Source organism: Bos indicus x Bos taurus, chromosome 14 (assembly GCF_003369695.1).
Source record: "Bos indicus x Bos taurus breed Angus x Brahman F1 hybrid chromosome 14, Bos_hybrid_MaternalHap_v2.0, whole genome shotgun sequence".
In the NCBI taxonomy this organism is placed as follows: Eukaryota; Metazoa; Chordata; class Mammalia; order Artiodactyla; family Bovidae; genus Bos; species Bos indicus x Bos taurus.
This window is the reverse complement of record NC_040089.1, coordinates 73,835,352-74,074,435: the sequence shown is the minus strand read 5'-3', so window position 1 is coordinate 74,074,435 and position 239,084 is coordinate 73,835,352. Positions and strand designations below refer to the sequence as shown.

At 39.4% G+C, this 239,084-nt stretch overlaps 3 protein-coding genes across 5 annotated transcripts; 1 reads left to right on the top strand and 2 right to left on the bottom strand.

Moving 5' to 3' along the window:
* Positions 1-8,456: 8,456 nt before the first annotated feature.
* On the bottom strand, positions 8,457-65,152 carry NBN (nibrin). 3 transcript variants are annotated; one of them, XM_027561597.1, is made up of 16 exons: positions 64,949-65,152; positions 62,961-63,091; positions 58,569-58,717; positions 57,976-58,135; positions 55,013-55,116; positions 46,813-46,930; positions 46,090-46,283; positions 37,267-37,364; positions 31,471-31,600; positions 29,844-30,122; positions 27,326-27,770; positions 22,325-22,393; positions 19,968-20,123; positions 18,596-18,709; positions 9,954-10,003; positions 8,457-8,625 (listed from the first exon to the last, which is right to left on the bottom strand). In XM_027561597.1, the coding sequence occupies exons 1-16, from the start codon at positions 65,148-65,150 to the stop codon at positions 8,595-8,597; spliced, it is 2,430 nt and encodes an 809-aa protein (XP_027417398.1). In that variant the 5' UTR covers positions 65,151-65,152; the 3' UTR covers positions 8,457-8,594. The 3 variants fall into 3 exon arrangements, with proteins under 3 accessions (XP_027417398.1, XP_027417399.1, XP_027417400.1); XM_027561598.1 differs by lacking the exon at positions 64,949-65,152 and adding an exon at positions 64,139-64,823; XM_027561599.1 differs by lacking the exon at positions 64,949-65,152 and adding an exon at positions 64,287-64,823.
* Positions 65,153-81,924: 16,772 nt separating this feature from the next.
* On the top strand, positions 81,925-125,962 carry DECR1 (2,4-dienoyl-CoA reductase 1). Its single transcript, XM_027561595.1, has 10 exons — positions 81,925-82,027; positions 102,574-102,776; positions 103,957-104,014; positions 104,135-104,221; positions 105,158-105,305; positions 116,832-116,931; positions 122,113-122,185; positions 124,039-124,185; positions 124,666-124,728; positions 124,831-125,962. The coding sequence occupies exons 1-10, from the start codon at positions 81,977-81,979 to the stop codon at positions 124,888-124,890; spliced, it is 990 nt and encodes a 329-aa protein (XP_027417396.1). The 5' UTR covers positions 81,925-81,976; the 3' UTR covers positions 124,891-125,962.
* Positions 125,963-137,459: 11,497 nt separating this feature from the next.
* CALB1 (calbindin 1) lies at positions 137,460-159,232 on the bottom strand. The gene is made up of 11 exons (XM_027561594.1): positions 158,855-159,232; positions 158,245-158,321; positions 154,224-154,298; positions 145,118-145,201; positions 144,955-145,011; positions 141,446-141,523; positions 140,715-140,770; positions 140,586-140,625; positions 140,405-140,458; positions 139,468-139,539; positions 137,460-139,124 (listed from the first exon to the last, which is right to left on the bottom strand). Exons 1-11 carry the CDS (start codon positions 158,931-158,933, stop codon positions 139,011-139,013), a joined length of 786 nt encoding a protein of 261 aa, XP_027417395.1. The 5' UTR covers positions 158,934-159,232; the 3' UTR covers positions 137,460-139,010.
* Positions 159,233-239,084: the final 79,852 nt, after the last annotated feature.

Below are 239,084 nucleotides of genomic sequence, written 5' to 3'. Positions count from 1 at the left end.
TGCAGCTCTCTGTTTTAAGCAGTCTGAGTATGTGAACTTGCCACAACTTTACTTTTGTAAAAGTTAAATAAAGGCCAGACATTCAGTTGAGACCCCAAATTGGCCAAGCCTTGGAAATACAGTTACTATAAATCTGCATTACCCTAAAACCAGTCCTCAAGAAGATCACACTAAATGTGCCAGCAAGTTAATTAACTGCTGCCACAGAACCTGACTCTGTCTAAAGACAACAAAACCCAGGTCCTCAGCGGCATTACAGCATCTGCAGTGTACAACGTGCAATAAAAGTTAGGTGTGAAGACAAGAAGACGTGACCATAAGCAGAGGGAAAAAACAAGTCATCAAAGTAGATCCAGAGTTGACACAGATATTACGAGTAGCAGAAACACTTTAAAAGCTACTACATAAATGTTCAAAATATTAAAGAATATTTAAGTCTTAAGTGAGTGAGTCTGAGAATAACATAAAAACCTCATATTCTACAGCTTAAAAATACATTCTGAAATGAAAGATTTACTACATGGGCATAAAAATAGACAAACCACTATAGGAGTAAAGGTCAATGAACTTGACAGTTTAATTGGAACTGTTCAAACTGAAGAATAGATTAAAGGAATTAAAAAAAAACTGACTTGAGCTAAATAACAAGTGGTCTAACGTATAGTTGGATCCAGAGGAAAGCAAGAGTGACTGGAACAGGAAAATGTATGTGGGGAAATAAAGGTTAAAAATTTTACAAACTTGATTTAAAAAATAAAAAGCAACCCACGCATCCAAGAAACTCGAACTGCAAACAATACATATTAAGACAACAATCAATTGCTAAAAAAGATGAAAAATTTTTAAAAGCAGTCAGAGTTTGACACATAACTGAACAATGGAAAGAATGAACTTAACCAGGACAACATAATCAAGAATACAGTAGAACAATGTCTTTAAAATGCTGAAGTAAAAAAATATGTCAAGCTAAAATTCTATGATGAAAACAAAAAAGCTGACACCAGGAAATATGCACAAAAAGAAATGTTAAAGTTCTTCACACTGAAGGCATGTGATATCTGGTGAAACATACCTACATGAAGGAAGAAATTTCAGAAATGAAAAATTTAAATTCTTTTTCTAACTCCTTAAATTATTTAAAATCAAGTTGAGTATTGTGAGGAAAATGACAGCATTTAATGAAAATAAATAAGCTTAATTCAGAAATTGAAAAGGAAGACTTAAGATATGTAGAAGTAAGATAATAATGGGATGAATGGAAATGCACATTTCCTGAGCCTGGCCCTGTACGTCAGAGCAACCTGGAAATCTGGGTCTTGCTCTGGTGGGTGGGGCCCACCAGTCAGTCTTTAATCCAGTTTTCTGTGATGGGTGGGGCTGTGTTCCTCCCTGTAGGTTGGCCTGAGGCAGCCCAGTCCTGGAGCTTGCAGTCACTGTGGCAGGCTATGGGCCCGTCCAGGAGTGATGGTGACCTCCTCCAAGAGGACTTGGGCCAGCACTCCTCGACTCCCAGGACCGCAGCTGCCAGTGCCCCGACCCCGCGGCAGGCCATTGTGGACCCACGCCTTCTCCAGAGCTTCCCAAACATTCACAGGCAAGTCTGCCTCAGTCTCTTGCGGGGTCATGGTTCCTATCTCCTGGATTCTCGTGTGCATGTGGTTTTGTCTGTGTTCTCCAACAGTCTCTGTTCCCCAGGCCTATGGAAGTTCTGCAATCAAATCCGGCTGAACTTCAAATTCCCAGGGGATTCCCATTCCCTTTGCCAGATCCCCAGGTCGGGAAGTCTGTTGTGGGGCCTAGGACTTGCACAGCAGTGCGAGCTCTTTGGTATAGTTGATCTCCAGTTTGTGGCTCGTCCACCTGGTGGCTCTATGGTAGGGCTAACAGCGCCTTCCTCCAAGAGGGCTTCTGCCGCACACCGTGCTGCCCAGGACTGCTGCCATCAGTGCCCCTGTCCCCGCGGCAGGCCACCGCTCACCCGGCCTCCACAGGAGACCCTCAGACTCTTGCAGTCTGGCCCAGGCTCCTGAGGTGGTCACCACTCCTTTCCCTGGCTTCCTTTGTGCCCTCCAAGAGTATGCCAAATAGGAGGTTTGATTTTAAATGTGGTTGCACCCCTCCTGCCATTTGTTCTTGGACACGGGGCATCTTTTTCTGGTGGGTTCCAAGATCCTCCTTTCGATGGTTGTCCAGCAGCTAGTTGTCATTTGGTGTTTTCACAGGAGATGAGCGCACATCATCTGCTCCACCATCTTTCTCTACAGTTAGCATACATTTTCTCGCAATTCAGTAGAACTTTTCATTTTGTTAATAGTTTCCTGTGCTGTGCCAAAGCTTTTTAGTTTGGTGTAGTTGCATTTATTTATGTCTACTTTTGTTTCTCTTGTCTGAGGACATATATCCCCACCAAAAGATATTTGAAAGACTAATGTTAATACACAACCTATGTTTTCTTCTAGGGGTTTTATGGTTTCAGGTATTACTAAATCTTGAGTCCCTTTTGCGTTGATGTTCGTATATGGTATGAGAAGGTAGTGCAGCTTAATTGTTTTGCATGTAGGTGTCCCAACACCATTTTTTTGAAGAGGCTGTCTTTTTCCCATTGTGTATTCTTGCTTCCTTTGTTGTAGATTAATTGACCATAGAAATATGAGGTCATTTTGGGCTCCCTTATTTTGTCCTAGTACCATAGAACTTTTTATCACTGTAGCTTTGTAGTATGGTTTGAAATCAGAGAGCATAATGCCTTCTCCAGCCTGTTCTTCCAAAATTATTTTGGCTATCTGAGGTCTTTTGTGTTACCATACAGATTTTAAAATTATTTGTCTAATTCTGTGAAAATTAGACAAAATGCCATTGGTATTTGATGGGGATTGCACTGAATCTGTAGATTGCTCTGGGTGATATGGTTATTTGACATTAACTCATCCAATCCATGAGCATGGTATACCATTCCATTTGCTTGTATCATCTTCAATCTCTTTGATCATTATCTTACACTTTTCTAAGTACGGATTTTTTATATCCTTGGTTAGATTCATTCCTAGATATTTTATTGTTTTTGATGCAAGAGTAAATGGAATAAAAAAAAAACTCTCTCTCTAAAAGACTTTGTTATCAGATGTAGAAATCTATGCAACAGATTCCTATATATTAATTTTGTATGCTGCAGTGTTACTGAATTCATTTAGTAGTCCTAATAGTTTGTGGTTTTTTGATGGCATCTTTCAGTTCAGTTCAGTTGCTCAGTTGTGTCCGACTCTTTGCCACCCCATGAACTGCAGCACGCCAGGCCTCCCTGTCCATCACCAACTCCCAGAGTTTACCCAAACCCATGTCCATTGAGTCGGTGATGCCATCCAACCATCTCATCCTCTGTCATCCCCTTCTCCTCAGGCCTTCACTCTTTCCCAGCATCAGGGTCTTTTCAAATGAGTCAGTTCTTTGCATCCGGTGACTAAAGTATTGTAGTTTCAGCTTCAGTATCAGTCCTTCCAGTAAATATTCAGAACTGATTTCCTTTAGGATTCACTGGCTTGATCTCCTTGCAGTCCAAGGGACTCACAAGAATCTTCTCCAACACCACAGTTCAAAAGCATCAATTCTTCAGTACTCAGCTTTCTTTATAGTCCAACTCTCACATCCATACATGACTACTGGAAAAACCATAGCCTTGACTAGACTGACATTTGTTGGCAAAGTAATGTCTCTGCTTTTGAATATGCTGTCTAGGTTGTTCATAACTTTTCTTCCAAGGAGTAAGTGTGTTTTAATTTCATGGCTGCAGTCACCATCTGTGGTGATTTCGGAGCCCGAAAAATAAAGTCTGTCTCCACTGTTTCCCCATCTATTTGCCATGAAGTGATTCCATGGTTTAGAACAATAAAATAACTTCTAGTAAGTCTGCTTACCCTACATCAACCTCTTATAAAGGTAAGAAAAGTGACTCCACAGCATATTTGTGAATTCACAATTGATAACAGCCTGAGAAAAGAGCAGTTCAGTTTAGTTCAGTCGCTCAGTCGTGTCCGACTCTTTGCAACCCCATGAATCGCAGCACGCCAGGCCTCCCTGTCTATCACCAACTCCCAGAGTTCACTCAGACTCACGTCCATTGAGTTGGTGATGCCATCTAGCCATCTCATCCTCTGTCGTCCCCTTCTCCTCCTGCCCCCAATCCCTCCCAGCATCAGAGTCTTTTCCAATGAATCAACCCTTTGCGTGAGGTGGACAAAGTACTGGAGTTTCAGCTTTAGCATCATTCCTTCCAAAGAAATCCCAGGGCTGATCTCCTTTAGAATGGACTGGTTGGATCTCCTTGCAGTCCAAGGGACTCTCGAGAGTCCTCTCCAACACTACAGTTCAAAAGCATCAATTCTTCAGTGCTTAGCTTTCTTTCTTCACAGTCCAACTCTCACATCCATACATGACCACAGGAAAAACCATAGCCTTCCCTAGACGGACCTTTGTTGGCAAAGTAATGTCTCTGCTTTTGAATATGCTATCTCGGTTGGTCATAACTTTCCTTCCAAGGAGTAACTGTCTTTTAATTTTATGGCTGCAGTCACCATCTGCAGTGATTTTGGAGCCCCCAAAAATAAAGTCTGACACTGTTTTCACTGTTTCCCTGTCTATTTCCCATGAAGTGATGGGACCGGATGCCATGATCTTTGTTTTCTGAATGTTGAGCTTTAAGCCAACTTTTTCACTCTTCTCTTTCACCTTCATCAAGAGGCTTTTTAGTTCCTCTTCACTTTCTGCCATAAGGGTAGTGTCATCTGCATATCTGAGGTTATTGATATTTCTCCCGGCAATCTTGATTCCAGCTTGTGCTTCTTCCAGCCCAGTGTTTCTCATGATGTACTGTGCATATAAGTTAAATAGGCAGGGTGATAGTGTACAGCCTTGACGTACTCCTTTTCCTATTTGGAACCAGTCTGTTTTTCCATGTCCAGTTCTAACTGTTGCTTCCTGACCTGCATTCCAGTTTCTCTAGAGGCAGTTCAGGTGGTCTGGTATTCCTATCTCTTTCAGAATTTTCCAGTTTATTGTGATCCACACAGTCAAAGGCTTTGGCATAGTCAATAAAGCAGAAGTAGATGTTTTTCTGGAACTCTCTTGCTTTTTCAATGATCCAGCAGATGTTGGCAATTTGATCTCTGGTTCCTCTGCCTTTTCTAAAACCAGCTTTAACATCTGGAAGTTCATGGTTCACGTATTGCTGAAGCCTGGCTTGGAGAATTTTGAGCATTACTTTACTCGCGTGTGAGATGAGTGCAATTGTGTGATAGTTTCAGCATTCTTTGGCATTGCCTTTCTTTGTGATTGGAATGAAAACTGACCTTTTCCAGTCCCGTGGCCACTGCTGAGTTTTCCAAATTTGCTGGCAAATTGAGCACAGCACAATCACAGGATCATCTTTCAGGATTTGAAAGAGCTCAACTGGAATTCCATCACCTCCACTAGCTTTGTTTGTAGTGATGCTTTCTAAGGCCCACTTGACTTCACGTTCCAGGATGTCTGGCTTTAGGTGAGTGATTACACCATTGCGATTATCTTGGTCATCAAGATCTTTTTTGTACAGTTCTTCTGTGTATTCTTGCCACCTCTTCTTAATATCTTCTGCTTCTGTTAGGTCCATACCATTTCTGTTCTTTATTGAGCCTATCTTTGCATGAAATGTTCCCTTGGTATCTCTTGGTATAAATGTTCAAAAGCAAATTATACAATCATTCTTGTTAAACTTGGGAGGAGAACATTTTACCTACCTCACAATGTGCTTTGACCTCTTAAGCCATCTGGATCATGATCATTCAAAGAAGCCAAGGTACACTCCCACTTGGGTGGCCACACACAAGGTTTCAGTTGTCCATTTAGGAAGAAAGGAGGATAGTTCTGGGTGGAAAGAACTTTACAGCTAAAGAAAGGAAAGGGAGTATGCCACTTCAAAAGTGCTGCTGGGCAATGGATAACTGTGAAATTATGGCCAAAGTTTAGGCTACTTCTTCCTTGCCACCACCTAAAGCCCCACATCAAAATGGGGGCAGAGTTCTCATTCATTAAAGAAAGGGAGGTGGCAAGTTTCACCCCCTCTTTCTCCTGAAACACATAAAGGGTTAGGAAAAAAGAGTTCCCCCAAAAATCCAAGGGAAAAGGTACACACCCTATCCAAACATGGCTGTGACTAAAGTTGTTCAGGGCAGAGCTAACAGTTTTATAAAAACTATGTGGCACAGAAGGATCTATGCAAAGCAATGGTAAACATCTTCCATCTATTTAACAATACTTTCTGTGTCAAATAGAACTTTCAGTTCAGTTCAGTCGCCCAGTCGTGTCCGACTCCTTGCAACCCCATGAATCACAGCACTCCAGGCCTCCCTGTCCATCACCAACTCCCGGAGTTCACTCAGACTCACGTCCACTGAGTCAGTGATGCCATCTAGCCATCTCATCCTGTCATCCCCTTCTCCTCCTGCCCCCAATCCCTCCCAGCATCAGAGTCTTTTCCAATGAGTCAACTCTTCGCATGAGGTGGCCAAAGAACTGGAGTTTCAGCTTTAGCATCACTCCTTCTAAAGAAATCCCAGGGCTGATCTCCTTTAGAATGGACTGGTTGGATCTCCTTGCAGTCCAAGGGACTCTCAAGAGTCTTCTCCAACACCACAGTTCAAAAGCATCAATTCTTCAGTACTCAGCTTTCTTCACAGTCCAACTCTCACATCCATACATGACCACAGGAAAAACCATAGCCCTGACTAGACAGACCTTTGTTGGCAAAGTAATGTCTCTGCTTTTGAATATGCTATCTAGGTTGGTCATAACTTTCCTTCCAAGGAGTAAGCATCTTTTAATTTCATGGCTGCAGTCACCATCTGCAGTCATTTTGGAGCCCAAAAAAATAAAGTCTGACACTGTTTCCACTGTTTCCCCATCTATTTGCCATGAAGTGAAGGGACCGGATGCCATGATCTTCATTTTCTGAATGTTGAGCTTTAAGCCAACTTTTTCACTCTCCACTTTCACTTTCATCAAGAGGCTTTGTAGTTTCTCTTCACTTTCTGCCATAACAATGGTGTCATCTGCATATCTGAAGTTATTGATATTTCTCCCAGAAATCTTGATTCCAGCTTGTGCTTCTTCCAGCCCAGTGTTTCTCATGTACTCTGTATATACATTTAAAACACTTGGACCACCAGTTCTGGAGTGTTTTGAGCTTTTAGACTACTCCTAAAGGGAACAGAGACTGTTAGGAGTGTAGAGAGACTGTTATTCATTTATCTTTGAATTCTTTCAGTGTTGTGGACAGCATTATGAATACACATTTAATAATGTTTCTTTAACAAAGAATTTGAAGGGATAATGAAACAAAAATAAATAAGAAAAATCTAAGACATTTACAAACTTTCTCCTGAAAGGAAATAACATGTTCTGAAGGCTGGTCAAGAGTGCAAAGGGCCTTAGTCAGGTATTTAAATATGTTGACTTCCCTTGCCTGAAATAGTGGAACATTAGATCTTCCATGAAGACTTAACAACAATACAAATTAATTTATGATATAACTTTTCATGCTAGGCTATCTCTCATAGCCTGTTTGTTAGGGTGGCAGAATCTATGTGAAACTAGGAAGTTTTCAGTCAGTATAAAAAGCATGTTCTATCTCCTAGGACAAAATATATCAGTCTTTAGAGTAGACAAAAAGACTTTACCCTAATTAAAATGTACAGTGAAAGCTGTCTATATGAAAAAATTTGGAAAAACAAAGTTTTTCCTCACCATCTCCCTTTTAGGTAGAAAGAAGACAACCTTACCATTTCTACTTTTTAGATTAAAAAAGCTAGGATTCTAAAAAGCTCAACTTTTTAGAGTGTTACTCAATACCCAGTTTAGTAAGACCACCAAACAGGTCTTATCTCATTTTAGGGAGATATATCCCCAGGCTTGATGACATCCTCCACTGTCATTTCCAATATTAGAATAATATGTGGGTGGCATCTTCAATACTAGAATCCATTTCACTTGGGTTACTTCAGTTCAGGAAAGACTACAGGATAATGGAAAAGAAAAAATGATAAAAAGGAAAAATACTATGCTTTGATATTACTATAACCTTCCAATCTAGTCAATAAAAAAGAGTAAGGTATATAACACTGTATCATTTCTATAGGAAATTACTGGAAAATGATATGCATAGAAATTTGAATAGGCACTAAAAATCTCTGTAAAGAAATGAGTATCATGCATTTTTTTCAGAGGCAAGGAAACAGACAGCCAGGACAGAGGTAGAAGGGAAACTTTTTAAGCTTTTACCTTTTTATACTTTTAGAATTTTGAACTATGACTATATTAACTATTCAATAAGTTAAAATCACATTTAAAAATGAAAAAAAATTATAAAAGATGAGATGACAAAGACTAAAACAGAATAAACAATACTAATGGTCCCAAACAAAAGAAACTGAGTTTTGTGCATTTTATTTAACAAATTTAGGCCATAAACTTAAACCTTCTATACATGATATGAATGTACTGCAGAGGAAACTTGAAGTAAATACTAAACAGGAAATGTTTTTCTGTGGCTTCTTCATAAAACCTTGTTATCTTCTCCTTTTAACATTAGGATTGTATCTGTAAAGAAAGAAACTGAGTCAAATGATATCTAGATAAATGATAGTGTTCCTTTCACAAGTTAAAGGGCTTTCAAAATATGGACATGCTTTGGCAAACAGAATGACAATGCCAGTTTTATCCCTAGGATCAAATATTAAGCAAAGACATTTTTTATTGTCATTTATCCTTTTGATGTTGCTTTGATGACTATTTGGTAAAAGTAAAACATCATCAAAAATCCTGTAAAAGCCTCAAAGTAATTAATGAAAACAACAGTTGAAAAATTAATACATTTTTATACTTCATCCAGACTAGCTGCAAACAGATCTCTCCACTCCCACATTAAATTCTACCATTTGCCCAAAAGAGCATAATGAACCTAAAATATAATTATGTTATAAAAGTCTCCTATAGCAACTGAACAAATGTAGTTGGGTATCTGACTATACTTATGAAAAATCAGCACTATTTGTCAACATTTTCATCAATGATTCATACTTTCAATAATGAAATTAAAAATCAAATTGGCTATAAAACAAGACTCAAAATTACAGTATTTCTTGGGAAAATGTTATTCCACCCTAGCCAGTATCTACCTACAATATTGTATTTTATGCATATTTGAGAGCTAATTATTATGAAGCTTGTTGGGCCTGCAAGCATGCTGAAAATGTTAAATCTGAATTAAATTATTATTACCCATTATAAGTCCTCTAATCCTCTCACAACAACCTGCTTTGAAACTCTAATCCAGCTTCTTATTTTCATGTCTGGTATTTTACTTATCTTATTCCAAACTCCATTCATTCATAATTCTTTCTACTCAGGGCTAAAAATCTCACGTGTCACTCAAATTCACCCAGCTCAGGAACCTTCATTGTCTAAATGCCCCACGGTGGTGGTGGTTTGGTTGCTAAGTCATATCTGACTCTTGCAACCCCATGGTCTGCAGCCCACCAGGCTCCACTGTCCATGGCACTTCCCAGCAGGAATACTGGAGTGGGTTGCCATTTCCTTTTCCAGGGGATCTTCTAGACCCAGGGATCAAACTGCATCTCCTGCACTAGCAGGTGGATTGTCCTCCACTGAGCCACCAGGGAAGCCCAAATGCCCATATATATTTTAAACATCTTGTGATATAGTACAAGGGAATGAAGCCCAAGCCTTTATCCAGTAGTAAAGAGGTGTTCAAGTAGTTAAAAAAAATTAAAAACAAAACAAAATATTATTTAGGTGAAGGTACCAAATGTCTAATTTTAAGGAAAGGGGTCGAAATATTTAAACTCTATCAACAGAACTGAGTGTTATATACAAAAATTCACAAGAAAAGTGAAATTAAACTTTACCTAAAGAGGTCATCAGCAAGAGAGTCTTCTTTTGCATGCTGATTTTGAACCTGTCAAAATTAACATAATTTCAAAGATTTGCTCAATGACGAATATACTGTTAATGAAACTGCCATGCTGGTTGACTGCAGAGGTTAATAGCCGCCTGTTGCTCTGGCTAAGCCATGAGAAAATCACCATAGGAAAAGAATAAAAGCAAAATATAGCAATACAGCATGACCCAAATAAAAGTACATTGGGTTGATTCGTTGGGGTCCTCATACCCTGCTAAACTAAAGAAAAACAGCGTGGACCTTGGAATGCCAAATCAGCCCAAGTTCAGAACATTGCTTGTGCACACACCAAGATGTTTTCCCAAAGCATATGCGGGTCTATGACCTCCAGTTAGGTGACAGCCCTTGTACAAAAAAATAACAAAGGTAGTTTAAAGTAATTAATAAAATGGGAGACATGACCAGGGACACAGGAGGTTGACTTCATGCTGCACAACAGATTCTTTCTGTTGCCAAGACACGAAATAAACATGATGGGGCTCCAAGGAACAGGACTCTTGATCCAAGAGGTCTTGAGTTCCCTGGTCCCATCTTTAAAACTTAAATTTTTCCCCAACTGTGCGTCGACCACTTTTGATTCCTACCTGCTGCGGCAGCTGCAGCAGCTGACCACATTCTGGAGGTCGCCACTTCTCACCCATTCAACAGATCCGTTCCATTTTCCCTTCATGCCAAGATTATTGCAGAAGTCCCCTAATCAAATTTCTCCAGCAAGTCTCCTCTCAAAGGCAACCAACACATATACTGCTAGTTTGTTAAGTTTTTAAACATTTTTTTTCCAACAAAACTCTTTTACTAAATGAAATGTCAATGTTTTGAGATCATACCACTGACAGAAGCCTGCGCCTTCAACCAGAGCAGCTCTCCAGTTAAAGTGGCTCTCCTCACAGTCCCAAATCAGGCCTCAGAAACTGCTACTAAATTACCTCATCCACAAAATAATTTTACACACAAACTCACCAAACTGCTAAAGCACCTTTGAGACTTAGGACTGGAAATACCCTGAGCTGTGTGCACCCTTCCTCAAGTCCAGCTGTGATCTTATCGTGTGCCATTCAAAACCCTTCAATGACTTCCCCAACCTACCAAAGAAAACACACACTCTTGAGTCTGACGACCCCTAAATGGGAAAGGGTCTTCATGACCTGGCTCCATTCTACTTTCTCAATCACTTCTCACCCTCTTCTTCCTGAACCCTATTAAAGCCAGATAAACTGAATCACATAGAGACAAAACACCACACACACCTCCCAACAAACATACTGGCCTCTCTCTGCTTTTGTTCATGTTTCTTCCTCTATCTAGAAATTACTTCCTTTTCCTCCTCTTTCCAAAGCTGACCATCTTTCAAGGTGCATTTGCTCAATAATTATTTACTGCCTCCTATGTGTCAAGGAACATGTTCTTCACCTCTTGAACAATGGCTTTCTGAGTCTCTTCATTTCAAAATAAGTCTGACACTGCCATGATTGAAATGCATAACCAACAGGGACCACTGCTCAGTGTGCTGTGGCAGCCTGGATGAGAGGGGACGGATACACGCATGTGAAGGGACTCGTGCCTGAGCACCTTCACAGTTCACCCGAAACTGTCACAACACTGTTAACCAGCTATACCCCAATACAAAATAAATAACTTAAAAACATAAAAATAAGTCTGATATGAAGAACGCCCACAAAACTTTAGCTATGTGCTCCTAGATTCTTATCAATTTCTACTTTCTGTTACAATTATTTGTATCATGTCTCCACTAAAGAAGTGTAAGTTCACTGAATGCAGCTACTGTTTGTTTACTATAAATAATTTACATTTATGTATTTCTAGATACTATCTTAAAACAGTTTCTAAGAAAAACTCACTTAATCTTCATATAACTTCATTACTATTTTACACTATTACCCCAATTTTAACCAATAAGTAACAGAGACTTGCTGCTGCTGCTAAGTCACTTCAGTCGTGTCCGACTCTGTGCGACCCCAGAGACAGCAGCCCACCAGGCTCCGCCGCCCCTGGGATTCTCCAGGCAAGAACACTGGAGTGGGTTGCCATTTCCTTCTCCAATGCATGAAAGTGAAGAGTGAAAGTGAAGTCGCTCAGTCGTGTCCGACTCTTTGCGACCCCATGGACTGCAGCCTCCCAGGCTCCTCTGTCCATGGGATTTTCCAGGCAAGAGTGCTGGAGTGGGTTGCCATTGCCTTCTCCGAAGGAACAGAGACTTAGGTTAAGAAAAATCAGAAAACTGTCATATGCAAGAACTGGGATTGACCAGGTCTACTTGAATAAGGGCACAGCTTATACTTGCAGGGATTCAAACTTACCAGGATGATTTCCTATTCATAAAATGAAATGTCAAAATGAAATTACATCTTTTTACATTGTCTAATAAGTACAGCAGAACACAAATGGAAGACACAAATAGATGGAGATATATACCATGCTCTTGGATTGTAAAAATCTATATTGTGAAAATGAGTATACCTAAATACCAAAATGAGTATTACCCAAAGCAATTACCCATTCAATGCAGTCCCTATCAAATGACCAAAAGTAGTTTTCACAGAATTAGAACAAATAATTTCACAATTTGTATGGAAACACAAAAGACTCTGGATAGCCAAAGCAATCTTGAGAAAGAAGAACAGAACTAGAGGAATCAACTGTCTTGACTTCAGACTATACTACAAAGCTACAGTCATCAAGACAGTATAGTATTAGTACAAAGACAGAAATATAGATCACTGGAACAAAACAGAAAGTCCAGAGATAAATCCACAAACCTATGGACACCTTATCTTTGACAAAGGAGGCAAAAATAAACAATAGAGAAAAGACAGTCTCTTCAACAAGTGGTGCTGGGAAAACTGGTGAACTACGTAAAAGAGTGAGACTGGAACACTTTCTGACAGCACACACAGAAATAAGCTCCAAGGGGGTTAGAGACCTAAATGTGAGACCAGACACGATGCAGAGTACTCTTCAACATAAATCACAGCCACAGCCTCTATGACCCACTTCCTAAAGTAATGGAAATAAAAACAAAAATAAGCAAATGGGACCTACTTAAAAGCTTTTGCTCAATGAATAAAACTATAAGCAAAGTGAGAAGACAGCTCTCAGAAAAGGATAAAATAGTAGCAAATGAAACAACTGACAAAGAATCTCCAAATGTACAAGCAGTTCAATACCAGAAAAACAAACAGCCTAATCAAAAAGTGGGCAAAAGACCTAAACAGCTATTTCTCCAAAGAAGACATACAGAAGGCTAATAACACATGAAAAGATGCTCAACATCACTCATTATCAGAGAAATGAAAATCAAAACCACAATGAGGTATCATCTCACACTGGTCAGAATGCCCATCATCAAAAAGTCTACAAACAACAAATGCTGGAGAGGGTGTGGAGAAAAGGGAATCATTTTACACTGTTGGTGGGAATGCAAACTGATACAACCACTATAGAGAAGAGTATGGAGATTCCTTAAAAAACTGAATAGAAATGCCATACAGCCCAGCAATCCCACTGCTGGGCATATACCTGATGGAAACCAGAATTGAAAGAGACACATGTACCCAAATGTTCACTGCCACACTATTTATAATAGTTAGGAGATGGAAGCAACCTAGATGTCCACTGACAGATGAATGGATAAGGAAGCTGGGATACATACACACAGTGGAATATTACTCAGCTATAGAAAGGAACGCATTTGAGTCAGTTCTAATGAGATGGATGACTCTGGAACCTATTATAGAGTGAAGTAAGTCAGAAAGAGAAAGACAAATACTGTATATTAACTCCTATATATGGAATTTAGAAGATCCTACATTCAGGGCAGCAAAGGAGACACAGATGTAAAGAACACTTTTGGACTCAGTGGGAGAAAGCAAGGGTGGGATGATGTGAAAGAAGAGCATTGAGACATGTACATTACCATATGTAAAACAGATGACCAGTGCAAGTTCCATGCATGAAGCAGGGCACCCAAAGTCAGTGCTCTGGGACAACCTAGAGGGACAGGGTGGGAAGGGAGGTGGGAGAGGGGTTTACGATGCAGGTGACACATGTACACCTATGGACGATTCATGTTGATGTATGGCAAAAACCATCACAATATTGTAAAGCAATTATCCTCTAATTAAAATAAATTAGTTAAAAAAGAAAAATCAGCTTTATTTTGTATATCTAAGTAAAACTATTAAGTAAAATAGTGTTAAAAAACAGAAATAAATGTCATTCCTATTACTGGCATTTTTCAGTGGCTTGGGAGAACTACATATCACAGTCTTTCAAAATCCAAATCAGGTTGGGTAGAATTCAAAGAGTTATTATGTTTAATGCACAGAATGAACATATCCTATATTCAAAGAGAGTATGGGAACTAAGTGATAGTGAAAACTAAGACTGGTCTGTGGTAAAAGAAGAAAAAGAAGGACTTAACAAAACAAAAGGCAGGGAACACAGAAGAGTAGCTAGAGCAAGCACAGGGAAATGAGGCATCAAGGCAGTAGCACATGTGTATAGGAGCTGTAGCCATGCAGAAGAACAAAGCCAACTCTATTATCTGAGAGAGCAAACTCTTAGAGTACCTGAAATTGCTCTAGAAAAAAAAAGGAGATTTGGTAGAATAAATCTAGAACACAGTCTCTCTACTAATGCTAATGAAATAAAAGAAAGAAACAAGTCAGCAGCTGCACCATCATTCTCTCAGCTTCACCCCATCCAAGAACAAATGACACTCACCAGTTATAAACTAATCAAGATGCAGACTTCAAAAACATGGCCATGCAAAGAACCCAAAGACTAATGCAACGGATTCCTAACACTCCTCCAACTCATTAAAAGGTGCTACAGAACTGTCCAAACCTGAGAATTCTTACTAATACTACAAATTTGGGAAGGAGCAGACTGAGCAGGAAAGAGAAAACAACTCCTGGTGGACTGCTGGGAGGGGACTAATGGCACGGAGAAGTGAGTAAGTGGGACTGACACTGACCAAAGACAGGCTCCAGGCATCCCCGACAGATCAGGCAAATAACCTGAAATACTAGGTTCTTCTCTTCACTCCCTGGTACATATTTAATCCATTCTCAGAAAGAGCAGCACATAGCTTTACCTGACCACCCCACCACTCCCACGTCAATTCAGTGTTTTCAGGCAACAGCAAGTAGATGGGCCATGCTACGTGCCTTTGACTGAATACGTTGCCATACTGACAAGTATAGGGCAGGAGTGATTTTAACTACATTCAATTTCTGCCTCAAACTGCTTCCTTTTTAAATAATTTTATTTATTTACTTTTGGCTGTGCTGGGTCTTCACTGCTACGCAGGCTTTTCTCTAGTTGCAGCAAGTGGGGGCTTCTCCACTTGTCGTGCACAGGCTTCTCACCGAGGCGGCTTCTCCCGTTGTGGAGCACGGGCTCTAGGGGGTGTGGGCTCAGGAGTTGCGGCTCCGAGGCTCCAGAGCACGGGCTCAGTACTTGTGGCTCACGGGCTTAGCTGCTTGGCAGCATGTGGGATCTTCCCACATTAGGGATCGAACCCATGTCTCCTGCACTGGCAGGAGAATTCTTTACCACTGAGCCACCAGGGAAGCCCCAAACTGGTTTTAGAATGTAATCCCTGCATAAGACATCACACGCCGTGTCACACAGCAAACAGTATCTGGACAGGTATTTTACTTTAAATAGCGGCAAAATTAAAGAAAACAGCAAAGCCACTCCACATCTAGATGGGAAAAAGAGAGAGACTAGAACAGAACATGCCAAAGACAGTTAAAGAACCTGGTCTGTAAGAAACAATAACCCATGAATAAGACACATAAAATTAACAAGAACATGAAAGCAATAAAATAAGAACAAAAAAGTTAAATGATAGGAAAAACACAATGAAATGAAATGGGAATGAATGCTAAGTAAACAACTGAAACTGTAACGATACCATTTCAGAATTAAGAAATGAGAAATAGCTAACACAGTTTCCACTATTATAAATGTTGTATTAAGTAGTATCTTATGTAATTCTCACAAAAAGCCTGTGAAATGGAGGTACTATTATTGTTCCCATTATGCATAGGAGGAGACAGAGGAATAATAATAATAATGTTTAAATGGGTAATTAGGATTTTAATTATTTCTAATTAGGTATAATGAAGTCAAGATCACATAACATAGCTGGTGAGGAATAGAACATATACAACTGAAATTTGAATTTCTGATATAGTTAAAGAGCTTAAAGAAAACCACAATGAATTTAATAAAGGAGAGTAATGTCTTAAATGTAGTGATCCCAGCAAATATAAAAATGTCTTTAAGGAGGTAATGCAAAAGTTCCTTGAAATAAAAAAGAACTGCATCTACAAATCAAAATCGCATACTGTATCGCAGGAAACAAGAAGGAAGAATGATCAATACTGAGATATACTCTGATTGTTACTGACTTTCAGACCTGCGAAGGAATATGGTAGACATGCAAGTCACCTAAAAAGAGGGGAAAGGGCCCTGGCATGAGGTGGGGGTGCGGAAGTACAAATAATTTCCCCACTCTTCACAGCCAGGAGTCAACAAACAATTATCTAAAAGCAATATGCACTTTGAAGCAAAAACTGATTCTAACCTGACAGTGTTTTTCTTTAGGGGTCTCAGGAAATACCTAGAAAGAAGAAACAGTCACACAAGTTCAGCAGTGCTTTCACTTTTACTTCTTTCGATCAATCTGTCTCCCTCTTCCCCTCCTCAATAAAGAGATGTCTAGAACATTATGCATTTGACGTTTAAATGGATAACTGGGATTTTAAGTTCTTCATTCTTTTGTTTACTATTATAATTCTTTGGAATGCACATCTATAAAATAAGAAAGCAAATTATTCTTTCAAAAAATAAAGAACTAAAGTATGGTATATCCATTCTTCCATTTTCTGACAGTTAATAATCCTGACAACGCTATTTTTTGAGTGACCTAACAATTTTTTGATTTTAAAAAAAGCATGTTTAAAGACAAATTTCTGAATACTACATTTAACCCATAATAAAGCAAAATATAAGTCCTGAGATGTTGTCAAGTACCAAAGCTAGCTTTTGTCCTGCCCTGTGGGGATATGCAAACCACAAAAACCCAGGCTCTCCTTTGATATCTGTGTGGGAAATGAGCATTATGAAAGAAAACCCAAGACAAGGAATAAAGGACTCCACCATTAAAGGGTAAAACGGGAACAAACTCTACAACACAAAAAAAACACCACAAATAAACTTGCTTGTCTTGACCCTGATACAAACTGAAAGAAAGAAATTTTAAAAAATCTCACTAAGTTTATAATGACAGGTGAGCCTTCACTCAAGCTTCAGGTCCAAATATGTACTAACTAGCTGAATGGTCCAAAAACATTACAAGCAGAGATTAAAGGAGTCTCATATTTCTGGAGGAAATAAATCTGAAATTAGACTTAAGGATTCCCAACAGATCAAGTTCCCAAAGAAAATGAGCAGTTCACATTCAAAGATGACAAATACGTATTTGGAAACAAGGCACCCTGAGAGAGAACTAGATTAAACATATCAACACTTTAGGTACTTAATATAAAACAGAAGCTTTAAAATATCAGCAGGGAACAAGATTTAGAAATAAATGAAATGCACTTTCAGAAATGAAACCACACAGTATGATGAATGAAAACTCAATGGATGACCAAAATACCAACCAGACAGATCTGACGAGAGAAGTACTAAACTGGAAGACAATCTGAAGAAATTATCAAAAGTAAAATCCAAAGAAACAAAGCAGTGAAATATCTAGAAAGGAGGTAAGACACATTGAGGAGAAACAGGGACTTATGTCACATCAGAGCCCAAGAAAGTGATACTGCCCCTGCTCCCCAGTTACCAAACAGCCTGCCGATACCATCAGTGGAGCCACCTTTAGTTTCCAGGAACGGTGGGTAATCAGGCAATACGAAGAGCCGAGAAGACGACTTTCTGACTTTGGATGTGGACTCTGATTCTCTCTCAACTCAGTGGTCACGGGTTTCTGAATTCTTAACTGCCATGTAGTACTTCTATACTAAAAGGCTCCTCGGTTTAATGAATTTTTGTTCAGTTCTTCAGTTTAAAAAAAGGGGTTGAAAGAATTATGGATCAGGTGGACAGTCCTGTTATAGAATATACACTAGGGACTCATAATACCCAGAAAGTAAAGGAAGCATATTTTTGTATTCTCTCCTCTGAGTTCTCATTAGAGTTTATAAACACATGCAGCTGATTATCTGTAAAACAGTGAGTTTTTGGAAACCACATCCTAACATGGAGAGCTGTATAGCTGTTCATATTTTCCCAAAAGAGCAATTTTATAACTGAGGTTTGGGTTCCTGAGACGTAGGTAGCAAATTAGTTGCACATACGATCAGTAAATTTAGAAGTCCCTTAAAGAACTGTTATGGAAAGCTGCAAATTAATCTTAACTGTAACTCAGGAATTTTTCTGAATGAATAACCTCAGGTCACTTATCTTAAGTTTGGTTTTTAAGAAGAATTTGCTCTAAGGAAATCACCAGGGATCAAACAATCAAACAAGTTACTGGGTCTGGTTCCTACTAACCTCCATTTCCTGCCTCAACCACTCTTCTAATTCTGTATTCTTTCGAGCATGATGAGCTATTAGATCTGATCCTCCAATGATGTGTGGAAGTTTTCCTGCTCCAGGAAATGTGACCTGTAAAACAGTAAACCTTGTTAAATGCACTAAAAAATTAAGACAATCATATTAAAAAAAAAAAAAAACTTAAAAACAAAAAGACTGTAAATCACATGTAAGTACTAAACATATTTATATCCCATAAATCAAAATGAGTGAAAGAGGGAGGAAACTGAGTCATTTCATTGATTTGAGTATATACAGAAAAATTCAGACAAATCCTTTCATTAGAGGCAATCCTGTTAAACTTCTTTTAGTATAAAAATTTAATTTCTTTTAGTCTCAAAAAATTTCCTTGGCCAAGGATATTAGTATTTTTAAGAGTTTAAAATTTTTCCAAACTATTTTCCAGAAGTTTGTACTACTTTATACTTCACCACTCCTGTGCCAGCAGTGAATATTATATTGCTTTTTAGGTGGTTAACTTCATTAATTAAAAAATTTAGTATGTCTTTGCATTTTAATTTAATGAGATTGTGTAATATGATATTGAATGCGAATGCCCCTGTGCTACTCATGTGGGCTGGAAAATAAGCGGGAGATATTTCCCATTGTCCACTCTAAGTAGAAGAGATTCTTCCTGTTAAATGGCATTCAGAACACTTTAATCATATTTTAATACTCTAAATGGCTCTAAAGTCATAGACAGAAAACTACTGTTAATAGTAGCTCACATTCGAGAGGAAAAAGCTACAGCACCCTGTAGTCACAGCAAAAATCAGATAGATCATGTTTGAGAGAAAAGCCATCTTTCACAGAAATCACTCTTGAAAAAATTACTGTATTCTGATCAAATGCATAAGCAAAACCTAGCAGGTCAATAGTAGTATGGAGCAAGAAACAAACACCCTAGAATAGAAACAAAAAGAATACAGATAGGATGAGAAACAGTTTTTCAGCACTCCATGCTTTCATTGCTGAGGACACAGGTTTGATTCCTAGTTGGATACTAAGATCCTATAAGCTGCACTGAGCAACCAAAAGATGACCAAAACAAGAAAGAAAGAAAAAGAACTAGGAGGACCCTAGCCAAAAGCCTACTGTGTAAGGTAGAAAAAAAAAAAAAATGGGTAAACAGCATCCTTTAAAGAATTCAACCTTAATAAAGTTTTATATATTAAGTGTCAGGGTATGTACTTACTAGAGTAACTTTTAACTGTTTTAAGCAGAAGAAATAGCATCAGCTTTCAACATAAACCGCTTTTATTACTATTTAGTATATTTCTAAAAACATTTCAAACACTGCACTCTTGTTGCATTTTAAAGGAATACATACCTTTTTGAATTTCTTGAAATTCTTTAGTTCACCATAATCATTATTCACATTGGATGCATTTCTGGAGGTGGAGTTACAAACCACCAGTGATCGAAATTCAGTCAGTAACATTTTCTTTGGAAGCATCTCATCACCATCCTGAAGTTCACAATTGTTCTTAAACAGTGTTAAGATGGATAAAATAAGAAGGAAAAGGAAAATTACTTGTCACTTAAAGAACCTCTATAAAAAAGTTCAAATATCTGAAAAACCAGTAAAATTAAAAAAAAAGGTTTATTTCTGACATCTGAACTTTGTACTTGAAATCAAATCTTATCTATTTCAAAACCAGAAAATTACTCAAGTAGTATTTCTGACTCTAACCTCAGAAACATTTATAACATACTCATGTATGACAAAAGACTAAAAAGCCATAAAGTATTTGAAATTTAATAGCATCTTCTAATAAAAATCATCCCAATAAACAATTTATCTTCTTGTATATATTTTCTTGGCAAGAAACAGTTTGCTTCTTTTCCTTAAAACCATACACTGAAATTATTATATAATCCATTCTACACGTTATCTATACTATACTTAAGTTTTCTTGATTTTCAATAATGTATGTTTTTTATTAGTTTGGACACCTCAAAAAACTCAACCACTAATTCTGGGCACATCACCTCACTAACTGAAAGCCACTTTTTAAATTCCAGATTAACAGTTATTTAATCAGTGTGAAGATTCCTTTCTGTTGCTGAAAGAGATTCTTTATGTCATTAACTATTAACTAAGTACCTACATATCCACGTTCTTACAGCTGCCCAAGGCTGATCATCTTAGTTTTTTAAACTGCTTTACTATATATCCATTTGCAAGCTGCTAACAGGACTAGGATAAAGACAGTAAGGGAGAGATGAAAAAAACAGAAAAATCAAAAGAAAAGGTTCTGGGCCAAAGATCTAAATAGACATTTCTCCAAAGAAGACATACAGATGGCTAACAAACACATGAAAAGATGCTCAACATCACTCAATATCAGAGAAATGCAAATCAAAACCACTATGAGGTACCATTTCACACAGTCAGAATGGCTGCAATCCAAAAGTCTACAAATAATAAATGCTGGAGAGGGTGTGGAGAAAAGGGAACCCTCTTACACTGTTGGTGGGAATGCAAACTAGTACAGCCACTATGGAGAACAGTGTGGAGATTCCTTAAAAAACTGGAAATAGAACTGCCTTATGATCCAGCAATCCCACTGCTGGGCATACACACTGAGGAAACCAGAAGGGAAAGAGACACGTGTACCCCAATGTTCATCGCAGCACTGTTTATAATAGCCAGGACATGGAAGCAACCTAGATGTCCATCAGCAGATGAATGGATAAGAAAGCTATGGTACATATACACAATGGAGTATTACTCAGCCATTAAAAAGAATACATTTGAATCAGTTCTAATGAGGTGGATGAAACTGGAGCCTATTATACAGAGTGAAGTAAGCCAGAAGGAAAAACACCAATACAGTATACTAACGCATATATATGAAATTTAGAAAGATGGTAACGATAACCCTGTATACGAGACAGCAAAAGAGACACTGACGTATAGAACAGTCTTATGGACTCTGTGAGAGAGGGAGAGGGTGGGAAGATTTGGGAGAATGGCATTGAAACATGTAAAATATCATGTATGAAACGAGATGCCAGTCCAGATTCAATGCACGATACTGGATGCTTGGGGCTGGTGCACTGGGACGACCCAGAGGGATGGTGTGGGGAGGGAGGAGGGAGGAGGGTTCAGGATGGGGAACACATGTATACCTGTGGTGGATTCATTTTGATATTTGGCAAAACTAATACAATTATGTAAAGTTTAAAAATAAAACAAAATTAATTATAAAAAAAAAAAAATTAAAAAAAAAAAAAAGAAAAGGTTCATGTGACAGTGACAGAATGTAATCAGGAACTCTAATAAAATAACAATAGCCTAATATTTCTGTAGTTTGTTCTAGAGTTTACAAATATTTCATATCCATTACTCTATTTTATATAAACAACAACGCTATTGTAGAAATATCAAGTGTTTTTATAAACAAAAGACTTGAAGTTCGTAAATGTGAAAATGAGCTATTAAAAGTCTCATATCTATGGAGTAGAGGGCAGAGAATTACACTCAGGCTTTCTCCACATTCTTTTTGCTATACCATGTTTATAATATGATCTGTCCATTTCCAGAGGAAGTATAATTATGAAATAGACCAAAATTATAGAAACAGAATCAGTTTTAATCCTAAGAATGAAGACTCGTAAAAAAAATCAATGAAATGACAGTCAATATAAGTTAAATCTTTATAAAATTAAAAAATTCCTCACAGGTAGTTCTTTAGTTGACCAGACTGATTCTTTCTTGAGCTCACACTTCTTCTTAATTTCATTTTCTTGCTAAAGAAATAAAAAATATTGTTCATAAGAGTTACCAGATGGAACCTTTCTGAAAACCTTAGAGATTATTCATGTTCTTGATCTATGACTTTCAAGTATCTTTCCTAGAGAAACTATGAGATGAGAATAGAAATATATTTAGAAAAAGACTGTAGGATGAGTTATAAGAGTAAAGAACTGGAAGCAATCTAAGTTCATACAAGTTATGTAAAGAGTATAATATGAGAAATGATCATAATATAAAGGAATTACAATGGCTATAAAATTGCATTAACATTTGAGTCCAACTTGAAAAACAAGATTTAAAAAAGAAAATGCCAAAATATTAACTGTGGCTATCTACAGAAGATAGGATTATCAACAAATTGTTATATTTTTATTTTTCATATTTCTACATGATTGTGTTATTACTTTTACAGTCAAAAATAAAAACAAATTTTTAAGGATGTCTATCTAAATTTATTTAGAATTGAATGTTAAATATCCTTAATCCAGGAAGAGTTATTTTAATTGTTCAAGGTATTTATCTATTAAAAAAATGGAGACTGCTTTGCATAAAATCATACTATCCTTCATATTCATATATCCAGCTCATGTACTAGATAAAAGTACATTACACAGATAGCTTTCTAATACTTTCAATAAAAACTACAATCCCTTTGGATACAATAGGGGGGCATATCATTTTACATCAAATTTTCAATGATTCAGTAATAAAAATGCAGAAAAATGTTAATAAGTTGGAAAGAAAAAGCAAAATGTACTCTGAGCTTACTTAGAGACTAAAGAAATTAATGTTATTTATCAGTAGTAAGATTAAAAATGTCTATGCCAAGGCTACCACATACCCTTTAATTGAGTATTTTCACATACATCACCCACTATAAATTGTTGTCACAATCACATTTTAACCCCCTACCTTTTTTTCCCCATTCTGTCTTACTCCCTCAAACTTGCTCATCCCCTTGAGCAAGTTTTTATTTCCTATCTCATAGAATCACACTATAAAACCATACCCAGAGCCTTGGACTGTAAGCTTGGGAATTTTCCAATACTTTTTCCTCTCTCCTCATTTCTCTTATTAAGTTAATCACCACGTCCTAGAGATTCTACATTCTAAAGTTCTATCAAACTTATCCTCTCAGACTGCCTTTCATGTTAGCACACCCAGTGTCTAGAATGAATGACATTTTGAGAAAGCTGACAAAGGCAACAGCTAAAATAGGGTGAACCAAGGATTTCTGTCCCAGTTGTCAAAACCTAGATAAGTCAGCTTGGCAAGTTGCGTAACTCCTACGCCAGTCTCCAAATCTGTCAGTGTACATTGCTGTAGCCAATATGACGGTATCCAGTAAACGACAGGTGTAACTGCCGGGCTTTCACAGATGCTACAGGCTTCCCTGGTGGCTCAGACAGTAAAGAATCTGCCTGCAATGTGGGAGACCTAGGTTTGATCCCCGGGTTGGGAAGGTCCCCTGGAGGAGGAGGGCATGGCAATCCGCTCCAGTATTCTTGCCTGGAGAATCCCCATGGACAGAGGAGCCTTGTGGGCTACAGACCATGGTGTCACAAAGAGTCAGACACGATTGAGTGACTAAGCACATAGTTATTTAAGAGAAGAGGAAACCTTAATTCAAAATAGAAGGGTAGAAAAGAGGTGAAGAAGAGACTTCTGTAGACAGTGGGTGCTGTTAGGAGGAAAGTTAACAAGGATGTGGAGTCATGTCGGCATTTTATGAAGACTGGGGAATTGAAAGTAAAGCCAAGACTCTGGCACAGCTGTCATTCACATAAGGATAAGCTCCTAACAGGGGTATCTAGCCGATAGCTTTCTATTTTAGCTTATAGGAAATCTTACAGACATGCTAGAATCCATATTTAATCCCCAAACAGAAAAATGATCATTCTAATATCAATGTATTTTAGAAAACGTCCTTCTGATATACAGCTAAGGAAGCCAATGCCAGAGAGAAGTATCATAATTTTGCCGTCTTGAGCTTCCCTGGTGGCTCGGTGGTGAAGAACCTGCCTGCAATGCAGGAGACGTGGCAGGAGCCGCAGGTTCAACTCCTGGGCTGGGAAGATGCCCTGGAGGAAAAAATGGCAACCCATTCCAGTATTCTCGCCTGGATTTCCTTTTTCAAAAAAGTTTTAAACAATTATCTTATATTGAAAGCAAAAATACTTTTGTTAACAAGGTTCTTACTAAAAAAGTATAAATATAGTGATTTAACTTTAGTATTTCCAGAAGCATGTCACAATCAAGTTGCTACTCACTCTCCAAAAGTATGCTACGACATATTTATGTTGTACCTTGTTTTTATTCAGAATATCATGAATCCTTGAAAAAAAAAATAAAAAAAGGACAAAGGAAATTATGCTGCAGAATCATAGAGCAAAATAAAGTAATTACATTCCCTGGTATCATTATACAGCATATAAACCTTGGCATTAAATGAAATGTCTTTCCAGGTCCACAAAAAACTGTTTAAAAAACTTTAAAAGTGTTTCTCATATCACTGGAGGGTATATGATGCTCACTTCTTGTCTCTCCCACTCTGGGCCCTAATGCCCAGTTCCTTGGGTGACATGAGCCCTGAGAGAATGTGTGGTCAAAGCAGGTCATAGGAATTAATTTGCAGACAGGATTGACCAAAGTATTCTGGGACTAAAACTACAGCTCTGTCAGACAGAGCTGTGATACTGCCAAGTGGTGGACCCATCTGCAAAAGAATTTAAGAAAAAGAAAAAAAAAAGCCCATTAGAAAAGATATAAACTATGTAAAAGGACAAGAAGACTAGGAAAAAAATCAGGAAAAATTAGAAACATAGGAGGATAGGATCCCACAAGGCATTCCCAAAGGCGTGGCCAAAGTAACGTAAATAGGGCCTGACTTTCTAAAGACTATAGTATTAAGTACTAGCCTGAACACAGATTCTTGTATAGTCTGGAGCTGAAGTGACAATGAAAACTCAGAGTGAAAGTAGAATAAATACATCTAATAAACATCTTTATAAAGGGATATAAATTTATTAAATTTAGGACATCCCTTGGATTTCATCAAATGCCATATTAAATCAACTTATCTAATTCTCCACTACAATGGAAATTGCTACAGAAGTGACTTATAGGATATATAAACCTCTTGGTTCAATTAATCTTTTCTGTAACATGACAACTAATCCTTTTTAAAACTTTGATAATAGACTTGTCTGTCTCTGAAGTTCTCAATCTTGCTGACAGATATCTCAGTATCCATACTCTTTCTCCCTTATTAATATAACTTTTATATTAATTAAGGGACAGTGTTGTCCTAAGTGATGTACTAAGTTTAAAGCATTTCCCAGACCCTCTTGGAGATTGAGGGTTAGGGCTGGGGTTGGCAAAGACCATAACTAAATCCTGGCCAACAACCAAAGTCATCAAGTGGGGCTTCTGAGAAAGCTCCTTAGAATGGACTCAAGCGGAAAGCCCTTTACCCTGTTTCCTTTCCACCTTCTTCCTCCTCCCAGGCAAGCTGACCTGATGGCCAGAGGTGCCATCTCATGGAGCAGAAAGACATACACCTAGGAAATTAATACCAGCAACTACCAAGCAGCTTTGGTTACATACCTCTGGACATCTTCTACAGGAAAAAAAAAAAAAATCCTATCTTATTTAAGCCACTGATCTTAGAATTTTTAAAGACAGCAAAGGAATTCTTAACACAATGCAGGAATTTTTTCTGGAAAGAAAACTGGACATGCTGAATCAGGATCTCCGGGCCTTTGGTCTGGGAATCCCTATTTTTAAAAGCTCACCAGGTGATTCTGATGCACTGGTCCAAAGAGGGCATTAAGTATTCACTCATAAGAAGTAATGAACAATGAGGACTTTTTCCTTCATGTGAAGATACCAGTGTATAGGCTAAGTGAAGTGAAAGTCGCTCAGTTGTGTCCAACTCTTTGTGACCCCATGTACTATACAGTCCACGGAATTCTCCAGGCCAGAATACTGGAATGGGTGGCCATTCCCTTCTCCAGGGTATAGGCTAAACAGGACATATATTCTGATTCTTTAATAACAGTTACAGATTTATATAGTGCTTGATACACACTAGGTTCTCATCCTCACTCAACTGTGTCTGACTCTATAACCCCATGAACTGTAGCCCACCAGGCTCCTCTGTCCATGGGACTTTCCAGGCAAAAATACTGGAGTAGGTTGTCATTTCCTACTCTAGAGGATGTTCCTGACCCAGGGATTGAATCCGCACCTCCTGCATTTGGCAGGCAGATTCTTTACCACTGCACTACCCGGGAATCTTCAGATTCTCAACAAACGCTTATCACATTGTTGCATCTGTGCTCTCACCTAATGCGGTAACTAACCTACAAATAGTAGGCTGCTTAATAATGCATAAAATAGGAAACAATCTAAAAATTAATCTTTGTTGTCTTAGAACAAAGCTAGTAAAACAAATTACCAATATTCATGAAAAGAGGATAGAACATTAAAGATAAAAATGAAAATTAAAAATCTCTAATGATGTTACACATGCTCTATCTTAAAAATTTATTTAAGTAGATACTTTGTTTTGCTAACTTTCTTCATCTTTCAGTGCCTGTTTACTCTATTAAAGCACCTCCTATACTTAACATCATGGCCAAATGTCTGATGTAATAAAACAGTACAGCCTGGAAATCTATTAAAACAATCATGAATAACAATTTTAGTTGTTGTCATCTATTATAAACAAAGAATCATTATATTTTTAACATTTACTTTATCAACCAACAAACTCTTATACTTAATATGGGGTGTAGAAGATTCTAATTTTTTCCCCCAAATAAACAGAAGTTCTGCTCATACTGTCAATACAAATATCTAAAGTACTTTTTAACATTCTAAGTTCCTATTTGCAATACTTCTCAATAAATAATGTTACTTACAGATATTTTGTTACTTTCTGGTATTGTTTCATCATTAAAAGTGACATTTGTTTCTTTATCCAATCGTAGCCTTTTTCTAACATTGATATCTTCCTCTTGTTTTTGAACTTTCACTTCGCTTTCTAACTCTAGTTCTGTATCCTTGAATAACTGTTCCAATACTTCATCTTCTATGGCTAAATCATCAATTTCTTTTCTTTTTTTTGATTTTAGATTTTCTGTAAAAAGAGACTTATTGGCATAATTTTTCACAGTGGGTTTTACATTGGTATCTGCATATGAATTATCTGGGTTTTCTTCCACAAGCACATTCTGAGATAGGTGCTCATCCTTATTTTTCCTTATCAAGGATGTAGTTGGTTGTGTTTGTTCTAAAAGAGAACAAGACGTTTCCATTCTTGCTGATTTGGATAAAGACATTTCTTGATTTTCTTCATCCCTTTCCCTTGGGTTCAAAAAAGGAGAGAAGAAAAGAAAAACAGAAAATGAACACAGCTAAGTAATTTTTTAGTTTGGCAATATTCACCCCCTTCTTCATTTAATTGACAATATTCCTAGTTTTAATGATTAACAATCTCACCAGATATAAAAAAAGTAGATATCTGAAAATAGTACATAATTCATATACACTTGACTGTTTTGATAGGACTGATGAATCCCATAGCTTAAATAATAGATATTTATCTTCTTTTTTAAAAGTTGCAATAGTTGATGAATCAGTGTGAGGAAAAGGTAGAAGAATATAAAATACAAAAAACTTGTCAGAAAAAAAAACAGCTTACTTTGTAATGTAGGGAACTTGTGAGCAAGGAAAAATTACCCTGGGACTAAAACCTGTTCAGTTCATGAGAGCCAGATTCAAGTTGAAGTGGCTAAATCCAGAATGTAGTCTAAGACTATATATGTGAATATATGACAATGTACATTCTATATAATACTGTATCATTCACTCAGTAAGTGCTGAATACTTAGCTCATTTAAATGGTACTGAGGCCACAGAGGACACACAAACTGGGTCTCTGCTCTGCAGTTTATAACCTGCATGTCGAACTGGAATAGTTAAGAGTGATACCTTAACGAATCTAAACTAATGTCGAGGTCTGGATAAACCAACCAAGAGGTTTCTGTAGTAATTCTAATAATCAGAGTTTGAGTTAGAAAGATAGCAACACAAACAGATGGAAAGAGAGATATTTATAAGACAATTAAAATAAGAATCAGCACTGTTTTGGGGAGGCAGAGCAGAAAGGGTCAAGATGTTGACACAGTAAACTGCTAACAAAATTCCATACCAGTGCAATGACAGGGGTGAAAAAGTTTTACACCGATGATTAGGGAAAAGAGCAGATTTCTGTGGAAAAGTAGGAGTGATATACTACTAAGTCAGGACCAAATATACTGACCATTTATAACCTGAAATGAAATATACATAGTAGGAAGAAAAGAAGTCCTCAATGGGAGCAAAGTCAGAGAGGCAAAAAAAAGAAAAAAGAAAAACTGGGACACTACCACAAAAAATCAAGAAGAAATCACAAGGAGAACAAAGGTTGAAGAGCTGAGTGTTACCAAAAGGCCACTAGAGGTGTGAAGTGTGTCAGTGATTACTTTCAAGGATGTCAGGTCATGATGAAATACTGTTAGTTAAGAAATATTTCATACAGAAATGGGAACAATAATGTCCTCTTATAAGTTTAACAGTGAATTTAAAAGATAAAGAGCAGTAGCTCAGGAAGAAATCAAGTCAAGGGAAGGTTTTAAAAACTAAAAATGAGATAGAGTCTTTTTTAGTTTTGAATCAGAAGAATACAGAAGAAAAGGACCTAGAAGATACTAAAGGTGCTAGCAATTAAGAATAAGTGATAGAGCATGGTCCTAGAGGAAATGAGACCTAACCAATGGAAACAGGTAGGTCAAAAAAACTCAGGTATGGGAAAGCTTTTCAGCAAATGAAACAGAAGGAAAAAAATGAGAGAAAATCTATCCAATGAACTTAAGTGACTCTTGAGAATCCCTTGGACTGCAAGGAGATCAACCAGTCAGTTGTAAAGGAAATCAATCCTGAATGTTCATTAGAAGGACTGATGCTGAAGCTGAAGCTCTAATACTTTGGCCACCTGATGCAAAGAGCCAACTCATTAGTAAAGACCATTATGCTGGGAAAGACTGAAGGCAGGAGGAGAAGGGGATGACAGAGGATGAGACGGTTGGATGGCATCACTGACTCAATGGACATGAGTTTGAGCAAACTCCAGGAGATGGTAAAGGACAGGGAAGCCTGGCGTGCTGCAGTCCGTGGGGTTGCAAAGAGTCGGACACCACTGAGCAGCTGAACAACAGCAGCAGAAATGAACTTAGGTAAGAAGGCAATGTGGACATTTCTGAGAGGGAATAAGCTCAAAGGGCCACAGCTTTCTACAGAAGCATACTTACACAGAATATGAACTTAGTACCATTCTACAATCATAAAACAAGTATGAATATTTTTAGAAGCACAAAGCACTATTATTAAAAATTATACCTTTTTTGGGGAGAGGTAAGCGGCTGAAAATAGTCTCTGATGGAGTTGGTTTGCTGATGCTGAGAAGGCCAACCTCTACTTTTATTTACATGTGGGACTTTAGTCGGTGAAAGCTGATAGTTTGGGATTTTCATCCTAACCAGAGTATTTGAGACTATATTATTATTAGAGCTTATTTTGTGGGGTTTCTTCACAGTGGACGTTTCTTGTGAAAGTATTCGACATTTTGGTTCCATTCCAAATATTTTTATTTCTTTTGGTCTTTCACTCAAATCCATACTGCAGCAAAAGAAAAGAATGTATGGTAAACAATCAAATTTACAGCAATTTTTATCCAGAAACAAAGTCCTTTAAATAGCACTAATATAATACAGCTTTAGAATATAGTTGTCTTGAAGTAACTGTTTATTGAATATATTTTATAATATATTGTTCAAGAAAGCAGCTCCTTTGACATCAAAGCTCCTTGAAGATAGATGATATCCTTTTCTCTCCATCCCCTACAGCACATACTGTCAGGCTTGCTCTATAAAAAAACTGCTAAACACACATGAAATAATAACCCTGTATCTTATTATAAATTAAACCATCATATTCCTAAGTGTTTCTTGGTTTGTTTAAAATTTTTAAATTACTTGCATGTAAAAAAAAAGTGATTAAAAACTAGAAATTCAGAAAAAGAACAAGCAGTAATTCCATTAGTAAATATAATGTGGTATTTCAATCACTTTCAGTGAACTGAAATGGTGACATTCCAACCAAAAGGCAGTCTCTAGAATAGAACTCTAGATTAACAGAAAAATATTTTAAACCCACATATAAACACACAGGTCTACAATGTATGGTTAAATATATATTATCTTTGCTATTCTTATGTGTGTTTTTTTGCCATTCATATTTTACAAAAAACCCAGAGTTGTCATTCAGCTGACTTTTTAAAAAGTAATAGTTTCTCTTTTAAAAGTTAAACACAGTTTCAATACAAACCATAGGTACAGTGAAAATTTAGTTATGGTATAATACAGTGCTACCATAAGTATCTTTCAATATGAATAATTCATTATGGATTTAAAATAGTGTCTTAAGCAAAAAAATGCCATGGGATACTTATGAGCTACCCCTGCTTTCCAAAAAAATAAACAATTAAAAAAAACCCTCTTTAGGTACAGAACCATAAAACACCAGTCACAAATGAAACTGTAATTCTTTGTAGTCTTCTATGTACATTTTCAAGGAATAAAAAAAAACATAAGTATCTATTTCAGGAGTTGACAAACTACAACTTGTAGGACAAACATGGCTGACCACTTGTTTCTGTAAATTAAGTTTATTGGAGTATAGCCACACTCACTCATTTACATGTGTCTATGGCTGCTTTAATTCTACAGCGGCAGAGCTGAGTAGCTGTGACGGAGGTCAATACCCCATAGAGCCAAAAATATTATTTTCCAGTACTTTATAAGGTTTGCTAAACTCTGTCCCCAAATATTATTTTTCCTGGCATCCCACACTCCAAATACTTCATCTCCCAAGAAACAACTTGATAAGGCATTGACTTTACTTCTTAAATATACTATTAATTTATTGATAGAATAATAACAATAGTTCATTATCAATGAAGCTTTACCATGTATCTGCTTGTTCTGATTCTGTGTCAGCTACATATGTTCTAGTATTCACTGAGGCATTTGGCATTAAATTTTCATTGGCTGGTAAGGCTTGGGAAAGGCTTGGACCTGGAGTTGTTGTCTTCAATCCTGTAAATCACAGAAGTGACAGAAAGAATCACAATTGCTAGACACAAGAAGGACATTTGGTCACGGAACGTTGCTAGGAGTGTGCCACATTGAGGGAATTAACTACAGCACCCAGTTTTCTCCAAATACTCAAAGCCTGTAAGCAGCAGCCTATTGGCATCTGTGATGAGCTTATCTGAACCAAATCATGCTAAAATTACCTCAAATCTTTCCTGTTAAACGATTATCAACTTAAATAAAAATAAACTCAACTTAAATTCTAATTCAAATTATGCTTTAGTCAGGAGACCAAAAAATTAAAATTTCTCCCCCTATGAAAAGTATATCTATCATATCTACACAAATCAAAATCAAGATGAATTTAATTTTCAGAAGGAATATACTATTTGAAGACATAAACAGTTTTAGACAGACATTTTTTGGCTACTCCAGAAAACCATAATGATCATTTCATCATTTTATATACCAGGATAGAAATTTAACTCAAGTGCCATTCTTCTGGAATACTTTTCTTAAACCTCCCACACCGAATTAGCTGCCCTTTATTCTGGCTCCCCTACCACCCTTTACATCAGTCTATTAACTGTTAACACATTCTTTTTAACTTTTTAATGCTAGCTGTGTGACCTGTGTTACTTAAACTCCCTGTGCCTTAGTTTCCTCATTTATGAAATGAGGATAACTACAATATTTTCCTCACATGTTTTAAGGGCAAAATGAATTGATAGATGGATAGCACTTAGATAAATCTTGGAACATAGTAAGGACTATGCAAGTGCTGCTGCTGCTAAGTCAATTCAGTCGTGTCCGACTCTGTGCGACTCCATAGATGGCAGCCCACCAGGCTCCTCCGTCCCTGGGATTCTCCAGGCAAGAACACTGGAGTGGGTTGCCATTTCCTTCTCCAATGCACACACGCACAGTCAGTTGCTTCAGTTATGTCCGACTCTGTGCAACCCTATGGACAGCAGTCCACCAGGCTCCTCCGTCCACAGGATTCTCCAGGCAAGAGTACCAGAGTGGGTTGCCATTTCCTTCTCCATGCAAGTGCCTGCTGTTATTATTATCATCACGTTATACCATACTTGTTACTTGCTCTCATTAGACTTGGAACCTCCTTGAGAACAGGAACTGAGTCTTGCTCATTTCTACATCTCCAATCTCTGAGCAATGTTTGGTATATAATGGATATAAACAAGTTAATGGAATTAAGAAAACAACAAAAAAAATTTAAGTTGACATTTACTAAGTATCAAAACTAAATTATCACTGTTATATCCTCCTGACATAGGATGTATTTAATAAATGTTTATTACTAATTCCAAATTCAGGTATTTAAGTTACTTCTATCACTCACATTATATGAACACCTTAAAAGCTCACTCGCATTCCTTTTACATACATACCCTAAAATTCATTTTAGCTTGAACAGTTTACAAAAAACAGTCATTAAAACTGGGTATATAATCACTACAAGAAACACTTGGTGGTGGTGGCTCAGTCGCTAAATTGTGTCGCTATCTTGCGACCCCGTGGACTGTAGCCCGCCAGGCTCCTCTGTCCATGGGATTCTCCAGCCAAGAATACTGGAGTGGGTTGCCATTTCCTTCTCCAAGGGATCTTCCCAACCCAGGAATCGAACCTGGGTCTCCAGCATTGCAGGCAGACTCTTTACCAACTGAGCTATGAGGCAAGCCCAAAAGAAACACATAAATTGAACCTAATGAACCAGAGTAACTGTTTGTTAACAGTAAGATTAAGGACAACGCTCTCCTTGCTAAAATACCATAATGAGAGGGATTTGCTCTAACCTGTTCACCTCTTTATTCCAAGTTTTCAGAATAATTAAAGGCATATAACAACTGTTCAAAAAATACTTGTTGAAAGATGAATGAATGAATACGAAAGGAAAAGAGGAAACAAAGGATGAAGAAAAGGCAGGAAATGTATTCACTCTGTTCCCCTCAAACTAGCTGTGTTGTAAAATTGTTTAAGTCAGATGGCTATGATTTAGAACGCACACAGACCTACCTATGAATATATGCAAGAAATTATAACACAGATTTTACCAATTTGTTATGACCATGTTTCCATATGAAATAACACAACAGAAAAGGTACTGGTCTAGTAGTCAGAAAACCCAAATTTTAGAACTGTCTTGGCCATTTTGGAGCTTTTCCCAGGAGGCTCAGAAGTAAAGAATCTGCTTGCCAATGCAGGAAACATGAGTTTGATCCCTAGGTTGCGAAAATCCCCTGGAAGAGGAAAAGCAACCCAGAGCAGTATTCTTGCCTGGAAAATCCATGGACAGAGCAGCCTGGCAGGCTACAGTTCATGGGGTTGCAAAGAGTCAGACATGACTTAGCAACTGAGCACACACACTCTTGGCCATTTTATTTACAGGACCTTAACTTTGCTTAGCCTTCAGGTCTCTTACCTTTTATTATTAGAACGATTAGATGATCTCTTAGGACCTTCTGGCCATAAATACCTTTCTAACAGCAGAAATGTAATAAAAATTTTGATAAATGATAAAACTTTGTTGGCCCATTCAAGCAAAGATAATCTTATGTACCAATAACTTAGTTCAATTAAGCAAATATTCATATCAACTACAAACAAGTATCATCCTTGGTGATATCAGAGAATTCAAAATTAATAAAAGCTTACAATCAATCTAGTGGCTGAAACAGGCATGGAAACAACTGGTGATTTTTCAAAGTAGAAAGAAACTCTAACTGGAATGCAAAAAAAGTTACTGGGATATAGAAAACAGAATAATTAACCTGGAGAAGAGTAGTGAGAGAGGAAAAAAAACTTAGAAAAACTTCACGAAGGAGGTATGCATTTGTGAAGTGAGTCGGATTTTGAAGAGCAGTGTTGGCATTCTAGGAACAGGGGCCATGATGAGCATGGTCAGGGAGCATGGCACACATACAAATACAGCATATTATACATGAGGGATTTTATTTATAAGTTAGAATTACTCCCAAATAAATTAAGAAGTTCTAAAAAACATGTCATATATACCTCTAGGGAAGTATACTAAACAAGAGATGAGGATGGGAAGAGATAGGCCACAGCTAAACTGCTGAAAGCTCAAAAATCTAGACAAAGGGCTTAAGGATTTATTTGACAGATAATAAGAACAAGCAAAAGTTTTTAGGAAATGGGAAAGTGATTCTAGTGGCAAAGTGAAAAATTAACTGTACAGATGAATGTGGAGGCAGGACTCTCACTGGGGGCAATTGTAACAGCCCTCAGGAAAGAAAGATACAAGGGTTCAAATAGGGCAGGATCTTGATGGTAGCAAGCCCCACGAGCAGAAGCTACAGAGGGAGAATTTCAGGTCTTGGGTGAGTAAAAAATGACTGAAGTTGATGGTCTGGGTACTCCTCTCTAGCTCAGTCCTTTCTTAGTTTCTTGGAGTTTATATAATAAACAGGAGGTTAAAATCAAACAAAACAAACCAAAAAAATCTGATGCCTTGGCTGCATCCCGCAATATCCTGAATTATACAGAATGTGAATCTGTATTTAAAAAATGTTTCTGAAGCACCTATCTAACTAAGAACCAGTTTTCTGAAAGAAAAACAAAGGACAGTTGTCCCGAACAGGTACTGGGAAAGGGGAGCCACTCACATAGACTCAATGATTGTTTGTTTTTACATATTTTTGTTGTGTTGTTAAAATCTGAAATTATACATAGCGTTTTGTTTTTTCTATAACAGAACAGAAATCCACTGTCAACAAAATAGTATCTACAGTATATGCTATTTCTAAAGGGTTGGGAGCTCTCCAGTGCACAGTTTCTCCAAGAATATGGCTCACTTTTGGTATCTACATCAAAGTAGTTTTCTAAAAGAGGCTGAAGAGATACTTTACTTCTGACTCTAAGGATAAATTCCAAGAATCTCAGTCATGAATTTTGAGGAAACAGTCACCATACCACAACTATAATGAAAACTTCACAAGCTCTTAAAACTGTATTTGAAGGTTAACTGTTTACAGACCGAAGTATATCCAGTGCACTCATGGGAAAGGGTAGAGATTTCAGGTGAATAAACATTCTCACCGAATCATAAAATCTAAGGACTAGCTGTCTATCCTTTTATATCTGCTTCCAGTAACCCTCACACCATCAATCACAAAAGCAATAGAATATTATCATAACAGCTTTGACTTAAAGAGTCAGTTTGAATTAAATTATTTCTTATGTGACCTCTGGCTAATTTCTTAACCTCTCTGTACATCAGTTTCCTCACCTACAAAATGCAAAAATGTCATCCCTCTTAAAAGGATTGTTTTGCATATTAAATTGGAATGCCATATGTAAAGCACTGCAAACTTTGCAAATTTAAGCAACGGCAGCTACTATTGCCAATCAGTAGGTACACTGTCCAATTCTATAGGTGCCATTCAGTGGGCTACAATATAAATGATACCTCCTGTGATACCGCCTGGAGTGCATAATCAGGTGGTGCTGTCATAACTTGTCTTTTGGTTCAAGTCCAGTAACTGCTGATAAATAACTATTAAAAAGAATCTAGGATGCAAATAAATGTATAAAGAAATACTGAATGGATGCACTCATAGCTAGACAAAGAAAAGTTAGAAAGGACAATAAATGTAAGCATATCTAAGGTAAAGAAGTGAGAAGGAAAAAATAAATGAACCACCTTCTTAATGGCATCATCAGCTTATCAAAAAAGCAGGGGAGTGTGTTTTTTAAAAAAGGGTAATAGCTGTTCTGCGTAAAATGGCTTTTGTAATAGTCAATGTGGAGATGATTATAATATGTATTCTTCATCTCCATAAATGGCACCCTCATCCAACCAGTTATTCATGCCAAAAGACTAGATCTAAATTGTTTCTAAATCCTACACAGGCAAGACCTGCTGGGCCTAGCTCCAAGACCTGGCCTCCGTTTGTTTTTCTGCTCTCTGCTGTGCTGCCCGTCTTGGTCCAAGGCACCAGGCCCCTCTCAACTGGACCTCCACAGGAGCTTGTACCCATGTCCCCACTTCCATTCGGGGCCTTTGGAATCCCTTCTCCACACAGGTGTGATTGTGATCTGTTCCTTCTACCTGGAATTCTGCTATCGAGATCCTTCCATCGCTGCCTTTCCCCATCACTTCAGGACATGAGGAGCTCAAACACGACATACTAAGTGAGACCATACGTGACCCCCAATCTAAAAGAACCTACTCCCAGTCTCTATCAGGTCACCTTGTTTCAGCCTTCCCTTTGTACTTGGCCTTAACAGAACTTATCAGATGTGGATGCTTGTTAACTGTCTGAATCCTGACTTCTAGGATACAAAGGGAAAGGGGAAGTCGCTCAGTCGTGTCCGACTCTCTGCGACCCCATGGACTATAGCCCACCAGGCTCCTCCATCCATGGGATTCTCCAGGCAAGAGTACTGGAGTGGGCTGCCACAGTAAAGGTATCTTGTTTACTTTATTCACCACTGTTCCTTCAGTACTTACAACAGTGCCAAGTACTTAGTAGCCACAAATATTTACTGAATGAATAAATGAATGGATAAACATATGACCTTTAAAAGATGGTGAAAATGGTCACCGTGGCAAGTATAATGTACATACAGCTTATCATCTATTTACATATAAAGTTGCTGAAGAATCAATAAAATAATATTTTAATTACCTGTACTGGGCTGGCCCTGTGGATCACAGTAATTCTCTGTAGTAACAAAAAGAACTGCTAATCCAATTTCTGCTTCTGGAATAGGTCTAAGACCCCGCCTGTTAGAATAAAATAGTTTAAGCATAATAATATATTAAAATTAACAATTTTTATTAAGATGATATCAACTGAATCTATCCTTTTTTCCCCTCAGGTGGTATCACAATTTAATGGTACAGAGAGAATTGCACATACATATATAGTACTAGCTTATTCACTGGAGCAACATTACATTGTGCAAGTTCATCACCTTTTAGTAATTCAATTATTTCACTTGTAAAATACAGATCTAAGCTAAGGGATACAGATCCTTCCAGTTCTAAAACTATAATTTTCACACTAAGAACAGTAATATTCAGATGAAGCAATAAAACAGATTTTTTAAAGCAAATCTATGATTACTAGAATCCTAAGATAAGACTTAGGGAGAGAAATAAAAAGTGGGGGGGGGGGGGTGGAGAGAAGGAGGGGAAAAAAGTACAAAGAACTATATATAAATTACATCTAAATATGTATTTTATGTTTAGTAAATCAAATCATTTGACCAAATTTACATGTATTAATGAATCTTATTAAAGGAATCTTATGGTGAACTCATTTTTTGTTATTCTGTAATGTGAATAATGACATAAACCAAATATAATTTAACTTAATAATGCTATATAGAAACCACACCTCAAGTTTCAAGAGCTTTAAAACTCTTTTTATTATGTATTACAGAGATATTTTAAGTGGTTGAAGTAGCTTAAAAGGTCTTTTTCAAATGTTTAACATTTGAAAAATGTTTCAGTTTTCTTTGTAAAATGAAAAATTTTGGTTCTTTGTAAGGTTTTTTAAAAAATGACTAAAATGTATACGGAAAAATAAAAAGCCAAGAATAGCCAGGATGCTTTTGAAGAGCAGAAAGAAAAGATCTGTCCTACTAGATTCGAAGGCTTAAATTGTTCTAGTAATTAAGACAATGTGGTACTGGTACAAGTACAGTTATACTGCTCAATGCAACAGACAAAAGCCAAAACCATTCCCATGCATGTAAAGTCCCTTAGTATAAAATAAATGAGTCTCCGATAGATTAAATTTCAAAAACAAAATATCAAAATATTAGTAAAAAAACTGAAGAGAATATCTTTTTGATCTATGAGTAGAAAAAGATTTCTTAAGTAAAATTAAAAAAAACACACTGACTATGAAAGATAGTTAACTCTTAGGATAATAAAATTAAGGACTTTCATTCATCAACACAATAAAAAGATACTTTACAAAGTGGTAACAGATTCTGTAATACATAAAAGTTACAAAAGGATTAATGTCAAGAATATATAAAGAACTACAAATTTTTTTTTAAAGGCACACAAATATGCAATTACCATAAAATCCAGAAACTGCACTTGTGGGCATTTATTCCAGAGAAATGAAAACTTACGCTTACACAGAAACCTGTACACAAATGTTCACAGCAGCTTTATTTGTAACAAAAACTGAAAAAACGCATACATTCTTCATGGGTGGATGATTCAACAAACTGCAGTATATCCATACCACAGAATAAATAATATATACATATGCATATGTATTTTAAGCGGCTAAAGTAGTTTAAAGGTATTTTTCAAATGCTTAACATTCATTGTTTTGAAAGCAACCCTGAATATTCATTGGAAGGACTGATGCTGAAGCTCCAATACTTTGGCCACCTGATGCGAAGAGCTGACTCATTGGAAAAGACCCTGATACTGGGAAAGACTGAAGGCAGGAGGAGAAGGGAGGGACAGAGGACGAGATGTTTGGATGGCATCACTGACTCAATTAACATGAGTTTGAGCAAACTCTAGGAGATGGGGAAGGACAGGGAAGCCTGGAGGCTACAGTTCATGAGGTCACAAAGAATCGGATACAACTTAGGGACTAAACAACAATTTAACTTCGACTTGAACTCTGTGCAATTATAACAACACTAAAAAAAACAGATTTTAAAAAGTATCATCAAATGATATATATGAATACCTACTTAATATTTTAGGCAATTCAAAATTTACTATACTACCAACACTTCTGAAACTATATACTCTATTATGAAAATTAGTTATAAAGATTGGCTTTATAAAATACACATTTCATAACAATGTTATACAGACATACATCATCCTAAATGGAGAAACACTAGAAGCATTCCTTTTCAAGTCAACAGTAAGATAAATGTGGCTACTATCACCACTTTGGATGTCCCAGTTTGTCCAAAACCGAGAGAGAAAGAGAATAACAGAGAGCAGTACCAAAGGCGTAAGAATTAAAAAGGGGAGAAATATTATTTACAGATGATATGGTTTATAGGAAAAAAGACTACAGATAAACTAGAAATAAAGGACAGCCTGACAAGGTGGTGGGATATGATATTATTATCAATGTCAGCTGAACTTCTATACATCAACAGTAAACTGGAAAATGTAATTAAAAATATCCATATATGGTTGTCGATACCATGAAACACTATTCAGCAATAAAAAAGGATTGATATACAAAACTTAGATGAATCTCTGAGGAATCATGGTGAGTGAAGAAAAAATTCTAAAAGGGTATATATATGCTGTTATGATTTCATTTATAAATATGTATTTTTAACAATAAAATTTTAGAAATGGAGAACAAATTTATTGGTTGCCACAGTTTAAAGACAGGGAGTGGCAAGTGGGGAGGGATGTGTGGTTATAAAAGAACAACATGAGGGATTCTTGTGGTGATGGAGCTGTTCTGTATCTGACCTATGGTGAGTACACAAACCTACACATGTAGTAAAATTATAGAGAACTATTAATATACATACACAGACACCACACACACAGAAGAACATATAAAACTGGGGAAATCTGTACCTTAATAAATGAATACAATTATCCCAATAGAAAACTGGGCGAGAGACATGTATTTCACAAAGGAAGAAAACTAAATGTCCAATAAACATTTGAAGAAGTGTTAGCCATCACTTATGATCAGAGAAATATAAATCAAAATCACAAGATATGATTACATATCCATTAAACTGGCAAAAATGATAGTCTGAAAATGCCAAGTCTTGAAAATGGTGTGCATCTAACTTTGTCTCTTATATAGCATGGGCAGAAGCATAAAGTGGCAAACAGTTTGATACTGTTGAATGTTCTAACCCTAGTAATGCAGTGATACATCCCAAAGAAAGTCCTGCACAAGTACCGGCAGGAAACATACAAAGATGGTCTCAACAGTTTACAATAATAGAAATTTATTTAAAATAACTAGTGAATAAAATGAATATATGTTATTTTAGTTCAATGATGACAGTGTATCATATAATCCAAAGATTGTAATTCATTCAATTTTATGCAAAGCCATGGAACAGGTGAGAAGAGAAAGCAAAGGAAGAGAGGATAAAGAGAAAAAAATCAGCAACAAGTAGAGTTCCTGAATTTGGGCTAAGATACTGGGAACATATCTCAGCAAGGACAAACATCAGGGTTATATTGTTCCCCTAGACTTCTAACTTTTTTCAGAGATATTTAACTGATATCCTATACCCACTTCTGACAACTAATCAACAGAACCATGGCACTAACCAATCCCAATGCTGGCAGATTGTATGAAATTCAGTCAATAGCTGAAGTTACTGGTTTGATATAACTGCACTTTCCATGACAATCAATGGCTTAGACTAACTGGACAGGTGTTATTTTAAGTGATAGTCTTTCTCAAACTGTAAAATCATCCTCTCTCCAAAACCAAACTGAAACAGGGCCCGAAGACTACAGAACAAAATGTCACCTCATGATCTGGTCACTAGCCTCTGAGCAATCTTGCACCCTTGCACCCTCTTACCCGGAGGTAAGGCTCCGTTCTTACCTCAGGGTCCCTATACATGAAAGGCAGCAAGATGGGATGCGCTCTGGAACCAGACTCCGAGGGTTAACATGCTGGCTCCTCTCATCAGTCCCCGTGTTCTACTCAAATCCCTTTTTGCCCTTTCTGCACAATGAGAATCATGACAAAAAAAATACACAGGATTCTGTGTGGCTTAAATATTTAAAATACCTCTTAATATATGTAAAATGCTTAGAACAGGACCAGCTTACAGTAAATAAGTTATTATTGCTATTGTCTGCCATGTCTTTTAAAAACTGGTCATAGGTAAAATACTGCCTGAAAGAAGCTTTCTCTATTTAGAATAAACTTCTCCCCCCGCCCTGTTACTCTGCTTCCTTATACACATTTGTAGTTATCTGTTTACTTGTCTCTATCTGTCTTTTCCTCTAGACAACCATGGCTATCTTGTTTATCATTATATCCCCAGTGCCTAAAACATAATTACAGGACATTTTGGTTGTAGTAATATGATGGTACTTTTGTTACACAGGTATTTCCTTTTTCATAGCAGTTACTACATCTCCATTAAGCACAATATTTATGGGACACAAGACTGAAGTATTACTTTTTACTTCTGCAAATTCATTTTTTTAAAAAGTCCTTCATGGTCAGTAGAACTCCTGGGATAGGAAAAATGAATACTGGAGACAGCTTGTTTATTTACGGACATTTTAGACATATGAATACCATAAGCCCTAATAACTTTTTACTAAGTGAATAAGAATTTAGTCAACAGACTGCCAAGGCTGACTTTTTACTTTGTACTTCAAAGATTATTAATATAAATAAAGAGTCCTTGAAAAAAATCCTTGCTTTAGTGATTTCAAATGGTCCTCCCCCATTACAAACACTATTCTAGTATATTTGATACTTTTTTTTTCTGCTTTTTTATGAAAACTGAAAGTGAAAGTCGCTCAGTCGTGTCCGACTCTTTGCAACCCCATGGACTATACAGTCCATGGAATTCTCCAGGTCAGAATACTGGAGTGAGTAGCCTTTCCCTTCTCCAGGGGATCTTCCCAACCCAGGGACTGAACCCAGGTCTCCCACGTTGCAGGCAGATTCTTTACCAGCTGAGCCACCAGGGAAGCCCAAGAATTCTGGAGTGGGTAGCCTATTCCTTCTCCAGTAGATCTTCCTGACGCAGAAATCAGACCGGGTTCTGAATTGCAGGCAGATTCTTTACCAACTGGGCTTCCAGGGAAGCCCATTCCTATAGTAGCCTATATATACAGGAGGGATAAAAATTTTCATATAAATTTTCAATGGGTACTAACCATCCAGGGAAAAATACATTTCTAGGCTATTTCAGAAAACATTTTACATTTGAGTTTTAACTTTCTCAACTACATAATCTAGAGGAAAACAAATACTACTTTATAAAGAGTTGTATATTCTGCAAATTTTATTAAAGTAACAAAAAAGAGGCATAACATATGTACTGAGAGAAAATTATCATGGATAAGTCTATTCTACTTTAAGCATACTAAGTCACAATAAATTTTCAAACCATATACAATAAAATCTTTGTAATAAGTCTTGTATATATTACTGTTCAGTTGCTCAGTCACGCGCAACTAGTTCTGACCCCGTGAACTGCAGCACACTAGGCTTCGCGGAACTTCACTATCTCCCGAAGTTTGCTCAAACTCATGTCCCTTGAGTAGGTGATGCCATCCAACCATCACATTCTCTGTCGTTCCCTTCTTAACCTGTCCTCAATCTCTATTTTTTAACTAATTACTTTAATTGGAGGATAATTTCTTTACAATACTGTGGTGGTTTTTGCCATACATCAACATGAATTACCCACGGGTGCACACGTGTCCCCCATTTGAACCTCCCTCCCACCTCCCTCCCCAGCCCATCCCTCTGGGTTGTCCCAGTGCACCACCTTTGAATGCCCTGCTTCATGGACCGAATTTGCACTAGTCATCTATTTTACATATGGTAATATATATATTTCAATGCTATTCTCTCAAATCATCCCACCCCCACCTTCTCTCACAAAGTCCCAAAGTCTGTTCTTTATATCTGTGTCTCTTTTGCTGCATTGCATATAGGATAGTTGTTACTGTCTTTCTAAATTCTATATATATGCATTAATATACTGTATTGGTGTTTCTCTTTCTGACTTAACTTCATTCTGTATAATGGGCTCCAGTTTCATCCACCTCATTAGAACTGACTCAAATGAGTTCTTTTTAATAACTGAGTAATATTCCACTGTGTATATTTACCACAATATCCTTATCCATTTGTTTGCTGATGGACATCTAGCTTGCTTCCATGTCCTAGCTATTATAAATAGTGTTGCAATGAACATTGGGGTACATGTGTCTCTTTCAGTTCTGGTTTCCTCGGTGTGTATGCCCAGCAGTGGGATTGCTGGGTCATATTGTCCTCAATCCTTCTTAGCATCAGGGTCTTCTCCTATGAGTCAGCTCTTTGCATCAGGCTGCCAAAGTACTGGAGCTTCAGCATCAGTCCTTCCAATGAATATTCAGGGTTGATGTCTTTCAGGATTGACTGGTTTGATCTCTATCAAGCGTCTTCTCCACTACCACAATAAGAAAGCATCAATTCTTTGGCACTCTACATTTTTTATGGTCCAACTCTCACATCTGTATATGACTACTGGAAAAACCACAGCTTTGACTATATGGACCTTTGTCTCACTGATGTCTCTGCTTTTTAAAATACACTGCATAGGTTTGTCATAGCTTTTCTTCCAAGGAGCAAGTCTTTTAATTTCATGGCTGCAGTCACTGTCCACAGTGATTTTAGAGCCCAAGAAAATAAAGTCTGTCACAGTTTCCATCTTTTTCCCCGCCCATTTGCCATGAAGTGACGGGACTGGATGCCATGATCTTCGTTTTTTGAATGTTGAATTTTAAGCCAACTTTCTCATTCTTCTATTTCACCTTCATCAAGAGGCTCTCCAGTTCCTCTTCGCCTTCTGCCATTAGGGTGGTGTCATCTGCATATCTTGAGATAACTGATATTTCTCCCGGCAATCTTGATTTCAGCTTGAGTTTCATATAACCTGGCATTTCACATGATATATTCTACATAGAAGTTAAATAAGCGGGGTGACAATACACAGCCTTGACGTACTCCTTTCCCAACTATGAGTCAGTTTTCGTTGTTCCATGTCTGGTTCTAACTGTTGCTTCTTAACCTCCATAGAAGCTTCTCAGGAGACACATGAGGTGGTCTGGTATCTCATCTCCTGAAGAATTTTCCACAGTTTGTTGTGATCCACACAGTCAAAAGCTCTAGCATAGTCAATGAAGCAGAAGTAGATGTCTTTCTGGAATTGCCTGGCTTTTTCTATAATCCAACGAATATTCGCAATTTGATCTGTTACCTCTGCCTTTTCTAAATCCAGTTTGTACATCTGGAAGTTCTCTGTTCATTTGCTGTTGAAGCCTAGCTTGGAGAATTTTGAGCATTACCTTGTTGGCATGTGATGAATGCAACTGCGTGGTAGTCTGAACATTCTTTGGCATTGCCTTTCTTTGGGATTGAAATGAAAATTGGCCCTTTTCCAGTCCTGCGGCCACTGCTGAGTTTTCCAAATGTGCTGGCAAATTGGGTGCAGAACTTTCACAGCATCATCTTTCAGGATTTGGAATACATCAGCTGGAACTTCATCACCTCCATCAGCTTTGTTGGTAGGAATTCTTCCTAAGGCCCACTTGACTTCACACTCCAGGGTATCTGGCTCTAGGTGAGTGATCACACCATTGTGGTTATCTGGGTCATTAAGACCTTTTTGATATAGTTCTTCTGTGTATTCTTACCACCTCTTCTTAATACCTTCTGCTTCTATTAGGTCCATATCACTTCTGTCCTTTATTGTGCCCATCTTTGTATGAAATGTTCCCTTCGTATCTCTAATTTTCTTGAAAAGATGTCTAGTATTTCCCATTCTATTGTTTTCCTCTATTTCTTTGCATTGTTCACCTAAAGCTTTCTTATCTCTCCTTGTTATTCTTTGGAACTCTGCATTCAGATGGATATATCTTTCCTTTTTTCCTTTGCCCTTCACTTCTCTTCTTCTCTCAGCTGTTTGTAAGGTCTCCTCAGACAACCATTTTGCCTTTTGGATTTCTTTTTCTTGGGGATGGTTTTGATCACCACCTCCTGTATAATGTTACAAACCTCCATCCATAGTTCTCAGACACTCTGTCCATCAGATCTAATCCCTCGAATCTATTTGTCACTTCTACAGTATAATCATAAGGGCTTTGATCTAGGTCATACCTGAAAGGTCTAGTGGTTTTTCCCTACTTTCTTCAATTTAAGTCTGAATTTGGCAATAAGGAGTTGATGATCTGAGCCACAGTCAGCTTCTGGTCTTGTTTATGCTGACTGTATAGAGCTTCTCCATCTTTGGCTGCAAAGAATATAATCAGTCTGATTTCGGTATTGACCATCTGGTGATGTTCATGTGTAGAGGCTTCTCTTGTGTTGCTGGAAGAGGGTGTTTGCTATACCAGTGCATTCTCTTGGCAAAAACTCTGTTAGTCTTTACTCTACTTCATTTTGTACTCCAAGACCAACCTTGCCTGTTACTCCAGGTATCTCCTGACTTCTGACTTTTGCATTCCAGTCCCCTATGATGAAAAGGTTATCTTTTGGGGGGTGTTAATCCTAGAATGTTTTATAGAACTATTTAACTTCAGCTTCTTCAGCATTAGTGGTTGGGACACACACTTGGATTACTGGGATATTGAATGGTTTGCCTTGGAAATGAACCAAGATCATTCTGTCATTTTTGAGACTGTATATGCCTTTATATTACTATGTGGAGTATGAAAAATTTACATATAGAATAACCTACTTTCCCTTAAAAAAAAAAAAAACAACTAATAAAGAATAATTCTGTACCTTTGGAGTATATCCATAATTGAATGAATCCATTTTTTCTGAGAGTCAGGAATAAAAGTCTGTGAATCTGTTAGTCCTGCATCAACAACACAGGTTCCAGGAGCTGAAAAGAAACTATCATCTTCTTTATTTTCTTCTGTTATCAACCTAGCATCTCCTCCTCCAAATATAACAGCTGCACTTAATTTTTTATGCTAAAAATGGGGGGAAAAAGGAAAAAAGTAATGCACAGCCATAATTAATTTCTTGAATACATACTTAAAATTAAATGATTCTACTTCTTAACAGGACAATCTGAGCTTCCATTAGGAGAAAACCCCTCGTTCACTAGATACCATTACAGTCCCTCATTACACAGTTCTGGAACTGTGTGAGCTTACTTACATTTTTCCACCTATAACATAAAGTTCTGGAACTCTCAGTTCATCACATAGAAGACATTCAACAGCTGCTAACTAACTGAACAAATTAGAAGTTAAATAAAAGTTTTTGGTCTCTTCCTTGTATATATTTATGTAAACTTAATCAGCCAATTAACAGATATTAAGAAATGCCACAGTCATATACATGAACACTGGGCAAGTTCTGGGGCCTAGGCAGGTTTTTATTTCCCTTCGGACATTGACACAAGATCTCAAAAGGAAATGTATTAATAACTGATAACTGATAATTTATCCTAGTTTATAATATTTTTTTTCAAGAAAATTTAGCTTATAACATTACCTGCTTGGCATTTAGAAAGACAAATGTTTTCCCTTTGAAGATTTGTTTTCTTTCCTGGCGTCCTGATAGATCAATATTTTTACTTTCAATAGCTGGTTCATCAACAGGTGGGTAAAAACTATAAAAAATAAAGTATATTATAATTACATACTACACTGTACGTATAACATGAAATTTGTAAACAGAATTGGCAATCTGGACTAGAAAACTAGAAAGGCTTAATTTCTATAATACAACTGTTTTGTTAAAGAGTTTTACCTGGGACTAAAGGACTGAAAGTACCAAAATGCTTTTACTATAAATACAGTGACAGGTGCAACACAGAACAGCAGAGCTGTTCTTTATTTTCTAAAACTACATAATGTAAGAGTAGGCAATCATAACAAGAGACAATTAAATATATATAAACTAAACAATTATGTGAATTACAAATGGCTGAGAGATAAAAAGTAATAAGTAAAACCAAAACTGAAAAAAAAAAATAGTAACAAATGGTTGAAATATCATCCATTAGAAATCAAATTCTATTTGCATATTAGACTTGCTTGCATGAGTGTGTGCTCAGTCTCTGCACTGTGTCTGACTCTTTGAGATTTCATGGACTGTAGCCTGCCAGGCTCCTCTGTCCATGGAATTTTCCAGGTAAGAATACGGCAGCAGGTTGCCATTTCCTACTCGGATCTTCCCAACCTAAGGATAGAACCTGTGTTTCCTGGTTCTCCTACACTGCAGGCAGATTCTTGGCCACTGAGCCACCTGGGAAACCTCATCATGTTTGGTTATAAATTTCTTCGGAGAAGCTCAGGAAATTTTAGAACCTATATTTTGCCAGTTTAAATAAAATTTTCAAAGATTTAAAAACACAATCTTTTAGCTCTTTAAGGCAATACTCTCCTTAAGGTAATACTATAAACACATCTTAGTCATCCATAGATATTAGGGAATAGAAGAAAATAGAAAAGTAAAATCAAGAGATAATTACTAAAACTTCTTATCAGTCCATAGTTTCAACTTTCTATATAGTCAGTTCTTCTGTTAGAGCTATTAACTGACCAGTCTTTTAGTTTCTCTACCTTCTAATAAAAATTACTAATGTTTATGGATATAAAGACTTAATATTGTCAACATGTCAGTTCTTCCCAACTTGATCTATAAAAATAAACACAATCCAGATAACTTCCAGCAAGTTACTTTGTGAATATCAAAAAACGGATTCTAAAGTTTATACAGAGAGGAAAAAAATTTAGAGTAGCCAACACAATATTGAGGAAGAACAAGATTAAAGTACTGACACTACCAGAATTCAAGGCTTAATATAAAGTGACAGTAATCAAGAGAGTGTGGTGCTGATGAAAAAAAGAGACAAAGAGATCAGTGGAAGAGAACAGAGAACCCAGAAATGGACTCACATAAATAGAGTCAACTGATCTTTTACAATGGAGCTTACACAGTCTTTTCAACAACTGGTGATGAAACTGGACATTCACATACAAAAAAATGAATTTACACTCAGATCATACACTTTTCACAGAAAATAACTCACAATGGATCACAGACCTAAATATAAAAGCAAAAGTATAAAACTCCTAGAAGATAACATAGGAGAACATCTATATAGCCTTGGATATGGAGATGACTTTTTAGATATAACACCAAAGGCATGATCCATGAAATAAATAATTGATAAGTGAGACTTCATTAAAATCAAAAAGTTCTGCTCTGTGAAAGATAATGTCAGGAGAATGCAAAGACAAACCACAGACTGGGAGAAAACATTTGCAAAACACTTATAAAGAACTGTTATCAAAAATATATAAAGAACTCTTAAAATTCAACAATAAGAAAACAAACAACCTGATTTTTAAAAACAGCTGAAGACTTTATTAGATAACCTCCTCAAAGAAATATAGAGAGCAAATATGCATATGAAAAGATGCTTAGTATCATCATGTATCATCAAGAAAATGCAAATTAAAGCAAAGAGGTACCAATCCACAATTAAACTTTATAATTTCCTAAACTTTCATTTACTATGTTTGTTTCAGGCTAATGTATCTCTTGGGTCTGCAATTTTATTACAAGATAATAAGTTAACTTGTACCCGTTTCATGGATGTTGGCAGAAGACAGAGACTCCTGGGTCAGAGAAAAGCTGGCAGTAAGCCTCACTGTGTTTGCAGCAGCTCCCCTTCCATACCAAGTTCGACGGGGATGACACAGACTGTACCTCCCGAGAGCAGTGTTACAATGAACTTAGGAATCCACGCATTTTATAAGAAGCTTTCAGCAGGCCTGCTCTTTGTCCTTGGAAGGAGGTATTACTTCATCCCCCCAGGTTTCTCACTGTAAACAGAACCCTGAGAAATGGCCTAGGTATAGGGCAGTCAAGGGTCAGGGCCTTACACTGTTGGAATATTCAACTAGTTTTGTATGATGTAAGGACTCTCTTCCAACAGTGTTTTCTCAAAACAATGCTTGTTGTTTGAAATAAAGTAACTGAGAAAACACTATAATATGAGAAACTTTGCAAATTTTCAAATAAAGGGAAACTTCCTTTTTCTCTTGAGGGATCATTTTTTTAATATTCAGACATAAATAATATTTTAATGGACTTCCTATACTAGAGCACAGAGTATCAAACTTCTTTTAAATGGAATCATCTATACAGGTACTTCTATAACAGTGTAAGAAAATCAGACATCACTAACCACATCAGGTACTCTATCTTACCCCTGACTTACTCTGTTTCATGGTAACAGTGCAGAGATGCAGACATAATTGCAACAAAAGAACTACACTTTTTGTTAGGTAAAAATATTATAGTTTGCTTGCTTGCATGTTCATCTAGTCAAGGCTATGGTTTTTCCTGTGGTCATGTATGGATATGAGAGTTGGACTGTGAAGAAGGCTGAGTGCCGAAGAATTGATGCCTTTGAACTGTGGTGTTGGAGAAGACTCTTGAGAGTCCCTTGGCCTGCAAGGAGATCCAACCAGTCCATCCTAAAGGAGATCAGCCCTGGGATTTCTTTGGAAGGAATGATGCTAAAGCTGAAACTCCAGTACTTTGGCCACCTCATGCGAAGAGTTGACTCATTGGAAAAGACTCTGATGCTGGGAGGGATTGGGGGCAGGAGGAGAAGGGGACGACAGAGGATGAGATGGCTGGATGGCGTCACCGACTCGATGGACATGAGTCTGAGTGAACTCTGGGAGTTGGTGATGGACCGGGAGGCCTGGCGTGCTGTGATTCATGGGGTCGCAAAGAGTCAGACACGACTGAGCGGCTGATCTGATCTGATCTGATCTGATCTGAATGGCAGAAAGCAAAAAGGAACTAAAGAGCCTCTTAATGAAACTGAAGAGGAGAGTGAAAGAGCTGGCTTAAAATTCAACATTCAAAAAATGAAGATCATGGCATCTAGTTCCAACACTGCATGGCAAATGGAAAAAAAGTGGATGCAGTGACAGATTTTATTTTCTTGGGCTCCAAAATCACTGCAGTGAATGCCGCCATCAAATTTAAAGATGCTGACTCCTTGAAAGAAAAGCTATGACAACCCTAGACAGCATATTAAAAAGCAGACATATCACTTTGCTGGCAAAGGTCCATATAGTCAAAGCCATGACTTTTCCAGTAGTCATGTAAAGATTTGAGAGTTGGACCATAAAAAAGACTGAGCACTGCAGAACTGAAAATATCTAGTACCAGAATTGTGGTATAGAGAAACTCTTCAAATTCCCTTGAATAGCAAGATCAAACCAGTCAGTCCTAAAGGAAATAAAATTCTGAATATTTACTGGAAGGACTGATACTGAAGCTCCAATACTTTGGCCACCAGATTTGAAGAGCTGACTCATTGGAAAAGACCCTGATGCTGGGAAAGATTGAGGGCAGGAGTAGAAGGGGGCAACAGAGGATAAGATGGTTAGATGCCATTACCAACTCAATGGACATGAGTTTGAGGAAACTCTGGGAGACGGTGAAGGACAGGGAAGCCTGGCATGCTGCGGTCGACAGGGTAGTAAAAAGTCAGACACAACTGAGCAACTAAGCAACAACAATATTTTAAAACTGGTAATAAAATAATTAGCATGAGTAAACCACAATCACAGAAAACTAACCAATCTGATCGCATGGACCACAGCCTTGTCTAACTCAATGAAACTATGAGCCGCGCTGTGTAGGGCCACCCAAGACGGGTGGGTCATGGTGGAGAGATCTGACAGAATGTGGTCCACTGGAGAAGGGAATGGCAACCACTTCAGTACTCTTGCCTTGAGAACCCCATGAACAGTATGAAAAGGCAAAAGGATAGGACACTGAAAGATGAACTCCCCAGGTCAGTAGGTGCCCAATATGCTACTGGAGATCAGTGGAGAAATAACTCCAGAAAGAATGAAGAGACGGAGCCAAGCAAAACAACACCCAGTGGTGGATGTGACTGGTGATAGAAGCAAGGTCTGATGCTGTAAAGAGCAATATTGCATAGGAACCTGGAATGTTAGGTCCATGAATCAAGGCAAATTGGAAGTGGTCTAACAGGAGATGGCAAGAGTGAACATTGACATTCTAGGAAGCAGCGAATGAAAATGGACTGGAATGGGTGAATTTAACTCAGATGACCATTATATCTACCACTGTGAGCAAGAATCCCTTAAAAGAAATGGAGTAACCATCATAGTCAACAAGAGAGTCTGAAATGCAGTACTTGGATGCAATCTCAAAAACGACAGAATGATCTGTTTGTTTCCAAGGCAAACCATTCAATATCACGCTAATCCAAGTCTATGCCCCAACCAGTAACGCTGAAGAAGCTGAAGTTGAACGGTTCTATGAAGGCCTACAAGACTTCTAGAACTAACACCCGAACAAGATGTCCTTTTCATTATAGGGGACTGGAATGCAAAGGTAGGAAGTCAAGAAATACCTGGAGTAACAGGCAAATTTGGCCTTGGGAGTACAGAATGAAGCAGGACAAAGGCTAATAGAATTCTGCCAAGAGAACACACTGGTATAGCAAACACCCTCTTCCAACAGTACAAGGGAAGACCCTATAGGTGGACATCACCAGATGGTCAATACTGAAATCAGACTGATTATATACTTTGCAGCCGAAGATGGAGAAGCTCTACACAGTCAGCAAAAACAAGACTGGGAGCTGACTGTGGCTCATCATGAACTCCTTATTGCCAAATTCAGACTTAAATTGAAGAAAGTGGGGAAAACCACTAGACCTTTCAGGTATGACCTAAATCAAATCCCTAACAATTATACAGTGGAAGTGACAAATAGATCGAAGGGACTAGATCGGATAGACAGAGTGCCAGATGAACTATGGATGGAGGCTTGTAATGTTGTACAGGAGGTGTTGGTCAAACCATCCCCAAGAAAAAGAGATGCAAAAAGGCAAAACAGTTGTCTGAGGAGGCCTTACACACAGCTGAGAAACAAAGAGAATCAAAAGGCAAGGGAGACAAGGGAAGATATACCCATCTGAAAGCAGAGTTCCAAAGAACAGCAAGGAGAGATAAGAAAGCCTTCCTCAGTGATCAGTGCCAAGAAATAAAGGAAAACAACAGAATGTTAAAGACTAAATATCTCTTCAAGAAAATTAAAGATACCAAGGGAATATTTCATGCACGGATGGGCACAATAAAGGACAGAAATGGTATGGACCTAGCAGAAGCAGAAGAGATTAAGACGTGGCAAGAATACACAGAAGAACTATACAAAAAAGACCTTCACAACCCTGATACCACAATGGTGTGATCACCCACCTAGAGCCAGATATCCTGGAATGCGAAGTCAAGTGGGCCTTAGGAAGCATCATCATGAATGAAGGTAGTGGAGGTGATGGAATTCCAGTTGAGCTTTTTCAAATCCTAAAAGATGATGCTGTGAAAGTGTTGCACTCAATATGCCAGCAAATTTGGAAAACTCAGCAGTGGCCACAGGACTGGAAAAAAGTCAGTTTTCATTCCAATCCCAAAGAAAGGCAACGCCAAACAATGCTCAAACTACCACACAATTGCACTCATCTCACATACTAGTAAAGTAATGCTCAAAATTCTCCAAGCCAGGCTTCAACAGTACGTCAACCGTGAACTTCAAGATGTTCAAGCTGGTTTTAGAAAAGGCAGAGAAACCAGACATCAAATTGCCAACATCTGCTGGATCATCAAAAAAGCAAGAGAGTTCCAGAAAAACATCTACTTCTGCTTTATTGACTATGCCAAAGCCTTTGACTGTGTGGATCACAAAAAATTGTGGAAAATTCTGAAAAAGATGGGAATACCAGACCACCTGACCTGCCTCTTGAGAAACCTATATGCAGGTCAGGAAGCAACAGTTAGAACGACATGGAACAATACACTGGTTCCAAATAGGAAAAGGAGTACGTCAAGGCTGTATATTGTCACCCTGCTTATTTAACTTATATACAGAGTACATTATGAGAAACACTGGGCTGGAGGAAGCATAAGCTGGAATCAAAAGTGCTGGGAGAAATATCAATAACCTCAGATATGCAGATGATACCACCCTTATAGCAGAAAGTGAAGAAGAACTAAAGAGCCTCTTGATGAAAGTGAAAGAGGAGAGTGAAAAAGTTGGCTTAAAGCTCAACATTCAGAAAACAAAGATCACGGCATCTAGTCGCATCACTTCAAGGGAAATAGATGGGGATACAGTGGAAAAACTGTCAGACTTTATTTTGGGGGGCTCCAAAATCACTGCAGATGGTGACTGCAGCCATGAAATTAAAAGACGCTTACTCCTTGGAAGGAAAGTTATGACCAACCTAGACAGCCTATTAAAAAGCAGAGACATTACTTTGCCAACAAAGGTCTGTCTGGTTTTTCCAGTTATCATGTATGGATGTGAGAGATGGACTATAAAGAAAGCTGAGCGCCGAAGAACTGATGCTTTTGAATTGGTGTTGGAGAAGACTCTTGAGAGTCCCTTGGACTGCAAGGAGATCAGTCCATCCTAAAGGAAATCAGTCCTGAATATTCACTGGAAGGACTGACGCTGTAGCTGAAACTCCAATACTTTGGCCACCTAATGCAAAGAGCTGACTCATTCGAAAAGACCCTGATGTTGGGAAAGATTGAAGGCAGGAGGAGAAGGGGACGACAGAGGATGAGATAGTGGGATGGCATCACCGACTCAACTGGTATGAGTTTGACGAAACTCTGGGAGTTGGTGATGGATAGGGAGGGCTGGCATGCTGCAGTCCATGGGGTCGCAAAGAGCCGGACACGACTGAGTAACTGAACTGAACTGAGTTAATGCTTAATTTAAATTCGTAGTAAAATACTTAATTTACATAGAATTTTAGATTTTTTTTTTAAACTTCTTCAAATCTGTTAGGTCGTTTAGACAATAAGCTACTGACATACATTTTAAGTATGTTCTTATGTTGACTAAAAACATTCACCATTTTATAGTGACCAGTATTCTAACCATGCAATCTGAAAAGAAAAATCACAAGTATCTTCCTACCAAACCACCATTTATGTTACTGCAGATGTGATTAATGCAGTAGATACAGTAGACAGATCCTTAGTCTGGTGGTTTTCAAATTTAGCACAGCATCCAAAAAATTACGTAAATAAAAAAGCTATTATGAATCTTTCCAGATATTGCAATTAGTTACATTTCTTTTATTAAGCACCTATTACAATTCAGTAAGCTCAGACTTAGTGTATACCAGTAGTTAAAATAAATAATACTAATAATACAAAATACTTAAAACATTGAGTAGGACAGGTACTAGCCTCATTTTTCAAAGAAGGTAATAAGCTCGATTTCTAAGGCCACAGCACTGTTCATATTCTGGTCCAAGACTCCAGCTCTGTAACAGGGCTGTGGCACCTCACAATTCCAGGTGCCCTGCGTGCACGATGCCTGGCACCAGCATGTGTGCCCACTGGTACTACCTCGGGGTCATTACTATCCTTCACTATTTTTCTTTAAATGTTGGCACACATGTCATATCTGCTTCACCAAGATAAAGAACAATCAACAAAGAATTGCTTGGGAAACTTTCTGCAGATACTAACAAAAAAATTTCATTAATAATGCTGAACTGTAACGTTACATCCTGATATAATCAAGAAAGAGGGTATTAACCTAAATCAAGTCAGTGCAATCATATTTTATACGTCATATTTTGTTATATTTCAAATACACAATATACCTTTCAATTTCTGGAAGTTGTTTCTTGGACTGAACTGCTTTAAGAAATTCAGTAAAATATTCTGGTTTTACAATCGGACGCCCACAAATGAGTGCACATATTGTCTAAAAAGAAGAAAACATGTGAATACATATACTCATACCCTAGTTTTTTTTAAGTTCTATTTTTCCTTGCGTCGCTTTAAATTTATAACGGAGACACAATCTATAAAACAGAAGTCAGTTCTGGGTCATGCCTTAGTTTTAGTGTACAAATCCCTATAAAATCACTTGATTATAAGAAGCTACCAATTACAATATATGAGGGGGAACAGACTGGGAGTTTGGGGCTGACATAAACACACTGCTATATTGAAAATAGATAACCTACTGTATAGCACAAGGGACTCTGTTCAATAATCTGTAGTAACCTAAATGGGAAAAGAATTTGAAAAATAATAGATATATGTATATGTATAACCGAATCACTCTGCTGTACAACTGAAACTAACACAACATTGTGAAATCAACTATATTCCAATAAATACAAAAATTAAAAATAAACTGTGGTAACCAAAATTCATGTAAGTTAAGATCCCTACAAAACAAAGGTCTATATGCTAAAAAAGCAGTAAGACCAGTGAAATAACAAACATAACATATGGGCAAATTCAAGTATCAATAAACAATCACTATTAAAGGTGAAAAAAAAAGAAGTCACAAATTACAGTACTGATATAAAAACTGCTGGAGGCGGGGCCGAACAACATAACAAAATACAAGTCGATTTAAAAATGTATACCAATTACAAAAACATTAAAATGTATATCTTAGAATTAAGGAAATGTAACATCTACCCTAAAGAAGACAGTATCAAGAGATAAACATGAGATAGATCTTTCAGCCTAATTGCCTTTCAAACTGATTATATTAATAATTATGGAACAGTCTTTTTAATGCAAAAGGAAATAGCAACCACTACAGTATTCTTGCCTGGAGAATCCCAGGGACAGAGGGGCCTGGTGGGCTGCCATCTATGGGGTCGCACAGAGTTGGACACGACTGAAGCAACTTAGCAGCAGCAGCAGTCTTTTTAAGAAAGTATATAAAGGAATACCTGGTGTTGAACAAAAAGCTCAAAGTAAGTATACACAGGTGGAGTAGAGGAAGAAACTTCACCTAGCAGGTGAATCAAGCCATAAGCCTCAAATAAGTTATCTCCACAGTTTGAGAAAGATTAAAAGATATCACCACTGGCAATGAAAATAAAGAAGATTCAGCATAATTCTAAGAAATAATCCAGCTAAAGAGCTTGTAAGTGTGCTTCTAATAAACATGGGGAATTACCTAAATGTGAGCAAGCAATTTAGGGTACCTCTCAAGAATGGAATCTGAAAGTTATGAATCTCAAATATGAATGAAATAATTGACTTCTTGCATGAAGCAGTAATGAGCAATTCAACACTGGACTGACTAAGCTCCAATACATGTGATCTTGGGCAAAGGATTTAGTTGCTCCAAGCCTCAGTTTCCTCTTTAGAAAATAAAAGCTGAACTGAATGTTTACGTTCCCTTTTGGTTCTAACATTCAATGATTTTAAAAATATAAACTAACCTGTAGTGGGGGACATTTTACAAAAAAAATAAATACAGTGACAAATTTCTTTTTGGCACATGATTGATCAGAATATTGAAAAAGGAGTATTGCTCTACAAACCTTTGCTGGAATATACACAGTACTATCTAATATCCAGGGACTGATGGTCATTAACATCCCAGTCATTGGAACAGTATGTACTATGGTAAATGGAAGCTGGTTTCCCAGTCTGTCAAGTATCTTTCAAAACCACCTAACTGCCTTTGCTCTTACTTTATATCCACCAAGCAAGGGCTTGATTACCTACTTCATTTCTCACGGACCTTGGTATCTTTAAGGTGACTATGCTGGAGCCATATGTAAATATTCTGGTCACTATAAAGGTGTGTCTCTACTGTAAATTAATAAATGGACATTCTGAATTATGAATCTATTATCTGGGTTTATTACCATAAATTAGTACTCAAGAAGCTAATCACTCTGTTGAATTTATAAATCAATTTCATAAACTTACAAAGATGAAACAATCTCTGATCAGAGAAAACCCCACCAAAACACAAGTTTAACATGAGGTTCAATCTGAACAGCAAGGCTTTCTTTCTCTATGACACCTATTTAGCTATAACACACATATTCTAATTTAATTAATTATATAGCAAAGGATTTTTGTATCATCTAATAAAGGAAGCTAAATTTTTGCTGCTTTTCACCATAGATATAAGCCTAAAACAATCTCAGATTATCTATAGTCAAACTGTTGAAAGGAGACGAATCACCTCCCAAACTCATTCTTCAATTAGCTTTGGATTAACCAAATCTGATGAAGATGCAAAATCTGAAAACATACCAAAATATACCACTGTTTTAACAAATAGCATCTTCTAAAGGCTTATATCTACATATCTCTAGATTGTGACAATACATTAAAGTAATATTAAACTATAAAAAAAAGTTTTCATGATTAGGGCCTAAAGCCAAATAAAAATTAAACAAAAGAGCATGAAACAGTGAGATATATCACAGACTAGAGGAAGAAAAGACATAGACTGCCGACTTTGAAGATGGACAGTTGATCTCTAAATGCTTTGCTTTTAGACTGAAAACATTTCTTGGTGAAAGGACTACATAAGTCATTTAAATGCTAAATCAAAATCTGAAATATAATTTCATGTGCTTTTTGCTTGCTTTAGATAATAAACAGTGTTTCTGAAAAACCATTCTTAGCCTATATGGTAGGTATGGGGTTGTTTGGCATATACATATCTACAGCCAACAGTTCGGATAGTTTTAAAGTAAATGACTTTTAAAACATTTTTGTATAATGGGTAAATGAAAAAACTTAAATTCACAGAACTTACTTTAACATAATCACAATGCACTGAACTTACTTTAATGGTAACTTTAACTGATACCATGACAAGATGAGTACATTCCTCTGTCCAATTGTTTACAGTAAGTCCTCCAAGTTGCAATATGGCATGACTTAAAGCAGTTTTCCCAGAGACATCTAAACAAGAAGAGCATGCAACCAAAGGTTCATACTCTACTCTGTAAATAAAAATGTTACATAAATTTATTGTATAGTAAACTCAAGCTCACATCACACACTGTTATTTTGATTTTACATATTACTATACATTCCAACTTAGCTCCAACAAAACTATCAGTCTTAAGTTGCAATTAAAAAAACCCCAAAGATCAAAAGCTTAACATTACACTTTGACCTACGCAGAATCAATCAAAAGTAGCTCCATCAAGATTCTCAGGGCCCACTCTAAGTCTCATTCACTCTTTGTCAGTTCTGTATGGTGAACAAAATGCACTAACCACATACAGTGCGAAGTTCACTACTATCCTACTATGCTAAGTAGGATCGAAATAGACTAGTTCCAATTTATTATTTATAAATATCCTTTTCCTTTAGAATTTGATTGGGCCAAAATAAAGTTGTCCATTTTAATATCAATTTCAAAATTCTTACCTGAATTTACTTTCAAACACTCCAAAGGTAACTCTATCCCCTGACTTCAAAATTTGAGAAAGACCATTCTGCATTTTCTCCTCATTAACAAAGGTACCATACTTAGAATTATCTTTTATTGTCAATACAGGAATTTCATCTGTTTGGCTCTAAAAAAAAAAAAAAGATCAATAAATAATTTAAAATCTCTTACTACTGCATAAATACTATTCCTAGGGGCAAAGGTTTCAAAGAAAAGGTTGGTAACTTTTGGAATAGGCGATAACCTCCCAACAGAGTACATAGCACAGTTACTGTTTTGGTTGCAAGCAAAGAAATGATTACTCAACTAGCAATTAAGAGAAAAATGTCTTACTTTCAGAATCATTCATCTTAGAACATATATTTTCTTTATTTTTGCTAGGTCAGTGGAGATTTTCCTGACCTCTCAATTTGAGGACTATCTGCTTTTGTATAGACTGTTTCACATATAACATGACAGTTTCATTCCTAAGGTTTTTGTTTTTTTTAAAGTATTATCAAAATCACATAGAAAAAAAAAATCAAGCCAATGAGAAAAGGCTAGAGTGTTTAACTTGAAGTAACAATTTTTTCTTTAGGATTTTTAACAATAATGCTTTTTTTTTAATCTAAAAGAATATAGACACAAAACCTAAACATTACTGAACAGATCCTGTTTGCTGATACACAGTCTTACCTCAAAATAGTGGTTTTTCTTTCTTCATTACCACAAGCATTACCATGAGCTCAGTTCTTGTATAGCTCTCTCTCTCTCTCTCTCTCTCTATGTGTATATATATATGTTTTTTGGGCTGGTTTAATTATATAGCACACCAAAACAAACTCAGTCATTCAAAGGAGCTGTGGGGCATATACACCAGCTGTTTTCCCTAGTAAAGCAAATCATTCTCCCTCTGAAAACCTAAGATATATGGCAAATAAGAGTGTTCATATGGCTACATAACTCTTTAAAGGAGGAGTCAAGAGTCCATTCACTGCTCTATTTCCAGGCTTTGGCACAGTACTGACACACAGTAAGCATTCAATATGTGAGTGCTTACATACTGAGGAGGAGGAAATGGCAAACTGCTCCAGTATTCTTGCCACAAGAACCCAATGGACAGCATGAAAAGGGCAAAAGATATGACTGAGAAGATGAGCCCCTTAAGTTGGAAGGTGTTTGATATGCTACTGAGGAAGAGAGGAGGGCAATTATTAACAGCTTCAGAAAGAATGAGGCAGCTGGGTCAAAGCAGAAATGATGCTCAGTTGTGGATGTGTCTGGTAGAGAAAGTAAAGTCCGATGCTGTAAAGAACAATATTGCATAGGACCCTGGAATGTTAGGCCCATGAATCATGGTAAGTAGAAGTGGTTAAGCCGGAGATGGCAAGAGTGAACATGGACATCTTAGGACTAAGTGAACTAAAATGGACGGGAATGGGCAAATTTAACTCAGATGACCAATGTATCTACTACTGTGGGCAAGAATCCCTTAGAAAAAATGGAGTAGCCATCATAGTCAAGAGAAGTCTGAAATGCAGTATTTGGGTGCAATCTCAAAAATGAAAGAATGATTTTAGTTTGTTTCCAAGGCAACCATTCAACATCAGAGTACAAGTCTGTGCCCCAACCGCTGAGGCCTAAGAAGTGGAAGCTGACTGGTTCTACAAGATCTACAAGACCTTCTAGGATTAACACCCAAAAAAGATGTCCTTTTCATCACAGGGGAGTGGAATGCAAAACAGGAAGTCCAGAGATACCTGGGGCAACAGGCAAATTTGGCCTTGGAGTACAAAATGAAGCAGGGCAAAGGCTAACAGAGTTTTGCCAAGAGAACACATTGGTTATACCAAACTCCATTTTCCAACACAAGAGACGACTCTACACAAGGACATCACCAGATGGTTAATACCGAAATGGACTGATTATATTCTTTGCAGCCAAAGATGGAGAAGATCTATACAGTCAGCAAAAATTAAGACCTGGAGTTTACTGTGGCTCAGATCATGAGCTCCTTACTGCAAAATTCAGGCTTAAATTGAAGAAAGTAGGGAAAACTACTAGGCCATTCAGGTGTGACCTGAATCAAATTCCTTATGATTATACAGTGAAAGAGATGAATAGATTCAGGGATTAGATCTGGTAGATGGAGTGCCTGAAGAACTAAGGACATAAGTTTGTAGCAGTGTACAGGAGGCAGCAACCAAAACCATCCCAAAGAAAAAGAAATGCAAGAAGGCAAAGTGATTGTCTGAGGAGGCTTTACAAATAACTGAGGAAAGAAGAGGAGCAAAAGGCAAAGGAGAAAGGGAATGATATACCAAACTGTATGCCGAGTTCCAGAAAACAGCAAGGAGAGATAAGAAGGCCTTTTTAAATGAACAATGCAAAGAAACAGAGGAAAATAAAAGAATGGGAAAGACCAGAGATCTCTTCAGGAAAACTGGAGATATCAAAGTAATATTTCATGCAAAGATAAGCACGATAAAAGGCAGAAATGCTAAGGACCTAACAGAAGCAGAAGATTTTAAGAGATGGCAAGAATATACAAAACTATACAAAAAAGGTTTTAATGATCTGGATAACCACAGTGGTGTGATCATTCACCTAGAGCCAGATATCCTGGAATGTGAAGTCTAGGGGCCTTAGGAAGCATTACTACAAAGCTAGTGGAGGTGAGAGAATTTCAGCCGAGTTATTTTAAGAACCTAAATGATGATGCTTTTAAAGTGCTGCACGCAATGTGACAGCAAATCTGCAGAACTCAGCAGTGGCCACAAGACTGGAAAAGGTCAATTTTCATTCCAATCCCAAACAAGGGCAACGCCAAATAATGTTCAAACATATGACTGTGTTCATTTCAAATGCTAGTAAGGTTAAGGTCAAAATCCTTCAAGCTAGGCTTCAGCAGTACAAGAACCAAGAACTTCCCATATGTACAAGCTGGGTTTAGAAAAGGCAGAGGAACCAGAGATCAAACTGCCAACATTCACTGGATCATACAGAAAGCAAGCGAATTCCAGGAAAACATCTACCTCTGCTTCAATGATTATGTTAAAGCCTTTGACGATGTGGATCACAACAAACTGTGGAAACTGTTAGAGAGATGGGAATACCACACCACCTTCCTATCTCCTGAGAAACCTGTATGTGTTTCAAAAAACAACCAGACATTAGAACCAGACATGGAATAACTGACGGGTTCAAAACTGGGAAAGGAGTACAAGGCTGTATACTGTCACCCTGCTTATTTAACTTCTACAGAATACATCATCCAGAATGTCAGGCTGGATGAATCACAAGCTGGAATCAAGATTGCCAGGAGAAATATCAACAATCTCAGATATGCAGATGATGCCACTCTAATGGCAGAATGTGAAAAGGAACTAAAGAGCCTCTTGATGAGGGTGAAAGAAGAGAGTCAAAAAGCTGGCTTGGAACTCAACATTCAAAAAACTAAGATCATGGCATCTGAACCCATCCTTTCATGGCAAATGGAGAAAAAGTGGAAGCAGTGACAGACTTTATTTTCTTAGGCTGCAAAAGCACTGTGGATGTTGACTGCAGCCATGAAATTAAGACGCTTGCTCCTTGGAAGGAAAGGTATGACAGAACTAGGCAGCGTATTATTGCAAAGCAGAGACATCACTCTGCCAACAAAGGTCTACATAGTCAGAGCTATGGTTTCTCTAGTAGTCATGAACGGATGGGAGGGTTGGACCCTAATGAAGGCTGAGCACCAAAGAACTGATGCTTTCGAATTATGGTGCAGGAGAAGACTCTTGTGAGTCCCTTGGACTGCAAGATCAAACCAGTCAACCTGAAAGGAAATCAACCCTGAATATTCATTGGAAGGACTGATGCTGAAACTCCAATACTTTGGCCACCTGATGTGAAGAGCTAACTCACTGGAAAAGACCCTGATGCTGGGAAAGATCGAAAGGAAAAGGAGAAGGGGACAGGAGAAGATGATATGGTTAGACAGCATCACTAAGTTAACGGACAGGAATTTGAGCAAACTCTGGGAGACAGTGAAAGACAAGGGAGGCTGGCATGCTGCAGTCCATGCGGATGCAAAGAGTCAGACATGAGTTAGCAACTGAACAATGACAACAACAAAAATCACTCAGTAAATGTTCAAGTAAATATAAACGTGGTCTACTTCATTGAGTTTCTAAATCACTAAAGCCAACAGTAAAATACTGAAATAGAAACTTCAAATCTCAAAATAAACAAATATCACCAGTACCACTGCCAAAACACATTTAATTTTGCTAACATTTAAAGGAAACAGTTCTATAAAATGAAAAGTCTCCAAAACTCTCTCTTACATATACCAAGGTAGTCTTTTGGGACTTCAATTCCCTTACTGTCAGCAAATAGTGACTTACCAGGTTGGTTACAGAAAAGTTAGCGGTTAATGTAGCATGATTTCGACTGATGGACTGATCATCTTCAATTAGAATGCCACAGTTTTTTCTTCCAACAATGTACTCAACACCAGTCAAAAGTCTGTATGGTTCTAAGAGAATTTTTTTAAAAAGTAAATTTACAGATATACATATACATGTATATACATAAATATGTAAGGAGATATAGGTATGGCAAAATTTAAATATTTTTATTTCGCTATTTAAATGCTAATAACCAACTTTATGTAAATCAAACATGTTTTCTATTAAAGCTTCACTGAAGGAGGCAAATCTAAACAGAATGCTCCACCACCTTTCTAAAGAGAAAATAATTTTGAAAATTGTCAGTGCTTGCCCAGATTAACTTATAAATTTAACGCATTACTAAATGAAATCAAAATACTCTTTGGCGCTTGATAAACAAATTCAAAATTCCGTCAGAAAAATATGTGAAAAACTGTCCAGAAAAATGTAAATATTTGGGGAACTTTCTCTACCAGGTGGCAAAATATCCCACAAAGTGATAGCAGTTAAAAAGTATGGTATTGAATGAAGAGTAAATAATGTAGATCACTGCAAGAAAACTCCAAACCAGGTTCAAGTGCATAATTTGGGGAATTTTTTTATGTTAAAGGTAACTTTTAGAACAATGGGACAAAGTTATTAAAAAATTTTGTAAATCACAAATTGTTGGTGGAACGGCATATATGTTGAAGACTAGTAGACTTTAGTCTGGGACCACTGGAGTGGTAGGGTGATTAGGGCAGCTAAATTAGACAAGAGTCCAGGTAAGCCTTGACCAGACTTAGATTATATTTTGTCAAACAGATTTTTGACCTAGAGTCGAGTCTTTCAACAAAAAACTTTTGCGGTTGGTTTAGTCACATTTTTCCTAGAAGGATGGCACCCCATAGCTTCCATTACATTCTGAAAAGAGCTCAAGATCCTTTGAAAGTTAAGAATGCTACCCACTGGCAGTAGGGACATTTTTCTTCCGCGAACTCAAAAAGCTAGCCATAGGCTACAAATGTTAATGGAAACTTGTCCATCACAGTTTGTTCTATCTCTGCAATGCTCCAAATCCACAAAGCGCCTTATCTTTGAGTCTTTATAATATTTATTACTTACAGTATTATTACAGTATTTATTTTCCTTACCATTCGTTTGGCCCTCTCCATACTGCCTTACACTGCCGGTCCTTTTAGCTTCTACATAGATCTTTTTTTTTAATCACAATGTAAACTTCCTAAGGGCAAGACCAATCACAGGCTACACCTGCTTAGGTACTAACTAACAAGTGCTTACACATTCCAGGCAACCAATTTACATGCAATTTCCATTTTCCATTGCTAGAAATGCAAAAGAGGAAAAAACAAAAAACTTTCTCAGTTCTGATGACAAAAAGGTAAAAAAAAAAAAGCTGGGAAACAAAACCGAAACTGTTTTCCCATAGCTGCCATTGACACGTCATCTCCGTGGTTCCCAACAAAAATAAACGACGTGCTCAAAACAGTGTCGCCAAGTCCTGCAGCCTCTGTCAAGGTATTCTGGGCGTTTCCTCAAAAGCTTGAAAACATTAGCTGTCACAACAGGGTACCGGCCAAGGCTCAATGGAGCGCATCATCGAAGCCCGGCTCCGAGCCGGGGCCGCCAGGTGGGGAGGCCGACCGGACGGAAAGGACCCGGGCGGTCACTGAGCGGCCCAGCGCCCCACGCCTAGCCCACCCGCCAGGCCAAAGCCGGGTTCGCAAGCACCGCAGCCCCCGCCTGGAAGACCGCGCGGGCCCTCACGGGGGCCTCACGCAGCCTTCGCACCGGCTCCCGCCGCCTCTCAGCGCGCGACCCGAGGCAGCGCGGGAAGGCGGCGGAAGAGGCGACGACGCACCGGAAGTGCGCTCCGCAAACCCCTCGCCCGCCGCAGCTGCTCTCGGGAAATCGGGCCCCCGCGTTCCACCTTCTGTCCTTACCTCGGGCAGGGCCCGCGGCGGGGACCAGCTTCCACATGAGCCTAGGTCCCCCAGAGTCCGGCCAACGTGCGGGAGCTGACCACACTGCTGACCGGCAGGCGCGGCGGAGACTGCAACGTGCGCGCTCAGGAAGCCCGGAAGCCCAGAGACCCGGAAGCCGCGCCCGCCTAAAAAAGGGTAGGGACAGACAAGACAGTGACATTGGCACTTGGTTGCCACCCGGTGGTTAGGAAAGGAATAGCCGCTCTGTATAGAAACGTGCTGTCTAGGATTCCATTTTAAGGTCTTCAAGGAATCCACACGATTATCGATTTTTTTTCCCCGCGTGTGAATGTAAGTTATTTTAAAAATCAGCTTCAAAGCAATCTAAACAGACTTTCTAATTAAACATACTAACGTCGTGACCAGTTATGTAGTTTCTTGCTTTTGCAATTTCTTAAATTGCAGTCACTCCTTGATATGGATCCTAATGATGATGGTAATTACGTTGAATATAAGAACTTCACCCAAAATAAAGTCATTATTTTTACTCTTCTTCAAGCACAAATCAACTTCTCCTAACTTGTCTGCTTCTTAATGTTGTACTTTAATCTGTTCATGCTCATGACTCCATGCTCAGTCCCCATTCAACTCTTTGCAACCCCATGAACTCTATGCAGCCCGCCAGATTCCTCTATCCATGGAATTTTCCAAGCAAGAATATTGGAGAATCTTTCCAATCCAGGAATCAAACCAGTGTTTCTTGCTGTTGTAGCCATGCATTCCGGGAAACAAACTCACTCAGGAGGATAATGCAGCTGTGGAGTGCAGTTTATTACACTGGCGGGCCCAAGGCAGAGTCTCCTCTTAGCCAAGGACCCCGACCAATTTTTTGTGAAAACCTTATATACCCTAAGTGTATATGCCCAAACCCAGCTCCCCCAATTCCCTGAAATTAGTCTGAACAAAGGAAAAGAAAGTTACAATTAAAGTTAACCTGTGATTCATATGCCTTAAGCCTAGGTAGTTAACAATGGGCAATTATCAATAGGCCTGTGGTCATACCCAATAAGCATAATAGAATTTATGATTCTATTTGGTTACACAGATAATTAGGGTATTCTTTTAGGCGAGGGAGAGTCTAGGTATGAGCCCTGGGGTTCTTCCTTCTGGTGGGTCTGGTTTTCCAGTTGGTATGTCGTTTCCGTAAATAGTGGGCATGTAGTTCCAAGCCCACAGTCTGGCCCAGGATGGAGTCCTGCTTTCAAGATGGAGCCTGTTCTGTCCGTTTCCTCCTTCATTCCCCTCCTTGATGCTCTTAATTCATAGTATGAGCATCATTCATAGGGATATATTGGACCCTGGCTCTCCGACTGCCAATTTGGGAGAACGACACCAACCTTTGGGTTACAAAGTTCATAATACATAGTAAAATAAAGGGTCCACAAAGCGGAACTATCAAGGCAACTATAACAATGGTAAATATAGTTTTCTACCAATCACCCTTCACCCAAGATAGGACTGAAGTCCAGAAAGGAATGTCTTCATTTGACATTGCTTTTACCTGGTTTTTCATGTCATCTAAAGCAGCTGGTACATTGCCAGATAAATCAGGGCTATATACACAACATTTAACTTTAATTATACCACAGGTCCCTCTTTGTGCTGAAATTATGGTTAGTCCCAAGATGATAGTGGCAAGTCCTTGTAGTAGCAGTTGATTGTAGAGCTTCATCTCTTCTTCTTTTTTAAGATGATCTTGGTTTCACGGGGATCAGTGGGGTCCTTTTGTGTAGCGCACTCGGCATCCTCTGGGTCTGCGTGGTATGCTCTCTTCACCCTCATGTAGTGGATCCAGGGAGTGACACCTTTAACTGTCGTAGGGGTGGTTAGAACAACAGTATATGGACCCTCCCAATGTGGGGCCAAGGAGTGCATCCCATTTCCATTCCTTGACCCACACCTGATCTCTGGGCACAAATTCGTGAATCTGTTCTCCAAGGGGGAACTGCACCCTTTCTTGTACAAACTTAGTTACCTAATTTATTACCTTACCCACTTGTTCCATCTGCTGTGAAATCTCATCTCCCCTTACCTGAGGCAAATTTGTTGATATCTGTTTTATTATGGGAGGGGGCCTCCCATACACAATTTCATATGGAGAATAGCCATGGGACCGTGGGGTCATCCTGAGTCTGAGCAGAGCCATCGGAAGCCAGTCCACTCAGGAACAGTCAGTTTCTATGATCCACTTGGAGAGTGTCTCTTTTTAAGTGTCCAATTTGTTCGTTCCACCATCCCAGAACTCTGGGGCCCATATGCAGTGTGTGGTTTCCATTTGATGTTTAAAGTTTTGCTTACTTGTTGTACTAAATCAGCTGCAAAAGCCGGGCCCTTGTCCGATCCAATGCTGGTAGGAAATTCAAATCTGGGAACTATCTCTCTAAGCAGGCACCAGGCTACTTCTAATGCTCTTTCAGTCCAGGTAGGAAAAGCTTCTACCCATCCCGAGAACGTACACGCCATGACCAGCAGGTAAAGGTAGTGTCGGTGAGGTTTCATTTCAATGAAGTCCACTTCCAGGTGTTCAAAGGGTAGCGTGCCTTTTAGCTGAATCCCTGGAGGTTTCTGTCCATGTCGAGAGGCAGCCTTGACCTGTGAGCAGGCAGTGCAGTTCTGAGATTCTGTCCTGCATAGGGAAGAGAGGTGGGGAACCAAGAAATATTTTCAAATTAGCTCTTCCAGTTTATCATGCCCTAGGTGGGTCACGTGGTGTGCTTGGTTTACAGAGTGGGTGCCAGCTCCTCCGGTACCAATAATTTGCCACTTGGCAATTCCCACCATCCCTTTTCAGTCTCGATGGCCCCTTCCGCTTTGGCTGGTTGGTTTTGGGCTTCAGCGTATTTTGGAGAGTCCGGTGTTAGCTCAGGCAGCTCTGCCAATATGAGAGCTTTAATAGGGGCTTCACTTGTCACCCCCAAACCCTCAGCTGCTTGTTTAGTGGTCTTATCTGCCAGTCTGTTTCCCCGAGCCTGGGAGGCATCCTCTTTTTGATGTCCTCGGCAGTGTATAACTGCGACCCTTCCTGGTTCTCAGACGGCATCTAATAGGGTCAGAATTTCTTCTTTATTTTTAATATATTTTTCACTAGCTGTCAAAAGGCCTCTCTCCTTATACAGAGCCCCATGTACCTGTAGTGTGGCAAAAGCATGCCTGGAGTCTGTGTAAAGGTTGGTCTTCTTACCCTTTGACAGCTGGAGGGCCCGGATTAGAGCATATAGTTCGGCCCATTGAGCGGACCAGCGTGATGGCAGAGAGCCAGCCCCAACAATGGTTTCTCCCATGACTACTGCATATCCCGACAGTCATGGTCTTTGTTTCACCAGGCTGGTGCCATTGGTGTCCAGGACCCAATCTGGGTCTGGGATTGGCTGGTCTCTCAAGAAAGGTCTGCTAGCATAAACTTCTTCTAGGATTTCCTTGCAATCATGTGAGGGCCCACCTTCTCCCACAGGAAGCAGAGTGGCCGGATTCAGAACCTGACAGAGCTCAATAGTAACATGGGGTACTAGTCCCTGGTACTGAGTAATCCAGGATATCAACAGCCATTTATGGGGGTCCCCTCGCAGGAGAGTGTTGACCTCATGTGGGACTTTTACGATCAAATCTTAGCCCAAAGTCAGCTTGATTGCCTCCTGGACTAGTAGAGCAACCGCAGCAACTGCCCGTAAGCATCCCGGCCACCCAGTAGCAACATTGTCCAGCTGTTTTGGGAGATAAGCCACTGGTCTGTCCCATGCCCCCATAGTCTGGGTCAACACTCCCATAGCCACCTGTCCTTTTCAGTCACGTGAAGAGTAAACGGCTTAGCAAGGTCTGGCAGGCCCAAGGCGAGTGCTGATGTAATTGTGTCAGGTTTGAGTTCTATTACTACTGGGACTTGTTGTTTTGCAAGCCTAGTGGGGTTGTCTTCCGCCTAGACCTCAGGGAATTGTTGTTAACACTCTCCCTCTCTCTTGACTGTTTAGCCAGTCCGGTTTCCCTTCCAGGAGATGGTGCAACCTCCATTCATCTTGAGGGGTTACCGAGAGGGAGAGTAAATAGCTGGTTGAGCCCACTCAAACAGTGAGTCTTTCGAGGGGGGGAAAGGTCACTTGTGCTCCCAATTAAGACAGTAAGTCTCTTCCCAACAAAGATACTGGGCATTCAGGGATGTATAAAAATTCATGAGTCACTTGATGCCCCCCATCTGACATTTTCGGGGTGGGCTTAAGGCACAAAGTCTGCATTTATCAGCATCTGAGACCCAGCGGCCTCTGGATCTATTGGCGTATAAAGTCTATAGGCCTCGCATAGTCGTAGAACTCAGAGGGTGATTCAGTTTCCCTTTGAATCACTTTGGAGGGTTTTGCTATACTCATAGGTTTCCAGGCCCCGCTCTTGAGGCCTTGTAAAATAGCCGCAATATCTCTCCAGGTGGCCCCTCCCTTCCTCTGTGTTACAGTCCCAACTGGGCCTCTCCTCGGGGGTGGCTGGTTCTGCCCACCATGGCGGGTTTGCAGTACCCTCAGGTGCCATTTCTCTTCACCATTTTCTGGCCTCAGTTAGGATCCTGTGTCTTTCCTCAGTGCTGAAAAGGGTGACTAGTAGTTGGATTATGTCATCCCATGTAGGGCAGTGGGTTCAAAAAATAGTCTCTATTAGCCTAATCATGGCTTGTGGCTCCCCTGAGTATGGTGGAGCGTGTCTCTGCCAGTTTAATATATCCGTAGAGAAAAATGGTTGGTAATAATAGACTACAGGGGGCGGACGGTAGTGCCCCATGCGTCCTGAACCGGAGGCTGTTGTAGCTCTCTGAGGGGCATCTGTAGTGGGTTTCTTTCCCCCTACTCCTTGGCGGAACGCAGCCTCTGTCTAATTTCTGTGTTTTCTTCCCCCTTCTCATCAGTACTTATGGGAGAGGTGGATACAGTCTAGGAGGTCCAGCTGAGGTGGAATCCTGGGGGCGTTGACCAGAGGTCTCCATCGCTGGGATCAGAGCCTGCTGAAACGGCGGCTCTACGATCTCCAAGAGAGCTGGCAGAAGAGCAGCAGCTGCTGCAGGAGCTTCACCTGGCCCTGGATCGGGCATTAAGGCGGCCTCCCATCCTGGTGGAGCACTGGGCAGTGGGCATGTCATCATCCAGTATGGGGTAGGGGGCAAGTCATCCCCATCCAAATTCTGTAGAACTTCTTTTTTATCATTAGTCAATTTTCATGCCATTAATATTTTTCTCTTTCCCTTCTGGATACAGAACCTCGTCCAAGGAGGAGGGTCTTGAGCTAACCCTAGCCATGAGTCAATATATGGATTTTGATCCGGGTGTCCCAGCTCTCCTGTGACTACTGTGTAGACTGCTTCCACTATTTTTAAGTTCATGGTGTCCTCTGGTGGCCACCCTACTTCCATAGGGGCCCATTTGACCTCACAGAGTATGTGGAGGTGGTTAGGCATCATCTTCATCCCATAGTCGCCTCCAAGTCTCTTCTTTAAATTTTTAATCATGCACTCCAATGCAGTTGCCTTAGATTAATTTCCTCCCATCTTGCTTACCTTCTTGGACCTTCTTCTACTTTTCCTGTTCATTCTGTCTACAAAGTTCTTGGTACCCTATGTACTTCTGATATTTCTACTCAATGAAACACTTAAATTGCCATTCCACCTCCTTCCTAATTGGGGTAAGAAGAGCCTTACCTCCCAGATCCCAGAGGAAGAAGGGGGATTGGCATGTTTTCACCTGCCAGTTGGCATGGCCAAACCAGAACACCACATGGTCCAAGACTGTTTCTTTTAACTTTTAAAGTCCATTCTGCTTTAGTGGGCTTTATCAGGTGCAGATGAAAACACAGATGTGTTAAATATCCCACGTCCCAGGCTGTCTCCAGAAAAGCCAATTCGTAATCACTTATGTACCCCCCTCCTTCTGGCCTGACAATTCCGAGGGGGTCAAGAATTTCACAACAGATGGGACACCTCCTTGGGGAGGGCAGGATACAAGCACACAAAGACCAAGTCTCTTCTCCTAACAATCCCCTGGCGATTGCTTGGTAATAATTTTCCCCACGACGGCGTGGACACCACCTCCTATGACCTTCGCAAATTTCCTTCGTAAGCCCTAACACACTCGTCAACCTGTGTACCAAGCAATCGCCGCCTGCCTATTCCAGGTTCCTGTGGGTCCCGCTCCTTTTAGTCCCTCCCAGGGGGGTGATCAGGCCACCTCTTCCACTCTGCTGGATGGGTTCCTCCTCACCTGAGTGCTCAGTTCCCCTGCTGCCGTCCACCACCTGCTAATGTGAAAGATCTGGGCATTGAGAAGCAGAATCCTTCCAGAAGGGCGAGGCACCTTCCCTCCTCTAGAAGATTCAAGCCACAAGGCCTTGGAGTAGTCCCAAATGGGACTTGTCTCCTCAAAGTGAGGAGTTTCCCGGCTAATGCAGCAAATGTTGTAGCCACGCATTCTGGGAAAAACACTCACTCAGAAGGACGATGCAGATAGTAGAGTGCAGTCTATTACACCAGCGGGCCCAAGGCAGAGTCTCCTCTTAGCCAAGGACTCTGACCAGTTTTTGTGAAAACTTTACACAAAGGAACAAAGAAAAAGAAAGATACAATCAAAGTTAACCTGTGATTCATATGCCTTAAGCCTAGGTAGTTAACAGTGGACAATTATCCATGGGCCTGTGATCATACCCCAATAAGCATAATAGAATTTATGATTCTATTCAGTTACACAGATAAGTAGGGTATTCTTTTAGGCGACTAGGAGAGTCTAGGTACGAGCCCTGGGGCTTTCCTTCTGGGGGGTCTGGTTTTCCAGTTGGTGTGTCGTTTCCGTAGATACTGGGCATATAGCTCAAAGTCCACAGTCTGGCCCAAGATGGAGTCCTGCTTTCAAGATGGAGCCTGTTCTGTCTGTTTTCTCCTGCATTGGCAGCAAGATCATTTACCACTGCTTCACCTGGGAAGCACTGTCATCTAATAAGGAGTTAAGTACTGGGGAGTCTATTCGTCCTGTCCAGTTCTACTTGTAGCATGCTGGTACAAGCTCTTCTCTTAATACTCCTTGCGTGCCTGCTAAGTTGCTTCAGTCATGTCTTTGCAACTCTGTGGACTGTAGCCCTCCAAGTGAAAGGTTATTGCTGAACCATGAAAGACTCCGGGGATTCTTGGCCTCTGGAGGAGAAGAATTCAAACCGGCTTGATTGCTCAGGGCTTTTGTGTAATAAAGTTATATTAAAGTATAAAAGAGATAGAGAAAGCTTCTGACATAGGCATCAGAAGGGGGCAGAAAGAGTGCCCCCCTGCTAGTCTTTAGCCGGATGTTATATAGCTACTGCTGCTGCTGCTGCTAAGTCGCTTCAGTCGTATCCAACTCCGTGAGACCCCAGAGATGGCAGCCCACCAGGCTCCCGCGTCCCTGGGATTCTCTAAGCAAGAACACTGGAGTGGGTTGCCATTTCCTTCTCCAATGCATGAAAGTGAGAAGTGAAAGTGAAGTCGTGTCTGACTCCTAGCGACCCCATGGACTGCAGCCCACCAGGCTCCTCCATCCATGGGATTTTCCAGGCAAGAGTACTGGAGTGGGTTGCCTAGCAGTCTGCTAATTAGAGCAAGGAAATGTGTCAAAACTCAGAGAATGGCACCAGGCCCCTCACCCACAACATGCATTTTGAGATAACATTGGACCAGGTGAGTCATCCCAGGCCATAAAGCGATTGACATAAATCTTGAAGATAGGCAGATTTCCATACAAATATATGGTTTCATTAACATAGATTAAGAGAATAATGTATAACATACTGGTTTGTCAAGTTGGTTCTGAGCCTTTAGGCGAACCTACTTGAAGACAGAGACTAGGGTAAATGCATAGCACATTAACATAGCCTGAGACAAACATTTCCATAAGAAAAATGCATTGGTTAGCTCAAGGCTTGAGAAAAGTTAAGTTCAGGTAGAACCGGGTGTCATTGTAGCAACACAGAATTTTAAGAGAAACTCTTTAAATTTGTATGGACATGAGTATGGGTAAACTCCAGGAGTTGGTGATGGACAGGGAGGCCTGGTGTGCTGCGGTTCATGGGGTCGCAAAGAGTTGGACATGACTGAGCGACTAAACTAAACTGAACTGAGAGAAGGGGAAAAAATATAACACTAGTTTGTTTCCTCCTGCCGCTTAAAAGAGATTAAAAATGTCTGACACTTGCAGCCTATTTCCTCCATTTGGAGACCCCTGGCCTTCCTGCCTAACCCTCTCACAGGCTCTTCTATCCATAGGTGTCTCCAAGCAAGAATACTGGAGTGGCTTACCATGCCCACCTCCAGGAGATCTTCCTGACCCACATCTCTTGCGTCTTTTGCTTTGGCAGGGCTTTTTTTTTTTTTTTTTTTTAACACTAGTGATAGTTTACAGTGGTTGGCGTCGAGTTTGTGGTCTCTGAAGGAGAAAATTTCACTCCGGGGGCAAAGACACAGTCTCAGTCTTTTGTGCAGCAAAGTTTTATTAAAGTGAAAAGATAGAAAAGTCCTCCAGCAAAAGGCCCTGCAAGCGGCTAGGGCATTATATACTTTTCAACTGGCTGCCGAGAATAGATAAAAAGAACACTTCAAGACTACAAGTTCCAGTGGACCCTTTCCCAAGCCACACATCCTGAAATAACTTCAGTACAAGATTAGCGAAAAGGAACATGTTCTATGCAACATGCTTCTGGGGGAGATATATTGTTGCAGAGGAACAGGCTCCCAGGCAAGATTTATTACAATTAGAATCATTAACATAGAGTGTAAGAAAAGCATTTCCTTGAGTAGGACTGTGTCATCACTAGCTCCTAAAGAAAGGCCAGTTCTTGGGCAAGATACATTTTTGCACAAGGCTTAAGGAAAGCTTGAGTGAGAAAGTTCACCTACTCCTTAAAGGCCCCTGGACTGCCTAAGTTTTAACTCTCTCACTAGGACCACTTGGGAAGCTCCCTTAATACTCCAGTAGTTGCCTAAGCTACTTTACCACCAAAAAAAAAGACTTCCACTTACCTTATACCTAAGGTAAATTATTTAATGTTCCCCCCTGACATCAAGAATGAAATAAAGACATATTTGCTGATACCACTTGTTTTAAATGTGGCTTTGGATGCTCTAACCAACACAGTAAAAGAGAAAAAGAAAAAGCATGTGAATTGGGAAGGAAGAAATGACAGTCATAATTCACAAACAGCATACTCATGTATATTGAAAACCTAAAAGAATTGGAAAGTATGTTTAATAAGGTCACTGAACACAATGTCTAAAAAATTCAGTTGTAACCTTTATTCCAGAAAATAAATAGAAAATGACATGTAAATAGATAATTATAATAGCACCAACAGTCATCAAATACCTCATAAGAACCCAATCAAAAGATGTGATACAAAACATTATTGACTACAAAAAAATTACTGACAAATTAAAATAAGTTCTAAATAAATGCAAGTTAATATACCATGTTCATGGATTGCTAATGTTAAGTAGTTAGAATAGGAAAATGGAGTCCAGAATGGTGGTGGCTAAAAGACAAGGAAGAGAAAAGCCCGCGAAAATAGAACAAAGGAAGGTCCAAGGACCAGAGTGAGGACCTCAGGTAGAACAAATAACACTCCTGGCTAGCTCCTGGCCTGGGGGTCTCTCTCTCCCGCGTGCGCATGCGCTCTCTCTCTCCTCTTCGCGTCTTTTGGGTTGGTATGCCCTCACACCTGTATTTTCCTTTTATTTTCTAAATAAAACTGAGCGGTAACATGGAGCTGTAACACTGATCTGTCCGAGAGCTATAACACGGTCTGTCTGAGAGCTGTGACACGCCAAGGGCATTAACGTCCATTGCTTCAAATTCTTCTTGTGACGAGACACAACCGAGGAAATTACACACTCCCCTGACACTAAGATGCCATTTCTCCCCAAACTGATCTTTAGATTCAGTGAAATTTAATACAATGTCCCAGGTAATTTTTGAGTGGAAATCAAAAAGCAGTTTCTAAAATCTATACAGAAATTTAAGGGCTGAGAATAGCCAAGGAAATTTTGAAGAAGAATAAAGCTGGAGTACTTACAACTAGCAACTATCAAGATGTATTATAAAGTTGTAGTTACTGTCAACTGTAGTGCTGGAGAAAAAGACTCTTGAGAGTCCCTTGGATGCCAAGGAGATCAAAGATTGACTTGGATGCCAATCAATCCTAAGGGAAAGCAACCCTGATCATGAAGCTTCAATACTTTGGCCATCTGATGCAAAGAGCCAACTCATTGGAAAAGACCCTGATACTCAGAAAGATTGAGGGTAGGAATAGAACATGGCGAGAGAGGATGAAGTGGTTGGATGGCATCACTGACTCAATGGACATGAGTTTGTGCAAACTACAGGAGATGGTGAAGGACAAGAAAGCCTGGAGGGCTGCAGTCCCTGGGGTTGCCAAAAAGTCGGACATGACTTAGTGACTGAACAACAACAACAATTGAGGACCATCTATGTGAGGATTTTCTTCTTCATCCCAATTCCTGCTGTCATTCTCAAGTAATTATAAGAAACACCTGGACAATGTATCCTACCAGCTAGGCTCACATTTCTTTGACTTTCAATTCCTGTTACTTTCATTTCTGTTTCACACATGCTACCTCTCTGATGGTCACAGTTTAGTTCTTTACATCACCAGAACCTTAATATCTTCCTTTCTGACTGGAAGTTTATTTCTACTACACCTGCTGTTTAGCTTCTTCTGGATATCCAGCCACTTGAGTGCTCCACTTTATGCAGGTTATCAGTATCCTTCTATCCTCAACGTATGCAGAATAGACATCAGGATCTGTAGCTTGAACGACTTTTACTTTTAGCTCATCTCTCAGGGCTAAGAATAGCTCTCAGAATAACTTTTATTTTCAGAGCTATAAGCTCTCATTTTTAGCTCTATAGCTCACTTTTCTATGAGCCCAAACAACGCTTCAGTCATGAGTCAGCATACAGCTACCTTCTATACTGAGGCTTCTGGATAAAATCTGCCTGTCTTTGAAAATATAAAATGAATGCAAGCTCATAAACTCTAGTATCAGTTGAACTACAGAACACTATTCATCAACTTCATTTCCTTTTTTTTTTTTTAATTCATTCTCTATAAAACTAAAGAGTTATTCCACACCTTTGCCAATCTCCCTGGATCTAGTCATCTCCAAACTTCCTTCTAAGAACATGGCATCATATCTTACTGAGGAAATTAATACAAGAACTTCCTTTCAATTTCTGATCCTACTCTACATCTATCCATATCATAAGACACATTTCTTTTCTTTTAAAATCTATACCTATACCTCATTTTTGTCTTCTTTTAAAAATTTTTGGCTGTGCTGTGTGGCATGTAGAATCTTAGTTTCCTAACCAGGGATCAAACCCATGTCCCCTGCATTGAAAGGGCAGAGTCTTAAGCACTGGATCACTAAGGAAGTCCCTTATTCTAACCTTCTTATATTTGGTTTCATGGTGTGATTTGACATTTTGGTTTGGAATCAAATCCTACATTTGTTGTCAAGCCCATCTCCTCTCATTCCCACTAAGGTTTTGCCTTATGAATTACCTCTTTCTCCAATCTATCTTCAATTTCTTTCTTTGTTTCCTTCACCTTACCTTAAGTATTTAAGAGACCATCTTGTCTTCTCCAAAAATTCCATTAATCTGCCATTATTTTCTAACTAATGTTAAGCTAGAGCATAGGTTTAATAGAGCTAGGATTTAACTGTCTCCAGATCACACACTAACAAAGGTAACCCAGTCTCCTCTGACATATAATAGGGTTTAAATAATAACTATCTTGAGGTATTACTGTTAGCATTAAATGAGACATCATACTATGTATGGTAGGTGTTGAACAAATATTAGTTTCCTTTTCTTTCCATCCTTTCTAGTTCCTAAGTGTAGGGGCTGTGTCTAAATCATTTTTGTGTCTCTACTGTATAAATCACTTTTATATATCTAATTACCTTATCTAGACCATATCTAATTCCTGAAAATGAGGCAATGAGGGGAGGAACAAACTCTTAAAATTATCTTATTTTAGTTGTTATTTAGAATTCAGTTCAATTCAGTTCTGTCGCTCAGTCGTGTCCAACTCTTTGTGACTCCATGGACTGCAACATACCAGGCTTCCCTGTCCATCACCAACTCCCAGAGCTTACTCAAACTCATGTCCATTAAGTCGGTGATGCCATCCAGCCATCTCATCCTCTGTCGTCCCCTTTTCCTCCTACCTTCAATCTTTCCCAGCATCAGAGTCTTTTCCATTGAGTCTGTTTTTCGTGTCAGGTGGACGAAGTATTGGAGCTTCAACTTCAGCATCAGTTCTTCCAATGAACATTCAGGACTGATTTCCTTTAGGATTGATTTGTTTGATCTCCTTACAGTTCAAGGGACTCTCAAGAGTCTTCTCCAACACCACAGTTCAGAAGCATCAATTCTTCGGCACTCAGCTTTTTTAATAGTCCAACTCTCACATCCATACATGACTACTGGAAAACCATAGCTTTGACTAGATGGATCATTGTTGGCCAAGTAATGTCTCTGCTTTTTAATATGCTGTCTAGGTAGGTCATAGCTTTTCTTCCAAGGAGCAAGCGTCTTTTAACTTCATGGCTGCAGTTACCATTTGCAGTCATTTTTGGATCCCCCTAAAATAAAGTTTCTCAGTTCAGTTCAGTTCAGTCACTCAGTCGTGTCCGACTCTTTGCGACCTCATGAATCACAGAACGCCAGGCCTCCCTGTCCATCACCAACTCCCAGAGTTCACTCAGACTCACGTCCATCGAGTCGGTGATTCCATCTAGCCATCTCATCCTGCTTCGTTCCCTTTTCCTCCTTCCCCCAATCCCTCCCAGCATCAGGATCTTTTCCAATGAGTCAACTCTTCACATGAGGTGGCCAAAATATTGGAGTTTCAGCTTCAGCATCAGTCCTTCCAATGAACACGCAGGACTGATCTCCTTTAGAATGGATTGGTTGGATTTCCTTGCCATTCAAGGGACTCTCAAGAGTCTTCTCCAACACCACAGTTCAAAAGCATCAATTCTTCAGTGCTCAGCTTTCTTCACAGTCCAACTCTCACATCCATACATGACTACTGGAAAAACCATAGCCTTGACTAGATGGACCTTTGTTGGCAAAGTAGTATCTCTGCTTTTCAATATACTATCTACATTGGTCACAACTTTCCTTCCAAGGAGTAAGTGTCTTTTAATTTCATGGCTGCAGTCACCATCTGCAGTGATTTTGGAGCGCCTAAAAATAAAGTCTGACATTGTTTCCACTGTTTTGCCATCTATTTCCCATGAAGTGATGGGACCAGATGCCATGATCTTCGTTTTCTGAATGTTGAGCTTTAAGCCAACTTTTTCACTTTCCTCTATCACTTTCATCAAGAGGCTTTTTAGTTCCTCTACTCTTTCTGCCATAAGGGTGGTGTCATCTGCATATCTGAGGTTATTGATATTTCTCCCGGCAGTCTTGATTCCAGCTTGTGCTTCTTCCAGCCCAGCGTTTCTCATGATGTACTTTGCATAGAAGTTAAATAAGCAGGGTGACAATACACAGCCTTGACGTACTCCTTTTCCTATTTGGAACCAGTCTGTTGTTCCATGTCCACTTCTAACTGTTGCTTCCTGACCTGCATACAGGTTTCTCAAGAGGCAGGTCAGGTGGTCTGGTATTCCCATCTCTTTCAGAATCTTCCACAGTTTATTGTGATCCACACAGTCAAAAGCTTTGGCATAGTCAATAAAGCAGAAATAGATGCTTTTCTGGAACTCTTGCTTTTTTGATGATCCAGCGGATGTTGGCAATTCGATCTCTGGTTCCTCTGCCTTTACTAAAATCAGCTTGAACATCCGGAAGTTCATGGTTCACGTACTGCTGAAGCCTGGCTTGGAGAATTTTGAGCAGTATTTCACTAGCGTGTGAGATGAGCACAATCGTGCGGTAGTTTGAGCATTCTTTGGCATTGCCTTTCTTTGGGATTGGAATGAAAACTGACCTTTTCCAGTCCTGTGGCCACTGCTGAGTTTTCCAAATTTGCTAACATATTGAGTGCAGCACTTTCACAGCATCATCTTTCAGGATTTGAAATAGCTCCACTGGAATTCCATCACCTCCGCTAGCTTTGTTCATAGTGATGCTTTCTAAGGCCCACTTGACTTCACATTCCAGGTTGTCTGGCTCTAGGTGAGTGATCACACCATCGTGATTATCTGGGTCATGAAGCTCTTTTTTGTACAGTTCTTCTGTGTATTCTTGCCACCTCTTCTTAATATCTTCTGCTTCTGTTAGGTCCATACCATTTCTGTCCTTATCGAGCCCATCTTTCCATGAAATGTTCCCTTGGTATCTCTAATTTTCTTGAAGAGATCTCTAGTCTTTCCCATTCTGTTGTTTTCCTCTATTTCTTTGCATTGATCGCTGAGGAAGGCTTTCTTATCTCTTCTTGCTATTCTTTGGAACTCAGCATTCAGATGCTTATATCTTTCCTTTTCTCCTTTGCTTTTCACTTCTCTTCTTTTCACAGCTATTTGTAAGGCCTCCTCAGACAGCCATTTTGTTTTTTTTGCATTTCTTTTCCATGGGGATGGTCTTGATCCCTATTTCCTTTACAGTGTCATGAACCTCTGTCCATAGTTTATCAGGCACTCTTGTCTATCATATCTAGTCCCTTAAATCTATTTCTCACACCCACTCTATAATCATAAGGGATTTGACTTAGGGCATACCTGAATGGTCTAGTGGTTTCCCCTACTTTCTTCAATTTAAGTTTGGCAATAAGGAGTTCATGGTCTGAGCCGCAGTCAGCTCTGAGTCTCTTTTTTTGCTGACTGCATAGAGCTTCTCCATCTTTGGCTGCAAAGAATATAATCAATCTGATTTCGCTGTTGACCATCTGGTGATGTCCATGTGTAGAGTCTTCTTTTGTGTTGTTGGAAGAGGGTGTTTGCTATGACCAGTGCATTTTCTTGGCAAGACTCTATTAGCCTTTGCCCTGCTTCATTCCGTATTCCAAGGCCAAATTTGCCTGTTACTCCAGGTGTTTCTGGACTTCCTACTTTTGCATTCCAGTCCCCTATAATGAAAAGGACATCTTTTTTGGGTGTTAATTCTAAAAGGTCTTGTAGGCCTTCATAGAACCATTCAACGTCAGCTTCTTCATCATTACTGGTTGGGGCATAGGCTTGGATCACCATGATATTGAATGGTTTGCCTTGGAAACGAACAGAGATCATTCTGTCATTTTTGAGATTGCATCCAAAATGGACTCTTTTGTTGACCGTGATGGCTACTCCATTTCTTCTAAGGGATTCCTGCCTGCAGTAGTAGATATAATGGTCATCTGAGTTAAATTCACCCATTCCAGTCCATTTTAGTTCGCTGATTCCTAGAATGTTGACTTTAAATCTTGCCATCTCCTGTTTGACCACTTCCGATTTGCCTTGATTCATGGACCTAACATTCCAGGTTCCTATGCAATATTGCTCTTTACAGCATTGGACCTTGCTTCTATCACCAGTCACATCCACAACTGGGTATTGTTTTTGCTTTGGCTCCATCCCTTCATTCTTTCTGGAGTTATATCTCCACTGATCTCCAATAGCATATTGGGCACCTACCGACCCGGGGACTTCCCCTTTCAGTATCCTACCATTTTGCCTTTTCATACTGTTCATGGGGTTCTCAAGGCAAGAATACTGAAGTGGTTGCCATTCCCTTCTCCAGTGGACCACATTCTGTCACCGTTTCTATTGTTTCCCCATCTCTTTGCCATGAAGTGATAGGACCGGATGCTATGAACTTAGTTTTCTAAGTGTTGAGCTTTAAGCCAACTTTTTCACTATCCTCTTTCACTTTCATCAAGAGGCTCACTAATTTAAAAATTAGTGAGTTTAATATTGTGATATATGATTCATGACTAAGTTTAGAAAATGAAGCTAGATCTCTCGCTGTGTCTGTTTGGATATATGTATGCCTCAGTATGTGTCTTTGTCTTTGGATAATGTTGCAGGGGGTTAATTTGTAAATGAGCTTTAATCTAATTGGCCTAAAAAAGTAAGCACTTACAAATGAAACAATTCTAAATACAAGAGAAATTTAGCAATTATGAATTACTGAAGTCATAATTAATGATTTTCAGCTTCACATGAACTGGGAAATGTTCAGTATTAAATTAATACCGGGTATTAATGTTTGATCTAATTATTATAGACATGTCTAAGAGTCATTAATACTAAGCATAATATTTTCATCCTGCTTAGGTTTAATATAAGCTAAATAAAATCTTGTTATATCTGTTACAAATTTGTAAGCAAGGAAACTTTTCCATGTGAAGAAATGTTTAAGGAAAGAAAATGTAAATGAGATAAGAGTTTTTAGATAAACTCTGTTAAGAATAATTATGCTTTAGCTTCGGTGGCCTTAGTGGTTGGGGTATAGACTTGATTTACTGTGATATTGAATGGTTTGCCTTAGAAATGAATTGAGACCATTCTTTCGTTTTTGAAGTTGCAACCAAGTTGCCCCTTCTCGCCTCATTTAAGGTGATCTGTTCCTGTAAAGTGCCTGTCTGGTTCTTTTTTCCGAACCTAGCCTTCTCTAACTCCCTTACCCTACCACCACAGTGCACAGGGGTGCCAAAGAGTCAGAGAGGACTTAGTCGCTAAATACACGTGTATCCATGTCTTGCATTTCTGCAATCTGCGGACTTTTCTGGCACAGTAAGTCGTGCACTCAGAGGGACAGATGAACCTCCATTAAATACCCTATTAAAACAACAACAATGGGGAAAATAAAGGTAATTAGAGCACGAAAAAAGCGTAGTTGAGGCCTGGGCTCTGACCCGGGGGGCGGGGAGCCCCAGCCGCCCAGGCGGGTCGGCTCCCTGGCCAGCCCAGTCTTGCCAACTTGGGGCTCTCTGACCCGCCTCCCTTCGCGCGCGCATTTCCGGCCAGACCTAGGGAGGCCAGACATGGCGGTGCTAAACCAGCTTCTCTTTTCTTGGGGCCGCGGTTCCCGGCGGGTAAGGCAGCGCCGAAAGGGCCGGGAGCCCTGCGTGTCCCCTGCAAGATCCCCGTCCAGGGAGCGCAGACCCGGCGTCCCGGGCGCGGGGAGGAGCGCCGTGGAGCCCCGCGGTCCCGGTGCGGGGAGCTAGGCGCGGGCGTCCTGCAGACGCGGGGCCGGGGCAGGGGGCTGTGGCTTCCCGGGACTGGGATGAAGAGGGGCGGTCACATCCAAGCTGCCCTCGGGAGAAGCCCTGGGGTACGTTTGTGCCCGTGTGGAGGGGCACGTTGAACGCCTGCGTGGTTCTCACAAGTTGCACATTCTTGTGAGTTTCCAGTGAAAGTCGGGCTTCCCTGGTGTCTCAGCTGGTGAAGAGTCCGCCTGCAATGCAGGAGACCTGGGTTCGATCCCTAGCTTAGGGAGATCCCCTGGAGAAGGGAAAGGCTACCCACTCCAGTATTCTGGCAGGGAGAATTGCATGGACTATATAGTCCATGAGGTCGCAAAGAGTCCAAGTTGCATGTAAATAGAGAGAAGGGCCCTGCACACACCTGCCGGCCTGGGGACGAGGGGGAAAGGGAAGGAGGGGTGGGGAGCGGGGCCCAGAGGAAACATTGGCCTTAGCTGGAGTCCTTTTTTTTTAAACGAAGAAATTCGTTCACCTGTTTGTTGTTCAAAGATTAATACCAACCTGGCGTGCGTGAGTGCTAAATCACGTTGGACTCGTTGCGGGCCCCATGAACCGTGGCCTTCTAGGCGCCTCTGTCCAGGGAATTTTCCAGGGTCTTTCCTGAGTGGGTTGCCATTTCCTACTCCAGGGGGTTTTCCCCATCTGCGGAGCAGAACTCGCCTCTCTTTAGCCTTTGCCTCCTGGATTGGCAGGTGGATTCTTTACCTCTGCACTACACCTGGGAAGCCCATATGAACGTATTCACATAAAAAAAATAGAAAGCAAATCGAGCTGTTTAAATTTCCCTGCCTGCAGTTAATGCTGGGAGCGCTGCATCTCAGGCTGGCTTCCACAGCTTTTTCTCTCCTAATTTTGTTTGGTTTTGTCAACATCTCTCCACTAGACCGATAGTCTAAAGTGGTCAAGAGGAAACAGCTAAAGAGGGAAAGAAAGAGAAAGGAAAAAGAGACTAATGATATCCAAGACAACCCCTTTCCTCAATCAAATGAAAAGAAACCTTAGTTAGCTAAGCGAAACTAAACCTGAATTCACAATTTCCTTAGCCAAGTAGAAAAATCAGTGTGCCAATTGTGAAAAAAACTTTTTTCAGTTAGAATGAGTAGCCATGTTTTTATCTTTTTTGAAAAACATGGACAAATTTCAAATTCCAGTTCTGAACACAAGGGAATACTATGAGTCTATGACGTAAGAGAGAACTTCCTTTTAAAAAGTGAGATTTGTTCAAGGCCAGGGTGTTGTTGATAGTATTTTCTCTTACAAAGATTTGGGTTGTAGGTTGTAAAAGAAGGCTACACTGTCTGATCCCTCTTAAAGAACTCTTCATTTGGATCCTATAATGGCTCTGTAAAGTAGAGAAGTCTTCAGAGATTTTTTAAAGAACACAAATTGTTAGAATTGTAGTAATAAGGTCACACAGACCGTGTCCACGATCTTCTGATGTCATTACGCAATATAGCATGAGAGGGAGAAAATGAACTAAAAATTAATTGTAACCTGACAGTTTGAAGTTCCTTTGCTTAAGAAAAATGGAAGTTTTGAGGATGGAGGTTTGAAGGCAAGAGAGTTCCTTGTAAGTGGTGTGTCTCCCTTTCCTGGCCCACACAAGCTTCGGTGTGAATTCCTGGGTGTAGAAAAGTTTTCACATCTGTGAAGTGGCAGGTTGTTCCGGGAAACATGATTTTGTGGGCAAATACAAGTTGTTACAATTAAAGCCCCTGATTTAAATATTTTAGTTATCAAGAATCTGAGAAATGTTTCATCCCTCATATATCTATTTATGAAGTGAGCTTCCCTGGTGGCTCAGATGATAAAGAATCCACCTGCAATGCAAGCAGGCCTGGGTTCGATCCCTGGGTTGGGAAGATCCCTTGGAGAAGGGACTGGCTACCCACTCCAGTATTCTGGCCTGGAGAATTCCGTGGACAGAGGAGGCTGGCAGGTCACAGTCCGTGGGGTTCCAAAGAGATGGACATGACTGAATGACACTGTTTATGAATATGGTGATTGCAGCCATGAAATTAAAAGATGCTTACTCCTTGGAAGGAAAGTTATGACCAACCTAGATAGCATATTCAAAAGCAGAGACATGACTTTGCCAACAAAGGTCTGTCTAGTCAAGGCTATGGTTTTTCCAGTGGTCATGTATGGATGTGAGAGTTGGACTGTGAAGAAAGCTGAGCACCGAAGAATTGATGCTTTTGAACTGTGGTGTTGGAGAAGACTCTTGAGAGTCCCTTGGACTGCAAGGAAATCCAACCAGTCCATTCTAAAGGAGATCAGTCCTGCGTGTTCATTGGAAGGACTGATGCTAAAGCTGAAACTTCAGTACTTTGGCCACCTCATGCAAAGAGTTGACTCATTGGAAAAGACCCTGATGCTGGGGGTGCTTGGGGGCAGGAAGAAAAGGGAACGATAGAGGCTGAGATGGCTGAATGGCATCACCAACTCAATGGGCATGAGTTTGAATAAACTCCGGGAGTTGGTGATGGACAGGGAGGCCTGGCGTGCTGTGATTCATGGGATCGCAAAGAGTCGGACACGACTGAGCGACTGAACTAACTAACTAACCAATATTGTGCTATGGGCTACTAGGGCTCAGTTCAGTACAGCATTTAATGAGAACTAGCTCTTTGCTTGGCTATGGGAATGCAAAGGTTAAAAAAATACAAAACTTGCTCTCAAGTTGCTTTCAGTTTTACTGAGGAAAACATTCACTCATTCAGTAGTTTATCAGAAAATGCTAATTAAGTGCCTACAAAGTGTTGGGCATTCTTTGACAATCTTTACTTGGAAACTATCACTATCATCCTTGAATTAATAGCTTCTTGTATATTTTTTAAGTTATGAATAATAACTCATGATTGGACCGTCAAATAATTTAGTGGAACAAAATGAGTTTAAGAAAAGCAAAATGGAATAGAATAGAAAATACAAGAATTCATCTTATATAGTAAGGTTAAGCATACAATTTGTGGAACTTTTAAAAATTTACAGTTCTTTGATATCTCTTATGCACATTGCCATCCTTTGCCTCCTCCCTGTTTTGGGGGGCTTCTCTTGTGGCTCAGCTGGTAAAGAATCCACCTGCAATGCAGGAGACCTGGATTTGATCCCTGGGTTGGGAAGATCCCCTGGAAATTTTCCAGGGGGAACTGCTACCCACTCCAATATTCTGACCTGGAGAATTCCATGGACTGTATAGTCCATGGGGGTCACATAGAGTCAGACACAACTGAGGGACTTTCACTTTTTTTTAAAAAATAAAGAGTAATTAGTATTTTTATAAAAATGATACTGGGCCAATATGAATTCAAGTAATATATTAATAGTTAAATTAAACAAAATAATACATGTCTGCAAACTGGCCAGTCAGAAATAACCAGGGTTAATGTTTGACCAACTTCATCCCAGGCATCTGTTTGTACTGGCAAAGAGACGGCTGACTAGCCATGTTTTTGCTTGGCTGTATCACATTTGTTTTTCACATTGAATTTAATCAACATTGTTTCATTTTATTCTGATGCTGAATATTGTCAGTGAGAAGTATAAAGCCAGCTAGATTTTTTCCCCCTTGTTTATGTTTTGAGTTTTCTTTATTTTATTTTTTTCTATCCAGAAAGCCTAAGAAATCTTTCTTTACCCAACTCAAAATTTCAGAATATAGGTTTCTTGGAGGCAGGCCTAGAATAGTGCCCAGTGAAGTGATAGTAGCTTAGTCATGTCTGACTCTTTTTGGCCCCATGGACTGTAGCCTGCCAGGCTCCTCTGTCCATGGAATTCTCCAGGCAACAATAGTGGAGTGAGTTGCCATTTAGCACAGAGTAAATAACTAACATCTGTTACACGACAGAATACATGTACTGTGCTGTGTGTAAGGCATATTTCATACTAGGTCCTCATCCAAAATCTGTCTGAAATACTGTATTCCAGTGGGTCATCATGAGACATCAACAGACTGTGAAAATGCAGATGTGTTATTAGAATGGACATCTGAACGAAACAGTGTGTTGCTAAAGGAGACAGGGAGGGCTTCATGAAGGAGGTGGCTCCAAGCTCACTTTTGGAATTGAGTTATATGGAGCCCCAAAGACAATCTAGATATTAATACAAGGAATTGCATGTTTCAAGAAGTGAAGGAGCATGGCCTGTTTTTAAAAAGCCAAGTGGTTTGGCACTGTGGAGTTTGTGAAGTTTTGGAGTCAGAGAGAAGTGCGTGGAGATGAGGCTGAACAGGTTGCCGAGGGCCCAAGGCATGCTGGGCTTCACTTATTTATGTGGCAGATCGAACATTTGCTATATATTAGGCACTATACTAAGCCATCCAAGCATAAGAAAGAACTGATTCTTGCTCACAAAGCTTAACAGTCTAGTAACATTATGATATAATATGGCACAAAGAAGGGGAAATGTGGAAGCAGTGATAGAATTTATTTTCTTGGGCTCCAAAATTACTGGGGACAGTGACTGTAGCCATGAAATGAAAAGATGCTTGCTCCTTGGAAGGAAGGCTGTGACAGATGTAGACGGTGTATTACAAAGCAGAGACGTTGCTTTGCTGACAGAAGACCATGTAGCCAAAGCCATGGTTATTTCCAGTAGTCATGTACTGATGTGAGATTTGGACCACAAAAAAGGCTGAGCACCAAAGAATTGATGCTTTCAAATTGTGCTGGAGAATATTCTTGAGAGTTCCTTGGACTACGAGGAGATCAAACCAGTCCATCCTAAAGGAAATCAGACCTGAACATTCATTGGAAGGACTGAAGCTGAAGCTCCAATACTTTGGCCGCCTGATATGAAGAGCTACTCATTGGAAAAGACCCTGATTCTGGGAAAGGTTGAAGGCAAAAGAAGAAGTGGGTGGTGGAGGATGAGATGGTTAGGTTGTATCACTGACTCAATGGGCATGAATCTGAGCAAACTGGGAGATGGTGGAGGACAGAGGAGCCTGGTGTGCTACAGTCCATGAGGTTGCAAAGCATCATGTAGGACTTAGCAAGTGAACAATAATCACCTTAGGGGGAACATTTGCTTGCTGAGGGCGGCTAGCTCCCAAGAGGGAGAAGGGGTTTTTGTTTTTTTTAATTAATTAATTTATTTTAATTGGAGGCTAATTACTGTACAATATTGTAGTGGTTTTTTCATACATTGACATGAATTCACCATGGGTGTACATGTGTCCCCCATCCTGAACCCCCCTCCCACCCCCCTCCCCATCCCATCCCTCAGGGTCATCCCAGTGCACCAGCCCTGAGCACCCTGTCTCATGCAAAGAAGCTGGACTGGCGATCTGTTTCACATATGGTAATATACATGTTTCAATGCTATTCTCTCAAATCATCCCACCCTCGCCTTCTCCCACAGAGTCCAAAAGTCTGTTCTTTACATCTGTGTCTCTTTCGCTATCTCGCATTTAGGGTCATCATCACCATCTTTCTAAATTCCATATATATGCATTAATATACCGTATTGGGGTTTTTCTTCCTGACTTACTTCACTCTGTATAATAGGTTCCAGTTTCATCCACCTCATTAGAACTGATTCAAATGCATTCGCTTTAATAGCTGAGTAATATTCCATTGTGTATATGTACCACAGCTTTCTTATCTGTTGGTTTGCTGATGGACATCTAGGTTGCTTCCATGTCCTGGCTATTGTAAACAGTCCTGTGATGAACATTGGGGTATCTCTTTCAATTCTGAACGTGTCTCTTTCAATTCTGGTTTCAAGAGGGAGAAGGTTTAAGAAGGACTACTCATGCCCTATTATTCTCTCAAAATTTTCTGGTCAGATAAACCATTTGTAGGGGGACAGAGTGAATAAAGGGGCAAAAGAAGCCTGGAGTTAAGGAGGGAAGACATCTTCCCTCCTGGGGGGAAGTGAAGCATCAGGACTGGGGAAGAAGACATTCCCACTCACAGTGGGAGAAGTGTAGAGTTTTTAGGTGTATCATTTTGGAGTTTTACATTTAAACTAGAACCTGAAGGATCAGTGGAAGTTAGCCAGGGGAAGGAATAAGAGTAAGAAAGTTCTAGGCAGCAGAGTGACCTTTGTGAAGACCCAGACTAGAGTTATAGGTCCCAAGTAAGGAGGCGGGTTGTGAGAGACAGGCGGGGGAGGCCTGTGAGCCCCAGGAAGGAGTCAGAGCTTTGTCCTGAAAGCCTGAGAGCAGGGTGAGAATGGAGGAAACTTGGGCAAGACTCTCTCTGGATAAGAGACCGTGGTGGCCTCAACCGGGGAATGGCCGTACATGAGAGGCCTGAAGTCTGGTGATATTCAAGTGGTAACTGGAGAGTCCTTGCTGCTTGGTCCATGGTAGGAGGTGAGAAAGGAAGACTGGGCCAGGCTGAGGAGGCAAATGGCACCATCAGAAGTGGAAGCAGGAAAGTAATGTCATCAGGTGGGACTTGAGATAGGGATCCTACAGTATAAGTAAAAGTGACAGGGGTCTGACCTAAGGGCAGTTTTTGTTGCTATTTAGGACTAAAATGAACTCAGTGGATTGGGTGCGTGGTGTGAGATGAAGTCCAAATTTCTATCATTGGCCCCTGAGCTAAGGAAAATGTTCCTCTCTGAGAGAATTTACAAGAAGAGCCAGAGAGAAGAGAGGGGTAAATGATGTATCTGGAAAATGTTAAGTGGCCTCTCAGTTCATTTCAGTTGCCCAGTCGTGTTTGACTCTTTGCGACCCCATGAACCACAGCATGCCAGGCCTCCCTGTCCATCACCAACTCCCAGAGTTTACCCAAACCCAAGTCCATTGAGTCGGTGATGCCATCCAACCATCTCCTCCTCTGTTGTCCCCTTCTCCTTCTACCCTCAATCTTTCCCATCATCAGGGTCTTTTCAAATGAGTCAGCGTTTTGCATCAGGTGGCCCAAGTATTGGAGTTTCAGCTTCAGCTTCAGTCCTTCCAATGAACACCCAGGACTGACCTCCTTTAGGATGGACTGGTTGTATCTCCTTGCAGTCCAAGGGACTCTCAAGAGTCTTCTCCAACACTAGTTCAAAACCATCAGTTCTTCGGCGCTCAGCTTTCTTTATAGTCCACATCCATGACCACTGGAAAAACCATAGCCTTGACTAGACGGACCTTTGTTCACAAAGTAATGTCTCTGCATTTTAATATGTTGTCTAAGTTGATCATAACTTTCCTTCCAAGGAGAAGCATCTTTTAATTTCATGGCTGCAATCACCATCTGCAGTGATTTTGGAGCCCAGAAAAGTAAAGTCTGATACTGTTTCCACTGTTTCCCCATCTATTTCCCATGAAGTTATGGGACCGGATGCCATGATCTTAGTTTTCTGAATGTTGAGCTTTAAACCAACTTTTTCACTCTCCTCTTTGACTTTCATCAAGAGGCTCTTTAGTTCTTCTTCACTTTCTGCCGTAAGGGTGGCCTCTAGGACTTCTAAACTGGTATGCAGGTGATTTGATTAAGTTGTAGAGGTGGTGGGGAGAATGATAAGTCTGTCAGGAGTGTTAACGAAGGCCTTAGCCTTTGAATGATGCATGTTGAGTGTTGGTGGAGATCCATTTGTGTAAAGATAGAGAGGTGGACACAGTTGGTATTTGGGGAACCCTGACTATTTTGTTTATCTGAGTATAAATTTTAAAGAGGGGAAAGCAAAGGGAGATAAGGCTGGATAGATGGAGAAGAGCCAGGTCATGATGACTTGCTGTGCTGGGTGAAGCTGAGGAATCTGAACTTTATTCAGGGAATCCCAAAGAGAGAAGTGCTACAAGCAGGTTTGCAGTACTCTGGAGAGCAGTATCGCAGATGTGCTGGGTAAAGGGGGACTGGAGGGCAGAGACCACCTAAGAGATGATGTAGCACTGACCCTTAGTATTTGTGAATGGTGGAAGATAGGAGTCTTTGAAGTCAGACAGTAAGCAGAGAGGAAGGATACTGACTAGGGAGGTAGAATACGGGCAATTAGAAGGCATTTCATTAATACTTGGCAACCCTTAGTTTTGTTTTGTTTTTTTTTTTAGTTTTATTTGTTTATGGCTGCACTGGATCTTCATTGCTGAATGCAGGCTTTCTCTAGTTGCAGAGAGCAGGGGCTACTCCTTGTTAAGGTGCTCAGGCTTCTCCTTGCAGTGGCTTCTCTTGTTACAGAGCACCAGTTCTAGGGTGCATGGGAGTCAGTAGCTGCAGCACATGGGCTCAGGAGTTGTGGCTCCTGGGCTCCAGAGCACAGCCTCAATAGTCGTGGCGCATGGGTTTAGCTGCTCCCTGGCATGTGGGATCTTCGTGGGCCAGGGATTGAAGCTGTGTCTCCTGCATTGGCAGGCAGACTCTTTACCACTGAGCCACCAGGGAAACCCAGCCCTAGCCCTTAGTTTGTAAAGAAAATTCCAGGTGGAAAATAGTCAGCAAACTTAACTGTCCTATATTCTCTTCCTAAAATGATAACTTACTTTGACAGTAGAAATGCCTGGGTAAGTTAAGTAAGTTAAGAGTAAGGGGACGACTGTACTGTGATCCCTTCCAGAATGGGAAAACTCCCGTGCTATCTTGCATCAAAAGCTGTGATAGAACTGTAGGCTTTCACAATTTGTGAAATGATGTTGCCATTCACCTTTAGCCCTGATTTATTTTGCTTATGCTTTAAAATTATATTTTTAACTCCAGATTAGATATCTCCACCTGAATATTCCACAGGCATGCCAGGTGAAACATTTCTGATACAGAACTGGTTATTTTCAATTCTCCAACTTGAGTCTTCTCAGATCAACTGAGTCATTTCAGTTACTATTTATACTATTTAAACTCTGTCATCTTCAGCTCTCCCCTTCTTGCTTCCCATTTCCAGTTGGCTGGCTTCTGAGTTCAGGCTAACCAACGTGTTAAATGTGTGGGAAGTGTTGTCTTGCCTTGATTTCTGCTGTCCTCATTGTTTCTCACCCAGACTAATGACTTTTGTCTGACTCATCCCCACTTCCTTCTAGTTCACCGTTAAATCTTATTCTTTCTAAAACACAAAGGCAACGCACAAAGTAGCTTCAGATACTGAGATGAAGGTGGGAGAAGCAGAAAATTTTGGTCCACCAAATAGCCTTGATTAAAGAGAGAGCCCTCTTTGTCTTCTTTTAGTGATATGGATCAAGGTGTGCTGAGGTTGGACTTTAAGGCAAGAGGAAATAGTAATTCACTGCATCTTCTTTTTCTGGGACCTTCTCACCCACAAGTAATTTTATTTGTTGACTTCCCACTCCTCCTATGGTGGCGTTCAGTCAAGGTCGTCATCTCTTGCCTGGCCAGCTACAAAACATTACACCTACTTTCCCTGCTTTCCATTTTGCCTCCTACATTTTCTTCTCAATTTAGTAACCAGAACAAATGTCTACAAACCTAAGGCAGCTCATGACAGTCCTGTGCTCAAAACTTTGGAAAGTTTCCCACACAACTTGAGTAAGAATGTCAGTCCGTGTCGTGGCTGACTCAGCCTTTGTGATCCCGTCCTCTATGCCTCACTGACTTCACCTCTCTCCCTCTTTCTCCTTCCTCCATCTTCTTCAGCCATGCTGGCCCTCTGACTCTTCATGTGCTCGGTAGGCTTCCTTCTCAGGGGCTTTGCCTTTAGCTTTTCCTCTGCCTGAAAGAACCATGTGACTCATCCCCTCACTCCCTTTGGGTCTTTGTTCAGATGTCACTGCAGTGAGACCTTTGCTGACCACTCTATTTAAAATAGCAACACTCTACCCATATTCTATGCCTTATTTTTTTCCCACAGCAACACATTAGCTTTTTCTATACTATATATTTCACTTAATTTATCTGCCCTCGTCCCAAAGATAATCTCTCTGTGGATGGAATAGTGTATCTGTTTTGCTCACCACTATATTGCCATTGGTTGGAAGAGTGTCTTGGGTATAGCATATGCTCAGTAAAAACTTGCTAAAAATAAAATGAGTTAACAGTATACCTAGTTATAATATCATATTTGTCTCTAGTACTTTTTCATAGAAGCAAATTCCCAAATCAAAACAAATCTCTTTCAAGCGCAGGGTTTATATTTCTTGGTTCAAAAAAGTTAGTCATATTAGTTTTGGCTAATGTGATAGGGATCAACAGGAGATGACTTGAATGAGAGGCAAGCAGGAGTGAAAACTCCACTTGAAAATTTCAAAGTGCCTATTAACTTATCTCTTTGATTTCATCTTCCTTGATTGCATAGTGTGGGTGAAACATCTATTTAGTCTACATCTAATTGCATACAGATAAGAACTGTAATAAAAATTAGCAAGTACACCCTGTAACACAGAGCAGCTACTTTTTCAAGGACTGATGTTCATCACTATGGGACATATCATCACTCAAAAATGTAATTTTTGTTTTGTAACTGGTAACAACCACATAATTCAGCCTAGCCACTGAAGCTTGGAGTCAGCTAACTCTCTTTTATATTTGCTTAGCCTTACCTTCATGTTGCTGTGGCAATGAGATCTGTGTTCTGCAGAAGATTAGAATATCAGAGGCCTCTGTACAGTGCCCGGTTTAAGAGAAGGAGCAGGTAGAGGTGCTCAAGCAAACCACACAGGTGTGGAGTTTGAGTTTAATAAAGCCTGTGGCAAGAATGGAATGGGTAGAATTTGGGCTCTTCAATTTTGTTAAAGTTTTTAGTATCCTGACACTATTGGCATTAGCAGGTGGGATGATCTCTTTATTCTGCAGGAAATAATGTTCTGTCTGCCCCTTATATTTCCAGACACTATGAACCATGTCAATTATGCGGAAGTGACAGTAGGGTCTGGGCACTGAAAAGAATGCATGCATGTCACAGGCTTATGCCTTCTAGCAACTGGATAAAATAAATTCCAAAGTAGTTATTGTAGGCTTACTCTGTTTGTGCGCTATATGAATTCCTTTAGAAATGCAAAAGTGTGCACTTTCAAAGTTGCTTGACAAATAAGATTGTTTGGTCTTCACGAAATTGACATTTAAAGAATTACTTATTTCTGATTGGAGGATAATCGCTTACTGTACTGTGTTGGTTTCTGCCGTACATCAACATGAATCTACTTTAGCTGACATGAGTGTTGCTGCACCTGCTTTCTTTTGATTTCTGTTTGTATGGAATATCTTTTTCTAGCCCTTCGCTTTCAGTCTGTATTTGTGCTTAGGTCTAAAGTGGATCTCTTGTAGATAGCATATATAGGGGTCTTGTTTTTTGTATCCATTTAGCTAGTCTGTGTCTTTTGGTTGTAGCATTTAGTCCATTTACGTTTAAGATAATTATTGTTATGTCTGTGCTCCCCTGGTGAATGAGCAGTAATGAATCTGCCTGCAGTGCAAGAGATGCAGGAGACATAGGTTTGGTCCCTGGGTCGGGAGGATCCCCTGTAAGGAGGGCATGGGGACCCACTCTAGTGTTCTTGCCTGGAGAATCCCATAGATAGCGAACCTGGCAGGCTATAGTCCACAGGGCTGCAAAGAGTCAGACATGACTGAAGTGACTGAGCATGCACACCCATGATCCTATTACCATTTACTGTATTGTATTATTTGTTTTTGTAGACCTTTTCTTTCTCTTGTATTTCCTGTCTAGAAAAGTTCCTTGAGCATTTGCTGTAACGTTGGTTTGGTGGTGCTGAATTTTCTTAACTTTGGCTTGGCTGTAAAGCTTTTGCTTTCTCCTTCAAATCTGAATGAGATCCTTGCTAAAAAGAGTAATCTTGGTTGTAGGTTTTTTTTCCTTTTATCACTTGAAGTATAGCCTCCCATTCCCTTCTAGCCTGCAGAGTTTCTGTTGAAAAATCAACTGTTAGCCTTAGGAGGATCCCCTTGTAAGTTATTTGTGGCTTCTCCCTTGCTGCTTTTAGTACTTGTTCTTTGTATTTAATTTTCATTAGTTCAATTAATATGTGTCTTGGGTTTTTCTCCTTGGGTTTAGCCTGTATGGGCTCTCTTGGTAGGAGAGAGCCTACCTAGCCTACCTGTCTTGGTAGGCTAGTTCATTTCCAATGTTAGGGAAGTTTTCAACTCTAATCTCAAATATTTTTTTCATGCCTTTTCTTTTCTTCTTCTTCTTCTGGAACCCCTATGATTCGAATGTTGGTCCACTTAATGTTGTCCCAGATATCTCTGAGACTTCCTCATTTCTTTTTATTCTTTTCCCTTTATTCTGCTTTGCTTCATTGATTTTTACCGTTCTACTTTCTGATTCACTTGTCTGTTCTTCTGCCTCAGTTATTCTGCTGTTGGTTCCTGCTCTCAGTTATTGTGTTGTTCATTGCTGATTGTCTATTCTTTAATTCTTCTAGGTCCTCTTTAACTTTGTCTCGTATCTTCTCAATCCCTGCCTCGAGTCTGTTTATCTGTGCCTTCATTTTATTTCCAAGATTTTGGATCATCTTTACTTTCATTACTCTGAATTCTTTTTCAGGTAAGCTGTTTATTTCCTCCTCATTTGTTTGGCCTTGTTTTTCTGTTTTTGTTTTTACCATGGCCCTTAAATTTGCTGCATGTTTCTGTCTTTTTATTTTATTTAACTTACTGAGTTTGGAGTCTCCTTTCTGCCTGGTGGTAGGTCATAGTTCATCTCAGTTGTGAAATCTGCCCCTTGTGGGTGGAGTTGGACCAGTGCCTTATGAAAGTCTGTTGGTTGGGGGAATGTGTGTCTGTGTTCTGGTGCATGGAGCTGGATCTTGTCTCTCTGAAGGGTAGTGCCATTTCCAGTCGTGTTTTTTGGGTGTCTGTGCCTTGGTGCGGCTTTGGGCAGCCTTTCTGCTCATGAACAAAGTTGCGTTCCTGTTTTGCTAAAGTACTGGCATGACACAGGCTTGCTAGCTTTTGGGTGGGCTTGGTCTTAGTGTTGAGATGGGAGGCCTTTGGCAGAGTGCTCACGATTAATGTTCCATGAAGTTGGGAGTTCTCTGGTGGTCCCAGGTCCTAGACTCGGGTCTCCCACCTCGGGGGCTCAGGCTCGACCCCTAACTGTAGCAGCAAGACTTCATAGGCCATGTGGGACAAAACTCCAAGACTAATGGTGAAAGCAACACTCAGTAGCCAGTAACACCCAAAGAAACTCGCACACTTATAAAAAGAAGAGAGAAAACAGAGAAAAGGATAAAAACTAGAGTCAAAACAGAAGAGAGCAATCAAGCTAATAAACAAGCCCCTAAGTGAAAATGTGTAGTAAAAACATGACTAGCAAAAATGCAAAATGAAAGCATGGGGGAAAATGCAATATAACTACATAGTACCCTCAAAACAGGAAAAAAATGAAATGAATTAAAAAAAAAATAAGATGTTTTAAAACTGGAAAAAGTAGGTTAAAAAGTGAAAGTTAAGGGAATAATAAAGAAAGGACAACATAAGAACGTATGAGAAAAAAGAGAGAAATATATGGAGAGTGGCAGTATGAAGAATATCCTTGTGATTCCTTCATTTTCCTCTGCCCACAGTTTTCTTCAGTCAATCTCCCTGCTCAGAAAGTCATCCAATATTTGTAGGAAGGTCTCTGGACTTGTTGTGGGCAGTGTTGAGTCAACTCAGACTCAGGTGTTGCTCCACCTTTTGTGTGCATGTGTGCTAATCAGGGTAAATTGGATGTGGTCAAATAGGAGATGGCAAGAGTGAACATCAGTATTTTAGGTATCAGTGAACAAAATGGACAGGAATGGGAGAATTTTAATTAATTTTAATTCAAGTGACCATTATATCTACTACTGTGGGCAAGAATCTTACAAGGAATGGAGTAGCCATCATAGTCAACAAAAGAGTACTTGAATGCAATCTCAAAAATGACAGAATGATCTCAGTTTGTTTCCAAGGCAAACCATTCAACGTCACAGTAAATCAAGTCTATGCCCCAGCCAATAATGCCGAAGAAGCTGAAGTTGAATGGTTCTTTGAAGACCTACAAGATCTCCTAGAACTAATACACACACACACACACACACACACACACACACACACACACAAAAGATGTCCTTTTCATCAAGGGGACTAGGATACAAAAGTAGAAGGTAAAGAGATACCTGGAATAACAGGCAAATTTGCCCTTGGAGTGCAAAATGAAGCAGGGCATGGCTAACAGAGTTTTGCCAAGAAAACAGACTTGTCATAGTAAACACCCCTTTCCAACGACACAAGAGACAACTCTTCACATAGACATCACCAGATGGTCAATACCAAAATCAGATTGATTATGTTCTTTGTAGCGGTAGATGGAGAAGCCCTATAGAGTCAGCAAAACAAGACCTGGAGCTGACTGTGGCTCAGATCATCAGCTCCTTATTGTAAAATTCAGACTCAATTTGAAGAAAGTAGGGAAAGCCATTCAGTTCAGTTCAGTTCAGTTCAGTCACTCAGTCGTGTCCGACTCTTTGCAACCCCATGAATCACAGCACGCCAGGCCTCCCTGTCCATCACCAACTCCTGGAGTTCACTCAAACTCACGTCCTCGAGTCTGTGATGCCATCCAGCCATCTCATCCTCTGTCGTCCCCTTTTCCTCCTGCCCCCAATCCCTCCCAGCATCAGAGTCTTTTCCAATGAGTCAGCTCTTCGCATGAGGTGGCCAAAGTACTGGAAAGCCATTAGGACATTCAAATTGCTTATGATTATACAGTGGAGGTGACGAATAGATTCAGGGGACTAGATCTGGTAGACAGAATGGCTGAAGAACTATGGACAGAGGTTTGTAACATTGTACAGGAGGTGATGACCAAAACCATCCCCCCAAAAAAGAAATGCAAGAAGGCAAAGTGGTTGTTTGAGAAGGCCTTAACAAATAGCTGAGGAAAAAGAGAAGTGAGAGGCAAAGGAGAAAGGAAAATATATATCCAAGTGAATGCAGAATTCCAGAGAATAACAAGGAGAGATAAGAAGTCCTTCAAGGCTTTGTCAACATGAAACTAAAGGAAATATAATGACCAGCTTGGAAGATGACCAGATCTGCACATTTTTATTTATCCTTTATACACATTTTCAAATTTTATCCTTCAGTAACTTTTCCCCCCTGGTTTAAAAATCAAATCATATTAATATTTATTGAATAAAATTTGAAATTACTCAAAATCAACCAACCTAACAAAAAGAACAAATAGTCTTCTATTATGCCATTACCTAGTCATACATAATGACTGTGAAAGGTAATGAATGAAGTCAGATACATCTTAGATTTGAATCTTTACTACTTTCATTATTTGCCTCTAAAAGTTAGTTACTTGACCTACCTGTTTGCTTCAGTTTTCTCATCTATAAAATTGGAGTAACAGTGTTGTTGTTGCTTTTGTCCCGTAAGTTGTCTCCAACTCTTTGTGACCCCATGGACTGCAGCATGCCAAGCTGCTCTGTCCTCAACTATCCCCTGGAATTTGCTCAAATTCATGGCCATTGAGTTGGTGATGCTATCTAACCATCTCATCCTCAGTTGCCCACATCTCCTTTTGCCTTCAGTCTTTCCAGGATCAAGGCTTTTCTAATCTCTTTACATCAGGTGGCCAAAGTATTTGAGCTTCAGCTTAAGCATCAGTCCTTCCAATAAATATTCATGGTTGATTTCCTTTAGGATTGACTAGTTTGATCTCCTTGCAGTCCAAGAGATTCTCAAGAGCCTTCTCTAGAACCACAATTCAAAAGCATCAGTTCTTTGACTCTCAGCTTTCTTTATGGTCCAACTGTCACATTCATACATGACTACTGGAGAAACCGTAGCTTTGACTATATGAACCTTTGTCAGCAAAGTAATGTCTCTGCTTTTTAATATACTGTCTAGGTTTGGCATAACTTCCATTCCAAAGAGCAAGTGTCTTTTAATTTCATGGCTGCAGTCACTATCCCTGGTGATTTTGGAGCCCAAGAAAATAAAATCTGTCATTGCATCCACTTTTTCTCCTTGTATTTGCCATGAAGTGATGGGACTGGAAGCCATGATCTTAGTTTTTTTTAATGTTGAGTTTCAAGCCAGCTTTTCACTCTCCTCTTTCACCCTTATCAAGAGGCTCTTCAGTTCCTCTTTTTATAGTGTTACGGTCCGCATATCTCAGGTTGTTGTAATCTCTCCTGGAGATCTTGATTCCAGCTTGTGATTCATCCAGCCTGGCATTCTCATGATGTACTCTGCATAGATTTAAATATGTAGAGTGACAATATTCAGCCTTGTCATACTCCTTTCTCCATTGAACCAGTGGAGAACTCCATGAACAAGTCAGTTGTTTCATACCCAGTTCTAACTATAGCTTCTTGACCCACATACAGTTTTCTCAGGGGTCAGGTAAGGTAGTTGGTACTCCCATCTCTTTAAGAATTTTCTACAGTTTGTTGTGATCCAGTCCATCCTTTCGCATAGTCAATGAAGCAGATGTTTTTCTGGAATTCCCTTGCTTTCTCCATAATCCAACAAATATTGTCAATTTGATCTCTGGTTCCTCTGCCATTCTAAACCAGCTTGTACATCTGGAAGTTCTTGGTTCACGTACTGCTGAAGCCTAGCTTGAAGGATTTTTAACCTTAACCTTACTAACATGTGAAATTAGTGAAACTGTACAATAGTTTGAACATTCTTTGGCATTGCCCTTCTTTGGGATTGCAATGAGAACTGACCTTTTCCAGCTGTGTGGCTACTGCTGAGTTTTCCAAGTTCACTGACATACTGAATGCAGCACTTTAGCTGCATCATCTTTTAGGATTTGAAATCACTCAGCTGGAATTCCATTACCTCCACTAGCTTTGTTCATAGTAATGCTTCCTAAGGCCAACTTGACTTCACATTCTAGGATGTATGACTCTAGGTGAATGACCACACCATCATGGTTATCTGGGTCATTAAGACCTTTTTAGTATAATTCTTTTTTCTGTATTCTTTCCACTTCTTAATCTCTTCTGCTTCTGTTAGGTCCTTGCTGTTTCTGTCCTTTATCATGATCATCCATGCATGAAATGTACCTTTGATATCTGCAATTTTCTTGAAGAGATCTCTAGTCTTTCCCACTCTATTGTGACAATACAGTTTACCTTATAGGGTTGTAGAAAGTCCTAATTAGACCTGGCACTTGGCAAATATCAAATCCACTACTTACTGTTGTTATTTCCTTCCAGTCATTTTTCTAAGCATGTATTTTTATTTATAGTTCAGAACATCCTGTATATTTCTCTCTCTTATTTTTTACATCATATTATAAGCATTTTCTTATTCAATTTCTACTTGTGAATAGCCTTATCCTAAGTTATTGATTATACAGTGGAAGTGAGAAATAGATTTAAGGGCCTAGATCTGATAGATAGAGGGCCTGATGAACTATGGACAGAGGTTCGTGACATTGTACAGGAGACAGGGATCAAGACCATCCCCATGGAAAAGAAATGCAAAAAAGCAAAATGGCTGTCTGGGGAGGCCTTACAAATAGCTGTGAAAAGAAGAGAAGCAAAAAGCAAAAGAGAAAAGGAAAGATATAAGCATCTGAATGCAGAGTTCCAAAGAATAGCAAGAAGAGATAAGAAAGCCTTCCTCAGTGATCAATGCAAAGAAATAGAGGAAAACAACAGAATGGGAAAGACTAGAGATCTCTTCAAGAAAATTAGAGATACCAAGGGGACATTTCATGCAAAGATGGGCTCGATAAAGGACAGAAATGGTATGGACCTAACAGAAGCAGAAGATATTAAGAAGAGGTGGCAAGAATACACAGAAGAACTGTACAAAAAAGAGCTTCATGACCCAGATAATCATGATGGTGTGATCACTGACCTAGAGCCAGACATCCTGGAATGTGAAGTCAAGTGGGCCTTAGAAAGCATCACTATGAACAAAGCTAGCGGAAGTGATGGAACTCCAGTTGAGCTATTCCAAATCCTGAAAGATGATGCTGTGAAAGTGCTGCACTGAATATGCCAGCAAATTTGGAAAACTCAGCAGTGGCCACAGGACTGGAAAAGGTCAGTTTTCATTCCAATCCCAAAGAAAGGCAATGCCAAAGAACGCTCAAACTACCGCACAATTGCTCTCATCTCACATGCTAGTAAAGTAATGCTCAAAATTCTCCAAGCCAGGCTTCAGCAGTATGTGAACCATGAACTTCCAGATGTTCAAGCTGGTTTTAGAAAAGGGAGAGGAAACAGAGATCAAATGCCAACATCCGCTGGATCATGGAAAAAGCAAGAGAGTTCCAGAAAAACATCTATTTCTGCTTTATTGACTATGCCAAAGCCTTTGACTGTGTGGATCACAATAAACTGTGGAAAATTCTGAAAGAGATGGGAATACCAGACCACCTGACCTGCCTCTTGAAAAATCTGTATGCAGGTCAAGAAGCAATAGTTAGAACTGGACATGGAACAACAGACTGGTTCCAAATAGGAAAAGGAGTATGTCAAGGCTGTATATTATCACCCTGCTTATTTAACTTATATGCAGAGTACATCATGAGAAATGCTGGACGGGAAGAAACACATGCTGGAATCAAGATTGCCAGGAGAAATATCAATAACCTTAGATATGCAGATGACACCACCCTTATGGCAGAAAGTGAAGAGGAACTAAAAAGCTTCTTGATGAAGGTGAAAGTGGAGAGTGAAAAAGTTGGCTTAAAGCCCACATTCAGAAAATGAAGATCATGGCATCCAGTCCCATCACTTCATGGGAAATAGATGGGGAAACAGTGGACACAGTGTCAGACTTTATTTTTCTGGGCTCCAAAATCACTGCAGATGGTGACTGCAGCCATGAATTAAAAGACGCTTACTCCTTGGAAGGAAAGTTATGACCAACCTAGATAGCATATTCAAAAGCAGAGACATGACTTTGCCAACAAAGGTTCGTCTAGTCAAGGCTATGGTTTTTCCTGTGGTCATGTATGGATGTGAGAGTTGGACTGTGAAGAATGCTGAGCACTGAAGAATTGATGCTTTTGAACTGTGGTGTTGGAGAAGACTCTCGAGAGTCCCTTGGACTGCAAGGAGATGCAACCAATCCATTCTGAAGGAGATCAGCCCTGGGATTTCTTTGGAAGGAATGATGCTAAAGCTGAAACTCCAGTACTTTGGCCACCTCATGTGAAGAGTTGACTCATTGGAAAAGACTCTGATGCTGGGAGGGATTGGGGACAGGAGGAGAAGGGGACGACAGAGGATGAGATGGCTGGATGGCATCACTGACTCAATGGATGTTGGTCTGAGTGAACTCCGGGAGTTGGTGATGGACAGGAAGGCCTGGCGTGCTGTGATTCATGGGGTCGCGAAGAGTCGGACACGACTGAGCGACTGAACTGAAGTTATTGACTTCTGTTTCCTTACAGTAAATTTCTAGATATCTCAAGACAAATAATGACAGCCCATTTAATGTATAAGAATGCTCTAGTGGGAAATTATATATTCTGAAGTTTTAATCTTACAACCGTGACCTGATGGGAAATATCAGATACCCGAATAGTGTGATTATTAAACTCAGTAGTATCTCAGTGAATATAAAGAGACAACATGCAAGGTTTTATAATCTTGGTTTTGCAACTTGGGCAACATGTTTATCTTCTCTGGGCCCCTCCTGTACAATGGGGTAAAATTAGCACCTATTTCATGGGGTGGTGACAATTAGTTTCTAATCCTGATACGTGGTAAACACTTAATGAATATGTTAGCTCTTTATTTGTTTCTGTGTTTAACACTTAAAAGTTTGTTTTCATAATTAAAAATGAGAGAATAGCAGTGTTTTCGATAAGTAATATGAGGGTAAGCTGTAAAATACGAGATAAGGCAGTCCAAATACTTTTTTAGTTGAAAATGGTTTTATAGTTTCCCCCATTTTAATTATAACAATTAGTTTTTTTCCTATTTTAAATTTATTATTCAAAGACAACATGAGAAGAGGCATTTGATTTGATAAACCTTATAAAGGATTTTTATAGTGTTCTTAAGTGATTCAAAAGATGGAATGTGATTTTTTCCAAGTTGTTCTTGTTAAAAGACAAACATGCTTTAAGCTTTTTAAAGTTAAATTTAAGCTAAACACATGAACTAACAATGCCAGCATTTATAGAGTGTTTTCTATGTGCTATCCAATTTCCTAAGTATATTATTTATATTGTCTTGTGAAAACCTTATAATGACCGTGAGGAAGGTTCCGTCATTATTTCCAATTATAGAAGAAATTGAGGCAAATGGAGATTAAATAACTTGCTGAAGGTTGTATGACTAGGGAGAAAGTTCTCTCCTAGTCTAGCCCCAAAGCCCTTGCTATAAACCATTCTACTAAGCTACTTAACATTCCAACAGAAAAAGTACAAAAATTGGTTAAATACAGTACCAATATGTTTACAGTGTTTGTGTTAATCCACGAATTTGACCAATATTAAAGAATAAGTTTAAAATCTCATATCTTTTGTGGGAACACAAGTATGCCTATTTCAATTCTTTTTTCTTCTATTAGTTTTTCAGTTATGGAACAAAAACATTATATCAAAACAGTGAAGCTTTGCAGTCTAAATTCTTTCCACCTTTTCCAAAAGTGATGCTACCAGCCAATAGTTTTCAAGGAAAAGTAGCATTTATTACCGGGGGAGGCACTGGCCTTGGAAAAGGAATGACAACTTGTCTGTCCAGCCTGGGTGCACAGTGCGTGATAGCCAGCCGGTGAGTGAGTCTCAGTAAGTTGCCAGGCGAGAGTCTATTGATGGAATAAGTCTGTGCTACAATGTTGAAAACACTTTTTGCCAGATTTGTTTGATTTGCATCTTAATCTCTATGAAATAGTCTTTAGATGATTTAAATCTCCTTGGAAAAAGTCAGTTATTATTTGTGATGATAGAAGTAATGATTGATGATGGAACTGATAATATACTTCACAAATTCAGCGACAGAATTTTTTCTGTGTATGAAGTAATGAAGTACTATATTGAGGCTCCTTTGTTTTCAGTGAGAGTGATTATAATTACTGATTCAGTAGATAGTTAACCTTGCACCAGGATAATGGATAGAATGCTTCCATTTCCTATAAGACGGGCAAATATTTCAAAACATCGATTGTGATGAATATAGGAAGGGGGAGGCCTTGTGGAAAGAATTTATTTAGGCATGTCCTGGTATCTTATAGCTATTCAAGTTAGAGGTTTAGAGACTGGCCAAAAAATCTATCCTTTCTTTCAGTTTGGAATACTGTAAAATTTTTAGATAGGCTAAATAATAGTCTGAATGATAAGTCACTGTATAATTTATAAGGGCCCAAAGGAGTTTCTTTCAGATGTTTCTTTTAACGCAAATTGGCCAGAACATTTTTTTTTTTATGTTGCAATGTTTTTAAGTGTGTTAATATATTATTGTCTTTGTAATACTATGTGATTTACATTGCTTTTGTGTGTTTGTTTTTCTGAAGCGTGTAAGATTCTGAGTACATCTAGGTTGTCCAAACCCATCAATTTGGTATAAAATCTGGTAACATAGATTTATATAGAACATAGATTTTTTAAAAATAGTTTAACCTAAGCTTACATCATTCCAGGAATGTATTTTCCTTCTAAAGCATGCCTGGACAAGAAAACACATAGAAAAGAATATAATTAAAGAAATAATTTAAAATTTAACTGGCTTAAAACTAATTCTATCAATTAATGTCAGATATATGAAAATTGCTTAAATGTAACTTCTGGAAAATAAATGCACTCAAACTAACTTGTTTATAGATTTAGCTTTTCTATTGTCCTCAAAATACATGTCTTTAAACTGTAAATTCTTTCTTAATTTATGAAATTAAAAAGAAAAATATAACATGAAGTTATTTCAGAACTCATGCAAAGTACCATGTGTTTCTTTCTAGAAAAATTGATGTTTTGAAAGCAACTGCAGAGCAGATATCTTCTCAAACTGGAAATAAGGTACATTAAAAAGTTATTTAAATCAGATTTCAGAATGATAACATGCTTAAGTAAGTGACTCATGCTTCTGGATTAAGAAGTCTGAAAAATGTAGAACTTTTTGTTTTTGTTGTTTTGCAGGTTCATGCAATTCAGTGTGATGTGAGGGACCCCGATATGGTGCAAAACGCTGTGTCAGAAACCATCAAAGTCATCGGACATCCTGATGTAAGTGTGATGGTGATGAGGCGACAGTATGAGGTGTTTGATGTTGATAGCACCTACCAAGGTGTATTAATGAAATAAAATATTGATGCTGAGCAAGTGCTGTGTTAAGAAGCCCCTGTTTTCCTCTGCTAGCAAAAAGCCAGCTCTTTTTGCTAGGGAGTAGAGTAGGTAGACTGCTATACTATTTCCTTTTAGGAACACTTTAAAAATACATTTATAATCATATAGAACAAACTTTATTTCACTATATTTAATAAGATTATGAAATAAGAGTAGCTATCCAAGAGCACAATATTTAGTTTAAATGATTCATGCTCTTTGCTTTTCTTTATAATTTTGGATTATCTCTGTCCATGGAGGAAAATAATACAAACAAGGAAACGGACAAAAACGCTCCAGATTTCTCCTTATAAGACCTGAGATATACATGGATGTTTTGCTTTTGTTTGGTTCGCATATTGGAAAGAAGCCTTTTCTCCAGTAGTCTCAAAGAGAGCACTTTGCTATGTTAAAGATATTTTTGGACAAATCAATATCTACTATAGAACTAAGTGGAATTTTTATTGTTATTGAAGAAGTTGGTCATCAACCAAGAATTTCATTAGCTAAATTAAGCCAAAATGATATCAGAAATTAAAGGCACTTTAATTGAGATTCCTTGAAATAAATAATCACATCCTAGACATGCTTAATCTATATGTATATTTTTAGTAATAGACTCTACCCTAATTTTGAGACACGGATTAGAATTCCAAAATTTGGTAAACAAAAAGAGGAAATTTTCAAAGGCTCACAGAAAGTAAAACTGAACCAAATCTCACAGTACTGTTCCTAACAGACTATGGACTTTAGCTTTAAGTTTCAGAAATAAAAGCTCTTTAGGAAAAATATTCCTCCTCATCTAAGTTTCTATAACTTGCCTTATTCACTTGTTAGATTGTGATAAACAATGCAGCAGGGAATTTTATTTCTCCCTCTGAAAGACTCTCTCCTAATGCTTGGAAGACAATAACTGACATAGTTCTGAATGGCACAGCCTTTGTGACTCTAGCAATTGGGAAGGAACTAATCAAAGCACAGAAAGGTATGTTTATTTATTTTTCACATATTAATTGGATCCCTACTGTGTGCAGGTTCTGTGCTAAGCCCTGGGATACTCAATGATGCAATGTCTGTACTTGTACAGTCAGTTCAGTCACTCAGAAAAACCTGATTACAGGTTTTTCTATTAAATGCTACTTTTGGTGATATGGATTTCTATTTTCTGTTGACCAGTCGTGATGCAATGGTATCAAGTGAGTCAGTTCAGTTCAGTTCAGTTCAGTCGCTCAGTTGTGTCTGACTCTTTGCGACCCCATGAACCACAGCACGCCAGGCCTCCCTGTCCATCGCCAACACCCGGAGTTCGCTCAAACTCATGTCCATCAAGTCAGTGATGCCATCCAGCCATCTCATCCTCTGTTGTCCCCTTCTCCTCCTGCCCCAATCCCTCCCAGCATCAGGGTCTTTTCCAATGAGTCAGTTCTTCACCTCAGGTGGCCAAAGTATTGGAGTTTCAGCTTCAGCATCAGTCCTTCCAATGAACATTCAGGACTGATTTCCTTTAGGATGGACTGGTTGGATCTCCTTGCAGTCCAAGGGACTCTCAAGAATCTTCTCCAACACCACAGTTCAAAAGCATCAATTCTTTGGTGCTCAGCTTTCTTTACAGTCCACCTCTCACATCCATACACGGCCACTGGAAAAACGAGTATGTCTAGAATCAGTGTACAGTTACTCACTTAACACTCACTGATGACTTTTGTGTACCATACCCTGTGCTGCATGTCCAAATGACAGAGGTGAATAAGACACTGTCCCTGATCAGACTGTGGCTGGGACTTGAAGGGTGCAGGTATTTTCTCAGAGAGGTGATAGAGTATTCCGAACCAGGACAAGGAGGAAGTATCCTTGTGTTACTTGAAGGATGCCCTTTGGGGCTTGAGGGGAATGGCATGGAGCTGATCAGTTTCCTTCTGTTGGTTCAAAGCTTTTGTCTCATTAGATTCAATTTCTTCTTCTGTACAGCGTGGATAATTCTCAAATCAGCTTGAGAAAGGATCTAGGAACAGACAGAAGGATTCTAGAGGGGCATTAGCCTTTTTTCTACACGTATGCTAACAACTTCCATCTTTTCCCTGTTCTCTTATTGAAGTTGAAACCCTATGTTTCAATTCCTATTATAGCAAAGTGAATATGATTGAGATAGGGAATTTGCTTTTTAAAAAAATTTTTTTAAAGAAGGATGATTGAGTGGGGAGATAGAGAAGTGTGGGCTGACTTCTCTCTCTTCTCTCTCCCAGGATCCTTGTATCTCTTCTATATCTCTTCTTACTGTATCCTTTTTCAAGTGTATTTGAGAATTATCCACACTGTGTCTGATTTCCTCTCTCCATACCTCTTACTCATTTCTCGGTTTCTCTCCATATGTCTGTCTCTCTCACTCTCTATCAACTCTTCACTTTTGTTTCTCTGTTTATTTCTTCATCTCGGTCTCTCTCATCACTTGGTATTTCCCTGTCTTGTCTGTTTTATTTCATCCCCTGCCCGTCTTTGTTATTCTTGACTTCCGTCTGACTCTCCTTTCTTTTCTCATTATTGTCTTTCATTGTAATATAGACTTTGATCTATTTTTACTCATCACATTGGATTAAAATTAAAATTCTATGGACTTCATTAAAATTATATTAGCTCAGGCTTCTTAAAAGATGGAGCCAGTTTTTTTCTGCCAAAATTCCTGTCAGTTATAGATGCTGTAACCTGACAGTTTTCAGTTCAGTTCAGTTCAGTCGCTCAGTGGTGTCCAACTCTTTGTGACCCCATGGACCACAGCACGCCAGGCCTCCCTGTCCATCACCAACTCCCGGAGTTTACCCAAACTCATGTCCATTGAGTCAGTGATGCCATCCAACCATCTCCTGTGTCACCCCCTTCTCCTCTCACCTTCAGTCTTTCCCAGCATCAGAGTCTTTTCAAATGAGTCAGCTCTTCGCATCAGGTGGCCAAAGTATTGGAGTTTCACCTTCAGCTTCAGTCCTTCCAATGAACACCCAGGACTGATCTCCTTTAGGATGGACTGGTTGGATCTCCTTGCAGTCCAAGCGACTCTCAAGGGTCTTCTTCAATACCACAGTTCAAAAGCATCAATTCTTCTGCACTCAGCTTTCTTTATAGTCCAACTCTCACATCCATCAATGACCACTGGAAAAACCATAGCCTTGACTAAATGGACCTTTATTGACAAAGTAATGTCTCTGCTTTTTAATATGCTGTCTAGGCTGGCCATGACTTTCCTTCCAAGGAGTAAGCGTCTTTTAATTCATGGCTGCAATCACCATCTGCAGTGATTTTGGAGCCCAAAATAATAAAGTCTGCCACTGTTTCCCCATCTATTTGCCATGAAGTGATGGGACTGGATGCCATGATCTTAGTTTTCTGAATGGTGAGCTTTAAGCCAACTTTTTCACTCTCCTGTTTCACTTTCATCAAGAAGCTCTTTAGTTCTTCTTCACTTTCTGCCATAAGGGTGGTATTATTTGCATATCTGAGATTATTGATATTTCTCCCGGGATCTTGATTCCAGCTTGTGCTTCCTCCAGCCCAGTGTTTCTCATGATGTGCTCTGAATATAAATTAAATAAGCAGGGTGATGATATACAGCCTTGACGTACTCCTTTTCCTATTTGGAACCAGTCTGTTGTTCCATTTTGCTCTACCTTTTTATTATTGATTTGTAGAAAATTTTCATAGACTCTGTACTGAGTACTTTGTGAGATATAGTATGTATTTAGAATATCTCCTCCTAGTCTGTTGTTGTTCAGTCACTTAATTGTGTCTGACACTGTGCGACCCCACGAACTGCAGAATGCCAGGCTTCCCTGTCCTTCACTATCTCCTGGAGTTTACTCAAAGTCATGTCCATTGAGTCAGTGATACCATCCAACTGTCTCATCCTCTGTCACCCCCTTCTCCTTTTGCCCTCAATCTTTCTCTGCATCAGGGTCTTTTCCAATGAGTCAGCTCTTCACATTAGGTGACCAAAGTACTGGAGCTTCAGTTTCAGCATCAGTCCTTCCAATGAATATCAACCTTCAAGGTTGATATCCTTTAGGATTGATAGGTTTGATCTCCTTGCAGTCCAAGGGACTCTCAAGAGTCTTCTCCAACACCACAGTTCAAAAACATCAATTTTGTGGCTCTCAGTCTTCTTTATGGTCTAACTCTTATATTTGTACATGACTACTGGAAAAACCATAGCTTTGACAATAGAGACCTTTGTTGGCAAAGTAGTGTCTCTGCCTTTTAATATGCTGTCTAGGTTTTTTAATAGCTTTTATTCCAAGCAGCAAGCATCTTTTAATTTTGTGGCTGTAGTCACTGTCCACAGTGATTTTGAAGCTCAAGAAAGTAAAATCTTTCATTGTTTCCAATTTTACCCCATCTATTTGCCATGATGTGATGGGACCAGATGCCATGGTCTTCATTTTTTAAAAGTTGAGTTTTTAAGCCAGCTTTTTCACTCTCCTGTTTCACCTTCATGAAGAAACTCTTTAGTTCCTCTTCACTTTCTACCATTAAAGTGGTATCATCTGCATATCTGAGGTTGTTGCTATTTGTCCCAGCAGTCTTGATTCCAGCTTGTGAGTATACAGCCCAGCATTTTGCATGATGAACCCAGCATATAGGTTAAATAAGCAGGGTGACAATATATGGTCTTGATGTACTCCTTTCCCAATTTCAAACTAGTCCATTGTTCCATGTCCTGTTCTAAAGGCTGCTTCTGGCCCTACATACAGGTTTCTCAGGAGACAGGTAAGATGGTCTGGTATTCCTGTCTCTTTCAGAATTTCAGAATTTTCCAGTTTGTCGTGATCCACAGTCAAATGTGTTAGCATAGTCAGTGAAGCAGATGTCTTTTGGAATTTTCTGGCTTTTTCTATGATCCAGAGGATCATAGACCCTTTCTAGGTAATAACAGAAGTAACGATAAAAGAGTAGGTTATCTGGTCTCTAGCTGCTGCTGCTGCTGCTAAGTCGCTTCAGTCGTGTTTGACTCTGTGCAACCCCATAGACGGCAGCCCACTAGGCTCCCCCGTCCCTGGGATTCTCCAGGCAAGAACACTGGAGTGGGTTGCCATTTCCTTCTCCAATGTGTGAAAGTGAAAAGTGAAAGTGAAATCGCTCAGTCATGTCCGATTCTTAGCGACCCCATGGATGTAGCCCACCAGGCTCCTCCATCCATGGGATTTTCCAGGCAAGAGTACTGGAGTGGGGTGCCATTGTCTTCTCCATCTGGTCTCTAGAGGTTGTAGTTTTTACCAAATATAGCACATTTGCAGTCTTTATTTCTCCAAATGATTTTTCTGTTCCTTTATTCTGGGACTTCAATTATATATATGTTAACATGCTAGATACTTCCACAGCTCATTGACGTTCTGCCTTTTTTTTCCCCTCAATTTTTATCCCTTCTTTGTCCTTTATTTTCCATGCTTGATATTTGTGGTGTCTTCAAGAGCATGGATCTTTTCTTCTGCAACTAAGACCATTTATTTGATTTTTCATTTCAGATGTTTTTTAGTGTTAGAAGTTCTATTTGGTTCTACTTTTGTATTTCTAATTATACTCATGTTTTCCTTGAAATATTTTAGAATACTTACAATATCATTTTTTCTTCCATCTTTTGTTTTTTTAAACAAAAATGATATTTTTAATGATAAAAGGTACAATTCACAAAGGAGATAGACATCATAAATCATTACACACCTAACAACAGAGAAACAAAGATATATAAAGCAAAGCTGAGAAGAAATGTAAGGGAAAAGGAAAAAATATATAATCATAGTGAGACATATTAATATTTCTCTGAGAATATTTTATCAGTTACAGAAAAAATAAGAATAGATGTGTCTTGAATGATGTCATTAATAATTTAAATATAATAGTTTTATATTTATATTAATCTTATATCCTACAGAACTATATTTAAAATTTTGTATTTCATTTGTTATTTGGTTTCCATAGGACATTTAGAAAAACTGACAAAAAGGTAAACATTACTAAATTTCAAGAAGTAGAATTCCTTTCTTGTGTGATTCAGTTATACATATACACATATATTATTTTGGAAATTATTTTCCATTATAGGTTATAATAAGATATTGACTTTGTTCCCTGTGCTATGTAGTAAACCTTTGTTTCTTGTTGCATATCTATTTTTAAAATTAGAAATCTAGCATTCTATTCACACTAAGTCAATCAGGTGAAATCAAAATGTCATAAATTTTTTAGTTAGGCAAAAATTCATAAATCTTCAAAAATATATATATTATACATATGTGAAAGTGAAAGTCACTCAGTTGTGGCCGACTCTTTGCGACCCCATGGACTCTATAATCCATGGAATTCTCCAGGCCAGAATACTGGATTGGGTAGCCTTTCCCTTCTCCAGGGGATCTTTCTGACCCAGGAATTGAACCAGGGTCTCCTGCATTGCAGGTGGATTCTTTACCAACTGAGCTATCGGGGAAGCCTTGTATACAAAAGATTTTCTACTATGCTTGTTAAAGGCTTGAGAAAGAACATTAGAAAAAAAAAAGAGAAGGTGGAGAAACTGGAAAACATAAACTAAATGAAATGGGAGCACTGAATGTACAATAGAGAATGTGAAACAAGCTAGATAAAAGTAAAAGATCCTCATAGAGTTCAGTTGTCTTTAAACATGGCTGCTCATTAGACACATATCTGAAACTGGCAAAAAAAAAAAAAAAAAACAAGTAACACCTGGACATTTGTATTTTTCAAAGAATTCCAAGGTAATACTGATATGCATCTGGATTTTTAAAAATGATTACAGGTTTTTCTATTAAATGCTACTTTTGGTGATACAGATTTCTATTTTCTGTTGACCAGTCGTGATACCATGGTACTAAGTGAGTAATGGTTACATAGTCACAATAGTAAAAGATATTGATCAGTTTTCACAATCAGTAGCCAAATAAAAAATGAAAGATAATTACTGTTGCAAGCCATAATGGGAACGTGATTAACCTAACAATATAAAATAATTACATACAATTTGGGGGATCAAGCAGAGTGATGTGGTGAGTGGAAGTGCCTACATGCACATGTTTTCATCTGCTCAGCCAGTCTATGTCTTTTGGTTGGTACATTTACTCCATTTACATTTAAGTTAATTATCAATATATATGATCCTATTACTGTTTTCTTGTTTTGGGTTTATTTTCTATAGGTAGATCTTTTCCTTTTCTTGTTTTCTGCCTAGACAAGTTCCTTTAGCATTTGTTGTAAAGTTGATTTGGTGGTGCTGAGTTCTCTTAACTTTTGCTTGTCTGGAAAGCTTTTGATTTCTCCATCAAACCCGAAGGAGAGTTTTGCTTGGTAGAGTATTCTTGATGGTAGTTGCTTCCCTTTCATCACTTTAAATATATCATGCCACTCTCTTCTGGTTTACAAGTTTAGTTAAGAAATCAGCTGATAGCCTAATGGGAGTTTCCTTGTAGGTTATTTGTCATTTCCCCCTTGTTGCTTTTAACATTTTATCTCTGTCTTTAATTTTTGTCAGTTTGATTACTGTGTCTTGGTGTGTTCCTCCTGGGGTTTATCCTGCCTGGGACTTTCTGTGCTTCCTGGACTTGGCTGACTACTTCTTTTCCCATGTTAGAGAAGTTTTCAGCTATTAGTTCTTCAAATATTTTCTTAGATCCTTTCTGTCTCTCTTCTTCTGGGACCCCTGTAATGCAAATGTTGATGTGTTTAATGTTGTCCTTAAGGTCTCTTAGGCAGTCTTCATTTCTTTTCATTCTATTTTCTATATTTTGTTCTGTGGCAGTGATTTCTACCGTTCTGTCTTCCAGGTCATTTATCTGTTCTTCAGCCTCAGTTATTCTGCTGTGGATTCCTTCTAGTGTATTATTCATCTCTGTTTGTTTGTTCTTTAGTTCTTGTAGGTCTTCTGTTCTTTTTCCAAGATTCTGAATCATATTCACTATCATTCTGAATTCTTTTTCTGGGAGGTTACCTATCTCCACTTCATTTAGTTGTTTTCCTGGGGTTTGATCTTGTCCCTTCATCTGGACACAACTTCCTGCTTTTTCATGCTGATTAACTTTCTGTAATGTGGCTTTTGTTTTAGTCACAGTGGGACTGTGGTTCTTCTTGCTTCCTCTGTCTGCCCGCTGATGGAGAGTCTTGTGTAAGCTTCCTGATGGGAGGGACTGGTGGTGGGAAAAACTGGTCTTGCTCTAGTGGGCAGAGCCTTGCTCAGAACAGCTTTAATCCAATTATCTGCTGATAAGTGGGATTGCGTCCCCTCCCTGGTCGTGTTTTGGCCTGAGCCAATCCAACCCTTGGGTCTATGGGCTCTTGGTCTGGTTACTGGTGACCTTCAAGAGGGTTTACATCAAGGGGGACCTTCTGAGACTGCTGCTGCCTCTTCCCTGCCTCCTGTCGTGAGCTTCTGCTGACCCACACATGCACAGGAGACCCTCCAACACTGGCAGGTAGTTTTGCTTCAGTCTCCTGTGTTGGGGCGTGGGGGGTGGTGGTTACTGCTGCATTTCTCTGAGTCTTGGTTCACACAAGATTTTGTTTGTGACCTTCAAGACTGGAGTCTCCGTTTCCCCCAGTCCTGTGGAAGTCTTGTAATCAGATCCCTCTGGCCTTCAAGGTCAGATTCCCTGGGTATTCCAGTCCCTCTGTTGGATCCCCAGGTTGGAAGCCTGACGTGGGGTTTAGAACCGTCACTACAGTAGGAGAACTTCTTTGGTATTATTTTTCTCCAGTTTCTGGGTTGCCCATCCAGTGGGGTTGTGATTTGATTTTATCATGATTGTGCCCCTCCTACCACCTCCCTGCAGCTTTGTCCAAAGACAAAGAATATGCTTTGGAGTATCTTTTTCTGGTGGGCTCCAGTGTCCTTCTGTTGAGGGTTGTGCAATTACTAGTTGTGATTATGGTGGTCTTGCAGGAGGAGATGAGCACACATACTTCTATTCTGATGTCTTGAACAGAAGTCTTTTCTACTATCTTTAAAAAAAATTGTAAGTATAGTTGATTTAAAATATTCTGTTAGTTTCAGGTGTATAACATAGTGATTCAATATTGTTACAGATTATACTCCATTTAAAGTTACTACAAAATAGTGGCTGTGTTTTCCTGTGCTGTGCAATGTGTCCTCATTGCTTATTTTATACCCAGCAGTTTGTGTCTCAACCCTGTATTCCTATCTCACCACTCCCTTCTTTTTCACCTCACTGGTGACCACTAGTTTGGTCTCTATATCCATGGGCCTGCTTCTGTTTTGTCATATATATTCATTTATTTTAGATTTTGGAGAAGGAATGGCAACCCACTCCAGGATTCTTGCCTGGAAAATTCCCTGGACAGGGGAGCCTGGTGGGCGTCAGTCCATGGGGTCGCAGAGAGTCAGACGCAACTGAGCACACGGTACGGTCCATGTTAGATTTTAGGTTCCAAGTATATGCAATAACGTACAGCATTTGTCTTTCTCTGACTTATTTCCTTAAGCATGATACTCTTTCGGACCATTCATGTTGTTGCCGATGTCACAATTTCGTTCTTTTTTATGGCTGAGTGATATTCCATTGTGTATATATACATCACATTTTCTTTATTCATTCATCTGTTGATGAATGCTTAAGATTGCTTCCATATCTTGCCAATTGTAAATAATGCCACTATGAACATTGGGGTGCAGGTATCTTTTCTAATTAGTATATTCCTTTTCTTCATTTCATTTCTTTCCAACAATGGAATTACTGGATCATGTGGTAATTCTACTTTTAATTTTTTGAGGACTCCATACTGTTTTCAATAATGGCTGCACCAATTTATAGTCCCATCAACAACATATTAGGGTTTCTTTTTCTCTACATCCTTGCCAACATTTGTTATTTGTAGACTTTTGGTGATAGCCATTCTTACAGGTGTGAGGTGATGTCTCATTATGGTTTTGATTTATATTTCTCTGATGATTAGTAATGTTGAGCATTTTTCTTATGCCTGCTGGAGATCTGTATATCTTCGTTGGAAATAGATTATTCAGGTCTTTTGCCCATTCTTTAATTGAGTTGTTTGGTTTATTTAATATTGAGTTGTATGTGTTATTTACTTATTTTGGTTATTAGCCCCTTATTGGTTATCTTATTTGTCAGTATTTTTTCCCATTTAGTAGGTTTTTCTTTCATTTTGTTCATGGTTTTCTTTGTTGTACAAAAGCTTTTAAGTTTAATTATGTCCCATTTGTTAATTTTTGCCTTTATTCTTTTGTCTAAGGAAACAGATCTAAAAAAATATTGCTATGATTTATGTCAGAGAGTGTTCTCCCTTATTCTCTTCTAGGACTGTTATAGTTTTAGGTCTTACATTTAGGCCTTTAATTCATTTTTGGTTTATTTTTGAATACAATGTGAGGATATGTTCTAATCTTTTTTTTTGCATGTAGCTGTTCAGTGTACAATATCATCTGAAAGGTCTTCATCTGCTGATTCTCTCCTTTGTGTCGTTTCTGAGAGACTGTGTCTGTTATCTGATTTTTTCCCTGGTTGTTTCTGTGTCTTTTCGTGTGTAGTGATTTTGGGTTGCGTGCTATAAATCTTATGTCATTGAGCTGTGTGCATGTGTGTGTGTGTATGTGGTATGTCCATATGTGTATGCACTTCTATTTCCTTTTGAATTAAAAGCTGGTGGATCAGGTGAGTCTAGAGTAGACTTTATTTTGGGCTAATTAAATCCTCCTACTTTGGCCACCTGATATGAAGAGGCAACTCACTGGAAAAGATCCTGATGGTGGGAAGGATTGCAGGCAGGAGGAGAAGGGGGCAACAGAGAATGAGATGGTTGGATGGTGTCACTGACTCAGTGGACATGAATTTGAGCAGACTCTAGGAGTTGGTAAAGGACAGGGAAGCCTGGGGTGCTGCAGTCCATGGGGTTGCAAAGAGTCGGACACAACTTAGCAGCTGAACAACAAACACCCTCCTACTGATGCACAGCCCTTCTGAACTTTCCACTGAAAGCTCTGATACTCAACAAGGCTACGTGGACTCGCTTATCTCCCAGCCTATGTGTACTCAGGGAATTGTTCCGTTTATGACTCCCGGGTAGCTACTCTTCGCCTGGCCTTATGGACGCTCAGCCTAACAAGTACATTTTGGTGTCTGACCAGACTCAAGGATAGACTATGCCGATTTATGAGGCTCTGTCTTTACATACTTTCCTCTTTGGGGTTAATCTCCTCACAAATTCAAACTTCCTCATTCTCCCCAAACTCCAGTCTGTCTCCTAGACACAGTGATAATGCTATATTTTACTGTTTTCCCACTCCTTATGCCACAGTCTGGAGAAGGCAATGGCAACCCACTCCAGTACTTTTGCCTGGAAAATTCCATGGATCAGAGGAGCCTGGTGGGCTGCAGTCCTTGGGGTCGGGAAGAGTTGGACACAACTGAGTGACTTCACTTTCACTTTTCACTTTCATGCACTGGAGAAAGAAATGGCAACCCACTCCAGTGTTCTTGCCTGGAGAATCCCAGGGACAGCAGAGCCTGGTAGGCTGCCATCTATGCGGTCGCACAGAGTCAGACACAACTGAAGCGAGTCAGCAGCAGCAGCATGCCACAGTCTATATGACATATGTATATACGATATATACTACATAGATTGTAATATACACTATAATATGTATATATATATGGAGTACATACTGTAGTATATGTATAGTACCTTTATGTAAAATGTGATCTTAGGGCTCATTTCATTTGTCTTTCTTCTCTCAGAAATTGCTGTCTTCCCTCCCTGCTAAACAGTATCTGAAAATAGTTGTATCATATATTTGCTACAATTTCTTTATGTTTCAGGAGGAAGGCAAGTCCATGGTGCTGAAGGCAGAAGTCCCTGCTAATTTAGTTTTAGTTCTGATTTATTCCTGTTTAAATGGGTGGATCGGAGAAGGCAATGGCACCCCACTCCAGTACTCTTGCCTGGAAAATCCCATGGATGGAGGAGCCTGGTAGGTTCATGGGGTCGCTAAGAGTCGGACACGACTGAGTGACTTCACTTTCACTTTTCACGTTCATGCATTGGAGAAGGAAATGGCAACCCACTCCAGTGTTCTTGCCTGGAGAATCCCAGGAACGGGGGAGCCTGGTGGGCTGCCGTCTCTGGGGTCACACAGAGTCGGACACGACTGAGGTGACTTAGCAGCAGCAGCAGCAGCAAATGGGAGGATAGCTAATGGAAATCCTATCCAGCTGTATGCAGGGCCTCTGAGATTTGAGCCTAGGTATTGACTCAGCTGGTATAGAATTTTGATTAAGATTGGGCCATCCTGAATGACAGCAAGATTACTAGCAAAGAAAGATGAGACACTTTTATTAGATTACTGTTTCATTAATTTAGCCTTAGTAAAGTTTTAAAAAATTCTTCTGTTTTGGTTATACCGTCTTGAACCAGATCCCATTATTTTAAATGTTTTCCTGATGTGAATTGGTTTAGCTGTATTGTTAATTACTGTATCATTTAAAAATATTAGGAGCATCATTTCTTGCTATTACCACCATCTATGCTGAGACTGGATCAGGTTTTGTAGTACCAAGTGCTTCTGCCAAGGCAGGAGTGGAGGCCTTGAACAAGTGAGTACTATCTTGTTAATCTTCTATTACTGGGTATATAGTAATCTAATAAGTACTTTCAGGTTAATCTTGTCCCTGAAGATGACATGCTTTGAAAGCCTGTGCAACTAAATTCCTGCTTTTTTGTTTCTTTCCAGAGAAAACTAAAACAATGACTAATTTGGATTTGCCAGGAGACACTGGGTCTCATGAATAGGTCTTATTTTTCTATTAGCTGCACTGTCCATTAGAATTCTCTGTAGTGATTAAACTATTCTGTAGATCTGTACTCTTCAGGAGCTACAAGCGGCCATTGAACCCTTGCATTGTGGTTACTGCGACTGAGAAACTAATTATTACTTAATTTTAATCACTGATCCAGTACGACTATATTATAAAGTTTGAGAAAAGGGCTGATAGGAACTTAGACTGGAGTGTCCATGTGTCTCTACTTGTACCCTCTCTGACCTCCCTTAAATGTGCTTTCATCCTTCTATTGTACTGACTATACTATTATACAGGATTAATAGACTAGCATAGACAGTGACCACTTATCAGGTCTTTCAGCTTTTTCTCAGCAGTATATGATTGCTTTTTGAATCTGTTCCCCATTGGACTTCCCAATGTCTTTGTTTTAATGTAAGTTCTTATCACTGCTTTTCTTCTTATTGTAATAGCCCCATAATATGCTTCTCTGCTGCCAGTTTATTTTTTATTCATGTTCCCACCAGATTCATCTTTCTAACAATGTATGTCTGCTGTTACAATTCCCTAGCTAAAAACCTTATATCATATTTCTATTCATCTTTGGAATAAAAGCCAAAACTCAGTATGATATTCTAAATGGACTTGCCTTTGGCCTTTCTGTATTCATTGGCTTGTTAGATCAATATCTATCGTGTACCTTTTGCGTACATGGCACTTCTACTAGGTAGAGGGATATGGTAGTAATGGAAATAGAACAATCCTCATTCTCACCGAGCTTGTATTCTTTTACCATTTTTCCTCTGCTTTAATCACTGATATTTCTGAGCTCTATACTTACTTAAACACATCATGCACTTTCATATATCTATGCCTAGATTGTGCTGTTGTTAGAATTTGCTATAATAGATTTCACCTCCCTTCAGAGCTCTCATATCCCACCTCTTCTGGGATATTTTTTCTCATTTCTTGGAGTAACAGGCAAGCTTGGCCTTGGAGCACAAAAGGAAGCAGGGCAAAGGCTAACATAATTTTTGTCAAGAGAACGCACTGGTCATAGCAAACACCCTCTTCCAACAACACAAGAGACCACTCTACACATGGATGCCACCAAATGGTCAATACCAAAATTAGATTGATTATATACTTTGCAGCCAAAGATGAAGAAGCTCTATGCAGTTAGCAAAAACAAGACCTGGAGATGATTGTGACTCAGATCATCAGCTCCTTATTGCAAAATTCAGACTTAAATTGAAGAAAGTAGGGAAAACCACTAGGCCATTCAGGTATGACCTAAATCAAATCATTTATGATTATACAGCGGAGGTGACGAATGGATTTGAGGGACTAGATCTGGTAGACAGAGTGTCTGAAGAATTATGGACGGAGGTTTGTAACATTGCACGTGATGAAGTGACCAAAACCATTCCGCAAGAAAAGAAATGCAAGAAGGCAAAATGGTTGTCTGAGGAAGGCTTATAAATAGCTGAGGAAAGAAGAGAAGCAAAAAGCAAGGGAGAAGGGGAAGGACACACCCTACTGCTGCTGCTAAGTCACTTCAGTCATGTCTGACTCTGTGCGACCCCATAGACGGCAGCCCACCAGGCTCCCCGATCCCTGGGATTCTCCAGGTAAGAACACTAGAGTGGGTTGCCATTTCCTTCTCCAATGCATGAAAGTGAAAAGTGAAAGTGAAGTCGCTCAGTCATGTCCGACTCTTAGCGACCCCCTGGACTGCAGCCCACCAGGCTCCTCTGTCCATGGGATTTTCCAGGCAAGAGTACTGGAGTGGGGTGCCATCGCCTTCTCCGAGGATACACCCAACTGAATGCAAAGTTTTAGAGAAGAGCAAGGAGAGATAAGAAGACCTTCTTAAATGAACAATGCAAAGAAGTAGATGAGGAAAACAATAGAATGGAAGTGACTAGAGATCTCTTCAAGAAAATTGGAGATATCAAGGGAACATTTCATGTTAGGTTGGGCACGGCAGATGATGGAAACAGTAAGGACCTAACAGTAGCAGAAGAGATTAAGAAGAGGGCGAAAGAATACACAGAAGAACTATACAAAAAAGGTCTTAATGGCCCGGATAACCATGATGGTGTCACTCACGCAGAGCTCGACATCCTGCAGTGTGAAGTCAAATGGGCCTTAGGAAGTATTCCTATAAACAAAGCTGGTGGAAGCAATGGAATTCCAGCTGAACTATTTCAAATCCTTAAAGTTGATGTTGTTAAAGTACCGCACTCAGTATATCAGCAAATATGGAAAACTTAGCAGTGGCCACAGGACTGGAAAATGTGTTTTCATTCCAAACCCAAAGAAGGGTGATGCCAAAGAATGCTCAAACTACCGCACAATCGCGCTCATTTCACATGGTAGTAAGTGATGCTCAAAATTCTCCAAGCTAGGCTTCAGCAGTACATGAACTGGGAACTTCCAGATGTACAAGATGGGTTTAGAAAAGGCAGAGCAACCAGAGATCAAATTGACAGCATTCAATGGATCATAGCAAAAGCAAGAGAGTTCCAGAAAAACATCTACTTCTGCTTCATTGTCTGTGCTAAAGCCTTTGACTGTGTGGATCACAACAAACTGGAAAATTCTTAAAGAGATGGGGCTACCAGACCGCCTTACTTGTCTCCTGTGAAACCCGTATGAGGGTCAAGAACCAACAGTTAGAACCTTACATGGAACAAGTAACTGGTTTACAATTGGAAAAGGAGTACGACAAGGCTGTATATTGTCACCCTGTTTATTTAACTTCGATGCAGGATACTCATGCAAAATGCCAGACTAGATGAATCAGAAGCTGGAATCAAGATTACTGAAAGAAATAACAACAGCCTCAGATATGCAGATGATACCACTCTAATGGTAGAAAGTGAAAAGGAACTAAAGAGCCTCTTGATGAAGGTGAAAGAGGAGAGTGAAAAAGCTGTCTTGAAATTCAACATTCAATAAACAAAGATCATGGCATCTGGTCCCATCACTTTATGACAAATAGGGAAAATTGGGAGCTGTGACAAACTTTATTTTCTTGGGCTCCAGAATCATTGCAGATGGTGACTGCAGGCACAAAATTAAAAGCAAAGACATCACTTTGCTGATTTAGGTCAATATAGAAAAGCTATGGTTTTTCCAGTAGTCATGTACAGATGTGAGAGTTGGACCATAAAGAAGGCTGAGCACTAAAGAATTGATGCTTTCAAACTGTGGTGCTGGAGAAGACTCATGAGAGTCTCTTGGACTGTGTGGAGATCAAACCAGTCAGTCCTAAAGATAATCAACCCATTATTGGCAGGACTGGTTTTGAAGCTGAAACTCCAATACTTTGATCACCTGATGGGAAGAGCTGACTCATTGGAAGAGATTCTGATGCTGGGGAATATTGAAGGCAAAAGGAGAAGAGGGGTGGCAGAGGGTGAGGTGGTTAGATGGCATCACTGACTCAATGGACATAAATTTGAGCAAACTCTGAGAGATAGTGAAGGACAGGGAAGTCTGGCGTTCTGCAGTCCATGGGGTCTCAAAGAGTCAGATAGGACTTAGTGACTGAACAACAATAACCCTTTGCATGTTTATGCTAATCTAATGAGAAGAGTAACACATTAATAAATGCCATCTTGTGTTATAGATTCTAAAATGAAGGTGCACAGAAAAGGGCATGGTAGACCATTTTTAATATATTATTAAAGCTGTATAACTTCCCCACTAGGATCTGTGTACTGTGAGAGAAGAAAGCAGATCTTATTCATCTTGCTCATTGCTCAGCAAGATCTGGTACATAGCCAATGCTCAGTTCCTGCTGAGCTACACAATTCTCTCTTTTGAGTAGTTTTAAGGTACTTTGTAACATATAAACTAATAATACACATTTCTCTGGGAGACAAAATTGTACTTTACTCAGCAGTTTAAACTTAGTCTGAATAGAGATAATTACCATTTTTAAGGTCAAATGATAGTGGAAATAAGAGCTTAGAACTTGACTATTTTGACACCATTTGTACAATATCTATATTTGTTTTGTCTAGATCTTATTAGATATTTCAATTTCCTGTTCTTTAAGGGCCATGAGCCTGTGCTGCTTTTTTGGTATTATATTACTACACGGTGAATTGCACATAATAGATGCTCAATAACTCTGTATGTTCTTCCCCAGCCTGAGTTCCCTTCAGCCCTCTTCCATACCTTGTAGCACAGTCACACCAGATAAGGTCTTTTAGGTCCTGGAGACTGCGTGTTGTTATGCCTTTGTCCTGCATACCCACTGGCCCACATACCTGGGCAGTCTTCTTTTCTCCACCCTCCCTTCCAATATTTTCCATCCTCTTCTCTTTTCCCCTTACTCCCACAAAAACCTCCTAATCCTTCTTCAAGTGTCAGCTCAATTACCACCTCCTGAAGGAAGGCTTCCCTCTTACTCCTGGTAGAGATGGGTACTTCTTCCTCTGAGTCATATTGGCACATATTGCACAGTTTCCATCTTTTACTTGATGAAGGCACTTGTAATGTTGCAGACACTGTGATCTAATGTACTGTAAGTAAAGTTGCATTGAACATTATAGGTGCAGGACTGAACTCCAGAAAATGTGAGGAAGAGACATGATCCTTTCAGTTCTTTGTGCTAAATAATGATACCCTTTTTAAATATGTATACTGATATTGGTCTTCATACTAAAATATGAATGGTAGGTAGTCTAGCATAGTGCTTAGGACACTAAAATGTAAATATTACATAGTACAGAAGAGTGTGATTAAGGGCACAAACTCTTGCGCTAGACTCCTAGAAGTTGACTCACTAGCCATACGACCCAGAGCAAATGATTTATTTTCTCTGTGCCTCAGTTTCCTTGTCTGTAACATAGGGAATAATAGTAGTACTTACCTACTGGAGCTGTAGTTTCTGGCATGTAGTAAGCATGTATTAAGTCTTGGTTAATAGTATTTGTAATTTATAGTATAGTATTTTAGAAATCTGTACTGTTTAATTTTTAGGTCTCTTGCAGCTGAATGGGGTAAATATGGAATGAGATTCAATGTGATTCAGCCGGGGCCTATAAAAACCAAAGTAAGTTTTGGTTTGCTTATGATCACATTTTGAGTGATTAAGAAGTGGACGACTAATAGATACATTCTGAAATATGCAGCATTTTCCAAGGATACCGGAGTTTGGAGCCCTGGTAGAAGGGAAGAGGGTTTTGCTATTATCCAACATAAGAAATAAGGATCTGGGAAAGAAAATAGTAGTTACACAACTCCTTCATAAGGTCTATTTCAGTGTCTTAATATAATATTTTTGGGATCTTCTATGCCTTGAATTTTGGTATTTTGTCTGATTTGCTTTAATGATCTGTTATTATATTTCTTATTTTTTACTATATTTTACAGGTTCTTACTTTGACGTCCTTTTTTAAAAAATCATGGAAATGTAACTATATTTTAAATTTAAGAGATGCTTTCTAAATTGATCATATAAGCTTGGTCTTATATGCAGAAAATAGGTAGCATTTTCTTTGAGTCATATCTGTGCCTTTTCACTTTAAACACTCAGTTACGTATGTTATCTAAGTCCCATGTCTCTGGGATTAAAAATTCTTCTGATGGCATACATTTTACTTGTAATCAGATATTCATTGCAATTCATAATTATCACTTATGCTGTTACAGACATTGCTCAAAAGTTCACAGGCTCTCTGTTCTCTCACATTATCCCAAATAACTTCATTCTCACATCTTTTTGTTTTCATGTAAAGCAGGAATTTTTAATCCCACCTGGAATGTTGCTTTGAAGGCCCAAGTGAAATTTGCTAACTTTAACTTAATAAACTGAGGGGGCTTCCTTAGTGCCTCAAATGGTAAAGAATCCACCTGCAATGCAGGAGACCTGGGTTTGATCCCTGGATCAGGAAGATCCCCTGGAGAATGGAATAGCTACCCACTCCAGTATTGTTATATAAATGGAAAATAATGCTAAGGAACATTGGCCTTATAGGTGGTTCTGGGTTGTTAAATATTAACATGAAGATGGTTGTATTAATTAAGTAGTTTGAAGGGTGGAAAATAGAAACACTGCCTAAGTGAAACTTGACTGAATATCTTATTTGGCACTTAAATTATAAAAAATGATAAAATTAATGGAAAAATAATCCAAATGCACATATTAAAATACTTGATTCAGAGTATCACTGTGTTAAGCACTGTCTGAAAAGGACTAAAGAGTCATCAAAACTTCATTCTAGGACCTCAGTATCTAGGGAAGTCATCTGCATTTTATTATTTATTTAACGTATATTTACCGAGTGCCTTCTGTGTGCAAAGGTGCTGAGAAAGATATAAAAACAGTTGTGACAAGATGCTTGCCATCAAGGAGCTTTAGTCTAGCAGTCTAGGTATGAGTTTTATGCAAACGACAAGCATATAATTTTAAAGAAATTAAAAGAAAATTGAAGTATGGAAACTCTGTAGCCAGAACTGATAGAACCAGGTTTGAGACCTTTGTCTATGATTTTCTTTATACCTGTCTTAGGAAAATCCCATGGAATGAGGAACCTGGTAGGCTGCAGTCCTTGGGGTCGCTAAGAGTCGGACACGACTGAGCGACTTCACTTTCACTTTTCACTGTTATACATTGGAGAAGGAAATGGCAACCCACTCCAGTATTCTTGCCTGGAGAATCCCAGGGACGGGGGAGCCTGGTGGCCTTCCATCTATGGGGTCGCACAGAGTTGGACACGACTGAAGCGACTTAGCAGCAGCAGCAGCATTAGGCAAAATGAATATGGAAGAATTTGGCAAAACTTTTTGCTTATAGGGAGTAAGATATGAACAGGGCTGCCTTAGTAACATTCCATTTATTGCAAATTTATTTCTTAAATAGGATTTTTTTTTTTAAGTTACCTAACTATTTTCTTAATTTCTAAGGGTGCCTTTAGCCGTCTGGACCCAACTGGAGCATTTGAAAAAGAAATGATTGACAGAATTCCCTGTGGTCGGCTGGGAACTGTGGAAGAACTTGCAAATCTTGCTGCTTTCCTTTGTAGTGATTATGCTTCTTGGATTAATGGAGCTGTAAGCATAGTTTTCTTTCTCAACACTTTTGGGAGGTGGATTTGGGGTGGGGAGGTGGATTTGGGGTGGGAAGGTGGATTGTAGAACCAATCCTTATGATGTTGAATGTAAATATGATTTAAAGTATTTAATTAGCTGTATTTAGTATGTTATTTATAATATAGAAATACTAATATAGTTTAAACTTATGGAGTTGATTCATTAATAAATTAATTTTATTAAATGCAAATAACTCTGGTAGACGTGCCTTTAAGCTGATCTTTAAAATTGGGTAGAATTTGAAATCATAGAAATGATGGAGAGAGGATTTTTAAGAGAGTAAATCAATTTAGGTTTAATCGTCAGTTTTGTCTTTAAAACTTGTGCTTGGATTGAAAGTGTCAAAGAGATATTCCAACCAGTTAGGAGGGAGAAGTGGCTAATGGTTCAGAAAACTTTTTAAAAGAAGTTAATTTCACAGCTTTTATTATCATTTTTTAGGTAATTAGATTTGATGGTGGAGAGGAAGTACTTATTTCAGGGGAATTCAACAGTCTGAGGAAGGTAATGCCATTTTGTGAATATAATACAATATTAACAGTGAGGATACTAAGCTTTAAAAACACACAAGAACCTCATTAAATTGACTTTTTCTTTTTGTGGTAGGTCACCAAGGATCAGTGGGACATAATAGAAGGACTTATCAGGAAGACCAAAGGCTCCTAAGACTACTCTGGCCTCATCTTGGTTATAATGGAAATTATGCAGACAATCTATAATGATTTGAATATTTTCAGGTCTAATAAATTGTTAATTAGCATGCATTCCTGGAATGTGTATTATATGCTAGGCCAATGGTAGGTAGATCTTGTACATTAAAAGATGAATAAGATGGGATATTGTCTCTTCAAAGAATTTTTAAACAATAAAAACAGGAAAGTGAAAGGCTATTAATAGAACTGAAAAGTGCTTAGAAGTGCAGAGAAAGGGACAGATATTTGTAACTGGAGAAAATCAGGAGAAACCTAATGGTGGAAGTAGCATTTAAGTTACATGTTAAACCTATGTCTTCAGTGACACAGTGACATGGGGACAGTGTCTAAAAGAAAACAGGGGATTTACAATAAACCTAATAATGGACTCTGTCCTTCCAAGGTATTTCCTTTTCATTGTACTTAGGAATTGTCTTCTTTAACTCAGTATTAATTCAGTTTTAACTCCATTAACTTAGTATTGATTCAAACAAGTTTTTGCCAGGACCTATTTTGTAACCAGAAGTTTTATTTGGCAGTAAAAATAAACCATGAATAATCTACAGCATTTGTACTCTTAAAACTCATTATCTAACAGGATAAATAAACTAGTAAATAATTATTTATGATTCATTGTGATAAATGAATCACAAGGTTCCAGCAGGGTTATGGAGGGGGAAGTAATTCATTCTGTTTCTAGAGTTTAGAGAAAGTAACGCCTAGTAGATAGCATTTCATCTCAGCGTTTAAAGTATATATTCTCTATGACTTACAATTATCAGAAGGGAAGGATGGGGTGGGGATGAATAGACTGGGAGTTTGGGATTGACATGTATACACTGCAGTATTTAGGATGGATAGCACAGGGAACTCTGCTCAATATTCTGTAATAACCTAAATGGGAAAAGAATTTGGAAAAGAATAGAAAAAAAAATTTTTTAATAAAATGCTTATTTTGAAAAAAATAAAATTACTAGACTAGGAAATGCTAAAAAAAATTGTGTGTATTCTCTGTGTAGAAAAGATGAACAAAGCTTATAAAAACTTTTTGTGTATAATTTCATTTTATTCCATATTTAATTTGACTAATTTGTCATCCTAAGAATCAAATAGCAAAAAATCCACAGTTTCAAGTTTAATAGATATAATTTTGAGTTTATATTAAAAAAAGTAGTTTGCTTTCATTATTGTTGTTTAGTCATTAAGTCATGACTGACTCTTTTGTGATTCCATGGACTGCATAGCCCTCCAGACTCCCCGTCCACAAGATTTTCCAGGCAAGAATACTGGAGTGGCTTGCCATTTAGGAATCATTCATTATATGCTCACCAAACTGACTTTCTCCATTGCCTAAGTTACTAAGAGAGGGCACCAGCAGCTTCCATCTTACCTCCTGCAAAAGAATCTAGTTTTCCTGTTTGAACTTATATACTATAAGCCTGATATACAAATCCTTATTACATTGGCAGTTAATTATATGCATTAATTACATTAAATTGTGTACATAAATGGTTTAGAATGAGTATCCTTTACATGTATGATAATTTTGCCTTTTACTGGGACCCCATACCTATCTCCATTTACCTTTAAAAATAACCGTTTCCTCTCTTCTATCCACATCTATCTTCTTTATTTTTAAATTATCGATACTTATTATGGTGTAGGAAAAAAAGTGACAGTAGTTACATAAATGACCTTTTGTAAGTTTCATCACTCATTTTCTTCATGATAAAATTCAAAATTGCAATATCTGCTTCACAGGGTTGTGATGAGGATTAAGTGAGATAACTAAAAACACCATGTTAAGTGTCAAGCACACAAATGAAAGATAAGGCCCTTCTGTTTTTCTGCTCTTTGATTTTTAAGAAATTATTATTATAGAAAATGTGAGAATAGAAAAGAATAAAAAATTTGAAAGCTAACTTCCTAAAGAAAACTTCTGTTAACATTTTGGTATATTTATTTTCAACATTTTGCCTTTTTTCCATTTAATCTTTATTTTTTATGAAAGTAATTTGTTTATATAATTTGAACAGGAAGGAGTACACTGAAATCCCCACTCCAAAGCTGTCTTCCCATGTAACTATCTTCAGTTCTTTTAGTTTTTTTTTCCTGGAATATACATGGGGTTGCAAAGAGCTGGACATGACTGAATGACTAACATGTCTTGGGCTTCCCTTGTGGCTCAGCTGGTAAAGAATCCACCTGCAATGCAGGAGACCCCAGTTCAATTCCTGGTTTGGGAAGATCCACTGGAGAAGGGAAAGGCTACCCGCTCCAGTATTCTGGCCTGGAGAATTCAATGAATTGTATAGTCCATGGGGTCACAAAGAGTCAGACATGACTGACTTTCACTTCTGCTTCATTGGCTATACTAAAGCCTTTGAATGTGGGGTCACAACAAACTGTGGAAAATTCTTCAAGAGATGGAAATACCAGACCATCTTACATGCCTGCTGAGAAACCTGTGTGCAGGTCAAGAAGCAACAGTTAGAACTGGACATTGAACAATGGACTGGTTCCAAATTGGGAAAGAAGTATGTCAAGGCTGTATATTGTCAATCTTTTTAACTTATGCAGAGTACATCATACGAAATGCTAGACTAGATGAATCACAAGCTGGAATCACAGTTCTCAGGAGAAATATCAACAACCTCAGATATGCGGATGATACCACTTTTATGGCAGAAAGGGAAGAGGAACATCACCTCTTGATGAAGGTGAAGGTGAAAGAGGAGAGTAAATAAGCTGACTTGAAACTCTACATTAAAAAAAAATGGAAAATAGAAGGGCAAAAAGTGGGAACAGTGACAGATTTTATTTTCTTGGACTCCAAAATCACTGTGGACAGTGACTGGAGCCATGAAACCGAAAGATGCTTGCTCCTTGGACGGAAGGCTATGACAAACCTAGACAGTGTATTAAAAAGTAGACACATCAATTTGCCAACAAAAGTCTGTCTAGTCAAAGCTATGGTTTTCCCAGTAGTCATGTATGGATGTAAGAGTTGGACCAGAAAGAAGGCTGAGTGCAGATGAACTGATACTTTCAAATTATGGTGCTGGGGAGTCTTCTTGGACTGCAGTCCCTTGGACAGCAAGGAGATCAAAGAAGTAAATCAATCCTAAAGGAAATCAATCCTGAGTATTCATTGGAAGGACTGATACTGAAGCTGAAGCTCCAATACTTTAGCCACCTGATGCAAAGAGCTGACTCATTGGAAAAGACCCTGATGCTGGGAAAGATATAAGGCAAAAGGAGAAGCGGGGGCAGAGGATGAGATAGTCAGGTAGCATCACCAACTTGATGGACATGAATCTGAACAAACTATGGGAGACCATAGAAGACATAGAAGCCTTGTGTCCTGCTGTCCATGGGGTCACGAGGACTTGGACATGACTTAACAACTAAACAACTCCAGATTTCTTTTGATTTCCAGTTGCATGGAATAGCGTTTTCCATCACTACACTTTCAGTCTGTATGTGTCCCTAGGTCTGAAGTGGGTCTCTTGTAGGCAGCATATACACAGATCTTGTTTTTTAATCCATTCAGCCAGTGTGTGTCTTTTGGCTGGAGCATTTAATCTGTTTACATATAAGGTAATTATTAATATGTACTTACTACCGTTTTGTTAATTGTTTTGTTTATGTGATTCTTTTTCTTCTTTTGTGTTTCCTACCTAGAGAAGTTCCTTTAGCATTGTTTTTCAGGCTGGTTTGGTTGGGTTGAATTCTCTTAGCTTTTGCTTATCTGTAAAGCTTTCAATTTCCCTATCAAATCGGAATGAGATTCTTGCTGGGTAGAGTAATCTTGGTTGTATGTTTTTCCTTTTCATCACTTTAAATATATCCTGCTACCTACCCCCTTCTCTCCTGCAGAGCTTCTGCAGAACCTTATGGGGATTTCCTTGTATATTATTTTTGCTTTTCCCTTGCTGCATTTTTTCTCTGAATTCAATTTTGAATTAATTTTTGTTAGTTTGATTAATATGTGTCTTGATGTGATTCTCCTAGGGTTTATCCTTTATGGGACTCATTGGTCTTCCTAGACTTGGGTGGCTATTTTATTTCCCATGCTAGGAAATTTTTTTCTGTAATATCTTCAAATAGTTTCTCACATCCTTTCCTTTTTTCTTCTTCTGAGATTCCTCTAATTCGAATGTTAGTGCATTTAGTGTTGTCCCAGAGTTCTCTAAGACAGTCTTCAATTCCCCCCCCCCCCACCTTTTTTTTTATTCCACTCTTTGGCTGTTATTTCCACCATTCTATTTTCCAACTCATTTATCTGTTCCTTTGTCTCATTTATTCTGCTATTAATTCTTTCTACTGTATTTTTTATTTCATTTGCTGTTCATCTCTGTTTGTTCTTTAGTTCTTCTAGGTCTTTGTTAAACATTTATTTTCTCAGTCTGTGCCTCCATTCTAAGATTTTCAAACATTAATATTATTAGTCTAAATTCTTTTTCAGGCAGGTTGCCTATTTCCTCTTCATGTATTTAGTCCTATAGATTTTTACCTTGGTCTTTCATCTGTAACGTATTTTTTTGTCATGTCATTTTTGTTTTTTTTTGATAGATTCCTGTCTTCTGGTTGTTTGGCCTGAAGTTTCTAGCACTGGGAATTGCAGGCGGTTGGGTAGAGCTGGGTCTTAGTGTGAGACGTGGACCTCCAGGAGACCTTACTTTGATTAATAGCCCCTGGGTGCTGATGTTTTCTGTTAATCCAGGAGTTTGGACTTGGCACTCCCAGTACAGGAACTCAGGCCTGACCTCTGGCCTAAGAACCAAGATCCTGCAGGTTGTGCAGTGTGGCAAAAATAATAATAAATAGCAGTAACAAAGAATACCAAATAAATTGAGAAGATTAACATTAGAAAATATATATATGAAACAACTGGAAGGTAAAACTGAACCCCAATAACAAAAACAAAAAACTGCTTCTGTCCTTGGAGTATCAGGCTTGGGGCCTCCGCAGGCTGCCCTGGGCTGAGTGCTTGGGGGACTGCCAGTAACTTCTGATATCTGTTCCCTGAGGGTCCCTCCCCATCCAGCTTGTCTCTTCCTCCTCTGTGAGCAGAGGGGGCCTTGGAAGGTGGAGGACCAGGTGCAGGACCTCAGCAGGTCCCCCAGGCCAAGTTGGTGCGGGGATGTGACCCCCATACCCTTCCTGACCCCGCTGGCCCCTCAAGGTAAGTGTGCCTCTTCTTCGGCCTCCCCTTCTTCCCCCTCCCTCCCCACAAAGTCCTGCCCTGTTGCTCAGGGGTTCATTCCATCCGCCTGGGTGTTGAGGTCCCCACAAGCATCTGGCAGTGTCTTGGCTGTGCAGAGATGTTGACTCCATGTGCTCCCTCTCCTCCATCTGGACTCTTCCCCTTTCACCCCTTCATTTTATAAAGAGAGCTGAAGCTCAAGGAAGTTAGGACTTGACCAAAGTCATGTATGGATGCGAGTGTTGGACAGTGAAGAAAGCTGAGCACTGAAGAATTGATGCTTTTGAACTGTGGTGTTGGAGAAGACTCTTGAGAGTCCCTTGGACTGCAGGGAGATCCAACCAGTCCATTCTAGAGATCAGTCCTGGGTGTTCTTTGGAAGGAATGATGCTAAAGCTGAAACTCCAGTACTTTGGCCACTTCATGCAAAGAGTTGACTCCCTGGAAAAGACTCTGATGCTGGGAGGAGGAGGGGGGACAGGAGGAGAAGGGGACGCCAGAGGATGAGATGGCTGGATGGCATCACTGACTCAATGGACGTGAGTCTGAGTGAACTCCGGGAGATGGTGATGGACAGGGAGGCCTGGCGTGCTGTGGTTCATGGGGTCGCAAAGAGTCGGACACGACTGAGCGACTGAACTGAACTGCAGGTCGTATGATTAAGCTAAGCTTATGTTTCCTGCTCAATTGGACCAGTTTTGTGGCATCATCATTTAAACCAGGAGACAACAATAAGGTCTTTATGAGATACAGTTCTATCACAAAAGCTTTGAAAAGAAAAAGGCCCATTAATTTTTTCAGAATGGGGGAATTGGTTCTTGATCAATTTTATTTTGTTGTAACTGAACATAAAAATATTTGTTGTATTTTCATAAATTCATTCACAGCCTCAGTCCCTTTAACTTCAATTTCCTTCCAAGGTCTTGCAGTTCTCAAGTGTACAGTAAAATAACCCTTGGGTCTGGAGACAGAAAACATGGTGCTTAATACAAAATCTCAACTCCTTACGCTGTGATCTTGCCTGCTGTATTTTATACACCGTCTCCCCTCACCCAGGCTCACAGCAGCTTTCTTTCTATTCCTCAGAATTATTCGGCCTAGGGCCTTTGCACTTGCTGTTTATTAATCCTATGAATGTGCTTTTCCTTATCTTTATATATCTGGCTTTTTCAGGGATGCTTTGGACACCATTAATTTTTCAAAAATAATTTTAGCTGACCTATGATCGCTAAAAATACTCAGATCATGAATTTTCACAAAGAGAATTTGGTTGTATAACTACTAAGCAGCTAAGAAACAAAATACCACCAGGGGTTCAGAAGCCTTGCTTATGTTCGCCGCTGTCACTCCATTTTTCTCCCTAAAACTAACCGGTATCTCGACTTCCAACATCTAAGTTAAGCTGATTTGAAGTTTCTATTTAGAATTATAAAACATGTATTCTTATATTTTGGATTTTTATCTACATAGCAATTGCTTTGTCATTGTTCAGTTGCCAAGTTGGGCCCAATTCTCTGCAACCCCATCAACTACAGAATGCCAGGTTCCCCTACCTTCACCATCTCCCTGGGTTTGCTCAAACTCATGTCCATTGAGTCAGTGATGCCATCCAACCATCTCATCCTCTATTACCCTTTTCTCATCTTGCCCTCAATCTTTCCCAGCATCAGAGTCTTTTCCAATGAGTCAGCTCTTCCCACCAGTTGACCAAAGTATTGGAGCTTCAGCTTCAGCATTCATCCTTTCAATGAATATTCAGGACTGATTTCCTTTAGGATGGACTGGTTGGATCTCCTTGCAGTCCAAGGGACTCTCAAGAGTCTTCTCCAACACCACAGTTCAAAATCATCAATTCTTCAGCACTCAGCTTTCTTTGTAGTCCAACTCCCACATCCATACATGACTACTGGAAAAACCATTGCTTTGACTGGATGGATTTTGTTGGTAAAGTAATGTCTCTGCTTTTTAATATGCTGTCTAGGTTTGTCATAACTTTTCTTCCAAGGAGCAAGTGTGTTTTAATTCCACAGCTGCAGTCACCATCTGAAGTGACTTTGGAGCACAAGAAAATAAAGTCTGTCACTGTTTCCACTGTTTCCCCATCTCTTTGCCATGAAGTGATGGAACTGGATGCCATTATCTTCATTTTTTGAATGTTGAGTTTTAAGCCAGCTTTTTCACTCTCCTCTTTCACTTTCATCAAGAGGCTCTTCAGTTCTTCTTCACTTTCTGCCATAAGAGTGGTGTCATCTGCATGTCTGAGGTTATTGATATTTCTCCCAGCAATCTTGATTCTAGCTTGTGCTTCCTCCAGCCCAGCATTTCTCATAATTACTCTGCATATAAGTTAAATAACCAGGGTGACAATATACAGCCTTGATGTTCCTTTCCCAATTTGAAACCCGTCTGTTGTTCCATGTCCAGTTCTAACTGTTGTTCCTGACCTGCAAACAGATTTCTCATGAGGCAGGTAAGGTGGTCTGATATTCCTATCTCTTTTAAGAATTTTCCACAGTTTGTTGTGATCCACACAGTCAAAAGCTTTGGCATAGCCAATGAAGCAGAAGTAGATGTTTTTCTTGCTTTTTCTATAATCCAATGGATGTTGACAATTTGATCTCTGGTTCCTCTGCTTTTTCTAAACCCAGCTTGAACATCTGGAGGTTCTCAGTTCATGTACTGTTGAAGCCTCACTTGGAGAATTTTAAGCATTACTTTACTAGTGTGAGATGAGTGCAATTGTGCAGTAGTTTGAACATTCTGTGGCATTGCCTTTCTTTGGGAAGGAAACTGACTTTTCCAGTTCTGTGGCCACTGCTGAGTTTTCCAAATTTGCTGACATATTGAGTGCAGCACTTCAACAGGATCATCTTTTAGGATTTGAAATAGCTCAGCTGGAATTCCATCACCTCCACTAGGTTTGTTTGTAGTGATGCTTCCTAAGGCCCACTTGACTTCTCACCCCAGGATGTCTGACTCTAGGTGAGTGATTGAACCATCATGGTTATCGGGGTCATGAAGATCTTTTTTGTATAGTTCTTCTGTGTATTCTTGCCACCTTTCCTTAATATCTTTTGCTTCTGTTAAGTCCATACCATTTCTGTCCTTTATTGAGCCCATCTTTGCATGAAATATTCCCTTGGTATCTCTGATTTTCTTGAAGAGATCTCTAGTCTTTCCCATTCTATTGTTTTCCTCTATTTCTTTGTACTGATCACTGAGGAAGGCTTTCTTATTTCTCCTTGCTATTCTCTGGAACACTGCATTCATATGGGTATATCTTTCCTTTTCTTCTTTGCCTTTCATTTATTGTCTTTTCTCAGCTATTTGTAAGGCCTCCTCAGACAACCACTTTGGCTTCTTATATTTCTTTTTCTTGAGAATGGTTTTGGACACCACCTCCTGTATAATGTGGCGAATCTCTGTCCATTATTCTTCAGGCACTCTGTCAGATCTAGTCCCTTGAATCTATTTCTCACTTCCACTGTATAGTCATAAGGGATTTGATTTAGGTCATACCTGAATGGCCTAGTGTTTTTCCCTACTTTCTTCAAATTGAGCCTGAATTTTGCAATAATGAGCTGATGGTGGAACCACAGTCAGTTCTCGGTCTTGTTTTTTCTGACTCTATAGAGCTTTTCCATCTTTGGCTGCAAAGAGTATAATCAGTTTGATTTTGGTGTTGACCATCTGGTGGTGTCCATGTGTAGGCCAGTCTCCTGTGTTCATTCTCATAGTTATATAACATTTCACTGTATGAATATACCAGTTTATTTGCTCTACTGTTGGTAGACATTGGATTGTTTCTAGTTTGGGTTATGTCAAATACAATGCTGCTTGCTATAAAGCATCCTTTTTTTTTTTTTTTTCGGAAGATACATGCACCTTTCTCTGTCAGGCTGCTAAGCCTAAAAGTGAAATTTCTGGATTGTGAAGTGTGTGTGTGTGCTTTGTCACTCAGTCGTGTCTCTTTGCAACCCAATAAACTGTAGCCCGCCAGGCTCTGTTCATGGAATTTTCCAGGCAAGAATACTGGAGCTGGAGCGTGTTGTCATTTCCTACTCCAGGGAATCTTCCTGACCCAGGGATTGAACGTGCATCTCTTGCATCATCAGGCAGATTCTTTACCACTGAGCCACCTGGGAAGCCCATGAAGTGTACATGCATTCAAATTTAGTAGATACTGCCAAATGGCTTTTCAAGGTCTTCACAACTTAAGTGCCCACCAAGCAGTGCATAAACATGTTCACTGTGCCACAACCTCACCAATACTTGGCATTCAAAAATCTCTTTAATTTAGCCTCTCTGGTGAGTGCATGCTAGTATTCCACTTATTTTAATATGATTTCTCCTGATTACTAATACCACTGATTATTTTATTTTTATTTTGGATAGTTAGATATCCTTTTATTTGTGAAATGCCTGTTCAGCCTTCTTATACGTATTTATGTTGTGTTGAATGTAAACATTGTTTTCAGAAATAATGTTTATATATTTGTACCTTTGTCAGTGTTACAAGTCATTGAAGGCGGTCATCAAGTGGACTTAAGTGCAGGTTGACCCAGGAGCTGAGTCTGGGCTCCTCACTCCCTCCTTCCTCGAATGTCCATTTGACCTACCCTTCCTACCACCAGAGGTATTTCAGCCACGAGTACGTAAGGTACTGTGAGACCACCTGGGTTGAATGCATGACTGAACCCAGGGTCAATGCTCTATAGAAACTCTCAGATTCAGGTGGGTGAGTGTGGAGGTCTAGTCACTTAACACCCAAGCCAAACCTTGTATGTCAATTTCCTTACTTACTAAAACTGCCACCTACCAGTCTGGAGTGGTCTGCCTCTTTCTTAGGTTTCTCCATGCCCTCTGTGTACTGGGGCCAGTTTCGGGTTTCACCTGGGAAACTCTCAAGACTGTGAGCCAACACAAATACCTTTTCACATGCTGGTGTTTGGTTTTCAAGCTACAAGCAACTTTGTTCTCTTAATAGCATATTTTTGGGAACAGAGTTCCTAATTTTAATAGAGTCCAATTTTTCAGTCTGCTTTTTCATAATTGGTTAAGGAATTTTTCCATGCTTGAAGTATTAGAGATATTCTCTTGCTGTCTGCGTACACTTCCCATTTAGACTGGTAACATACTTGGAATGGATTTCGTGATATGAGGAAGGTGCTATATGAGTTATCTTACATTTGTTCTTTCAGATTCATTTTCCATTCTTTGTTCTGTTCTCTGCTCCGGGAGGCTGGCCTGTCACCTATATGCAATTGTGACTAATTTAGCTGAGTTGTAAGAATTTTCCCTGGGAGTGCTTAGGAGTTAAAGTCCACCCTGATCGGCCAGGTGCTCAATTTGTGGCCCTTATAACTGTCAGCACTCTAGGAAGTTCCCTCAGACATCCTTCTATAAGAAGTTTTGCTGTTGCTTTTCTTTCTTTTTCCTTGATATTATTGTAAGAGTACCAAACCTGGTCTAGTTATGGTTCATACTTCATAATAAACACCTGTTCACCCACGGATGAAATGTAGGGAAATTCTTGCCGGGAGCCAGCGTGAGGAACTCTGCCCATGGCAAAGGTCATGAAGAAGGAGGCTTGGCATACACAAAGGCGGGATCGAGCCTCAGGAGTCCCCCTGGAAATTCTCGAGCATCTACCCCCAAAACCAGAGTCTGCCTACTTTACTGCTTTGTGCTCTCACCTACACCTCTGACTTCACGGGGGGCTGTCCCCCACCACCTCTTTTGGAGAAGGAGTTAACTTACAGCTCCAGTTAATAATAATTCCTGGGCATGATAGAAGTGTTTCAACCTACAAACTCCTCTGAAGGTTCTCTAGCCTGCCTGACAGGCTTGTCCAGCCACATGGGATTGTTCACAGCCTCCCAACTGTGAGAGGCATGAGATGCTTTAAACCTTATAAAAACAGGTTCTTTAGAGAAGTTAGAAAACTATTAGTATAGTTTAGTGGGCTGATTAGAAATTGTACTGGTGAAGGGTTTTTCATTTGTTGAGCCAATGTTTGCTGCTAAGTCTCCACATCCCCTGCCCTTTTACACATTAATGAATATATAGAAGAAATAAGTATTAACCTTCGATATGAATCATGTTAGACCTTAGGCTAAGCAAATTCTTTCCTTAATTAAAACCCACTACACCCTCACTCTATAGGAATGTAACTTTATCTGGTACCTTCAGAAGGTGGCGTCTGTTTTAAGAATAATCACCCCTGGAGAAATAAGTGCTCTGGTTGACTGACCGCTGTCACAAGGAGAGGGTCATAAATTGTCAGCAGGCCCCCTGGCCAGAAGATGATGTAACACCCCTAAGACCTCTGTATTCATTTGTATGAAGCACCTGACTTTAATAAAATCAGGACTGCTGACCCCGCGTGACTTTTGTATAACATCTCAGTGTATAAAAACAGACCCTGGAAAAATAAAAAATGGGATAAATTCCTCGAAAGACTGGTCTTCCCATGTCGTTCTTTCTCTCACCTTCTGGCTGAATCCCCATCTGGAACGTGGAGGCTCGTCAAGCCTACTAATTATGCCTGGGCTTCTAAGATCTGACCAGGGAGGCCTTAGTGTCTCCTTCTGGAGAATGGGAGGACGCCTGTGGCCTACATAGGTGACATAAATTCCTTATTTTGGAATTTTATTAGCTTTCCACGTAAACCAAGTTATTCAGCCTCTTTTCTCCACTGAATTTTCCTGCTGAGCTATCCTTATTCTATTACTCTTTATATCTCTAATTAATATTTAATTAAAGCTATCGTATCCTGATTGCTGAAGCTGTCTCCCCTTCGAATTTCCCTGGATCCACTGGGGCTGGACCCTGGCAAATTCTGTATATTGTTTCTATGCCTCTGGAGAATATCTTTCATAAAGAAATATTTGATTATGTTTGTTGAGATTTCTTTGTAAATCTTAATGTCAGAGACACCTATTAATTCAATGAGGCATCCCATAATTTGATAATAATGGGTCAAGCAGGTTTACATTTATTTAAATGTCTTGTGCTGTGCTTAGTCACTCAGTCATGTCCAACTCTTTGCACCCCCATGGACTGTAGCCCACCAGGCTCTTCTGTCCATGGGATTCTCCAGGCAAGAATACTGGAATGGGTTGCCATTCTTCTCTAGGGGATCTTCCCAACTCAGGATCGAACCCAGGTCTCCCGTGTTGCAGGCAGATTTTTTTTACCATCTGAGCCACCAGGGAAGCCCATTAGACATCTTAGGGTGTAATAATTTTGATAACCTACATTTCCCATGGATTGATCATGGGTTACGTGTTCATTGACTTTTTTGAGGAAGAAAAGAGAAGTACAAGAAATTATTAAAGTTATTTCTGTTTTTATTTATTCTTAGTAGTTAAATTCAGCCTAAGACCAGTGCTTCCATTTACACACTAAAAGCAAAGCCAGTCTACCACTGAAATCACATGATAAATTTTATTTTTTGGCAATCTCTTTTCTGTTCATTCTTGGGGGAAAGAAATACCTCACTTTTTGTTACTTATATGAATTGAGGAAATCAGTGCTGAATTTATAGAATGGCAACATTCAAAGTGACCCAGAACCATTAACTCTTTGGTAGTAACTATAAATTTCAGAGACACATCTCTCATAGTTCCCTGCTTCACAATCAAAAAATGAGAAATCACCAAGCATTACATGTCAACTATAACCAGTATAGTATATTCTAGCTACAAATATATGAAACTGTGGCTTGAATGTGTGTCAAGAGAATGTTTTAGAATTACCCTTACTAAATAAGATAAATGACTGCATTAGCATTTCTTTTCAGATGTTCTTGTTAACTCATTTGAAACTATCTGCAGATAGAAATAGAACTAGTTTGAATGCTGATCTCAATATGAAATACAGAATTCACAGAATAGACAAAATTGTTGATGTAACATTCAATAATCAGGGTGCTATGAATTTTACATTAAAATTCACTTATGTAGTAAAAATAGAGCTGTCATAGCTAGAAAAAATTATTTTCAGAGACAGCAGTTACCCTGGGCGGAAAAGAACAGTTCTACATAGAAAGAAAATCCAAGAAGTATGCAAAGTAAACACCAGGATACGTGATATATATAATTTAATCAGATAGTACATAGACTATGACATAAAACAGCAGTTTCCTAGAATAATTAATAGGCTGCAAGACATGAAACCAGTTAGAAAATGGGTTGAGGTCATACTCTTTGACAGTAGACTTATAAATACAAATGTAGAATTAGGTAGATCTATGCATTGTCTGCTTTTCCTTGTCATCAAATCAACTTGAACCAGTAGACTGATAAGAATTCAAGCAGTAGATGTATTGCTGATTCACTATATCTTGCCCAGTGAAGTGAGACTGTTAACCTCATAGAGCCGCGATTAACTATGGATTAATAGTTTGGTATTTTAGATGCAAAAGCACATTTCTTCTAATTGGAAATACAGCTCAGAACTATTTTGTTGGGCAGACTTCAGATTGTCTGAAATAAGAATACTTAGCTTGTTATTTATAATCCTTCTATTCAATAGTGACAAACATCAGAGACTAGGATTTTAGAGACTGATCCTGGTGGATTTTTGAGGGAAATCTTGTCCAATGACATGTATGGAAGGAAGAATATGTTAGGTTATTTTTTTTTAAATTGAGTGTATTGACTGGCCTGAGCATAGACATCTTCCTTTTCAGTCATATGGTTACAAAAACTGTACATTACGAAGAGTATAGAAGCAAACTGAAAAGAGTGCCACAGATCTTGGATAGTTATCTATATGCAGTTAAATTTACAGACAGAAAAGAAAATACAGCCTACATCCTTATGGTGCACAGTTATTTTTTAGATACAATGTATCACTAATAAGTGTCATGGTCATCAACCCTAGTTGTCACCAGCAGAGAGAATGAGAGCAAGATCCGTTCGGTATAGCTTCCCTCCATCCGATAAAGCCATTATACTTTTCTTGTATGTTGGAATATTATTAATATCCAGATCCTAAATAGGACATAGATGGTATTACAATGCAGTTAAACATGGAAGTGAATTAACCACTGTCAAGTAATAAAATATGAGACAAAACTGCTTGTTATACCAATCCATTAAGAAGAGTTGGATTAAATTCTTATACAAATGTGAATAAATCACAAGGTTGTTTTTAAAATCTATTTATCTCAGTTAAGCACTGATTCAGACCAGTATGAAATCAAGTTAAGAACTGAAATCTACTTCTTCTCCTCTATAAAGTTTTAAAGTAGATTCTCCAAAGTAGATGTGTGGTTGCATCTGGATGGATCCATCAAGTCTGCTTAAGAAGGAAATGGCAAGGTAATGACATTACCTGTTTATTTTTCTCACACAGATCCTTCAGTAAAGCATCCAGTTCATTTTCATCTATGTATCCATTGCCATCCTACGGGAGGGGTAATAAAACAATATATAAGCAACCTCATCCACAAAAAAGGCAAAGGTAGTAAAATGGAAATAATTGAAATCCTCAGAAAATCTGCCTACTGCAAATTTGGCAGATATACTAACCTTGTAGGTCAGACCCTCAAATTTTGAACTGCTCCAAAGTCCCAAAACAGATACGAATTTCCTCTCTTTCAGACCTTATATTTGTAAAATGCTTCGAAATTTTCAAAGTGATTTTACATTTACTATTTCCCTGTATGTTAACAATATCACTACCTCTTGTTGAAGTAAGAAATTAATCACAAATGTTTTGATGGAGGGAGGACATAGGCATCGGGGAAGCATATTCGCGGCCTGTGATAGAGGCGGGCCGTTATCACATCATGCAGTGGGAGAGCTGTGCTAGGGTCTCCAGAGGACTGGCTTGGTCCAGGAGGAAAGAAATGAGCAGAAACAGAGCATGTTGACTACTGACGTCATACCCAACCTTTCCTCACACACGTGATCTCACTATACCCTTTGTGGGAGAATCCCCGCCGGATATTTTCATCCAGCTCAATCTTCATTCCACCCTGTGGAGTGAGTATTATTATCTCTTGGTTACAAATGAGGAAATTAAGGGTCAGAGGAGTTTGGTATCTTATTCACAGTTCACAGGAGATAAATTGTAGCGTGGGATTTGAATCAAATTCGTCTAATTTGGGATATAACGTAATTCATTTCCTATGACAAGAATAAATTGGCTGAGTAATTTTAATAGCTCATGTTTCTTTAAATATAACCTTGAGATTGAGGCTTTTTTTCCCTTTTTCTGAATTTTTCTAAAAAATCAAATTACAGATAAGAAACACTTTTTTTTTTACCTGATCGTATAACTCAAAAGCTTTATTGAATTCTTTCCCACACATTTTGACTCCCTAGATGATAGAGAAGAGGGCAAAGATTAAAATGCTACAATTACATTTCATTGTGCTTCCCTTGGCAGATATCCCACATTTTACCCTTTTGAGAAATATTATGTATGGTAGAGAAAAAGAGAAATACCTGAAATTTAAGAAGAAAATTCTCCTGCACGGGTAGTAATCTTTTGAGAGAAAAACATTATATAATTGCATTAGATTTTTGACAAAGGTCAGCTTATAATGGTTATATTTGCATAGCTCCTAAACTCACCTGGCCATCTCAGTTAATTCCAGCTTCCCATCATTATTTGAATCAAACAATTTCAACTGAAAGACAGAAGGCATTATTTTGTATTGAAAAAAAGTACTTGTTGCATAGAGAAGGAAATTCAAAATAAAGAAGTTTGACTAATCAATTACCTATATAGATGGCAAAATTCTAGAAACTAGCATTTATTAAACTTTCAGTGAAAAATTTCAATTCTATGACTTGTCAGTTACAAAAGTTTATCACAACAATATAAAACAGAGTAAGAGTGATCTTACACTAGACTTCTGGAACATCATTGTTTATTTTTCTTGCAAATATGTGTTTATATGTATCAAGATGTGGGAGATATGGTGTCTGGCAGTACACATCCTGAAACTTTCCAAATAATAGTAGGAAAATAAATATTTGTTTTCCTCTTTTAGAGCACCAAAGAGTAAAGCAGATAATATGAATAAATCCTTACAGAATAAATTTTTGAGTAAGTGATCTTTTGATAGATGAAAATTGCCTAACTCCACAAGAAAGGAAAAGCTCATACACGGAGCCCTGAAGCTAGCCTTACAAGGTAGAAGCTTTGTAGGTATTTTACTTTTCAAGTGAAATGATTCATGTGTGCATACGATGCCCACACCATGGTTTATTCATTTCATCCTGTGTAGTCTTGGGAATTAGCCAGAACACAGTAATATTTCATAGGCTCTTGGCTATAATCTTTTCAAGATCAGTCTTACCATTAGGTCTGTATACTCAGCTAGTTTTGTATCATCAACGGTCTTGTTTGCTTTTTCCAGCAAGTCCTTTAGAAAGTTCTGTTAAGACAAAAAACAGATAAATTTCATCAATAACAATCTGCTTTCTTCACAGCCTGCCTTGAGATGGAACAACCCAGGAATACAACGAAAGTCTCTTTTTGAGACTAGGACTGGATAAAAGGAGGACATTAGAAGAGAGGTCCTCTTGGCATTCCAGCAGTGATGCTGCCTTTGACGGGTGTGATATCTGCCTTTTACTGAGAACTGATCTGTCAGACCATGCTATGGTATGCTATGCTTTTATGATTTCAATTAAAAGAGAAGTTAGATTGTGCACCATGTAGGAATCAGAGTAAAAACTTATAAAGCCAGCCAGCCCAATGGATGCATTTCTTCCCAATGGTATCTTCACAGATACTCATGCGATTCTTCTCCAAGAAATAAGAAACACTGTGCATGTGTGTGTGCTAAGTCATTTCAGTCGTGTCCGACTCTTTTGCAAGCCCATGGACTGTAGCCTGCCAGGCTCCTCTGTCCATGGGATTGATTCTCCAGGCAAGAATACTGGAGTGGGTTTCCATGCCCTCCTCCAGGGATCGGTCCTGCGTCTCTAATGTCTCCTGCATTGGCAGGCAGGTTCTTTGCTTATGAGCCACTTGGGAATCCCAAGAAACAGAATGGACCCCCTTATACCTTTTTGAGGTATGTGAATGATTATTAGTATACAAGGTGGAGATCTACCCTTAATTTCAAGTGCATTTTCTGCCCTTACAATCTGTATTTCCATATCAGTGTATAGCCAGTATGAAGCACATTTCACTAGAGGCTGGGTTAGCTTTTAGGTTTGATGCAGTCCAAAGCACCTTGGTTAGAATGTTTCACCTGACTGTTCAAACTAAAATAGTTGGCTGCAGGCGTTACCTAATTCTTGAAGGATATGAATCACACCAAAGTAGAAATTAATATGGGAAGGATGAAAAAAAAGATGATTATTAATTTGACAGTTGAAGTTTAGGAGTGATTTTAATTTTTCTACCACAGAAATAAATCAAATAAAAGCTTTCAAAAGCTTGCCATATAAATGACAATGTAAGTACTTAAGAATATAATAGTTTTTCACTTTGTCTAGTGCTGTTCATTTGCAATTTCTTTATTTGTTCAGAAAAATGAATTACTGCAATTATGGAAAACTGAGCTGATATGTTAAGACATTATTGAAGGATTGGGTTTCTTCAGCTTTGCTGTCATATATCTCCCTCCCAAATTTTCTAGTTCTGCTGGGATGATTTAACTTCATTATTTTCAATGGAGACTTTTTTCTTGGTTTCATAATTTTATTTTCACTTCAAACATTCCACTTAAAATTCAAAGTGAAGCATGAAAAATTCAAAGTTATCTGTTGGGGATGAATTTTATTTTTGAACCATATGAGGCTTTTGTCAGAGACTAATTGGGTTAAAAATCCTCATCAGAGACTAAAATGGTGGTCACAAAAATAGCCTGGGAGAAACTTCAGGACGCTGAGATTCAAAGTCATGTCTGAGAGCAAGCAATGTTTTACTCCATTATGGAATCTTAAAATTAGCTTTCTTGAAAGATCCATTAAAAAAGAATGCCAACTTATCTTCAAAATTCCCCAGACAGAAGTACTTCTATTTAGAATCTCTTCTGAGAATAAAATTTAGAACAAAGAAGGTCAGTATTGGAAATGAGCTAAAGTTTCTTTATAAACTTGAAATGATTTTTAAAAGAATTTTTTTGGTCCAGTAGAATAAAAACACAATAATTTAACTGTCACCTTGTGGGTTGTTGAATTACAAATTTGTGAAAAATATAGTTTTTGTTGATTTCACGTGAAAAATGTTTACATTTCTAAGTGTTGTTAGTCCCACGTGCTTTAACGATTTTGCAATTATACATGTGTGCTAAGTAGCTTCAGCCTTTGTGACCCTATGGACTGTAACCTGCCAGGCTCCTCTGTCCATGGAATTCTCCAGACAAGAATACTGGAGTGGGTTGCTGTGGCCGCCTCCAGGGGGTCCTCCCGACCCAGGTACTGAACCCACATCTCTTGAGCCTCCTGCACTGGCAGGCAGGTTCCTTACCACGAGTGCCACCTGGGAAGCCCTCCATTATACAAATACGCGTAACTCAGACGATGTTCAATTACGACCGGGAAACCATGTTTGATATTCCTGTTTCCCTACAGAACAGCAGAAGAGGTAACTCTTAGTGACTAAAGCTGAAAACTTTTGATGTTGTGGGAAAGAAAATCATTGCTATTATCAGATATTCTGTGGCCAAAGCCAGGTTCTCTTCCCGAGCAGCTGAGTACTCTTGAGAAATTATCTAATTTCTCTGAATTTCAGTGTGTTTGTTTGTATAATGGGAATTATAATACCTCCCCTGCAAATTTTCTTTGAGGATTAAATGTTAAAATACATGTTAAGCATCTAGTATTATGCCTGCCACATAGCAGGTGCTCATTAATTATTAATTTGTTTCCCTTCTAGTTACTCTATATCCTAAAGATAGAGAAAATAGAGTCTTTCAAACTGAGAAGTGTTGAGGTCAATTTAAAAAAATGAGAGATGGTTTTGTATTTCTGAAAGGCTAGTAAATTATTGAGTTCATGAATAATATAATTTATATTGTACCTGTATTTCACAAAACCTCTAAGATGCAACATCTTACTTGAGCCTCACAATAAATTGAAAGGTAGGTGTTATTACCCTCATATAAAGAATGAAAAAGTGAGGCAGAATGATAAAGACATTTGTCCATAGACCAGACTTGATTTCAGATCTCTTTACCTTTTCCTTCCTATCTTCCTCCTCTCCTACCAGCTCCTATGTACACTTCTGAGATACGAATTGATAAATTCATTTCCAAAGTTACAGTTTTTCAGAAGTTTGATTATATTAGGACTTTGTAAGCCTGGAGTCTTGGAAGCAAACTAGTTCAGAGATCACAGCTCAATGTCCTGTTTCCGTGTAGACTTCAGTTCATCACTTAACTTCTCTTCACTTTTTTCCTTACTGCAGTAACATTAATCCCACAGAACTCACATAAAGGTTAAATAAGATGTGTATAAAGTGCCTGGCATACAACTGGTGTCCAATAGTTGTTTCTTTATCTTTAAAGGGAAATCTATATAGTTGTTTAATTTATAAGGTAAAATGTCAAATTTTAATGAAAATAATCTGACTTATTTGGCTTAGTGTACCATTATATATCTATCTATCATCTATCTATCCCTTATTAACAATTGGTACACACCACAGAAAATGCCAGCTGCTGAACAGAATTTCAAAAGGTACTTGAAGTCTCTTTTTTGATGTGGTACTTTATTAACCACGTGGAAGAGTGGATGAAAATGTACCATTGCTCAACGTTAGTTTCTTTTGTGGGAAGTTTTTTTTAAAAAAACCCACAAAATTCATAATTGCATTTGAAAGGGGAAAATGTACACATTTTTCTTTGCTTACCTTAAGCTCCTCAGTTTCTATGAAGCCACTGTGATCAGTATCATATTTTCTCCATGTCTGTAAGTAATTTTGGATAAGGAAGACCAAACACATTAGAAAATGTCACAATTCCCCCACTTTCAGATATCTGAAGATATCACTCAGTGACAAAGGTTTCCTATACCTTCATGAATTCCTCACAGGACTTTAGCTGCTGGCATCGGAAAAGCAGCAGGAAGTTCTCTTCTGTGGGTAACACATGAGCCAACTGGAAAAGATCGAAGAAGCTGGTGTGAGGAGCTTGAAAGCAAGTCTCTCTCGTTTCCTGCTCTTAGTTGTGCTTGACCATGATTTTATTACCCAGAAAACTAGGAGAGGAGAAACATGGCAATCGATTTTCCCTTTCAGATACTTTGTCCCTACAAAGTGCCATCGTGTTTTGCAGGGCTTGCTGCCCTTTGAGGGACCGGTTCTCAGGTCAGGGAGGAGGCTGCAGCAAGCATGCCTAGGGAGTGCAGGGAAGGGTGACTGACACTTCTCGTCTGCTAGACACACAAGCAGACTCATGCCGCTGGCTCGACCCCTGCATCTTTCCTGTGCCCCAGATCAGGTCTTTTCCTGTGAGGGCCCAGAAGATGGCACACGTGGGGCCATACATTTCATAAAAGAAGAAGCTGAGAGATATGAATGTAGCAGAGAGGACAGAAGGCAAAAAATGAATTCTGAAAGTCGAAGGAGAAAGCTTATTAAGAGATGCAATGGAATATAAACTAAGGACAATTGTAAAACAAGAGAAAGAGAGATGGAAAAAGACACTTTACAGGGAACAGTGGAAACTGAATGGTAATAGGGAATATCAGTTCTCAAATGTTTGGTGTCTGCTAAAAGGACATCTGTTGCTTGAGTCCAGGGCTTAAATTTTATTTGATGATCTCCTTTGAATGACCCGATGACATTTCTCCTAAGATCTCATTTTGTAACTTCAATGCTCCTTTTTTTTTGGTGGAAAGAAGGACTCCAGATCCCATTTTAGGACGAATACAATCTATCTATTGTGCGCAGGGAATGTGGGAGCTGGACTGATGTCCTAATGAAGGTGTGTGCTCTATTCCTGGGCAGCTGCTAATTAGCTGTGGTCCCCAGCAACTCCCTCAGCCATTTCTGGAACTTAGCATGCTCATCACTTAAAATGAGGAGTTGAAATAGAAACCAGTGTCTCTTAAATGTGTTGGGTTCAAAATGACTTTGAGAATCTGTTAGAATCACTGTGTCTTCACCATTAAAGAATGAACCTAAACACTATATTTCATCTAATTTCCAGAAGTTGATGAATCCCTGAAGTACAGGCAGGGACCCTCATCTGTGAATTTTAAACTAAAAAACCCGTGGTCTAGATTAACCTTTAGGTCAGCATAAATGCCAAAAGTCTACCAAATTATAGAACAGACTCACACTTAAAAAAAATATTGTCCTTTTAGGTCCATTTAAAAATTTTAAATATAAAATGTATCATTCTATCTTATATGCAAGTAACCTCAGCTTCTTTATGCTGTATATGTCCTTTAACATCTTATTTTTAGATCTTTGAAATAATATTTCAAATTAGAATCATTCAGGCACTAATAATGGGATGAAATGAAGGGGTAGAGCCAGATATCTTATTAGGATGTTTGGTATGACTATCAGAAAACATTTTCTTATTTCCAAAGGTCAATAGTATGGTTATGCATTAATGCAAGCATTAATTTAGGAAACAGGAAATAGCCAATGCCAACTCTTTCTTTATTGGTATGTAAATTGTCAGATACCCCATTGTAAACTATTGGTAGACCTACCCATAACCCACCCATTTCAGGAGGGCAAAGACTATTCTTTGTCTGCATCCCCTGAATACTTAGTGTGGTACTCAACATGTTAGGTGCTTGACATAAACGTTTGGATTTGGTTAATAATTTTACTTCATTAAAAGTACCTACTTAACATGATTTGTAGTGAGCATATTTTTTATCTTTGTTGTGATTTTCTATATTGCTTGGATTTTCAAAATTACTGTACATTGTTTTGAACAAAATAATAATTTTTCTTTAAAAATCTACTTATCAAAACCCACCAAATAGATAAAAACAGAAAAACTAAAAGACTGAGCTAGCAAGCAATGACCACATGTAAAATTAGGGATATTTTAACCTCTTTTGTTTCAAAAATTAAACTTTACATAACTGGCATGAAGTTCAGAGGTCTCTAAGAATGTCAAATATAGAGATGGCAAAATTGCTTTTTATGTTTAGTATAAATGTATATTTCTTCACCCGCTATTTTGGTCCTACTTGGTTTAATTATAATAAAATACATATTATATCTACATGCAACATAGTCAATCTTTTAACTTAATTGAACTGTTAATGTTAAATTCAATATAGTACCATCATATTTTATAGATGTTAGTAATGAGTCTTAAACACATAAAACACTGTCAGAAGACAAACCAGCCACTAAGAAAGAAGTAAGTATGTGTGGAGAGGATGTGGCTATGTGCTCAGTTTCTAAGTTGTGTCTGACTCTCTGCAACCCCATGGACTGTAGCCCGCCAGGCTCCTCATGGGATTCTCCAGACAAGAATACTGGAGTGGGTTGCCATTTCCTTCTCCAGGGGATCTTCCCAACCCAGGGATCAAACCCCAGTCTCCCACATTGCAGGCAGACTCTTTACTGACTGAGCTATGAGGGAAGCCCCTTCACAACAAACAGATAACATAACAAATCATCTTTTGAGTATTTTTTGCCATGTCATGTGGTTTGTGGGATCTTAGTTCCTGGACCAGGGATTGAACCCAGACCCTTGGCAGTGAAAGCACTTAGTCCTAATCAATGGACCACTGGGGAAAGCATATGAATCAATATTCAAATTTCAGAGCTGGGTGCCGTAACTCCCCAGCTGTTGACTCTAATACCACATCTACAATGTGACTGAGGTCTTTTATAGAAGCTGTTAAGTAGGGCTGTTGTTGCCTCTCTTTTGCTAAGTCACTCTTGTCAACAGTAGTAGCCTGTATTACTTGTTCCAAGATTATTGCTGATTTCTTAATTTTCAGTCCACCAGCCTGCTTTTTTATAAACTCTCAAAACTTTATTATAAGTTGGAGAAGAGAGTTAAGAAAAGCAGAGAAATGAATGGAAGGCAGGTAACTGTGGCTACTAGGAGAATCTTTCAAAGCTTCTTTTATGAAAATTGCTTGCTTGTCACTGAGAGTGGGGAGGCAAAAATTTCTCTCTACTTGCCTGTCTTCTGTTTCAGTCTATGTACATCTAGAGGAAAGGGTCTGTGACTTAATTAATGTTTCTTTGCCTGGCACCTGCAAGAATTTCCATAGATATTTTACTCAACCAATAAATGAAGGCAGTTGACTATCCAGGGTCAGCACAGGCTGCGAGAATTCAAATAGCTTGCTACTAAGCAGTGGATAGGGGTTGGGGTGGCCACTGTGACTGCCATCCAGAGTTCTCTTAGGCGCTGGGGGTGTTGTCGTGGTCTCAGCTGTCAGGTCTGTTTGGGAGATTACCTGGGCTGACAAGACCTATGTTCCCAAGATGCACATAGGGATATAAAACCTAGCTCTCTCACTCAAAACTTGGGACATCTCCCAAGGGTTGTCCCAGTTCAGAGCTCACTGTAGGGTCAGCCAAAGTTGAGACTGTTTCACAGCCCAACGTCTCACTCTGCCCAGCTTTGTTCTTTTATTTCCCTCGGACAGGCACTGATTCCAAGAGCACTTCCTAATAAACTTCCTCATTGCTTCTCTTCAGCTCAGATATGGTCCCCAAAGGAACCAACCTGTCCCAGGACAGGGATCTTTACCACCTCTCTTCTATTACTAGCCATAATATGGAGCTCTTGACTATGTTTTGGATTAGGTTGAAATCCCTTGCTGTGGCTCATGTGGCCATGATTCAGTACCTATGAGGCACTGGACTGCAGGCTGGGGATTCATAGTCACTGACAGTAAGAACTTTACAGGGAGGCAGATAATTAAAAATTTTGTTTCAGACAATTTCAAAGCAAGAGATAACTACAGTGGTAAAGCTACACTCTAGGTGCTGGGAGAGAACACGTGAAGGACAACTTTACAAGAAATATAAATGAATGAGGTATATATTTGAAGACAACCTTGGTGCACGTTAGATTCTTTTGACACATATTAGTAAAACATTTACTTTCTTGGTTTGGAAGCCAAAGAAATATTTTTCTAGCCAGTGAGAAGTGAGTCCAGGAAATTGGGAAATTTAAAAGGCAAATAATCTTTTCACACAAATTAAAGGCTGCTGCTGCTAAGCTGCTAAGTCGCTTCAGTCATGTCCGACTCTGTGTGACCCCATAGACAGCAGCCCACCAGGCTCCCCGTCCCTGGGATTCTCCAGGCAAGAACACTGGAGTGGGTTGCCATTTCCTTCTCCAGTGCAGGAAAGTGAAAAGTGAAAGTGAAGTCGCTCAGTCGTGTCCAACTCTTAGCGACCCCATGGACTGCAGCCTACCAGGCTCCTCCATCCATGGGATTTTCCAAGCAAGAGTACTGGAGTGGGGTGCCATTGCCTTCTCCGTTTTTTAAAGGCTAGTTGAATTTAATAATTCGAATTTGACAAGTTGTAAGAATGGGGAAAAGATTGACATTAAGAAAAATGGCAAAGATTTTCTAATGAAATACTTTTATTTTTAATAATAATAGCAAGTACATTTACTTAGTTTTTATAGTGTACTAGGGCTTGTCTATTTTTGACATGTGTTACCTGAGGTTGATATTCATGTCATCTGTGTTCACAACCAAGGAAACAGAGGCTCAGAGATGGTAAATGACCTGCTATCACATAGCTTACAGTTGGAGCCAGATTTGAAATCAGTCTGACTTTTTGATTTTGAGACTCTTGTCCTTTAACTATCACCCTCCATTAAAATCTTCAGTCTTAATAAACTATTTTAAAAATCTATCAAGAATGAAGTTCTAAATCAGGTTTTATTGTCAGTCATTTCCCCAAACTCTGAAGTAGAAAACTGTGTATGCTTAGTCACTCAGGCATGTTCAATTCTTTACAACCCAATGGACTGTAGCCCGCCAGGCTCCTCTGTCCTTGGAATTTTCCAGGCAAGAATACTGCAGTGTGTTGCCATTTCCTCCTCCAGGGTATATTCCTGACCCAGGGATTGAACCCTCATCTCCTGCAAGCCTCCTGCATCGCAGGTGAATTTTTTACCACTGAATCACCAGGGAAGCCTGAGGTAGAAAATTAGCTTACTATTTACAAAATTACATTTATTATGGTTAAACTTGCATGCTCAAATCCCACTATCAAGAAAAGAAGGAAAGTCCAGAAAAATGCCTGCTGCCCTGGGAGGGTTATTACAATTTTACAACTGAAATAGCTTTCCGATCTATTTTTTTCCGGTGGATGCACTGACCTGGACAAATAGACACAGAAAGACTCGAGAGGACACTGTTTTCTCACACAGTGCTCAGGCAATCAGGTGAAAAGTTTGCAGATTTGACATCCAGCTGAGGGAAACATCTATACTTAATGTGAGCACCAGAGACGGAATTTCTATTATCTGCTAAATCATTCAGCCTCCCTCTTTGACCATTTTAATCAATCTTCTCTGCAATAGAGCTATTAGTCTGAATAAATTTAGAACATTTGACTGTCATGGTATTTGTTAAATTATCTCAGAATTTCAGAGTTCCTGTTTTGAGTTTGTATCAACAATCTCTTTATATCAAGCTGTATTTGTGTGAATTTGAAAATTTATTTAAAAGACATGAAACTTAAAAGTTCACAAGAAAGCATATTTGTACATTACCCTTCTTTTTACACGTTTTCACATGTCTAGGTAGTAACAGCATGTTGTTGGAAAGTGTCAGGCAACTTCGTTAAAACAGAAGTTTGAAAGTTAACCACTATATTTTCTGTTTTTTTGAACAACACGTTTCAATTAGAGCCAAGTCAATTTGACCTGGAAAGCAAACTACCACATAAATACCATTTGGTTTACTTTGATTAGATTTTGATGAGCCCCTGAATACACCTACTAAGTGGGCAATACATAAGCAAATCTAATCTCTTTTCCCTTTGAAAGTGAAAGTTATGGTATACTTGATGTGAGCGGATGGGAATCTGTAAACTATTATAAATTTTGGAAAACCTGGGTTTTTTTCATTCTTTCAAAGCTGGCTGAAATTCATGTATTTATGTTCCATGTTATATATAGGATTTCTTAGCAAGTGATATATATGTCAGATTGGAAAACAGAAAGGGTGAACTTGATTTAATACAACTTACTGGTGACACTAGAGGGCACATTATAAATTCAGGCATTCCCCACTCTCCTCCATTTTGTACATGTAATCTGTAGCTTTCAATTCCTTTTTTCCAATGATTTTTCGGAATCTCCTTTTTTCCTATCCGTCCTCCTTAACTAGGTTAAATACAATCAACCTGCATGTGAACTACGGCAGCAATCTCTTCCCTGTTCCCCCATTCTCTCCTTCTCGTTTCTCCAAGTACAGACCCTCCTCACTTCCTTCGTCTTGGCTGATAACTCTGATCAATAAAAAGAATTCTGGAATCAGAGTCAGATCTAGACCTGTATAAGTGTTCTGTCACTCCTTGCCAGTGGGACCTTAGACGCATCATTCAACCTTTCTGAGCTTCAGTTTCTTTACCCTTAAAGTGAGAAATCTTGGCTAGCTTTTCCTCTGGGTCCCATGCAGCAAAAAGTTCCATGTCCTGGAATAACTAAACTTTCTAATTAAGTCTTATGTGTTTAACTTCTCTTCTTTTAAACTCTTTCTGCTTTCACTGATTGAATGAGTGAGTGAGTGAAGTCTCTCAGTCGTGTCCGACTCTTTGGACTGTAGACCCCATGGACTGTAGCCTACCAGGATCCTCTCTCCATGGGATTTTCCAGGCAAGAGTACTGGAGTGGGTTGCCATTTCCTTCTCCAGGGGATCTTCCCAACCCAGGGATTGAACTCGGGTTTCCTGCATTGCAGGCAGATGCTTTACCCTCTAAGCCACCAGGGAAGTCCTTTCGCTGATTGAAAGTTCTTCCCAAATCATGTTTCAAGTGATTGGGTCAAATAACTTCTCTATACTTTGTGCATCCCTGTTCAGCCAGGCTAAATTTAAGCCTTGCCATAAGTAACCGATGAACTGAAACTTGAAAATATTTTCTTTTAATGCAGAAAATATGTGGATTATTAATTGCAAAAAAAAAAAAAAGGCTGAGTGGTTTAGAGGAAAGCAGCTGAAATTCTATTTAAGCTACAGCTTTCCTCAACTATAAATTTATTTTATTTTGTTATTATGAGGATCAAATGAGATCACGTGTTTGAAAACACTCAATAATTGTGTGTGTGCTCAGTCCCCTCAGTCGTGTCCAACTCTTAGCCCTGGACTATAGCCCTCCAGGCTCCTCTGTCCATGGGATTCTCCAGGCAAGAATTCTGGAGTGGGTTCCACGTTTGTGTAATGTCATACAAATAAATGAAAATTCTCTTTCTTACTGTTATTGCTATAAAAGTTCCTCAAGTCTTCATTTCGGTCTTCATTAACTTCTTCATTCTCTTCTGTTAACTATTTCTATCTTTCCCCACACAGAAATCCTTTTCTTTCATGTAACAGTTTCTTTCCCAAACTTCTGTGGAAATTCCTTACATCAAATCTCTAGGAAAATGTATTTGGTAATAACTCCTAGCTTCTCATTCAAATTAGACCTCAAATAATACTTCATAAATCATTATCCCATATAATATACAGTAAAATATAGATTCAAAATCGCTTTTTTCATCTTATCCTTTTAAAAATATAGAATCTATGTGAATCAGATCCATGCTTTTTGTGCTACTGTTAACAACCTAGGGTCACAGAAGAAATTTAAAATAGCTGAGCCCATTGGAGTCCTTAAGGTTAAATACATTAAATATAAGATGACAGTCTTTCCTGTACTAGAATTACAAAGTATGCCAAACTCTCAAATAGCCACATCTATAATTTCACTGATTTCAGAATTTCTGACTAGTTCTGAATAATTAGATTTATGTCATCTCATTTATGTTCATTTCAATGTTATTTTCTTATCCTTGATGATTCATATCTTGATTAGTTGGCTTCTATGTCAATCTATAAGTCCCATTACTATTAATTTATCTATTTATATAGTAATGAGTTATGCATAGGCAAAGGGAAAAGTGTATACTCCAGGGGAATATTTTAATTACAAAGATAATAATAGTATGTCCTTCCTTAACTCTATTTGTAGTAGCTGTTTAAAAATAAGTATATTTCACATTGACATCACTGGTGTCCTATAACATCAATTTTTGAAAACCAGGTTAGTTCTCTGAATCAAAGGTAAATTATGACTAAGAATACTTCACAATCTAATACACTAGGAACATTATATAAAGAACATAATTATGCCTATTATTTGATATATTTTAAACTATGACCTTATTAATTTTTCTGGACAAAATTATCCACTCAATTTCTCTAATGGGTTGCAGAGATAAAGAAAGTAGCTAAGACATTAGATTTTATAAAAGTAAAAGTACTGTTTCACATATCTGAAGAATGCAAAAGAGTTAATGTATAGTCAAAGTTTTGCTTCCTTGATTCATAGACAAAAAAGTTGTCCTCACTAGGAAAAGATAAGATTTGACACTGAAGTTTCAGCTTTTAAAGACTCAAAAGAAATACCTATGCATTCACTCACTTTAAGTTCTTGTGTTTTTACATGGCCAACTGGCAATTTAAAATGGAACTTCAGAAAACAAGATGCAACTTTTTGCCATGATATCATCTTTAGGGCCTGCAAATAGTTCATTTTATTTTCTAACAGAAAAGTCTACACTATTAATAAGAAATACCAGTGAACTGTGTTCTTAGTTAGCATTTTATTGGACTGAGGCTGGTAAGGTAATGGGATGAGTACTTATCCAGAGGTGGGAACTTGAGTCTCTAACCGCCCCAAGGCCAGCAGACAGTTGCACAGCCAGAGACAAATCATTTGACTTCTTTAGGTCTTAGTTTCATAATATATTCAATTTTGGCTTGGATTATGAAAATTCTTAGGTCTGTTTCATTTCTGAGCAGTTTTTGATTTTATATCTCTGAACAAAAGATAGCATGTTACTTAAGTAAAATAAGCCTCTTAGAACAGGTTTTGCTTATCATGTTTGAGTTGAATACAACTTCAAAAAGCTCACTTATTAAAACCATATGAGAACAATGCATAAATTCCTTACCTCTACAATTCCTATTTTTCCATCATCTCTTTGTCCATACTGATCCACAAAAGTTTTCATCTCAGGTGATAACTCCTAAAATTATAACAAGCCAGGTAAGAAGAAGGTTTTTTAAAAAAAACAAACAGTATGTTTGTTATCATGTTAATAACTTGTTACAAAGAAAAACTGGAATTAGAATCATTTAGAATTATGCATATTGATTAACCTTTTCATGAAAATTAGGATGTAGCTGATGCACCAGTTTTACTGGTTTGAAATGAAAGACATAATTTCTGAATCAGTCATTATGATTTAACTTCTATTATTAGTTTTGAGAATATGTTATCCTTTAAAAATGTAGTCAGAATTATTCTGTTCATAACCTTTAGTGAATTTAAATATAGTGATCCTCATGAATGCACCTTAACATTACTTGCTTTGGGGAAGATTATTTTATATTGCTGCACTAATTATTCTATAACATTTTCCTTATTATAACACGCTTTATCCATGGAAGTTAATATTGTGTTTTCATCTTGGACAAGCAAATGTGAATGTTCAAAAGCAACTCATTTTTAAACAAAGAAAGTTTCCAGCGTGGAAGAAGCTGGAAATGTTCTTACAAATTAAAAATCAGAAAAATTTGTGTCAAATTAACAAAAATGACCTGACCGATTTGTACTTTCATTAGAAATACTCGATACTGATGACCTTAGTTTGGATCACTGATTGTATACACTGAAGATCTTTGTCTCCAAGAGGAATTTAGGGAGTAGTTCTCCAGTGTTTCCTTGTTTCCATTTTCTACCAAGAGGATGTTCTCGTTTCCATTTAGTTACGTACAGAAGATTATTGAAGAGGGACAAAGTGAAAGCTTTCATCTCGTTTGACTTATCTTTTTCAATCTATTCTATTGCTTACATAACCTCTTCACATATTGACAGAATGGATAGCTCTGAACTGTAAACTAATGACCTGTACATAGATAGAACTAGTATTCAGGAAGTTGGATTTTATACCCTTGGGTCTTCAACACAGCCCATTTAAAATAGCCCTATTGCATTAACTGCAGCTGATGTAAAATAGGTCAGCCTTTATGAATGTCCTATTCTGTGTCCTTGGAAAAGTAAATTAAGGTTTCAGTTTTTATCATAACGAACAAGATGGTGATAGTATCTATCACACACATTTGCTCTAGGGATAAATAGCTTAACAGAGTTTGAGGGTTGTACTGAGGCTGAATATTATTATTACTAGTGTTACAAAATCCTACTTTGGTTAAACGTAAATATCTTTAATAGAAGGTAACAAATAGTAATTAAGCAGCTTAAAATAGGCTTAAAAAACCTCTTCCAATATGGATTAATTTCAACCTACCTTTATTACCTTAAACAGTGCAAAACATAATTACAATGATAATGATAATAAGTTAAAGCTTTATAAAAAATAAATGTAAATTTAGAGACTGTTTAGTGAAAAATGCTAGTTCTGAAAGTATATTAAGTTATGATATTTCATTAATGTTATATTCACCTACAGTTAATATTAGTGAAATTTTTGAAATTTCACATTATTAATATGCTAAGCCAAACAATTTTTCCATTAATACAGTAAAATCTGTTATCCTATTGCTAGAAATGCAAAGAAACCTGGTTTATAAGTTCAACCTTTAAGTTCTAAAAATAAAGAGAAGAAAAAATAGATAAAAGTTGATTTAATACAGTGAGGCCAGTAGTGAAATATTTGTCTAGTACATGAATGTTTCAATTCATATCTAGATTTAGATTTTAACTATTCAAACCTATACTACAATAATCAAGCTGTTAAGCAACTTGATATAATCCTGAACCTGTGCTCAGATTTGGTATTATTGGATTATAATCCAACAATACCATCTTCCAATATTCTAAGATTGGAAATTTAGCAGTAGAAAAAAATAATTAAGATCTAAAAGTTTAAAAAGACTAAGATGAAGTCATTGTTTACAAAAAGTATATATATTAAAATGGAAAGAGGAAAAGAAATATCTGAAAACATGTATAGAGTTTCTAAATATCTGAATTTCTAAGCTGAAAATAAATATTAAAATTACTTCTAGGAAAATTAAAATATAATCATTTAGCTGGTGGAAACATCTTTAAAGGTTTTAATTAGAAATTTTATGGTAAGATTTCTCAACCAGATATTTTAAATATATATATTTTAACTGTAGAAGAAAATGTTTTGTATTACTAGTCAAAGATATATAGATCTATAATGATAGTATTGCATGAATTTATGTACACGGTAATGTATAAGATGGTATGGAGACAGTATATAATACATTTTCAATTTTATTTGATCCCATCCTATTACACTTTCAAATTTATGTAACATCAAATCTGGGTAAAACAATTCCCAGAGTGCCGTGTGCCGTGCTCAGTTGTGCCTGACTCCTTGTGACCCCATGGACTGTAGCCCGCCAGGCTCCTCTGTCCATGGGATTCTCTAGGCAAGAATACTGGAGTGGGTTGCCATTTCCTTCTCCAGGGTATATTCCTGACCCAGGATCCCAGAGTGCTCTCTGGTTTTAAATAAATTTTATTTAAATCATTGGATTTTAGCAACTGATTTATAAATCATTTTGGTGTCCTCTGGCATTCTTTTGGAGCTTCCCTGGTAGCTCAGCTGGTAAAGAATCCGCCTGCAGCAATGCAGAAGACCCCTGTTCAATTCCTGAGTTGAGAAGATCCCCTGCAGAAGGGATAGGCTATCCACTCCACTATTCTTGGGCTTCCCTGGTGGTATAAAGAATCCAACTGCAATGCAGGAAACCTGGGTTCAATCCCTGGGTTAGGAAGATCCCCTGGAGGAGGGCACGGCAACCCACTCCAGTATTCTTGCCTGGAGAATCCCATGGACAGAGGAGCCTGAAGGGCTAGGCATTATTTTAATATGTTGTACAGAGATGTGTGTCACTCAATTTTCAACTTAGATAGAACAAAAAGGTGACTATTAGTGAATTATATGTATATATATATATATATATATATGGCCATTCTTCTCAGTCTTGTCCAACTTTTTGTGATCCTGTGGGCCACAGTCCGCCAGGCTCCTCTGTTAACTATTATGTATATAACTCAGTGCTGGAGGTGGTGATTTGCTAAAAGCTCACACAATTATATTTTCCTCTAAAGATATATCTTTGTATCTTCATATATTATATGTATACATATAATGTGAAATCTCTATGCTGACAATATATTTTCTTAACAGGCTAATTTATGCCTAAAGGAAGCTATTCATAATTAGTAAAAATTAACTGATAGCTTAAATCACAAATATAGATTATTTTCAAAATCCCACTAATTGCTTCCCATTAGAGAATCACTTTGCTTGTTTAAAATGTGTGAAGTTATTAAAATTACATTTTACATCTCTAACTTTTGATTTTCTTCCTCACAACAGAAATGAACTCCCTTTTTGCTAAATTTCCTGCTCATTATTATGTTGCAAAGTTGTACAAATTTCCCCCAGTGAGGGAGGACATTTTCTCCTCACTCCAACCACATCAACATTACAAGAATAATAATTGGCAATAGAATAAGAGATCCATAATCTACAGATTGGTTTCCTGACCTTCAAGGGGCAGAAATGTATTTCTACTCGTTTACTTTTCAGGCTATTAAAGAGAGGTTAAAAATTACCTAACTGAACTCAATAGAAGAGGTGGTGATCTGCTAACAGGTCTCACCCACGCTTTCCTTTTAAGTACTATTAAAATACAAGTATACAATCTTTTAAACGCTCTGATTTCATATGGTAAGGCTTTTTCCCTTTAAGGAATTTCTCTCTCTCTCTCTCCTTTGTCTCTGTGTCTCCCCCTCCTTCTCCCTCTCTTTCTCCCTACACAATTTCAAAAGGCACTCTTTCTCCCCTTCTCAGTAAATAAATGTGTACGTCCCCGGAAACCATTTGATTTCGCTAGCTCTTTATGAGAACGCTAGAATATTTATTCAAGGACAAAGGTCTCTTTCCTCCCTTGCAAACTTCAACCTACCAAACCAGCCTTCTTCCGCGCCTGCTGGAGCTCCTGAATCAGATTCTGAAGCTCCTTTCCTTCCAGGTAACCACTTCCTGTAAAGACAAAGATGCACCCAGTTGTCAGACATTTCACTCTTAAGTTTCTTCCCCGTTCAATTTCCACAATAGCTATTTTCCGGCCACTGGAGAGGTCCCATCTTGGCCTCAGTATCGATTATTGATTAACCCGCAAAAGATACACGACAGGGCAGTGGTCCCCTCCTGGGAGAGACCCACTAAGGGCAAAGGAGGATGGTTGGGTTGATGAGTGTAGCCATAGAAATTTTGCAGGGTAGGGTCTCTCTCGCTGTCGCTACCCTCCACCCCAACCCCCCACCTTCTATTAGTATCATCCTTGGAGAGAGAGAGAGAGAAAAAAAAAAAAAAAAACTTTCAAGGTTTTGGGGTAACATAGAAACAACACACAAACTTTAAAGTTCATGGTTGGCAGCCAACTGGAGAGAGATTAGGGAGATGGGGGAAGAAGCAAAGAAAAGAAATGAAGGATAATCGGATCAGGAGGCTCAAGGAAGGGAAGAGGGTGGGACAAAGTTCTTCAAACAATTAAAAAGATAAAAGATAATCACCGTCAGCGTCGAAATGAAGCCAGATCTCAAAAAACTGTGAGGCTGTGATCAGAGATGATTGCAGGTGGGATTCTGCCATCGTAGAGCGGAGTGGGTGGTCTGCGTGGAGTATGCGCGTGTCAGCGCTGAAGTGGGGTGAGAACCTCAGGGTATAGGTGCGCGTGTGTCTGTGCACGTGCGCGAGTGTGGACGTCTGTGTGTGTGTGTGTAAGAAGAAATCCCGGGCTGCAGGAGAAGGGAACTCAGGGCGCCGGCGCCGCCAGTCGCTGTCCTCGGTGCTGCTCGGCTCAGGCGTCCCCGGGAGTCCTCTCTGCGCGCGGGCTCCCGTTCTCGGTATTTATCCCGCAGTCGGGCCGGGCCACGCCTGCCCCGGCCTCCCATCCCTCAATCCCGCCTCTTGCTCGCAGCAACCTTCCACCCCTCCCTTCCCGTCTCCTCCTCTCCTCCCAGGAAAGCGAGCTGGAGCACTAGTTGTGAAGTGCAGAAAGCAGCAGGTGGTGGGAAATCCTTAGCTTACAAACTGGTTGCAGAAAATACTCATTTCCCTCCACATTCTCATGTCTGAAAGGAATCTTATTTCCGAAGACTATAGTGAAATATCGTGTGTGAAAAGGTTTTGATTTGCAGATGGAAGAGGAAAGCTAATGAAGGGTAGAACCACATAAAGGATGCTTACATTGTGTGTGTGCCTGTGTGTGTGCGTGGTTTCTCCAAGACGTTTGAGTGTTTGCTTGAACAAAATCGGGTGAAAGTTTAGCAAATATTAGATTAATGTGATGAACATATGCAATGAATCTATTGGTATCAATAGCTACTCTATTTTGTGCTTGTTGAAGACCATCACGTGAGTATTTGTTCAGTTCAGTTCAGTTCAGTCGCTCAGTCGTGTCTGAATCTGTGACCCCATGAATCGCAGCACGCCAGGCCTCCCTGTCCATCACCAACTCCCAGAGTTCACTCAAACTCAGGTCCATCGAGTCGGTGATGCCATCCAGCCATCTCATCCTTTGTTGTCCCCTTCTCCTCCTGCCCTCAATCCCTCCCAGCATCAGAGTCTTTTCCAATGAGTCACCTCTTCACTTGAGGTGGCCAAAGTACTGGAGTTTAAGTTTTAGCATCATTCCTTCCAAAGAAATCCCAGGGCTGATCTCCTTCAGAATGGACTGGTTGGATCTCCTTGCAGTCCAACGGACTCTCAAGAGTCTTCTCCAACACCACAGTTCAAAAGCATCAATTCTTCAGTGCTCAGCTTTCTTCACAGTCCAACTTTCACATTCATACATGACCACTGAAAAAACCATAGCCCTGACTAGACGGACCTTTGTTGGCAAAGTAATGTCTCTGCTTTTGAATATGCTATCTAGGTTGGTCATAAATTTCCTTCCAAGGAGTAAGCGTCTTTTAATTTCATGGCTACAATCACCATCTGATCATTTATATAAACAAGGCTTGCCAACATGAGAAAGCAGGATGATGTGTTTTTTTTTTTTTCAACTTGAAGTAGAATTATAATTGAAAAGTGACAGAATTTAAACTATAAAATCATAAAATGTAAGGAGAAGGAAATGATCTTTACAGATACTATGGTTTACCTCCTTTGGGTGTAGAAAGACTTAGCAAATTAAAGAAAGAGAAACCATACCTAGGTGAGCTAAAGAGCCAAGGCCCTGCTCATTGGCTGGAACACACATATCTCTCCTTTTTGCTATGCCAAGCAAGTTCTGTTAAAGAAATTTTCAGACATTTTTGGAAGTTACCATGAGAATTGGGGGGAAAAAATCTAACTGGACATGTTATGTATTTTAATATAATAAATGATGATTTATTATTTACTTACAGACTGTATGCAGGTCAAAAGCAACAGTTAGAACTGGACATGGAACAACAGACTGGTTCCAAATAGGAAAAGGAGTACGTCAAGGCTGTATATTGTCACCCTGCTTATTTAACTTATATGCAGAGTACATCATGAGAAATGCTGGGCTGGAAGAAGCACAAGCTGGAATCAAGATTGCTGGAAGAAATATCAATCACCTCAGATATGCAGATGACACCACCCTTATGATAGAAAGTGAAGAGGAACTAAAAAGCCTCTTGATAAAAGTGAAAGAGGAGAGTGAAAAGGCTGGCTTAAAGCTCAACATTAAGAAAACTACAATCATGGCATCTGGTCCCATCATTTCATGACAATGAAACAATGGAAACAGTGACAGACTTTATTTTTTTGGGCTCCAAAATCACTGCAGATGGTGACTGCAGCCATGAAGTTAAAAAACACTTGCTCCTTGGAAGAAAAGTTATGAGTAACCTAGACAGCTTATTAAAAAGCAGAGACATTACTTTGCCAAGAAAGGTCCATCTAGTCAAGGCTATGGTTTTTCCAGTAGTCATGTAAAATGTGAGAGTTGGACTATAAAGAAAGGTGAGTGCTGAAGAATTGATGCTTTTGAACTGTGGTGTTGGAGAAGACTCTTGAGAGTCCCTTGGACAGCAAGGAGATCCAGTCCAAAAGGAAATCAGTCCTGAACATTCATTGGAAGGAGTGATGTGAAAGCTGAAACTCCAATACTTTGGCCACCTGATGCAAAGAACTGACTTTTTTGAAAAGACCCTGATGCTGGGAAAGATTGAAAGTGGGAGGAGAAGGGGACGACAGAGGATGAGAAGGTTGGATGGCATCACCAACTCAATGAACATGAGTTTGGGTGAACTCCGGGAGTTGGTGATGGACAGGGAGGCCTGGCGTGCTGCAGTCCATGGGATCTCAAAGAGTTGGACACAGCTGAGCGACTGAACTGAACTGAAAGACTTCTAAAGTATTTGGATTTGAATATTTTAAGAATTGAGATCCACTGAAGATGTATCTTAAGTGTCTGATTCAGTTCAGTTCAGTTCAGTCACTCAGTCGTGTCCGACTCTTTGCAACCCCATGGACTATACAGTCCATGGAATTCTCCAGGCCACAATACTGGAGTGGGTAGCCTTTCCCTTCTCCAGGGAGTCTTCTCAACCCAGGGATCGAATCCAGGTCTCCCGCATTGCAGGTGGATTCTTTACCAGCTGATCCACAAGGGAAGCCCAAGAATACTGGAATGGGTAGCCTATCCCTTCTCCAGCAGATCTGCCCAACCTAGGAACTGAACTGGGGTCTCCTGCACTGCAGGCAGATTCTTTACTAACTGAGCTATCAGGGAAGCCCAAATAACTGTATTCTTGGACTAAGTAGGCATTCATTAAATGTTCATTTGTTTATACTTTTATGTATCCAATGAACATTTATTAGTACTTACACCAAGCACTCTGCTAGACACTGGAAAAAGATGAAATAAAAGACATGATGCCTGCCTTACTGAAGCTTACATTTATGGGGATACAATCACATGCACACACACATGATATCATAGATATATTGGAGTTACTCACAAGATACTATGTATGCATAAACTTCCCAATGTACTTGCATGAGCGTTGAAGCTTAAATTTTGTAACTTTTCGTAGATGATAGGCACAGACAGAACTTCGTTCCATGGTAGGCACTTTGGTTGTAAGGAGAAATGGTCATGCGAATGAAAGACCAATAGCTTGGGCAAATTCATAATTTCTGGAAGACTAATCCTAAATCTAGTTTGCCACTATATTAGCAACAGGTACTTTATATGAAAAAATATAGTATGTGAATTTGGAAACCAATGCTGGAGGATAAACTTCAAAGAGAACGTGAAAAAGAATTGACTATAGAATGATTTGAGGAAGAACTTTGACCCTTTCTAGTCCTAACAGCTAAGAATGTCTAGACTTTGGGTACAGTTCAGAGAGAAGGAAAAAAAAATACTGGGGAAAAAAAATGAAGGATCATGAACAAACCAGTTAAAAATCACTAACATTTCTATTACTTTTGGTAGTTAACAACTGAACACTCCTCCTGAAGACTGAACAGTTTCCTCCTGAACACTCCTTCCCCGCTTCCCCTGCTCAGCACACAGTGGTATAAATTCCTAATTAGTTTCACCACAACTTTTTTAGAGTATCATTTTAAGTTTTGAAAATATTACATGGTAACTTAATTAAAAAAAAAAAAAGGTGTATATGAAAAAGCTGCCTCTTTTCCATTTTACTTTGTTGAAGCTAAGAAGACTTCAGAGTTTCCATGCAGCATTGTTTAGGTGTAGTGATTTGATTAGGTTCAGAAATTACAGAGCAAACGGACTGATTTTCTTCAAGTCACACAGATTTGGAGAAGGCAATGGCACCCCACTCCAGTACTCTTGCCTGGAAAATCCCATGGATGGAGGAGCCTGGTAGGTTGCAGTCCATGGGGTCGCTAAGAGCCGGACAGGACTGAAGCGACTTAACAGCAGCAGCAGAAAGGAACAGGTGACTTTTCCTGGAGCTGTGTGCAAATACCAGGAACACTCTTTTTAGTTCTTTTTCTTTTTAAAATATATTAATTTTTTTTTTTTTTTTTTTTTACTGTGCTGGGTCTTCATTGCTTCATAGGCTGGCCTCTCCTTGCTGTGCTTGGGGTTCTCACTGCAGTGGCTTCTCTATTGAAGAGCATGGGCTCTAGGGCACCGGGCTTCAGGAGTTGCAGCCCGCGGTCTCGGTAGTTGTGGCTATGCAGTCGTGGTGCACAGGCTTAGTTGCTCCGCGGCACGTGGGATCTTCCCGAGTCAAGGTTGGAACCCATGTCTCCTGCACTGGCAGGCAGATTATTTACCACTGAACTAACAGGGAAGCACTTTCCTTCTTTTTATGTATGTGTAGAGTGGCTTTTGAGGAAGTAATGTAGATTATGGAGCTCTAAAGCTCCCTTTTAAATCCCCTCTTAGTACGGCCATTACCTTGGGCAATCAATATTAAAACCTCCATGCTTTTATAAACACACAAATATGCACATATGGTTTTTATTTAAAAGTCGGTTTCATAGAAAAGAGACTATATTCTTCATATTACTCCATAAATTTTAATTATTAAATCAAAGCATCCCTCCAGTATTAAGTCAAAACCTAACATAGTTTTTTATAGTCAAATATTTTTTTAGTCAAATATTTTTTATTAACTCTAATTATAGACATTCAATTTATTTCTAGTTGTTTTTTCCTTTTTTCTTTTCTTTTGCAGCATCAAGCAGTGCTATAACAATGCAACATACACCATTATCCGTTTATCTTAGGTACATGTATTTTTTAGTTGTTGTTTTGTTTGTATTTTGGCCCTCAGCTTGCAGGTGGCTCAAATGATTAAAAAAAAAAAATCTATCTGCAGTGTGGGATACCTGGGTTCAATTCTTGGGTCAGGAAGATCCTCTGGAGAAGGGAATGGCTACCCACTCCAGTATTCTTGCCTGGAGAATTCCATGGACAGAGGAGCCTGGCTGGCTACAGTCCATGGGATCACAAAGAGTTGGACACCACTGAGCAACTGACATTTTTCACTTTGTGGGATCTTAGTTTCTCAACCAGGGTTACCAGGGATTGAACTCGGTTTACCACAGTGAAAGTTCCAAGGCCTAACCACTGGACTGCCAGGGAATTTCCAATACATGTATTTTTTATTACAGCAGGACAGAGTCCCAAAAAGTAGTACTGCTAGTTCAGAAGTGTGCATACTTTAAATTTTAATACATATTTCCAGATTATTTTTCTCAACTTGTAGCAACTCATACTTAGCCACATTAGCTATGAATTGCCTTTAAATTTTGTGCTAATCTAATTGTAAAACTAGGTTATCAGTCTTCCCTTAATTTGCATTCACTATTCTTAAATTTTACCTTTTCATTTTCTAAGGTGAGATTTTTTAAAAAATTATATATGTGTATTTAATGGGCTTCCCTGGTGGTTCAGACAGTAAAGCGTCTGCCTGCAATGTGGGAGACCCGGGTTCAATCCCTGGGTTGGGAAGATCCCCTGGAGAAGGAAATGGCAACCCACTCCAGTACTCTTGCCTGGAAGATTCCACGGACTGAGGAGCCTGGTAGGCTACAGTCCATGGGGTTGCAAAGAGTCAGACACGACTGAGTGACTTCATGTATATATATATTTAATGGAAGAAATATCATTCAATAGAAAATATTTTTCCTTGAAATTATTATTGGTCTATTGTCTCAGACTGTTACCTCATTGTACATACAGTGTCTTTTTTCAGACTATTTTCAGCCATTTCCAGATTAAATTCTACTTTATGGTACCAGCAAAAAAAATGTATAGTTTATATAGATTTGAAGTAAATTTAGAAATAATTCTTACCACTGTCTTCAAATACTTTGATTCCTTAATTAAGGTATGAAGGATGTTCTTAAGTTCATGGGAATCCTTTTATTTCCAGGATTCTTAAATAACTAAAAAGCTTTCAATAATGAGAAGATTTTTCCATAAGATACGAGTTTCTAAAAACAGCACTGCAAACAAAGCATTTTTACGACTTGCTTTATAGGCCTTATTAACCACCGTTAAGGTGAACGGGTTCATGATCTCATATTGTCATAAAAACAGAAGCAATTCGTTTGCAAAAAAAAATGCCTGGGGTAGTTAAAATGCATTTCCCATTTCATAGTACTGAATGATCATATCTCCATATTCAGGCTACAGTGGCTCCAATTCACTATGCAAATGGGAAGACTCTGAACTTCCCACTTTTAATGAAAGCTTGCATGCTTGCTAAATTGCTTCAGTAGTGTCCATCTCTTTGAGATCCTATGGAGTATAGCCCACCAGGTTCCTCTGTCCATGAGATTCTCCAGGCAAAAATGCTAAAGTGGGTTGCCATTCCCTTCTCCAGGGAAGAATGCCAACCCAGGGATTGAACTCACGTCTCTTATGTCTCCTGCATTGCCAGGCAGATTCTTTTCTACTAGCGCCACTACGGATATAGCTGGCACAATTTCCCCCACAAGAACACCCATTTACTTGCTCAAAAATATTTACTGGCCACACATTTTTCAGGGGCCTATGATGGTGAAAAAGAGTGTCTGTCCTCATGGGGGTTACAGTTTAGCAGGAAAGTATGTAGAAGTCCAATGGCAGGCTGTGAGAACTGGGGGCATTTTGATTTTATAATTTCTGTGACCCTTCCCAACTCTTCAGTTCTGTAATTTCGTGACTCTGCTTGGTCTGGTGTTTTTATGATAGATAGTATACATTGCTAAATAGACATCTAGGATGGAGGAGCCTGGTGAGCTGCAGTCCATGGGGTCGCTGAGTCAGACACGACTGAGCGACTTCACTTTCACTTTTCACTTTCATGCACTGGAGAAGGAAATGGCAACCCACTCCAGTGTTCTTGCCTGGAGAATCCCAGGGACGGGGGAGCCTGGTGGGCTGCTGTCTATGGGGTCACACGGAGTCGGACACGACTGAAGTGACTTAGCAGCAGCAGCAGCAGTACGAGTACAGACTGTGGCCTTGAGCAAAAATGATTTTCTTGGTGACTACCTGACCTACTTAAGATAATTCTGAAGTCCTTGACCTCACTAAATGCACCATCTAACCTGAGTTACAAACACAGTAAATGCTGCAACAAATATTTGCATTAACTGTGATTTCATTTTTTCAAAGACATAGAGTCCCTTTATTAGGTAGTTAGAATAGAGAAAGGAGTCCAAAACGGCAGTAGCTAAAAGACAAAGAAAGGGAAAAGCCCACAAAAAGGGAATAAAGGATAAATCTGAGGACCAAAGCAAGAACCTCAGGTGAAACAAACATGCCTCCTTCCTGGCTAGCCCTAATTTTCATAGGGCAGGCTCGGGGTTGCGGGGGGTGGGGGTGTGTGGAGACAAAATGTATAAAAAGAGGGTCACAAGATGGGTTGAGGCCTCTCCTTTGGGGTCGGCCCACCCTCATGCCTTGAGGGTGTATTGTCCTCTGTTCACCAAATAAAATTCTGAGCTGTAACCAATCTGTAACACTGGTCCACCATTTCAAATCTTTGTTGTGGAGAGACAGAACCAAGGAAATTACACACTCTCCCGACATAGCTGGTGCTGTGACTCAGGTCTAACTTGGCTGAAGCTACCTCAGCCAAGCTACCTCGCTTGGCCCCAGCCAGGCAGAGGCCAAGCACAGCAGAAGCCCGACTCGGCAAAAGCAGTCAAGGCGGAAGCAGAACGCGACAGAAACCCAGTGCACGGAAGTGACAAGAAGCCCAGCGTGCTGGATGCCGGCACAGCAAAACAAACGCGGCAGAAAGCGTACATGGCTCAGTCTCAGAATCCAGAAACTTCTGTTTAAGGTAGGTCTTCGCCCCTATGGCTGGAAGGACATATGGCTAACAAAATGTTAATTCCTTTACGATCTCTCTTTGCTTGTTTTCTTGAACACCCTGCAAGCAGGCATGTTGTGGGTGAGGGGCCTGGTGCCATTCTCTGAATTCTGAGACATTTCCTTTCTCTAATTAGTGGACTGCTAGTAGCTATATAGCATCTGGCTAAAGGCTGGCAGGGGGGCACTTTTCCTGCCCCCTTCTGATGTCTATGTCAGAAGCTTTCTCTATCTCTTCTATGCTTTAATAAAACTTTATTACACAAAAGCTCTGAGTGATCAAGCCTCACCACTGGCCCTGGATTGAATTCTTCTTCTCCGAAGGCCAAGAATCCTGGCATCTTTCATGGCTCCACAACAACCTTTCAGGGACTTGAACCCACATGGCTGGGACTCGAACCCAGCCAAAACCCTTGGTACCTGGTTTCAGGATCTAGTGAAACTCAGGTTCTTGATGTCTCATTGCCAAGAGAATTCAGTGAGAGACAAAGTGATAGGTAAGAAGTGGATTTGTTCAGATTCAGAGAGAAGCACACTCCACAGAGTGTGGGCTATTGCAAATGGTGAGTGCAGTGGCTATGAAATGTGGCATGATTAGTTTTTATGGGCTGGGTTATTTCATATGCTAATGAGTGGGAGGGTCATTCCAACTATTTTGGGGAAAGGGTAGAAATTTCCTGAAATTGGGCCACTGCCCACTCCTTGGTCTTTCAACAGTGCTTTGAAACTGTCATGGAGCCTCTGAGTATGTCATTTAGCTTGCTGATTGCAGATCAAGGTCTAGTCAAAGTTGACTTCTCTGCCGTCTTCAACACATTTAATTCTAATTGGTTTGTGTTATGTCCTTGGGCTATGTCATTCTTTCAAAAGTTGTGCCCTGCCCCTTTCCCTCCTGTTACACACTATCCACTGTATCCCAGTAGCTGTTGCCCAAGTGGGTGAGGGTTCTATCCTTAATCTCCCTTGTGCCAAGGATCAGGCCAATGAAAACCGTGAGCACAGGTCAGGCATTTATGAAGGGGATTCCTCAGCACGTTCTTCCCATTGCCTTTTCCTCCTGTCCTTCAGCTCCTCCCTCCATCTATGCCATTGTTTGCAAAGTATTGGGTAGGTCATCACCTTTCTATTTCTAGAAAGGCTGCTCTTTTCGTGAGCCCTGTCTGGGCACACAGTGTTGCCTCTGCAATTTTCTGGTGGGACAACTAGAAAATGGCTTGGCCTTGGGAAGGAAATACTGTATAGTTTCCAATCCCTCTAGAGATTCAGGCCTTCATCCTCTGTGTTTCCTACAACATGTGTGACAACAGCACCTCTCCGTTGACCCACTGGGGTGGGTGACAGGCACACAATGCCTGCTAGAAGTCCATCAGTTGGTGGCAAACCTTCCAGGGTGATCGGGCTTCCAGGTACAATGTTTGCCACTTCGGGGGTTAGCCCTGCAGGCCATTTGAGCTCAAACCCTTACCATCCTTCTCCTAAAGCTACAAACATATCCCCTGGATCAAATCTCCACTCCACTTTATGGAACATCTGGTCTGTTGCCTCTTATCATTTTGTCCCTAAGCCACTTTGCCCCAACTCCTACAACCACAAGCCTGCCCCCTCTGTGAAAGTGAAAGTGAAGTCGCTCAGTCATGTCCGACTCTTCGTGACCCTATGGACCGTAACCTACCAGGCTCTTCTGTCCATGGGATTTTCCAGGCAAGACTACTGGAGTGGGTTGCCATGAGTGGGTTGCCATTTCCTTCTCCAGGGGATCCTCCCGACCCAGCAATCGAACCCAGGTCTCCCACATTGCAGGCAGACGCTTTACTGTCTGAGCCACCAGGGAAACCCCCTCTGTAGGCAACATCATTCCACTCAGTCCATTATTTAAATACTCTTAGCAGGACCAGATAACCTACTCCTTTATTATTACTTCCGTTATTACCTAGAATGGGTCTGTGACGATGAAATGTTTACCACTGGAGGCACCCTATAATGCCCTTATGGAGGGCTAGGGAAGGAAATCAGTGACTTAACATTCCCTCACAGCAATAAGAGGATTAGGCTTGTGGCTATTTTACCAGGTTCATAGTTTCAGAGCATAGGCTTGGATTGCTTTACATCATGCTATCTATTTCCTTCCGGGGTGGGCAAACCAGCAATGAGTTGTGATTACAACCCCTTGATCCTACCCAGCACTAGTCATGCTGGAGACCTTGGGGACACCCAACTCCAGCCTGGGGATCCCTGGAGGTTGACCTGCCTCGACCTGTCCAGGGATCTGGTCCTTGGGAGGTTGACATGCCTCAGCCTGCTTGGGGATCTGCCAGTCCAGGGGTCCCAAGAGGTCAAAATGCCTCAACCTGCCCAGGGACCCAATTCCAGGGAGGCAACCAGCCTTGATCTGCCTGGGGGATTTGATCTCCAGGAGGATGACCTGCCTCAACCTACCTGGGGATCTGCACCCTGACCTGGGGACACTTGGCTCTCAGGTTGCAATAGTACTGGGTAGGATAAGCTTCAGAAAGACTCACCCCTAAAGAAGTCCACCCGTGGAAGTAGGAGGAAGCCTATTAGTTGTGGTGCTGTGCCCAGTCTCAACAGTAACTCAGGAGTCCAACAAGAACCCCATTGCCTTTCTCAAAAGGCTAAAAGAGGCCCTCCAAAAGTTTACCAATCGGGACTTAGACTCTTACAAGGGACAGGTGATTTTAAAGGACCAATTCCTGTCCCAGTGTACATCAGACATAATGATAAAGTTACAATAGCTACAGCAGCAGGATCCTGCTGCCTCTAGATGAGATAGTCCAGATAGCCACCAATACCTTTTATAACAGAGAACAGGAGAGGGAGGCCAAGGATCAGGAAAGGGAGAAAAGGAAAGAGACAAGGCATGACCAGATGCTGGCTGCCCTCCAGATAGCCCTGTGGCAAACCCTGAGTCCTTGAAGGACAGAGCACGAGACAAATGCCTAATCTGTAGACAGAAGGGACATTGCATCAAAGAGTGTCCAAATCATGGCAAGTCTCCTAAAATGGCTTACTACAAAGGCCATCATTTGGGACATGGGTGGCCCTCTGTCCTCAGGACCCAAGAGCCTCAAGGTCAAGTGCCAAGCCCTCCCTCATGATGGTTCAACAGGACTGAAGTGGCCTGCTCCAGCCAGTCCACCTGTCACAGATAACCATCACAGGGCTGGAGCCAAGGGTGCAACTGGATGTGACAGGGAGTTCCGAGAATCTCTTGGTTGACACAGAGGCTTCCTACTCTGTCCTGACCTCCTACTCTGGAAACTTCTCCCCTCAGACCTTTAGCATTTTGGGTGCTATGGGAAAAGCAATTACAAAAAATGCACCTGAACACTTCTTTGTCGCTGGGATGGACAGATATTTTCCCACCAGTTTCTGGTGGTCTCTGAGTGTCCTACTCCTTTACTGGGAAGAGACATACTCACTAAGCAGGGAGCCACCCTTGTGATGGGAAGCTTCTCAGCCCCTAGCGCCCTACAGCTCCTGGTTACTACTGAGAAGCCCATTATGGTCTCTCCAATAAGGAGGGACCAAAAACTCCAGGAGGAAAACACCAGCAATGACTTGGACAGCATTCCCTCAGGGGTTCAGAGATAGCCCCCACCTCTTTGGACAGGTTTTTAGTTGGGATCTTCTAGATCTGGACCTGGGACCTAATGGGAAAATATTGCAATATGTAGATGACCTACTAATCTGCTCTTCAGATGAGGAAAATGCTCATCAACATGTGATTCAGATTCTAAGCTTTTTGGCTGAGAGGGGATATAAAGTCTCACGCTAAGGCACAGATGGTCCAGTCAAAGACCTGGGAGTTCAGATTACGCACGGGTCCAGGAGGCTGTCCTTCGACCAAGTACAAGGAATCCTCCAGTTGCCCTCCCCCATGACTTGAAAGCAATTGTGAGCTTTCCTGATGCTAACCAGGTATTGTAAAATCTGGATACCCAACTATGGCCTGATCGTCCAACCTTTATATGAATGCTTAAAGGGACAAGACAATTCCTCAAAAGGAGGCAGAGGCTACACTAAAACAGGCCTTAATCCAAGCACCCGCCTTGATGTTGCCAGACCCAGAGAAAGCAACCCATCTACATGTCCATGAAAAAGAAAGAATAGCCTTGGGAATGTTTACTCAAAGGTTGGGACCTGAGCCCCAACCAGTAACTTCCTTATCTGAGAGGCTTGACCCAACCACCCAAGGCTGGCCTCCCTGCCTTCAAAAACTTGCAGCTACTGCAGTCCTGATAGAAGATGCTTTAAAACTTTCTCTTCAGTTCAGTTCAATCGCTCAGTCGTGTCCGACTCTTTGCAAACTATTTTTACCAGCTACCAAGTGAAACAACTCCTGAATGGGAGAGACCATTTATAGATGTCTGATCAAAAGATCCTCAGGTATCAAGTAGTGCTGATGGAAAATCCAGGCCTGACTATACCCCCTTGTGAGGTTCTTAACCCTGTTGCCCTCCTGCCTGCCTTTGAGGGCTCTCTCCCCTTTCACTCCTGCTTAGAAACTTTGGACCATTGTACAAAACCCTGAGAGAGATTGTCAGAAGATCCTCTGACCAATCCTGAGGAAATTTGGTACACTGATGGAAGCAGCTTTGTCTTGGATGGAGTGGAGGATATGCAATAGTCTCCAATTTTGAGACGATAGAGGCTAAACCTTTGCCACCAGCTACTTCAGCCCAATTGGCTGAGCTCATAGCCCTGACTCGAGATTTAGAGCTGGAAAAAGGAAGAAGAGTAGCCATTTACACTGACTCCAAGTATGCCTTTTTGATGCTACACACACATGCTGCTATTTGGAAAGAAAGACGCCACTTGACCATCTGAGGGTCCCCAATCAAATATGGTGATCAAATTCTTAGGCTCTTGGAGGCAGTCCATCTGCCCACTGAGGTTTCAGTCTCCCACTGTAAAGGACACCTAAAAGGGAGCACGGAAGTGGCACGAGGGAACCAAGCAGCTGATCAGACAGCTAAGAGAGCAGCATTACAGAACCATGACCTAATAGGGGTTGCCACCCTAGTTCCACAGACTAATTTGCTGGAAACTCCTTCATATACTGAAGGTGAGACTCTTAAAGCTAAGAGGGAGGGTTTTCAAGAAGATCATATGGGGTGATTCCAAAAGGAGGGGCTCCTTTTTCTGCCTGGGAACATCCAGTGGAAGTTCATTTACTCCTTACATGCCATCACTCATTTAGGGGACAAGGCCCTCCAAAGATTACTAGAAAGGTCCTTCAGAGGATCAGACCTCCAAAAGACTATAAGGCAAATATTCTCCTCGTGTCCCACTTGCCAGTTAAATAATCCCCAAGAAACTCAAAACCCCAGCTGGCCCAGCCCATCCAACAACAGTGAGGGACCTACCTAGGACTGGCGGATAGACTTTGCACAGATGCCAATTTCTCAAGGATATAAATGCCTGCTAGGCTTGATAGATATATTCACAGGATGGATTGAAGGTAGACTGAAAAGGCTGAGGAGGCTGTAAAAAAGCTGCTCTCTGAAGTCATTCCAAGATTTGGCCTTCCCAGGTCCCTACAAAGTGACAGTGGGACATCATTTACTTCTAAAGTCTACCTAAGGGAGTCTCTAAAGGTGGCATTACTTATTACCTCCTCCATTGTGCCTGGAGGCCTCAGTCTTCAGGAAAAGTAGAAAGAGCCAACCAATTCTTAGAATCAGTGACAAAAACCCACATAGCCCCCATAGGTCAGTCTTAGCCCTTCTGAGATGCTATATGGAGTACACGTGTCTCTTCCAATTCTGGTTTCCTCAGCGTGTATGCCCGGCAGTGGGATTCCTGGGTTTATGGCAGTTCTATTTCCAGTTTTAAAAGAATTTCCACACTTTTCTCCATAGTGGTTCCACCAGTTTGCATTCCCACCAACGGTGTAAGAGGGTTACCCTTTCTCCACATCCTCTCCAGCATTTATTGTTTTGTAGACATTTTGATGGCAGCCATTCTGATCAGCGTGAGATGATACCTCATTGAGGTTTTGATTTGAATTTCTCTAATAATGAGTGATATTGAACATCTTTCATGTATTTATGAGCCATCTGTATGTGTTCTTTGGAGAAATGTCTGTTTAGTTCTTGGGCCTACTTTTTGATTGAGTTGTTTGCTTTTCTGGTATTGAGCTGCATGAGCTGCTTGTATATTTTGGAGATTAATTCTTTGTCAGTTGTTTCACTTGTTATTATTTTTTTCCCATTCTGAAGGCTGCCTTTTCACCTTGCTTGTAGTTTCCTTCACTGTGCAAAAGCTTTTAAGTTTAATTAGGTCCCATTTGTTTATTTTTGTTTTTATTTCCATTATTCTGGGAGGTGGGTCATAGAGGATCTTTCTGTGATTTATGTCAGATAGTGTTCTGCCTATGTTTTCCTCTAAGAGTTTCATAGTTTCTTGTCTTATATTTAGAGCTTTAATCCATTTAGAATTTATTTTTGTGTATGCTGTTAGAAAGTGTTTTAGTTTCATTCTTTTCCATGTGGTTGACCAGTTTTCCCAGCACCACTTGTTAAAGAGATTTCTCCATTGTATATTTTTGACCCTTTTGTCAAAGATAAGGTGCTCATAGGTGCATGGATTTATTTCTGGACATTCTGTTTTGTTCCATTGATCTATATGTCTGTCTTTGTGCCATACCATACTGTCTTGATGACTGTAGCTTTGTAGTATGGTCTGAAGTCAGGAAGGTTGATTCCTCCAGTTCCCTTCTTCTTTCTCAAGATTGCTTTGGCTATTTGAGGTTTTTTGTGTTTCCATACAAATTGTGAAATCATTTGTTCTAGTTCTGTGAGAAATTTACCATTGGTAGCTTGATAGGGATTGCATTGAATCTACAGATTGTGAAGACTAGAATTTAAATCTCTCAGACTAGAATTCAGAGACCTGTGACCCATGCAATATGTTTTCAGTCTTATTTACAACACATTCCCATAATTTCCAACTTTCCAGCCTCACACACATACATACACCTCGCTTGCATATTTGCAGAAAATCTTTGCTCCTATTAGTCTCCCTTTTCTAGGAAATTTGCCTTTTTCCTTCTTCAATATTTCCCTGTTTGAGTACTACCCAATCAGCAGCTTCCTACAGGTTTAGATATTGCCAGGTTTTTCTCTTTTGGTCTCTCACCAAGAATAGTACTTCTTTCTGTTGAGTAACTTTGAGTAGATTACTGTGTTGTATTTTCTCTGTCTGGTCTCTCAGCTGGATTATACAGTTATTTGTAAAGTAGCTTTACAGGCCCAGATAAAGGGAAGTATCTTGGCTAATAACAGGGCAGGAAATTTGTCACATTTGATTTTAATCTGAGTTAATACCTGACTAGAAGAAACCCATTATATGATAATATCTTTGGATTTATAATTGTTTTCCCCCATAGATTTGTGTAATACTTAGAAGTATGAAAGATTCTCATCAATACATGCAATGAATTTAAAAAATCAGCCATTACAAAATAGAATAGGGTACTGAAAATGGAGAGCTAGTCAATCAGTGAAACAGGTATGTATTGTTCAAGAATTTAAAAGTTATTAATAAAGTCTGATGTTTGACTTTTTAGAATCATCTCTTTCCAGCACACTTGCCTTATTGTGGATTGGGCTTCCCTGGTGGCTCAGGTGGTAAAGAATCTGCCTGCAGTGCAGGAAACCTGAGTTTGATCCCTGGGTTGGGAAGATCCCTGGAGAAGGAAGTGGCAACCCACTCTAGTATTCTTGCCTGGAGAATTCCACAGACAGAGGAGCCTGGCTGGCTACAGTCCATAGGGTCGCAAAGAGTTGGACACTACTGGGAGACATTCACTTTCTGCCTTATTATATTCTGTATGAATCTTTTAGTTCTTCAAAATTTTCTTTTTTCTTTTCTCCAGAGTATTTGCACATTTACTTCCTGCTTCCTGGAGCATTTTCATACACTCTCTTTGTGCATGAGTCAAGATTGCCAGGAGAAATATCAATAACCTCAGATATGCAGATAACACCAGTCTTATGGCAGAAGGTGAAGAGGAACTAAAGAGCCTCAGATGAAGGTGAAAGAGGAGAGTGAAAAAGCTGGTTTAAAACTCAACATTCAAAAAACTAAGATCATGGCATTGGGTGCCATCACTTCATGGCAAATAGATGGGGAAACAGTGAAAACAGTGACAGATTTTATTTTATTGGGCTCCAAAATCACTGCAGATGGTGACTGCAGCCATGAATTTAAAAGACACTTGCCCCTTGGAAGAAAAGCTATGACAAACCTATATTAAATTATATTAAATTAGACAGAATATTAAAAAGCAGAGACTTACTTTGCCAAAAAAATCTGTATAGTCAAAGCTATGATTTTTCCAGTAGTCATGTATGGATGTGAGAGTTGGACCATAAAAAAGGCTGAGTACCAAAAAATTGATACTTTTGAACTGGGGTATTGGAGAAGACTCTTGAGAGTCTCTTGGACTGCAAGGAGAGCCAACCAGTCCATCCTAAAGGAAGTCAACCCTGAATATTTATTAGAAGGACTGATACTGAAGCTGAAACTCCAATACTTTGGCCACTTGATGCAAAGAACTGACTCATTGGAAAAGACGTTGATGCTGGGAAGGATTGAAGGCAGGAGGAGAAGGGGTTGATAGAGGATGAGATGGTTGGAGGGCATCACTGACTCAATGATTTGAATTTGAGAAAACTCCGGGAGTTGGTGAAGGACAGGGAAGCCTGGTGTGTGGCAGTCCATGGAGTTACAAAGAGTTGGACATGACTGAGTGACTGAACAACAACCAGAAATGCTTGCACTGGTCAGTACTTAGCAGGATCCTAAGAGGACTCTCTGCAGATTCCCAGAGTTCTCTCTGTGTGCAGATTTCTTCTCTCTAGTGCTCATGCCTGTAAACTTGATCTACATCATTCTCCTCAGACTCTTGGCATTGTCTCCTCAACTGAGAAGTCTTCTGGATTCTACTTGGATTCCTCGTTCCTACACCATGAATTAGAACTTTTTCCAGGCAGTAAGCTGAAGCAATGATTGAGCTCACCTCATTTGTTTCTTGTATTTCAGGGATGCCTGTTTTTTGTTGCCTGATCACCAATTGTCTTGAAATCTATAGTTTCATATATTTTGTACAGTTTTTGTTTTTTACAGGTGTGTGTGTGTGTGTGTGTGTGTGGTTCTTATTGCTCCATCTTGACCAGAAGTGGAAATCTTCTAATTCATTACTTATGATGCTGATAGAGTGCTCTCTCTGAAGGCCTTTCACTCAACTGCTTCCCATTGTATAGTTTATGATATGCTCTGCAATTTCACTGTGCCCTCCTTTACAGGTTCTCTCAATATATTTTTTCCTTCCCCAGTTTTTCAGCTATACTGAATTACTTGTTTTTTCTTCAATACTCTATGCTTTTCATATCTTTGTTTTACCTTTTCTTTCATTATTCAGCTTTGATTATTCTTTTCTTTGCACTTCCACTAACATTGTACTTACTCTTGTTATAAAATTTATCATACTGTTATAATGAGTGGATTGTACCTCTTTCCTGTTCATTAGTTCATGGAGACAAAGATGAGATCTTCTTTATTTTCTTTCTCCTCAATGTCAAACGCTGTGCCTGAGATGTAATGAATGCTTTATAAATTGTTGAATAGCTTAATAGAGAGTTGGAATACCATATATTAAGGCTTAAAGAAAGAACAAACCTTTATTGTAGTTGTTTTCAACCACTGAACATTTAAATAACTGGAAAAGCTTTAAAAAATTAATTACGCCCTGATCCCAAGAGTATTAAATCATAATAAGGGGTCTCGGACTGGAAAGAAGATCAAACCAGTCAATCCTAAAGGAAATCAGTTCTGAATATTCATTGGAAGGACTGATCCTGAAGCTGAACTCCAATACTTTGTTCACCTGATTCAAAGAACTGACTCATTGGAAAAACCCTGATGCTAGGAAACATTGAGGGCAAGAGGAGAAGGGGATGACAGAGGATAAGATGGTTGGATGGCATCACCGACTCAATGGCCATGAATTTGAGCAAACTCCAGCAGATAATGAAGGGCAAAGGAGCCTGGCATGCCACAGTCAGACACGACTTAGTGACTGAATAAGAACAACAGCAAGGGCTCCAGGCATGAGTATATCTTAAAACTACCCCAGTGATTCAAATGTGCAGCCAAGGTTGAAGAACCTTGCTCATTTAATGTTTATCATAATTTTATTGGGGCTTCCCTGGTAACTCAGACTGTAAAGAATCTGCCTGTAGTGCAGGAGACCCAGTTCAATCTCTGGGTCAGGAAGATCCCCTGGAGAAGAAAATGGCAACCCACTCCAGTATTCTTGCCTAGAGAATTCCATGGACAGACACAGAAGTCTGGCAAGCTACAGTCCATGGGGTCACAAAGAGTTGGATCCGACTGAGCAACTAACACATTCACTTTCAGATTAATGGCTTTATTGAAATATACCATAAAGTTCACCAACTGTTAGTGTACAATTCAGTGATTTTTAATGAATTTATAGAGTGTAAAGCTACCACCTCAATACTTAAATTTTCTCCTGACCTCCTGAATTTATCTTAAGTAAAAGTGTAAGTCTCTCAGTTGTGTCCAACTCTTTGTGATTCCATGGACAAGCCTGCTAGGTTCCTCTGTCCATGTAATTCTTTAGGCAAGAGTACTGGAGTGGGCTGCCATTCCCTTCCCTGTTCAGGGATAGAATCCTGGTCTCCTCCTCTGCAGGCAGATTCTTTGCAGTTAGAACCAACAGTTCAGTTCAGTTCAGTTCAGTTCAGTCACTCAGTTGTGTCCGACTCCTTGCCACCCCATGAATCGCAGCACGCCAGGCCTCCCTGTCCATCACCAACTCCCAGAGTTTATTCAAACTCATGTGCATCAAGTCGGTGATGCCATCCAGCCATCTCATCCTCTGTCGTTCCCTTCTCCTCCTGCCCCCAACCCCTCCCAACATCAGGGTCTTTTCCAATGAGTCAACTCTTTACATGAGGTGGCCAAAGTATTGGAGTTTCAGTTTCAGCATCAGTCCTTCCAATAAACACCCAGGACTGATCTCCTTCAGAATGGACTGGTTGGATCTCCTTGCAGTCCAAGGGACACTCAAATGTCTTCTCCAACACCACAGTTCAAAAGCATCAATTCTAAGACGCTCAGCTTTCTTCACAGTCCAACTCTCACATCCATACATGACCACTAGAAAAACCATAGCCTTGACTAGATGGACCTTTGTTGGCAAAGTAATGTCTCTGCTTTTGAATATGCTATCTAGGTTGGTCATAACTTTCCTTCCAAGGAGTAAGCGTCTTTTAATTTCATGGCTGCAATCACCATCTGCAGTGATTTTGGAGCCCAGAAAAATAAAGTCTGACACCGTTTCCACTGTTTCCCCATCTATTTCCCATGAAGTGATGGGACCAGATGCCATGATCTTAGTTTTCTGAATGTTGAGCTTTAAGCCAACTTTTTCACTCTCGTCTTTCACTTTCATCAAGAGACTTTTTAGTTCCTCTTCACTTTCTGCCATAAGGGTGGTGTCATCTCCATATCTGAGGTTATTGATATTTCTCCTGGCAATCTTGATTCCAGCTTGTGCTTCTTCCAGTCCAGCATTTCTCATGATGTACTCTGCATAGAAGTTAAATAAGCAGGGTAACAATATACAGCCTTGACATACTCCTTTTCCTATTTGGAACCAGTCTGTTGTTCCATGTCCACTTCTAACTGTTGCTTCCTGACCTGCATATAGGTTTCTCAAGAGGCAGGTCAGGTGGTCTGGTATTCCCATCTCTTTCAGAATTTTCCACAGTTTATTGTGATCCACACAGTCAAAGGCTTTGGCATAGTCAATAAAGCAGAAATAGATGTTTTTCTGGAACTCTCTTGCTTTTTCGATATTCCAGTGGATCTGCTCTTAGCAATGTTCAAATATGCAGTACCTATAGACACCATGCTGTGCATTGCACCCCATCCCTAGGACAACTGGAAGTTTGCAACTTTTGACCTCCTTCATCCATTTCAAACCCACTGCCACATCTGTCAACCACCAATCTGTTCTCCATATCTATGGCCTTGGTTTTTTGTTTATTTTTTGTTTTAGATAACACATGTAATTAAGACCGTACAGGATTTGTCTTTCTTTGTCTATTTCTTTTAGAAAATGTCCTCAATCTCCATCTATGTTGTCTCAAATGTCAAGATTTCCTTCTTTTTTGTGCCTGAAAAATGTTTCATTTTAGATATATATATATATATATATATATATATATACACCTCATCTTCTTTATTTATTTATTCATTGATGGACAGTCTTTTGAGTTAGTTTTTGTGTATGGTATAAAGCAAAGCTCTAAGTTTATTTACTTACATGTGAATTTCCCCAGCATTATGTGAAAAGACTTTTCCTATTTAACTACCTTGACAACTTTGTTGAAAGCTAATCAATTATAAATACAAGGATTTATTTCCAAGCACTCATTTCTGTTCTACTGCTGTTAATGCCAATGTATATATTGATTTCCTGATTATTGTTAACTGTATTGTTAGTTTTGATATTGGGAAGTTTAAAATTTCCAATTTTTCTTCTTTTTCAAAATTCCTTTGGCACTTATAGATCCTTTGCATTTTTATGAAATTTTAGATCAACTTGGCAAAAAAATAAAAACCTGCTGTAATTTGACAGAGATTAACTTGCATTTATAGATCAACATGGGAAAGAATTGCCATTTAATAATATTGAATTTATTACTACACTGACATGGAATAATTCTTCATTTATTTTGGTCTTATTTAATTTCTCTCATGAATGGTTTGCAGTTTTCAGTCTATAAATCTTGAACTTTTTTGTTAAATTTATTCCTACATATTTTGTTCCTTTTGATGCTGTTGCAAATGTAATTTTTTCCTAAATTTCACTTTCAGATTGTGTGTTGATAGTATATAGAAATACAGTTGATTTTTGTACTTTGATCTTATATTCTGTGACCTTGCAAAGCTCATTCATTAGTTCTAGTACTTTTGAGTATTCCTTGGGGTTTTACATACTGATTAATTAACCTGCAAATAAAGATAGTTTTATTTCTTTTTCCAATCTGAATTTGAAATTTCATTCTTCTTCCCTCTCTCTTATTCCCCACCCCTGTCCTTCTCCTCTTCTATGTAGATGCTATCTCAATTATTGAGAATGAGTTATTGAAATAGTCAGCTATTGTTTTTCAGTTATCTACTTCTCCTTTCAATTTTTTAAGTTTTTGCTTCATGTATTTAGATAATCTGTTCTTAATATGTATACATTTATGGTGGCAATATATCCCTGACTTTTATCATTATAAAATATTTTGTAATATTTTAAATGATTTCTTATAATATTTATTATTTTAAAATATATTTATCAGATGTTAATATAGCCACTACAGCTCTCTTATTGTTAAACTGTTTGCATTTTATATGCTTTTATACCATTTTACTTTCAACCTATTTGTAGATTTGGAATCTAAGGTATATCTTTTTTAGACAGCATATTATTGGGTTTTGCTTTTTTAATTGAGTCTGACAAGCTTTTTGTGTGTTTATGGGGAGTTTTTCAGAATATCAACATCTTATGCTGGTACTCTGTATTCATTAAATGAAAACAGGTATCACTGACTAAGAACCACATGATAATAGGAAAAGCACAGACTTTACAGCTAGGGAGACCTGTTTAAAATAATGATTTCACTATTTATTAATTTTGTGACCTTGGTTAAGAGGAATTCTGAAATGGTAAAATGGTGATATCTATCTCATGGTACTGTAAAATTAAAAAAGAAACCTGAGGCAAAGTGCCTGGTAGGTTACTAGCCGAGTCAAGTAGTTAGTGATGAATACAGTGATATTAGAGGACTCAATTAGATTCAAGATTCTTATCTTAAAACTCTCTAATCCTGATTCATTATAATTGACTGGGGAAACTATTCCCATGCCCTTTATGTAGCAAAATTCCAAGTTAATTTTTGTTGCTGTGTAATTATTGGATGGTTATTGTTAATTTGCATTCAGAGATCACAGTTCATTAACTAGACACGATATTTTGAATGACCTTTTGACTTATTCATTGCAAGCAATGCCAATATGAATTAAGATACAAAGATGAGGACTGTTTGGCTCCCCAGATGGTGCAGTGGTATAGAATCTGCCTGCCAATACAGGAGATTCAGGAGATATCTGTTCCATCTCTGGGTCAGGAAGATCCCCTGCGGTAGGAAATGGCAACCCATTCTAATATTCTTGCCTGGAAAATTCCATGGACAGAAGAGCCTGGCGGGTTATAGCCCATGGGGTTACAAAGAGTCGGACACAACTGAGTGACTTTCACTTTCTGTCTTATTGTATTCTGTATGAGTCTTTTTTAGTTCTCCAAAATTCCCTTTAGAAAGTCAAGGTCTCACCTGAGCTAGTTGGCAGCCGTTGGCTGAATGAAGCTGCACGGTCGGGCTCTCCTTGTCATATTCAAACTGGAACAAGGACACGGGGCTTAGTGCTCAGAGGTGGCACACACCTCCACATCTTCAGAGGAAGAAGACGTCAAGTTGGACACGATGTGAGCAACTGAGCTTGCATACACGCACGAGGTCTGTTTATCACAGTGTTTTTGAAATATTTCGTGACAATGAAAGCTGAGCACAGTCTCAGTAAATGAATCTTAGGAAATCCATTTCCAATCAGCCATGACATGAAATTACAAAACAGATGAAAAAAGGAGCTTCCCCGGTGGCTCAGCAGTAAAGAATCAACTTGTGAAGCAGGAGATGTGGGTTCGCTCCCTAGGTCAGGATGATCCCCTGGAGAAGGAAATGGCAATCCAATCCAGCATTCTTGCCTGGGAAATCCCATGGACAGAGGAGCCTGGTGGGCTATAGTCCATGGACTCGCAAAGAGTCACACATTACTTAGCAACTAACAGCAGCAGCAAGGCCACCATAAAAATGAGGGTAAAAGAAGATAATCAGTAATACAACAAAAAGAAAGCAAACAAGAAGAACTAGCTCACCCAAACGAAATTTTATTCCAGCACATTTGTGTGTGTCTTTTGCAAATAAAGCATGAAGAATGTTCTCAGGGTGCTTCCCTGGTGGCTCAGTGATAAAGAGTCCACCTGCCAATGCAAGAAACATGGGTTTGATCCCTGATGCAGGAAGATCCCACAGGCTGCGAAGCAACTAAGCACCATGACTCGAGTCTGTGCTCTAGAGCTCAGTACTGAGCAAATACTGAGCCCACTGGCGACAACTGCTGAAGCCCACGCACCCCAGAGCCCCTGCTCTGCAACAAGAGATGTGCTGTAATGAGAAGCCCAGGCCCCGCAACCAGACAGTAGCCCCTGCTTGCCACAACGAGAGAAAAGAAACACAGACCCCGCACAGCCAAAAATAAATAATAGAATAAAAAGGCTGCTCTTGGACATCAGGAAAAATCTAAAAGTTGATTTCTTTTATAATTTTTTCCTTAGAATAATAGCACTTTGGAATGGTTAGGAATAAATCAGACAGAGCTTTTACGTTATACTTTTAATTTCCTCTAGGAAAATGCTAGTAACATATACTTTTATCTTAAAAATCATGTATGTGCCCAGGAAGAGCAGTGATGAGCAGTAAAGAAGTATTTTAACAGACAGATGAACAACAATTAGAATATTCTCAGAGGTACTGCATCCAGCACTATGGTGTTTGGTGCCAGGGAAATGCAAAATAACTAAAGTGCTAATAATCATAATGTTAATTATGATGAACATTGTTTAAAATTTATTTGAAGATGAATAGATAGAGCTTTATTTATAAATACGTACTAAGGACGTGACTGAAGAGACTTAGCACGCATGCATGCAAGGATATATATATATATATATGCTTGGATATATATCCAAGCATATGTAATGTCAACTAAAGATATTTACAACCTAAAAGTTGATAGTTATGTATTACTTGGTGGGAATTTTTAGGACATTAAGGCTAGGAGGCAGCATCTCAAGCAACCCCAAAATAACTACTCCAAGGATGTGAGGGGGGATCTAGGATATATAGGAGTTTTGCAACAAAGGAGAAGTAGTCTAGAACATCAAAAGATTATGCTTAAAGAAAACCAGATATCCCAAGTGAAGGGATTTAGCACTCTTCTATGTATGGGAAGATGCAGGAGTCTGGGCTCACTGAAATTTTTCCTTTGATGTGCACCTCAGCTCTCTGGGGCCACACTACCCTCTTTTCACATATGGAGTTTCCTTTCCTCAGGGTGCACTGCAGTCAGATGGCTGCTGAAAGTGAAAGTCGCTCAGTCATGTCTGACCCTTTGCGACCCCATGGATTTACAGTCCATGGAATTCTCCAGGCCAGAATCCTGGAGTGGGTAGCCTTCCAGGGGATCTTCCCAACCCAGGGATAGAACCCAGGTCTTCCACATTGCAGGTGGATTCTTTGCCAGCTAAGCTACCAGGGAATCCCAAGAATACTGGAGTGGGTAGCCTATCCCTTCTCCAGGGAATATCCTGGACCCAGAAATTGAACCAGGTCTCCTGCATTGCAGGCGGATTCTTTACCACTGAGCTATCAGGGAAGCAATGATGGCTGCTAGATAGCAGGTACTCTTTTCTTCCTGAGATCCCCCAGGGCTCACCAGGTCTCGGTGAGGTGGTGGCTGCAATCACTGATGATGGTGACATCCTTTGTTTATTGATATGGTAGGTACATTCCATTTATCAGCAGTTGATGAGCCATATTTCACCTTGTGAAATGGATTTGTGCTAATGATATTGAATTTAAAGTGAGTTTCCATATAGCAAATCCTATTTTCCAACCTATCCCAGTCATATAATTGGGAACATTTACCATGGGATATGATGGAACTGAGAAGCAAATACCGGTCTGAAATGTGTCAGTAAAGTTTTAACTCAAAAACAATTTTTCAACAATCCCTATGTGCCTTCTACTGCAAACAAGCTGAGGATGCAGTGTTGAATCACAAGCTCTATGTCTCTAATTCCAAGGAATTTATCCTTTAGTTAGAGGTGCAGAGAAGTAAACAAGGAATTTCAACACAATGTAAAGTGGTATAAAAAGATGATGCTGAGTAGTATGGGAGAAAACAGACCATACTTAACACAATCAGCTGAGGCTGGGTTAAGTCTTCTGGAGTCGGTAAAATCTAATCACAAGAAATTATTATCTACGGAAAATGCAGTGGAGTGCGGTTATAGCGGGCCCAGTGATGATGGTAGATGCTCAGTTAGGATGGTTGTGTTTGTGATGGTAGAGGGCATTCTAGGCAGAGAAGCAAGAGGGAGCATGGAGTGTTTGCAGGTCTGCATATATTTTTTTTAAATTTTATTTTATTTTTAAACTTTACAATATTGTATTAGTTTTGCCAAATATCGAAAAGGTCTGCATATTTTAAGCATTGTTTAATGTGGGGGAATGGAGAGAAGTCGATGGTGAGAGATGAGGCTGGCAGTATATGAATACATTTCTAGCCTACAGAAGGAGAATTGCTGTTCTGTGGTGTGCCAGTAAACGGTTCTCTGAATAAAATCCTCTGTTGTTTTAATGTTTGCCCATTTCTGTGCTGTAAATCCTCCCACCATGGTCACTTTTATGCTGCCAATGGTTTAACAATTGTCATGCAAAATCCCTCAGTATTTAACAATTGACTCTTAAAAAAATCTTTTTTTAATTGGAGGAAAATTGCTTTACAATGTTGTGTTGATTTCTGCCCATACAATAATGCAAATCCGTCATAATTACATGTATATTACCTCCCTCCTGAACCTCCCTCCCCTCTCCCCATTTCACCCCTCTAAGTCATCACAGAGGACCAGGCTGGGCTCCCTGTGTTACATAGTGATGTCACACCAGCTATCTGTTCTACACAGATGGTGTATGTATGTTGGATGATGGTGGATGTATGTTGATGCTACTTTCTCCATTCGTCTCATTCTCGCCTTCCTTCACTGTGCCCACACATCTATTCTCTACATCTGCATCTCCTTTCCTTCCCTGCAAATAGTTTCATCAATACCATTTTTATAGAGTCCATATAGATGCATTAATATATATTTGTTTTTCTCTTCCTGACTTACTTCACTCTGTGTAACAGGTTCTAGGTTTATCTACTTCACTAGATGACTCAAATTTGTTCTTTTTAATGGCTGTGTAATATTCCATTCGGAGAAGGCAATGGTAACCCACTCCTGTACTCTTGCCTGGAAAATCCCAAGGTGGAGGAGCCTGGTGGGCTGCAGTCCATGGGGTATGCATATATATATATATATATATATATATATATATATATACACACCACATTTTTCTCCATTCATCTGTAGATGAACAGCTACATCGTTTCCATGCCCTGACTATTGTAAATAGTGCTGCAGTGAAGACTGGGGTACATGTGTCTTTTAGAATTACGTTTTATCCAGGATATGTGCCCAGTAGTGGGATTGCTGGATTATAAGGTAGATTCATTCCTTTTTTTTGTTTTAACGAATCTCCATACGGTTCTCCATAATGGCTGTATTAGCTTTCATTCCCACCAACAGGGTAGGAGGGTTCCCATTTCTCTACAGCCCCTCCAACATTTAAACAGTTGACTCTTGAGAGCCAGTTCATCTAGCACACTACTGCTAGAGACTAGATCATGACTGATAGATTAATATTAGGAAAGAACTGTGGAGATGGAAGGAGGCACATACATTCATTATTGTGAGTCATCACTAGTTTAAATCAGTCAGTTCAGTTCAGTCACTCAGTCATGTCTGACTCTTTGTGACCCCATGAACTGCAGCACACAAGGGTTCCCTGTCCATCACCAACACCCAGAGCTTCCTCAAATTCATGTCCATTGAGTTGGTGATGCCATCAACCATCTCATCCTCTGTCATCCCCTTCTCCTCCTGCTTTCAATCTTTCCCAGCATCAGGGTCCTTTCTAATGAGTCAGTTCTTCGTATCATGTGGCCAAAGCATTGGAGCTTCAGCCTCAGCATCAGTCCTTCCAATGAATATTCAAGGTTGATTTCCTTTAGGATTGACTGGTTTGAATTCCTTGCAGTCCAAGGGACTCTCAAGAGTCTTCTCCAAAAAAAGTTCAAAAGCATCAATTCTTTAGTGCCCAGGTTTCTTTATGGTCCAACTCTCATATCCATACATGACTATTGGAAAAACCATAGCTTTGACTAGATGGATTTTGTTGGCAAAGCAATGTCTCTGCTTTTTAATTTGCTGTCTAGGGTGGTCATGGCTTTTCTCCAAGGAGCAAATGTCTTAATTTCATGACTCCAGTCACCATCTGCAGTGATTTTGGAGTCCAAGAAAATAAAGTCTGTCACTGTTTCCATTGTTTCCCCATCTATTTGCCATGACGTAATGGGATTGGATGCCATGATCTTGGTTTTTTGAATGTTGAGTTTTACGCCAGCTTTTTCCATTCCCTTCTTTTCACCATCAAGAGGCTCTATAGTTCCTCTTCACTTTCTGCCATAAGGGTGGTGTCATCTGCATATCTGAGGTTATTGATATTTCTCCTAGCAATCTCGATTCCAGTTTGTGCTTCAACCAGCCCAGCATTTCTCATGATGTACTCTGCATATAAGTTAAATAAGCAGGGTGACAATATACAGCCTTGAGGTACTCCTTTCCCAATTTGGAACCAGTCCATTGTTCCATGTCCGGGTCTAACTGTTGCTTCTTGAGCTGCACACAGATTTCTCAGGATGTTTAAATAGTTTAAATAACCCTTTCTTTTTCAGGTTGTAACTGAACCTACCTTCTCAACCACTGTGCATAGCTATATACTCACAAAATCAGCAGTTCATTTTACTATGTGATGCTTTCCATTCTCTAGGGGACAAAACTTAGAATCTTAGGATTTTAAAGGGTCTTTGAAATGGTTCAACACAGCTGTTACAGAGTTCAGGAAACTGAATCTCAGGTTACAGCTAATAGTTGCAAGTGTAAAGCTTGTATGTCGTTTTCAGCCCTTTTCAGATCAGCCATTAGCCCTCTTCAGCATTCTGTAACACTACAGTTTCTTTACACTATTACTCACTAAATTTTAACTCTTTACTCCTTTTCTAAATATTTATGCTTCAGCTGAACTGCAATACTATGCTTCATGGCTCTCAGATTTAGAGTTCTCTTACTTCAACATTTTAGTTCTTTGAAACCAATACAATATTGTAAAGTAATTAGCCTCCAATTAAAATAAATAAATTTAAATTAAAAAAATGGGATTTTTCTGTGTGCAGATTTTCAATAAATATGTATGTTCAGTTCAATGAGTAATTCTTAATGTTAAATGTCTTGAATTGTCAAACACCATTTAGAAAACTCAGAAGAAAACTCTACATACCCCACATTTTACTGTTACCTTTGTTCTGTCTTCCCTCCTGATAGTCCAAGATTCCTTCATCACTTCCCTTCTATCTCAAAAACTTCATTCAGTTATTCATTGTAGTAGATATTTAGGTGACAAATTCTCTTAGTTTCCTTTCATTTGGGAATGTTATGATTTTGCCTTCATTTCTTAAGAATACTTTCAATGAACACAGAATGTGGGATTGATAGTTCTTTTCTTTCAGGGCTGGTATCTGGTGAGAAATGACCCGTCATTCCAATAGCTTTTCCACTCAAGGTAAGGTGTTCTCTCTAACTGTTTTCCAGTTTTGGTTTGTTTGTTTGTTTATCCTTAGCTGTAAGAAATTTGAAATTTACCCTTGCTGTGTCTTGGCACAGATTACTTTGAGTTTATCTTGTTTGTGGTTTCTTTAGTTTATTGAATCTGCCGGCTTATGTTTTTTGCCAAATTTGGGCCTCATTATTTTCTTTCGTTATTTTTCTAGGCCTTCCCTCTTCCTCCTCTACTTCTGAGACTCCCATGATGTAAACATTAGATATTTTGTTATAATCTCACAGGACTTTGAAGTTCCGTTTAAACCCTGTTTAACGTTGATCAGTCTATTTTCTCCCCATTACTCAATTCAGGTAGTTTTTATTATTCTGTTTTCAAGTTCACAGATTTTTTCCTCTGTGCTCTACATTCTGATGTTAAAGCCATCATTGAATTAAAAATGAGTTTCTTAATATTGGTTTTCAACTTTAAAAATTCATGGGGTTTTAATTTTATACCTCCTTTTTCTTTGCTAAAACTCTATTTTTTCACCTAAGAAGAGTGTGATGGCTAATTTAAACATATTTATGATGACTGCTTAAAAACCCTTGTCAGATAATTCCACCATCTGTGTCATCTCAGTGTTGATGTCTGTAGAATGCCTTTTCTTGTTCATGTTGGCATTTGTCTGACTCTTGATAGGATGAGAGATTTTAAGTTGTACCCTGTACATCTTGGGTATCATCTAGTGAGACTATAGATCTTTTAAAAATCTTAAGATGTAACTAGTCTCTTCTGACATGTCTGTGGACAAAGAAGGATGAAGTCCTGTTGTCATGAGGAGGTGGAAATGCAGGTTCTCTAGCCAGCTTCCTCTGACAGCCCAGAGTAGGGATAGAATTCCTCATCATTGCTGAACATGCACAGGAGTTCAAGCTCCCTGCTAACCCTGCACTGACACCACTCTGACTGGAAAGAGAGGGGAGACTGGTATTACTCTACACAAGGCCTCCACTGACACCATGAGGGATGCTGGTTACTTCCGGCAGGGATGAAAGTCCTGCCTCCACACTGCACCTTCTCAAACACTGCATGATAAGGCCGACTTGTTACAGTCAGGAAGGCGTGGAAGTCAGTGTTCACTTGGCTTTTGCTGACAGAGGTAAGGCATAGCCAAGGTTTTCTCTGTGATACTTGGTTGGAGCAGAGAGGTTATTGTCTGCTATCATTGTTCACTGTTTTTGCTGGACAGCCCCCTTTTTACCTTTTGAGTAGAGAGAGCTGGCCTTGGGACTTTTTTCTGCTCTCATTGACATTTCTGGGTTGTTGGACTTACTCAGCACTTAAAATTTCCTACACCATCTGCTGTTTTCTTGCCTTTTATTAAAAAGTTTCCTCAGAAGGCCAATGGGTAAGAGACGTAGGGATTTTAATTTCAAAATTTGAGGAAAAAAACCCCAAGTCAAACTATACAGAAATGGAATGTTGGTAGGCGAGATATTCTGTATCTTAGGCTGTTGAAGTGGAGAAGGCAATGGCACCCCACTCCAGTACTCTTGCCTGGAAAATCCCATGGACGGAGGAGCCTGGTGGGCTGCAGTCCATGGGGTCGCTAGGAGTCAGACATGACTGAGCGACTTCACTTTGACTTTTCACTTTCATGCATTGGAGGAGGAAATGGCAACCCACTCCAGTGTTCTTTCCTGGAGAATCCCATGGACAGAGGAACCTAGTGGGCTGCTGTCTATGGGGTCGCACAGAGTCGGACACGACTAAAGTGACTTAGCAGGCTGTTGAAGATGAAAATCAAGAACCAGAAAGGAATCAGACTAACTGACACTTATGATCTCCTCCAACTCTGAAGTTCTATGATAGTCTAAGAAAGTGGCTTTAGAAAATCTTCCCCAGTGAAGAGGACTGTGACACTGAGGTACCCTGGCTTGAACATTTGTACCATGATTCTCCTATATGGAGATTTCTTGTCTGCATAGTCCCTATAAGACTAGCAGAGCGACGATGGAGAGTTAGGAGGAGGATGGGAAGAGAACATTCGTCATAGATAAAGAATGAGTATTTTAAGTTGCTTTTAAAAGCTGAAAGACTGGCATATGTTTTTATAATGTTTATATTTTTATCAGCACATTGAAAACACCACCAGCTATAAATAAAAATGTTAATACTTAGCCAAAATAAATGTCTTATATACCAGATAATTCTCAGGAAAAAAGACATTGGGTTTATGTGAAATAAATGTTTTTTAATTTAATCCAAAAGTATTTAGAGTTAAGAACATTTGGATCTCGATGAAATTCAATGTTTTGCTTATCTGTATTTAATATAATTCCACTATAGACTTCTTGGTATCTGCTGCTGCTGCTGCTGCTGCTAAGTCGCTTCAGTCATGTCCGACTGTGTGACCCCATAGACGGCAGCCCATCAGGCTCCCCCGTCCCTGGGATTCTTCAGGCAAGAACACTGGAGTGGGTTGCCATTTCCTTCTCCAATGCATGAAAATGAAAAGTGAAAGTGAAGTCACTCAGTTGTATCCGACTCTTCGTGACCCCATGGACTGCAGCCTACCAAGCTCCTCTGTTCATGGGATTTTCCAGGCAAGAGTACTGGAGTGGGTTGCCTTCTCCACTTGGTATCTGAGAGGTCTTAATTACCCCTTGAGAAAATGTCATGTTTGTAACATGTTGGAGCTAGGGTGATCCTTTATAGGTAGTGATACCCCTGAAATAAATACTAAAACTTCGGAATTGTGTAATTTCAAATTTTACTATGGAGATATGTCAATGGAATGTGATTCAAAAGCAAATACGTTACATGAACGGCATCTCAATAAACTGTTCTATGGAAAAAAACAGTAACTAAAGTAGACAACCCGAAAAGGTTAACTAGTTCACTGGACTCCCATGATCTTGAAATAGGTCTGTATTGCCATAGGGGGTGATAAGGAAGCTAGTTAGTATAATAAGAATTTGCTGGTGCAAATCAGCTACTCAGCTGCGGAATTATCCCAATGAGATTCATTTACTGTGCCATCATCTATGCATATTTTCAGCTAGCCACTTTGAGGGCTCCAGCAACACTATAGGCAATTTTGGCGTTTGTTTCCCGAGTGCCATTTTCATTAACATTAATGGATGTGAAGTGTGAATAGTGAAGGAATAATCATTTCCCCTTGTGGATAACAAAAATTATAAAATGAGAGACATTGCAAAACATCTGAAATATGCTTCTGTCCTTTTTTTGCTGAACAATAACCTAGAGGTTGTCTTTTTGGTGTGTGTGTGTGTTAGGTGACCAGAGTCATATTCTGATTAGAAACTTTGCTGGTTAATAAGCATGTCCTAAAGAAAGTTAAGATTCAATGAGAGAGAATTGACACAAGAATTATACTGAACAATTTATCTACCCAGGAAGTCAGTCCTGAATATTCATTGGAAGGACTGATGCTGAAGCTGAAACTCCATTACTTTGGCCACCTGATGCAAAGAACTGATTCATTTGAAAAGACCCTGATGCTGGGAAAGATTGAAGGCAGGAGGAGAAGGGGACGACAGAGGATGAGATGGCTGGATGGCATCACTGACTCAATGGACATAGGTTTGGGTAGACTCTGGGAGTTGGTGATGGACAGGGAAACCTGGCATGCTGCGGTTCATGGGGTCACAAAGAGTTGGACACAACTGAGCAACTGAACTGAATTGACTGTATACACACACACACACACACTATATGTATTTATGTATACATATTGTTGACGTAAAAAATAGTCACAACCTAAAATTTTAGAATTATATTTTTTAAATTATGAAAGTATGATAACGCATTTACAGGAGACTTGGAAAATAGAGAACAGTTACATATAGTTCCACTGTATATTACAATTATTTTTTCAATAGATAAATTAAGATGTTCAGTTGGAGTTTCAATATCAAACTCTCAAAAATTAATAGAACGAGTCTGGTTCGAGATGGCAGAGGAGAAGGACACACACATACCTCCTCCTGTGAGAGCACCAAAATCACAACTAGCTGTTGAACAGCCACCAACAGAAGGACCCTGGAACCTACCAAAAAAGATACCCACATCCAAAGACAAAGAAGAAGCTGCAGTGAGACAGTAGGAGGGGCAAAATCACAATAATCAAATCCCGTATCCGCCTGGTGGGTGACTCACAAATTGAAGAACAATAATACCAAAGAAGTTCTCCCACTGTTGTGAAGGTTCTGAACCCCGCACCAGGCTTCGCAGCCTGGGGACCTGACAAAGTGTCTGGGAACCCCCAGGGAATCTGACCTTGAAGGCCAGAGGGATTTGACTACAAGACTTCCACTGGGGGAAGCAGGGACCCCAGTCTTGGAGGGCACAAACAAAACCTTGCATGCACCAAGACTCAGAGGAAAGGAGCAGAGACCCCACAGGAGGCTGAGCCAAAACTACCAGCATGTGTTGGAGGGTCTCCTGTGGAGGCGTGGGTCAGCAGGGGCTCACCGCAGGGACGGGGGGACTGGAAGCAGTTCTGCAAAGTCCCCTTCGGTGTAAACCTTCTTGGAGATCACCATTAACCAGACCATGAACTCCCATCTGGCTATCAGATTTCTCAGCAGAAACTCTACAAGCCACAAGGGAATGGCATGATATATTTAAAGTGATGAAAGCGAAGAACCTATAACCAAGAATACTCTATCCAGCAAGACTCTCATTCATATTTGATAGAAATCAAAAGCTTTCCAGACAAGCAAAAGTTAAGAGAATTCAGCACCACCAAACCAGCTTTACAACAAATGCTAAAGGAACTTCTCTAGGCAGAAAATAAGAGAAGCAAAAGCCCTAACTACAGAAAATAAACCCAAAACAATTAAGAAAATGGTTAAAGGATCATACATATTGATAATTGCCTTAAATGTGGTGGTGGTGGTTTAGTCTGTAAGTTGTGTCCAATGCTTGCGACCCCATGGACTGTAGCCTGCCAGGGTCTTCTGTCCATGGGATTCTCCAGGCGAGAATACTAGAGTGGGTTGCCATTTCCTTCTCTGTGGATTAAATGCACCAACAGATGAAGATATGCACATATGCCCTTCCACTTACCACATCACTCTGCTTGATCCCCCAAATTGCAAGTAATTATTTTTTCTTGTTAGGTTACTCATGTTTCCATTATGGCTTGCAATAGTAATTATCTTTTTATTTTTGGTCTGGCTATTGATTTTGAAAACTGATCAGCATCTTTTACTATTGTGATTATGTAACTATTACTCACTTAATACCATTGTATCATGATTGGTCAACAGAAAATAGAAATCTATATCACCAAAACTAGCATTTAATAGAAATTTAGTTATGTTTATCTTTTTGCTAGTTTTTCTAAATGTCCTATGGACATCTAATGGATTCCCAAATAGCTCAAACAGTAAAGAGTCTGCCTGCAGTGCGGGAGACCTGGGTTCAATCTCTAGGTCTGGAAGATCTCTGGAGAAGGGCATGGCAACCCACTCCAGTATTCTTGTCTGGAGAATTCTATGGACAGAGGAGACCGGCGTGCTACAGTCCGTGGGGTTGCAGAGTCAGACATGACTGAGCAACTTTCACTTTCATCTTTTCGCCAGTTTTTCTAAATGTCCTATGGACATCTAATAACAATATATGAGATACAAAATTTTAAATATGTTTGTGTAGGATATGATTAATATAAATTAAATATAAACCTATTATATTTAAATTATTAATGACATCATTCAAGATGCTCCTATTCTTATTTTTTCTGCACTTGATAAAATATTCTCAGAGAAATGTCAATACGTCTAACTATGATTATATATTTTTTCTTTTTCTCATATCTTTCTTCTGAATTTTTCTTTGTGTCTTTGCAATGTATCTTTGTTTCTTTGTTGTTAAGGTGTCTAATGGTTTATGATGTCTATCTTCTTTGTGAATTGTACCTTTTATCATGAAAAATTCATCTTCGTTTCATTAAAAAATAAATTTAACAGACAAAAAAATTAATAGAATGAATAGATGGAAAAGTAGAAGGCACATAGTGGACCTCAAAAGCACTGTGAACCAATTTAACATAATTAAAATGTATACAATTTTCACAGAGCAGCAGTACAAATTCTATTCAAGATCCCATAGACTATAAACCAGGAAACATTGGAACATATCCAGGGACATACAACAAGGTGCAAAAATTTCATGGTCTAAAGGTATTGAAATCATATGGAGTCTGTTCTCTTATAACTGTGGAATTATGTTGAAATCAATATCAAAAAATATTTGAAAATAACCCACATATTTTCAAGTGCAACGTGACTTTTACCAAGAGAGATCTTTGACTTAGCCATTGAAAGCTTCAAAACAATTAGAAGACTGAAAAAACACAGAGGGTGATTTCAGAGAAGAATGCATTTAAATGCTAAACTAATATCAAAGTGAGAAATAAATATCAAGGATAGTTTAAAAATTCCGTGGATTTGAAAATTTAATATCCACTTTTAAATGATGGGTGTATCTAAGAAGCCATAGCAAGGAAAGTTAGAAAATATTTGTAAATATGAATAAAAATGAATAAAATAATGAAAAGAGAATTTATCAGAACTTGTTGCACTCAGCTGAAGCAGCTCAATGCAACGAAATACAATGTGCAATCTTTAGTAAGATATATAAACAAATAATGGATACTAGCATTAAATTTTGTGAAATTTGAACAAACCTGAATGAAACAAATGAAACAAAACTTTCATTAATAATACTATATCATAAAACATAATACTTCTTTATATTTTTAGAATGTGTTAGAAGTTGAAGCCTCATTCAAAATTTTTTTAAATCACTAAAGTAATAAACTTTCTAAACGTTTAGCAATAATGCTAGATGCCAGAATAAATGGAAATATATCAGTTTGGAGTGAATATAGGTTAGAAATCCAGCATTCTAGTTATCCTTAGTCAAACAAGTGGAACCAAAATTTCAAAAATATTTCAGCAAAAATTTAGAAAAAATTCATATTTTCTAAAATATATATACTTACTACATATATATTATATATATGTATACAAAAGCTTTCCTACTACACTTGATAAAGTCTTGAGAAAGAACAACAACAACAAAAGAGACAGAGAAATTGGAAAATAAAAACTAAATGAAATGGGAGCACTGAATATGAAATAGAAAAAGTGAAACAAACTAGTTAAAAGATCATATAGTCTAGTTGTTTTTAAACATAGCTGCTCGTTAGAATTACATCTAGAGCTCTGGGCAAAAAAACAATACCTTGGCATTTGTGTTTTTCAAAAATTACAAGATAATTCTGATATGCATCTGGATTTTTAAAAATGATTACAGTTTTTCTATTAAATGGTAGTTTTAGTGATATATACTTCTATTATGTTCTGTTCACCAATCATGATACAATGATATCAGGTGAATAATAGTTACATAATTACAATAGTAAGTGATGTGTATCAGTTCTCACAATTAATAGCCAGACAAGAAAGAAAAGATAATTACAACTGCAAGTCATAATGAAAACACAGTTAACCTAACAATATAAAATAGTTACATACAATATGGGGTGTTAAGTAGGGATGTGGTAAGTGGACGTGTATACATGCACATGTTTTCGTCTGCTCGGTCAGTCCATGTCTTTGGTTGGTGCATTTAATCCATTTACATTTTAAGTGATTATCAATATGTGTGATCCTATTACCATTTTCTTAATCCTTTTGGGTTTATTTTCTTTAGGTAGCATTTTTGCTTCTCTTGTTTCGTGCCTAGAGATGTTCCTTTAGCATTTGTTGTAAAGCTGGTTTGGTGGTACTGAATTCTCTTAACTTTTGCTTGTCTGGAAAGCTGTGGGTTTCTCTATCAAATCTGAATGAGAGTCTTGCTGGGTAGAGTATTCTTGGTTGTAGTTTCTTCCCTTTTCTCACTTTACATATATCATGCCATTCCCTTCTGGCTTGTAGAGTTTCTATTGATAAATCAGTTGATAACCTTATGGGAGTTCCCTTATAGATGGTCATCTTCTCTTGCTGATTTTAATATTTTATCTTTGTCTTTAATTTTTGTCAGTTTGATTACTATGAGTCTCTGTGTGTTCCTCCTTGGGTTTATCCTGCCTGGGACACTCTGTGCTTCCAGGACTTGACTGACTATTTCCTTTCCCCTGTTAAGGAAGTTTTCAGCTATTATCTTTTCAAATATTTTCTCAGGCTCTTTATATCTCTCTTCTCCTTTAGGGACCCCTATAATGCAAATGTTGGTGCATTCACTTTTGTCTCAGAGGTCTCTAGGGTTGTCTTCATTTTTTTTTTCCATTCTTTTTTCTATATTCTGTTTTGCACCATTTCCACCATTCTGTCTTCCAGGTCACTTATCCATTTTTCTACTTCAGTTATTCTACTACTGATTGTTCATCTCTGGTTTTTTTTTTTTTTTTTTTTTTTTTTTTTTTTGCTCTTTAGTTCTTCTAGGTCTCTGGTAAACATTTCTTGCATAGTCTCCATTCTTTTTCCAAGAACCTGGATCATCTTCACTATCATTGTTCTGAATTATTTTTCTGGAAGGCTGCTTCTCTCCACTTCATTTAGTTGTTTTTCTGGTGGTTTATCTTGTTCTTTCATCTAGGAGCTAGTCCTCTGCCTTTTCATTTCATTTAACTTTCTATGGTTGGAGTTTTTGTTCTGGAGGCTGTTGGGCTGTGGTTCTTATTACTTCTTCTGTCTGCCCTGTGGTGGGTGAGGCTGACAGGAGGGATTGGTAGTTGGAAAAACTGCTTCTTGCTATGGTGTGCAGTGTGTGTTCAGTAAAACTTCAATCCAGTTATCTGATGAGTGGGGCTGCACTCCCTCCTGTCAGTTGGTTGGCCCGAGTTGATCCAGCCTTGGAGTCTGCAGGCTCTATGGTAGTGTTAATGGTGACTTCCAAGAGGGCTCACTTGCCAAGGGACACCTCCCAGGCCTGCTACTGCCATTGCTTCTCACCCCATTGTGAGCAACTGCTGACCCAGGAGACCCTCCAACACTAGCGGGTAAGTCTGGCTCGGTGTCCTGTGGGGTTATCGCTCATTTCCCTTGGGTCCTGGTGCACTCAAGATTTTCTTTGGGCCCTCCAAGAGTGGAGTCTCTGTTTCCCTTAGTCCTCTGGAAGTCCTGTAATCAAATCCCACTGGCTTTCAAAGTCAGATTCCCTGGAGGTTCCTAGTCCCTGTGCCAGACCCCCAAGCTGGGAAGCCTGATGTAGGACTCAGAGCCTTCACAACAGTGGGAGAACTTCTTTGGTATTAGTGTTAGTGTTAGTTGCTCAGTCGTGCCTGACTCTTTGGGACCCCATGGACTGCAGCCCACCAGGCTCCTCTGTCCATGAGATTTTCCAGGCAAGGATACTGGAGTGGGTTGCCATTTCCTTCTCCAGGGGATCTTCCCAACCCAGGGATCGAACCTAGGTCTCCTGCACTGCAGGCAGATTCTTTACCGACTGAGCTACAAGGGAAGTCACTGTTCTCCAATTTGTGGGTTGCCCACCCAGCAGGTATGGGATTTGATTTTATCATGATTGCACCCCTCTCACCATCTTGTTGCGGCTTCTCCTTTGTCTTTGGATGTGGGATGTCTTTTAGTTTGGTGGGTTCCAGTGTCCTCCTGTTAATGGCTGTTCAATAAGTGGTTGTGATTTCAGTGCTGTTGCAGGAGGAGATGAGTGCATGTCCTTCTACTCCACCATCTTGATTTGATCAAGAGTTATGTTTTATTCAGTGGGAATTTTTAGGACTTCAAGCCCAGGAGACAGCATCTCAAGTAACCATGAGAGAACTGCTCTGAGGAGTCAAAGGGAGGAGCCAAGTTATATAGAAGTTTTGTAACAGAAGTCAGGTAGCCTGGACATCAAAAATTCATTGGTAATTAAAGAAAACCAGATGTCTCAATTTAAGGAATTCAGTTTTTCTTTGGTTCCCTTGTGGGAAATGTGAACAATGACTGCAGCCACAAAGTTAAAAGACACCTGCTCCTTGAAAGAAAAGCAATGACAAATCTAGACAGCATATTAAAAAGCAGAGACATTACTTTGCCTACAAAGCTCCAAATAGTCAAAGCTGTGGTTTCTCCAGTAGTCATGTATGAATGTGAGAGGTAGACAATAAAAATGGCTGAGCACTGAAGTATTGATGCCTTTGAATTGTGGTGCTGGAGAAGACTCTTGAGAGTCTGTCTTGGACAGCAAGGAGATCAAACCAGTCAGTCCTAAAGGAAATCAACCCTGAATATTCATTGGAAGGACTGATGAAGCTGAAGCTCCAACACTTTGGCCACCTGATGCAAAGAGCCTACTCGTTGGAAAAGACCCTGATGTTAGGAAAGACTGAAGGCAGGAGGAGAAGGGGACAACAGAGGATGAGATGGTTGGATGGCATCACCAACTCAATGGACATGAGTTTGAGGAAACTCCAGAAAGGACAGGGAAGCCTGGCGTGCTACAGTCCATGGGGTCACTAAGAGTCAGACACAGCTGAGTGACTGAACAATTGCTGGTTGAGTTACTGTTACTGTGCTTTTGCTTTCATTTAGTATGGAGTGTTTAACTGTCAATCCCCACAACATCCATCCTTTACTCTCCTCACTTTCCTAGGGTTTCTACCTCTTAGCATCCCAATCAGGCTTTGTCACAAGCACTTGGACAGTAATTCACAGTAGGTTTTGCCCTACTTAGCTTTGCAAAATGGCGTGCTAGTGTCCTCAATTTATTAACCTTGTCAGCCAGCCCTGAATCTAGCAGAGACAAGTACACATCCTTCTCTAACCTACAGTCTTCTTCCAATTTTCTAACTTGAGAGTCAGCCTCTTATTAAGCATCAGTGGCCACCACAGACCTGCTCATAGTAAGAGCCACCCACTGTGTAACCATTCATTCCCCCACTTTGCAGAAGTTCCTCAAACAAACACATCAAACCAGCTGGCTTTTGGGGGTTGTCCCACACTCATTCAGTGGTCCACAAGCATCTAATATATGGGTCACCCCTCCTCACACAGGGATTGATGACCAATTTGGGATTCCTTCCCACCCCATTTGGTCTCCTGGCTGGATTATGAATTGTTGGTTTGAAACCTTGGGACCTTCCTGGGTGCAATCTGAAACTGACCTCCCTACTTGGAAGGCAGGGACAGACTGAAGAAAGAGGCAGATGGTTTCTGATAGGTAGGTAAAGATTTAATAAGCAAGGGACTTTACATAGAAAGATGTTTTTGATGTCTGTAAGGTAAGTAAATCTTTGCCCTCACCCACTGGCATCTTAAAATTTTGCATAGAGGCCTTAATTGAGTTCAGTTAAGAACACTGCCTAGATGATCTCAACCAAATTATCTCTCAAGATTGTATCCTTGAAAAAGGTCCCCATTGTGGGAATGATGGGCCAAAAATACATTCTAAGGACAAAGAAAGAGTTGAGGAATCTCCCATGGCCCGGATCAATCTCGGGTCATCAGAAATCATGTTTTCTTGATGGTCTGGTCTCCTCTGACAGCCTGTTAACCTGAATTTGGAAAGGAAGGGACAAAATATAATCTTCCTTTCTTGACCAAGCACCTGTTGACTGAAAAAGATGCCCAACATGGGAGTTGTGGGTTAAATTTTATGTGGGGCCATATGAGGACTGCAGCCCAGGAGACAGCACCTCAGATAGCTCTGAGAAACTGTTCCAAAAAGGCAGGGGGAAAGGAGCGAATATGTGTGATTTTGGTAAAGGGGGAGTATCTGCAATCACAAACACTTTTTTTGTTGTTTTTTTTTGGAGAAAGTTTCTGCTGGTCTCGTGAAGCTTCTGCAACTGTCACCAGGAAGGATTTTAGTGCTTTTCAAGATAGGAGGAGATACAAGAATTGGCTCATAAAACCAGCTCCTGAAAATATCTAGCTCTCTGAAGACCTGTCCCACTGGTTTCCCAGAGCACAGAATGCCTCATTTCTGCTCTCCACCTTGAACTCATTCAGGCGGTGTTGAAGGTCAGCAGCTAAAGCGGCACATGATTTAATCCTCGCAGAAATAGACGGCAAGCACTCACGGCAAGTGCTGATTTGTGGTCGACACATCACAGAGAGAAACCTGGGAAAGCTCTGGTATGAATTCTCACTCTTTGCCAGCTTCTGCCAGTTTTCCCACCGTCTACAGGCTCTGTTATTATTGGGATGTCCTAGTGTGTGTCATTTTCATCACCATAAACTAGAGAGAAAAAATAATTTTCCCTCCACATTTTGTGGTGAGCACTTTACTGAGACCCCATTTTCTCTAGTGGTGATGGTTCAGTTGCCAAGTCATGCCCAGCTCTTTGTGACCCCATGGACTGTAGCGCACCAGGTTTCTCTGTCCATGGGATTTTCCAGACAAGAATACTGTTGTGGGTTGAACTCCTATCTCCTGGATTGCCCATGAATTCTTTATTTTCTCTAGGGTACCTTATAAATGGGTAAGCTTATCTAGGTTAAAATTTCTCCACTGTGGCTATTGTAATTCAAGATTATCTTTGGTGATTATCTTAAGGTTAATTTGCTTGCTCAGCCTTAAAACAAATTTTTATTTGCCCAAGGCCTTACACCAGATCTGGCTCAGCATAAGCTGTACCTAGTCTGGTTTCTAAGTCAAACACAGTTCAACTCTGGCTGATTTCTGGATCCAGTGCAGAGAAAGAAACCCTCAAACTTTTAAGCTCCTACTGCAAAATCTATGGACCTAGGATCTGAGAGGGACTTATCACTTCCAGAAAGAAGTAAACTCAAAGGGCTCAACAAGTACCTGCATCTAGTTATTTGTCACTCCTGGGGACTGTCAGGGTTGTCTGTGGTTCCCTCTTCTGACATCAGAGCTGTTATCAGATAAACTGAAGCATATTAAAGCTTCTGAGTTTATCAGAGCAAAAATTCATTAGAATCTGGCAGCATGTAGTCTAGCACATAGAAAGGAGCTCTGAGGAGCTGTACAAAATGAAAGAATTTTATAGGCAGAAAGGAGCAGAAACAAGGAACTTGGATTAGTCAAAAAGGCAGGTTGGTTATTGGAAGGTTACTTTCCTTTATGGCATGGTAGCAGACCACCTAACTAGTCCTGATCAGGCCATTCCTGATTGCCTGCTTTAAGTTATCATTTTTGCAAAACTAGAGCCTGTAATTAAGTCTTAGTTTGGTGATATAAGGTTTAGCATAAGGTACTCCATTTGAGGCCTGTTTTCTCATTTTTAACAGTAAACATGTATAACTTTATGTACATTAAAACTTTGACCCAAATATTTCTTCCTATCAGTTTCTCACTTTTGTAGTGAAAACACCACTTTCTTACCTTGTTGTTGTTATTATTATTTCACTCTTACGAAGATCCCCTGGAGTAGGAAATAGCAAACCACTCCAGTATTCTCGCCTGGAAAATTCCATCATCAGAGGAGCCTAGTGGGCTACAGTCCACGAGGTCGCAAAAAGTCGGACACAATTGAGCACAACAGTAACAGACTAAGACGTGTTAAATGTATGGGAACGGACCGTCCTTGGGCCATAACTGAAACTTTCCAGGAGACAGAAAGTCTATTCTCTAGTTAAAACACATCTTTTCCTAGTTTGAGCTTCCCCATCCTTATTTCAGTGTTTAATGATCTTCATTTAAAATGAATTTTTTCTTATAAGCAGAATTTAAATCTTTTTTCCTGTTCTTGCTTTATTGGAGAAAATAAATACACGATGTCTCATCCCATTGCTAAAAAGAGAAATGGTGTCTCATTCCATTGCTTAGAAAAGACTTAGTGATTTAAAGTGCTACTAAAAAAAAAAAAATTTAAAAAAAGAAATAAATAAATAAAGTGCTACTAAACCTTGGTGATATTTCACTCTCATGGTACAGTTAGAGCAAAGGATGTTTATGTAAATAATTTGAAGTAGGAAATTTCCCTGAAAAAAATATATTTAGTGGGTTTTAATTGTTTGCCCATATCTTCTAATCTATAAAATGCAATTTCAATAGTTCCTAACACCACTAGTGCAAATTAACAAGTGAGTTTCTCCACCCTGTGATCTCTTATTGATAGGAAAATGTTGAGATTACTTTGCTTATTTGAAAATTGGCAGAGCACTGCAACAAATGTAAACCTTGAATAATATAGGATACAACTCTTTTATTCAAGGAATTCAAAACAAACCAATGTACTAGGAGTAATCACTGTGACCACTTTGCCAACAAAGTTCTGTCTAGTCAAAGCTATGGTTTTTCCATAGTCATGTATGAATGTGAGAGTTGGACTATAAAGAAAGCTGAGAGCCAAAGAATTGATGCTTTTGAACTGTGGTGTTGCAGAAGACTCTTGAGAGTCCCTTGGACTGCAAGGAGATCCAACCAGTCCATCCTAAAGGAAATCAGGCCTAAATATTCATTGGAAGGACTGATGCTGAAGCTGAAGCTCTAATACTTTGGTCACCAGATGTGAAGAGCTGACTCATTTGAAAAGACCCTGATGCTGGGAAAGATTGAGGGCAGGAGAAGAAGGGGACGGCAGAGGATGAGATGGTTGGATGGCTTCACCGACTCCATGGACATGAGTTTGAGCAAGCTCTGGGAGTTGATGATGGACCTGGAAGCCTGGCACGCTGCAGTCCATGGGGTTGCAAAGAGCAGGACACTCCAATAGCAGAAACTGTTATAAATATACAGCTTTAGATATTCATTATATTTTTCACACAAATTGCTTTTGTTAGCCTACTAAGATGAAGCTTGAGATTGATTTCAAGCATAATCATATAACTATGAACTTTCAAAGACTGTACACTCTATTTCCACAGCAGACAGTCTTGCGTTTGAGGGAGTAAATGTATGTTTAGAATGTAAAAGGCTTTTACACTGCTAGACTTAGAAAATGTATTTGAAAGATTCACTTGGCCAGTTGATATCATTTCACATAATTATACTGTATATAGGCTAATATACACTGTCAGATGTACTCCTTTGTGTATGAAAAAAAATGTGCATATCTTTTTGGTGTTTTAGTAAGATTTAGTATAAGTGAAAATGTTCCAGTACTTTCATAATGTTCGTTTGTTTGAGTAGACTAACAAAGAAAATATATTCTCTTGGCATAGATACATTCTTTCCACTAAAGCTAATGCGTATCTTTGAAAGAAGGATCAATCTAATGAAAATTCATTTCCCTTTAATCTTATAAATGACTTCCTTGAGTAGCTAGAAAACATAAATGAACAAATGAATTGCCATGCTTAAACTAGTTGAGAAGCCTAACATTAAAATCAGTCATTCTGTTACTTATAATATAGTAAGTCACCAATTATATTTTATCTTTCACTGATTTTTGTTCAACATTAACCTTCAGAAATGAAAGCAATAATGATTATTTTTTCCTTCTTTTATGCAGAGTCTCTTTGGTAAGAATTTCAAATATTTTGGAGTTCTAGATGTTTCCTTGTTAGTAGAAGCCTTTTCTCCAAACTATTAAAACTTTAGTTTTATTTTCAATTCAATATCAAAAGTTTGCTTTGCTTTAAATCACAACCTTATTCACAAACTCTAAAAAATAAATCACCTATTTTACTGCTGCTCATGGATGATGTAAATATTTATTTAGACCAGTGAATTCATTGAAAAAACATTTAGGGATAAAAATGTGAGTCAAAGTGACTCTCTTCCAAATATTAAAATTTAATATTTCTTAATCATTTTTGTTTTAAAATGGAAGATACTTTCCTGATAATACAAATCATGGTAAAATTTAGGGAACAGAAAAATTCAAAGTTCCCTTCTAATCTCACCTTGTAAACCTATTTACTATTAATGTTTCCGTGTGCTTCCTTCCATCCTTTAACGTTATATACATATATGTGTATGTATATATATAATCATAATTATATATATACATAATATTATTTGAGAATATAAGATGTTTGACTTCAATGAATTTCTTGGACTTCTTTCCAAGTTAATACAAAAATGATCTTTATGAGAACTTATTTAATATAATTTATGCTGAAAACATTCCATTTGTTCTTTACTATTAACCCACTCCAGTATTCTTGCCTGGAAAATCCCATGGACTGAGGAGACTGGTAGGCTGCAGTCCATGGGGTCGCAAAGAGTTTGACATGACTGAGCAACTTTATTTTTCTGGGCTCCAAAATCACTGCAGATGGTGACTGCAGCCATGGAATTAAAAGATGCTTACTCCTTGGAAGGAAAATTATGACCAACCTAGATAGCATATTCAAAAGCAGAGACATTACTTTGCCAACAAAGGTTCATCTAGTCAAGGCTATGGTTTTTCCTGTGGTCATGTATGGATGTGAGAGTTGGACTGTGAAGAAGGCTGAGCGCCAAAGAATTGATGGTTTTGAACTGTGCTGTTGGAGAAGACTCTTGAGAGTCTCTTGGACTGCAAGGAGATCCAACCAGTCCATTCTGAAGGAGATCAGTCCTGGGATTTCTTTGGAAGGAATGATGCTAAAGCTGAAACTCCAGTACTTTGGCCACCTCATGCAAAGAGTTGACTCATTGGAAAAGACTCTGATGCTGGGAGGGATTGGGGGCAAGAGGAGAAGGAGACGACAGAGGATGAGATGGCTGGATGGCATCACTGGCTCGATGGACGTGAGTCTGGGTGAACTCCGGGAGTTGGTGATGGACAGGAAGGCCTGGCGTGCTGCGATTCATGGGGTCGCAAAGAGTCGGACACGACTGAGGGACTGATCTGATCTGATCTGAGTGACTTCACTTCACTTTGCTGTAATGTTTCAATAAATATCTTTGTACATATGCCTTTGTCCTATTATTTCTTTGAGTAAATTACAGAAAATAAATTGCTGAATCAAATAGTATTTAAGTTTGAAAAGTACTGAGATGGTTCTCCTGGAAGATACTTTCAAACTACATTTCCCTGAAAATCATGTCTATTGTCTCACTTCCTTGTTAGCACTATACTGCTTATAGTTTGTTTTTTTTTAATTTTATTTTATTTTTAAACTTTACAATATTGTATTAGTTTTGCCAAACATCAAAATGAATCTGCCACAGGTATACCCGTGTTCCCCATCCTGCACCCTCCTCCCTCCACCCTCCCCCCTCCTCCCTCCCCATACCCTCCCTCTGGGTCATCTCAGTGCACCAGCCCCAAGCATCCAGTATCGTGCATCGAACCTGGACTGGCAACTTGTTTCATACATGATATTATACGTGTTTCAATGCCATTCTCCCAAATCTCCCCACCCTCTCCCTCTCCCACAGAGTCCATAAGACTGATCTATACATCAGTGTCTCTTTTGCTGTCTCGTACACAGGGTTATTGTTACCATCTCTCTAAATTCCATATATATGCATTAGTATACTGTATTGGTGTTTTTCTTTCTGGCTTACTTCACTCTGTATAATAGGTTCCAGTTTCATCCATCTCATTAGAACTGATTCAAATGTATTCTTTTTAATGGCTGAGTAATACTCCATTGTGTATATGTACCACAGCTTTCTTACCCATTCATCTGCTGATGGGCTTCACCAATCTGATAAGTTAAAAGACAATATAGTCTTACTATTTTTATTTGAATTTTAAAAATCATTCATTGAAATGAGCAGTTTTTCAAATTGCTATTTTTTTCTTTTTTAAGTGTGAAAGTTGCTCAGTTGTGTCTGACTCTTTGTGACCCCATGGACTATACAGCCCATGGAATTCTCCAGGCTGGAATACTAGAGAGGGTAGCCTTTCCCTTCTCCAGGGGATCTTCCCAACCCAGGGATAAAAACCAGGTCTCTCACATTGCAGGTGGATTCTTTACCAGCTGAGCCACAAGGGAAGCCCAAGAATACTGGAGAGGGTAGCCTATCCCTTCTTCAGCGGATCTTCCCAACCCAGTAATCAAACTGGGGTCTCCTACATTGCAGGCAGATTCTTTTCCAACTGAGCCATTTGGGAAAAACTGAAATGTAATTAACATATGTGTGTGCTCCCTGGCTTAGTCGTGTCCAACTCTTTGTGACCCCATGGACTGTAGTAAAAATTTGGATCTCTATATAGAATGGACATGGAACGGACTGGTTCCAAATTGGGAAAGGAGTACATCAAGGCTGTATATTGTTACCCTGCTTATTTAACTTATATGCAGAGCACATCATGCGAAATGCCAGGCTGGATGAAGCACAAGTTGGAATCAAGATTCTTAGAAGTATCAATAACCTCAGATATGCAGATGACACCACCCTTATGGCATAAACTGAAGAGAAACTAAAGAGCCTCTTGATGAAGGTGAAAGAGGAGAGTGAAAAAGTTGGCTTAAAACTCAGCATTCAAAAAACTAAGATCATGGCATCCAGTTCCATCACTTCATGGCAAATAGATGCAGAAACAATGGAAACAATGATACTTTGTTTTCTTGGGCTCCAAAATCACTGCAGATGGTGACTGCAGCCATGAAGTTAAGAGATGCTTGCTCCTTGGAAGAAAAGCTATGATCAACCTAGACAGCATATTAAAAAGCAGAGACATTACTTTGCTGAAAAAAGTCCATCTAGTCAGAGCTAAGGTTTTTTCAGTAGTCATGTATGGATGTGAGAGTTGGACCGTAAAGAAAACTGAGCGCCAAAGAATTGATGCTTTTGAACTGTGGTGTTGGAGAAGGCTCATGAGAGTCCCTTGCACTGCAAGGAGATCCAACCAGTCCACCCTAAAGGAAATCAGTCTTGAATATTCATTGGAAGGACTGATGCTGAAACTGGGAAGCTCCAATACTTTGGCCACCTGATGCGAAGAACTGATTCATTTGAAAAGACCCTGATGCTGGGAAAGATTGAAGGCAGGAGGAGAAGCAGATGACAGAGGATGAGATGGTTGGATGGCATCACCGATTCAATGGACATGAGTTTGAGCAAGTTCTTGGAGTTGGTGATGGACAGGGAAGGCTGGCGTGCTGCAGTCCATGGGGTCGCAAAGAGTAGGGCATGACTGAGCAACTGAACTGAACAGATGATCTAGGGACTTTACAAGAGTGGAGAAGACTTAAAACAGCTATCGAGGGATATATATATATATATATATATAAAATCTGATATATATATTATATCAGAACATATAAAAGAACTGAGACAAATTGAGAAACTGTTGCTCAGTCACAGTTATAGCTCAGCTAAGACCAGAATGGATCATAATACAATGGATTACACAGTGGTTTTCTTCAGTCATGCTCAGATGCCATAGCTTTTATTACAGTTCAGGGCAAAAAGTCCTGATGATACTGGAATGCTTGTGTAGATCCACTGAAATGGTTGATCATGGAAGATACATAAAGGCAAAGTCATGTAAATGAAATCAGAAGGGGTTCATGGACTGGGAGAATAAGAAATGAGGCTGCAAAAGCAATGAGAGTAAAAAGCAGGCATGGGAGAAGTGAAGCTATTCAGAGGTGAAAGACTAGGAGCTATGATAGCAAAGAAAGCACAAGGTTTTAACTCGTAAGTTTAGAATATTTCATATGAATAAGAATATCCCAAGCATAACTTTAAAGATCACTGATTAACATGGAGTATATCAGAGATCAGCTTAAGCACTTGTTTAAACACATATTCTTTGAAAAGAAGTTAAAAAAAATTGTGTGTGTGTGTTTATGTCTATGTTTCCAAAAACGAATCGAAATAATTAGGTTGAAAATGAAGGTTCTTAGAAAGATGATAGTGAAAACAATTCTAATAAAGCACATCAGTATAAAGTGTAAGTAGTTATTTTTATCTCTCAAAAGGAAACTTTCCAGTAGTGTTACATATGTGATAGATCCATTTCTAGAACATCAATAAATTGTTTTAAATAGAGACAAGACATATGCCTGGTTAATGATTACTAGTAAGGGAAAATTATTTCTGCATGACCAATAGATATTCAAAAGATTAGAAAATAAGATATTTAAATAAATGGACAATCTAAGGGCTTATGTATTAATCCAGCTACCTGTAATCCATTAAATGGATTAATTTATAAAATGAATATTGTTTGGGTTATCTAATTGTATATAATAAGTTACTCCAAAACATAGCAGCTTACAACTACAACAATGATTTCTTACCTTTCATGATTCTGAGGTTAGACTGGGGTCCACTGTGTAGTTCTTATGCTTCCTGAATATTGGTAAAGGCTGAAGTCAACTGAACTCTCAACTGGGCTGAAATAGCTAGATCAAATCATTTACTTGGCTGACAATTGGAGCTGTGTTGGCTGGAAGCTGACTGGGACTATCGACCAAGATGTCTCTTTTTTCCTCCAGGTAGTCTTTCCATATGTTTTGACCTTCTTAAAATACTGTAGCTGGTCTTGAATATTAAGTTTTAAGTAGAAGCTGAAGATTTCTCAATGCCCAGATTTGAAAGTCATGGAGAGTCTCCTCTGCTGCATTTTATTTCTCAAAGAAATCTTCAATCTAGTGATTCAATTTAGAGTGGTAGTATTTTGAAGTGTCTTTTTTTAAAAGTCAAAGCAACATATACATACAGTTTTTAAAAACCAAATACTGAGAAAATTTTGTTTGAGAAGTAATGATTCTCTATGTGCTTTCAACTCTCTTATGTCTAAGGATTTTGCAAAGCCAATTTTTTAAAAATTATTTTTATTAAAATATGGTATTGACTAAAACGGTTCCTGAATCTCATCTTTTCTTTTTTTTTTCATTTATTTGTTTATCTTTCTGGGGCACATTTTCAAGTATTGTCCAAAAAGAGGGTACATGAGACACTTTTCACTCCTTCACTATTTAAAAATATTTTATTCTATAACCACATGATTCATTTTGTGTGTGTGATAAAGAATTATAGATTGAAAATGACTTGCCTCCAGAATTCTGAAGGTATTTTTCCAATCATTTTAAGCACCAAGTTTTATGATAAGTGGTCTAATTCCAGTCTTGTTCTTTTGTATTACCTAGAATATATATGGAGTGAGTTGAACTGGAGGCCAGCTGATTTGCTTTGGAAAATCCTATAGATGTCTGGGACTATCACAGTTTTATTATAATGGAGTGTGAGATAAGTGATGGGGCTAAAAAGAATATATGGTAAGAATAATGGCTCTGTTAAAAAATGTCCATACCAGAATCCCAGGAATCTATGTTACATTATGTGGCAAAGGAACTTTGTAGCTGTAATTAAGTTTGTGTTCCTTAAGATAAGAAAACTATCATAGATTATCTGCATCCCATATAATCACAGGACTCCTTTAAAAGCAAAGAATGTTCTCTGACTAGAGTTAGAGAGATACAGCACAAGGAAAAGACAGAGAAATGCAAAACAGGAAAGAGACACAATCTGTTGAGACTGAAGGGGTCCACATGGAAAGAATGAAAATGAATGCAGGTAGCTTCAAGGACTGAAGACCTTTCCCTAGCTGATAGACCGCAAGGAAATGGAGACTTTATTCCTAAAATCACATGAAATTGAATTTAGCCAACACACTCAAATAGGCTGGAAGAATATTTTCTCCAAAGTATCCAGTAAAGAATGCAGCACCGATAATATGCATTCAAGGCTGACTTCAGCCTTCTGAGTTCCTAAGCAAGAGGACTCAGATGAGCCCTCCTGGACTTCTGATCTACAGAAGCTGTGAGATCATAAATTTGTGTTAAGTGACTACATTTAGGGTATTTCCCTGGTAGCTCAGCTGGTAAAGAATCTGCCCACAACGTAGGAGGCCTGGGTTTGATCCCTGGGTTGGGAAGATCCCCTGGAGGAGGGCATGGCAACCCCCTCCAGGTTTCTGGCCTGGAGAATCCCTATGGACAGAGGTGCCTGGCAGGCTACAGTCCATGTGGTCTCAAAGAGTCCAATATGACTGAATGACTAAGCACAGCACAGATCACATTTTTGGTGACTTGCTACAGCAGCAATAGATAACTAATAGAGAAGGTCATTAAATGAAACCAGTATAAAAAATCAACCTATCCTTTTATCCAACTCTCTACTTGACAGATTAATATCTGTCAGCAGGGTTACTCCCCAACTGAAGCCAAAAAATATGTACATATATGCAAGTATTTCTCTGAAGAAATATAACCATCCACACTGTTAAAAGGTAAGGCAGATTAGGAGCTTTCAGGTTTCAGACTTCTATACTGGTGGTTTAGGGACCCTCCAGACATTTTTCTACTCTGATGTCCTAAAGTAAAATCTTCCAATCAATAAATCCCAAAGAACAAAAATGGTCCTTTTTTTTTTGTTAAATAAAACCTAGTGGGAAAAGGACAGGCTGTTCTAACTCACAGCACTTTGGATACTTCTCCTGACGCCAAATACGTGATGTCTTCCAACATCACTTCTCCAACTCTCCAGACACCAACTGGCTGTCCTATAATACATTTTCATTCTGGCACTGCCTAAAAGAACACATGTATACCTGAGGCAGATTCATTTTGATATTTGGCAAGACTAATACAATTATGTAAAGTTTAAAAATAAAATAAAATTAGAAAAAAAAAAAAAGAGTTAGTATTAGACTCCACAGGTTTAAGGTCTTAATTTCACAGGAATGCCCACATTTCAGTTGCCAGTCACAAATATCAAGTCCCCAGGTTATCCACTTGATTACAAAATTGAGGGGTTCCCACCACCCTCCCATTAATGTTTGATAATTTGTTAGGGCAGCTCATAAACTCCACAAAACGCTTTACTATTACTGGTTGATTACAAAGAATAAATTTGAACAGCCAGATGGAAAGGTACGTAGGGCGAAGTCTGGAAGGATCAAGCTCTCTGAATGCTATTGTTTAGATGTTTTTTTAAGGCTTCTATTACATAGGCATAATAACTGATTAAATTCTTGGTCCACTGGCTGGCTGAAAGTTTCATATGCATAGTATATGGGTGGTTCTGACCTTGGATGGCCTCAGCCTGCAGTGGCTTGGAACAGGGTTTTGCTTTCTGGCCAGAGATTTGAAGTCAGTGAGAGTGCTGAATCCTAGCCACTAGACCACCAAGGACCAGTGGCCAGTGACAAGACTGTGATCTACCAGCTGTACAGAAGGGATTTCCACACAGAGACAGAAAGTAGTGAAACAAGTAAAGTGTTTAGCAGGAAGAAAGGGAGTCCATGTGGATAGATGCATGTGCAGGCTCAGAGACTCACACCCTCATGGTAGTTTGAATCACTTTTATGAGGCATTTCTTCTGGGTTTCTTTTGGCCAATCATCTTGCTTTGGCTGGTTCAGAAGCTGTATTTGGTGTATCTCAGAGTTCTCCCACGTGTGTGCATGCTTCTCTTAGCCAAGACGGATTCTAGTGAAGAGACCTATGGGTAGATCACTGACTCATCACTCGGAGCTGAGTGATGCCTCCTCCCTTTTGACCTCCAAGGAGCCTTTCTGTTCATATGTAGTCAGGGAGGTCTCCTTGACTTCAAGAATGAGGTTCCTCTGGCAACCAATCCCATTCTGAAACTGACTGGGAACAATTAAGACCCACCGCCTCATTAATGTAAAATTAAGTGTAATTGAAATGAATAAGATACTCGGAGAAGGTAATGGCACCCCACTCCAGTACTCTTGCCTGGAAAATCTCATGGATGGAGGAGCCTGGTGGGCTGCAGTCCATGGGGTCGCTAAGAGTCGGACACGACTGGGCGACTTCACTTTCACCTTTCACTTTCATGCATTGGAGGAGGAAATGGCAACCCACTCCGGTGTTCTTGCCTGGAGAATCCCAGGGACAGGGGAGCCTGGTGGGCTGCCGTCTATGGGGTCGCACAGAGTCGGACACGACTGAAGTGACTTAGCAGCACCACCCCTATCACTTAGGAGATTCCAAGAATTTTAGGAGTTCTGTGTCAGCACAAGGGACAGAAAGATTAAATATATACATTTATAGACATATATAATATATAAACAGTTATACTGCTTATACAGTATATATTATACTGTTTATATATATAAATTAATATATAAACAGAGAGATTAAATGTATACTTATTATGACACAGAGTAAAACACAGATGAATGCAGATAAAATGGGAAATTTAGTAAAAAGAAAGGAACTTTTAAAAAAATAAAAGAAAATTAAATGGAAATAGGCCAATAATAAGTTATGATAAACCTCAGTTCAGTTCAGTCGCTCAGTTGTGTCTGACTTTTTGCGACCCTATGAATTGCAGCACGCCAGGCCTCCCTGTCCATCACCAACTCCCAGAGTTCACTCAGACTCATGTCCATCGAGTCAGTGATGCCATCCAGCCATCTCATCCTCTGTTGTCCCCTTCTCCTCCTGCCCCCAATCCCTCCCAGCATCAGAGCTAGACAGTGTATTAAAAAGCAGAGACATCACTCTGCTGACAAAAGTCCTTATAGTCAAGACTATGGTCTTTCCATTAGTCATATACAGATGTGAGAGCTGGGCCATGAAGAAGGCAGAGTGCTGAAGAACTGATGATTCTGAACTGTGGTGTTGGAGAAGACTTGAGAGTCCCTTGGACAGCAAAGAGATCAAGCCATTCAATCTTAAAGGAAATCAACCATGAATATTCATTGGAAAGATTGTCACTTAAGCTGAAAGCTCCAATACTTTGGCCACCTGATGCGAAGAGCCGACACATTGGAAAAGACCTTGATGCTGGGAAAGATTGAATGTAGAAGAAGAGGGTGACAGAGGATGAGATGGTTGAATGGCATCACCAATTCAATGGACATAAACTTGGGAAAGCTCTGGGAGATGGTGAGGGACAGGGAGGCCTGGCATGCTGCTGTCCATGGGATTTTAAAGAGTTGGACATGACTTGGCGACTGAACAACAACAACAACCAATAATAGTATGCTAATTTGTATTCTGGAGCTAGTTTAGAAGATTGCATTGATGATGCAAGACTAGGGTACTAAATGCAATGAAAACAAAAAAATGAAATTAGAAAATACTTTTAAAATCCTCAGGAAAGCAAAATATGATAGTCAAAAAAAAAAAAAAAAAAAATGGTGGACACTTGGGAAGAAAATTAATAAAATTTCCCAGAAAGTTGAAAAAAACACATATCATTGGAAAATTTATGAGAAAATATTACATATATTTAAGACCAAGACAAGAAACTCAAAATCCAGTTAAAGAGTTTGAGAAAGTGAGAACAGAACAGAGGAAATTTTGAAAGGAATAACACAGAGTGCCTTTAAAAGTTTCATGAAGTATACATGTCTCCAGAGTGAAAGGATAAATATAGGCATATAATTTACCCCTTTTCCCACTCACTTAGGTAGAAAGACTTTCTCTTAGAGATGTATATGCCCATGTTGCCATGCGGTTCTGCATGACTAGGACTGCTTTTGGGGTAAAGCGGTGAGAAAAAGGAGAGAATAGAATGACGGCGTTTGCGTCACACACACGGGACCGCAGGGCACACCCCTCCTAGCTCCTTCGGCCAGAACACTAGTTTTAAGCAGTGAGAAAAAGGAGAGAATACAATGATGGGGTTTGCGTCACACACATGGGGCCGCAGGGCACACCCCTCCTAGCTCCTTTGGCCAGAACACTAGCTTTAAGTGTCTGCACAATCGCTCCCGCTGCTGCAGTGAAGCTCTGTAACTGAGGTTTCCTCTAGAGGCGGGACTTGGAGAAAAAAGTAATGAGAAAAGAACAGGAAACGCCAACAAACAAACACACATATTCTCTGGAACACAGATGTTGGGTTTGAAATTTGAGAGAGACAAGATTGATTTCTGCATTTTTGCTTTCCACACCTGCTACATAGCTCTGCACTAAAACTAGCCTTGGGCTAAAGCCGGGAGATAGATAATCATCGGGATAGATAAACAGTAGTGGGCTGACGGAGAAGAAAGTGAACGTGAAAGTCACTCAGTCATGTCTGACTCTGCGACCCCATGGACCATATGGGTCCAGAATTCTCCAGGCCAGAATACTGGACTGGGTAGCCTTTCACTTCTCCAGGGGATCTTCCCGACCCAGGAATCGAACCAGGGGCTACTGCATTGCAGGTGGATTCTTAACCAACTGAGCTATCAGGGAAGCCCTATGAAAGTCTAAACCAGATTTTGTTGTGTAACTTAAGTATAAGAAGAAAAGTCCACAGAATATAAGAAATATGAAACTAGAGAAAGTGCTATATGATTATGTATAGAAGGTTAATTAAGTAATTGAATCAATAATGATTTAGGTTCCACATCGTCTATGGACAAGACCCTTTACTTTGGGGAGTAACAAATACATACAGAGGCATGAAAGTGAAAGTCTAATCGCTCAGTCATGTCCGACTCTTTGTGACTCTATGGACTGTAGCCCACCAGGCTCCTCTGTCCATGGAATTCTCTAGGCCAGAATATTGGAGTGGATTGCATTCCCTTCTCCAGGGGATCTTCCCAACCCAGGGATTGAACCCTGGTCTCCCGCATTGCAGGCACATTATTTACTGTCTGAGCCACCAGGGAAGCCAAGAGGCACACCTCAGAGATACTTTGGGTTTGGTTCTGAACAAAGTAAATATTGCAATAAACAACTACATGGAGTTTTTAGTTTTCAGTATATATAAAAGTTAAGTTTATACTATAGTCTATTAAGTATACAATAACATGTGTCCAGAAAAACAATGTACATATGTTAATTTAAAAATACTCTATTGTTAAAAAATGATAGCCACCATCTGAGTCTTCAGCAAGCTGTAATCTTTTTGCTGGTAGAGGGTCTTCACTAGATGTTTACGATTGGGGATTGATCAGGATGATGGTTGCCAAGGAGTAAGGTAGCTGTGTGCCAATTTCTTAAAACAATCAAGGTTGTTGCATTGGTTGATTCTTCCTTTCATGGATGTTGTCTCTGTAAATATAACACTGCTTGATAGCCTTTTGCCCACAGTAGAACATCTTTCAGAATTGTAGTCAATATTTTTAAACGCTGCTGCTGCATTATCAACTAAGTTTATATAATATTCTAACTTCTTTGTTGTTGTTTCAACAATCTTCACCAGCATGTTCACCAGGAGTAGTTTCCATCTCAAGAAACCTTTTTTTTTTTTTTTTTGCACATCCATAAGAAGCAACTCCTCGTGCATTCAAGTTTTATCATGAAATTACCAGCATTCAGTCACACCCTTAGGCTCTACTTCTGATTCTAGTTCTCTTGCTGTTTCTACCGTATCTGCCGTTACTCCCCCCACTGAAGTCTTGAAACCCTCAATGTCATCCATAGGGTTGGAATTAGCTTCTTCAAAACTCCTGTTAATATTGATATCTTGACGTCATTGCATGAATCACAATTGTTCTTAATTGTGTCTAGAAAGGTGAATCCTTCCCAGAAGGTTTTCAATTTACTTTGCCCAGTCCGATTTGAGGAGTCACTATCTATGGCAACAATAGCCTTACAATTTGCATTTCTTAAATAATAAGACAAGAAAGCTGAAATTTCTCCTTGACCCATGGGCTTCAGAACGGATGCTGAGTTAGGAGGCAGGAAGAGAACATTAACCTTGAAGTCCAGTACATCCCCATCAGAACTCTTGGGTGGCCAGGTACATCATCAGTGGGCAGTAGTAATTTTAAAGGAATTTCTTTTGGAGGCCATTAGTCTCAGCAGCAGGCTTAAAGTAATCAGCAGACCATGTTGTAAGAGGTGTGCTGTTATCTAGGTTTGTTTTTCCATTTAGCACAAGTAGAGTAGATTCAGCATAATTCTTAAGGACCGTCACTCTTTTGGAATGGTAAATGAACACTGGCTTTAATGAAAGGTACCAGTAGCATTAGCCCCTAACATGAAAGTTAGACTGTCCTTTGAAGCTTTGGAGCCAGGCATTGACTTCTCCTCTCTAGCTATGAAAATCTGAGATAGCATCTTCTTCCAATATAAGGCTATTTTATCTACTTTGAAAATGTGTTTAGTGTAGCCACCGTCATTAGTGATCTTGGCTAGATCTTCTGGATAACTTGCTGCGGCCCCTACATTAGCATTTGCTGCTTCACCTGCCCTTTTGTAATTTGAAGACATTTTCTTCCTTAACCTCCATGAATCAGTCTATGCTAGCTTCAAGCTTGTATTCTGTAGCTTCCTCCCCTCTCTTAGCCTTCATAGAATTGAAGAGAATTAGGACTTTGCTCTGGATTAAACTTTGACTTAAGAGAATGTTGTGACTGACTTGATCTCCTATTGTAACCAATACAACTTTCTCCATGTGAGCAATAAGGCTGTTTCCCTTCCTTATCATTTCTGTGTTCACTGGAGTGGCACTTTCAATTTCCCTCAAGAACTTTTCCATGGCATTCACAGCTTGGTTAGCCATGTGGTGCAAAAAGCTCAGTTTTCAGCCTGTCTCAGCTTTTGACATGCCTTCCTCGCTGAGCTTAATCATTTCCAACTTTTTATTTAAAGTGAGAGACATGCAACTCTTCCTTTCACTTGAAGATTAAGAGGCCACTGTAGGGTAGTAGAGTTGGTCTAATTTCAGTATTGTTGTGACTCAAGGAATAGGAATGCCCAAGGAGAGGGAGAGGGATGGAGAAAGGCCAGTTTGTAGGTCAGTCAGAACTCAAACAACACTTAGAAAGTTCACCATTGTATGTGGGTGTGGGTCACAGCTCTCCAAAATCATTACAGTAGTAATATCAAAGTTCATTGATCACAGATCACCACAAAATATATAACAATAAAATATTTGAAATTTTGCAAGAATTACAAAAATGTGATAGAGAGATGCAAAGTGAGAAAATGTTGGGAAAATGGTGCCCATAGACTTTCTCAATGCAGGGTTGCCACAGAGCTTCAATTTTTAAAAACTGCAGTATCTGCGAAGCACAGTAAATGAAAAGAAATTAAATATGGTATGCCTATAAAAGAATATGATTGAAGAGATATTAACCTTAACGTTTAGGATAAGGCAGAGACAGCAAAAGTGATAGGGGCTTGAGAAGATGCAAAAAGATGTAGGATTCTGACCTTTGGATTTTAAAGTGTTAAGGAAAAGAGCTCTCATACAAATGTTGCTGTCAAATATATTTGCCTCCTAAAGAGTGTTTCTCTAGTGTCTCAGGCACAGTACAAATGCTGTAAATGCTCCAAGGTTCAACTGATGGTAGCCGAGATGATTAATCTGTTATGAAAAAGATCAAGAGTGAGCCCTGTCATAAGCTCCTGTAGTCAAATGACAAGAATTTTGCAGAGTATTAACTGGAATAGATGAAGACAAAATGAACACATCTTGAGGGAGTTAATTTTGAAAAAGAAGAGAAAGAATGAAGGAAACTAGCAAGGAACAATGACAGAACAACAACAAAACTATTTTGTTAAAAGAAAATAAATAAAATTTGAGCATTATTAGTGGGGTGTTTTCAGGAACTGCCATTTCCAGTTATCAAGTTTTGCTCATTGTTTCATTGCATTAAATAACAACATAGAAACATCTTAATGAATTTGTTAACTTTTGATATTAAAGAATTATTTTAGGTTAACATATACAAGAAATTTTAAGTACAGAAAATCCATTTGCATAATCATTTTCATAAAAGAATATTTTCATTATATCTTTATTAAAACTGTGTGTGTGTGTGTGTGTGTTCAGTCATGTCTAACTCTTTGTGACCCTCTGGACTGTAGTCTGCCAGGCTCCTTTGTCCATGGAATTCTCCAGGCAAAAATACTGGAGTAGGTTGCCATTTCCTCCTCCAGGGGATCTTCCCTGGAGGGATCTGCATTGCAGGCAGATTCTTTATCACTGAGCCACCTGGGAAGGACATATTAAAACTAGACTATGTATAAAAACTTGTCAAGAGAAAGAGTTCTTAACTGGAATCAAAAAAGCACTAACTCTCAGAAAAAAATATTGAAGACTACATTAATTTTAAAAGCATCTGTCTGTGACAAGGCACCTTTAAGAGCAATAAGGCAAGTAGAGTGACCAACCATAGTCATTTGGTCAGAACTGAAGGTGTTTTCCAAAATGTGACATTTTTCAGAGCTAAACTAGGAGAGTCCTGGCAGACTAGAACGGTGACTCCAGAGGCAAGCAATAAAAGCTGTAACTCTACTTGTAACATCTCTTGGACAAGGGGCTTGAAAACTGAGGCCATTTACATCTGCTTGGTTTAAGTCTCAGGACCGAAAACAAACTGTTCACAATTTCTTCCTGAAAACATTTGCCAAGAAAGAAAAATATTTTAAACCAACAAATAACTTCACAGCTTGTTTCAGGAAACTAATAAAAACTAAATAAGGTCAAACAATAGACTGTCTGGGAAAGCAACCTCCTTGTCAGGATAATAGGTTGCTTCCCTGGTCAAAAAGCTCACACGAAACAAGTGAAGAAGGGTTGTCGCTTCAGGATTGTTGCCTTTTGTGTCCTCCAACTCTAAACTCTTATATCATAAAGTTTTCCTAGTCCCAATCATATACTTGTATTGAAAGATTTTCCTTAAATTACTTGATGCCAGGTATAAAATCCCAGGGGCAGCCACTCCTGCCTTCTCCTTTCAGAAACTTCAAACTATCAAAGTGGTGCTCTCCATTACTGCTGAAGTTTAGTAAACTTGGTTTTGCTTGATCATCAAATTGTTCTAGCAGCCTCTTAGAAGAGTTAGCAGTTGACAAGTCACTTATATAATATAAATAATCTCCTAAAAAAATAAGAAAAAGATAAGACCACTAAATAAAAATTGACAGAAAATTGAACAATTTATGAGAAAATATGCAAATGGGTAACAAACAGAAAAAAGGCTCACCTTCCCTAGACATCAGGAAAATGCACATGAAGATCATCCAGCAGAATGACTCAAATTAAAAAGTTTTGGGGTGGAACATCTGTGTACTGGTGATGAAGGCCAATTGGTACAATCATACTCAAAGATAATTTTCTATAATAAATAAAGGTGAATATCTGTATATTCTATGATTCAGAATTCCCACTCCTAGGTATAAATCCCAAAGAAATGATGAATATGTACACTAAAAGACATGCACAAGAGTATTAATAGCAGTATCACTTGTCACAACCCTAAACGTTAACCAATGGTAGAAGAGAAAAAGTATTGTCTTCATACAACAGAATAGCAATAAGAATGAATGAATCACAGCTACGTGCAACGATATGGATTAACTGCACAAAAAAATATCGAGAAAGAAATTAAAAACTTAGTTGCATGAAGAAGAAAAGTCATTAATTTTTTCCATGAAGGTGCAATTTAGGCAAGGTTTAGCAGGGTCAGCGTGCCTCTGTTCCTTGCTGTAGGCTGGGTTGAAGCGTGAGGGTGACTTGGAATTATCAGAGTTCTCTCGATCATTTGTCTAGCAGTTAATGCTGGATTGGTTTGAGCCTCAGGTAGGGCGATAGACTGGAACATCTGTAAGTGGCCTTTCCATAAAGCTTCTTGGCTTTCTCATAGCATGGTGACTGGGTTGTGAGAGGAAGCATACTAACTGAACAGAGCAGATAAGCCTACCATCTTAATGACCTACTGACGCAATGTTACTTTCACCATATTTCAATAGCGGAATTACAGAAGTCAATACTGATCCATTAGAAGGGGTCAGGCACCTTTGCTCAATGGGAGGAATGGAAATGTCACTTGTAGGAAGAATATGTGAGATAAAATATATTATTCTGGCTCTCTTTGGAAAGTACAATTTGCAGTAGTGTGCCAGTTTTTAAAAGCATCATAATACTGATTTGGGAAGTTAAAAAATATAAAATAGCAACCTCTAGTGGTTATTTGTAAGTACAGAGAGTCCATATGATAAGCACACATCCAAGGTAAAATGTAATCATCTGAAGCTATCAACTTCCACAAATTAACTCATTTATTTACATGTTAATAACTAAGCATTCAGTGTTGGCCAAGTCCTGGGGTCTATACACATGAGGAAGATAAAGTCTGGTTCTAATAAGAAAAATTACTTCACCATAATTTTAATGCTATTGCCTAGATTTGGGGGCATGCAGGGTGCTGGCATGGTAAACTCTTAGAAGAACTGGTCTCTGTTTCAAGACACCTTTTAGGATATTTCATATCTCATTATTTCCCAGTGGGTGTAGCCTACTTTTCATGTGACCTATAGTCAATGTGTATTCATTGTCCCTTTGAATCTGGTATGCAAATCTACCACTTGTTTCTGGTAAGCCCTGGTATTGCTATTCACATTATCATTGATTTCAATAACCATGGTGCTTGCTTCTCAAGGATACCACTCTGGAGGGTGTACAGATTTAGCTAGAATTAAAGTAAATTGGGGCACTGTATTTAGTTACAGAATATAGCAGTGTGTCCTACTAAGGACAGCTTCTTCACCAGGGGAAAGCTATAATTAACTAACTCTTTTTTAATTGCTTTGATGTAGTTCTAAGAGCATTGAAATTTAATCTCATAGGAACCCTCCCCTTTTTATAGATCACTGGCCTTTCTTGGGTTTAAAAAATGCATTTACCTCATTTTAGCAAAGAACAGATACTCCATCATGCAAAATAATATTAATAGGAAATATACTTCCTGTTTAAAATGATGCATGTTTCAATAACATCTAAAGACGTGAAATAGACAAGTGAATAAACCTTAATAAGATTAGTGTTTTTGTGCACTTACTTTCTAGCTAACTCATATGAAGATGGGGCACAAAGCAAATTTGTGTAAAATTGGGGCAGTAGCTACTATGGTACCACAAATAAAGTGGGTCATGAAGACTGCAGAATATATATTTCTCTATTTCTATTCATGACATAGACAATATGAGTATGATGGCCCACTCATTCTATTTGCACAGTGCAGGAGCATATTCAGTTGAGCTGGTGTGGCATTTTTCTGGCATATCTGAGAATCTTTAGAAATCATGAAGAATAATCTGCACAATGGAATAGTCTTATAGAGTGACACAGTGGACTTTCTTGGTAATATATAAGGTGGTTTGTCCCACTAAAGGAGACCTATCTTCTAATCTGCTTCTAATCTGACAGGCATTTAGCATTTCACTACAAAGCACTCTTCCCACTCCCTCAGTTCTTCCCATTGCTAAAATATTTATCTCTGTGCTGAATCTAAATCTCCCTCCTAAATTATTTCTTTTTAGATGTATAAATACAAGTCCATTTTAAGATGGATTAAGGAACTTTATTAAAAAATGCTTGAAAATTCAAATATGTCTACTTATCCAGAGGAAAATACTTCTATATTTTTAGCCATTCTCCATATAATGTCTTTAGGCCTTTCTATTGTTTTTTTCATCATAGGGGACTGGAATGCAAAAGTAGGAATCAAGGGATACCTGGAGTAACAGGAAAGCTTGGACTTAAGAGTGGAAAATGAAGCAGGGCAAAGGTTAACAGAATTTTGTCAAGGGAATACACTGATCATAGCAAACACCCTCTTCCAACAACACAAGAAAAGACTCTATGCATAGACATCACCAGATGGTCAATACTGAAATCAGATTGATTCAATTCTTTTCAGCCAAAGATGGAGAAGCTCTATACAGTCAGCAAAAACAAGACCGGGAGATGACTGTGGCTCAGATCATGAACTCTTTATTGCAAAATTCAGATCTAAATAGAAGAAAGCAGGGAAAACCACTAGGCCATTCAGGTATGACCTAAATAAAATTCCTTATGATTATACAGTATAAGTGACAAATAGATTCAAGGGTATAGATCTGATAGACAGAGTGCCTGAAGAACTATGGACAGAAGATTGAAACATTGTACAGGAGGCAGGGATCAAGACCATCCCTAAGAAGAACAAATGCAAAAAGGCAAAATGGTTGTCTGAGGAGGCCTTAGAAATATCTGAGAGAAAAATAGAAGCAAAAGGCAAAGGAGAAAAGGAAAGATATACCCACCCAAACGCAGAGTTCCAAGAATAGCAAGGAGAGGTAAGAAAGCCCTTGTAAATGCCAATGCAAAGAAATAGAGGAAAACATAGAATGGGAAAGACTAGAGATCTCTTCAAGAAAATTAGAGATACCAAGGAAACATTTAATGCAAAGATGGGCTCGATAAAGGACAGAAATGGTGTGGACCTAACAGAAGCAGAAGATACTAAAAATAGGTGGCAAGAATACACAGAACTATACACAAGAGATCTTTATGACCCAGATAATCATGATGGTGTGATCACTCAACTAGAGCTAGACATTCTGGAGTGTGAAGTCAAGTGGGTCTTAGGAAGGGTGCCTACAAACAAAGCTAGTCGAGGTGATGGAATTCCAGCTGAGCTATTACAAATCTTAAAAGATGATGCTGTGAAAGTGCTGCATTCAATATGCCAGCAAACTTGGAAAACTCTGCCGTGGTCACAGGACTGGATAGGTCAGTTTTCATTCCAATTCCAAATAAAGGCAATGCCAAAGAATGCTCAAATTACCACACGATTGCACTCATTTCACACACTAGCAAAGTAATGCTCAAAATTTTCCATGCTAGGCTTCAACCATATGTGAACTGAGAACTTCCAGATGTTCAAGCTGGATTTAGAAAAGGCAGAGGAACCAGAGGTCAAATTGCCATAAGTCATAGGTAAAGCAAGAGAATGCCATAAAAATATCAACTTCTGTTTCATTGACTATGCTAAAGTCTTTGACTGTGAAGATCACAACAAACTGTGAAAAATTCTTAAAGAGATGGCAACATCAGACCACCTTACTTTCCTCTTGAGAAATCTGTATGCAGGTCAAGAGGCAACAGTTAGAACTGGACATGGAACAACAGACGTTCCAAATTGGGAAAGGACTACATCAAGGCTGTATATTGTAACCCTGCTTATTTAACTTATATTCAGAGTACATCATGAGAAATGCTGGGCTGGATGAAGCACAACCTGGAATCAAGATTGCCGGGAGAAATATCAATAACCTCTGATATGCAGATGACACCACCATTATGGCAGAAAGGAAAGAAGAACCAAAGGGCCTTTTGATGAAGTGAAAGAGGAGAGTGAAAAAAGGTGGCTTAAAACTCAACATTCAAACAACTAAGATCATGGCATCTGGTCCCATCACTTCATGGCAAGTAGATCAGGAAACAATGGAAACAGTGACAGACTTTATTTTTTTGGGCTCCAAAATCACTGTAGATGGCAACCTCAGCCATGAAATTAAAAGATGCTTGCTCCTTGGAAGAAAAGCTATGACAAACCTAAACAGCAAATTAAAAACAGAGAAATTACTTTGCCAACAAAGATCTGTCTAGTCAAAGCTTTGGTTTTTCCAGTAGTCATGTATGGATGTGAGAGTTGCACCATAAAGAAAACTGAGTGCCAAAGAATTGATGCTTTTGAACTGTGGTGTTGGAGAAGGCTCTTGAGAGTCCTTTGAACTGCAAGGAGATCCAACCAGTCCATCCTAAAGGAAATCAGTCCTGAATATTCCCTGGAAGGACTGATGCTGAAGCTGAAGCTCCAATACTTTGGCCACCTGATATGAAGAACTGACTCATTAGAAAAGACCCTGATGCTGGGAAAGATTGAAGGCGGGAGGAGAAGGAGATGACAGAGGATGAGATGGCTGGATGCCATCATCAACCTGATGGACATGAGTTTTAGCAAGCTCCAGGAGTCAGTGATGGACAGGGAAGCCTGGCATGCTGCAGTTCATGGGGTTGCAAAGAGTCAGACAGGACTGAGTGACTAAACTGAACTGAACTGAACTAGAGAAAACTATAAGACACTGATGAAAGAAATCAAAGACAACATAAACAGAGAGATAGTCCATGCTTCTGGGCTGGAAGAATCAATATTGTGAAAATGGCTTTACCACCAAAAGCAATTTACAGATTCAATGCAACCCCTATTAAACTACCAATGGCATTTTTCACAGAACTAGAACAAAAAATTCACAATTTGTATGGAAACACAAAATAGCCAAGGCAGTCTTGAGATAGAAGAATGAAGCTGGAGGAACCAACTTATCTGATTTCTGGTTATACTACAAAGTTACAGTCATCATGACAGTATGGTACTGGCACAAAAACAGACGTATAGACCAATGGAGCAAGATAGAAAGCCCATAGATAAACCAAAGCACATACGGGCAACTTATTTTTGTCAAAGGTGACAAGACTATACAGTGGGAAAAAGACAGTCTTCAATTAGTGGTGCTGGAAGAATTGGACAATGATGTGCAAAAGAATGAAATAAGAATACTTCCTAACACAATACACAAAGAAAAACTCAAAATGGATTAAAGACCTGAATGTAAGACCAGAAACTATAGAACTCTTAGAAGGAAACAGGCAGAACACTGTATGACATAAATCTTAGCAAGATCCTTTATGACCCACCTCCTAGAATAATGGAAATAAAAACAAAAATAGATCAGTGGGACCTAATTAAGCTTAAAAGCTTTTGCACAGCAAGGAAGCTATAAACAAGGTAAAAAGACAATCCTCAGAATGTGAGAAAATAATACCAAATAAAACAAGTGACAAAGGATTAATTTCCAAAATATGCAAGCAGTTCATACAACTCAATACCAGAAAAACAAGCAACCCAATCAAAAAGTGGGCAAGGACCTAAATAGACATTTCTCCAAAGACATACAGATGGCTAATACACATATGAAGAGATGCTCAACATCACTCACTATTAGAGAAATGCAAATAAAAACTACAATAGATATCACCTCAAATCAGACAGACTGGCCATAATCAAAAAATTCACAAACAACAATGGCTGGAGAGGGTGTGGAGAAAGGGAACACTCCTGCACTGCTGCTGGGAATGTAAATTGATACAGCCACTATGGAAGATGGTATGGAGATTCCTTAAAAAATTAGGAATAAAAGCATGATATCACTCAGCAATACCACTTCTAGACACATACCCTGAATAAACCAAAGCTGACAAAACACTGTACCCCAATGTTCACTGCAGCACCTACGTACAACAGCCAAGACGTGGAAGCAATCTAGATGTTGATCGACCAGTGAATGGATAAAGAAGTTATGGTACATATATACAGTGGAAAATTACTCTGTCAAAAAAAGGAACACATTTGAGTTCATTCTAATGCGGTAGATAACCTAGGGCCTATTATACAGAGAAAAGTAGGTCAGAAAATGAAAAACAAATATCATATATTAAACACATATATATGGAATCTAGAAGGATGGTACTGACGAACCTGTTCTCAGAGCAGCAAAGGAGATGCAGACATGGAGAACAGACTTATGGACAAGTGTGGAGGAGGAGAGGGAGAGGGTGAGATGAATGCAGAGTAGTATGGAACGGTATACACCGACATATATAAGTAGAGAGCCAAGGGGAATTTGCTGTATGACTCGGGGAACTCAAACTGGGGCTCTGTAATAACCTAGAGGGGTGGGAATGGGCAGGAGGTTGCAGGGAGATTCGAGAGGGAGGGGATATATGTAATCTATGGTTAATTCATGTTAATGTATGACAGAAATCAAACCAATCTTGTAAAGCATTCATCAATCAATTAAAAATAACTAAATATTAAAAAAAATTTTTTAATGAAAAAATGATAAAACAAGAGAATTGCAGGAAAACATCTGCTTCATTGACTATGCTAAAGCCTTTTGTGGATCACAACAAAATTTGTGGAAAATTCTTAGAGTTGGGAATACCAGACCACATTACCTGCCTCCTGAGAAATCTGTATGCAGGCCAAGACACATAACAATGGACTGGTTCAAAACTGGGAAAGGAGCACATCAATGCTGTATATTGTCACCCTGCTTATTTAACTTCTATGCAGAGTACATCATGCAAAATGCCAGGCTGAATGAAGTTTAAGCTGGAATCAAAATTGAAGGGAGAAATATCAATAACCTCAGATATGCAGATGACACCACCCTAATGGCACAAAGTGAAGAGGAACTGAAGAGCTTCTTGATGAAGGTGAAAGAGGAGAATGAAAAGCTGGCTTCAAACTCAACATTCAGAAAACTAAGATCATGGCATCTGGTCCCATCACTTCATGGCAAACAGATGGGGAAGCAACAGAAATAGTGACAGCCTTTATTTCCTTGGGCTCCAAAGTCACTGCAGATGGTGACTGCAGCCACAAAATTAAAAGACCTTTGCTCCTTGGAAGGAAAGTTATGACAAACCTAGACAGCATATTAAGAAGAAAGGTGTCACTTTGCTGACAAAGGTCTGTATAGTCAAAGCTATGGTTTTTCTAGTAGTCATACTGCAGGGAGGAAGCCAATTCTGACCCCATGTTGAAAACTGTTTCTTTGACTTGCTTTTATTATTATAATCATACTCAATGGCCTGACTGGAGGACCCTGCCCCTTCCGCTTGTGTGTAAATAAAGTGCCATTGTCCAGCTGATGGAGAGATAGTTTGTCCCTGCCCACGTGTGAATAGATTAATACCCGCCTTCTGAAGGCTGGCCATTCCCTTGGAGATGTTTTGCAGGACGAAGACCCTTTCACTTTACTTCCCCACTGCATCTCCCTCTCTATTCTGCCTTTTGTCTTGGTTCCTCATCGCTTCTTTCTCTCTGATCTGTAAAGAATTCAGCATTCAGACTCCGATAAGATGATTATTTTGAGGTGTTAGCCTGCCATCTTCTCGGTTGGCTGACTCCCCAGTTGAAGTCTCTTCCTTGCCTCAGCACCTTGTCTCTCGGATTCACTGGCCTGTTGTGGGGTGAGCAGAGCAAGCTTTGACTCGGTAACAGTGATGTATGGATGTAAGAGTTGGGTCATAAGGAAGGCTGAGAGCCAAAGAATTGATGCTTTCATTCTGTGGTTTTGGAAAAGACTCTGGAGAGTCCCTTGGACTGCGTGGAGATCAGATGACCAACCTATTCATTGGAAGGACTGATACTGAAGCTGAAGGTCCAACACTTTGGCCACTTGATGAGAACAATGGACTCACTGGAAGAGACTCTGACGCCGGGCAAGATTGAAGGGAGGACGGAGGATGAAAATGTTGGATCGTATCGTTGACTCAATGGAAGTGAGTTTGAGCAAACTCTGGGACATTATGACAGACAGGGAATCCTGGCATGCTATAGTCCATGGGGTTGCAAAGAGTCAGATTCGACTGAGTAACTGAACTATAACATTGCAGTATATGAAATTTAGATCTTGTTTTAATCATATAAAATCTTTTATCTCATTTAAAATAATCATAACAAGTTATTTATTCATTTGAGATAATTCTTTACATTTCTAGCTGTTGGAAACAGTAGATAGACTTCCCTTACAAGTTTTTCTGTTAACATTAATTATTCTAATACTATTAGCATCCGTAAGACCCACCGAGGGAAGCAAAGACCACAGTTAGAGTTTCCCAAACTAGTTTTTCTTGTTATAAACAATTGAAGTTCTTAATTATTAGATATCTTTTTCTCACATTTAATTTGATTTTTATTTTATGCGTATGTGTGTGCTCAGTCATGTCCCACTCTTTTGCAATTCATGGACTGTAGCCCACGAGGCTCCTCTGTTCATGGGATTTTCAAAGCAAGAATACTGGAGTGGGTGACCATTTCCTACTCCGGGAGATCTTCCAGACCCAGGGATCAAACCCACATCTCTGTGTCTCCTGCGCGGGCAGGCGGTTTCTTTACCACTGTGCCACCTGGGACGCCCAGTACTTTTATTTCATATGTACCAGTAAAACAGTTGTTTATAATGAGGGCTTTAGATTCACCAGTGTGTTAGTTTCTCCAATTTAAAAAGGATCCATCATTTGGACATTAATAAAAGGTATGTATTAATAATGATTCCCTAGGACTCAAGAGGCCTCCCCGTAAGATGGTGGGGTACGATGTAACCTAAATCCGGAGAGTTTACCCTGGGAAACAGTATGGCAAAGGCCAATTAAAAACACGAACAAACAAAACACACAGACACAGAACCACCTCGGAAGATCAGATGGAACATTTGTATCTGAAAGACAGACAGAAATGCTAGTTTCTCCCTAAAAGCCTTTGTTTGAAGTCTGAAAAGACATCTTTATTAAGGCAACTTTTAACCTTAAGGTAACTTAACTGCATAAGCAATGAAAGAGCCCCCTCAATTTTTAGGGCAAGTTTTCCTTTAATTTCCAATGAAGCAAATACTTGCAAGTTTTGTACATACATATTCACAGCTGGGGTATTGGCAATCTGTTGTTCCTTTTTATTTTGAAGCCTTTCTTTTTCATTTTGAAGTCAGTTTGTTGAGATAAAATTGCTAGTGATGATCGTGTAGTGGGCCAATGCGTGCTACTTGAGAGCTTAACTTTTCTGATTTCTCAATTAAAAAGTCAAGTCACGACTTGAAAGTAGACTTATTTTATTTGGCGAGAACGTTTAGGACTGAGAGCCCGAGAATCAGCATCTCAGAAGCTGTGAGAAAACTGCTCCAAGGAGGCAGGAGAGAAAGTCAGACTATATACAAGTTTCCAGCAAAGGGAGCAGGCAGTCTGAACATCAGAGATGAGGTATCAAGTTAAGGAATTTAGCATTCTGTGTACAGGAAGACGCAAGCCTCTGGGCTCCCTGAATTCACTTCTTTCATACGCACCTCAGGTGTCTGGGGCCAATCCTGTTTCGTTGTTCACCTTGCTTCTTGCATTTCCCCAGCTCCTCAGCAATCCCCATGAGGGGTGGCAGCATCTGCTGGATCGCAGTTTGGGGAGTGCTCATTCATATTTTGAGGCCACAAATCGCTGATGGCTGCAGCATTTCTTGTTTATTAATATGGCAGGAGATCATCTCATTTCACAGATTTCCCCCCAGAGTTGTTTCCGCTCCCCCCATCCCCCGCCCCCCGCCTTAGGGGTCTTGGGTAATGCCTGTGGAGTGTAAGACTTCCATGGGTGCTCAGATGGAAGAATGGCCAGTTCTTTTGTGTGTCCCTGGTTGAGCAGTTTGTTGATTACATGCGTGCGTTTCCCTGTACTGAGAAGCTGCAGGGCATGATGACCTGCCTCCACCACTCCTGCAGGTTTCCATCACCTGAGAAAGCCATTGCTGGTCAGCAGGAGAGAGTTCCTTCTTTGCTGCTCAGAAGCTCTCATAAGATTTTGGCTTTTTTTTTTTTTTTTTGACAAGCCCGATTAAGGTAGCCAATTCAAGGGAAAACGACAGGGCAGTCTTCCCTCCCGACCATCTCAGTCCCAACTTACTCAGTGTTTAACCGAGCAAAGTCTTCCTAGCCTCTAAACTGAGAATAACCAACCGCTCAGTATCCAAACAGTCTTCCCAGCTCCTTTTACAATGAGAAGCCGCCACTCACTGCCTAAACTGAGCAAAATCTTCCCAATCCTTCCACTGATGTCCCACCCTGTGTCTAAACGGAGCAACCCAGCTCTCTTCTGGAAAGGTATCCTTTCAAGGATAACCTCTTCCCCCACCAAATAAAACTTAGCATTATCAACCAATAATGGGAAATCCTAGAACTCACTCAAATTTGTCTGGACTTTCTGAGGAGGTGGACGGGCACAAGGGGCTTCGGCTAGTATGAAGGCTCTGGGTCCTCGGAGAGCTCAGGTGGAGGTGAGGAATCTGCCCTGGTCCTTTCATCAGTCACCATAGCTGTTGACTGAAGAAATATTCACAACCTAAAAGTTGGAGTAGGTCTTATTTGGTGGGGTTTTTTAGGATTTCAGGACTGGGAGACCGCATCTCAAGTAGCCCTGAGACAACAGCTCTGAGGAAGGGAAGGGAAGAAGGAGAGGGAGGGAAGGGAGGACCCAGCTAATCTGAACACCAAAAGATTATTATTAAAGAAAATTAGATATCTCAAGCTAAGGAATTTAGTGCTTTTCTATATATGAAAAGTTGCAAGAGTCAGGGCTCACTGAAATCATTTCTTTCCTATGCATCTCAGCTATCCTGGCCAGTGTCCTGTGTTTTTCACATCCTGAGCTCCCTTGGGGTTCACCCTAGGGAGTGGCGGCAGCCACTTGCTGAGGGCTTTTAGGACGCATGCTGGAGGGCTGCAAATTGTGCATGACTGTGACATTCATGTTTACTGATGTGGCAGAAAATACTTCACTTCTCAGCCATTCCGTTTAGATTAAAAACTAGAAATAGCAAACTATCAAACTTCCTCTCAGGAAAGCAGAAGGTAGAGTCCTGGGGCCCATGGTATGGATGAAATAAAGAGAACTAAGTCAGAAAGGCAAGGATTTCAGCCTGCAGTCTTAGCTTATGTTAGGACAAGCCTTGCTAGTGGAAGGACAAATCAAGTGAAAATTTTCAGTTCCTAAAAACTATAGCAAGAAGCTGTGAGATGGTTGTAAGGAGAGAAATGAGAAACAGTCTCCAGGAGAAAGAGGGCTGGAAAATAAAACACACACGACCACATGCTTCTTTCCTAAAACTAATACTTGCCTGTGTGTCTTATTACACGCCACAAACCATTCACAAGTAGTCTTTATCTGCCTATTTTACAGCAGAAATACTAAAACTCAGAGATTATAAGTTACTTGCCCAAGATTATTAAATGAAAATAGAAATTACAATCAGAGATGTCTCCTGTAGTTTGTAGAGATGATTATCCACATTAGAAAGACCAGGCTCAAAGGATCAAAGCTACGGAGAAAGAGTCTGCCCCTACATGTTTGTCCCCCCCCCCCCCCCCCCCAGATTTTTAAGCAGCAATTTTAGGATGTTCCATTTGACTGATAATAGCCAAATTTGCATTGAAAAATCATTGAAGTAAGGAAGTAAACACCCAAGCGATTTCATGTAGATTATTTATTGCTACAAAAACAACTTGCTTGATACTTGATGGTTACAGGCTGAACAGATCTTGCTTTTTGTCCAGGAAATGAAAAACTGAAGGAATGCAAATTTGCCAGGCAAGGAACACATTAAGCTCATAAAATGAAAAAATGAAACCAACTGTGAGAAATTTTTTAGAGTTTTTTTTTTTTTTTTTTTTCCTGAGCAATCTTCTTTAGGCCTACATCCTGGTTTAATGATAAATGTTTATACCTTGTTGTCATCTATTTTGCTTACTGGCACCCTGAGGCTGACTACTAAAATGCTCTGAAATCTTTTATTCTCAGCCATAGTGAAAGCACTCAAGCATTTGAGCTACCTTTCAGAACCATTTTCAGATTCTATAGTCACCAAAGAAACCTGCTTCTGTGATGCTATGGAGATAGAATGGGCATCTAAAGCCCGTAACTGTGAAACTGTTTCCTATCTACTAAGATTGTGCCTGTAATTAGTAGATACTATCAACAAGATGGTGGAATTTAGGCCCTTTGGGCTTCTCTGGTAGCTTAGCTGGTAAGGAATTCTCCTGCAACGCAGGAGACCCTGGTCCAATCCTGGGTTGGGAAGATTGATCAGCTGGGGAAGGGATAGGCTACCCACTGCAGTTTTCTTGGGTTTTCCTGATGTCTCAGACAGTAAAGAATCCACCTGCAATGTGGAAGACCTGGGCTCAATCCCTGGATTGGGAAGATCCCCTGGAGAAGGGAATGGCTCCCCACTCCTGTATTCTGGTCTGGAGAATTCTGTACAGTCCATGGGGTCACAAAGAGTGGGATAAGACTGAGTAACTTTCACTTCCACATTGGGGCCTTTGGATTTACCTGGTGGCTCAGCGGTAAAGAATGCACCTGCAATGCAGGAGACATGAGTTTGATCTCTGGGTCAGGAAGATCCCCTGGAGAAGGAAATGACAACCCACTCCACTGTTCTTGCCTGGGAAATCCTATGGACAGAGGATCTTGGTGGGCTATAGTCCGTGGATTTGCAGAGTCAGACATGACTTAGCAACTGAGCAAGCACATGTACACTGGGGCCTATGTAGTAAAGGAACTCCAGGAATCAATGACTAAAAAGTCAGGATTTAGCTTTATTTAAAAAAAAAGATCTTAATTAAACCAGACACAGTAGGAGAAATGTTGACTGATTCTACTTACATGAGGAACCCAGAATAGGAAAACTCGGGGAGACAGATGTATGGTAGCTATCAGAGTCTGGGTGGGTAGAGGAGAGATGGGGAATTATTGAATTCAAAAATAATGAATTCAAATGTATTCAGATAAATGAATACAGAGTTCTGGTTGGAAAGATGAAAAAAACCTGAAGATGGATATTGGTAATGTGAATGTACATTTTTGCCTCTTCATTGCATGCTTACAAATGGTTAAAATGGTAAGTTTCCTGTATATTTTATTTACCACAATAAAAAACTCTTAAGGCACAACAGTAATGCAATAATACCTGAGGAATGAAATACTTCCTGCCATATCAGCAAACAAGGATGTCCTCATAGGTGGTTGCATCCTCCAATGTGAGCTGGCGAGTCCTAAGGGCACTCAGGAAGAAGTACCTGCGACCTAGCAGCCATCAGGACTGCAGCCACTTCCCACAGTGAGCTCCAACGGGGCCAAAATGTGAAAAAAACCACACAGGATACTGGCCCAGGATAGCTGAAGTGCATATAGTAGGAATGGCTTCAGTGAGCCCAGGCTCTTGCATCTTCCCACAGATAGAAAAGCACTCAATTTCTTGAGATACCTGATTTTAATTAAGAATAATTTTGATGTTCAGACTACCTGCCCTTTGTCGCAAAACTTCTCTATAACCTGGCTTCTACCCTCACCTCCTTGGAGCAGTTCTCTCAAAGTTACTTGAGATGCTGTCTCTTGGGCTTGACGTCCTAAAAATCCCCACCGAATAAAGCCTCCCAACTTTTAGATTGTGACTACTTTTTAAGTCGACATAAAAATGTATGGTGTTGACAGTTGCACTGGACAATGTGCTAAATGCTTTTCACCCATTCTCTTAGATAACTCTTAAAATAAGTACTAGAGAATGAAACATAAAAACTTAAGTCATCTATCTGGACTTCACACAGATAGTAAATGGTATAGGAGGCTTTGAACCTGGGCCTGTTTACAAAGCTCATGCTATATATGAGACTTTAGAGAACTTTTGTAAGTTTTTATAAAACTTTTATATTAGATGTATATTTCCATATCAAACCAAAGGCAAGGTTTAAATAAATAAAAACACTGAAGCTCAGTGTTCTGACAATTGGTTTTATTCTCAGGTGATGCTTTTTCAACTCTCCTTCATTTACAGAACCTCACACACATAACAAAAGCAAACTCAGGGGCCAGCACCCATCTTTCTGCCAGTATAGCGTGGAATTCTGACAGTAAGATGGAGGAGAGGCAGAATGTATTTCTTCTTTCCCTTTCTGTTTCCGACTATTGTTTCTGATTATAGTGATGGCCTCTTTTATGATTTCAAGAATGGACTTCTCACTTTGATTTTGCCCTCATATCACACTCTGCTCTCAAAACCATTCCCATCTCTACCTGGATAATCCAGCAGGGGCCCAACCTCCACCTAGAGGTGGGTAAATGACTGCAGCAGAGACAGAATCACTTTGAAGGAGTGTTGACTTTGCTACTACTTAAGAAAAACCTGCCTGAAGATGAGGCCAGTACATAGAAAACCAGAACCGAGAAATGGAGAGTTTCCTTGACACTGTTTTTAAAATGTCTGGCTTTTGTTCCAGGAATGCCTGGCACACAATGAGTACTGGGTTATATTTTCCGTGAAGTGACATTTTCTGACCAACATATGAGAACTCCAAGATCTTGATTTCTAAAATATGGCACTGAACACAGTCTCTTTTTAACCCACTTCTCCCACTCATTTAATCACTAAATATTTATTATGTAGCCAGTGAGACAACTTGATCACATGTCATAGTCTATGGTGAACATAGCATCAGAAACATTCACAGTATATTACAGGCCACAAGGGAAGCAACTCTGCCTCTGTGGAAAGAGAATTCCAGGTAAGGATGGAAGGTACAAGCCCTCAGGGGATTATGCTGGGTGGGTTCAAGGATATCGTGGAGACCAGTGTGGACTGTCTCATTTTTTGCCTGCCTTTCTCCTGTGAAGGCTGTTATGCAGGCAATGTGTCCTTTAGTTTACCTTTTCCCTTTATTCCTTGGAGAGGTCTCTTTCATGCCTAAGGCTAAAAACAGGTGGCCCTTAACACAATCTTCCATCTGAATCTTTCCACACAACCCCAGACAAGCATTTTCAATTGCTTTCCCTGGCATCTCATGTGAATCACATACCCAGTTGTTTGGTCGCTCAGTTGTGTCCAGCTCTTTTGTGACCCCAAGGACTATAGCCTGCCAGGTTCCTCTGTCCATGGGATTTTCTGGGCAAGATAACTGGAGTGGGTTGCCACTTTCTTCTCCAGGGATTTTCCAGACCCAGGGATTGAACCTGTGTCTCCTCCATCACAGGTCGATTCTTTTACTGCTGAGCCACTGGGGAAGCCCAACAAAGAATACAATACCCTCAGCACTGAATTCACAGTTCCTGTAGCAACAAAGTTATAAAGTTCCAAGTAAGGCACCCGTCAAGGTTCTAAACCAGAGTAACATGTGTAATTGGGCAATCATTCTCTGGCCATTGCAACCAAGGGGAAATTTTATTTTCCTTTTTGACTCACCTGCAATGTCGGGGTCCAGCCCCGGCTGATCCAGGGTATTCGAAGGGGAGACGGCTTAGGCGACTATTTAAATATTCATCAAAGATATAAAGAGTAATAGAATGAGGATAGCTCAGTAGGAAGATTCAGTGGAGAAAAGAGGCTGAGTAGCTTGGTTTACGCGGGAGACCAATAAAACTTCAAGACAAGAAGTTTGCGCCACTTACGTAGGCCACAGGCGTCCTTCCGTTCTCCCAAAGGAGAGGAGACACTGAGGCCTCCCCGGTCGGATCTTAGAAGCCCAGGCATAATTAGTAAGCATGGCGGGTTCCACACTCCAGATGGAGACTCAGCCAGAGTGAGAGAGAGAGAGACATGGGGAGACCAGTCTTTTGAGGAACTGATCCCAATTCTTTATTTTCCAGAGTCTGTTTTTATACACTGAGGTGTTATACAAAAGTCACGTGGGGACAGCAGTCCTGACTTTTATTAGTCAGGTGCTTCATACAAATGTATACAGAGGTCTTAGGGGTGTTACATCATCTTCTGGCCAGGGGGGCCTGCTGACAATTTATGACCCTCTCCTTGTGACAGTGGTCAGTCAACCAGAACACTTTTTTCTCCAAGGGTGATTATTCTTAAAACAGACGCCACCCAAATAAAGTTACATTCCTATAGGGTGAGGGTATAGTGGGTTTTAGTTAAGGAAAGAATTTACTTAGCCTAAGGTCTAATGTGATTAATATCAAAGGTTAATACTTATTTCTTCTATATATTCATTAATGTGTGTAAGGGCAGGGGATGTGGAGTCTTAGCAACAAACATTGGCTCAACAAATGAAAAACCCTTCACCAATACAATTTTTAATCAGCCCATTATACTAATAGTTTTCTGACTTTTCTAAGGAACCTGTTTTTAGAAGGTTTAAAGCATCTCGTGCCTCTCACGGTTGGGAGGCTGTGAGCAATCACATGTGGCCGGACAAGCCCATCAGGCAGGCTAGAGAACCTTCAGAGGAGATTGTAGGTTGAAAAACTCCTATCACGCCCAGGAATTATTATTAACTGAGCTCTAAGTTAACTCCTTCTCCAAAAGAGGTGGTGGGGGACAGCCCCCCGTAAAGTCAGAGGTGTAGGTGAGCACAAAGTAGTAAAGTAGGCAGGCTCTGGTTATGGGGGTAGATGCTCGAGGATTTCCAGGGGGACTCCTGAGGCTCGATCCCGCCTTTGCGTATGTCGAGCCTCCTTCCTCATGACCTTTGCCACGGGCGGAGTACCTCACTGTGGCCCCCAACACTGCAACATTTACCTTTACCTGAAAAGTTGTACTGAGGTAGAATCAGGAAAACCACAAACTGAAGCATGGATGAGCTTCCATGCTTAATGCATTGTGAGTAAATGATTTTAAACACTGTGAAAACACTGGAGTGGAAGTGTTTATGCATCACTACACTTTGATTTAAACCAGTTAGGATTGCTAGTTGTGTTCCTCCGTGCTGTTTCTAAGGGGCCCAGGGATTCTAAACTATTCAGTTTAGAATATTTCATCCTGGCATTGAAGTGATGTGAAGTCCCAAAATTCACTTCAGTTCTGTGCAAGGGCTTCTAAACAGCCCAGGTTTCTCCTTATTAAGACAGCATTCCTCTTCTCTCCATATTTTTAACTTCTTATTTTATATTGGAGCATAGTTGGTGTGGTGATAGTCTCACCTGTACAGCAAAGTGGTTTAACTATACATATACATGTATCTGGGCTTCCTTGGTGGCTCAGATGGTAAAAAATCCTCCCAAATTGTGGGAGACTCAGGTTCAATCCCTGTGTTGGGAAGATCTCCTGGAGGAAGGCATGGCAACCCACTCCAGTATTCTTGCCTGGAGAATCCCCATGGACAGAGGAGCCTGGTGGGCTACAGTCCATGGGGTCACAAAGAGTTGGACACGACTGAGCGACTAATACATCTATCTATTCTTTTTCATTCCAATGAAGCCAGTTTTCATTCCAATCCCAAAGAGTCAATGCCAAAGAATGTTCAAAATACCACATAATTACACTCATTTCCCATTCTAGCAAGGTAATGCCCCAAATCCTTCAAGCTAGGCTTCAACAGTACGTGAACTGAGAACTTCCAGATGTACAAGCTGAACTTAGAAAAGGCAGAGGAACCAGAGATCAAATTGCCAACATCCATTGGGTTATAGAGAAAGCAAGGGAATTCCAGAAAAACATTTGACTTCTGCTTCATTGACTATGCTAAACCCTTTGACTGTGTGGAGCAAACAAACTGAGGAAAATTCTTAAAGATGTGGGAATACCAAACCACCATATCTGCCTCCTGAGAAACCTGTAAGCAGGACAAGAAGCAATAGTTAGAAATGGACATGAAACAATGGACAGGTTCAAAACTGGGAAAGAAGTATGTCAAGGCTGTTTACTGTCACCTTGTTTATTTAAATTATATGCAGATTCAGTTCATTCACTCAGTCGTGTCCAACTCTTTGTGACCCCATGGACTGCAGCACACCAGGCTTCCCTATCCTTCACCAACTCCCAGAGCTTACTCAAACTCATGTCCATTGAGTAGGTGATGCCATCCAACCATTTCATCCTCTGTCGTCCCCTTCTCCTCCTGCCTTCAATCTTTCCCAGCATCAGGGTCTCTTCCTGATGAGTCAGTTCTTTGCATCAGGTGGTCAAAATATTGGAGTTTCAGCTTCAACATCAGTCCTTCCAATGAACACCCAGGACTGATCTCCTTTAGGATGGACTGGTTGGATCTCTTTGCAGTCCAAGGGACTCTCAAGAGCCTTCTCCAACACCACAGTTCAAAAGCATCAATTCTTTGGTGCTCAGCTTTCTTTATAGTCCAACTCTCATGTCCATACATGACTACTGGAAAAACCATAGCTTTGACTAGACAGACCTTTGTTGGCAAAGTAATGTCTCTGCTTTTTAATATGCTGTCTAGGTTGGTCATAGCTTTTCTTCCAATGAGCAAACATCTTTTAATTTCATGGCTGATTATATGCAGATTATATACAGATTACACCATGAAAAATGCTGGGCTGGATGAATGACAAGCTGGAATCAAGACTACTGGGAGAAATATCAATAACCTCAGATATGCAGATGACACCACTCTAATGGTAGAAAGTGAAGAACTAGAGAGCCTCTTGAGGGTAAAAGAGGAGACTGAAAAAGTTGGCTTAAAACTCAACATTCAAAAAACTATCATGGCATATGGTGCCATTACTTCATGCAAATAGACGGGAAAAAAATGCAAACAGTGACGGATTTTTTTCTTGGGCTCCAAAATCACCGCAGATTGTGACTACAGCCATGAAATTAAAAGACGCTTGCTCCTTGGAAGAAAAGCTATGACAAACCTAGACAGAATATTAAAAATAGAGACATCACTTGGCCAACAAAGGTCTGTCTAGTCAAAGCTATGGTCTTTCCAGTAGCCATGTATGGATGTGAGAGTTGGACCATAACGAATGTTGAGCACTGAAGAACTGATGCTTTTGAACTGTGGTGCTTGAGAAGACTCTCAGAGTCCCTAGGACAGCAAGGAGATCAAATGAGTTAATCCTAAAGGAAGTCAACCCTGAATATTCATTGGAAGGACTGATGCTGAAACTGAAGCTCCAGTACTTTGGCCACTTGAGGTAAACAGCCGACTCACTGGAAAAGACCCTGATGCTGGGAAAGATTGTAGGGGGGAGGAGAAGAGGGAGACAGAGGATGAGATGGTTGGATGGCATCACTGAGTTAATGGACATCAGTTTGAGCAAACTCTGGGAGACAGTGAAGGACAGGGAAGCCTGGTGTGCTGCAGTTCATGCGATCGCAGAGCTGGACACAGCTTAGTGATTGAACAAATAAACTGAAAAGACAGTGGAAAACTACTCAGGTTCCCTGTCCTTCCAGCTTTGGTCAACTTGGGAACAGGACTGTAAGAAATGAGTATGAAACAGACCATGTCTCAAAACATTTCTACTGAAAATGGCTTTATAACTATGAAAGGCAGAATAAACAAATCCACTCAAGGTTTCTACTTTATGGTGGTTATGAGTTTTATGCCATCCTAAGATAAAAATATTTATTAAAATATACTAGTCTAAATGTATACCTACTTTTAGAATTATGTAATTCTCAAATTGCTCTTTGTTTTGGTTCAGTATATATTCTACTCACTCTTTTCTATCCCACTTCATGCATATTTTGTAATTTTTAAGCCTTTCAAACAGCAGGTTAACCCACAGAATATTAGTCACTTTTAAGGCTAATCACTTAATTTGGATAGTCAACTTCATTGAAACATGACAATTACTAAATACAAATTTACCAATATATACACCATTTTAACACTACCACACCTATAATGCTTTCCCTAAAAATGTTCAATATTTAACTCATAATACAGTTAGTATTAAGATATGTTTTCCCCACACTCTGAGTACGGATAGGCAGCCTCAACCAAGGAAGGTGACCATGGCAGAAAGTACTGTACAGCCTCGCATAACGAATACACACACACTGCCAACATATTTATTCAATGAGTGCTCCACTGTACCACCATAGCTGAAGGCAGCCTGCAATGTGTGGTAGCCTATTTGTGCTCTAGCAAGCAATTCTGATGTAAAATGTCTAGGAAAAATGTACATGCAACAGTATGGGATCAGCTCTTGATGAAAGTGAAAGAGAGTGAAAAAGTTGGCTTAAAGCTCAACATTCAGAAAACGAAGATCATGGCATTCGGTCCCATCACTTCATGGCAAACAGATGGGGAAACAGTGGCAGACTTTATTTTTGGGGGCTCCAAAATCGCTGCAGATGGTGATTGCAGCCATGAAATTAAAAGACACTTACTCCTTGGAAGGAAAGTTATGACCAACCTAGAGCATATTAAAAACCAGAGACATTACTTTGCCAACAAATGTCGGTCTTGTCAAGGCTATGGTTTTTCCTGTGGTCATGTATGGATGT

Coding starts and splice junctions, on each gene's coding strand:
- CALB1 (XM_027561594.1), bottom strand. CDS start 158,933: ATGGCAGAATCCCACCTGCAATCATCTCTGATCACAGCCTCACAGTTT. Junction 145,202..154,223: donor GAAAAATAGGAATTGTAGAG/GTAAGGAATTTA, acceptor GATCTTTTCCAG/TTGGCTCATGTGTTACCCAC. Junction 140,459..140,585: donor ATTTTCTTCTTAAATTTCAG/GTATTTCTCTTT, acceptor TCTATCATCTAG/GGAGTCAAAATGTGTGGGAA.
- DECR1 (XM_027561595.1), top strand. CDS start 81,977: ATGGCGGTGCTAAACCAGCTTCTCTTTTCTTGGGGCCGCGGTTCCCGG. Junction 82,028..102,573: donor GGGGCCGCGGTTCCCGGCGG/GTAAGGCAGCGC, acceptor TTCTTCTATTAG/TTTTTCAGTTATGGAACAAA. Junction 102,777..103,956: donor CAGTGCGTGATAGCCAGCCG/GTGAGTGAGTCT, acceptor GTTTCTTTCTAG/AAAAATTGATGTTTTGAAAG.
- NBN (XM_027561597.1), bottom strand. CDS start 65,150: ATGTCACTGTCTTGTCTGTCCCTACCCTTTTTTAGGCGGGCGCGGCTT. Junction 46,931..55,012: donor CAACTTCCAGAAATTGAAAG/GTATATTGTGTA, acceptor TATTTTTTATAG/TTTTTACCCACCTGTTGATG. Junction 8,626..9,953: donor CTTGCTGATGACCTCTTTAG/GTAAAGTTTAAT, acceptor CTTTCTTTACAG/ATACAATCCTAATGTTAAAA.